General features: G+C 49.5%; 2 protein-coding genes across 8 annotated transcripts in view; one reads left to right on the top strand and one right to left on the bottom strand.

Annotated features, from left to right (window-relative positions):
- Nucleotides 1-611: 611 nt before the first annotated feature.
- MAPKAP1 (MAPK associated protein 1) lies at nucleotides 612-132,196 on the bottom strand. Of its 4 annotated transcripts, none has more exons than XM_061550686.1 (12): nucleotides 132,067-132,196; nucleotides 130,210-131,218; nucleotides 125,364-125,453; nucleotides 123,541-123,701; nucleotides 79,510-79,679; nucleotides 67,569-67,745; nucleotides 63,906-64,003; nucleotides 45,242-45,349; nucleotides 43,028-43,168; nucleotides 33,540-33,677; nucleotides 15,560-15,657; nucleotides 614-3,861 (listed from the first exon to the last, which is right to left on the bottom strand). In XM_061550686.1, exons 2-12 carry the CDS (start codon nucleotides 130,571-130,573, stop codon nucleotides 3,706-3,708), a joined length of 1,701 nt encoding a protein of 566 aa, XP_061406670.1. In that variant the 5' UTR covers nucleotides 130,574-131,218; nucleotides 132,067-132,196; the 3' UTR covers nucleotides 614-3,705. The 4 variants fall into 4 exon arrangements, with proteins under 4 accessions (XP_061406671.1, XP_061406670.1, XP_061406668.1 ...); XM_061550684.1 differs by having other exon boundaries at nucleotides 615-3,861; nucleotides 63,906-64,018; XM_061550685.1 differs by having other exon boundaries at nucleotides 615-3,861; nucleotides 63,906-64,018; nucleotides 67,569-67,739.
- A 26,222-nt stretch (nucleotides 132,197-158,418) lies between these two features.
- Nucleotides 158,419-243,793, top strand: part of LOC133341875 (pre-B-cell leukemia transcription factor 1-like) — an 801,687-nt gene continuing 716,312 nt past the window's right edge. For 3 of the 4 annotated variants that reach the window (XR_009755069.1, XM_061550677.1, XM_061550675.1), the window contains exons 1-3: nucleotides 158,419-159,413; nucleotides 159,668-159,736; nucleotides 194,276-194,349. Coding sequence is in view for 3 of the 4 variants with exons in the window: in XM_061550677.1 (XP_061406661.1) it covers nucleotides 159,205-159,413; nucleotides 159,668-159,736; nucleotides 194,276-194,349 (352 nt within the window). In the remaining variant the exon portion in view is untranslated. The remainder of the gene's footprint in view (nucleotides 159,414-159,667; nucleotides 159,737-194,275; nucleotides 194,350-243,793) is intronic. The other variant, XM_061550676.1, reaches the window with a different exon arrangement.

The following is a 243,793-nucleotide window of genomic DNA, read 5'->3' as shown; positions in this document are numbered from 1 at the left end:
TCCCCGTAAACCGGAGGTCCAATTCGTGGAATTCAGACGTTCGATAATATTAACAATAAAAAAAAATCAATGGAGAACGAACACAAGTGGAAGACTGAACTCATCTGAAGGAGCAGCACATTCAGTATAAAATACACACGTTTGTATCAAAAGGTCCTGGCAGTGCAGTGTAACGGGTGGTAGTAGGCATGTTATCGATGAACCGGTTTTGTATAAAGTCAGTCTCCATAATCAACGATTTTTGGGTTTAGATCGCGTTTATTTATAAATGTGTCGTAACCCTCCACCACCCGACACAGCCAATCAGTAAAAAATGTGTCACGTTGACAAAGACAAATAGTTCACTGCTTTAGCCCACCGGTGTGTTGAAGCAACAACATTCACAATTTGAGTACGACGTTTCGCTGGTAATTACAACCAGCATCATCGGGCAATTCGCCAGAATGGTGAATTGCCCGATGATGCTGGTTGTAATTACCAGCGAAACGTCGTACTCAAATTGTGAATGTTGTTGCTTCAACACACCGGTGGGCTAAAGCAGTGAACTATTTGTCTTTGTCAACGTGACACATTTTTTACTGATTGGCTGTGTCGGGTGGTGGAGGGTTACGACACATTTATAAATAAACGCGATCTAAACCCAAAAATCGTTGATTATGAATAACATTGGTCGCGAAAGCCTACGTGTTAAACTGAAAGTCAGTCTCGTCTGCTAAACCTTTTGTAAATTATTTTGGTTCGACAATTGAAGGCCATTGAAGAACAGTTCCTTAAAAATGTTGTCGCACAGGGCTTAAATTCGTGTAAGGGCATAAAGGGCAGCTTCTACCGATATTTGGCGGGGAAAGCGACACCCCCAACTTCTGTTTTTCTTTCTGCCGATTTGACCGATTTTGCCAAAACCCAGAGTCAGGAAGGGGCAGCAGTTCTTGCCACCACACCGTGATCAAGCACGACATTTTCAAAACTCAAGTCGTCGTAGTAATCGGCATGAGAAATAAAAAAAACCTGATTCTTATAAAAAAATACGGTGACATCGTCTCTCTTCAACGTGTGGAGTAGTTTTAAAAATAGTACCGACAATTTTGTTTCATGGATAAAGCAAAATGATTAACGTCCATGCAGGGGGGGGGGGGGGGTCCCTGTTGAGCCATTGATGGCCCAATGAGGCGCTCATTACTCGTCTAACTCGGTTGTCCGTGTTAGTATTACTTTACCATTCCTTTAACGCTGAACCACAATTAATCCAAATTAAGTTCTGGACACCGATTATATTGATTGCACAAGTCAGGTGGCGCTTTCGCTGAGCATGTGCCTCACGATTGGGTCATACAGTACGTGAAATCCTTGGCCAAGGGGTCCACTCAGCCCATCATCATTCTCGCCAGAGTCAATAAAACGAGTACTGGCCTTGTGAGATTGTCGACGGTGCTTGTCCAGTGAATGAAACACTCCCCTGCCAAAGGAATGCAGAATTTCCACCACGAGCTTCCAACAGATAGAGCATTACAAAAACGTAACTCTTGTCTTTATATAATGCCATATACTGTAGATTTTTAATTTCGGCACACCAATTCTGCACAAGGGGAAGCAAATTGAGAAAACTTGCATTCTTCCTCCTTGCAATAAGTCGCGTGTGGAATTCCAATAGAATTAAGATTTCGGATTTACAATTCGAATGGGTTTAAATGAGCCTTGGTTTCCGGCATCGGTTTTGCAAAAACAGGACCATAACCATGCCGATGCTCACAAAACAACACGAATCTGGCTGGGACTTTCACAGCCTTGAAACAACATGAACCCACCCCCCCACCAACATACATTTACCATCAGCATCCACTCATTAATAGCGTGGGGATAATACTTTAACACATGACAACTTGATTGGTGATTACAAACGGATTCTCAATTTCCACGTCCTCTCATTGGGAATTTCACGATTCAATTTCCAGGCCTCTCATTGGCCATCTCGTTATTCACCCCCATCCAAAAAAATCTAAGTCACAATTTGGGGTCGCAAATTCAGTTCGACGATAATTGCGTGTCTTGTTCAGCACTCCTTTGTATTGGTTCCTCTCATCCGTTCTATCGTCTCATTTTTACAGTCTTGTACACTCCATTAGCCTAAGTGTGACACAAGATTATAATTTGCATACATTGTAAATTACAGATTCTTACAGGGACACATTTTAAACATGGTCAGTGTAAAAATAGATTTCAATGAATTGCTACAATCCCGCTTGTCATCCTAACAATCTGCATTCGCATGCCTAACAAGCCGGTTGCAAAAGGCGTAAATCTCCAGCCGCGTTCATGAGAAGCAGAACCAGATTACAAAACAAAGCTGCTCAAATGGTCTTTTATTTTAGGGTTGTATCAATTAATTGATTCAAATCGACCTTTACACTAATGACACGCACGTCAAATCGTGCATATGAAAATCGATCGGTTTCCTATCCACATACGTTGCAATTGCGTCAGTGAAACCCGATGGCCAGACTAGATTCTAAATGCATAACAAGACCATAAAAAAATATAGAAAACTACGACCCCAAATCAGAAATTTTCACGTGAATTTGGAGAGGGCATTAACTGCCACGCCATTACGTTTGTTACAGCGTGTGCTGTGGGGGAGCGGTAGTGTAGCGGTTGGCGCTACGCTGCACTACGAACCCGGAGACCCGAGTTCGACTGCTGCTCAGTCACCAACACCGGTGACGATTATCTGAACCAGTCCTGGGCCTCCCTAGGTCGGCTTGGCCTCAAATGAGTACCTGGTGCGGTGTGTAAACATCGCCACTGGGGAGACAAAGGCGGTCAGGCGTGGTGCTGGCCACCCACCCCATTGTGTGCTGTGTCGGCCTTCATAGGTGCTACTCGCTAACAGCACAACGGTATATGGGGGATCTTAATCCTGGATGTATACGACATTGGAAAATCTGCTGCTATTACGAAAAAGGCCCTTTTTGTGGACGATTGCACGGTGGGGCCCTATTCACAAATAAATACACTGGCAGAACGGCAAATGTGTGGCCGATTTTTCTGTCAATATCAAGTGGAAAACGGCCTTTCAGAAAATACACGAATCAAACCCAAGATCTCTGGTGGAAAAAAATACAAAAGTGATTTTTTTTTAATGCTATAGCGATCGAACGCATCGCCCACTACTAACCAGTAGGCCTTCTCGATCAATGCATCTTAAACAAGACAAACCCTGGGCTGGTTTTGGTATAAAGACTCACCTCAGTCGGGTGTAGCTTGCAAACAGATGCAACTTGGTGGGTGGATATCAAAACCTCTCGCCACGAGATTGTCAAATTTCAACCACTGCCTGAACGGAGTTGATGCCGCCCAAATGCTCGTTTGAGTAGGGAAATGCTTCGACTTCCGACCCGACTTTTGCCGTGACCCAAATTATTTTTCGGGGTATCCACATAGCTACGATTTCGAGATCCATTTGCTGCACACTTCTTCGCTGCCGGGAAGAAACCCCTGCGCCCCCCCCCCCCCCAACCTCTCCCAGACCAAACTGCCGCTGCGCAACATTCGGTGGACAATTCGCTTTGACAAAACAAGATGGGGGGGGGAGGAAACGGAATTAAAAAACGCGTACAAATTTTTTTTTAGTTTTAAATCGAGACGGAAACCTCGGGCGGCGACGGGCGGATGGCGACGCCACCACGGCGCGCGCCTCCGCTCCCGCCGCTACGACGGCTTCGCTCCGCCACTGCCGCTGCTCCGCTCGCCGGTACTGCGCCGGTCCTTGAAGGTGAAGCTCGATCTGCGCGCGAGCTTGCGCTGCTTGGCCGAACGGTACGCGGTCCGCGTGGCGCTGCACCGCGACTCCAGGATGTAGTTGATCTGCGGCGGCGGGAGTTGGAAGGAGAGGGACCGAGGGCGGTGGGGGGGATCGTCAGGATCGTTTAGGAGAAAACGCACAATGGATGTTCGTGTGAATTTCTTTCGCGCCGTACGGAGCCCACCGAGCTAATTTGAGGTGCAGAAGGACAACAAACACAAAAAAACTATTGTTGTGTTTTTTAATGTCACCAGCTAAGGCCAACTGAGCTATGTAGCTCTTTTTCAGAAGCAACTTGGCCACAAAATGATAGCCCAAGGAAGTGGCTTATCGCGTGGAAATTTGAGGCAGCCAAATACCCTAAACGCATGGTCGATACAAAATATGGAGGGGAAAAACAGGAGGACCTGGAGAAAAATCCACGCGACCGCGGGGAGAACGTGCAAACTCCAACTATACAGGCATCGGGGTCGGGATGGAACCCACGGCCTCCGGTATGCCAGGCAAGGTAGTGAACATCTCGCCTTAGATCCTCAACAGACTGTTTGGGGTAAGTGCGATTGTACTGTTGCATTTGTTTTGACTTTAATTTTTCGCTTTGTTTTGCCAATTATATCCCGACTTGTGTCAGTTTCCACCTATGAAGAGTAGGCAACAGAAGGCCGGGACTCCACATGAACAGGGATGGGCGGCCAGCACCACGCCTGGCCGCCCTTGTCTCTCCAATGCTGATGTATACACACCGCAATAGGTTCTCGCATAAGATAAGGTAGCTAAACTAAATAAAAAAAACTAACATATCCCAAATAACACCGTGTCAAAAATCATTAAGGGTCAAATTCCGATACGTGTAAAAAGCAGTGCGAGTAAACACGGGAGCGCCATGACGCGGTGGGCAGTGATAATCAACCGCACGCGTGGGTGGGCATGGGTGGGGGGGGGCCTCGGGGCACGGACGGGAAAAGGTCACGCGCGTCCCGTGGGTTACATGTAAAGTTTACGAGGCGCGGCGCTCAAAACGGCGTGGCGTCGCACGCCGAGACACTCCTCCCCCCCCACGCCGGGGGTGGAGCGGTGCGCAGCCTTAACCCTGCCGCTCCCCGACACCGCCGGCAAAACGCCGCCCCCCGTGCCACCTAAGAGGCGCGGGGGCGGCTCGCGGCAGTTCTTGTCGCCCGCGTCGGCAGTCCCGCGGTTCCACAAGAAGCCCGACTCGCGGTCGTAAAGCGGGGCCGCCCGCGAGTTCAATTCCCTGGTCGGGAGTCGACTCTCGCCTGTCGCACATCTCCACGGAATGAAAACGCGCCCGCGGTCAGTCGTTCACCCACCAGGAGAGAGACCCAGCAACCCACCACGCGAACGTGGAACTTCGACCACTGGTCAAGGAGCCACCAGCAGCGATGAGTGCCATGCACTGTTGCTCCTTTGAGCCCGTGAGCTGGGTTTGCCCCCAAGCATCGGTGTACATCAGACGGGATGGAAACCGATCCGACGTTATCTGAACTGAAATCGTGACCAAGACAAGCCTCTCTCTCTCTCTCCATCTCACCCAGGCCCTGCCTCTTACACCGCACTAATGGCTCTGTTCACTAGAACCCCCCTCCTCCACTGCCACACGACTCTGTTCATACCACTCATGTTAGCAACTCGGGTTCAGACCTGAGTCTGTGCCAGTTTGAATGAGTTCCGCTTCTCTGCTATCTTGCCAATGGAGCACGTGGCTCTCGAGATGCAGTCAGGTGGCACTGCCGTCAGCGCGGCAGACTAACAGGAGCCAATGAGAAATGGTTGCTGGATAACCGATGTGATATTTTAAGTTTTGTGTTTAAAAATCACAAATCTCTTTTTTTCTATCCAGATGAGTGGCACTTTTTGCAGTTCGGAGGGTGGAAGAGTAAAACAAAAAAAAATGCATCCATCCATCTACTAGAAAAATTAAAAACGAAACATTGTGTACGATGCTAACAGCGATCGTCTTATTCCGTGATGGTCCCCTGCCAGGGGAATGTGCAACTTCCACCACTAGCTCAGGATCTTTGGTAGACATGACCACCAATCTTTGCCCGTTTGAACAGGCAGACCGCCCTGACTTGCGGGACACACCGACGAGAGAGACGCAGCGAGGGAGACGCGGCGAGGGAGACGCGGCGAGAGCGACAATATTCGGCGAGCTCCGCCAAATGAAATTTTAAGGCGCAGCCGGGGCGCGGCGCGAGGCATACGGCCTTTATGAGATAATTATGGTAATGGTCCGTAATTGCAGCTTATTAACTCTTTCTCGGTGGCCGAGCGGTATACTGATGACTTGGCTCGAATTAAAAAAAGGGCACGAGCCAGAGTGTAAAACGAGCCTCGATTGCATTTGAAAACCTCAAATTAAAAAACACACACACTCACACGCACGAGTACTAATTGCAAGCTGCAGCTTGCTGGAGCGATGTATCCTCGGCTTATTAAATCGCCTGGGCACATAAGGGGCATTTGCTTCATTAATGCAGATACCATTCACCACCACAAAAGGCAGCCTCAATAATGTGGATTCCCCTTCAACGCAGCACAACCTTGTCAGGAGGGCCCGTCGCTCTCCCATCTGATCCTCTGTGAGAGTTGTGTTGTTGCTTCACTCTCACATTTTTGCATGAGCTTTTGATTTGCCAATTACAGTTCCCAGCTGTGCACAAGAGCATTTTTGGGGGGGATTATGGGACAATTGCATGGCAAAAGTTGCAGGTATTGTGAATTCAGTTAAACACGTACGCTTTCGCAACCAATATTATCCTTAAGAAGCTTTTTCGGGTTAGATCGCGTAAATATAGATAGATGTGTTGTTAAACCCGCCACCACCCAACAAAGTAAAGCAATTTACTCTCCAACACACCAGTGTGCTGTACAAGTAACGAATTGGCATGTTTTGTTTACGTGGCAAACTTACTAATTGGCTTTGTCAGGCGGTGGGTTTAACGGCACATTTATATTTACGTGATCTAACCCAAAAAAATCTCTTATGGATTGTGCATTCAATCACCACATTACCAGGATTGTTGTAACCCATAGGTGTCGTGATATCAGCACTGCCACGACTTCCACGAGAACGCTATTGAATAAAGTATTGTGGCAATACTTGGAATCTGTGGGACCATAATGCCTTGGGTTGGGCCACATCGCAACGTACACGAGGGATGTTTTTCTCAATTTTCGGTTTTCGAAAATCTTGCCTAAATATAAGTTTTTTGTGTTAGATCGATCCGATAATATGACGTCACATGTTCCATTACTTCCGTGATGTTACCCCTAAAAGTGATGTCAGGTGATATCAGTAAATGTAGCGCAAAGATACATTACATTATTGTATCATGTGAACCGCATGAAAATATTTTTAAAAATACAAAGTTGTCTTTCAAATCTGAAAATCCGAAACTCATCCCTAGAAACACAGATAAGCGTCACCTGTATTTAAGCAATACCTTAGTAAACGCCAATACCGAGGTGCCTGGATATAGCTCAGATTGCAGTGTGTCACCATTCATGAGATCGATAACACTGAAGCCAGGGCCAGCTCAGCCCATCATCCCTCCAGGATAATTTAAAATGAGTTATCATCGGCGTAGAACTGCTCGTGGGGGAAAAGCCAACTATGGTTTCCCAGCAGACACATTTGTCCTTGCCAAGGTAATGTGGAATTTCCACCACGAGCTTAAAAAAGCCAATTGAGATGAGCACCACCCTCGTGGCCATTATAACAACGACCTTGACAAGGTATGAAGCCAGTACCCCTACAAAAAAAACCACGTTTATTTTAACCAGCTAAATCCCACTGAGCTATTAGCTATTTTTCAGGAGGCAACGCGGCCACGGCCACACATGACAGCTCATCGAAGCTGCTTATTTAATCGCATCCACGCGGCCACGGCGGGAGAGAGCAAGAAAACACGTGGACTCCCAAATATACAGCAGGCGCCGCGTCAGGATCGGGATGGAACCCACGACCTCCTGCGTACCAGGCAAGGGAGATAACGTCTCACCACCGCAGCAGCACTTGCGCACCTGCTTTTGCCTGCATACATATTTGGCAAAAAAGATAGCAATTCTTATTAACAGATACCCAGAATTGGGACTTTATAAAGTATACAGACTGGGAGCATGGGAAAGGCAGGACGCATTTGCAGGTTATTTTCTCAGGGTTGGAGTGAGGGAGTTGAGAAATAGAAAGCCACAGAGCATAAATAAATGGGATTATTACACCGTAGATAGACTAGACTTCTATCACGATTCACCGTGGGAATTGCCTCCGCTTGATAAGGGACAGGCACAGGACAGAGAGTAGCATGCGAGCGGGCAGGTCACACTCTGAAAATGTTATCGCGAGCTGTGGTACGATACCAAACCAAGATTTGGTGTCAAATCTGCAATTGGCGTTAACAAAAAAAAGATTTTCATCAGATCAGAGGCTCCCTACCACACATCAGGGCCGCACATCACATCACCACGAAGTGCAGCAACCACAAAGTGAAACCTCACAATGACTTTTATCCAAATCTTGTGATCAACATGCTTCTGCCTGCAAGTTGTGGCTGGTTGGTGCCCTTGTGCTCTGAGAAGTTCAGGGACATGGATCAGTTCCCATCAACTCCCACGTATCAATGAAGCCAAAGTGGATGTGACGCCACTAGAGGAAGCTACGACAGGTAACACCTCAAAGTCACGTGGCTGAGATTTGCCATTGTTTTTGCGTCTCGTTAACAATGCTTTAAAGTCGTGTCGCGCGGGCCCGTGACAGACAGCCTAGGTGTGTACACAAAACATCGGTCATTTGTTTCTTTCGTTGTAGCTCCCTCCAAAGCAGCTTGGCTGTGTGTGTGTACAGCAGCAGTGGCAGTAGCAGCAGCAGCAGTGGCGGCGGTGGCGGAAATGGAGGGAGATCGCTGGGCCCCAACGGGGCCACCGCCATCAGGAACATTTACTCGAGCGCGAGCAAACCTCACAAGCGTCTCCGCAAACTTCCCGAGCCGTCAGCGGCATATGGCCATTTTTAATTAAAATTTATAACGCGCGCAATTTTGCCGTTGTTTAATAAGCAGCGCGCAAGCGGCGGCATATGCCACAGAAAGGCGCTTTTAATTAAAGACTCTTTTTTTTCCCCCCCTCCTCCCCGCGCTGTCACGTTTGCCAGCCGAGTGTCCATGATCCAAGTGTCACGGAGGTGACACTCTCTTTCGCTGTTCTTTTTTCTTCTTATAATTTAATACATGGCACAAACAACCGCTTTATCTTCAAGAGGCAGGGCGATGTAAAATGAAGGGGGGCTGGGAGCCTCCGAGAAGACAGATTCACTGGGCCATGGAGCCAGGATTTCTGACGAGTACCACTTTGTGTGAAAGTCTACAGTGGTCGGCCTATGGATTCTCACCCATGCCAGAGGAATGTGGAATTCCACCACTGGCTCAGGGTTGTAAACGGGAGATAAGCACCACCTTGATTGCTCACATGAGCGGGATATTATTTCTGAATTCTTCGTCTCTTACGGAGGTGGCCCATGTCCAGAGGAGGATGTTGCACGGGGGCGGGTGACGTGGCCTAGCGGTCACGTGAACGCCGCTTGTTGCAGAGGTTCACTGCCCAACTCCTGCGGCCGCCCTGATTATTACTGCGGTGTGTAATAACCTTGATAACATTACTCGCCGTTTGCTTTGCTCACGGCAGACATTGAAGACCCCTCGAGTTCATTCCCAACAGTAGGGTTTTTTTGCGTGCCGGTATCACGGATAAATGTTGCCAAATTCGAAGACCACCCGCAAACGATTCGATTGGGATTACCAAAAAACATCTCCCCCCTTCACGGGGAGACAAATGCGCATGTGTAGGCCAGGTGTTGAGTCACCTCGTGCCCACAGGGAAAGCGGCTACCGGGGGGTGCCCTTTTCGGACATTTGAGATGAGACATGATGTAAAGCGTTGTGAGACGTGCTACAGCATACGGGGCGGTACGTCAAAAACAAATCTTTATCACGAGTGAGTCAGCCCCCCTGATGCCTCGGGTGCAAGGCCTGGAACCAGGTTGAGGATGTTGTAAGTGTCGAGGCAACGGAGCCAGCACCGCTTAGATGTAGGTTTCAAGTCTTGGGACTGGGTATCTTCACAGGGTACTCATGGACATGTTGAGACACGGGAGGTTATGATACACATTCCTGCGGAGGGAGCTGGTAGGAACGTCGGGTTGCTCGGTCAATGGCCAGGGTCAACGGCGGCGTGGTGTATTCCGCAAATATGGCCGACTGTGAGGGCAAGCACAAGCCGGCGTGAGTAAGTCAAACGTTGAGTTTTATAAGGGCACCACGGGGTGACCAGCCCCTCCCCACCCAGCCCCACCCCTCCCACCCAGCCGCACCCAGCTGTTGTATACTAACCCTTCTTCCAAAATTGAGATTAATAATATTTGATGATATTTTTATATATTATCTTTTTACTTGTTTTTTTTAATGAAGGAAACACACCAAAGCGCAGCAAACTGCAAAACACCAGGTGTTGTTAAGTAATGAACTGGAGGAGGGCTAGGATGGCAGAATTTGCAACCTTGCTTCAAGGAAAGATAAGGCCTGATGAACGGGCACATGTCACCCGTGCAGGCGGCAGAGACAGTGGGAGTGTCAGCCAGACATAGTTAAGGCAAAAAGCCCAACCATCCTGCATGGTTTTAAAGTAACGTCAAAATTCGAAATTCAACAACAGAGTAGGCTAAAGTATCGATCCTCGCGCTCGCTCAAATTGGAGACCAGGCTGCGAGCTACATCAATGAACCATTGCCCATTTGCTAATCCAATACTGAATGTTAATATTACTGAAGTCAAAACGAATTCTATGACCTCAGCACATGGGCAAATAATAGGGCAGTGTCGACTCAAAGGCAATGGAAGAAAGCAGAGGCGCCTTTGTCTAAATCACAACCACAGAAAGCCAGGAATCATCACTGATTGTGTGTTTAGGGATTCCGAGCTAGTTGGAACACGTGCACAGGGGAGGGAGCTGATTTAAACAACCCTGCACGTCTGAACGTGAAGGGGCCTTTGACCTGAAATTAAGAATAACACTCCCAGAGCAGAAGGTTGGATGGCCACAGTGAGACGAGAATAAGAGTGGTGTATATCTCTCAAGGAGGCAGACCCAGCTGAACAACAAGGCTGCGGGGGTCACCAGAAGTTCGCGTTCGCCTAGTTAAGACAAAAAGCTCAATTATTCTGTATTGCTATTAAAGTAACGTTAAAGTCGGAATTTAACAACAGGGTAGGCTAAAGTTATTGATATTCACACCCACTCCAATTAAACCAGGCCACAAGTTACGCCTACTGAACCATCACCATCATTAAGTCAATATGAAATGTTATTTCCATACTTTAATACTTTCTATACAACTCGACCCGAAGCATATGACAATCAGAACCTTCCTAAGTCAAAATTGAATCGCACCCAGACAGGAGCGAATAGTCGATATAAGGTTGAAGAGGGAAGGAAATTAAGAGCACGGCGAACTGCAAACGTAAGCAAAAAGCCGGGAACGACACCAGCCCAGCAACAGCGAGTCGGGCTTCGACAGGCCATAAAAGTAGAAATAATAACTCCCGGGGTCAGGGGACACAAGAAGAAGCAGGCAGACAAAAACCAGAACTGACTCCAAGGTTCAACCGCCCTCACCTACAAGGAGTGACGGAAATTAATGAGGCCTTGAGTTAACGGCGTCAGCTGGACGGCAATAACAATCGGCGAGCAGAGATAGGGTGGGGCAAAGACTGCGGGGCTATGGAATGCAACTTCGTGTCAGTAAAGCCCTGACAAACAAGTTAAGTTAAAGACATCACAATACATAATATCGTACATAACATCAATGTTAACGCTATTCACCGTAAACTATATTCCGCTTATATAACCATGCAGACACCAAGGAATACGAATTCCTAGGATCAAGAAACTTACCCTTAACCTAAGATATCGGAAATAAATTAATAATAATAAGCATATGCATGAAAAGACAAAAGTAAAACTTATGGAAAAGCCAGGATAACGGGATGAATCACCACCAGGTCGAATATAAATACATAATAAAAAAAAAACGATGTTAAACCCAGGGTCGGAGAGAAAGGGAGATCCCGGCCGTCTTTGTATCCCCGCAGCGCGGGATAGGAGTGTGTATACGCTCGGGGAAACACCTCCACTTGAGTCAAGCACCACGATGGGAAACGACAGACCTTAGGTTACATACAGAATCATAACTGTGAAATAGTAAGGGACAAATGTTAACTTAAAACTTCTTAACCATTTCTTTGTGCGCCGGGTCGGAGAGAGTGTTGCCCCTCCCTCCAGGTGGTGCAACACGAACAAAGACGCCTATGAGACGATTTGTAACGTCTGTGTTTTGGGTTCATGAAGAAGGCCAGACAAGAGATAATATTGCACCCAGACAGAGAGACGACCTCGAGGCAATTTGTAACATCTGATTGTTTGCTCGTGGGTTTTATGGAGGGAGTGTGACAACGGAATATACCGTGGGTGATGCACACAAGGACATACGGACGTACGGACACACACATGGACACACCTGCCTACGGACAGATCCTGACACAGCAAAAATCGAAAGAAGCCCCGCCTTGTGGGCGGGATCCAGGGGGATTTTTCGGCATAAAGGAAAGGATCCTGAGCATTGGAAACTAGTGCGACCAGCGGGTCGGCTCAGGAGCGAGCTCGACCGGGAGGGTCGGCTCAGGAGCGAGTGCGACCAGCGGGTCGGCTCAGGAGCGAGCTCGACCGGGAGGGTCGGCTCAGGAGCGAGTGCGACCAGCGGGTCGGCTCAGGAGCGAGCTCGACCGGGAGGGTCGGCTCAGGAGCGAGTGCGACCAGCGGGTCGGCTCAGGAGCGAGCTCGACCGGGAGGGTCGGCTCAGGAGCGAGTGCGACCAGCGGGTCGGCTCAGGAGCGAGCTCGACCGGGAGGGTCGGCTCAGGAGCGAGTGCGACCAGCGGGTCGACTCAGGAGCGAGCCCGACCGGGAGGGTCGGCTCAGGAGCGAGCTGCGACCAGCGGGTCGGCTCGACTCATCTTCAGCTCGTCTGGGACTCAGCCGAGTTCGATCGGCTTACCAAAGCCGGCTCTCGGGGCTCGACTCAAGCGGCTCCCCATCTCCTCTGCAGGCGGGCAAGACCCGCTTGACAGCTCAACTCGGCCTGCGTGGGTCAACCTCTGCCGAGTCGGAGGTCTCTGCTGCCGCCGGAGTGGTGAGGGTCGCGGTTTGGCGACGAGGCTCCGTGCACACCCTGGTCGACGACAACACTGCACGCTGCGAGCGAGTTGTGGGCGCCACCTACCGACCGGGTTCCGAACTGCGACAGCGTATCAACGGGCATCCGAACCAGTTCACCACGGTGACAGGGGAGCGACTGATACGTATGACGCGCACCGCCCCCTCACCACACGACCACCAGGCGTCTGTTTGACATAAAGAATCGACTCCGAACACTGACTATTCAAGACAACTCTTACCACTCAAACACACTCGAACCCATAAGCCATCTGTGGCTGGGAAGGCATCACAACGAGACCGAGTGATGGCCATCCGTCGTTTATAAAAGTATTCGTAATTTTTATCTTTAATATTTAGTGGGCTGTACTCTTAATCGCATAAATTCCCAACAGATCCATCAATACGAACTGATTTTTGGCACCTCCTTCCGCCGAGCCACGCTCACGTGGGGAGTGGTGGCCCACCGGATCCTTATCAGGTGATCTGGTCCCCAATTAGTAAACTTGGTATAAGATAACGATCTTCGGAAAAGGAGCACCGTCGCAGGCCCTTACTCCGAGCCGTTCGGTTGTCAGATAACCTGCCGATGTATCTGTTGAGATTGGTGCCTTTAAGAATAATAACTGTTTTTGATTGTGTTTTTTTTATCGCCGTATAATCTTTCAAGTATCTTTCAGTCATAATCGCCGCACGTACTCGCATCCTCTACAGAATATTCAACTGTCCCGTGACCCAAGGTGCTAACAACGTGATAAGGGTTGCGTATGATCAATAAGGAGTGCGGTACTGCGTGAACAATATTGAGTATAATCATTCATTAACGTTAAGGTTTTCTTAGCATAGTATTTGCATATTTTAACGACTCTCTCTCTCACTAACAACCATCGCGTTATGCGGGATCCATGTGCCGTTGTCAAAGTGAAATCAGACAATCGTTGATGATACTGTATTGATGCCGTGTTGACGTTCCGGGATTGAGAGTTCGCATACTATATCATAGTTAAGGTTGAATTAGTAATAAATTGATCAATACAGAAGTGGTTGTGTGATTCTTTCCTGAAATCTATGCATAAGATCTGCTTCTGCGTTGAGATCTGAACTTGGTGACCTTAATAAACACACTAATACATACTCAGTAAATGTTAAAGCGATAACGGGGTGAACCGGGGACCTAAAATATAACCACGAATACACACTCTGGGAATGTTAAAGCGAGAATGAGACGAACCTAGACAACGATGCCGAGTTAATCTAAGTTAATCTTGCATACTTACACCACACCTGCATAACTGCATACGATTAATTGCCTTATTCCGATCGATAACCCACCCTCATCACCGAGGCGGGGTCTGGTTATCATAACGACTTGCATTATCATAATTACACCCACTCGCATAATTAATACGATTACCTCTCGAATTGGCATAATTAAAATGTGCATAATTACATCAATTAACATATTTCCGGATAATTACACATTTGGCCAAATTTCATTTAATTATTATACTGGTGTAACCAGGAGGTTCCTACCAGTATTAAGCCCAGAGGATTATGATGCCAACCGAATCTATCAGGGACAGTGCCATCACCTCCGAGTCCTGGGTTTAAGCGGAGGGACTGGTCATCTCACAGGGTGCTACTGATGAACATTGTTGAGACACTGAGATCTCTTATGTTCCGAGTTCAAGCACTGGGGCTTTACCAGGAGCTGCCTACCATCTTGGGGCATTCAGCCAGGATCTCTGCAGTTTTATAGTAAAGCCCAAGACCCGCTCATGGGGTTGAATTACAAACATGAACCACAATATCTTGCTCATCTCGTCAAGGAGCATAAACCATCACACGAACTCCGGCCATCATTGACTAGCCATCAAACAAACACGGTCACTGCATCGAGAGCGTTTAGATGCGCTTCTGCGGCCGTCTGGAATGCTCTTCCGATATTAAGAAGCCACTGGAGCTGTGGACTTTTAAATCATCTAGATTGAAAACTCACATTTCTTTAGAACTGCTTTTTGTGTTTAGTTTGCCCTCCTTCTTCCGCACCTCCGATCATCAGGGTTGGCTACTTACGGTGGTGAAAGACGTTCAACATACACAATAGCATCAGCTAGCACCTCTAGGGTTCTACGTTCATGCCTTGGTTACTGGGAATCTCTCACGAGGCCGAAGCTCAAGCTGGAACAGCAGGACCTCTGACATCCTGTGTCTGAGCCCTGGTTGACTCCACACCCAGGTGGCTATGACCTATAACCCCGCACACACATTCGATCCAAGTCTGCACTTGACTGGGATTTATTCGGCTCACGGGGGCTCAAGATGAACGTCGACGGCATGGCTCAACAAACGCCTCCCAGGCAGCGCCTGAAGGGCAGCCAAGAGAGGTTCCACGGTTCACTGCACGTCTTGAGACGGTGCATTCGGAAGAGGTCCCGCACCATCTCAGCTCAGCCTGCGACAAAGTGCAAGCGCTCACCTTCAGAACAATCTCGTTGATGGTGGAAGCATCAGCCTGGAAGAACTGGTGCTTGTAGTCGTGGTTGTTGAGGTAGACAAGCTTGAACATCGCGTGTGCTGCACAAACGCACACACAAAACAAAGAACCACCAATGTTTATTTTCCATGAAGACACATCGAGGGGGCAAGCAACATTGTTGGCAAGCTTCCTGTTGTTAAAGCTCACACAACCGGACAAAGGGGAGGTGTGGACAAAAACACGCAGGACCGGTCCACCTTTGTTCTTCGGAAGAACTTAATTTCATAACCACAACACAGCTAGTAATTATTTTAGACCCAGTGGAACTAGGGAAGGCTAAGTTTGTTATTAGATACCAACGGCCAATTATTTTTATCATTACCTGGAATGCAATCTGGGTCAATGGGATCATAGCGCTGATGTGCGTACATTCACGTACCCAGATGTACAACAAAAAAACGCTTTGCAGCCTTTTGTCGAACTCCTGCTGCACTGGAAGCGCTCACGCCGTATCAGCCGTGGGGTTGTTTGATCATATTTTACCGTGCGGGTTGTTAGCCACGGACAAAAATCAAACCCGGGTGGCTCAGTGCACTAACCACTGTGCCACCACTCCACCCCACACATACGAACCATTATCAATCTACTGCTGGATGAAGGCCTCTCACAGCCATCACCATCTCACGATTTTGCGATGCAACAAATCCACCGTGCATCTTGCACGTGAGTTAATTTGTACACACTATTTATCGTAGCTAGGGAAATCAATACCTAATGTAAAAAAAAATTCAACTGGCATTTGGGTTTAAAATAAATACAGCAATAAGGGTGGGTGGCTGGCTGGCTCAGAGTTCTTGAGCGCACCGCTGAGATTCCATGTTCGAATCCAGGTGGATAGAGGGCGCCACGGTGGTGAGATGTGAACTACCTCGCCTGGTATACACGAGGTCGTGGGTTCGATCCTAACCCTGACATCCGAATATTTGGAGTTTGCGTGTCTTTAAACCTGGGCGCGTGGATTTTTCTCCGGGTCCTTCATTTTTCCCACTCTCCATTTCGAATCGACATCACGCGTTTAGAGTATTCGGCTGCTATCAATTCCCACGTGACAAGTCACTTCTCATTGGACTATCATGTGTGGGCAGGTCGCTTCTCAAAAAGGGCTATATAGCTCAGTGCACCTTACCTGGTGACGAACGACTGCACACAAAAAAAACCCCATGGCATAAAATTTGTCCCGGCACTTCTTCTTTCGGCTAAATTACAGCTTTCAGAAGTAAAATATAGGTTAGGCTGTCGTGTGAGGAAAATGTGCAGAGCAGGTGAGAAAGTGCTGCCCTCTCGTGTGTCCGGGTGAGTCACAGGTCACTTCATTAGGTAGCTCGTGTGATACCCGCTTCCGTGAGCAATTTCCTCTCGAAGGGTTTTTGCGCACTGCTCTGCGAGCGTTTCTCACGGCGAGACGCCAGCAGCACAAGCGAAATAAAATTAGGAAAAATGTTTTGCTTCCACTGAACAGGAAACCTAAAAACACAACAATCCATTTCTTCACATTGCAGCGGTATCATGTTGAGTCGTGTTCCCACATTAGTACTTCTTCATTTGCCATCGACATAACTGGCAGCTGCCGCGTTGTTTATTTTTATATTTTGATCGTTCACAACAAGCGACGACACCGCGCTGCTCCGAGACGGCCGGCGTGAGCTGCACGCACATTCAGGCGGCGGCGGAGTGTCGCGTCGATTAATGCACCACTTTAATAGTAATAGCGGCACGCCGCTCGCAATCAAAAGGCTGCGATTTCAAATGTCCACAGCGGGGGGGGGGGGGGGGGAGGGATGACCCAGCCCATCACCAAATCTAGGGTGTATAAAATAATACGCACAGCTTTGTTGGATGTCAACAGCCTTTGTTATGTACATTTACTTGCAACTGCCATAGGAATGTGGAATTTCCACCCGTGACTTAAGGATGTAAACAGGAGTGCCCCTCCACACGAGTTGAAGTAGGAAACCACCGACTTTCTGATAAGGTAACGACAATCTCAAGATGTTTTTTTTTATGCCAGTCCTGCAATGTTGCCGATTGGACACATGTTGAGAAGAGACACCGAAGATGTAATTGGAGGGGAACAAAAGGAGTAGAGGGAGATAGATGGAGGATGCCGTGGAGCGAGATACGAGGACAGTGGATGTGACTCGACAAAAAAGCGCAGAGTAGAGAAGCTCGTGGCCAGAGAAAGCCCAATAATCTAACCCATGCCCGAAAAGGACTTTAAGTTTAGGAGAGGGGATATAAGATTAATCACAACATAGGTCGCAACCTGCTTGCCGTACTGCCACGCACAGCTGACACGCCTGCAGGTTGGCACCTCGCACACATGGCGGGATAGCAGGCTTCACCGCGAAGAGATTAGTAACGTGCCAGTTCTGTTTGCCGGCATTTGTTTTTAATTACTTTTATGTTTGAGGACGCCCCACTGGGAGCCTTGAAGAAGATTGCGCGCTTTTGTAGTGTGTGTGTGTTGTTAATGCCTGTGTGTGGTGGCGCAGTGGTTAGTACAAAACACCATCAATCCGGAGATACACGCCGATTCCTGGCCATCGCTGACATCAACGGCAAGTGCTATCTGAACTAGCGCTGGTCCTCCCCTAGGTCGACTCGGCCTTAATTGACTAGCTGGCACAGAGTGTTAAAATGAGCACTGTGGAGATAAAGGCGGCTGGGTGTGGTCTGGCCACACTACCAACATCGGCGGTGCAGGCCTTAATAGGTCGTTGCCAACAACACTTGCCCCAACAGTCTATGAAAGCTACACAGGGGATCGTTGTGTTTGTGCATTTCACACAGTTTGTGTGTAAGCGAATAAGGAGTGTGTACGTGTGCGAGTGTGTGGAGCGGTGGTGTCGGTGGCGGTTAGTGCGCCACGCTACGAACCTGGCGACACGAGTTTGATTCCCGCTCACGGCCAACACCAGTGACGATTATCTGAACCGGTCCTCGGCTTCCCCTAGGTTAACTCGGCCCCAAATTAGTACCTGGTGCGGTGTGTAAGCATCGCCACTAATGAGACAGGTGGTCGGGCTTGGTGCTGGCCACCCACCCCCTTGTGTGCTGTGTCGGCTTTCATAGGTGCTTACTAACAGCACTTCCCCAAACAGTCTGTAAAGGATACACGGGGGTCTGTCTTTGGAGAGTGGCAGGACAGTGGTTTGAGAAATTGTGCTACAATCCCAGCCATCTTTACCTCAATTCCCATCCGTGGAGAGCGGTATCTGAACATGCCGTGGGCTTCCCCTAGGTCATCTCCGCCTTAAAACAGTGCCAGGTGCAGTGTGTGTGTCAACACAGGCACTAGGAAGACAAAGGTGGTCGGATGTGGTGCTGGTTACACCGCACCCCCCCCCCCCCCCCCTTGCATGCCACGGTGGCCTTAGCCGGGTGTTTGTCGACAACTTTCTATTCAAGTCTCTGACGTTAAATGGAAGATCTATGTCTGAGCGTGAGCGAGACGCAACGATGGGCCAATGAGTGCCAACCCCAACAGCCCACGTGGCTGTGTGCCAGCAAAACAGGAACCTTGGTATCTTTTTTTTCTGTTCCATATGAGCGACTAACATCTGCCTCCTCGGACATTAACGAGGCATAATTAATGGCCTGGTGTGCTGTTAATGCACGCCTGTAATCCAGTGCTCTAGAGGCGGGCTTGGTGCTGAGATTGGGCAGATTTCATCAACATGCGCTGCCACGCTCCCAGCCTGCGAGGTGACGCTGGAGATGGCAACGCAACAAACAGGTTGCCAGCCAATGTGGAGGGATCGTTTAGTGTTATATTGTCGTATGTGTGGGGTTTTTCTTCGGGCAGTCTTTCTTCCAACAAGGGGTTGGTCAAACACCCCAACGCAGGACCCTCCAAAAACAAGTCCAGAGACTTATTTTATCACCTGCTGATTAAAATGTCAAGTATTACTGCAGTGGCTAGAAGTGAACACGATTTGTTTGTGTCACTTAGCCACGCATTTTTTTTTTTATTCCGATTGCACTATGGGTTTCACAACGCCACGACATTCAGTACCCCCTTTGGATCACCCGCACGGCGGTGCGCGTCACCCTTCGCGTCAGAGAACAGCCCACGGAAGCGGGTATCAGAGCTACCTTTCGAGATCCCTTTGAGTGACCTGTGATCCACGCGCAAAAGAGAGCAGCACTTTGACAACCGCTCTGCATATGACAGCGAGGTTCATCGCGCCACCGTCGAATTTATTTAGAATTCTTGTAGCAGGAATTTAGCCCAAATTCAATGTGATCGGCTTGATACCATTAATCCGCCACATTTGAAGGCAAGGAATATGATTCTTTTTAATAAATGCTGTGTCTGCAATAAGCCTGAGACTGAATGCATTGCTAATGCAAGTCCCTAGTTCCAAGTCGATCAGGAGCTTAACAGTTATTCTTTGTTAACTAACTTGGTTCCATTTATGCCAACTATTAATCCATTCATTCCCTATATTAATACATTAATTCCCACTTAATCCATTAATTCCAACTAGTAATCCATTAATTCTCACTTAATCCATTCATTCCCACTAGTAATCCATTCATGCCCACTTAATCCATTGATGACCACTATTCATCCATACATACATACAGGAATGCCTAAAAGTAACGTTATTTTTTCAGTAGGGTCCTTCATTTGGCATCTTTTGGCAACCCTATATACATTGCGAGCAAATTGGAGTACCCGGAGAAAGAAAACAACACAAGAGGGGGATGCCACTTACAGCTCCACACAGAAGATTTCAAAAACTCATCTACTGTCTCGCCATCCGCTGGCCACCTTGCAGGTGAGGAAGTCTTTAAGCATCACAAATCAATGCGACCCACCAATGCTCGTCTGCCAAGTGCTGTATATCACATGCACGTTGTTGTCGTCACCACCACCACCAGAGTTGTCTTTTCCCTCCCTGGAAGAGACTTCTTGAGTCTACTTCAACTCGCACCGAATGAGTGTCTGAGATTCCACGTTCCTGTGGCCAGGGCCAGTCAGAGAAACAGGATGAATACAATTGACCTGCATAAAGTGATCCTCGTTTTGTTGATGCCCGAGTGATGGAAAGCGGAAACAAGCCCTAAACAGGAGTTGAAACGTTCCAATTGCGAGCTGCAATTCTTTAGAATATAACGTTATTGCTGCTGGTGATGTTTCTGTAACTGCCGCTGCGAATGAGTCACTGACCATTCCTCTCTCCGTAATCTCGGCCACTTGGGCACAGAAACATGACATTTGCGTCAGAAATTTTCGCGCAGAGATGTTGCCACCGCCATCACCGCCGCCGCCGCCAGCGTCAACCGCAACCATCACCACCGCAGCCACCGCCACCCGGCGCTCGTGTGAACGCTGATTGATGGTGGCGTGCCGTGCTCGCAATTAATCAGCAAATGAAATTGTCAGCAGAATCGGAGCGGCGGGTGGCGGCGCGATGCAATGATCACGGGCCTGACAGCGCGTAGTCTGTAAAAAGCGCATTATTTTCCTGAGCCCTGCACACGTCGCCATCTGGCCGACTAATCAAACATTCCCTCGCAGCACCACGCCCGCCGTGTGTGCCTTCGCTGTTAACGCTTCTTTTGGAGTTTTTCCCCGCTCCTACAACCCAATGCTCTCTCTCCCCCCCCTCCCAGTAGTCCGCCCACCTTTCCCGTTAAGCACCTGCGTGCCTGCCGCTCGCTCGCGAAGACATTAGGCCGAGCGTAGCAGCACGGAAGCACAATTTGTCAACTTTTAATCAAGCGTAACTTATGCGAGGCGAGGCTGACAAGGTCCGGCCTTGGCAGCCAAATGAGCAAGAGCATGGTGCTCGTCTGTGAGCGGCCCAGAGCCTGTGGTGGAAAATCGACGATAAAAACGGAGGTAGATTTTATTTTACCAGGTAAGGCCCACTGAGCTATGTAGCTCTTTGTCAGAAGCGACCTGGCCACAAATGATAGCTTAACAAAACTGGCTTATCGTGTGCAAACTCATGGCAGCCAAATAAACTACTCGAAACGCATCTTTTTAAATGTGGAGGGAAAAACCGGAGGAGCCGGGAAAAACAACCACGTGACCACGGGGAGAAAGTGCAAACTCCAAATATACAGGTGCCAGGATACAACCCACGACCTCCTGCATGCCAGGCGAGGGAGTTACCATCTCACCACTGCAGCACCCCATTATTGTTGTGGGTAACAATATTTCCAAAAGACGACAACTGTTGACTTCTCACAAAATGGTACTTGCTTTAGCCACAGTGGAGTAACGATGGACTGAGTAAACCACCAACATGGATTTGTGAGTCGGGCACCCTTGCCATCAGCACTATATGGCCAAATAAGATCATTCAATTCTGAAATAGGAGTTGTATGTACTCATGTTTAAAACTTTTCCACAAACATCGATTGTATCCAAATTGTGTTATCAGTCATGCTATTCACTGAAGAGACATTGCTCTGAATTCCCTCTGTGAGCAGAGCAAATAAGACTCTCACCCAGCAGGGTGGGGGCAGTTCAAATCCCGGTCAGGGGTCTACTCGGCATACTATTCAGACAAAGACCCCAGCCTCCCACCCCCCCATAGCCTTAACACGACTGTCGGGGCAAGTGCTGTTAGCGAGCACCTATTAAGACCGGCACGGCACACGAGGGGGTGGGTGGCCAGCACCACGCCCGAGACCACCTTTCTTCTCCCCAGTAGCGATGTTCACACACCGTATCAGGTACTCATTTAAGGCCGAGTCCACCTAGGGGAGGCCCAGGATCAGTTCAGATGATCATCACTGGCGTTGGCCGTGAGCGGGAAATAAACCTGGGTCGCTGGGTTCGTAGCGCAGCGCGCTGACCGCTGCACTACCGTTCCCCTATATCAGCGTACCATTCATAGGGGGGTCAAACAAACGTGTAGCGCATTATTGTGATGTGTGAACAGTGCTCATTCTATCGAGACACTGGCCACCGCCATGAGAATGTGGAATTTCCACGACCGACTCAAGGCCACACCTACATTTCCGCGCCACCCCACGTCCATTCGACATGACGTTACGTTCCGCGTACATATTTCTGGCAGCACTGCGATGTGAACCGTCCTTCTTGTTTCCGTAGTCGGGTTTTTGTACGGACAAGCTGCTGAACGGGACGTTGGTTTTGTAACAATGTCCCCCCACCCCGGAACCCAAAGAGGTGTCGAACAGCTACGCATTAACTCGAGGAAGGGTTCGCGTGCGTGCTGGGTAAGAGCTCAAAGTAATTCGGCAGTGCCTAATCATTGCAAACAGAAAAAAAAGGCTTCCTCCTGATTTAGTGGGATGCGAGTGTTGTTTTAATTTTCCTTTTTTTTCTTACCGAGATTTAACCCAATTCTTCGAGTCTTAATTTTGTATCGAATTTCTTGGTAAGTGAGACAGATGCCATCCCGACACGTGCAGCTGTTTTAAACTCTTAAATGCACAACATCCTCGTGCATTTTAAAAGCGCACGGTGATAATCACTGTTACAGTTAAACAAATTATTTTGTCATGCTTGGTGCGTTGGCAGCGGACAACCACAATTAACAAAAACTCACATTCGTCACGTAGAATTATACGTGCTATGAAGCAGGGTCATTGCCCGAAACGTCGCCTATATTTATAGTTTTACGTCATGGCCGCAGAGTGATTGCAGTTAAATCTTGCTTTTTTATACATTATTTCTGATGCACCCCCACTCTGGAGTAATTTACAGGAAATGTTCTAATTATTTCAATCCTCTCAGAGAAAAATGTGAACGCTGAACACCGTCTCAAGAGGGCACACATTCGCACCTCCGATAAGCACGGCTGGCTATGTGCGGCGCGAAAGAAGTTACGTACACATTTAACGTACGCGTGCATCGTGACAGGTAGCGGCGGCTTGGGGAGGCCTTCCTCCGGCAGTGGACTTCTTCTCTCGTACGGCCGATGTAGATGCACAGCATCAACTACAATCTCACATTCAGCTGGTCAAGCCAGATAACCGCTTCAGGAGCAGCGGAGTCGATCGCCGTCGCTGTGATGTCTCCTTCGTATTTGTGGATGGAACATTGCGTCGTTCTACCTTGAACGGTCTGTTCTGGATGACCACAGTCGCACACTACTTGAGAGTTTTTAATTTTCTATTTGTGCACCATCGGGTATCCGCATCTACTGCCATGGTTTGTGCAGCGGATGCAGTTTAGGGTGGACCATGAGCTTCGTGGAAGATCAAACCCAGCGATCTTCTGCGTTGGGTCTTTCATGGAGGTGTTTGTTTGCGAATTATTTTTTAACTCCATTCAGCTTTCCAAGCAAGCTTCAGTGGACTGATCATGGCTGATGCATCATTTGTGGTGTCTCAAAACATTTTTAATTTTCCCTGGAAAGACTTTTTCAACACGTTTCCAAAGAACCAGGAGAAATCAATCTACATTTCAACAAGTCGTGAAGATTCATGATAGGTTTTTTTTTTAATCAAAGTGAGGTTTAAAAAATATATATTATAGATTTTCCAAAACTCCGTGTTCTGGAAGAAATTCAACTTATTTGAGTAACATTTTTCTTTGGGGATATTTATTGACTGTTCAGGGGGGGTCATGCTGAAGGCAACTGTCAGAGGCCACTGAGACGACGGGAGGAGATAGACCCACGCGTACGAGGGAGACGACAATTTTAAACTCTGCACAAAGTCAGCGACCTCCTTGCTGTACACTGTAGCCACTCGGCATCAGGGCCGAGGCAAGCCGCACGCCTTGTGTACATGGCGATCTCTGCGCGATCCACCAACCTCGTACATCCAAAGCAAGGCGGGGGTGGTGGGGAGGGTTTGGGGTTTGTATGTATTATATACGATGTAAACGTTGAACTACTTTCGCACCGTTATGTAGCCAAACCGTGCTAATATCGGAGAGAGGTGCGGGGCGCACATCGACAGCGAGCGCGGGCTCACGGCCGACCGCGCGATCCGGGAGAGGACGGCGCGGCGCTGGCCGTGGCGAATACGGCGGCGGCGTTGTCGTCGCGAGCGTTTATTAGCGCAGCTGCTGCCGCTGCCGCCAAGCGAGCGAGCGGGCCGTTGTGCGGCTGGCTGGCTCCGCTCTGCGCCGCGCTGACATCTCATCGGGCCACCGACAAGCGCGCGTGATTAATAGCGGCGAACGGCGGCAAATATAATAAGGAAGCATGTTGCAACTATTATTTAAATGTCAGGGTGGCGGTGGTGCCTTTTTTTTTTCCTCCCTCTTTTCTTTCAGGGAGGGGAGGCTGGTGTGGGGGTGGAAGGACCACCTGCTTTCGTCGGGAGCCGGGCGATTAATTAATGGGCGAGAACACAGCCGCGCGTCGGACGCCTGCCGGAGATTACCATAATGAGGCTCGGTGGAGTGGCGGAGAGCTGCCGGCTCCTGCCGTGGGTTATCGAGGCTCTCGCGCACACACGCGAGCGCGCGCACACGCATGAGCGTGCACGCGCGTGTGAATATTAATAGCCCGACCTCCCCACCCCGGCGAACCGTGCGTAGCCATGCTATGCCCGTGTCGCACGGCGAGTGGAATTTTTTTCTGGGGCGGCCAGGCTACATTTGGTGCGGTGGACACGAGCATTCGAGTTGGGTTCGTTCGTATTCTACCGGTTGCTTGTGTTGACGTGAAAGCATCTCCACCCCCACCCCCCCTCTTGCTCCCATCTGTTGGAAATTCCACATTGCTATTGCAGGGGGCCAGTTTCGCCCCCTGCAATAGCAACTGTAGACCCCTGGGGATGGGCTGTGCCAATCCCCTCTTCGATTCAAGTGCTTGATCCACTGCCAGTCAGCCAGATGAACAATATTTTGTATACACTGCTGACGATGTTTTTGTTGACCAGGGGACATGTCTAATTCTCTAATTGAGATTAAAATTGAGATTAAAATGTTCTAAATCGAAGGAAAACATTGTCCATTATGCACAACCGCAGAAGTTATCCATAGCTACAAGTTAAGAGTTTATAGAACTCCACTTGGGTTGTCTCTCCTTCCTTCAACGGTTTTGCGAACGTTCGCAAGACCATTGATAAGCCTCATTCGGGAGGAAAGCGGCCGCGCGCGCAAAGTGCACGCAAACAAAGCACGCCGCACCAATATATCCTTCGGTCGAGTACAAGCAAGGAGATTGTTTACTCCACCTCGGTGCCAGTGCCGAGCGGAGGGGTGGAGACAGGTAGACACGAAGGACACGGTCGAAACTAGACCACAAAAGCACACGCGGAACACGGCAGACCGGGGAAGGTGGACGGTGCGTGCCCGTGTTCTTCGCTGCCACGAAAAAGGCAGAGGAGAGAACAGGCACGAGAGAAAGGACACGTGGGAAAAAAGAGAGTGGAAAAGACAGGCAGGTAGCGGATACAGGCAGACGGACAGACAGACAGACACAAAGCAGGCAGGAAAAGGCAGGCCAAGACAGATTGACACAAAGACAGACACACTGGCAGTTTGGCAGAAATACAGACGGGCAGACAAGCAGGTATACGGGACCGGCAGAATAACAAAACAAATGCATCCGTGTACACTTTCGCCACTTGCCACCTTTTCTCCTTTTGCTGCTGACGTTAAATTAAAAAACAAAACCCCGCGGATCCCAACGCGTGCGCGAGCCGAGCGACACCCTGGCGGTGGGCTCGCGCGAGGACGCATGTGACGGAGCGGCGCTCCCCGTGACCTCCATGCAGCGCGTTCTCGGGCACCCTCTCCCCGCAGCTCTCATTGCCTCCTCTTCCTCAATCACTCTCCCACTTGCTCGCTCCGTCCATCTCCCGCTCGCTCGCTTTCTGCTTCCCCCTCGCTCTCATTCATACTCCCTCATTAACTCTTACTCGCTCGCTCTCGACCTTCTCATTCATCTCTCCCTTGTTCACTCTTATTCGGCCACTGTGTCTCCTGCTCTCATCTGTCATTCTATCTCTCACCTCACACTCTCTGAGATTCTCGCATTTGTCCTCCCTCCCTCACACTCACTCGTTGTATCTACCCATCTCATTCATTTTGCTGCTCTGCCTCACTCCCTCTCATCGCTCTTCCTCCCCAGCTCACTCACCCACTCTCATCTCTCACCCCCCCCCCCTCAGCTCACTCACCCTCTCTCATCTCTCATCTCTCTCCCCAGCTCAATCACCCCTCTCCCATCTCTCCCCAGTTAACTCACCCCTCTCATCTCTCACCCCCCCCCCCTCAGCTCACCCCCCCTCCCTCAGCTCACTCACCCCTCTCTCACCCCTCTCCCCAGCTCACTCACCCTCTCTCATCTCTCTCCCTGCTCACTCACCCCCTCTCATCTCTCTCGCCAGCTCACTCATCCCCTCTCATCTCTCTCCCCGCTCACTCACCCCTCTCATCTCTCCCCAGTTCACTCACCCCTCTCATCTCTCTCCCTGCTCACTCACCCCCTCTCATCTCTCTCGCCAGCTCACTCATCCCATCTCATCTCTCTCCCCGCTCACTCACCCCTCTCATCTCTCCCCAGTTCACTCACCCCTCTCATCTCTCTCCCCAGCTCACTCACCCCCTCTCATCTCTCTCGCCAGCTCACTCACCCCTCCCATCTCTCTCCCCAGCTCACTCACCCCTCTCATCTCTCTCCCCAGCTCACTCACCCCCTCTCATCTCTCTCGCCAGCTCACTCACCCTCTCTCATCTCTGTCCCCAGCTCACTCACCCCTCTCATCTCTCCCCGGTTCACTCACCCCTCTCATCTCTCTCCCCAGCTCACTCACCCTCTCCCATCTCTCCCCAGCTCACTCACCCCTCTCATCTCTCTCCCCAGCTCACTCACCTCTCTCATCTCTCTCCCCAGCTCACTCACCTCTCTCATCTCTCTCCCCAAGCTCACTCACCTCTCTCATCTCTCCCCAGCTCACTCACCCCTCTCATCTCTCTCCCCAGTTCACTCACCCCTATCATCTCTCTCCCCAGTTCACTCACCCCTATCATCTCTCTCCCCAGTTCACTCACCCTCTCCCATATCTCATCTCTCTCCCCAGCTCACTCACCCCTCCCATCTCTCTCCCCAGGTCACTCACCCTCTCTCATCTCTCTCCCCAGCTCACTCACCCCTCTCATCTCTCCCCAGCTCACTCCCCCTCTCATCTCTCTCCCCAGCTCACTCACCCCTCTCATCTCTCCCCAGCTCACTCACCCTCTCATCTCTCTCCTAGCTCACTCACCCCTCTCATCTCTCTCCTAGCTCACTCACCCCTCTCATCTCTCTCCTAGCTCACTCACCCCTCTCATCTCTCTCCCCAGCTCACTCACCCTCTCCCATCTCTCTCCCCAGCTCACTCACCCTCTCCCATCTCTCTCCCCAGCTCACTCACCCTCTCCCATCTCTCTCCCCAGCTCACTCACCCTATCATCTCTCTCCCCAGCTCACTCATCCCTATCATCTCTCTCCCCAGCTCACTCACCCTCTCCCATCTCTCATCTCTCTCCCCAGCTCACTCACCCCTCCCATCTCTCTCCCCAGGTCACTCACCCTCTCTCATCTCTCTCCCCAGCTCACTCACCCCTCTCATCTCTCCCCAGCTCACTCACCCTCTCATCTCTCTCCTAGCTCACTCACCCCTCTCATCTCTCTCCCCAGCTCACTCACCCTCTCCCATCTCTCTCCCCAGCTCACTCACCCTCTCCCATCTCTCTCCCCCGCTCACTCACACCTCTCATCTCTCTCCAGCTCACTCACCCCTCTCATCTCTCATCTCTCTCCCAGCTCACTCACCCCTCTCATCTCTCTCCAGCTCACTCACCCCTCTCTCATCTCTCTCCAGCTCACTCACCCCTCTCATCTTTCATCTCTCTCCCAGGCTCACTCACCCCTCTCTCATCTCTCTCCAGCTCAATCACCCCTCTCATCTCTCATCTCTCTCCCCAGCTCACTCACCCCTCTCATCTCTCCCCAGCTCACTCACCCTCTCCCATCTCTCCCCAGCTCACTCACCCCTCTCATCTCTCTCCCCAGCTCACTCACCCCTCTCTTCTCTCATCTTTCTCCCCAGCTCACTCACCCCTCTCATCTCTCCCCAGCTCACTCACCCTCTCCCATCTCTCCCCAGCTCACTCACCCCTCTCATCTCTCCCCAGCTCACTCACCCTCTCCCATCTCTCCCCAGCTCACTCACCCCTCTCATCTCTCTCCCCAGCTCACTCACCCCTCTCATCTCTCTCCCAGCTCACTCACCCCTCTCATCTCTCATCTCTCTCCCAGCTCACTCACCCTCTCCCATCTCTCTCCCCAGCTCACTCACCCTCTCCCATCTCTCTCCAGCTCACTCACCCCTCTCATCTCTCTCCCCAGCTCACTCACCCCTCCCATCTCTCTCCCCAGCTCACTCACCCCTCCCATCTCTCTCCCCAGGTCACTCACCCCCTCCCATCTCATCTCTCTCCCCAGCTCACTCACCCCTCCCATCTCCCTCCCCAGCTCACTCACCCCTCTCTTCTCTCATCTTTCTCCTAGCTCACCCACCCCTCTCATCTCTCTCCCAGCTCACTCACCCCTCTCATCTCTCATCTTTCTCCCAGCTCCCTCACCCCCTCCCATCTCTCTCCCCAGCTCACTCCCCCTCTCCCATCTCTCTCCAGCTCACTCACCCCTCTCATCTCTCTCCCCAGCTCACTCACCCCTCCCATCTCTCTCCCCAGCTCACTCACCCCTCCCATCTCTCTCCCCAGGTCACTCACCCCCTCCCATCTCATCTCTCTCCCCAGCTCACTCACCCCTCTCATCTCTCTCCCCAGCTCACTCACCCCTCTCATCTCTCTCCCCAGCTCACTCACCTCTCTCATCTCTATCCCCAGCTCACTCACCTCTCTCATCTCTCTCCCCAGCTCACTCACCTCTCTCATCTCTCCCCAGCTCACTCACCCCTCTCATCTCTCTCCCCAGCTCACTCACCCTCTCCCATCTCTCCCCAGCTCACTCACCCCTCTCATCTCTCTCCCCAGCTCACTCACCCCCCTCTCATCTCTCTCTCCAGCTCACTCACCCCTCTCATCTCTCTCCCCAGTTCACTCACCCCTCTCATCTCTCTCCGCAGCTCACTCACCCCTCTCATCTCTCTCCCCAGTTCACTCACCCCTATCATCTCTCTCCCCAGCTCACTCACCCCTATCATCTCTCTCCCCAGTTCACTCACCCCTATCATCTCTCTCCCCAGTTCACTCACCCTCTCCCATCTCTCATCTCTCTCCCCAGCTCACTCACCCCTCCCATCTCTCTCCCCAGGTCACTCACCCTCTCTCATCTCTCTCCCCAGCTCACTCACCCCTCTCATCTCTCCCCAGCTCACTCACCCCTCTCATCTCTCTCCCCAGCTCACTCACCCCTCTCATCTCTCCCCAGCTCACTCACCCTCTCATCTCTCTCCTAGCTCACTCACCCCTCTCATCTCTCTCCCCAGCTCACTCACCCTCTCCCATCTCTCTCCCCGGCTCACTCACCCTCTCCCATCTCTCTCCCCAGCTCACTCACCCTATCATCTCTCTCCCCAGCTCACTCATCCCTATCATCTCTCTCCCCAGCTCACTCACCCCTCTCATCTCTCCCCAGCTCACTCACCCCTCTCATCTCTCCCCAGCTCACTCACCCTCTCATCTCTCTCCACAGCTCACTCACCCCTCTCATCTCTCCCCAGCTCACTCACCCTCTCATCTCTCTCCTAGCTCACTCACCCCTCTCATCTCTCCCCAGCTCACTCACCCTCTCCCATCTCTCCCCAGCTCACTCACCCCTCTCATCTCTCTCCCCAGCTCACTCACCCCTCTCATCTCTCATCTCTCTCCCAGCTCACTCACCCTCTCCCATCTCTCTCCCCAGCTCACTCACCCTCTCCCATCTCTCTCCAGCTCACTCGCCCCTCTCATCTCTCTCCCCAGCTCACTCACCCCTCCCATCTCTCTCCCCAGCTCACTCACCGCTCTCATCTCTCTCCCCAGCTCACTCACCCCTATCATCTCTCTCCCCAGCTCACTCACCCTCTCCCATCTCTCATCTCAGCTCACTCACCCCTCTCATCTCTCTCCCCAGCTCACTCACCCCGTCACTCACCTCTCACTCGCCAAATCAAATCACTCACACGCCCTCACTCCCCCTCCTCCAGTGCACTGTCACTATACAGTACATCTCTACTTTCTGACTCTACTTCACACTCTCAGTCTGTACCTTTCTTTCGTTCACTCATTCACCCTCACTCTGTCACTGTCTCTGACCTCTCGTTCTACCTCGCTCACTCACTCACTCTTGCTCAGCTCTCCCCCAGCTCACATTGTCACTTGTTCGCTCTCCAATTCCCCAGCTCCCTGCCTCTCTTGCCCTCTCTTCCACTCCCCCAGCTCACACACTCACGCGCCCTCTCATTCTCTCCAGCTTAAACGCTCTCTCACCTTCCCTCCGACACTCACTCGCACTCTCTCACCCTCTCCCAGTTCACACTTACTCTCATCTCCCTCTCTCCTCCGCTAAAGCTCACTCATCCTCTGACTTCCTCCAGCTCACTCACTCTCCATAGCGCACTCTATCACTCTCTCTCACTCTCTCCTGCTCACTGCCTCTGTCGCTCATCTCTCACTCCCCCCAGGTCACACTCTCATCTCTCACTACCTCTCACTCATCTCTCCACAACTCACACACTCACTCTCCCCCGGCTCCCTGCCTCTCTCTCTCACTCTCCCCAGCTCACACTCTCACTCGCCCTCTCTCTCGCTCACTCTCCCCTGGCTCCCTGCCTCTCTCGCTCGAGCATCCGGGGGAGACGAGACAATCAATCACGCCGCTGTCGTGGCCCGTGCCGTCACCCGCGCGGGATGGGTCAGCGATTGGCGGGCGGCAGATAGCGCGGCGGACAACAGCGTTGGGGGGGTGGGCGGGCGGGCGCGAGGGCAGTCGCGGGTGGCGGGTGGACACCGCAATTAAAGTTAAAAACCCGCGAGACGCGCTCCCTCTCTCGGAAAAGGTTATCGGGCGCCAGCGTAACGGAGGGCCGCCGCTGGCCGCTGCCTCGCACCGATTGCGCCGCACCGGCGTCGGGCAAGGGGCTCGACAGCAAAGGGGAAAATGTAAAGAACGCGCCGGTCTCGCTCGGTGGGCCTTCACGAAGGAAAGAAAAACACGTTCTCAAATTATATTCCCATTGTGCCGTCTGCATCAAGCCGCGAGACAACAAGCCGCCCCCCGCCCGGAAACCGTCGCGCTGCGTCGGCGACCGGCACTGGAAGTGCAAGCCACAGGAGTCGCGCTTCTGTGGCGTCTGCGTGGTGCAGTGGTCACGTTCGTGCCTCACAGCGAGAAGGGCTGCGAGGTGTCTTTTGGGTGCAGTTTTTATGTCTTCCCTCTAATCTGCATGGGTTTCCTCCAGGTTCTCTGGGTTCTTCGAATATATCAAAGTAAAATACACGTTGAACTTAATAAAACAAAAATATACGATGGAACTGATAAATTGCCAAACATTCCAATGCTCTAGAGTGGCAACATCTGTGCTGTAAATTCCATATTCCTGTGGCAGTGCCTGGACTACCCCACAGGGAAACTCTACTCCATTTCAGTTCCGCCGTCATGTTTACACCTACTAATGAATTTGTGTGGCTCGTATACGATATCAGAAAAGGGCCGAATAGGCCCTGTATTATAAACATCCGGTATCGGCGCAAGGAGCACTCTCCTCCCAGACTTTTAAGCAAAGGCGAGCGCCCCCACATTGCCCATCGCCGACCCCCAAGGTCACCGGAATGCCGACACAAGCGAGATGAGCCCGCCAAAAAAAAATGTTCTGCCTCTAAGATTGTTTTTTTATATATGCAGGTTCCGCTACTCTCCTCTATTCAGGGACTTTACAGGTGACTGGGTCTAAAAGTTTGCATGCATTGTCCAGGTTTGGCACAAACGCACGCTAACAATAACGCTCTTCTAGTCCTCCCAAGCCCCGAGCATCAATCAGATGCTGCTCGGTACCTGCAGCGTCAGGATTTTTTTTTTTACCGTGCGAGTGGGGAGCCGGGCGAGTGGGCGGGTGAGTGGGCGGGTGAGCGGGCGGATAGATGACGGAGGTTATAGAGAGTTCCAGGAAGAGGAAGGCATCATCGCGGTCAACTCTTTGACGCGACGCCCGCCACACTTTGTTGCGGCACCAGCCTCATTTTTATTGGCGACGAGCAGAGCAGGACCGGTTTCAAGTGTCTCCCTGCTTGAACGTTCCAACCACTTTTCCGCAATGTTACTGCCGTTCGCTGACCAGCGCTCTGTGATCCCAATGACCTCGAGGTTCGAATCACGGCCACGACAAAGGTCGGTGGCGAGCGGTATCCGAACCAGTCGCGGGCGCCCACACCCCTTTTTACCAACCCTGCACTGACCAAACATGAAGTACGGTCAACTCTCACGACTGACGTGGCATGGGCCTTTACCCATTTGTGGAGTAAAAAAAAGGTCTGTAAATTATGTTTTATTATTTGTTTATTTATCCATATGCGGTTGAAAATATGCAATTTCCATTCGTTGTCAGAACCACCAATGGAGCCGCAATGCTCATATGAAAACAGAATACTTGGCCAGAAAATTGACCAGAGAGCTCCATTCAAAGTTGTATCTTTTTTTATTTGCTGTAAATGTAGCTCACTCGTGGCTGGAAGGGTCATGTGATCCCATTACAGCACGTACGAATCAAAAATAATTTTACACTTATGGTTCGACGCAGGTATAGCGAGCGTAAGAATGGAAGTGACTTTATAGGCCGTTGCATGCCTAATTTCTCTACCCAGTTTGACTCCCCAAGCATTCACCAAAAAAATATTTTCCATTTGGTCAAATGACAGCTAATTCGCAACAATGGGCAGTGGATCACTATCTCAACAGTTGTAAGCTTGGCGCTCACAACAGCTGTCGGAAGGACAACTCGGCCGGCCGGTGTGCGCGTGGGCGAGTACGTGCGTGCCAAGTACCTGGGGCCTTCTCCTCCACCATGTCGCAGGCGCACAGGAGGTCCGCGTCTATCGACACCGGCTTCTGCTTGAAGAGGAACTTGGTAGTGGTCTTCTGTGGGGTCACGGGGTCAATCTCCACCTTGTCACCCGATATACCTGCCCGGCACACGCGACGCCGCAGACGTAAGCACAGGCTGTTAGCTGGAGGACAACCGAGCTGCTGGCAAGCACCCGTTAAAGCCGTATGAGAAAATCAAAATTTTGAATCTTTATACTGGAGGAATCCGATGAGCTATGAAGCTCTTTTTCACAGATACTCTAAAACGCGTGTGTATTCTAAATGCGGAGGGAAAAACCGGAGGACCCAGAGAAAAATCCATGCGACCACCTCCAAATATACAGGCGTCGGGGTCGGGATCGAACCGACGGACTCCTGCAAGCCAGGCGAGGGAGTTAACGTCTCGTCACCGCGGCTCCCTAACACGCGGCTGGAAGGGATGACGTGGCAGATGGGAGAAATTGGGCGATGGAATGGTTGTGAAAGGAGATAGCATGGCCGAGAGAATGACCACAGTGGAGACAGAGCAATGAGATCCGAATATTTATACTGGAGGAATATGATGATGTCACAGATGTCCAGTGGGGCCATGTCAGAACATTTCAGCAAACAATACAAAAATACAATAGGCGTGCCAAGTATAGTAAATGTAAAGAAACCGCTTACAAAAAAATATGCAACTAAATCAAATTTTTGATCTTACCAGGTAAAGACCACACAGCTATTAGCTTATATTTCAGAATTGACTAAGCCACACAAATGACAGCTCAACGAAGTGGTTTATGACGTGGAAATTTATAGCAGCAAAAAATACTACTCGAAATGCATCTTTCTAAATGTGGAGGGAAAAAGCAGAGGACCCGGAGAAAAATCCACGTGACCACGGGTAGAACGTGCAAACTCCCAATATACAGGTGTCGGCATCGAATCCACAACATTCAACATACCAGGCGAGGAAGTTAACATCTAGCACGTTTCTCATGCACGGGCGTGGGGTGGATTGTGGCATAGGCAGGACGAGGGATATGCCGATGGCGTGGGACAGGCATCCGTCCGACAGTGTCGAGCGTGTGGCTGCTGATTCTGTTTTGTCAAGAAGCCATTGGAGAGGTCACAGTAAGGTGAGGCCTATTGGTCACGTAAACGAAGGCGTGATCTATTTTGTCCAGTCGCAGCCATGTCCAATTCTCACACTTGAGGAAGCGTTTCAGGATGTGGCATAAGTGGGACGACATTCTTTGGGAAATGCCATTTGCTGGAAAATAAAAACTAAATAAATCCCACGTATAAATAAAGAGAGACCTGTGTTTTTTGTGATATACGTTGATCGACATCCTTTGTAAATCCAGTCAATGTCTTCAATATCCAAAGGAAGCTTAAACTCGAAAAACGCAGTACTGCTCTTGCTGGTTACATACCCAGTCTCAATGCTGTTTGGCTGCCTGACACAACTTTGAACCTTCATTTCTAAAAGACTTTATAATTGCAGGTGCACTCCAGGGACATCACGGCAGGGTGCCCGACTAATTTTTAAATCTCTCTCTGGCTATTAAGAGTCTGAAACTGACATCCAAGAGCCCAGGCTATACAGCCCAAGTATGTATCTCGAAGATTAAACATGTTCCTTTTTTTATTGCATATTCCTTTACGGCGCTGTCTGCCCAACGCCCCACCGTCTATACGGTTCAACACAGGCATTCCTAGATGCAGCAGCTGCTACTTTCTCCCCCACCAATCTCCTCCTCTTCCAACCTCAAACCCAGCGTGTAATGTCCCAACGTGATCTGATGAGATGTGTCAGCGAGCAGCGTGGCAAATCTCGGTAAACTCAACCGGCAATCAGTCGGCCAGGCGGCACGGGGAATTACTGGTCGCACTCTCTCTCTCGCCCGCCCACCCACCCACCAACTCGCTCGCGAACGAACACACACACAAAGGGCCGCCCTCACCGCCGTGCGCGGCTGGAGCACGCTCCTCTGCCTCCCAAACGAGAAGTGGCAGCACAAGCAGCACTCCATTTACCAGCGGGGATTATGTTGGAGCGTCGTGGGAAAGGGCGGGGGGGGGGTATGGAGCAGGGGGAGCTATCATTGCAGCGGGCAGGGGAGGGGGCGAAGGGGACTGCGAGGCAGGAGAGAGTAAAGGGCTTGGAACATTACACGGCCTGCGTGCATCCGTGCTAGCGTTTGCATCGGATGTGCGTTTTCCACCCTCTACCCCAGCAGAGGCAATTTACAACGGAATGCGGATTAATAAAGCATCTACGTGTGACTATGTCTTGAGACTGTGGTACAAATTAGGCAAATGGGGCCCCGTGTAAAGAATTTGAACGGGCTTTTTTTTATTCACGAGAGGAAGGAAAGAGGGGTGTAACAACTCGACAGGCTCGAGAAGGGACTGGGTTGACATTATTGTCAAGAATGTAGGGCACCCATACCTAACAGAGAGGATTCTTTCCTTTAGACATCTGGTGGTTCTCGGCAGCATTGGTTTAATGAAGCCCGACTCGGCTGACGAGACAATGAGTGGACAAACCAGTGCAGAGTTGGCTCGCAATAAACCGCCGCTGCTGAAATACTGCACTCCAAGAAGGTCATGTGGCTGACGGGATGTGTTAAAAAAAGAAAGTTGCATTTTTTTGTGTTTCGTGTGGGCGTATTTTCCGCTTATTTTGTTGTTGTAGGGGTGTTAGCCGCGGCTCAGCGGTACACACGCGACACTACGAATCCCGAATACACGAGTTCTATTCCTGGCCGTGGCCAAGCGGCGAGCGATATCTACACCAGCGGTTGGCTCCCTGCCCACCCCCGCTGCACCAACACACGCTGACCGGCGTGGTGCATGTTAGCCAACCAACGCAGCTTGCAGAGGCTGTTCTCATCCAGCAGTGGATGGATCAAGTGCTGTAAATGTTTTCACGGAATAGTACGAGAGATATTCCTTGGCACGGTCGTATGCCGAGCCGAAGAGGGAGAGTGATGAGCCTATACGTCAACAATAAGGGAGTCTAGGCATGGAAGCCAGAGGAAGGGGATTTCAGACAGGGCAGTAGTATAGAAAGTGCAACCTTCCACTAAGAAGTGGCAAGACAGAACAATCTTCTTGGTTCTTTCGGTAAAGTCACGTAGAAGGGAAGTAATAAAATAATAAAAATAAAACATAATAAAATAATTCTCACGACGTTTCGGCCACAACGCAAGCAGCCGTCCCCGAAGACAGGTCTGTCGGGGAGACAGCGTCTGAATGACAGACCTGGTCTTCACCTGGGGACGGCTGCTTGCGTTGTGGCCGAAACGTCGTGAGAATTATTTTATTATGTTTTATTTTTATTATTTTATTACTTCCCTTCTACGTGACTTTACCGAAAGAACCAAGAAGATGAATCCCTGCAGTCACGAAAGCTTTAAATCGAAATTTAAGACAGAACAATGTCACATTACAAACCAATCACTCCTAATATCAAGGTGGACCCATGGGCTTTGCTTATCCTACCAACGGTAGCAAGTACTCCTACCAGACGTCATCCGTGGCTCCCAGTAGTTTGGTCGTTTAATTTATAGTTTTTTCAAATGTCATCCTGTAGAGTTGGGTTGGCCGATTATTATGAAAACTGTATATGATGGTTATGTCTTGATTTGAAGCTTTCGTGACCGCAGGAATCCATATACGCTCTGGTTTTTTCGGGAAAAGTCACGTAGATAGAAAAAATAACAAAAGAAAACACGACGTTTCGGTCGCAACACAAGCAGTCCGTCTTCAGGTGATGATGGTTATGTTTGTGTGCTCATTGGTGACTGGGATAAAGCGATGAATTCACTACGTTTGAGAACCTGGTGTAATCACAGGTGGCTTAAAACAGATATAAAATCCAGAATTTCATCAGGTGCTACGATTTGATCATTCAGCCTGACACGCCACCATTTCCAAAATGCATTTACATTTAAGTGAAAAAATATTACACGCACGTACACGAAACCTGAAAGCAAACACTACAACTCACAATAATTCTAATTTGCGTTCTACACCTTGACCCTGTCCAAATATCCCCGTGAGGGTTTATTTATTTATTATTGTTTAGCACAGCACCGCGGCGAGAGCGGTGCAAGGCATCCGACCGGAAAAAATAATGATAGTAGTGTAATGAAACAAAAAAACAATAAAACAAGTCGCGGGACTGCAGGCAGGAAACAAATAAGTGGCGGTCAAGACATGGGGAGGTGAAGCCCTTTTGTTTTATTTTCCGGCTCACGGAGCGGCTGCCCCATTAGTCAGAACCTGGCCACCAGCGCCAAGGTCACCAAAGGCCCATCATTCAGCGGACATCAGTAGGGAGGGGGGGGAAATCCGCGGAAGCCGCCGAGCCGCGCCCCCCCCCTCCCCGCCGCGGCTCAGAGCTACTCAATCAATCGATGTCGTCTTTAACTTGGCCAGGTGAGAGCCAATTTAGAGTCATTACGTCCCTTTGCAAATAAACACTTTCGGGATTGCGCTGGCGGTGGTGTAGAAAATCAACCCGAAAAGGGTGGATCACTGCGCTCGAGAACAAACAGGGCAAGCTCGTAGCCGTGCGACATTAAAGAGGCCAGTGCGTTTTCAGGGAAAGCTGTAGTCTGCCTACGTTTAGTGAACTAAATTATCAATGCAGCATTGGTTTATTGTTGAAAATAAAATGTAGAATTCGGTTGTTTTATTTATAAAGGCCATTGCCTATAACATCTGCTTGCTAAATAAACAAATAAAATGCCCCAACTGTGCTTCCAAATCCCAGGTTTTTCAAAGCAGCAGCATATTGGAAAATGCGGTCTCAAACTATAAACCACAATCATCTTTCACCCCCCCCCACCCCCTTCTCAAAAGGGGTCACGAAGCTCGTTTCACATTACGCAGTCACATCCAGCCGGGCGGCGCAGTGCTTCGTGCGCATTGATGTACATCGTTGAATTCGCGCAATTTGAAGTCCTATTTGGAGGGGTGTCCTCTAGTCCTCGCAATGATACTATCTTGGGAGAGATACTGGTTCTCGCAATGATACTATCTTGGGAGAGATACTGGTTCTCGCAATGATACCATCTTGGGGGAGGAACTGGTCCTCGCAATGATACCATCTTGGGGGAGGAACTGGTCCTTGCAATGAAACCATCTTGGGAGAGATACTGGTTCTCGCAATGATACCATCTTGGGGGAGATACTGGTTCTCAGCGATGATACCATCTTGGGGGAGATACTGGTCCTTGCAATGATACCATCTTGGGGGAGAACTGGTCCTCGCGATGATACCATCTTGGGGGAGGAACTGGTCTTTGCAATGATACCATCTTGGGAGAGATACTGGTTCTCGCAATGATACCATCTTGGGGGAGATACTGGTTCTCGCGATGATACCATCTTGGGGGAGGAACTGGTCTTTGCAATGATACCATCTTGGGAGAGATACTGGTTCTCGCAATGATACCATCTTGGGGGAGATACTGGTTCTCGCGATGATACCATCTTGGGGGAGATACTGGTCCTCGCTATGATACCATCTTGGGGGAGGAACTGGTCCTCGCAATGAGAATGTGGAATCTACAACACCGACTCGGGGCCTACCGAACGGAGACCGGCGCCAGACCAATGCTCGTGGGGACCATCGAGAGTGAGACAAGCAAACAGAGACACTTTGACCTTGGCACACACCTCTATTGTATGGTAGAATATCAGAGAGAGAGAGAGAGAGAAAATAAACATTATATTGTACATTATATATATAGGTGTCCTTTCGATTAACACTGCCGTAAGTATAAAAAAACGGCTACCACTATTCAGAGATCAACATCAACTTCGGCAAACCATCAGCTGCTGCGAAGGAGAAAACCGAACGGTGACCACGCCACGACACCGTGAGATTGAGATTGAAAAGATTGTCTCGACTGAAAACGAATTTCTTTACAACTGCTTGTTGTTGTGTTTGTCGTCCGTGCCCCACACCTCCAAGTAGCACGGCCAGCTACGTACGGTGCCAAAAGAAGTTTGACATATGTACGTATAACAATACCAAGGCCGTAATTATAATATAGATTGGGGGGGGACACAATTCCCCCAATATTCAAATGTGCTCAAAATGTCTCCCCCAATATATTGCTATAAAAAATATGCTATGGTATGTAAATAAAAACAATTTGCTAAACCTTGGCAACAATATCTGGACTTGTCTTGATAGAAATCAATGTGTAGATTTTTGTTTATATGATTGTGGTTATGGTTGTACTTTATTAATCCATAATCTCTGCCATAACAATGAAACAAGAAATGGTAAAAAAGTAAAAACAGAGCAATGTAATGCAAGACACTATTAGACATTGTCCATCCCATGTGTTAGTGAATTTTGAAATATTTTTGGCAGGAAATTCTTTTTCAAATTTAGATTTTTTTTTTCTGGGTTGGGACCCCCAGACCCTCTGGAAGATTTGGTCCCCCCCAATGTTGACTCCATGGCTACGGCCTTGACGTATACACGCGAGCACAGGCAGGGCCACATGGTGTCTCCGCGCGCCTCCCGTTGGGGGCACCGCGACAGCGCGGCAACGGCACGACCGGACGGTCCCCCGCCTAACGCTCCTGAGCGAACGCGATGATTACCATCGCCACCATTAGCGTTTTATTATCGCCGCCGCCGAACGTGCCGCTGCACGCTCAGCACTTCCGCCGAAGACGCCGTCGACCTATCCAGCGGTGTCTGCAGGGAGGGCTCGCCCGGCCCCTAAATCACGCGGCTCCTTCGCGTCCCCCCGCTCCTAATGAAGCGCAACCTTTGCGGCGGGTGGCGGACGCATTACTCACGGGGAGCGCGGCACGGAGGCCGAGGGGCAACTCCCCTCTCTTCAGGTGTCCCAGCACTTTCTTAGTCCCCACCCCCCCACCCCCCCCCCCCCCGTTAGCAGGGGGCGACGTTCGTGTCAACGCGCGAACACTTCACTGTGTGCGCGCGCATTCGAGTCGTCGCAGTGTACCGGAGAGCGCACTGCGCCACGAACCCGGCGACTGAGCCCAGTTCCTAGGCCATGGCTAACATCAGGGATCAAGTGATATCTGAATTGGTCCTAGGCCTTCCGTAGGTCAAATCAGGGCTTAAATGAGTGCCTGGTGAGGTGTGAAGACATCAGCACTGGGGCAACAAAGGTGGACACGCATGGTTCTGGTCACACCACCCCATCGTGTGCAGTGCTGCCCTTTATAAATTCTCGCAAACAGTACATGGCCGAACAGTCCATATAAGCTATATAGGGGATCTTGGTGTGTATGTGTGTACATGTGTGAGCCATTGTGTGTTTGTGTATCTGTGTATGCATGTGAATGAGCGGTAGTGTAGCGGGTCAGCATGCTGCGCTACAAACCCGGCAACCCAAGTTCAATTCCCACTCACTGCCAACACCAGTGATCATTATCTGAACCGGTCCTGGGCCTCACCTAGGTAGACTCAGCCTCAAATGAGTACCTGGTGTGGTGCGTTAAAACATCGCCACTAGGGAGACTGAGGCAGCCGGGCGCGGTGCTGGCCACCCACCCCCTCGTGTGCAGTCCCGGCATTCATAGGTGCTGCTCGCTAACAGAACTCTCCCCAACAGTATGTTAAGACTATACGGGGGATCTTTGTCTTTGTATATATATAAATATACACGTGTGTCGTGTGTGTGCTCATGCGTGTATGTTTGTGTATGTGTACGCATGTGCACGCTATGATCCCAGAGAGCTAGTTCCAATGCCGGCCATGCACATCATCGGTGGCGAGTGGGTACCTGCACCTGTCATTGGCCTCCCCGAGGTTGCAGCCACCTCACATCACTTCCTGTTGGTGCTGTGTATAAACAACTGTAATGGGGACAAAGGTGGCTGGGTGTAGTGATGGCCAAGCCGCACCCCAGTGTCCCGTGCCACGAGGAGAACGTGCACAAAGAGCCTAGAAATACTCTTTTTTATTTTAACCAGGTAAGGGCCCAAAGAGCTTTATAGCTCTTCTTTAGAGATACTCAAATCGCATGTTTCTAAATAGAGGGAAACACTGGAGGACCCGGGTTAAAAAATCTACGCTACCACAGGGAGAACATGCAAACTCCAAATATACAGCAGGCGTCAAGGTCCGGATCGAAACTACGACCTCCTGTATACCAGGCCAGGTAGTTAACATCTCGCCACCGCGGCGCTACGTTTTGTCTTTGCGCGTTTACACGTAACTCTGGATGCATGTGCCTTTGTGTACAGGATGTTGGTGCAGCGATCGGCACACGGCACTACAATTTTAGCAACCTAGATTCCATTCCTGTCCATGGTGTACAACACACATGGCCAGTTAGTATCTGAATCTAGCAGTGGATTACTCTGTCTGCTCACCCTAAAACTGAATACCTGGTGCAGTGATTTGCACATCAACGGTGGGGATAAAAAGGTGGCCAGGTATAGTTCTGGCCAAACTACCACCCCCCCCCCTTCATTTGCTATGCCAGCTCTAATTAGCCACTAATGGAACATGCACTGCAAGTCCATTAACCCAAATTAGAGGTCTTTGTCTTTATGAATACGTACATTTGCTAGAGGGAACCTTGTTCTGCAGGTAATTTCAAAACTAAATCCCCATGTGTTCCCACCGTTATGGCTTAAGACCTTGGCAGAAATCTTTGAGGTGCTTTGCGTGACTTAAAACTTGGGAATTTCTTGATGCAGGTGGGCACGCAGAGTGCAGCGGAACCGATTGGCTACTGGTCAGTGTCCTTGAGTCACCGAGTCCAGGGTTTGGCGGCTTTCCTTCAAACCAAGCCTTTGCATCACGATGATCCTTGTGCTGCGTGCAGTGGGCATCACTTTGAAACGAGCAGCAGGCTGTCTAATACATCAGTGGGAGAGAGATGAAGGGGCAGTAGCCAGTGGTACATGATGGGATTGTCCAACGGAAGGTACATTTTTATTAACACTGAAATGATGTCAGGGCAACACCAGTGGTGCATTCTGGGATTATTACACACGGTGGGGAAGCACTCAAAGGAGGACGATGATGAATGGGGGCTGCCGGGGTGCAGCACTAGCAGTGCATTTTGGGATTATTAAATGTGGGACCAGGCACATAAGAACAGAGATTGCTACTGCAGAGGACAGAGATGGCAACAGCAACAAGCCATGCATTCTGGGATATTTAAACCGAGAAAAGCCTCGCATAAATCATGGCCTTACCAGTGCCACTTGCTAAGTGACTGAATATCAGGAAGAGCTTCAAGCAAAGAAGTAAAATAGGCAATGGACACGTGCACAGAGACTCCACAATCTTTTTTTTTACTGACCCTCCACAACCAACGCTCAAAATTTGCTCCATCACACGGTCTTACCGTTGCACTTCGCCAGCCCCTAACCCAAATCGACGGGCTGGAGTGGCGAGGCGGTGGGGGTGGGAACAGAGGCGCGTGGGGGCACACAGACTCACCGAGCTGCACGTCCGTGTGGATGCGTAACCTGTGTACGCAGCTCACACGGTACGACTTGTACTGGTGGCTGTTGAGAGACACCTGCACCGTGGCCAGCTCCAGCGGCAACTCGTCCTCCAGGCTCTCGTTGCCGCGTGAACCTGCGCAGCGGCGGATGACGCAGGCGCGCATTAATAAACCCGAGGTGGCCCTTGCGAAAGAGGCGATGCTATTTCGTGTCTCAATAGCTCACCATTTAATCTTGTGGATGAGCAAAGGATGCGAGATTTAATGCCGCGCGCGCGTTTCCCGTGGCTTATACGCGCACAGCTCAAAATTACGGCCACACGGCTTGTGATAGATGCACGCAAGACGATTGTATGCAACACATGCCAAGCACAGGCACCGCGCGCATTTGTGCGCGTATGACAGATGTATGCGACAAAGACAAAAAGATCCCCTGTACAGCCTTAACACGACTGTTGGAGGGCAAGAGCTGTTAGCGAGTAGCACCTATGAAGGCCGGCACGGCACACGAAGGGGTGGGTGGCCAGCACCACGGCCGCCTTCGTCTCCCCGGTGGCGATGTTTACACATCGTACCAGGTACTCATGAGGCCGAGTCGACCTAGGGGAAGCCCAGGACCGGTTCAGATAATCTCCACTGGTGTTCGTAGACCAGTGCGTTAACCGCGACACCAACGTATGCGACGACACACGCGCACGCACACACACACATTTTCCACAGCTATTCATTATGCGCACACAGAACATATAACAAACACGCCGCCCCAAATGAAAATGACACATTTACACATCAGGCACGCAAGTGAAGGTGCATGCGCGATACACAGCAAGCGTACACACCACATGTAGTGCACCGCATGACACACTCAAACAACACGTGCCACGCTCTCTCATCTCGCACACCACCCTATACCACACAGATACAACAACAGCCACCATTCGCCACTTGGTGGTAGTGACGTTACCAACAGCACCTGTGCCAGGGTAGGTGAACAATGAAGCCCCTCAGTGTCGAAGGGTTGTTGTCAGGAGGTCATGGGACAGACGCAGGTGCCATGAGATGACTGATAGATGCACCCCACCTGTGCTCCCCACTGTGCCAACTTGTTTTGTTTAATCTGCCCGGCCCACCACTCGTTGTGAGCATCGCTCCTCCGCCCTATGTTGTTGCTGGAGGGCGGCTGCCTCCAACTGCCCAGTAGCGTCCTTCACGAGCCTCTTCCTCCACAGAGGCCGATCTTGACACCGTTGGCTCCAGTCATCGGCAAGTCCATTCGGCTCCACATCTTCCTGTACCGCATCAACCAGTCTCTACTCTAACCTGTGCTGTGCCCATCAGCCCCCTCTATCGTGTCAAACAGAAGCTGTTTGGGCATGCTGTGGCTGGGGGTGCGGGCTTCGCGTTTTGCGCCGGGCCAGGTGCGCGGTTGACGTAACGCGGAGCGGCAGAGGCTCTCGCTGGCAAGAGGTCGAGGGGGCAGATCCGAGCGTTATGGGTGAACAGACCAGGCAAGGCGAGTGGCAGACGCACCGCCCGCTCTCTTCACGCTGCCAACTCGCTGCCTTTTAGCTTCCCGACACTCGTGGACGCCGCTGCTCTGCCTCCTGTTGTTGTTGCTGGAGGACGTGTTCCCCGAGTGATGGCTGACAGGTAGGCATGCGACGAGGCACCCTCCCTGGTGACTCAATTGTGAAGATTTGGGGTGGCAATTCGATTCCAGGTTGGCTATTATTTTCGTCTCACTGGCAAATATTGTCAATATTTGTGTTCATTTGTATAGTTTTGTTAGCATATTATACCATTAGCCCATCATTTGCATATCACCTACATAGAATAATAAATAATGGATTCTTGCACGTCAACGATACGACGAGCATACAAATCCAATTTAATTGACGAATCGACCAATCAGTGCACACCCAGAAGGAGATCCGCAGTGTCCTCTTCCACCGTCGTTTCACCGCCCCGACTCTCCGCTCCCCACCGAGATCTCACCCCATTCACTGGGACGCACTGCCCGAAATATGCGTCGAAGAAATGTCGTGCATCCGAAATTCCAACTCTCAGACAAAGCAACCGAGTGGCTGAAATCACCTCCGGGGTGAATCTCTGAACAGTTGCTCTTCATAGGCCACACGAAGGAACGGCGCTGCACGCGAGGCTGCACGCGACGCTGCACGCGACGCTGGCGGCGTGTGGCGACTCACTGTTTTCGCGCACGAGACAGAACTCCATGCTGTTCTGGGACTCGAGGCTGCTGTCGAGGTCCACGGCCACGTTGGGTGCGCTCTGCTTCTCCAGCCGATACTGAGGCCCTGCACAGGGCACACGCACGCACGCACGCGCACACACACACACACACCATGCGTTGGTTTAATACTATAGGCTTTCGCGACCGATATTCATAGAGGTTTTTTGGGTTAGATCGCGAAAATATAAATGTGTCGTTAAAACCCGCCACCACCCTACACAGCCAATTAGTAAGGTTTGTCATGTAAACAAAACATGCAATTCGTTACTAGTACAGCACACCGGTGTGCTGGAGAGTAAACCCACTACATTTCCACTTCGAGTACGACTATAAGCCAGTAATTACAACCAGCATCATCAGGCGACAGCCAGATTGTCAGTCTTAGAGGGATAAATTTGATGTTGTCACTTGTGAGCCAATCAGGTGCGCACAAAGACAAAGATCCCCCGTACAGCCTTTAACAGACTGTTGGGGCAAGTGCTGTCAGCGAGCACCTATGTAGGCCAGAACGGTACACGAGGGTGTGAGTGGCCAACACCACGCCCCGACCGCCGTTGTCTCCCCAGTACTCATTTGAGGCTGAGTTGACCTAGGGGATGCCCAGGACCGGTTTAGATAATCGTCACCGGTGTTGGTTGCGAGCGACAAACGAACTCGGACTGCTGGGATTCATAGCGCAGCGTGACAACCACAACACGACCACTCCCCAAATGCACGCACGCACGCCGAAAAGTTTCCCCCGCAGTGCGGCGGCGATCCCACAATGAGCAACAAAGACAAAGATCCCCTGTACAGCCTTCGTCGTCACAATCTTATCCAGTTCCCGCTCCATTCACCGCTCCATCTCCTTGGTGGTCCTCAACCCGGGCGCCTTTTCCGCCTTCGGCTGGCACTCCGTTGTTATTCTCGCCCCCACTGGTTACCATCACCCCCCCCCCCTTCCCAGTAACGCGTGCCCCTTCATTGCCCACATACTCCTCCGAACGGCGCCTTTAACATGCAGACGGCTTCTCATACACGTGGGTCCTGTTTCTGTCTCTCGGTGTGATTCCAAGCGTGCATCCATCCCTCCACGTTTGTTTGTGCACTTCTGAGCTCAAAGCAGCCCACCGATAGGTTGTTAATTATTTGTCAGTGCTCCACTGGCAGTGGAGAACAAGTGCAAGTAACATAAAACTTGCATTTGTCAATAATGCTGTGGGCCTTAAAAGTACAAATAATATACCACATACAAGAGGCGGCTGATTATTGAAGGGTGTTTCTGTTACTCAATAGCTACTATTGGGCAACTATTCACATGCCAAATTAAACAATTTGTGTATTTCTCATCAGGCCGAATGGTGCAATGTGGAGCTTCCAACTGTAATTGTCCACAGTCTCTCTTCTGGCGTTCTTTATCACGGGCTATTAAGAAGGCCCATTGCCCGAAACGTCACCTATATTATATTTTTCCTCTGCGGGCCACAGTGTTATTGATGAACATGTTGAGTTTGTTTGTTAACAGGTTATATATATATGTTTGAAAGAAAATTGCATTCATGGATTCTCACAAACATGACGCCTTTCCCCACGATCCTTAGGGATCCATGGGGCATTTATAATGTGTAGGCTTTCATGACGCTGACTTTTTGGCCTTTGGTTCCGCAAGTTTCATGTGTTTTTGTACACTCCCCCCACCCCCGCTCACAGCCAACAAATAAAGTTGCCACGTGAAGAAACGTGCCAACTTATTAGTGACTCGGCAGCACCACAATAAATCTGATATATCTGGCACCTGCCTGATATTGCTGGTTGTAACTACCAGGGTAACGTCTGTAAACTCAATGTTGCGGATCGCTCTCCCCCACACGCCCGGTGGGTGCTGTTGAAAGCCGTAATAAATTGGCACGTTTGTTCATGGCGTGACACATTTATTCCTTGGCTGCGTCGGGTGGAGGAGGGTGTACGACACACATTTTGCTTCTTGCGCGGCGATTTCACCCAAATATCAATTACGATCCATAAGTGTGTGGGGGGGGGGGGGTGTTTGTATTTGCACTCGTTCCGTGCATGTTCTTGCGTACGTGCCAGTTCACGAGTTTGTGTGGCCGAATCGCATAGTGTTGCTTTCCAATAAACGAAAAAGAATCTTCAGTTTTCAAATTGACGTGAGGATTCTGCTAATGTTTGGCTGGCAACTGCTATGCCAGACAGACCAGTAGAGGGCACTGGTTCTCCTTGGAAAATAAAATCCACTGGAGACAAAAAAATGCATATATAGTGGGTCCACGAAGACAAGATAATGCTGTACTTTATAACTCCAAGCCATAACATGGTAAATTATTAATTCTTCCAAGATCATTAGCAGATTTAGCAAGCGAACATTTGACTGCAAATGAAAAGCATTTTTTTTTTCAAGAAGGATGGAGGGCCAGTTGAAACGAATTATTCGCCGAACAAGACGCTCAAGCGAAAATCATTTCCGATAGCTGTAAAAAAAAATGTACACAATTCCGCCGAACGTAATAATTGGCCTGTTAATGGCCGCGCCACCCCTGAGAAGGAGGGCGAGGCGTTTAGCGGCGCCTCGCACCACCACGGCCGAGCATTAGGCAAATGGACGGCTCACGCAATCGATGGCAAAATAAATGGAACCAAGCCCCGTTGGTCCACGCACGGCCGCGCATCATTTACCCTCCGTGGCTTCCGCAACGATCGCGCGTGTGCGCGCGTGCGATAGATTAATAATCTTAACACAAATACTCCCAAGTAAACCGATAATAGTTTGTTAACAGACGACATACGGCAGTGCGCCCAGGTCGCTTGGCGGAAGATCCGTATGTCGGTGGTTCGGTCGGCCCATCAACCCCCCCGAGGTCGACAGATGAATAACCACTCTGTGGGTGAAGTCAACGGTGGTTGCCCTTTCGATAAACTCGCCCCTGCCATAGGAAAGTGGAAATTCCACCACTGGCTCAGCAATGGAAACAGGGGATGACCACTGCTTCAGTGCTCATAAGAAATAACGTTTGTTTACGTGTACACATTAAAACCATGGTGCCCTTTGTGCATACGATTGTACATATATTAATGCACGTGTGTGTATATACTTGACGGCTCAGAATAAAATGAGCACCTGGTGCGGTGTGTAAACATCACCACAGGACAAAGGTGGCCGGGCGTGGTGCTGGCTACCCACCCTCTCGTGCGCTGTGACGGCCTTCGCTAACTGCACTTTCCCCAGCGGTCTGTTAAAGACTTTCTGGGGTTCTTTGTCTCCGTTTATGTACTTGTGTGCGTATGTATTCGGAACAGGAACTGAAAGAGTTTTTGAGTGTATGGGTGTGCGTGTCTTTGCACGAACACACACTTGGGGTACACGCATACGGTATTCCGGTTTGTCACGCGCATATTTTGAGTGCATGCACACGTGCGTGTGCGTACCCACGGACTCCTCAGCCTCAAAACGAGTACCTGGTGCGGCGTGGGAACACCGCCACTCGAGAAACAAAGGTGGCCGCGCGTGGTGCTGGCCACCCACCCCACCTCACGTGCCGTGCCGTCCTTCTTTGGGTGCTACTCGCTAACAGCACTTGCTCCTACAGTATGTTAAGGCGACACGGGGGATTCTTTGTTGTCTTTGTATACCACAGTATACACTTGTGCGTCTGTATTTGAAACAGGAACTGAAAAAGCTCCCAGCACGGGGAGCGAAAAGCGGTCGGTGTTATATCCTTTATAGCAAAAAAATCCAGTGCCTCCATGCTCATTTTCACACTGGGTTAAGGCTGTAAACTCATCTAGTTTAATTCCAACTACGTGGTAGTAGACATTCCACATTCCTATGGTGGGGGCCAAGTCTTTCCAAAGGATCAACAACCCCAGTGGTGGAAATATTAAAGGCGTACAAGAAGAGGAATGTCTCAGTCCTGGACTTAGGCGATGGGAGTCTGCGCAGGATTCTCACCACGCGCTACCGCAAAGACCTACACGCGGTGGGACTTGGGTCGTGAAAATTCCATCCCTTGCTCACGTGCAAGTCCGCGTGCGCGCGTTCGCGGAGCAGAAGCGCGCGTGCACGTCGCGCCAGCCGTGCGCCAGCAGCGCAGAGGGGACCGCACGTCGTGCCGCGTCGCGCCGGCAGGAAGGGGCTCTTGACCCCCCGACCGCCCGCAGACGCTCGGTCCGCGCAGCCGTGAATCGATAGCCCTCCCAGCGCCGGCAACACCCCGGCGGCCGATCAATACTCATCTAAATGTAAATGCGGAAAGATCCCTCACCCGGCTGCTATCTCTAACGCTGGGGGTGCCCTCTCTCTCCCTCCGCCGGCCGGCGCGCGCGCTTATCTCCCCGACACTAGCGCGCATGGCAAAATTACTTTCTGGCACAGCGTTTCCCCGATAGCCAGATAAACGGCGACACTCCACCGCTGGGAAATACATCTCCCCTAATACACTCCCCCGCGCGTAGGCAGAATTCCGATGGTGGAGGAAAAAATAAGAAAAAATTAGGCGTAAATTTAGATGCCCTAAACGTAATTACTTAGGCCCAAGCCTGTTGCTGCCAGACGAGTTAAGGCAGCGCATTAACTCTGTTAACCCTGTAATGCAGGACCAGCCTTGAGCTGTTATGCAGGCTTGGATTCCCAGGTAACCACCGTTAAATTTGATGTTTTTGGACAAAACTCCAAGTTGATGTAATGCGAGCAGAGAATTCAGATTGCATGGTGTGAGACGGGTTAGATCTGACCATCTCAGCAAAATTATTATAATGACGGTGGTGATGACCACCATTGATGATGGTGGTGGTGGTGATGATGATATCGATGCCCTCGCAGCAAACAGCTTTGCCGATTGAGCTACAACCCTGGCCTTTGATCTAGAAATAAACAACGCTAATCCAATTAACACCAAAGTTGTATACACAATCAATAACTAGATGGTGGTGAGGGGAAAAAAATTTGCTGGAATAATTTAAACGGGACAATTTTCCAAACGCTGTTAAAACCCACGCACGATCGTCTCCAAGTGAGGCACACGAGGCGAGATGAATAATTCGTCGCCACAGTCACGAATCCATTTTACAATGACGTTAACTTTGCGTTTGGGAAAAGCTCTCTTGTTCTTGAGTAATACGCGGAGATGTACATTGAAAGCTTGGGAGTCTCGTTCGTACGTGAAAATAAACGGCGATGTTTTTTGTTCGTGTGTTTGGGGGTCTTACTATTATATAAAATTGTTAAATATCCAGATTTTTTTTATTCTGAGGGAATCAGCTTTGAAACAGTGACGAAGTGACAAAAATAATTACCAAATAAATCTGTGATATTTTAAAGGAAATTTCTTCTTCTGAGAGGCTTTTTCCACGCTACAAGTCACCTAATTAATTTGCACGCTAATTGACAGACGTGCATTTGATGTGTGATGTGTAAAACAAAATGATTCAATTGATGTAAATTCCTCGTAAAGACTTAACTCTTAATTAGCAACCCTTGGAGAAGAATATCATCTTTGATCAACTTAATGCCAATGTGGTTTTATATTAATATAATTTTATATTCACACAACCAAAAATATAGAAATAACATTGCATTCATTTTGACGGCCCACGTCATTTGAGCGCACTAGCCGATAAACTGTAACAGGCACGACTGTTAAAATACAAAACAGGAAATTAGGAGTGGAATGGTGACAGAGTGGTTATCACACGGCGCACTATGAAACTATAAAATGGGTTTCATTCCTGGCCACAGCTAACATCTATCGCGAGTGATATAAACCACATTATTTATTTTACTAGGCAAGGCCTACTGAGCTAAACAACTCTTTTTCAGAAGCAACCTGGCCACAATTGATAGCTCCACGAAGTGGCTTATCATCATGTGGACATTACATTTACAGCAGCCAACTACTCTAAAACTAATGTTGACCCGGAGAAAAATCCATGTGACTACAAGGAGAAAATGCAAACCACAAATATACAAGTGTAGGATTGAGCCCAGGACCTCCTGTATATTAGGCGAGGCAGTTAACATCTCACCACCGCGGGTTCAAGGTTCACCACCTCGCACTGACCAATGTGGTCAAGGATGGTCAAACAACCACCATGACTGGCACTGGCATGGCGAGAGGAGGCCCTCATCCGTGCTGTACTGGCTGCATAAAGCGCTGCAAAATTTGTACATTCATAGACAGTAACACTCCTTGCCCAACCGAGCGTTGGGTGGTGCTCAATCTCTGCGACCCTGAGCCAGCGGTGAACATTCCACATTGCTATGGCTTGGCAAGGAACACTCACCACATAAACAACCACCTTTAACTTCCTGGAGGGGAGTGATGGCATACTGATGAGCGCACTGCACTAGCAACCAGTAACCTGAGGAGTGCGATTTTCCCAGCCACAGTTGACATCACCAGTGGCGAGTGATATTTGAACCAATGCTGCCCCACCTCCCCCTTTCACAAACCAGCAGAGTGAAATATCCCCGTAACCAACACGACACACAGGGAGTTCTTTCTTCCAGCGGTCAACTGACAAAAAGCTGTAAATGGAATTGTTGTTATTATGATTATTAACTTTCGTGAAAGCGGTACTTATTTTAATCAACGTTGGCACGAACATGGTCTGAGTTCACGACGCCACTGTGCAGACTTTGTGTTATCCTCAACAGAAGGCGGTAACAACAAGCGGGCTTTGCTGGTCTTTGTGCAAGATATTCAATGTTCTTCCCCCATGTGTGCGATTTCTTGGGGAACTCTGGTATCCTCGCATTTTATAAAGGTGAAAAAAAATGTGCAAGGCGCTCCTGATAAAAACGACCCTGGACTCGGCGAAGCTTCCTCGGGTAAACAAATTATCGTCATTCCCCGCGCGCGTTTCAGTGACCTTTGGTTAATACGGCGTAAGACCGGGCGTCTTGAAGACGACCTGAAAAAAAAACCTATTTACTCAAACGCCTCTGTGTAGTTCACGAAGTGTGCGACAAATAAAAGCTCAAAGCACTGCCGCGAAAAAAGAAAACTGCCGCTGGAAACAAACGGGAACCTTTTAAGGCCCTTGTGGAAATTTTACCGACAGGCCAAGCATTCGTAACCTTTTGCAACAAAAATATATATATATCTCCATTGGACACAAGCGGTAGACCACTGCCTGGATGCCGATTATGTTTAGACTGGAAGCTGCCCGTGGCTGTTAATTCCCAAGCGCGAAGCAGCGCTCTGATGGAAGCGCCGCTCGCACACGAAGGCCAGAGCAGCGCTCTATCCCCGATTACCATTCAGGGTGCAATGCCGGTGCTGTGCGACCAAGATTGCAAGCGGAGGCCATTCCCGCAGCAACGCCGATGTCGCGGAAGTTCTTTTAAACTGCGATGAAATGTGCTGTGCTAGACACGGCTGCTGCAGCAGCTGCTGCTGCTGTTTGTTAGTTTGTTGTCCTGCCCCCACACCTCCGATGAGCACGGTGCAAAAGAAGCTCCGCAAAGATACAGGAGCCCGGCATCGGGGTTTCTGGTCATCGGTGCCGGCAAAAGCAGAAAGACCGTTTACAATGCCAGTGCACGCACATTGCGTGCGTACACAAGGGGGGGATGTCGGTCTAAACATTGTAGGACGACTACTACTACAGAGTAGCATTTCGCAGTTGTGCTGCATATCTCCGTGGGGTGTTTTCAGGTTGTGCCGCGCGCATTGACGCACGCGAGCTCCTCCATTCGGTTCCCGAAGAACCGTCTGAGACGTCACCCCTAACTACGCACCCAACCCGAAAACACATTGCAGATATTTATTTACACGTCCCTGTTAAAAGTAAAAAAAAAAGTCCAACGATCTCCCCTATACAAGGCAGCAGTGTTACAAAGCGGCAGTGTTGCTCATCTCTGTTGGTGGGTCTGTGGCAGGGGAGGGGGGGGGGTCAGTCTCCCCACACAGCAACCACTGTGGACTTATTTTTCGACGGCGAAGGCAGGGCAGGTGAAGCCACCCCACCGCCCCCCGTCCCTCCCGGCCGGGTTGTTCGTGCGACTCCTTGGGAAACGAATTCGCCCATCGGTGACGAAGGGGGCCCTTGCGGCGGCTCGGCCACCGCACCGCAGCGAGCCGACGCGGCCGCTGCCGCCGCTGCGGCGACCGCACAGCCCGGCGGCGCAACGCCTTTGCCATAGCGACGACCCGCGCCCTCACCCCGCACACATTAGCCTCCCCCCCTCATTCCGCGACGCCACTTGCCGCTGCCCACGTCAGTACCCGTAGCCTCTTCAGCCGACCGTCTTGACTCATGGGCTGAGGAGGGTTCACTGAGAGCGAGCGAGCGAGCGAGCGAGCGAGCGTGGGGAGATTGCTGCACCGACTCCCATCGCCCGTCTAAGTCCAGGACTGCGACATTCCTCTTCTTGTACGCCTTTAATACTTCCGCCACAGGGGTTGTTGACCCTTTGGACAGACTTGGTTCCCACCAGAGGAATGTGGAATTTGTACTACCACCAGGTTGGAATTAAATTGTATGACTTCACAGCGTTAACCCAGTGTGCATATTAGCATGGATACACTGGCTGTTTTTGCTTAAAAAACAAACTACTGCATTTCTAACCACTTTGTGGGACATTTTAATTCCTGTTTATCGTCACAAAATTAATTCCCCACTTCATGAAGTGAAACCATGGCAACGGTATTTACGAAGCGATTGTAATTGATTGATACAATTTACTTGCGGGTATTTTCTAAGTGGAGGAGAGGCGGTGCAGTGGTTAGCACACTGCGCCACTAACGCGGCGACCCAAATCCCATTTTATGGCCATTTTGCCAACGTCAGCTGCGAGTGGACACCCGAAACGGTCCTGGTCTCAATGTCCCTTAACCCCCTCCCCCTCTTCATCATCCCGCATGAACCAGCTTGATGAAGTACGGTTACACATCTCCCGTGACAGACACGGCATGGTCGATGCCTTCGCTCGTACAGTGGGTTGACGAGCATTCGTAAAATATCGACGGTTTACTGTTGAAGTTACCCAAGGATGTCTGGGGCCAGGCGACACTTTAGCACTCGACCCACAATACGAAGGTGGTGAATTGAGATGTCTGGTTTGGTTGACTACAGCACTTGTACATCCACTCACTCGGAAGGTATACAAATCCATTTCAATGGTCCTCATGCGACATCCCAAACATGGCACCCCCTGGGTTTTGACACTCGTCCTCAAAGAACACCGGGGGAACCTCAACCGCATCAAAACATCCACGACAAGCCCACGTGCACATCTCCTCCGTGAGCCACGGCGGTACGAACGTGGCCATGCTAAACCAAACTGTGGATCGTGAGCCGCTGCAGTCTGCGGCTCATCCAACACAGGAGGAGGAACGGCAACCATATACCAAGTCTCTCCTGAAGTCCTCTTGCGGCTGGCAGACATCGGCATAAGTAGCTTCTTCAGCACATCGCTGCCATCACACCATGCAAGGCTAGAATAGAATTGGCCTTTGGCTATCATCGCCTCGACCACCCGGAATAGCCCCCCCCCACCCCCCGGATCTCATCAGTTCTCCGAAGCTAAGCAGGTTTGAGAGCCTGGATAGTACATGGAACGCGGTGACCATCATGCACGCCAGGGTGTCAACGGCAGATGTGGAGCCGTGCTACGTTCTGGCCAGCAGCAAAATCAACTTCGTACCGTTCCAACGCTGCCTATGGACCCCCCTCCCTCCCCCACCACCTTCACTGAGCCGTGCCGACCAGAGTGGTGAAGTATGAACAAATAACTCAACCATAGGCAGGACCTCATCCAGCAGCGGAGTGACAAAAGGGTCTCTGCGCCTGTACATGGCTATCACCTTCCGACACTCATTCGATTTGCAAAAAAAAGACGACACGTTGATAACGGACGCTCATTTCCGGAGGAGGAGGAGAAGCGGCGCACTCAGACGACACAAACGCATGCACACACGCAAGAGCCGACGAGCCCCGTACGTCGAGTTTACACCGTTGGCTCTTTCACGATATTAGGGGACCGCGTTACCTGTGCGACGGACTCCGGCAAACGCAGGCATGGCCAGGGACAAAATGTAACCGCGGTGCATTTATTTTTCAGACCCGCAGCCAAAACACACGGCCGTCTTACAAACGCCGCTGCGCATTCCCAGCCGGTGCGATTACAGCGAAACCGTCTCCGTGGGCCGCATTCGAGGCGGCGATACCGCGGACTCCCTCTCTCTCCGTTAGAGCCGTGGTCTGAACGTTTCGACTCGCTGTGGGGGGGGGGGGGGGGGGGGGAAGGTCGCGGGAGATCAAATATTTGCGTGGAGGGTCGACTCGGCCCCATCGACGTTATCCTCCGGCCGTCTTGATAGAGAACCGAGCGATGCTTTTGAGTGAAGTCAACAGGAATCTTGCTTTGTGAGGCGACTGCCCGCTCCCCACCCGCCCGCCCCACCGTGGCAGTGTGAGATTTCCACCGCCGGCTCCGTGATCGCATTAGAGGAATAGAGGCGGCCGCCGCGATGCGAATCCATGAGCCAGCAGAGCATAAATTGGCACCACTTTAAGGCAGCAAAAACTTTATGGAGTCGTACAGCTTTATTTACGTGGCTAATAAGTGGAAATCGTTTGATAACCCACTTATTTCAAGTGGTTGTCAAATAGTTCACTGTTATTGGCCTTCAAAGAAATTGGAACCACTAATGGTTGTGCCACCACCTCAGGTGGTACCTGCAAATGAAATATCTGCTCTGGACTAATGGACCACAACTGCTCGATCGAGCAGGGAGGCAACGCTTTGGCTTTGCGCTCACACGATGCAGCACTCAAAGGCAGGTGGCACAGAACTTGTTCCGATGACTTCATCGTATCGAGGGGGGGGGGTGTGGGGGTGTTGATGGTCACAGTTAATATTTCGAAGACCGACAATGTACGCACGGCCCCCCGTGTGTTAAGCGGTCAATTTAACCCGGCGCACGCAAGCGGACAACGCGGGACCGACGCTGGCATTTGGGCGAGTTTCACAATTCGCCGTGTCTTGCCCGGCGAGCCTCCCCACGCCCCTCGCCGATGTCCAGCTCCCACGAGCACAAGGGTTTGAAGTGCGCAGTGGACAGAGACGCGTGGGGAGGACATTCAACTTTGGTGGGACGTAAACATTTCCTGTCGCCAAAACGACACTCTTTGCTCTCCCAAGCCCCATTCCCACCAATTGCAGGATCCAGTAACGTCTGCCAACGCCATGGTTCGTGTCCATATACCTACTCTAATCACCCAGGAATGTCTGTCCTTAACGCTCGTGACATCACTTGACATCGACCAGCCCCCCTCATTAATATTCATAAGCAGGTGACATCCTCCAAATGGACCCCCCCCCCCACCCCCCTCCTCATTAATAATCATCATGAGCGGGAGACGTCACTCAATATGGAGTACTCCCCCCCCCCCCCCCCCCCACTAATAATCATGAGCAGGTGACGTCACTCAATATCGAACAGCCCCCCTCATTAATAATCAAGATAAGGTGACGTCCTCCAAAGGGACACCCCCCCCCCCCCCATTAATAATAATTAGCGGGTGACGTCACTCCACATGGGGGCAGAGGCGCCTCCTCCCCCCTCCTCGGCGTCAACTCACAACCCTCACTGCAAAGGCAGAACCCTCACGTCACGTGATCTCCGTAACGCTGTTGAGACACAGAAGTAAAAAGGACGTCATGATGAACAAGGGATTATAACCTTAAAATGAAATAAGTCTGTGTCACCGCAGCCTTACAAATTGCACACGCATTCATGCAATTAATATCACGTCGCGGTCTGCTTTTCGCTTGCAAGTTTCAAATGTACTGCAATACACCCGTCCTTTGACAAGCAAAAGGCTAGTACATATATATATACATACATAGGTCACGTATTGTCCTAAATAACAGCCCTTAGTCAATCCACTGCTGGATGATGGCATTCCCACCACACCCGTGTCAGTCGTGGGGTTATCTATCTAACACTATATTCCATATAACCCTTAAATGTACAGAGTGCTGACGTGGTATTTTTTTTTTTAATAGTCGGTGCTGCCTCAACCACGGACTTTGTGCACGCGTGTGTGCATTTGCAGGGATGCGATGACTGGCAGACTGCACTAACGTCTCAACGATCCAAAACTGCCGCTTGCAAGGTCAGCACCGTTTGTCAAAGTATAAACGCGTACACACGAAGCTCTTGCCAAGTTTACAAGAAGTCACCCCCCGTGTACTTTCGCGCGTGCGCACGCCTTGTGTGTACATGCACGGGGGGCAGTGGCACAAGCGACCCGCGCACTGCGATACGACCGCTACGCGCTTCGTCCGGTTCGTCGCCGCGATGTACGACGCCGTCAGAAACCGGGATCTGAACAAAGGTTGAGCCTCCCAACAAAATGAATCCGGCCTCGGCAGCACCGACTTTGAGAACACGACCGACCACGTGGCCCCACTCTACCCCCGTCACACACTGGCCCGCGCACACAACTTGCTCCAGCAGTGCAAACCAGCTACAAGAGAGGCATCCCTGGTCTTTGCGAGCACGAGTGAGCGTGCGCGCACTCGCTCGCATGTCAGTACATGCGTGTTTTCCCAATCACAAATCGCGTCCAAGCCATTAGCTGCCCACATATCGTTTAGAAAAATATAAACATAACAGCGGCATAGGGGTTCCCCCCCCCCCCCCCCACTGCTTTTATTGACATAGCTTGAGTAATACGAATGCTAACGTGCGTCTGCGCTCCCTGGATGGGCTCACGTTTCAGCCGCCACCTTTGCCCGACCTCTTACAAAACCATAACAACAGGAGCGTGTTGTCTCAAGGAGCACAGGACTAAGCTTAAAGCCAGACGATCATTCCGTCATTAACAGCCGTAAAATAGCGAGCCTCGGTATTTTTTTTTCCCAAACACCGTCTTTTCTGTTCAACCGGCTACGTCAATAAACGCAAAAAAAAAAATAACCACCCGTGCTAGAGTTACATGCATATTTTTTTAAAACCAACATGTGGGTCGCTAACGGGTTGGGACGCGAGAATGCGAACAGGAAGACGCACGCATGAGCTCCACGAGCTCGAACGAGCGCTGGGGCAGCGTCCAAAACTGACCGCCATTGTAAGAGAACCGATTCGAATCGAAGAGCCAACGCGACGTTGCGCGCCTTTGCGGCAGGCGATTCGTTGAATTGCGGAGGAGGGAACGTTCACCCCACCTCGCTGTGGACACCGACCCCCGTCTAAACCGAAACGCGGCACACACCAGAAGCCAGGTCCTTATTACGGAAGATGCAGTGTAATGGTCTTTGCACTAATTGGCTTTGTGTGCTGCGCCAAACTCCTGCCCACTCGCAGCACATTAAATTGACGCGCCACAAGCACTTGCGTGAGGGAAGAATAAATTACCTTAATGTATCGCTCACGCACGCACACCATACATCACCCCCCCCCCCCCTCTACAAATGTATCAAAATGTAAATCTTAATTTTCTTAAACAAGCCATTTATACTCATTATCCGAGCGTATAACAGTTGCTCACTCGGCCAAATTTAACAAACCGCGAGTTGTTTTTGGTTGCGGAAAGTCAACAGCGGCTGTCCTGTCGAAGGACTAGACCCAGCATGGGCTTGTGGGACTTGTTACCATCGGCAATGGGCTGCCAATGGGCACAAGCTGCACACATTAGTGCCCAGAGACAAGCTAACATCCATGTGTCCACGTAATAATAATAATAAATAAAATGACGTTGGCATGCCAACCTTCATCAAGACTCATTCAATAGATTGGCCTTGCTCGGCTTGTTAGGCGAGGAAATACAATAAGCTTCAAGGGTCTAACACGGGTAGGACTTGAGATTCCAAGCGGGCAACTTACGACGGGTCACCTGACGACATGACCTTCCAGCTGCGAATTCTTTAATTGGAACACGAAACCAGGCCGTCAGCTGGGGCACCCTGCCAATCACCCAAATTACATCCGGCTCGAAGGCTTAAAAAAAAAAGGCTCCCAAGGTGGAACAAATTAGACAAAGCCCTTTTGCAGGTGAGTCCATCAACCATGGAGCACAAATGCTCTTCTGGACACGAGCTCTACCCTATCCCTTCTCTACCCAGGAGTCTACTACGCCTCTCTGTCTTTCCTAAAATATATATAAATAAAGACATCTATTTTTTCCCTGGTCACATTCGTCTATGTCTCTGTTCAGCGTCTTGAGCTGTGGTCACATTTATATTCTCCATAAATCCAAAACGTACTGTATTGGCAGAAGGCATGGCAGCCTCATGACGAATTTATTCAAATACCGAGGTAAATCAATTGAGCTTCCATTCTATATTTAACCAGGTGAGGGATTATTGACAAAAATTACTCCTCTACCGAGCAAGCCATGTAGAGTGTGGTTGGAGCGATCGACTCCGAGTTGAAAAAGATCACGAGTTCAAATCCTAGCCAGGGGTGATTTTCAGCTCACCACTTCTCCATGATCATTAAATTAAGTAGCAATAGGTGAAAGTGAGGAAGTTGATGTCCTTCGGAAAAAAAAAACTGTCGATGTCACAGAAATGAAGTTTCCTTGAAGCTATTCCACATAATGCAAGGTGGCCAGGAGAATAATGGATTATTGAGTATCTGTACAGCGTTTTGAGGATCAGTCCCCTCATTAGTTTGTTTATGGTTTCATTTTTGGCACGGGTAAAAACCCATTGGGAAATAAATGCTAATTATTTACGGGGAGCTGGTTCCACAATAGAAACTTGGTTACGGCAAAAAGCATGGACAAGTTCCGAATGGCAAGGTCGTGCATCAACACATCACGTTACAACCAGCAGAGAATACAACAAAGGCTGGTAGGACGCATTACGTACAGAAAAATATTGGGTGAAAAACAGCAGAGGTTGGTAATATTGTAAAAAAGAAAAAGCGTTTATAACTTAAAGTCTGCAAAGCAGAGTTGCCGACTGCAGGCAAACGTGAAAGGAATTCTGAGGTACGAAAGTGATTTCCAGTAGACGACAAGGATGGGGAGGTTTTGATCCCAAAAACAATTCTCGGTTTGTCCAGAGATTAGGAGGCCACCATACAGAAGGAATTTAAACAGAGTTTGGTTCTCACATTCGTACGTACGCATGTATGTACGTGGATTTATCTGGGTAGGGGGGAGCGCGATAGCGTAGCGATTATTTCACTGCGCTACCAACCCGGCGACCTGGATTAAATTACCGTTCACGGACAAACACCAGTGACGATTATCTGAACCGGTCCTGGGCCTCCCCGAGGTTGACTCAGCCTCAAATGAGTACCTGGTGCGGTGTAAACATCGCCTCTGGGGAGACAAAGGCGGCCGGGCGTAGTGTTCACCACCCACCCTGTTGTGTGCCGTGCCGGCCTTCATATGGTGCTAGCTAACGGCACTTGCCCCAACAGTCTGTTAAGGCGAAACGGGGGATCTTTGTCTTTAGTTTTTTTTATCTGGGTACTCATTTTCTCCTCACACCAAATACTCGTAAATATATTTGGACAAATATCCCACTGAAGGTACCTCCTGAAAACGTGTCTTGAGACTCATTGGGCATTTCCAGAATAAAATAACGTGAGCTATTGTTGGGCATCTCTTTTCTCATCAAGGAGCATAAACCATCGTCACGCAAATTCTGGTCATCCTCGCAGCACTGGCTTTTGGCTAACCATCGAACAAAGACGGTGACCAAATCACGCACTTTCAGATGCGCTTCTGCAGCCATCTGGGATGCAAATTCTTTCCGATATGAGCAAGCAACTGGAGAAATGCTTTGAATTTTCGATTGGCAAACGCATTTCTTTAGAACTGCTTATTGTGTTTGGTTTGTTGTCCTTCCCCCGCACCTCCTCTGATTAGCACGGTTGGCTACGTACGGTGCAAAAGAAGTTCAACGTACATACTTAAGAGGTTCATCTCACTCCAACGCCACAAACTTCACGGGATGACAGCGGTTGTGCACACGGATTGCATCTACGTCGAGGCAGTGTGGGTGGATGATGCTGAAACAGAGCAGACAATGTCCACCTGTTAACCAGCTCTATCTGCCTGCATAGGATAAAGAGGGATGTTGTTTTCCCGAGTATTTATTCTCACAAGCACGAATTTATTGGACATAATCAGCAATAAATACGGATAATTATTAACGAAAGACACGTAATGACCTTTAAACATTCCTGCTCAAGCTGAATCTAAAAAACCCCCGCAGTTTCGTAAGAAAATTGTCGTTAAAATTGCTGGCAATTTTCAGATTTCGGGAGAAGGGCAAAGAAAAGGGCACAGCTGTACATGACAGATCACAGCATTACATAACATCGACTTTAAGAGTCGTCAATGCACCTCATAATTATTTGTGGATGGGTTTTGAAGTAAAACAAAAAAATGCAGTGATTATTTTCAATAAATCTGTACTTCCAAAAATAGAAAAACTCGGGAAAACAACATCACTCCAGACATTAAACGCAACCACCCACAATGCTGAAACTCTACGAGCGACCGCTTCACAGGACACCACCGTTGGTATTCCTTTGATACGCTCCAGTGGGGGTTGACTCAGCCCATCATCCTTCCAGAGTTGATACAACGCATACCACTTCGTGGGTACGTCAACAGTGGTCGTCCTATGGATATACTCGACCCCGACCATAGGAACGTAGAATTTCCAGCACTGGTTCAGAGTTATGAGAGTGGAGCACCTCCGCAATGTTCATTTGAGCAGGAAGTCACTTTGATTTTCGATTTAAGAATTTCGTGACTGCAGGGATTCGTCTTCTTGGTTCTTTCGATAAAGTCACGTAGAAGGGAAATAATAAAATAATAAAAATAAAACATTATAAATAAAAAATCTCACGACATTTCGGTCACAACACAAGCAGCCGTCCTCAGGTGAAGAAACAGAGCTGTCTGAAAGACAGCGTCCGAATGAACACCGCCAAGCTTGGCAGCGTATATTTAAGCTGGGTTGGGGGGAGGAGAGTGCCTTGACAAAGGAGTTTACATATCAACAGCGGAATTAAGCACAAATTACGATTAAAGTTTCCCTCCCTTTATTACTGCTAATCCTACTTCCTCCCTTTATTACTGCTAATCCTACATAATACACTAGCATAATATGACTTTGACCCCCCCCCCCCACCACCTACACATTCCACAAGGAGTCACTAATCCCATATCTGCATTTTCCATCAATATGCTTAATTCCGCTGTTGATATGCAAACTTTGTCAAGGCGCTCTCCTCCTCCGACACAGCTAAAATATACGCTACCAAGCTTGGCGGTGTTCATTGGGACGCTGTCTTTCCGACAGCTCTGTTTCTTCACCTGAGGACGGCTGCTTGTGTTGTGGCCGAAACGTCGTGAGAATTTTTATTTTATTATGTTTTATTATTAGTTATTATTTCCCTTCTACGTGACTTTACCGAAAGAACCAAGAAGAAGTCACTTTGACTTGACTTTGGGCGGAACTAGGGACGGGCGTGGCGAGGACACAATGTGGCCCGGGAGGTTGAATTTGCATCCTTCACAATGCAAGTAGAGGACTTTATTATATAAAAAAACCCATATAAATGCAGTATATCCAACATTCCGCTCTACAGAGAGAGGGCTAATGAGCCTACGTGCCCTCTGTATGCTGAACCTCTTTCGCACCGTATATAATCAACCGGTGATAATCGGTGGTGCGCAGGAAGAACAACAAACTAAACGCAAAAAAACAGTTCTAAAGAAATGAGTTTTCAATATAAATTTCAAAGTGCATAACCCCCAGTGGCTTCCTAATATTGGAAGGAAGAACATTCCAGACGGTCGCCACGATGCGGCAACCGTATTTGTTCAATGGCTCGTCAAAAGCCGCTGCGAGGATGACCGAAGTTTGCGTGAAGGTTTATGCTCCTTGACGAGATCAGTGAGGGACTGTGGTTCATCTGTGGCAAGCACTTTGTGTGTAATGAGCGCGACCTTATACTGGTAGGAACCTCCTGGTTACACCAGCCCACAGGGGAGTATTGTGTCCGTCCATCCGTCGTGCAGGGAGGGGCTGGGTGGGGAGGGAGGGGCTGGGTGGGGAGGGGAGGGTGAGGAGGGGCTAGGTGGGGAGGGGAGGGTGGGAAGGGGCTGGGTGGGGAGGGTGGGGAGGGGCTGGGTGGGGAGGGGCTGGTCACCCCGTGGTGCCATAATAAAACTTAACGTTTAACCTACTCACGCCGGCTTGTGCCCGCCCTCACAGTCGGCCATATTTGCGGAATACACCACGCCGCCGTTGACCCTGGCCATTGACCGAGCAACCCAACGTTCCTACCAGCTCCCTCCGCAGGAATGTGTTAATGTATTTGGAAACCGATGCAGCTCGGCGAACACTGAACGGACACGGTCGGATCTTGCAGTACCCATCACGGCACGTGCGGCCTGGTAATGTTTTGGCCACCCGTCGCGCAGAGAAGCGAATTGCAATAATGGAGCCTCGTCGATACGATGCTACACGCCACCGTGTTGGTTACGTCACGACTCAATAGCGGCCGAATGTGTCGTAGAGCCCTGGTGTTAAAGGTGCGGGACCCGACTCTCAAACTACGTTCGACAAAGGAGGGCAATTCGAGCGAACGCCGTAAGATTGGGCGGCGGTTCTGTGGGTGGCGGTGGCGTCGACTCACCCGTCCAGGCCGAGCTTCCCTTGCGTTTCTTCATGGACTTCTGCAGGATCTCCCGCATCGACACGTTGAGGTTATCCACTTGGATGAGAGAGAACCCACTGTGGGGTACATTGCTGCACGCGCATCGTTCGCAAACCAGTGGGGGGGGGGCAGAGAGACGGAAAGACGGAGGTTAGATGTTTGATGGCAAGTCTGGAAGTGACAAAACAAAAGGGGGAACTTTAGTTTGGTGTTTAAAGGCCTTCAATGAAATACCCTTCCAGTATCTTACACACCACGAGGTGTGACGTATAGCAAGCATACATTCACATCCACAGGCAGGGCTGGAGCAGCACACCAACGTCATCATGTGCACGTAAAACACGCCTGCTCTGCAGGATGCAGTGCAGCAAGTATAGCTTCGAATACGAATGCAGGATTTTTTATCCGTGTTATCCCCTTCTACAAGCACTTATGTGTGCGTGTTTGCTCCAAGCACATAACAAGCCAATCATCTGTGCAACTTAAGACAGCGCTGTGGATGGTTCTGTAAGGTTAACCCTTTATATGCAAGAGAGGTCCTTTGAAGGTCTGTAATGTCAAATTTCATTTTCAGAATGTCATGTTTGCTTCACTAAGCAATACAATATAATTCACATGGATTCTAAATGTGGCCACAATTAGACAAGCGTCTGAAATGGAAACAAACGCTCCCGCGGAGGTCACGACACACAAGTCGCGTGCCCCCGACGTATAAACGGGCGGGACGAGAACGATGCGCATGTCGGAAAGAAAATACTTTTTAGCGGGCAGTTCTAACGCCGAAACAAAAGTGGCCCGTGTTCCATTCCAGCCGAATCACACGCCGCCAAGGGCAGCCGCATTTTACTTGCGTGTCAAAAGGTCCACGATAAGTTACGTGCACAGCAAGAGGACTTTAAAGCAACGGCAGCAGAAAAACAACAATAAAACACAAGCAAAATATAAATAAACACGCGGGTGTCGGAAGGCCAACAACAATCTGCTGCTGGCGGCCAAAGTGGTGACCGATCTCTGGCACGGAGGCCCGGCGTAATGCGCTCCCTGCTCGGAGGCCGTAATCCAATTCTCTTCGCCTCCGCGGGAGCCCAAAACCTGGTTCCTGGTCCCTCGGGATGGGCATTCATTTGTAGCCGTCGCAGGGCCGCGTGCCTGGCCCGCGGTGTGCGTCACAACGCGGTCACCTTTGCCCGGCTGATTAAACCAGGGAGGAGCTCGGCTATAACGCACCTCTCTTTCCATATTGTTTAGATTTTTGTTGATTTTTTTTTTATCCCGCCCCTTCCCCCCCCCCGCCCACACTGGAATATATTAAAAACCAAGCGGCGTTGCCGTGGTATGTGGATAACAGTTCCAATTTCGGTGGCGGGGGCGACTCAGCCACATCACAATTGTCACTGACAAAACGAGCGGTGCCTTGTGGAAAGACGAGTGACGTCCCTCATCCTTAAAAGGTGGTTCAACCCGCTGCCATACGAATGGGGAATTTCCACCGCTGGCTCAGAGGCACCAATGGGTGGTGGGGGATAAGCGCTGCTGCCCCATGCTCGTCCGAGCGAGTACTTTGACCTTGACGGTGTGAGCAACACTGAAATGGGAAACGCAGAGATCGCACAGAGCGCGCTCCAGAGCTGTGCATATTCTCCAGTGTCGAACATAACCACAGCGAACGGCAGAAGTCTGCCAATACTATTGTCCGAGAGTTCCAGCAGCAATACGACTGCTCGTGCAATCATATCGGTCTGTAATATGCCAACTAAATAAAATAGAGAATCCTTTGGTTGCCAGTTTGGAATGAATGCATTCAACATATTTCTACAGTGAACACACGTCGCTTTAAATGGTGAAATGAAGATTTAAAACAAAAATTATATTTACCTTGAGCATATTACGCATCAATGTTGCACGTTCCAAGAAAAATGAGAAAGTAGAATTGTAGATTTTTCCAAGATCACAAGTTAAAAAAAAAACACACGCGAGCACGCACACACCGATACACACGCCTGGAGTTCAATAGTTTAAGAGTCAAGAAGTAAAAATGAATAGGGGGCCATGAGTAGTATGTGAATGCGCGAATGAGTGACGGCCTGTCACAACAGAGACGGCTGAATGAGCTTGTGTCGACCTTGGAAGCAAGAGATTTGTTAACTCCGGAATTAAGAAGAATGACCAGGGAAGGAGCCGGAGCAGCGCGGGAATGGTGATGAGATGGTACAGTTAAACGCGGCGACACAGACACCGACCGCTTGGGTTTTCGGGCCGAATCCGATCTCAACGAAAGCTGCGCCGGGGTGTCCCCCCCCACCCACCCCCCAAAAGCCGCTTTTGTAATCCCACGAGCATGTTGCTCATCCGTTCATGAACATCTACAGCTCACTGTCAATCCACTGCTGGATGAGGGCCCCGCCCACACCGTGCATGTAGCTGGGAGGTTACTTCAACATACGTCACCATGCTGGTCGGTGGAGGTTGGTAAAAGCCAGGGAGTATAAATGTGGGGAGAATAGAAGTAGAGCACAACAATTTATTTCGCCGTACTGCTCACCAGAAGCCCTGCAGGCTATAATACCCGTTATGCATGGTGGTCGCTCTTCCAAACACATATCCAGACTCAACCCCGCTCAGCTTCCGTGACTGAACGAGATTGGAAGCGTGCCGTTTGATTTGGCCATTAACATGTAGCTTATTGCGTCACTTTAACATTGCTTTTGCGCCAAACTTTGGCAGATGTGCTCCATATCAGTTTCACAACCAGCGGCATTTTCCTACGAACATCCTCTGAGAACAACACTGTGGAATCAGCCACAACAGCATAGCTCCTGCAGCTTGCTCTGCATCTGCTTCACTGCTGTTTGGGCCATCTTGATCTTGGCCTGCAGAGGTCACCCTCTAACAGAACCAAATGCGGTGTGTAAGTGTGTGTGTGGACATACGTGTATGTTGATGCATGCGTGTTGTGCGTGACTTTGCAAGCATCTTTGTATTTGTGTACGAGTGCGTGGGTGTGTGGCCTCAAGGTACACCTATCACGGCACAAGAGCTGAGGTGACGTCACTACCACTTAGTGGTGAATGGCGGTTGTGCGAGGGGGAAGCGGTAGTTAAGTGGTCAGCATGCTGCACTACAAACCGCAATGGGCCAACATCATTAAGTCAATTCAGTCTTAAATGAATACCTGGTGCGGCGTGTAAAATATCAAGCACTGGGAAGACACGAGTGGCCGCGTTTGGTGCTGGCCACCCAACACCTTCATGTGTCGGGCTGGCTTTCATATAGGTGCTCGCTAACAGCAGTTACCACAAGAGTCAGGTTAAAGGCTATACAGGAGTCTTTGAGTATAAGCGTGTTTGTGCGTGCGTGTGAATGTGTGTGAGCATGGGGATTGGTTTTGTAGCAGCTAGCGCTGTGCCACGAACCCGGAGACCCGAGTTCGAATCCTACTCACGGCCAACGCCGGCAATGATTATCTGAGCCGGTCCTGGGCCTCCCCCCAAAGTCGACTCGGCCTCAAATGAGTACCTGGTGCGGTGTGTAAACAATCGGCTCTGGGGAGACAACGGCGGCCGGGCAGGGGTGAGCGTGACCACGTGTGTGAATGCGCCCGATACAAGTGCACGTGGCGGACCACCGGGCACGCGGACGTACATTTTGACGAAGAGTGACTGCTTGTTCGCTTGCTCGAGTGCCGTATATTTCTCCACCAGCGCTAGCGTGCTGAAGCCAAACTTGTGGATCGGCTCGGTGGCGTCGAGCGGCGGAAAGTCGGCGTCCACCTCCCCGTCGTCCTCGGCGATGTGCAGGCAGTAGGTCTCCATGCTATTTCTGACGGGCACGCCACACACAGACACACGCGCACAAGGACACACGCCACCGTTCAGCACTGTACATGGATCGCTAGGAAAGGGGGGCACACAGAGCTGGTTAGCGAGCACGGACTAAGACCAGCACGCTACGCGAGCGCGTGCTTTGACTCGTACAAAGCTCCCCCCCCTGTATAGCCCTTACAAACTTTTGGGGCAAGTGCTGTAAAGCACAGCACCCTATGAAGGCTGGCACGGCACACGAGGGGGTGGGGGGGCAGCACCACAATGGACCGCCTTTGTCTCCCCAGTGGTGATGTTTTAAACATCGCAGCAGGTACTTATTTTGAGGTGGAGTCGACCTAGGAGGCCCAGCACCAGTTCAGATAACCGTCACTGGTGTTGGTGGCCGTGACCGGGAATCCAACTCGGGTCGCCGGATTCGTGGCGCAGCGCGATAGCCGCTACACAACCCTATCCATTCGCATGCACACAAAAAGATCCCCCGTGTAGCTTCAACAGACTGTTGGGGCAAATACTGTTAGCGAGCACCTATGAAGGCCAGCACGGCACACGAGGGGGTGGGTGGCCAGCACCACACCCGGCCACCTTTGTCTCCCAAACGGCGATGTTTACACACTGCACCGGGTACTCATTTGAAGCCGAGTCGACCTAGGGGATGCCCAGGACCGGTTCAAATAATCGTCACTGGTGTTGGCCGTGAGCAGGAATCGATCCCGGGTCACCAGGTTCGTAGCGCAGCACATTAACCACTACACCACCGCTCCCCACATTAGGTCTACGTGGAATGGAGGAGTCTCAATGGCTACTAGCAGGTCTCGGGAGAGATAATATTTATGGGTTAACATAAGCGGATTAATAAACAAAACAGCTTAACAAAAACACGAACACGCCGGCACAAGGAAATCCTTCAGTGGCGGCAATGTTTACGCACACCACCGGGTGCCTGTTTGAGGCTGGGTCACCTATTACAGGTCCGGAGAGTGCTTGCCATTGATGCACATGGCTGGGAATCGAACCCAGGTTTGCTTTCAAAGCAGTGCAGGGCACAAACCTGCAGCACTGTGGCTCCTCACGAGAGAGTGCGAGCGCGCGTGCACCACGTGGCAGAGGGCTGCGACCGTCACTAACAAGCGCGATTTGTTTTGTTTAGGAAACTTCCTAGTGCTCCACTCTATATTTATACATTTTAATTTTCAATGGATGCCTCCCAGATCACCCGCTTGAGATCTTCTGTTTCAGTTGGCTCCCAAGAAAGGAATTCATTGACAAGGGAGACCAGAGTGCCGAGCCCAAGGAAACGTCGACATCTCCTCCATGCTTAAAGTGGCAAGTGCTAGCCTCCTTTAGTGGCCCCTCGATAGAAGTGGTAATTCCATATTACTATGGCGGGAACCTGCGTTATCTGCAGAGAAACACTTGATACAAACGTCACGTTATAATACATAATAAAAAAAATCCTTTGTGCCGAGTTTTATTTGCTTAAAGCGGCATTAGGAAACTTCTGTTTCAAAGCTGCGTAAAATGATCAATAGAACGGGTAAGTGACTGCATTAGTCATTAAGAGCTGCTTGGCTGCTATCTGCAAGGCCACCCATCATGGAAAGAGAACGCAAGTGTCTGCCGCAAGAGCAGCTGCCAGGGGTATGAGCACACGCAGGGTCACACACACACGCACACACGCACACACACGCATGCACACACACACGCACATAAAGATCCCCCGAATAGCCTTCAACAGATTGTTGGGACAAGTGCTATTAGCGAGTAGCACCTATGAAGGCCGGAATGGTACATGAGGTGGGTGGCCAGCACCATGCCCGACCGCCTTTGTCTCCCCAGTGACGATGTTTACACATCGCACAAGGAACTCGTTTGAGGCCAAGTCGACGTAGGGAAGGCCCAGGACCAGTTTAGATAATAGTCACCGATGTCGACCGCTACACTACCGCTCCCCACAGACACACGCACGCACGAACGCGCACACCCAAATTCCACCAAACTGATGGTAAACTATTTACTTGGTGCTGCTATGTTGGCAGTGGTGCACAAGCACAAATAATAAACACCACACATTCATCAATGACAGTGCCGTGAAAGGAAAACTATATAATGGGGGAACATTTTGGGCAACAGCACTTGTTAATTGCACATGTGCTATAACGAAGGACCAGTGGGCCAAATTGTCTCCGATTAAATATTTTCGTTCTTTCTTTTCACGGGCAGCGTTATTGTCAAACCAGTGGTAGTTCTGCCTTCTCCTGCGACAGACGCGCGGCATGCCCAGACAGCAGCGCAACATTTGGCGGCTGCACAAATCTGCTCACGGCTTCATCAGCGCCCAATCTCGCCGGGTGGCGCAGCAGCCGGAGCGCAACCTGGGTGGGGACTAACGCGGGAAGGGGGTGGGGCCACCACGCAACCGCATAGCAGGGAAGCCGCTTTGCACGGTGACCATATCGGTTGGGGATCGCCTGGGTGTTGCGCAGTGGCAACAAGCAATACAATTTGGTTTGCACGGGGGGGGGAGGGGGGGGGTTGGCGGATGGATGCGGAGTCATCCAAGATGCTGGCAGGAAGCCGCGAGCAAGGTGCTTGACAGGGCATCGGGTGCGCAGATGCATTTTGTTCAATCGTGAAGGGTCACCGCTCAAAACGTCACCTATGGTTTATATATTTTTTATTATAAGGCCACAGTCTTATTGATGAATGCGTTACGTTTTTTTCTTTTGTTAACTGTGCTTGTGCGAGCCACTGCCAACGCAGCAAGAGCCGCATCGCCAAATAATGTGTCAGTTAAATAGGAAACCATCAAGTGCTCAAATAAACAAGGGCAATAGAGTGCGACCTGATCACGCATTCGTTCAGCAACCGAAGGCCAATGCAGCTCAGCAAGCACCGGACTGATATGGTCGGATACTGGAAGAGCAACTTCACAACAACTGTGGGATCTGCTAGAGAGAAGGTGGCTTCGGCGAGGCGTGGTGCTAACGGGGGAGGGGGGGATGTCCAAGATGATGTTAACCTTGACAGGTTAGGCAATGTGCAACGACATTCTGGAGGTTTTGGTTTTGGGAAAATTTTCCTTTAAAACAACCACACGAGGGTGATCTCAGCATGGCCGCCTGGGTCGGCAAACCCGCGTCGCATCAAACGGCCGTAAATCACTCGACGCTATCAAGCCCAACGCCGCTTGCTTTCCCTTAACACAGGCGAGAAGAGTTATCTGCGAAAGTCTCGAGGCCTCGTATAACATCTATCCGAGCGCGGTTCAAACTACAACACCAAAAGAAAGAAGTTACATTTGAGCAAACAATGGGAGGGAGAGGGGGGAGGGAACCCCCAGAACAAAGTCTGTGTTAGCGGGCGAGATATGAGAGCGGGCGGGAGACCACAACATTCTACAAAAGGCCGAGCGCGCGGTCGTTTTGAACTGCGGCCTACCGTTAAATGAATCATTTGTCCCAGCGCAATCGATGAAATAAAAATGTCCCGATTAATTTATTGTGTGTGCATAGCACCCTGCATGCAACCCACGGTCTGCAGCTGACTCTACATTAGCTAGTATTGCCTGCATTAATGATTACAACCCAAAGACCCCAGGTTATTGCGTGCGTGTCGTAGGGAGGGGCTGCTATAGGTTCGTGGTTTGAGTCGCTGTGCTACGATTCCTGCCCGTGGATAACATTTATTGGTATTACTGGTACCTGAAGCTGCCCTGGGCCTGCCTTAAGTTGACTCGGCATAAAGCGAGCACCTCGTGTGGATGTGCAAACCTAAAAACCGGGGAGACAAAGCCAGGCAGACCTGATGCTCTTCCCCCCCACCCCTCATACCTCGCCAGCCTTTGTAAAGTGCTCACAAAAACCACTTGCCCCTAAAATCTATGTAACTAAACAGGGAATCCGTTAATTACGTGACTACTGGCAGCAGCTGACTTCTATCGACAAGAGTTGGCGGAGGAGCAATGCTCAAAAACAAATAGCTCAGTGGGCTTTACCTGGTAAAATAAAAGTTTTAGTAATTTTTTTGTGATTTTCTTACTTTTCCTATACTTTGCACTCCGAAAGTTTGTTGTTGTAACTTTCTGACCCACCCCTACTGGACATCCGTGAAAAAGAGCTTCACAGCTCATCGTATTTCTCCAGGACAAATAAAGATTCCGATTCGGATACTCAAATACATGCTTCACACTTAATCTCCCCGGTTGAATACGACCAAAACCTGAATCGTTGGGGCATTAAATTTCCACCGTCTCCCAGGCCTTCCTATCCTTCACGGTTTCACGCGAGCATGCCGACGCCTCTGCGAAGCGCTCGGCCCCGCAATGACACCACTTCGCAAGGTCCGCGCAAAAAATGCGCAAAAGCAGGGGAGGGCCCCGTCGTTGTTTCGGCGTTATCTGCCGGCGTGCGCGGCGGCGTCGTCGTCGTGGGACACGACAAAGCCATTTTGCAAGCGCGCACCGCTCAGCAGATTCCGCCCCGATAACCGGGCCCCCGCGCGCGTGTGTGTGTGTGTGAACGCTTTCCCCCAAAGTGGTTTTCCCACGTGGCAAATTGCTTCTGCCCAGCTTGTCCCGGTCGCTCGCTCGCCCGCCCGCCCATTCACCCCATCCGCCCGCTTGAGATCGTTTTACTGTCCCCGGGACGACGCTTTGAATGTGAAAGCAGACCACGTGCTTTGTTGCATGCGGATGTGGATTACTGAAGCACAAGCTTTACACGTGGATGATGGAACACAAGCTTCTTGAATGATGTAGTTTGATCATAGCTTTGATATGAATGCAATCGAATGCGTTCTCATTTCACCATTCGGGTTTTGATATTGGAGCAGTTTGTTTTTGGCAAATCCCATCGTGGATGTACTCGTAGCATTTTGTTCCCTTTGTCTGGCCTGCTTCCATTTTAACGTAAGCTTGAAGAATTTTCACACTACGCGTTTTCGCTATAAAACACGGCTCTTCAATTCGGGAACACTTTTCTCGTTACGTGGAACGCGCACCGTTATAACGTGGTTTGAGAGCAGCCAATGACGAACTACTTTCTTGAGCTGCGCGGCCGAGTGGTATGGGAATTCTGGGTATACGCGGGGGTACCCTTCAACTCAGCTCTTTGTCCTACCATGGGATGACTGAAGGATGATTTTATAGCGCAAATACGCAAATCAAATTAGCATATATTTTTTTATAATTTATTATTTCTTTTAATGTATTTATTCATGTCCTGTAATGTATATACAGAAACGCATCTACCCCGTTAAACGAAGAATTATTGTATTTTGTTTTATTCGGGACTTACCTGGTAGCATTATGGTTTTAATATTATTGCGTGACTGTTCGAGCGTTTGATCAGACGTGATAGTGGCTTGTTATTAATAGCAATGGGCACATAAGTAACAACTCGTTTCCCACGGCGGCACGATGAATTCCAACTACCTGGGGTTGCGATTCGAGTCGAGAACAAATTCTCTTTTCTATAATCTTCTCTCTATTGTTTCTCCTCTCTCCGTTCCACTTGTACACTGCTAGTCCCTCCGTTAGTCAAAATGAAACGGTAGATAAGTATAACCCGTAAAAACAAAGTTTTTCACTCTAAATCCTTTATATGCGTGGCGGCTAGAGTCCTCTCGTCCTCTGGCTTGAGATGGCTGCCACCTATGGGTCAGATTGTCTGCAGTATTAAACAATTGGTAATTAAATATTTAATTTGTTTTCCCTAAACAGTGTAAAATTTTGGAAAAAATTTTTCACGAACATTAAATGTCTCGCACAACGAGTCTGTGTGCAAAATGTCAGCTCGATTGGATCACGGGAAGTGGGTTAAAAAACGACCGAAAGGTTTGCACGGTCGTAAGCAAGCAAGCAAGCACGCAAGCAAGCAAGCGAACTTAATATAAAGGATTTAAAAAAAGCAGCAAGGCTCATGGATAGCAGGTGGGGAAGGTAAGGTGGCAGGAGGTCGTGAGTTCAATCCCGACCCCGAGCACCTGTACACTTGGAGGATGCCTGTCCTCTCTCCCCGTGGTTGCATGGATTGTTCTCTGGATTCTCCAGTCATTTCCTCCATTATTTAGAAACTTGCATTTAGAGTATTTGGTGGAAATACATTTCCACATGAGCCACTTGGTTGTGCTATTATTTGCGGCCTGGTTGCCTCTAAAAAAGAGCTCACAGCTCAGTGGGCTTTAACTGGTGAATAAAATAGTGTGGGGCTTTGCCTAACGGGAAGCGCTAATTGTGTAAGATTAACTTAACGACTGGTGGGCTGTGGCATGGACGCAGAGAAATGCCTGGCGATGAACACCGTAATGATCATCGCCAAGTGCCTCGATCAACCGCTGGGTGACACTCATCTCCACCGAGACCCACGATCTAGTCGTGTACACACCACCTCCCCATGGTGGGGTTCACTGTGCTGTGAAGTATGGTCATGTAATCCGCGTGACCATCAAGGTGCGGGGAGGCCTTTGTGTAGCAGTGGATTGACAAAAGGGGCTGAGAATTTACACTGGGAAGCCTCTCCGCGGCACAACCACTGCTGGTTTCCTGAAAAGTGATACTCAATTTATTAGACCCAGTGGTATGATGGGCTCAGGTCAAACCCTGACCACAATTTGACACGTGACCTTTCAATTGTCAATCGATTACTAACCAGTTTAACGCGTAGGCTTTCGCGACCAATATCATCTGTTTACACAACAACCCTTACTAGTTGGCTGTGCCGGGTCATGGCGGGTTAAGCGACACAATTATATATTTACGCGATCTCACCCAAAAAACCTCTTATGGATTACTAACCACATTGGCACCTCGGTGGATACATTATTTATTTACTATTGCCGATTATACAGATTCAAATCAAGTAAAAGACTGCCTAAAAGTAAAAAGTATATATTAAAAACCCCGTAAATATCCTTAAACAAAATCCGTTATTATCATTAGCCAAGGTTTGATATGCCCCGAACCACTGACGCCAATTTGCGTATTGTGTTCTCGCTGATATTACATCGCAGTAAACCGCGAGGATCTGTAACGATAATGCCTCGCGATGGCCGACATGGGAGCCGTAAAAGGAGCACGGCGGGGGGGCAGAGATGGGAGAGGCAGGGGGGGCCGGAGGGGCAGGGCGGGAGGGCAGGGGGGGGCAGGGGGGGCAAAGGGAGGCAGAGGGGGCAGGTGGGGCCAGAGGGGGGGCATCTCCACGACCCCCCCCTCCATCTCCACGACCCCCCCCCCATCCCGACGACCCCCCCCCCCCGATCTCCATGACCCCCCCCCCCCACGATCTCCACGACCCCAGGCTGTCGACGGCGTCGGTAACGCGATCCCGTGTGCCGGCCCCACCCTCTCGAGCGCCGCGGCTCACGTTTCGGCGAGCGCGCGCACCGTTCGCCCGCGCTCTCTGATGAAGAGTTTGGTTTCACGCCGGGGCGCATTACGGGCGCACGCAGGGACCCACAGCCTTGCCCGGCACGCATGACTCACGCCTAATTAACGCGTTAGTGCGTGCGCACACCGCTGCTACAACGGCTGCTACCGTTGCCGCTAATGCCGCGACCACCACCACCACCACCGCTGGCCGACCGAGAGCCCAGGAACATTAAGCTGTTTGCATTTAGAAGCGCGTTTCCCTCGCTGCACAGTCAGTGCAGGAAAAGCAAAGTATGCGGGCTGAATATTCTTGTTAATTAGGGGAAACTAATTATTTAAGCAAAAGCAAATCAGAAAAAGGGGTCATTTCAGAATGTAAAAAAATGCACGTAACAATCGCAAACGATTGCCAGTCTGCTGTTCTTTGGTTTCCGTAACCAAAGCTTCTAGGACACACGTGCAGTTTTCAAGTCAGAGGCAGCTGTGGCGCAGCTGAGAAACACGATTTAGGATGCAAACGTAGTGTGAAGTTGGAAAGACTTGACAATCTTCATGCTGAAGACTAAAAACTAAAAAAATAAGCAGAACAAAACTGAAAAAAAAGTTGCTTTTCTAAACCCTAGGGGAGGCCCAGGACTTGTTCATATGGAATGGCCAAAACTTATTATCACAATCAGCGCAGTGGTAACAGAAAAAAATAAATCATCGCCTTGCTCCAATAAGTGTGCGAGTGTGCTCATCCTCATTCGTGGCTCCAAGCCAGTGGTTGAAATTCCACATCACACGATGGCGTGGGCCATTCTCTCTCCCGAACTGCTGAAATCCCACTTGACTTCAAACGTAAGCGGTAGCCACCGACAACAGGGCATCGCAATAAACAACATGAACAGCCACCGAAAATAAGTGCGAGTACATGATTTTTACATTCCGATTTAAAAATATTTTTGCTACCCTTTGCGTGTACTTCTGCGTGCGAGTGTACAATAAAAGTGCAGGTTTTCCCTCGCTCTACGCAGGTTTGGTTTGCGCGATTTCGCGCTGCTTATGCAGCTAATCTACTTCTACCAAAATTTGAATTCACTCACCTGCGGCTATGCAGTCGGACGCACAACAACATTGTGCAGTGAACTGTATTCGCTACTCGACAGGCAACTCGTGTGGTGCATTATGAGTTGGGCGACTGCCTTGTATACTACGCAATTTCTTTGTGCACCCTTTATTCGGAGCGCATCTACTGCATAAAGCAGTCGCGCAGCTGTGAGCACACGGTACGAGTTTAATGCCAAATCCGCAGCCGACATCAGTGGCGAGTAACATCTGAACCAGTCGTGCGCTTCCTTAGAGTTGACTCGCAATAAAGATAAATAAATGAGTGCCTGGAGTAGTGTGTAAATGTGCCGTGCATGCGTCACACTGGCTTTAACTGGTGCTCGCTAACAGCACTTGCCCCAGCAGACTACATAGCTCGACAGGCAATCTTTATCTTTGCAATACAAATAAACGTCCGAGTTGAGCTCTTAAGTAGTGTATGGGGGTCAATTTACAGTAATTGCTAACTGCTGAGGGTCTTTTTAACTAAAAGCCGGTGTAAAAGTTAAGGCACGCTCTTAAATCTGCATACCACACGACTTGTAATACTCGGCTTGTTCCAGCCACAATGCCTCTCCCCCAGTTAAAACAAGCAATTTGGGGGAATAACAGGTTTGAAGAATCCATATAAAAATGTTTCTGCTACAGGTTGATGGGAGATAAACACACGTGAAGGGGAACGTCACGGGCAAGGCAGGCGAGTGTTAGCCTTTGCATTTTTAACTTGGAAGCAACAGCAACCTTCTCAAGTCGTTGATCAGTCTGTGAAACACCTAGGCTTTTTACAATTCAGTGATGAAATTAAACTTTTATTCTCCCGATACATGCACGAAATTGTGCACGTGAGAATCGATTGCATTTAAGCAAAACGGCACAAACAAAACAGAACAAATGAACTTAAGGAAGCAGCAAAACGAGAGAAGATTGACGATCGAATCGAACTGCGACTCTGACTCGCAACAATTCAATCAAATCCAGGCGACTCAGTCACTCGCCTCGTGCCATCCATCCGTTTTGACTCCGACCTCCATTGAATACGGCTCCTGGGAGCGCTGGTGTGCCGCTGCGAGATACCAAGGGGGTATAAACCCAGCACGGATCGTTTTCTACAACGGTAAAAAAGATTTTGGCGTAGCTAATGTCGGCCATGTCACCATCATTGCTTCTCTCTAAACAATTTTTTTTTATTTTACCAGGAAAGGCCCATTGAGCTATAGAGCTTTGTCAGAAGCGACCTGGTCGCAAATGATAGCTCAACGAAGCGCCCTTATCATGTGGAAATCTATAGCAGCCAAATGATCTAAACGCATGTTTCTAAATGTGGAGGGAAGAACCGGAGGACCCGGAGAAAACTCCACGCGACCATGGAGAGAAAGACACACAAACTCAAAATATAGAGGCAACAGGCAGGTTTGGGATCTAACCAACGACCTCCTATATACCAAGCGAGGCAGTTAGCACCGTGGCGCTTTTTCCTTCTGCCAGAGCCGAAAACTGGTTGCAGAGTCCGACACCTGCACTCCCAGCTCAGGCCAGTCTCATGGCTACCTCACCATCTGGCTTTCGGCTTCCCTCTTGGTCACTGACCTTTGGGTGCCACTCCAACGCCCGTCCGGTGATCCGCGCCCCACTCCATCCTGGCCACGTGCAACTTCCCTTTCCCTTAATTGCGCCCGCTATATTATTTTCCAAGTTCCCAAGTTACCAACCGTATCCTTCCATTAAATTACTAGCATCCCTCCCCGTGCACTTATATTCCACGCGCACAGGCGAGGCGCTCCCCATTGTATTGTTCTGTTAAAAACGCGGCCCTCTGACCCGTAAATTAACACGGGCATTACTGCTGCCCAGACCACCTGTTTCTTCACATTAGAGACACGAGCACGACCCGGTAAGAAACAATCCTGGCATCTGGAATGCGAGTCGTAATGACTACCATCTCAGGCCCATCGTTCTCACAACACACCTCACATTCATGTGTCTGTACAGAAATTTATCTCAAGACGCTGTACAGAGATGGGTGACTACATGTGCACCGTGGCAGCTATGATTGGTGTGGAATACCGGCTGGGGCAATGGCAGAGCCAGGATTTTCAGGTAGGGGGGGCAACCCCTTCAGCAATGAAAAATGATAGAGGAGTTGCTAGTAAGTAAGGACTTGTCCCCCTTGCTTTTTATTCGACGCGTGTGCGGCGATGGCACAGCCATCCATCGAGGGTCGAATTCGAACCGTGTGTGATCAGCATCTCGCTCGCTGAAGGTGAATGCCTTCAGGGAAGTCGTGTACTCTATACGCAACTGCGCACAATTCTGTGAGTCACTTATAACCGCTTTGCCGTTACTTATTGTCAATTATGGACTCAGACTATTGTCCTATCATCTCAGAGTCCCTGGCACATAATAATATGCTACACAATGGCAGTGGGGGTCGTAAAATGCCAATGTATTACTAATAAACCCCAATGATTTGATCGAAATTGGGGATTTAGATCGGATCATTGGGGGGCCACGTGCCACCCCCCCCCGCCCCCCCCCCCACTAGCTCTGCCAGTGGGCTAGGGAAAATAAGAGTTTTTTTTCATGCTTAACCAAAATAATTAATGTGGGGCCAGCAGGCAAAGAGTATTGGGCAAATGTGGAGGAAAGAAAGGCTTTCGTGATGGTCAGAAAGAAAAAACGAGGAGAGGGAGACACAGTGGGTCGTCAACTGCTGAAAGCCTTGAGAGCCAAGCGAGGCAGCAAAGGTAGGGTCAGTACGAGAGCGAGGAGTTAAGCTCGTGGGTTGGTTCGTTTGGGACGTAAAAAACACATTTATAATTTTTTCAATTCTTACGCTCATGACGTGACGCAACATAACACTCGCAGAAATATGTTCATTACAATCTGTGCACGGTAAATGCACGTGCTATGCCGGTGTTTATGTACATATATGTTTTACCAGGTAAAGCATACGGAGCTATACAGCTCTTTTTCAGAAGCAACCTGGCCATTAGTGATAGATCAATGAAGTGCCTAATCACGTGGAAATGTATAACAAGCAAATTCTCCAAACGCATGATTCTAAAATGTGGAGAGAAAAACGGGAAGACCCGGAGAAAAATCCACGCGACCACAGGGAGAGAGAGACATGCAAACTCCAAATATACAGCAGGCATAGTCAGGGTTGGGATCGAACCCACAACCTCCTGTACACCAGGCGAGGTAGTTAACATCTCGCCACCGTGGAGAGTTAATACGTGGTGGCCGTAGGTGTTTGGAGGAGGTGGGGGGGGCTGTGTGCGCGCAGGCGACGGGGGCTCATTACTTGAGCTTGGGTTCGCGGCCCTCGTTGGTGTACTGCCAGCACGTGAGGCCGATGAGGTCCCCGACGCGCGCGTTGGCCATGACGACGACGTGCATGGCGTGGGCGTGCTCCGGGTTGGCGCCCGGCAGGTACACGTCGATCCGCTTGGTCGCCGTTGTGCCCACATGGCCCTGTCGGAGGGCGCAGGGACGACGACAGAAGTGGGGGGGGGAAGACGGCACACACACACACACACGCACCGCCGATTAGCATGCTTGGCTACATATGGTGCGAAAGAAGATCAACATAGAAACAAAGATCCCCCCAGTATAGCTTTAACAGACTGTTGGGGAAAGCGCTGTTAGTGAGCGCACGGTACGCGAAGGGGGTGGGGTGGCCAACACCACGCCCGACCCCCTTTGTCTCCCCGAGTGGCGATGTCCACACAATCGCACCAGGTACTCAATTGAGGCCGAGTCACTCGTGTTGGCCGTGAGCGGGAATCGGATCGCCGAGTTCGTAGCAATGCGCGAATCACTGCACTTCCAGCACACAAAGACACACAAACGTACACCGCCACCATCATTATCAACAACAACACAAGAAAGGGCTCTTCAAGCTCAGACCTTTAATAGCAAGGGCTGATCTCTAATATAGAGGGTCCTTGCCTACAAACATCCGGCAGTTCACCAGCATTGGTTCAAGCAAGCCCGACGTCGCCGATGGGACAATGAATATCAAAAAAACTGGGATCGATCAAACGAGTACCACTCTGCGGTGAACGGATTCACCCCCGCCACATGATTGCGTAATGTGAAGAGGAGACTCGACACGTCGTCACAGTGGCTCATTTGAGCAGGAAATATTAGATCTCCTCTCCACCCCCCCCTCCACGATGAAAATGGTGCCCTAAATCGCAGCACCGCAAGACGCGTGATTAACTCTTCTGTAATACTTTCTTGCAGTCTCACTCGTTGTGCAAAATAACCTTTGTGCCCACGCAGAGATCCGACGCCAGGACCTTGCCGTGCGCGTGTTCCATATCGGCAGCGCTTATTAAGTACAGGGCCCGCTGTAGTAGCAGCAGCAGCAATGAGGAATATGCCCTTCAAAGAAAGTCTCTCTCTCTCTCTCTCTCCTTGCGTTAACTGCACATCGGGGCCGTGCATGTGCAGCATTAATAAAACAAGCAAAACTTTCTCTGCTGGATTTTTACTCGGCGCACTAAAATATTGATGGACTTTAATCTGCAGCCAGAGAAGATTCCAATTGAGCAGGCTCATTTCTCATAAATTCTTAAACAAAGTACAATGCTTATTAAAACGGTTGCAGCGTACAAGGCTTTACAGAGACCTAATGCACTTTCAGACCATCAAAAGAGAGGAACTCTTATTGCATTTCATGAACCATGATTTATTTGGCACGGTTCCAAATCTCATTATATTTATTTCTAAACTTTTTGCAATTTCCTTTGCTCTGCTCAAATCTCAAAGTACCACCCGAGTTTTTGAAATAATTCAATCCTACACGGTAGGAAAGTCTTATTGAGCGGATATATTCCCCCGTCATAGGAATGTGGAGTTTCCACCACTGGTTTCAGTGCCACCAACCAGATTGCTCGTTTCAGCAGAGGAGAACTTTAAGCCGAGCCTCTTGTTGGTTTGAGCCAATTAAAATTACTTTCAATAATATGTTAACGGTAAGTTCATTATAAGACCAAGGAGGCAAACAATAACATCACAAGTACAGTATATACAAACACAGAATTGAAATGTTAAATCAAGGTGAGAACCCACTGATACTAAACACATTTTCAGGGGAAACCTGGTTATACAAGGACATCACACACCAAATGAGTACAAATTTGAAATTAAAGAAAGTTATTGAATGGCCGCGACCAAACCCAAAACGTGGAGAAATAGCAATGACGTTCAAACAAAGCAAACAAGACGAGAGTGGGCTCCCAGAAATAAAGAGAATACTCCCGTCCGCAGATTGCTTTGAGATACGGCTCGCAGACCGAGACTTAAGAATCGTGTGGCATCATCCAAAACACCCACAACTGTTTTGAGGCAGCTCGATACCCAGCGTGCACGCGACAAACCCCATACGTGAAACTTCGCCATTCGGTCTCCTGGGCCCGGACCCCCCCTTTCCGTACCCTTCATGAGCATCTCCCCACACCCCTCAACCTACAAAGGCGTTGTCGTCGTCATCAGCATCGCTGTTAATGTGGCATCGCCGTCACGGGCGCACGAAGACGCTTGTGGAGGGGCACAGGGCGCCGATCCCCCCGAACCGTCATGGCTAATTTGGAGACAATCGTTTTCACGCCGTTTGCTTCTATCGGTCACTAGGGGGTGGCAAAACGCCTTCCTGCGGGTAACAAATCGACTCGCACTGCGGAGGAAACTGGGAAAACGACTCCAAAAGATGGTGTGCGCGCAAAACCCATATCCGTCCTAGAAAATAAATACTGCGTCGCGTTTGTGTTCGTAACCACGCCGTCGGTGATGCAGAATTCGGTGAGGAAACGTCGTTCTCGAACCCCCTGCGGTCAGCAGAGCGCTTCGGCCGAACGGCTCGAGAAACTGGGAGGCCACAGATGGGTTTTGCCAAGTTAACTCAATAGCTCCTTCTCACCCGCCACGCGATGGCACTGCTGCTGCTGCTACTCTGCAAAGGGGGGATCCTCGCCACACGTTAATCGCCAGAAAGATGCTGGCCTTCAAGCCTGGCCGGAACAAATCAGAATCTTTATTTATACTGGAGGAATCCGATGAGCTGTAAATCTCTCTTGAACACAAGTCCAGTAGTCGACAAACCTTAGTACCAGATTGCATCAACAAACCTAAAAAAGCACCTCCGATCAAAACGGTTGGCAACGTATGTCGTGATAGAAGTCCGATGTGCATACATCGCCTTAATATTGCTTGGTGCTTTAAATCGTGCAGTCATTAGTAGCCAAGACTGAAGAAAATCCAACCGCACGCACTCGGGAATCTGCCGTAACCGCATCAGGTGGCTCAAAATCGCCATTCAAACCCACTGGGCTCGGCAACGCTGGCTCAGTGTTCCGACACGGCCATCGTGGAGCCCTCAGAGCCACGTGGTGAAAGTGCAGTACATTCTTTTTTTAAACCCCCCCCCCCAGCGATGTCTCTCTGAGCGAGCGCAGCCAGACCACGGCTTACTGCGAGGGCAGCACAATGACCACACTGAAGTGGCAAAGGTAATTATTTGCATGATCCCCCCCCCGCCGCCGCCCGCCCCCGTGTGTGCCTGTACGGAGTTACCTTGTGAACTCGCACCCACCAATAGGAAATGCTTAAAATCACCGCTTGGAGGGCAGGAAGGCGACTTCAAGAGTCATTGATAACGTCTCTGTCCGTTTAGGCAGACGGCACTTAAACAGAATGTCAAAACGCCGCACTCAAAACATTTCCATCCATACCTGCCACGGTCTGTCCGTGGTCTTCCTCACTCCAGGGTTAAATCATATTTAGCCTCGTGGCATTTTAAAAACAATATCGCTGTGATCAACGGCAAGCCTGATTGGGAAGGCTTCGAGGGAACAACGCTGACGGCACTGAAGACTCGCACTTGGTTCATTCACACGACTCAAGTTGCACAATTTACTACTACTTGTGGGTGTCGCGGGTCACACATTTACATCAAAACCCAAAACAGCGTCTCCTTTTATGTGACGTAAAGGACAAAGCTAATTGATACAATGTTGAACCGAACCGTTTATTCAACCAAAAAAACAAGGGTTTTTTCCCTCTTTGAACGTTGGCAGTAACGGAAAAATGCCAACTTGGGCTCAGAACTTCTCCCTCGTTCACAATAGCCACGAAAACAGTTTGCTACATACGTGCAAGACATCGTGCCCATGGACCATTGGCATTCCCCCCTAGACGCCTCTCAGCTCTCAGATGCAAGACAACACACAACGCACAAAAAATTACCGACTCGCGGCTCAAATGACCGCTAGATGGTGAACACACGTGCTGCAAGAGTCCTCTGCAAGTGGTGGAAATTCCACGTTGCTATGGCGGGGGTCCAGTCTCTCAGTAAGACAACCACTCATGGATTCACCCACAGTGTTTCTAATTTGATTGCCCGTGGGGGAATGACAGGCTGAGTCAACCCCCTTCCCCCCCACGAGAATGAGAAAACTTCTGGTGGAGAGTCCACACGCTCTAATACAGTGCCACCTGGGCCTAATATACTTTATGTATTCATATACAAATATTAATTCTAATCTGCACCGCATAGTAATTTAGTGAAGAAACTAAATAATGCATCGACGCTTCAGAGACTCAACACTGCCATGTATACCGAACAATCAAACAAAACGATGAAAATCCACCTAATCTGAAAATAAAAACTATTTAACAGCAAACTCCCTTCCTTTCTCCTCTTCTCCCCAAACACGTCAGGCAAACCAAGACCTCCTCTTTGAGATAAGAGGTCCTTGGGGGTGGGGGGGGGCACACGTACATTAGTCCCTCTAGAGTCTCAAGAGCTGGAGATGTTGACACTGGGGAGTAAACACACACACACACACTCTCTCTCTAAGATCCCAGGTTAGAATGTCAGAGCAAATTCTATTGGGGCACACCGCCAAGGGTCGTGTACAAGGAGAGGGTGGGGGGGGCACAGCGTTATGCCTGGCCACCTTTTTTTTCCCTCCAGCACTTGGGATCAAATACCATACCACGTACTCAAGTATGGCCAAGTCGATCTGTGAACCGGAACATTTTACGATGCAATTTTTGGCCACTGGCATTGTGCAAGAGTGGGGGACTTAAACGCAAGCTGCCAGGATCACAGCAAGCGCACGAATCACTGCACCAACGCTTTTCAAACCAGTACGGGGGAAAGTGACGTCCCAGCAGATGGCAGTGCAGCAAGCAGGTTGCTGGCCCACTCGAACAGAATTGTGAAAGCTATCTTGCCGTATGCGTGTGGGTTTTTATTAAAAGTAGAACCCTCTTTAAAAATGTGTTGGGTGACTGTAATACTTTCTAGAGTAAAAAAAAACATGCTTAAACTTATCACAAAAATGTAGGTCTCTGCCAAATGGATTGCTGTATACCCTATATACACACACACGTGTATTTTTGTTTGTCAGGCAAGCTTAAGAGCTGGAAGTTAATTTATCGCAGCGGAATGACTAAATGTCAGGCAATGTGTATCTGCCACGGAGTGTGCCAATCACCGTTTATTTTTGGAAGCCCGTCGCGTGCTTTATTGGAACGCAGAGGGGTCAGAAGTTTATGAGAAACACATCTTTGACACGCTCGCACGCGCCAAATTCCGCATTCATTTATATCCGACGTATATTCCTCACAACCTATCCATTTATAAGCGCGGATCCACCAGCGGCGTTGCACACCCACGAGAAACAAGCCCTCAACTGAGAAATGTCACGCGCTGCCAAGAATACAGATAACGTTTAATGTGCATACACACGGGATGGCCACATGTACATGCAGCCCTGGTTATAGCCTCGCATACACACGGGGTGGTCAGGTGTACATGTAGCCCTGGTTATAGCCTAGCTTACACACAAGGTGGTCACGTGTACATGTAGCCCTGGTTATAGCCTAGCTTACACACGGGGTGGTCACGTGTACATGTTGCCCTGGTTATAGCCTAGCTTACACACAAGGTGGTCACGTGTACATGTAGCCCTGGTTATAGCCTCGCATACACACGGGGTGGCCACGTGTACATGCAGCCCTGGCTACAGCCTAGCTTACACACGGGGTGGTCACGTGTACATGTTGCCCTGGTTATAGCCTCGCATACACACGGGGTGGCCACGTGTACATGTAGCCCTGGTTATAGCCTAGCTTACACACGGGGTGGTCACGTGTACATGTTGCCCTGGTTATAGCCTAGCTTACACACAAGGTGGTCACGTGTACATGTAGCCCTGGTTATAGCCTCGCATACACACGGGGTGGCCACGTGTACATGCAGCCCTGGATACAGCCTAGCTTACACACGGGGTGGTCACGTGTACATGTTGCCCTGGTTATAGCCTCGCATACACACGGGGTGGCCACGTGTACATGCAGCCCTGGCGAAAGCCTAGAATACACACGGGGTGGTCACATGTACATGCAGCCCTGGCTATTACTTAGCATACACACGGGGTGGCCACGTGTACATGTAGCCTTAGCTGCTCTGTATAGGCTGGTTTACAAGAGCCGAGCAAGGACTCCACAGGTCCTCAGAGACCTCCCTGGGACCGTGATGTGAACGACTGGCACCAACGGGACTACGGGACTACTGCCCTTAAACTAAACAGGACAACTGGGACTACCACTCTAACTACTTGCATGACTGGGACTACCACCGGACAACCAGAATGACCACTGGCACCACGGGAACTAACAAATAATTGGATGCTCACTTACCCGTTCATTTGCACACACTAACATATACCCAGATCGCCACTAATGCACGCATGTACAACAGCGGGCGTCATTCGTCACTAAGTGGCAGTAATGTCACCACGGTGCCTGTGCCAGGCCAGGTGCACTTGTAGGCCATGTCAAGTGAAGGCTTGCTGACAGGTCATGGGACAGACCCAGGTGACATGGGTTGACCGAGTGAGATGACTGGCAGATGCACCACCTATGCCTCCTACTGTGCCAACTTGCTTTATTTTAGCCACCCGGCGCTCCGTTCGTTGTTGTGAGCGTCGCTCCTCTGCCCTCCATTATTGTTGGAGGGCGAGTGCCTCCAACTGCCCAGTAGCGTCCTTCACAAGCCTCCTCCATACACATACACAGACACTCACGCATGCAATATGAACGCATATTTTAACGTGGAAATTGCCTTTCGAAGAACAGCAATTCCTGCTGGAATCATTACGGGTGGGATCGCAAGCACGCGGTACGATTCCCGCAGAAATCTTCCCGGCTCTAACGGAAGTGCGCGCACAGAAGTCGAAAATCAGCGTCTCCCTGCTCCTACGAGCACGGGCGCAGTGCTCATCTCCGCTGGTGGCCCTGGAATGGTGGAGAACGTTTCACGTTTTCACAGTCGGCAGTCCATCCACAGGACAAACACTCTTGCACGATTACGAGCACACAAACAGTAACACTCCCACTTGTACATCGTTTCGCAAATACGTGACGATTATCTGAACCGGTTCTGAGCCTCCCCTAGGTCAACTCAGCCTCAAATGAGTACCTGGTGCGGTGTGTAAACATCGCCACTAGGGAGACAAAGGCGGCCGGGCATGGTGCTGGCCAGTCACCCCCTCGTGTACCGTGCTGGCTTTCATTAGGCGCTCGCTAACAGCACCTGCCCCCAAGTCTGTTCAGGCTATAATAGGGACCTTTGTCTTTGTTTTTATGTATATTTCCATATTGTGTGTAAATGTGTGAAAATGCAATGCTTGTACACACATGCACAATATATACACACAATAACAATAGGATTTGTATTATTCAATTCCCAGAACCTTTTAACTATGCATCGTGCATGCATGTACAAGCGTTGCATTTTCACATTACCGTGACATCTGATAACTGTTAAACGATTTTATAAATCAGCCGATGCTTTTGTCATTTCCTCTGTTCTCCGGCGACAACGCCAGTCTACACGCAGCACGTTTGGGTCAAGAAAACCCATGGGGGTTTTAAAGTTATGTCGGCGAGGGCTGCATCAATATGGAAATAATTAGCCCAGAAGTGCGGTATTGACGCAAACAAAGAGGAGCTTTGTGAGAGAAGGGCTCTGGTTAAATGCTTTCAAATGGGAGGCTCACGGATGAAGATAAAATATCCCCAGTAGCCACGGGCTGGGATGAAAATAAATATTTAGTTTAACGTCTCAGGAATACGTGTTATGAACACACAACACAACGACAGCTCCCCCCCCACCCCCCCCCCCCCCCACGTGCAAACCGTAAGGGCTCAGGCCGCTATTGGCAAGCGCCAACTACGCTGGGCAGTAGTGGCTGTGCTGCGGCACTGGAACCTGCAGTGCAGCGGCGCTGCGGAGGCAGCGAGGGTTGGCGGATCACCGCACAAATGTTGTGTCGGTGCACTGACCGCTACACGACCTCCCACACACACAGACACAAAGACAAAGGAACCTCCCCCCCGTATAGCCCTAACAGACTGTTAGGGGAAGTGCTGTTAGCAAGCACCTATGAAGGCCGGCACGGCACAAGAGGGGGGGGGGGGGGTGGCCAGAACCACACCCGGACGTCTTTGTCTTCCTAGGTAGTGACGTTTACACACCACAGGGGCTCATTTGAGGCAGAGTCGACCGAGGGGAAGCCCAGGACGAGTTCAGATAATTGTTTCTGGTGTTGGCCGTGAGCGGGAATCAAACTCTGGTCGCTGGGTTTGTAGCGCAGGGCGTGAAACCGCAACACTACCGCTCCCCACACACAGACACGTATACACGTACAACCATGTACACACACACTCTAGCACAGGGGTCGGCAACCAAAATAACAAGAAAAGCCATTTCTTTCCAATTCGGTACAAAATTCAGTATTTCAAGAGCCGCAATGCATCTATGTACATACGTACATATCGTCAAGAAGCAGCCCGTAAAGAGCCGCATGCGGCTCCGGAGCCGTAGGTTGCCGACCCCTGATCTAGCACTACATTTGCTTCGAATAACTTGGGTTCCTATGGCATAAACCCACGTGTCGCAAAGTACCTCATTTGAAAGGAAAACAACAGAAACGCAATTTTTTTTATTTCTGCTTAGAAAACGTTTTGGAAACTTAAAAATCGACATTTGTAAGGCTTTGCACATACGTACAAGGCGCTCAAAATGTGCTCAAGTCGTGCAGGAAAACCCGCCTCGGTGTTGGGATGTCCATTGCTGCGCGTCAATTTCTGGCACCAAGATTGTTCATGGAGAGAGCTACTGCCCAATAACATCGAGCTGCCCGTTGCCATTGCTTTGCAAGGGCACAACCGCTTGCAAAACAACCATCGCTCACTCATCTCCACACATTGGATAATCAGCTGTATTTCCAATAGAGTATTTAAGCTGTCGTGGAATAAGTGGGTCCAGTTATGAAGTCTGTGGCATAAAAAGGCGTTTTATCTCTGCTTTTTAGGAAGCCAAGAGGCCGTTTCGTTGCTATGCTGAGAAATGTTATGTTCGTTCATTTTCAGACTCCTTACATGTGATCACAAAAACTACAAAGTCCCTGAAGCAATCTCCAAAAACGTACCAATGGCAATGCCCGGCTCTGTATAGTCATATTTGCAAAATGATACTCGTAAAAAGCACTTTGAGAAAATAAATATTTATATATAAAACACATGTGCAGCATGCAAATGTGTTGGTTTATAAGTAAATACACTTAGGATGTGCCTCTTTGTATGCACTCTGTTCCTGTGGTCATGTGTCGTTGCTTGGGGAGCGGTGGCGCCGCGGTTAAACGCACTGCGCCATGAACCCGGCGTCCCGAGTGTTCGATTCCCACTCGCACCCAATGGGAGTGGCATGTCTCTCAGCCGGTCCTGGGACTCTTCCCACAGAGGCCGACTCGGCCTCGCTGCGGCGTGTAAACGTCAACTCTGGGGAGACGAATGCGGCTGGCATGGTGCTGGCCTTCGTGTGCCGTGTCGGGTCTCCATTAGGTGCTCGCCAACAATTACCCCCCCCCCCCCCAAAAAAAAAATCTGTTTAAGCCTATTTGAGGTGTTTTATCTTCGGGTTTCTTTGTGCAGTCACATCCCCTGACCATTAATTCACCCTTGCCGAGCAAACAACCAAATGCAGTTTTTTGTATCTCATTGTTCAGTGATGCATAAGTATATAAAATCATCCTTAGTACGTACATGTTGTGTTGCAGGATAATCCATGATGTGCATTATATATCTTCAGACAGCACTGCATTTTCCAAGCCACCATAAGAATTTTTAATTTCCACAACTGGCACCTGGCCAGGTCCAGCTCACATTTGTTCATGCATTATAAACTTATATTGTAATGTTTAAAATAATTACATGTAAATACAAGACGACAAAGATCCCCCTTGTAACCTTATTGTGGAAAGTGCACCCATGTAGGCTGGCATAGTACACAAGGTGAGTGGTCAGCACCATGCCCGACCGCCTTTGTCTCCCCAGTGGCAATGTTTACACACAGCACCAGGTACTGGACAGTACTAAATTGAGGCAGAGTCGACCTAAGAGAGGTCCAGGACCAGTTCAGATGATCATCACCTGGTGTTCCTCGCTCTTCCTCAATGTGCATTTATACCACGCACACACACACCATACGTAAGTAAACTTTATTTTTTGTAAAATTATTATGAAGCAGTGTATAGTATAAACGCAACCCTTTTCGGTGGCACCAGCGGCAGCACTTGCACCTTACAGCAACAAGTTCCTGGGTTCGATTCCCAACAGGCACGGTTGTGCGGGGTTGACAGGTTCCCTCGCTGTTCTCCATGGCTCCTCTGTTCCTTTCCTCCCATAGGTTAAAACCGTAAAAAACACAACTTGTATTTCCCAATATCCCAATGCAAAAAAATGTGTACACAAATATTTCAATTGTGATTACACATTGGCCCCCTACTGTAACAAAATTCGCAGATCTCAGCAAGGCCTTCCTTGGTAAACAATCACAACGATGACAATGACCATAACGCATTTATTGGCGAACGCATAACAAAGCGTGCAATTCACGCGCACGCATCGTGCACGGACGCAGTGACACACGACCGACAGCTCGACCCATAACTGGTTTATGTTTTTTTTTTCCACCGAAACGATTCCACGCCAAAGCCGTGGGATCACTAAAGAGTTCTGAAAATAACACTGCCAAATAGCACGCGCGTGTTGCGGCGAGGGGGGCCCCCACTTGGCCCAACGACGCTGGAAACATTCACGGCGGCGGCACGAACGGCTCGGGAGGAAGTGACGGTGGCGTGACCTGGCGTGGCGGCACGAGTCAAACGCCGCCGCGTCTAATTCGAGGGTACGGCTTGCACCGCCCGCGGGGGGGCACGTGGGGGAAGGGCCGGGGCACGCCAGTCGCGCCGCCCCCCCCCCCCCCCCCCCCCATGCATGCATGCATGCATGCGCATCGTCGAGCAACTTGCGAGCCTCGCGCGAAGCCCTGGTCAAAAAGGGACGCATCACTTGCCGAGCTCCTCCACCCGTACCCCCTCGCCGCCCCCCAACTGTGCCCGCAGGGCTGCCGCCTCTGTCTCCCAGATATGAGGGGCCCTTCTGAACAAAAAAAAGAACAAAAAACCTTACGAAAAGCGATTTGGCCATCAGATTCCACGGCTGCTTTAAAAAGTGTGGGAAATTCTCAGCGAGTTAGGAAGTTGCCGCGTTCCAGACACCGCACGTAACGTCCTGGATAAAACGCATGTTCATTTCCCCAACCCACAAGACTTATGTAAAATGAACGCCGAGATCCGAGTACAGCCTTTGCGAGAAAAACCACAGTGGTTAGCCTGTGGAGACGTCCTAGGCATACAGAATTTCCAGCGCGGTTCATAAGCACGGAGAGACAGACCTCAGCTACTGACAGAAAGCAGCGTCTCAGCTGCAGCTATCGCGTATCAAGTTCTGGCCCTACAATCACTTAAGAGTTCCACCTACCAAGCTGCTCCTAGCCCTGTCACTAACCATAACTCGTGCGACGGTGGACAGAGCTGTACGCCAATTGTGGGTAATTGCTGGAACTGGAAGGTGCAATTGCTTTTTCGTAACACTTGGCTGTACCGGCTCCCCATACATATGACGACGCCCTACTCTCTAGCGCTGTCTCTAAATCGCTCGCACGCACGCCAGGCAGGCAGAGGCAGGCTCGCAGCCCCAGAAACAGAATTATGACCGTGGCCACGGTGCTGACAGCTGCAGTGGCCACGGGAGACTGGTGCTGAATTGACAGTGCTCAAGACGATCGTGCTACAATGATGACGATTATGATAGAGGCGGTGCCCGCGTCTGTGCTGGGGACTGTAAATTATTAATGCAATATTGTCGGCGCCCGCGCGAGTTACGCCCGTAAGTGAATAAACAGTTACGCACACATCCCCGGCGATGTCGTTGCCGCAATATATTACAATGGATAATGAACAGTTCGGTGGGCTGAACAGAAAGGATTTCTCCAATCACGAACTCTAATCCCACTGCCGTCAACTCAGCCCATTATAACCATCATCACCATCCTCATTAGGGTTGGGGGAAAACGGCGAGGTTGTACCACTTGGTTAAGTCGGCAGTGCTTGTCTTGTGAACAGATGTATCCCTGCCATAAGAACATGGAGTGTTCAACGCTGGATCTGGAATGCTAATGAAGACGAGCACTGCTCGGTGATACATTTCCCTATGTAACGATCCACAAGTTAATTGATTAATATTGATGCTTACGGTTCGTGACAAATGCAACGAATCATGCGTACGAGGATCGATTGTTTACAATTCATGCAATATGCTCATTTCCAATCTTGAGTGATGTAAAACCTTTTCTAATTTCGGATTGGTGTTCCCCCTCTTCATGCACATCGCCTTAACCCATTGCTCAGTGGTATTAAATAACATTTCTCATTTGAAGGTACGTGGTCCAAAAAAACTACTGCCAGCATTTAAAACCCTCCATTATCTCAGCGTCATTTCTGACCTTAACCTTTAACCGTGTCAATCTCGCAGCACGACGGCGAGACCGCTCATTGAAAAAGAAAAAAAAGCATCAAGAACTGCACAAACAGCGACAACAAAAAAGGTACCTGTAAACAGGACACCAGCAACCCCACCCCCCACGTAAAACGTACACAAACATCCATTTCAGTTTATTTCGCACATTTTATCTCCTTACGCCGTGATCACAGGATCGCAGAGGAACAGGTTGTGCGCTCCAGACACCTGCCCCCCCCTCCTCCTCCTCCTCCACTCCCCCGCGTCTCCCGAGAGACCGGCGGACAGATTCCATGGCTGCCCCGATTGAGAGCGAGTTTAATTTCCAGCAGAGCACAGATGGACTCAATCGCACGCTCTGTAACCTTTGTAACGGGAAAAGAGAGAGTGGGGGGCGGTGGTGTGGGCGGGGGACAGTCGTTAACGAGGAATTCTCCGCCGGTGTCAAATGCCTCTGCCTTGGAAAGTCAACCACGTCGGCGCTGCGATGCCAACGCAATGGAAACACCGCAACGCCAACAGCCCCCTGCACACAGCCCCCTGTGTTGGCAAGGTCTCGAGAAGCATCCGCAGTGGAGTTTCTCAGCTGTGACCGAGATAGCCCGATGCAACCGATTTTGTCGTACCTCACAAGCAAGCTCGGGGGGGGGCGGGGGGCGGTTGAGCCTGGTTAATTCTTTGGATGGAATAACTGCCAGGAAATAGCAGGTATTGTGGGAGTGCATTGTGGGGTGGCCAGGAAATGACAGCAGTGCAAATGGATTCTATGATCAATCCGTCTCGAGCTTTCAGTGGTATTCCCCCCACTACCACCACCACCACCACCTCTCCTTGGCCATCTCTGTATGCATAGTTTTTTTATGGTACTATGGTTTCATCCCACATAAAGCCAAACACTATTCAAATGGCCAAACATCCCAATGCACGACCCTCTGATAATTGAGAAGGTGAAACTTTCCTTGACAAAAGACATTAATGTGATAATCATAATGATTGCATCCCTTTCATTTAGATCTTTCACAACACAAGCTTTGTGCGGCAGTAATGGAACCATCTACCTTGGGGCAGGCTTTAGCGGCTCGCGCAAAAACCGAGCAATGATGAAAAATGCACCTGCCCAGCAGTAGTGTATGGTAGTACATGAAGTAGATGTCTCCGTGAGCCGACCTCTGCAGAGATTTGCGTCACTCACGCATGTACGTCGACCTCTTTCCACATTCAATGTTTATCTCCAACCAAAAGCCTTCTTCAAAACAGTCTTAGGAGCCCCAGACCGCTGGGAATTTGAGCTCTCGATAAACTTTTCGTCGGTTGCTCAAATCACTGCACCCACCTGGCCATATTTTGATATACATGGAGCAATATGGCAGAGAAACACTGGACTCAATGGTGCCACGGGTGCCACAGAACACCACCCTCGGCATTCTGTGGCAAGGCAATGTGCTGCTTTGTGGGATGTAGCGTCAGAACAGCGGCACTCTTTGGTCCGTTCACTGTGAACACAATCATCGTCATGGCTCAGGATAGTGAAACGGTGAGGGTGGGGAGGGGTGAGGGGGGATCATCATTGGTAAGTGGCTTCAGTTTTACCGTTGGAGGATTGGAAAATGGCATCGAATTAAGAATTTTAAATGTCCTGAGTGGCAGTCAACATGGAACGGCGCCCGATTCCCAACACACTGGTTGTCAACGTACCACTTAAGTTCTTCAACTATTTATTATTAGTAGGAAGAAATAAAATAAAAGACCAATGGGGAAAAAAGCCAGAAAAAATAGAAATGAGATGACAAAAACAGCAAGATTCTTGTAAGTATATGGAGACCAAATAACTGCACGCAAAAAAACCCATCATTAAATTTAGTTTTGCATTTAATTTAAATTAGGCTTTGAGTATAAAAAATAATAATGGCTTGATTGTTGTGAACAATCTCATTGCAGAGGGTATGGGAAAGTGCGACTCCTATTGCGGAAAGGATTTAAAAAGGCAGCTTGACGAATATTATGGGAGAAGTCATGAAAAATAAATTCAACTTTCGCAGATCATTCTCCGACATGTTGCATTGCCCTGAGATTTTCGAATTCTCCACCTCCCGAAGCGATACCAACCACAAAACTGGCACAAATTGGGGAGGGGAAAAATAAGATAATGTTGTCAAAAAACGAGACAATTCAGGTTGCAGACTATTTACTTATCCTTAGTTATTAATCGAAGAAAGCCACCGGGAGTTGTATGACTTTACAGATGGGTCTTGCATTTGGTTTTTATTTTAAAAGACGTTTTCAGCCAATTATCTCACCACAGTGGCGAGATAATTGATTCGATCCTGACCTGGATACCTGCTGGATATTGGAGGTCTCCTCGTGGTCATGTGGATTTTCCTGAAGGGCCTCCGGTTTTTCCCTCCACATTTTAGAAACGCGCATTTAGAGTATTTGGCTGCTGCAATACATTTCCACGCGATAAGCCACTTCGTTGAGCTATTGTTTGTGGCCAGGTTTGCTTCTGAAAAAAGCTATATAGGCTTAGTGGGGGGCCTTACCTGGTAAAATAAAAAAACATAGTAACGATACACGAGGAGGAAACTGGAGAAATCCAGAGAAAGCCCCACTAAGCGTGAGGGAGCAACACCATCCCTGTACAGATGGAAACCGATGACCATTAGTCCACTTGCTGTACTGCTGTCTCCTAGCGAGCCGGGGTATGACACCTTAACGCCCACGGAGTTTCACAACATTTGTACAATCCACCAAACCTTCACATCTAGGTGCGGGATTACCGACTGGATCACGGATATACACAATCTTCGACCAGAGAATACACAAAAGCATCTCACAGAAACCAAAAAAGTGGCTCGCAATTCTGCTACCTCCAAGACACTGCGCACCGCCGGTTCAACGGGTACGAAATAACACGGGCACACGCAGATAGAGAGCAGCGTGATGCTCAGCTTCAGTGATGGAGAGATTTGGGCAGGCGGTAGGGACAGGGGGGGGGGGTGAAGAGAGAAACACAATTTCATTATCCTCCTTAATACGAGAGCACTCTGATATGCAGTGAAACTTACTCAAAAGCCATTACTTTGCCCCAAAATTTCCCTGACCTTATTTTAAAAAGCAGTTTTACGTACTAACAGCGAAGCGGCGTGGGTCTGAAGCGACACGTCAAATAATTTGGCCGACGGGCTGCAGAAAGCCGCTCGGAAGAATAAGCTGCCAACTCGTACCCGCCCCGCGTGAGCGTCTGTGCGCGCAAGCGGCGGCGCAACGGTCTGCGCGCGCTGCGCTACGAACCCAGCGACCAGAGTTCGATTCTCACTCACATTGGTGACAAATATCGGAACCTGGTGGCGGGCCTGCCCTCGTGCTGTGTGTTAACATGAGCATGGGGGGAGACGAAAGCGGCCGGGTGTGGAGCTGGCCAGCCACACCCTTGTTACACCGTGTTGGCCTACTCATTAGGTGCGCGCTAACAGCACTTGCACCACCACCTACCGCACGCGTTTGTGTTCTTGCCTAGTACACATGCAGCACGTGCAGCTACAACATGGATGTTCACTATATATATAAAAGTGAAATGTTAATATGCTAGTCTGTTCGAAATGTTTAGCATGCAACAAACTTGAAATTTGGCATGTGGGTAGCGCCCAAACTGTACACAATGCAAAAAGTATAAAAATACTTTTGTTTTTGGGGGGGGGGGGGGGGGGTGCGCAATGGATATATTTTGCACGTCAAGTGAGCGGTGACATCACATCTGTGAGGTCACCCGCATGCGGCAGCGTCACGCAGTGTGCCTGCTGACGTCACGCACCCCCCCCAACCCTCCACGTAGGCCGTGTATTAATCAAAGACAAGAATCAAAGACAAGAATCAAAGTCCCAGGCAAAGCCGGGTAAGTATGTGTATAAAGCAAACACGATGCGTCTGTACAGCTTTGTTAATCCACTGCTGGATGAAGGCCAACATACAGTGGACAGGGGGTGTGGGGAAGGTGTCACTGTGTTTGTCAGTGCTGGTTGAAGGGGAGCGTAGAAGTACGGTACAATAACGGTGTCATCTGCGGCCTACAGTGTAGCACATTAACATTCAGGAACATGAACATACTAACACGCACATAAAAACAGGTACAACGTAATGTTGCTAGGAATCGAAAATGTTGCAAGGTATATATTTTCTATATTCCAGTGTAAATGTGAACATGCATCTCTCCAGTCAAGGGAAGGTGTCCCCGTGGATACACACATTGTGCCCGGCTCGTTTCCAGCGTTGATCTCCGTCTCGTGGTGCCATCATTTACAAACAGTTGGAGGCATTGCACTGTCCCACCTTATGTTCATGCAAATACAAGTGGCATAGAAAATATGGTCCGTAACAAGAGGGAACAGCCAAGTGAAGATGTCTGCTTTCAATCCCAATGTGCACGGGAAGTGCAAACCCAGGAGTGAAAATTTCAACATCGTAAGTTTAATTGCCGCCGTGTGAACTATTTAAAATGAACCAATTGCCTGCTGCAAGCTGCCGCTATATTTCTTCACCTGCCACAACCAGCAGGGCCTTTAAAAACACCAGCGCCTTATTTCCATTCGCCAAGCACAGGGGCCGCAGCAAAAAACCTTTCCCGTCCGTCCATTCCGTGGCCTGAAAAAGCCACACGCCCCCGTCGCCGCCGCTCCCCTTCGACGTGTCACGGCGCTACGACGGCTACCGCCGCGCCATGGGCGCAACTTGTGCCCGGGCGCAGGGAAAGCCTCTTGATGGCAGTACCGTGGTGTTGTTGCAGTGGCGAGGCGGGCGGCGGGGGGGCACGAGGAGCTGGGGTGGACGGACGTGCGGGCAGTGGGGCGGGTGGACGGGCTGCTGAGGAGTTGACTAAACGCCCGTGGCACGCGAGGTGGAGACACAGCGAAGGCCGCTGCGCGATTACACGTCAAGTGCAATGTCGGCGCGCTCGCCGATTCCTACGCCGCCTGGATGTGGCGTTATGCTTTTCATCACTCTGCATATTACTTTGGAAAAGCGGTCGGCGTGGCCGCGTTTTATTAGGGAGCGACGCGCGATGGGCTATGACGCGCGGTCAGGACGGATAAATAAGAGCGCGCGCCACACTTCACTTCGAGTCTGTGGCCGAGGCGGCGGAGTGGCGTTAGGCGCGCGCGCCGCCCGGGTTAGGGGGAGGCCGCCCTCGCGCCGGCGCGGGGAGATTGAATGCGCGGCAGCGACGCTGTCAGCATTAAGCAACTCCAACGGAGCGAGCGGGACGTGAAGAGAGAAAATAAATAAGTACGAACCTACGCGGAGAGAGATAGAGAGAGACAAATAAATAAATTTCACAAAAAGGCCACGGCACGAATCAACATCAAATGGAAAGCGGGGTGGGAGGAAAAAACGACACGCCGTCGCGCACGTGTACGTGTGCGTGTGTACACGCAATACACAATACTCGCGTAAAGAAAATCTGGAATGCCTCATTTTGCACAAAAACAGATGCAATGTCAAAATGAGGTTTTTCTTTTCTCTATTTCTATTTTTTTGGAATACACATATATGGGCCTTTACAATTTCGTGTGACGCTTCATTTTAATAATGTTTCATGACATCTCATCTCTACCATTTCGGCTGGAGAGCGAAATTCTCTTTGCCTTATGAATCCTTAAAGAACGGGCAGGAATTGCGAAATGAAAAAGCAATATTTGGTAATATAAAAAGGGCGTGCAAACGGTCTCAACAGAATAAATAAATAAATAAGAAACCTGCCACCACTCCATCACACCACATCAGTATTCGGTGTTAGGCAATATGAATATATCGAATATTGCTCGAAAAATTATGTGCCGGGGTTTTTGTGGGCCCAAAAATTCAGAATTGGGCCCGACGTTCGCTACCCCACCAACACACATGTTTGTGATCGAACACACCATTATTGACATTAATCTTATTTCATGACATTATAAAGCCTCACGCACAATGTGCTGTTACCAGTTTACCGAAAACCAGTCAATACACATCATATATAAAAAAAACACACATTTGTGTGTAGATACGCATCAGTCACCGAATATAGAAACATTCCCTATATAGCCGAACACGCTGCCAGGGCAAGTGCTGTTAGCGATCACCTATTAAATATGGAATGATACTGGAAGGAGTGGTATGACAACACCATGCCTGCAGACATCATTGCCTAATGCAGACCACACCACACCAGGAACTGATCTCAATCCAGTCAATCCAGGTAGGGCACCATGACTATTTCGCATACCAAATGTTGTGAATGTCTTTGGAATAAAAACTGGATCTGCTTGAGAGGCCCAATCAACACATTGCCAAATCACAACTGGTCATTTTAAGCGACTGGCTCCCCACCATGGAAACATGGAATTGGCATCCTCTGGCATGTATGCACATGGGACATGCTGCCAGTGTCCTCCGCGTCTCTATTTTAAAAATAACCGTTGGTCTCAATGATCTCTTATCTGCTTAACATACCAATCCATCTATCCACACGCACACGCTCGCGCACGATGAGACAATGATCAATTCATCGGCCTAGCTCGGGCTGCAGTTGCAAAGTGAAAATGAAAGGCGCTTTACGGGAATCGATCAAGCACAAAGCGTCATTAGTACACTGCAGTGAGATTAATGATGTCAACTGCACCACCACATCTCTTGCAATAGGCTCCCCCCTCGACCCACGAGGGATTCACTGGTGCTCGCCCTGGGACACGCCGGTGCTGCCCTGGCTGCCTCGGCTGTATTAGGAGACTCATGGTTGGTGCTGGGCACCTCTGTAACTGTTCAAGAACGTATTTGTATTGTTCCTTTCCTCACCGCCGCTTAGTTTGCAGTGTCGTTCACTCCGTTAGTCCAAATGCAACAATTTCCACGAGGGTCTGACGTTGGGGACATTACGCTCGTTTGTTTGCTCCAAATGAGAATGCAACGACGAAGAAAAAAACGCGAGGGGGGGGTTATGAGGCACGTCTGACAGGCTCAGCCACGAGCCCAGTGCTCACTCTTCAGGGCCGCAGCCTTTGTAGTCAAAATGCGGACAAAAATGTCGGACTTTAAAATCGTATACCCTGGCCAACAGGTGATGTTTGAGACAAGGACAAAAATTACAGGTCATTCAAGAGGTTAAATCAGCGCCCGCAGAGTTCCATCCAAAATACACACGGTACCGCTCATGCTCATTATGGATTAACGACGGAGTGACGGTCACGGGATAGATCGCGCCCAAGGGTAGGTCTGTCACAGAGATGGAGCGCCGAAATGCACTCGTGTCTAGGTGCCATGTGGACCGATAACAATCACGGGACGACGAGAGATGACGACGGGGAGAGGAAGCCTTCGTCCAGCGGTGGATTGATCATGGTTAACGATGACGATACATATTCATTACATACGCGGTGGAAACGAACCACGACCGATGGTTGGACAAGGAGTGCGTGTGCACGCCGGAGTTCCCAAGGAAAGCACTCTTCACCACCCCCCCCCCACTTCCTCCCCCCTCTGCCCCCACCGCTCTCCTCCTCCCGCGCGCTCGCGCACACACACGTCGAGACACCCCCGGCTCAAATCGGACAAAAATTAATTGGCGGCAGCGAATTAATGGTGCGGGTCCCCTTAACGAGGATTCAGGTTGCCGGGTGGAAACGAGTGCTAGGTGCGGACGGGGCGAGAGAAGGGATGTGGAGAAGACCCAATATAAATGCATACACCCAACAGAACAGAGGTCTAATTACGCATTCAATGCTTCATCGTTGTCGTCGTTAACCATGATCGATCCACTGCTGGAAGGGCTCTGCCTCAAGCAACCCCGCCATATGCACATGCATATGTTGAACTTAATATTTGCACCGTATGTAGCCAACCGTGCTAATCAGAGGTGCTGATTATCTGACAATCCTGCGAGACAACCAATCCATCCAGCAGCTGCTCACGAGCAAATTTCATCGCTGCATCTCCTCGATTGACGTCCTCTCTCGGGTCAGGACAATGACCGTCGCTACGTTGCAAGTCAGAGGAAATTACCTTCAGAAGCGATTGGGGCCCCCCACCATGGGAATGTGGAATTTCCATCCCCCCCCCCCCCCCGGCTTACACCCCAACAAATAGAGAGGAGCACTCTGGTTTAGCGGACACTCTTCAAAATTGGCTCTTGATTTGACCATGCATTTCACCGCTACTGCAGATTAACACAAAAAAAAAAACTTGTATTATTTGACGAGGCAACAATTACACACAAGCAAAAGTGTATGCTTACACCGAACAGCGCTTCAATTACGCAAGGCGCAGCGTGCGAATGATTCCAGATGGTAAATCAAAAAGGCATTCGAGATGAAACCGTTTCATCTCGAATTTGAGCACATTCTAATTGGTAGTCGGTCTCGTTTTGAGATCCAGGTTTTTTTTTGTTTAGAGCTTCATCTTCTCAAAAACCCACCCACCCCACGCCCATATTCACAAACGTTATGTACAGGTGATTGCCCCAAATCATGCGTTCGGGAGACACGACATTAGGCGAGAAGCTCTTTCCGCTTACAACCCCCCAACCCTTACAGGCCATAAATGTCAAATAAAACAGCAGGCTGCTGGCACACTTCCCCCCAGTTATGGCCAATTTCACGCTCTATTCACCTGAATTGGATCTTATCTCATTCGCTCGGAAATGAGGGGGACGTTATATCGCTTGCCGTTTGGCAGCGTTAAAACCAAAAGAATAAAAATTTTAAACTGTCACTTAAACTTGACCAAACAACGCCCCCCCCCCCCCCCCCACCACAATCTCGGCATCCGCACCACACTCAAGACGTAATAAAAACAAAAAATCGGTCACAAGGTTGCGACCGGAACCGTCGCGGCGATTTACCGGAGCCGGTTACAAACTCTTGTCCATTGCCACCGTACTGGTCAAATCTCCAAATCGGCAATCATGGCCCGTACATGTTGTTCGAAGGCCTTTGAAAAACGAACGCGCGACGGAAGCAGCGAAACCAAGAATATTTAATCCGAATTAAATTATTACAATTTATGGCAGTCATCGCACGATGCAGTTGGCGTTCGTCTTTGCACAAGTAATTGTTTTCTCCTAATTAAGATCAATAAGGACTGGTGATTGTAACAAGTTACATTGGTACTGCAGATAATATTTGCGTGTTGCCGTTTTGTTTATCATCCGGCACACGACACAAAAAATCGCTTCCTCGGAAAATTTCTCAATTTACACTGAACGACCGACCTGGCTACTCATCGACTTACACACCTAACAATAAACGCATCTACTTAACTACCTACCTGCCCACCCACCAATAAAATCATAACCTTTACACTGCCTTACAGAAAAAAATATAGGTAGCTCATGGTTTGGATTATTCAAATTTACCTACCAACCGATCATCTTTCTCCGTACCCACTTACCCACCGATTTGCCTATGTGTCTTTGTCCCCGTCTCAATGTCATTTCATTTTCATCATCCCCCCCCCCCCCCACCACGCCTCTGCCCCATCTCTCTCCGTCGCTCTTTCCTCGTCTGCGTGCAATGTCTCTTGGCCTCTACTTGTAAAAAGCGCCGTCTGTCCATCTCTTTGTACCTCCCCGTCCACATCTGGCATGCTCCGCAACTCCTCTCCTAGACTCACCGCGATGCAAACGCGGAGGAGGGAGCGAGGGAGAGGCGCGCGGCGGCGAGCGCCAGAGAGAGGGGGAGAAAAAAAAAAGTGTCTTTGGGAGTGAGTAAATAAAATAGGAAATGAAAAGGACTGGACGTCGCTTAAAATCAACGGAAGCATTTTGTATTGGCGAAGGAGCCACGCAACTTGCACACGCGCCCATCAAACCGCATTTGTTTAGCGTCAGCATTCATTTGCGCATCCGCGTCGCCGCCGCAATCGGTGGTGGCGTGCTCCGATAGTCGGCGACCCCGAGACTTCCTCGATATTAACGAGGGTCCCATTCCACTTCCCCTGGGTTCGGCTAAGGGAACAACTAAGATAGACTAAAGCGACGACTGAAGGGGCTGCCCCCCCATTCCAACACGCGCTCTCCCACCCCCCCCCCCCCAATACGTTTTCACGAACAGGCACCCCCACTGGAGACCACGGCAGCGCAAGCGGAGACGGCCAGGCGGCCTCCCGCGCGCGCGAACGTCCGCACAGCGGGGCAATGCTACCGAAGGGCACCCGGCACGCTGGGCCACGCCAGGCACGGCGCGACGATTATTGCGACGTTTGACGTATTATATCATTGGGTTTGATTTTTTGACGACACGTTTCATAAACGTATTTGGTACGCGGATAGTTTTCGGCAACATCTTGAATACCTGCGATGCATTTAAATGTTGTCAATAATCGAGGAAATATTTAATAGGTTTACGCGTATTGCTGGAAATCAAACGTATATAAGTAATATAAACACACCGACAAAGAGTGCAATATACAGCTGCGCGTGTTCCGTGGGCAGCAGACCAGAGCTATTGATCGCATATGGCAAGTGGAATTGAAGATATTTAACATCGCTGCGTATTTTATACATCGTCGATACCATAGGCACGAGCAGTAGAAGTGACGTTGAAAAGTAACATTTATAAATGTTTGATCATTTAACTTGTTTACTCCGTATTGTTTTCACGATTTAATTGCCGATAATTGAGGACACACCGAATAAGCTTGACAAGACAAAGCAGAAAATACCATGCCATAGACCAGTGAACCAATTACGTTTTGTATAAAAGCGTATTTAAGTCTATTTCATAATTATCAAAAACGTTGGTATATTTATAGCGAGATGTTAACTCCCTCGCCTGATATGCAGGCCATGGGGTTCAATCCCAACCCCGGCGCATGTATATTTGGAGTTTGCATGCTCTCCATGTGGTCACGTAGATTTTTTTATTTTCTCCGGGTCCTCCAGTTTTTACCTTCCCATTTATAAACATGCATTCGATTACTCAGCCGATATGGATTTATACGTGATGATTAGCCACTTCGTTGAGCTATCATTTTTGGGTAGGTGGCTTTTAAAAAAAGAGCTGTATAAGCTCAGTGGGCCTTACCTGCTTAAAAGAAAAAATCGTAATAGATACATTTAAATTACATAATTGGTGCTTTAAGAGAAGCATCATTCGTCCTTTGTACAAAATCGTTCATGCTATAGGTGACCAGGTGAGAGGAGATCCTTGAGCCCATAGAAATAGCACAGCACCATGCCGGCTGGGGAAGCAGACACCACACAATTCAGAATCAGAATATTTATTTATACTGGGAGGAATCCGATGACCTATAAGCAGTTTTTTCACAGATGTCTAGTAGGGGCAGGTAAGAACGTTACAACAACGATACAAAAAACATAACAATAGTGCAAAGTACAAAAAAGGTAAACAAATCACTCAAACACGTACAAATAAAACCAAACCATTCCCAGTTACTGAGCGTCAATTCAAGGGGCCTCTCTTTCCCAACACGAGATGGCGCTCCTCAATCGCTCTGTAAAGAACGTTCACCAGTTTTTACGGGGATCGACAGCCCAGACCGGCAACCAAAAACACATTTTTCAAATCCAATACATCAGATTCAGTCATCATTTCTCAAGCCCCCACCTCCCCCACTAACATCAGAGCAATGCAACATTTATTTGAACCCGCAAATTTTACACGGTTGTGTATCATTCGTGACTGGGTGGAGACTATTACATCGTGTGTTAATCATGGGTGGTTGTCGGATTTAAACCCGGGACCTCATATCTGCGGGCATAACGTTCCGCCACGATGAGCCTCAGACATTCCAAAATATCAAAAAGGTGATCAAAATAATCCTCTGCTGCTGGAGGGCTCCCCCCCCTGAAAGAGGCAACCTCTGCGGGTTGTCCACAGACAACTTCACCAGATCCAAGGGGAGGGGGAGGGTGGTGGCATCGCCACACAAACCTAGGGATCGGGGTTTTGACACGCGTCAGGGTAGCCGCCCGCCGCACCGCCCGCTTCTCCCCTCATGCTTGGCAGAGCCTGACACAGCGCAGCCACGGGGATTGTGGGTCGGCCCGCAGCTTCGAACCACAACTCACGGTGGGGATCAATGGCCCCGACCGGCAGCCAATACATTTTACAGGTGCCCCCCTTCCACACCTTTGTTAACTCATAACCATCCACTGCCCGCAGGGCTTGAAGTAAAGCTTTGTCGCTGCTCGTGAGAAACATAAAATTTGTCTAACACAGTTGTCTCCTTGCAGGGAAAATAATCGGTGCCCTCGACTACATGGAAAAAACAATGAAAATAAAAGATAATCATGATGTAACAAAGCCTATGTGCTCGACCGAGCACTGTATAAGCGTGTGGCAAATGCCAAGGGGTGGACCACTGTCCAGAGCATGCATAGGAGTTACCGTCGTATCACCACGCCAGGATCATTATTCAGTTCAGAATCTCAGGAGGGAGAATCCCAGCCCTCTCCAGGTGTCTCGGGCTGTGCTCTCCACTCTCCCCTCTTCCCGAGCACCTCGGATATTTCTTCATAGGCTATAGCAGCTTTCGTGTGAAATGTATCATGTTCAATGTGCTGCTGCGATAAAATTAACTAACAAGGCGGCTGCCACCGTGCCGGCGAAGGCCACTCTTTACCACAGATGCATGCTATCCCCTTCACAATGCGACTTACGCTGTTGCATTGCAGCTACGGAAATGTTTATATACGTTTAAAAACGTACAAGAAAACGTACGGTCCTAGTCGCGCCGATTTGGAATTTTCAGGATGTTATGTTTCCCTCCGCCGAAGTCCGTCAGAGTAGTGTGGAGGGCTCACATTTTGTTGCAAGCAACAACAAAAAAATGCGTGAGTAAAAACTTTCGGTTACAGACTTGGGCAACAAAGCTGGCTTTGCACAGCTTCAGTGGTTTGATTCCAGATACAAAGTAGATGTTAACAGAGTCATTGGTTCTTACTGATAATGTCACGTAGGTAGAAAAAAATAATATATCACGACGTTTCAATCGCAACACAAGTGGTCATCGTCAGGCGGAAAAAATAATCCAGCAGTGGAATTGCTGAAACCAGCAAGAGAGCGGTTATAAAAAGAGGTTATATATGTGGCGAAGGGCAAGCAGGCGGGGTCCGAGCTGGTAAGAAATTCCATCCCCGGACGCAAGCACGCAAGTTGTGTTTAATGGGGGAGATTATAGGGAGAGATTAACATGAAATGAGCTTCCGTCGCCGCATAAGAGTATCGTCCCCGCATATGCACACAACAGCAGTGTTAATGGGAGATTAGCACTATGTTAATGGCAAGAGATTAGGGGGATTAGCAAATTAATGTCATGTCTATGTGTAACACAAGCTGCGGCGCTGCCAACTGTGCTGCGAGATGCAAGCGCGTCCACGCAAGAGATCCACTGCAACGGTGGTCGCGCCAGTGACACAGCCCATCACACAGCCAGAACCATCGATACATCGAGGCTAAGGGAGCAGAGGTGGCCATGTTAGTGAGACCCCCAACTCGTTAATGCAGAGGCAACTAACAAGGCAATGCAACTCAGAGTCGGATATAACAGCCAAACAGCAGGGACGAATGGAAGCACCACAGCAAGTTACGACTTTTCTTGGTTAATGACGTCCTTCCAATGATTGCTCAGCTAATATCCATCTTCTCGGTTGAAATCGTCTGTGTTTATATAACTGGATGGCTTCATGGACAAATCTTTGATGGTAGCCCGAAGGTTTGCAGAGTACCCTGGTCTCCGAAAAAACAACATCGTGCGAGCCCACTGCATTATAACACAATGATCAGCCACGGCAGAGGTATTGGTTCTGCCGTGTTTCAAATCTGCCTTGTGTTTGCAAACACGGTCCGAGACGTCGTTTAATTTTCCCAATGTAACTGCTGCCACAGACGTCGTTTGTAGACACCAGGGTATATTGCATGTCAGGAATGACATCCTTCACAGATGGGACCAAATCACGGATTGTGTACTGTATTGAATCAGACCTGGATCTTGTGTTTGTTTAAGATTTTGGAAATATTTTTGGTAACACCTGCTATGTATGGCAAGGTGATGGTTTTGATTGGGTCCTCATATGGTTAACTCCCTATGGTTGGGGATACAGCTTTGCGGATTGTGCGGTCTGCGTATCCATTCATCTTGAGGGCTTGGTGTACGTGCTCCAGTTCACTGGCTAGGTGGCACTGGTCGGAGATGCAGCAGGCCCTATGGTGTAGTGTTTTGATGAGGGAGTTCTTCTGGGCCGGATGGTGGTGGGAGTCAGGCTTCAAATCAAGATTAGATGTTAAACATCAAGACTACCCCCACCAGGACTCTACTTGTAGAGTCTTCACATCAATACATGCCTCTTACCCAACACATCTCTACTTTACTCCCCTTGAAAAATGCACCACCGCACATCACCTAACATACAAAATGAAGCCTTCGGAGCCATGGTCGGTTAAATTGTGAAAAGCTGAATTTGATGATTGATGGGGGCCTTTTGTTATTTCGTGCAGTCGTTTGTCGAATCGGGCCCGAGACCATCAAACTCGCTGCGCACTTGAGAACTGGGTTTAAGCACTGTTGGCTGCCTCGATCCGAACCCAGGATCCCTAATGGTGCCGGCTCGGTGCTCCAATACGTCAAATTATAAAAGCCCTCAGATCCACCCTGGCCACCTCATCCGTGTGAGCTCAAAACTGCCAAGAGAGATGAGCACTTGTGATGCTCAATTGAACTGGATATGGACTTAAACCAGACTTAAGTCGAGCAATCATGATGTAGACTTGTTAGACAGGCCCTGTGCAGAATGACAAGCCTATTACTTATTATATTTCCTCCATGTGAAAGAAAATCAGTGTAACGAGTAAAGTGCCACATTTCCTGTGAATGAACACTCAACGTGCATAAAACAGGTGAACAACCTACATGCCATTCTACCTTCGACAGGCCACGTTGTGGGCCAGGTATGTAAAATACGCAACTGATTGTAGTTTAGCGACCCCATCAATAAAGATTTACTTGAACCTCTGACGAGTTCTCCATTTGAAGAATGATACAACTTAAGAAACAAAACCCGAATGGCCTATTCCACTGGCACATCCGAGACGAGCCAGCACATGACCCACAAAGTACAGGAAGTTTTCCACTGGCAAATTTGTCATGCCGAGCCCGCTAGCCTCAAGACAGGGGCAGAGGTGATGATGCTTTGATTGCATCCGACGCCAGGTCAATAAGAACTCAAACACAGCGTCACCGCACCGCCGAGACACGCGGCTCGACGCATTCCGTGGCGTGCAACATCACGCATCTTTGTTCCTGCAGCGGAAAAGCTACCTGGCGCCTTACCCTGACCTGCGACAGAATGGCTCGACATGGTCCCCAGCACGGCTTGCGGCAGTGTAAAATTCGGGTAAAAAGGGCCTTGCACGTTCCTATTGCATGATATTTACTGACAAGAAATAAACCACGGAAAAATCTACCCTGTGAAATTCCGTTAAAATTTCCACACTGCGATGTTTACAGCTTTCATGGCAAAGTCACAAAAGAGAAAGCAGCTCGCATCTTGCCGTCGACGCACGGGTGGAACAAAGCAACACTAATGGAAGCCGATAGCGAGCGTGCAGATACGGTGGAGTTATTCCAGCTCCTCTCCACTCCCTCCCACCACGAATGCCTTTTTCCCCCTTCTTTAATGCAACATAAAAAATGTACTGCGGTGGACGCGCTATGTAATCAGACGTGCGAAATAAACAGGGCACTTAATCACGTGCGGCAATTAATAGACCAGCGCAGAGCGATGACGCCACGCGGCCCGCGTGATGGATCGCGCACTTAAAGCAGTCGACACGCCGCACGACAGCGGTGTCTGCTGCAGCAGAGACACAGCGCGCGCGGTCTTCGACGTAAAGGTGACAATTCCAAAGGAACCCCAACCTCTTAGAAACGCACCGACTGTCGTGGGGGGGACAAGCGCGGTGAGCCTGCACCTGCTTAATAATGTCAGCACGGTGCACACTTAGGTGTTCTGCGGCCAGCAACCCAAACCAGACACCTTCGTCTGCCCGACACCGATGTCCGCATTATTCCGAGGGCGAGTCGACACGAGGGATGCACGGGACAGCGTTCAGATACCACTTTCAATCACATTTATACTCGATGTGCAGGCCCCGCAGCAAGTGACGGTTGGGATTGCAGTGTTTTGGTGAGCGAAAATCGCTTGATCAAAATGCGAATTTGCTTTGCCCGGCGAAGAACCGGGCTTAACCCTAAACTACTCATCAACTGTGCAAAACGGCTCACTGACCATGAGGATTTGCAGCCAGCCAATCTTCTAAATTTCAAATCAAACCATGCCCCCCCCCCCCCCGCCTCAAAATCCAAGGCGGTGGCACTTAAGTTGCAAACCGCTAAATGCGTGCAAAGCATAGTAGACCGTAACAGTCTCTCAGTGCCTCCACCGCCAACGCGGGGTGAAGGCAGAACACGGCAAAACGGCAAGGACGACGTCAATGTCCGCGATAAAGAGGCACCGTCGCCCCGACGATGATGCAAGCGTCGACGACCAAAAAACAGCGAAAACAGTTCGGCACAGATTTTATTTCCTTGCCGGTCGAGCGAGGTAGACGCATTTAAAATGGTGTCCCTTTTGGAAGCGTACAACCCCCTGCTAAAATGCGATATAGATTGCCTTAATGACTCGCAATGCGCTGCCGCTTTCCCCAAGTAATCCGTCGCGACGCATGTTATTTACTGCAATTGTCAGCCTAATTCAACGTGTCTCTCGGCAGGCGATAGCCTGCCAGTGATGACAGAAAAAAAACACCTTTCATCATTCGCAACCACGCTATAAACAAAGGGCGATACTACGGCGTACTGACAATATTACTAATGTGCCGAATGCCTAGAAAATGTTCACAGGACTTGCTCATTCCTCCCCGGCCTCAAAAAAAAAAAATCCTATTTGCAATATCATTCTATCTTCCAATCTATCCACATGACTAGTGAAGATGCTTTTTTTTTGGGACTGTAAGCAACCTCAAGTGGATTGGCACTGCGGTTGAAGCGCTCGAATCTCACAGCTGGGTTGACTCAGCCCATCATCCCACTGGAACAAATAACACTTGCCAAAGTCAGGGACCGCATCCTTAGAAAAATAGATGTGGTCCCTGCCGTGACAACGTGGAATATTCAAGCACCAGATATGGAAAATGGGACCGCCCCATTTGTCCTTGAGGAGCACAGTGTGCTCCGACTCTTAGCTTGAATCTTGGACTGCGCTGGTTGAGATCAGTTGGTAGGTTGTCATACCTCTGCACATAGGGGGATGCGTTCCCGATTTTCAGATAAATAAATAAAAATCTGACAATCGAGCCAAAAGTTTATTTCACAGGAGGTGATGTCACTTTCTAGGCACCACTTTCATGTTTTTTTCCCCGCGACAGTGCCGTCACCGACATCATTTTCACGATATTGCGCTTATGTTAATTAAATATACAAATATTTACATAAAAATTAGTTTCGGACAGGGCTTGGTAAAAAAAGTTTTTTTTTTATTCATATTCAAAATTATCACACCGATTTCATTTCCTACCTAAACAAGGAAAGTTACTCAAATATACGACAATAGAACATTAAATCGGAAGTAGGCTCTACATGATTCAAGATCTGAAAAAGATGCTATTTGAAACTCATTCCTACTCTAATATTTCGTCACGGCATCTCATGTTAATCAGACCTTGTAAATTCTCCCAGAGTGCAGAGCAGTGGGAAAAGGAGGCCCCAAGGACCGTTCGTCATGGCTGGGAATCGAACTCGCAATGCCAAACGCATGGTGCAGTAATGCCAGCTGGTGCACGCCACCACTCCTACTCAAGTATTTATATTCGCAATTCAATGTTTATTGCATCATTGCCAACTGGTCTCACATACCACAAAGCTCCCCTAACACCTGGCATAATCTTTGGTTAGAACCATGGATTATAATCATGAATCTTATTTTTTTTACCGCTCCAATGTTATTACATGGGTGATGGCCTCCCTAAGTCACCCAGCCGCCTAGGCTTAATATATGGGATAACCAATCTAAATTATGCACGTACACAGAGATGAATGGATTATTTAACGCAGGAAAGAATCAACAATTCGCTGGATGGATTAATGGTCATGCAGATTAACAGTTTAACGGTTACATGAATGCTTTGATGAATGAACGGCGGAATTAAACAGGTGAAGGAATTAACAGTTGGACAAATGACTCTGTAACAGAAAATAAATAAATGATTGCACTGGATGGATGCGCAGGAAGGAACAATGAATGGCTTCGGAAAGAAAAAAATCCGGACCTGAGAAAGCACACACTAATGTAATATTCTCTCGCTGGAAGCTGTGTGTCCGTAACGTTTACAAACGGGAATTGTGAAACGAATGCTGGGTGTGGCGACGCACACCTGGCAAGGCCAGAGCTTTGCTCGCAGAGTTCTCAAACCACGCAGAGGACATCGTGCGATCCCAAGGACCGGGGTGGGGGGGTGCGAGGTAGCAGTACAGGATATGCATTCTTGAAGCCATTCATGACAGTTTTGATCATTATCTCAGGTATTCTGGTTTACTGCCAAATGCCGAACACTTGCCAGTGGAAATTGGCCAAACGTTCCAGCGCAGGATGCTCCTGAACAGGAGCCTTGAGAGGCTTTTGTCGAGAACATTGGCTCACGAGGTTGCGAGGAGAGTGCAGTGGAGTAGGTGGATTCTCGGCATGTCTGTGCAAATGAGTATTAACCGAAAGCATGAATATTATCATTATACTCATAATGGTACATAACGGGTGTTAGTGTGGGGGTTTTTCCCCCTCCCCCCCCCCAAACACCACATGCGCAAAATGCTCGTTAAAAAAAATGAGAGGCAAGCACATAAAGGTGCTCTAAACAGAGTCTCCGTGAGTCTTCGAGGCTTTCCTCGATAAATAACGGGACATTGTTACAGTTTCTCCAAGCAGGGATTTAAAAGAGAATAAAGTAAAGCGAGCCGTTTCGTTCGTGAGGTTCAATTAGCAGCGAGCTCTGGCAGGCCTTCACTACTCATTTACATTACAACCTCATTACAGTGGCTATCCAATCCGGAATCCATCAAAGTATGGAAAATAAGCCGAGACCTCTGCGTCATTAGTCAACGGCCGTCAACACAAAATGCTTTAATACGTTGATTTTTGACACTGCGTCGTTAGTTCCAGTGCGGTGCCTTATTTGCATTTAAATATGCTGCTGAAGCATTCATTTTTTTTTCTTTTTCGGCAATATGCTAAGAAACCAAAACAAATTAACCACGCGCCCAGTCCACATCTATCCACTGTTTTTTTCTCCCCACGCACAACACAAAGCACGAGTTGGACAACTCTCTCGGTTTGTCGCACAAATGTTTACTTTTGGAATAAAATATAAGTCTCCAGTATAATTGCATAAACTTTTTTCGGATATTTTCGCTCTTTTGTTAAAAGCGCCATGGCAGGTCTGCATGTATAAATTCACAACCCACTTAAACAAAAACGACAACCTCCCATTAGCCACCAAGTGGCGGTGAAATCACAACGGTGCTTGTGCCAGGCTAGTTGCACCTTGAAAGCCACGTGAAGCGAGGAAGCTAACTCACTCAGCAGGTCACGGGACAGACCCACGTGGCATGAATTGACCGAGATGACTGGCAGACGAGGCAGCACCCGTGGCTCTCCACCTGCACTAACTTGCTGCGTTCAGCTGCCCGTTGTTGCGAGCGTCGCTCCGTTTTTTAAAACGGGCACGCACACACCTGAAGCCATCAACAACTGCCAGTTGTACAACCACCACACGACGTCATCGACCCAGGAGGACATTGCAAGTCTCTCCGCAACAACACCTTCAAGGGTCACTCTTAAACAACCACCTGGTTATGCAGTCTTTGGCCGTGAAGTTTATGAACAGTTAATAATGGCAGGTTTTCAAATAACCCATCAGAGACCGGGTTTAATTAAATCGAGTGCTAAACCAATTTTATTTCCTCCGTGCAATAATTGGCGACGAGCCGAAAACCATCAAACTCCGCGCACTAGAGAAGCGGTTGTACTTCGTATAAAACTCCAATTTTAATCTATAACCTACCACGTCGACGCCAAGACACCGAGCTTGAATTTTGCATGAAAATATAAATGCCACCAAATGAGGTACTACGGCCATATGAATATCCGCCCGTGTAGCAGTGTGGCCCAGAAGCACATGGCTCGCAATTGTGAATGTGGGAGTTCAAATCCCCGATCGGAGGTAAACTCAGCGATTCGTCTCTCTGGGGCTGAAGAAATAAGGAACCACCCCTTGTGGAGCATCAACTACAATGACTTGTAGGGCAGGAATCTGGATTTCTCACCATAGGCTCTGGGTTATACACAGGAGAAGAGCTCCCCATGCCCAATTATGCAAGAAAATGCAGGCTCTTTTTCAGATTAACAGGTACTAATTAGATATAACCGGACATTACGTCTTTTTTTATAAACTTGAGTGAAAGTGCAGGTTACAATTTACAATACCATAAACTCTTATGAATCAAAACTAAACATTTTTTTTTATTTGGTAAGGCGCACCAAGCTATATAGCTTTTCAGAAGCATCCTGGCCACAATGATAGCTCAATAAAGTGGCTTAAATCACGTGGAAATTTATAGCAGCCAAATAAATGGAGGGAATAACCGGAGGCGCCGGAGAAAAATCCACACAGCCACAGGGAGACACGCAAACTCCAAATATACAGGCGTTAGGATCAGGCTCGAATCCACAACCTCCTGTATACCAGGCGAGGTAGTTAAAATCACCACCTTGGCAACCCTCAACAATTATAAAACGTGCTATAAAAGAAATAGAGACAAATATTGTACGCTTTAGATTACATAAAATCACTGCAGCATAACCATGGAAAAAGTCCTTTGTGTAAACAAATTTCCCAAATAATTCCACTTTGCTACCCATCTGGAATAAACAAAACCTCCCATATCTCTCCCCTTCCGACGCACATAACCCACAGTGCAAATAACCACCCGTGCTTTCTTGGTGAGGAGCGCCCGGCCAGCGACAGTGGCGCAAGCGAGGAGGAACACACGGGCTACAATGCTGAACAATCGCACCAGCCGCCGCTAGAGTTGTCTCTCCTCCAGGGGGGGGGGGGGGGGGGGGGGGGGGGGGGGGGGGGACGGACGTAAAATTGGTGCCGAATATTTAAGGCGGACGCTCGGCGACAGCCTTTCACTTGCCATTATGGGTGGTCAAATTGAAGCGGGAAAGTCGCCCTCTCGTGCCGCCTCTCACTCTCCGCGCCGCCAAGCCGACCTGGTTTTCCCAGCTGTCGGAGAAACCCGATTGGATGATTTTTTTGCGTTTTGCCTTGCCGCCACCACCGCTACCCCCCCCCCCCTCCAACGTTAGAGAGACACGCCACACCGTATCCCACGCCCTGTAACTCAATTTGCGACGGCTGGAACGGATCGCGTGTCGCTTAGATGCGGCACAGAGTCCGACGGGCTGGTTTCACTTTCAGACCACTCTCGCGACGGTGACCGACTACCATGAAGCATGGCTGGATGGCATAATGGTCATATTGTATGCAGCTAAGTAGGTGCCCTTTATTTTCCTCCCAGGTGAGAGACAACTAAAGTCTCTTGTTCAAGGAAGACGTGGGGTACATGTGTACGATTGTATAACTTATTTTGCACCATATGGAGCCAACCGTTACGGAGGCAAACGGTATAAACAAGGCAGCCAGGTAAGCATGGCTTGGGATAATTCACCCACTACTCAGCGGATGGAATTTCTTTCATTTGGCTCAATCAGAGCGAACGCATTTTGGCTTTCACGCAAAATGTTACATCTTAAAAACACATTGCTTGTTTTGACCTGCGCAACTTTGGGCAACAAATCTGACAGATTCCCGGCGACGGCTAACATCAGAGGCGAGGAGGCACCGCGTCGACTCCAACATCACATCAGCATTGACCATCGTGAAATAAGGTCACGTGATCCCCCACGACCAAAATTGTGACTCCAGCAGCAGATTCACAAAGAGGCTCGACGTCTTCTTTGGGCCTTTCGGTAAAGTCACGTAGACCCAACGAATACGAATTCCTGCAGTCACGAAAGCTTTAAGTCAAGATTTAGACTCTACATCATTACAGTAAAGACCACAATCAAAATTCCAACAGCACGGCAAGCACAGACACACACCACATCAACAGTGGATACACACATTTAAATATGCAGGTGCAAGCCAAAATTTATATTTATTTATTTATTCCTCATTTCAAATGCCAGGGCACATTTAACGATTAGCCAGCAAGAGCACCGTATTCGAGTTAAAGGCCACTATAAAATTTGTCCCTGTTAAAATGTGCGTGTTTATGTAGACGTACGATATTTGAAAGTGTTTTTTGGAGTAATGTTGTAGTTCATCGGATACAAAATTACACAGGTCGGGGCTGGTGGCTTCAGAGGAGAAAGGGAGATGGAGATACGAAGAAACACACATAGACTTGTCCACAACCAGACGTTATAAGAATCCTACTACAGGAGAACAATAAAATGCACAATCTGAAAACGTGCGTAAGCTACCATAAAATACCATTGGAAGACGTTAAAGATTGAGCCAAAGTGACTGAATATAAAGAATAAAAATTAAGGGTCAAATTTGATGTACAAGTGGTGCAATACTGCCGATAGTTTTGCAGAATGTTATTCATAAAGTATGTTTGTGGTAAAGTGCATGTTAAAAACGTCAAGCATCTCATTCTTGCAAACACAAAAAAATCACATACGCATCCTGTCTACTGCTCTCACATTTTTACTATTTTTTATTTTACCAGGTAAGGCCCACTGAGCGATATAGCTCTTCTTCTGAAGAGACCTGGCCACAAATGATAGCTCAACGAAGTGGCTTATGATGTTGACATTTATAGCAGCCAAATTACTCTAAAAAGCATTTTGATTATAAAGGAGGGAAAAACTGGAAGACCAGATAAAAATCCACACGACCACAGGGGAGAATTCAAATTACAAACAGGGTCAAGGTGAATCCCACTACCTGCATACCAGCTGAGGAAGATAACATCTCACAACCATGGCCCTAACGTGTGTAGAGGAGAGAAATACGCGGTGCGCACAGTTAAGCGGGTGCAACTAAGGGCAAACAGGTGGGTAAACGCTGTGACCGGAGGTTGGCGTCGAGGAGATGGGGGGGGGGGGATAAGGGATTAATGGGGCAACAGGTGCCAAGCTGACAGGCGCTTAAGTGGAAGCTTCGCGAGGACTCGGAATGAGCAGGGGGATACAAGCGGGAGTGTGAGCGAGCGAGCGGAGTTGTTGCCGGGGAACCTAGAGTGAAGACATCTCGCCGCTGCCGCTCCAGCCGTTAACAGGACCTCAACCCTCACGCCGTCGCCGGGCGGGTGTTGGCTGAACCCCCTTCCCAGGACAGACGGGTGAGCGGGTCTGAGGGAGCGTAGGCGAGGGCAGCGGTGGAGATGCAGAGTTGCTGAGTGCGAAGTTGCTGAGTGCAGGATAAGTGAGGTGCAGAAGAGATAAGAGCAGGGAGAAGTCAAGTATATGTGAGAGAACAGATATTCTTGGTTCTTTCGGTAAAGTCACGTAGAAGGTAAATACAATAATATTTGATCGTTTTATTTTTATTTCCCTTGTACATGACTTTACCAAAAGAACCAAGAAAATGAATCCCTGCAGTCACGAAAGCTTTAAAGCGTACACATAGTTATAGATTTGCCTATAACAACTGGCGCAAGAACAGGTGAAATAAAGTGAAAGCAGGCGAGTCTAAGGAGATGGCTGTGATGAGGAATTGTGCTTTCGCTACGTTGTCCCCACCTGAAGGAGGCTTGTGTTGCACCCGAAACGTCGCGATTTAATTTAGTTGTTTTTATTTATTTTATTCTTTTCCTACGTGACTTACCAAAAAACAAATAGTATGAATACCTTGCCGTCACGGACGCTTCAAATCTAGAATGAAACCAGGCGACTTGTTACGTGTCGGTGTGAATCATTTTTGAAGACACTACATGTGTAGTCTTCAAAAGAATTTAACTGTCACACACAATATTGTATTAGACTTCACACATCCTTACAACAGAAAGTATGTATATGTAGTCAGGTGCTTTGGCAAATTTTAAACTGTAAGACTTTGTTCAATGCAAATGCTTAAAAGCAACTTCTTCATTGATGAGGAAATTATTTTGGAAACCCGAGTTTTCTTTGAACAAAGGCACATTTCATATCATCGCTTGGAAGTGGAGCAGACGCGTAGTGGTTAGCACGCTACACTATTAACTCTGCAATCAGAGTTCAAATTACCAGCCACTGCTAACAGATCAGTATGGTAAAGCGTGGCAAAACGACCCTTGTGCCTAAACACACTGGCAGAGCCAGTGGGGAAGGGGGGGGGGGTGGCACGTGCCCCCGCAATGATCTGATCGAACTCCATAATTTCGATCGGATCATTGGGGTTTATTAGTAATAAATCAGCATTTTGCAACCCCCACTGCACTGTGTAGCATATTATTACGTGCCAGGGACTGAGATGATAGGACAATAGTCCGAGTCCATAATTCGCAATAAGTGACTCAATTGTGCGCAGTTGCGTATACAGTACACGACTTCCCTTAAGGCATCCACCTTCAGCGAGCGCGATGCCGATCACACATGTTCGAATTCAACCCTCGATGGATGGCTGCACCATCGTCGCACACGCGTCAAATAAAAAAACGGACAAGTCCTTACTAACAACTCCTATCATTTTTCATTGCTGGAGGGGTTGCCCCCCCCCCCCCACACCTGAAAATCCTAGCTCCGCCATTGCCTAAACATGGCATTTGCAGCCCTACACAGTGGATTGACATGACTCAAAAAAGGTATTGCTTATAGCCCGTATATCAATTGTTGATTTTTTGTTTAATAACATTGCAGAAGCCATGCGTCACCGAAGCAATATTTGCTCAAATGCCATCATGTTTGATCTTCATTACCACCATACATTGCTTTTATTTGTTAACACTTATACTGGATTGATTTAATTATTTGCATAAAATTATATTTCACTACATCAAGCCCGGTATCGTCCACACTTGACCCGCATATCGTGCAAAAAGCACACCGCAAAACTGGCCTCCGATTAAGTACCGATAACAGTGCAGCGCCACTAGCGCTACCGATGTGACCAATATCTGCACTGGAGAAACTACAGATGAAGCGTTGATTTCAAGTACCCCCTTCCCCCCAGTCACAGCCAGAAATACCACCAACACACCGGCTGAGAAGTCTGCTTCCTTCACCACAGTTGAGATGCCACGACCTTTGAATTCTAAATGAATGCAAATCCTTATCCTTGAATGCCATTTATATATCGGAGAGAAAAAAAACCACTCGCGTCTCGGCATATATTTCAAGAGGGTGCTGCAAGGGAATGTTTTAAAACATCTTTTTATTTATTACGTTTTTTTCTCACGTGGGAGGAAACCGGAGGAACCAGGAGAAAATCCACGCACAGGGATAACCCAACCACAAACAGGGTCCGCACGAAGGGTTTCTTCCACGAACATACCTTCACGACCGTTACGGGGCCACCCCGCAGGCCTGCGGGTTTGGGACTTGCACGCATCTGCACAATCCGTCAAACCCAGTCTCCAGAAGCGCCGGTTTAGAGGCATGCGCTTGCGACCACGTGGGGTAATTACATTACGTTCGGTTTTACTTTATGCATTTTTTAATAACCGCATGACAGAGGCATGCGGCGGAATACTTCGCTCGGGAGGTCAAAACCAGCAGAGGCAGTGGGGGGGCTCCTCCGTAATCCCATTCATTACGAGTGCATTTATTAGAAATAACTGTCTGCGTTACAAATGACCCTGCGAGGCAATACTCCGTCATTGCGAGGGGGGGCTCTGCCAGCTCGTGAGCATCACGGCCAGACCCTGTAATCCACTTGCAGTCGTGTTGTTTTCTCCTGGTGCATGCCCCCCCCCACCCTCCCTGCCACAGACACGCCAAATACGAGCTACCTAGGGTAGGTACGCAGCAAAAAAAATGTAATCATTATAATTTTTTTATACTTATAATAAACATATATCCTGGGGGTCAACGCATTACAAACTGCAGGATGTGGCGGGTAATTTGATCCGTGACAAATTATTGTCGGGATTACAAATGGCCCACGCAAGTGGTGGGTGGAGGGGGGGGGAAGGCAAGGGGTTATTTGTGCTGGTTCACCAACAACTTTCTCCACCCACAATCTTGAGAGCACGGTGATCCCCCCCCACCCTCCCCCGTTGTAAGAAACGCCATCCACGCAGCCAGTCCCATGCCCGACCACGATTAGCAATAAAAAATAAAACGCCACGGCATTGGAATTTCAGGGGGGAAAGGTTTGTAATGGTAAAAACGTTTATTCTTCATAAAAAAAACTATTCCTTTGCAGTGTCAAAATGGTATCTGTTCAGGTGGTGCCATGGCAGAGCAAGTCGTGATCAAGGACACGAGGTTACAAATGAAAGTCAATTTAATTTAAAACCACTCCAAAAAAGATTAATCAATCGAACTGAAAACGAGTTTTATTTTAAAAAAGGATTTAAATTCCTTTGCAAGTTTGGTATACTTGAGTGGTCATATGCTGCTCGATATGCCTATCGCATCACACATCGCGTGCATGCCGTTTCTCTTTAGTCTGCAAACAAAGTTACATTTAGATGCTCGAGAAATCAAAATTGTATCAATGGATTGATCAACCAATTATCATCCTCCAGTCAATAAAATAAGTACTACTGTGGCAAGCCTACAGCACTAACACCCCCCGACCCACCCCAGGTCAATGTGGAATTTACCACAAGCTACTGGGTAACTTGCGTGAAAAGGAGCACCATTATCATGTCATTCGAGCAGTGAATGATTTTAAAACATAGATTACTGTAGTCGCAAATTTGACTTGCCGGAGGTGCGATAAGTCCGGATATGCAAAATAAATTTTAAAAATGTATAGTTACACCGTACATAAAAGAGGCTGGACAAAATTAAAGTGCAAGCCCCCTGAAAACGCAGTGAAATGCTGCACGGTGCTGCTCTTGATTCACAGCGCGAACGTACACGAGATTAAGAACACACAGCCGTTCTTGAAAAAGGTCAGATTTGTGAACGTCCATAGAAATCTCGTTACACCTCGCGCAAACACCGCACCAAGTGTTGGCTGGTTAAGATCCGCGACGTTAGCCATTCGACATCCTACTGCAAAACTCCAATTGTTATTTTAGTGCATGGAATTATGACGTTCTTGAATTTTCTACACGTATTGTTACAAAGTCGTTGTAACAATACTGCTAATTGGAAAATTGCCGATAGATACAATTTGGGGAAAAACCACAAAGCAACTTTATGCCGAAAATACTGTGTTTTTTTAAGATTCCTCTTGGTTCCGGCGCTCAGAATACAAAGCAGCAAATGATGAATTAAAAACGTTAACCTTTTCACCTGTAATTCCCTCCTACCTGAAACAAATTTTAACGATGGCAATGCGGCGTGCACCTCCGTTGCGCGCAGATAATTTGTAATGTACCCTAATGAAATAAGACCCCTCGGGGACAAAAAGGGGCGAAAATTATTACGGTCAAACCCATCTTTTAATATGCAACCTTGCCTCAGCGAGGAAATAATTATAATATATTAATAGAAGCAATTAAAAAAAACGACATCTTAGGTTTACTCGCAATTGTAGTCCAATTGTGCTCCTCGCAGTGTCATAAGAGATGGCATTTACATTTGGAATGTGCACCAAGGCAGTGCAACGCCCTAGATCAAAAGAATGGGCCTCATGGGAGCCGTATCAGAACTAGTTATTGATAAGCCTCTGGTCCACAGTACAAGTGTACCTTTTGTATGCCTGGCAAGGAGCATCATATTAAGTCTATTTTTTCAAATGGCATGTGATATTAAATGAAAAACATAAATCAATACAAAGGCGGGGGCGACCAGGCTGGGCCTATCCATTCACCACAGTTGAGAACAGGTCTACAATCGCTGGTGGTTACCGAGACTTAAATCCAGGCTCTCACCATTGCCAGTGCAAGTGTTGACATTTGTTATTGGCCTCATGATTAGAGCCATTCCGCACCCCCCTGGCTCCCCAGAGAGATTCATTTCAACCATTGCAATTCTATTAAATAGATTTAACAATGCCGAGTTTGTAGCAGCATGTAGTGCAGGGCTCACGTGAACAAATTCTTCATCTTCCTAAACCATGATCTTGTCCACTGCTGGATGTTCAGATAATCGTCACTGGTGTTGGCCGTGAGTGGGAAACCAACTCGGGTCGCCGGGTTCATGCCAACTACCACTCCCTACTAACAGACCAAGAGAGATACCCCATATAGTCTTCGACTGTTGGGGAAAGTGCTGTGAGAGAGCACTTATGAAAGGGGTGGGTGGACAGAACCACACCCGTCCCAACACATCTTCAAATATATTTAACAAAAGTCACGCACAAATTTGTATACATTACATAAACAATTAAAAACAAATGTCCGTAAAAAAAAAGACACTTCAATGTGTATGCCGGGAGCTTAAGAATCAAATATTGAATGGATGCATCGTTACACCCCGTATCAAAGTCCCTCCCACCCCCCAACGAAGCCACCCAGCAACATCAAAACCCTTAAATGGGAACCGCACCAGGGTTGTTGATACAAATTTACACGTGGAAAGGCAATGCCCAGTAAAGCATCGACTCATTTCAAGTCAAATCGGTACCTACCTTTTTCTCCACCATGGATGACCAAGACCATCATTTAAAAGCACGTACATGCATACTTTAAGCTTTTATCCAGCAAGCCTGTGCTGAGACCTCTCGAGTCCCACATCAAAAACGGTTGAAGTCCAGAAGGTAGGTTTGGGCCCGGCTCCATCGTCCCTCCACAAATGTATAAAAAACACATCGTTCCGCTTTTGGAAGAAGTCCGATCTTCCAATACAGATTGGCCCCATGCAATTTCCATTGCTGGCTCAAAGCCACCAGCGGAGACTGACAGACACCCCCCGATGCTCATTTAAGCACGTACACCAACTCAAACTCCAAAAAAGACAATTCATCCTAAACGTATTTGGACTTGGAAAGTCAAAATGGCCATTTTAAAACAATGCAATATCCTAGCGGTGCAGGGCGCTTCGATGCTCGTCCATTTAGAATGGACATCGGTCCTCGTTCCCCATGTGCTCTGAGCATTCAAAGTGCTAAGCACCAATGTAAGGCAGGGGCCATCGGCTAACTCGCGTGCAGAAGCAGTTGTGAACTCCACTCCAGGCTCCCACCCTCCCCCCCCCTTGGAAGGAAGAGACTAAAAGGCTACCGCCGTTGTCAGGTGGGGGGAATATTTTAATTTGAAATGCACACCAGGCTAAGGCACCGCACGTCATTCATTTGTTTGGAAACCCCCCTGAATCAGACAATTATTTAAAAAACGTGCCGATTTAAACACATGACCTGATAGTGGTTTGCCCCCCCCCCCTCCCAGAAAACAAGATGGGTTCCAGCTGTCACTCACTGCCAGAGACCGCATAAGATGGTGTTCATCTTCACTGGCAACTGAGCATGAATTGCCCATGACCGAAATCAAACGATCTCTGCAGATCTTAAAAGCAAAGCAGGGTTGGAACCTGGAAGAGGTGTTTGGATGAGACATGGCGATGCAGAAAACAAACGATGCAGGCTGCTGCAAGGCCACGTTTTCAGCAGACTGCAGTGCAGCAAAATCCATCGTTGCCACAGCAACACTACCCACCTTCAGTTGCCCACACTAGCCAGAGCGGTTGAGTAGGGTCAAAGAACGTGACTGGCACAAGTGGGGAGGCTCTCACCCAGACAGTGAGCTTGATGAAAAGGGGCTGTATATTACATATACAAGAAAACAATCGCTGCACCATACCAAACACCATCGACTTCCCACGAAGAGGCAGTAGTCGTCTTATAGTCTCTTGAGGTTGATGTCCCAAGTTGACCCCAAACTGTATTTGAAAACAATATTCGGATTGAGTCGAGCATTCTCTATTCGAAGTGCCACAGGTCAGAGTTGTTTTTTGTATGACAATGACCGGCATGCTAGACAATAAATCTGATCGCTACTCCAGCTCTCAACAGCGTATTACCTTTGGAGACTTCTGCACTGGTTATATTGTAAAAAGCCACTTTATTTGATAAAAGTCCACAAAATAACCCCCCACCAACAAAAAACCCATCACAGGAGAAAAACATTCATGTCATCAGGGTGCAAAAGTTCAAGAGTTGGTTACAGCTGCACTGGAATCCACTGCACGTTGGCTCTCCACGTAGATTCAGCATGGGAGAGCGGAGGCACTTGTAAAATTCTAAAACAGCATCAGCAGCAGAGGATGCCGCAAGGACTGTGACATCGCTCAACTCTTCATCACTAACCGTCCCTCCCCTCTTGGAGAAAGGAGACGCACCCCCCCCCCCACCCCGACAGACATTTAAAAAAAGACGCAGAGCTGGCGATGGTTGCCGACCGTCACAATTCACCATGTGAACATATTGAGGAAGAAGATAGCTGTAAATAAAAATTGTGCGATTATGTAAGCAGCGTTGGACAGGGAGGTAGTAATTTTAACACTGGGGAGGTAGTTAAAAACAAATGTCCGGACCCAGGGTGGGGAAAAAAAACGAGCGGAGGACAATAAACAATGTGACAGTAAAAAACGCATTGCACTTAAAACTGAAAGTGTTGCGAGATTGCACCTCGTGATATTAGCGAAAACAAAGCCAGAGACGATGCAATAAGGCCACGGAAACCCTTATAAACCTGGCAGACGTTTAAACAAAGTGAAGTTTACCACACGATACCAAATTGATGCGTTACGCTATTTTAGCCCTGCTCACATTTCCGTAACACTGCTCGTATTTAATCACAAAAACGTCACTGTACTAGAAAAGGACAATAAATTGTCAAAATACGCGATTGCCCTCAGCTTAAAAATGGTGGCATAAAAATACCATAACAAGAAACCAAAGGCCGAGCATGACAATCTTTGCAACTTCAAGTAAGTCATCCCCTTTTAAATGTCAAAAGGAAACTCCCAAGTGCCATCGTCAGGTTCGTATTTACACCCGGAGGAGACACTGGGGGGCTCGAAGTGGGGCCCCGAGGGGGACCCCGAGGGGAGCTCAAAGTGGGGCCCCGAGGGGGACCCCGAGGGGGGCTCAAAGTGGGGCCCCGAGGGGGACCCTGAGGGGGGCTCAAAGTGGGGCCCCGAGGGGGACCCCGAGGGGGGCTCAAAGTGGGGCCCCGAGGGGGACCCCGAGGGGGGCTCAAAGTGGGGCCCCGAGGGGGACCCCAAGTCGTCGGCACGAGGGCTCACCTTCCCGTCAAATTTTGAGAACTCGTTGAAGGGGTTGTTGAGTTGATGGGGACACTTCTCCAGACGCATGGACAGGAGTGAGGTGGCCGCGCCGGTGGCCGCCGCCTCCGCTCGCTTCGTCCGGAAATCTTTCTTGTCAAAGAGCAGCGCCTGCTCCTCCGCTGCAAGAGAGCACAAAGACAAACGATCCCCCCCCCCCAGCATAGCCTTAGACTGTTGGAACAAGTGCTGTTAGCAAACACCTATGAAGGCTGGCACATGCACACAAGGGGGAGGGTGGCCAGCACCACACCCGGCCGCCTTCGTCTCCCTCGTGGGGATGTTTACACACCGCACCAATGGAGGCAGATTCGTCCTAGGAGAGGCCCAGGACCAGGTTCAGATAATCACTAGTGTTGGCCGTGAGTGGGAATCGAACTCTAGTCGCTTGGTTCTTAGCGCGCCAACCACTGCACTGGTGCTCCCCACACATGCACAAGTGCGCAAACAGGGCATGTGCACATAAAGTAAAAAAAAAATCCCCTGTATTTCCCTACAGACTACCAAACGGCTGTTCACGAGCACATTAATACCAGGAATGCGCACAAGGGGAAGTGTTGCCAGCACCACGCCCAGATCACCTTTATCTCCCCCATTTGCTAATGTTTACACAGCACACCAGGTACTCAATTAAGGCCAAGATGGACACAGGGGAGGACAACCAGTTATAATATTATATCGTATGCCACAGATTTTTACGTGGCCGGGAATTGAACTTTGGCAGCCGCCTTCATAGCAGTGCCAACCTCGACGCAATCGCACACAAACACACCCCCCAGTTTAACCTTATTTGTTAGCCAAATTACCGTTATGTTATTGAGCAATTAAAATTGGCATGGCACGTGGGGTAGCCCAAATTATTACACATTCACACTAGCTCCACATTATTGACCAAGTAAACCAAGCGGAAAGCTCAGAAAGATTCGGGCAGCGTGTGGATGTGATGAACCAGGAAGTAAAACCCGTGTTTTGTTGTATGCATGTTGAACTTGTTTTGCACCGTACATAGCCAATCGTGCTAATTGGCGGTGCAAAAATGTTGCTGGGATTGTGGTAGTGTACAAATTACAACACCGAGACATTTCAGCTCCTTATATTCATTGGCTTGCTGTGGCAAACTCTACGCGTCTGAAAGCAATGTCAATCCTTTATTGAGAATACATCTCCAAGTCTGCATTTGCGGTCACGATTTTTCCTCACCAGTAGAGAATTTGATCAACGAATGGTCTTTAAAAAAATATGCCAATACATCCAGTGTCACTGACCACACTTGCAAAAATGGACACAAACCATTTAATAATGAATTATAATCTTCAGTTTGTTACCAAAGTCAAATTGTTGAAAAGAGCTAACAAAGTATGGTGGCAGTGCTCCGCTCCATTCTCTCCTTAGACAAAAAAATAAATTACTTGCCAGTGGTACCTTAAAAACATTTTTATGCAACTACACAAGAACTTTAAAAAGGACACCTCTTTGAAATGATTACTTTGTGCTTTAATAACGATCGCATAGCTTTTTAGACACGTTGTTTCTACACCTAGCATGCATCAAATACCCATTTGTTGCCCATCAATACCAGCAAGAGTTGCCAGTACCACGTGCTGTGAGCACTAATTGTTCACAAACACAAGGTGGCAAAATAACTTTACGTACAATTGTGGATGGAGTTGTCGACAAAGCATTTACGCCTGCAAATACTTTGGGGAAAAAGTTGGACATTTCAGACCCGCGTTAATCCCGCAGCACAAACGACAACAGCGTTTTGTGAATGTGTGCATACTTACAAGACTGCCGAGTGCCCCGATCCTTCCATGGGATGTTTTTGCACTTCACTTGGTTCTGGCGCTCTTTCCTTAACCGCTCAAGCCTCTGCGCTGTAGAGCACCACACAAGCAGCCATCGTTAAAAGCCGGGCCGCGCGGCGGTGAACGCGCGCGTAAATCCAGCTCTTTGGGAGGTTGAGGGGCAGGGGTCCGTCAGATTTGTAAGATAACGTTTTCAGGAGAGGCCATGTGGCGAGGGGATGGCAGTATGGCAAATGGGTTATGAACTCGTTTGTGGACCACTTCAGGAGTCTCTTCAAAATGCATGATTTTACCTGGCATATTCAGAACTGAACAAATAACTCCACGCAGAAAACTGATGAAAGTCACCTCAAATGAAATCTTCAAGGAGGATTAAAAATGGCATTGACAAATGCTCACGAAACTATGGTTGTTCCCATCACAGATCACAACATGTATTTACCCTGGAAGAAATCCGATGAGCTATGAAGCTCTTTTTCAGATATCCAGTAGAAGTGGGTCAGAAAGTTAAACATTTACACAAAACTATAGGAGTGCAAAGTATACGAAAAGGTAAGCAAAGTGCTAGAAATAAATACATAAAATAAAGTATACAAGCCCTTAAATAAATAATGCACGTAAAATTGCATAACTACATCAATTCAAGGTTGGAAAGGCAGTAAAGAGGCAAAAAGTCCCAGTTTAACCATCGATACATGGGAATGGTTCAAAGTTACAAAATTACATTTGCAAATGCAGCTGTATCCACAACTAATTTTTTGCTTCTGGATATTTTTTTAAGGAAGACGTAGGATGTTAAGGGAGGAACTAAGGTTGTTCCAAAACGTTGGAGTTGCATTAGGCCAAGGGGGCTGTAGGCAAGCAGTTAACACTCGATTAAGTGTCGGACTATCCGACTTGCCGATTTACAGTTTTTGAAATATATAACATTTACCTCCTTATCGATTGTATTATTAGCCGCTCCTTACTCCTCACAGGGTCAGTGACCCTGTGTGTATGTGACCGTAAATAGTTCAGCAAGCAAACAGATGACGTTACAATACAGACATCGCCACCCTCATTCTACATTAGGCAACCATAATTGCTGAAGCCCAATATATTATAAAAAGGGCACCGATGTATATTTGGGTTGTACCACGTGTTACTTAGTATGATGGTCTGACGTTTCAGTCCATGTGCTGGGAGCTTATTCAGGAACTGAATTCACAATTCAACAAATGGCCAAGAGATTGGATTCCTCCAACTCTGGGTACTCGTGCTCTGCATGTGCATTGTGCCAACCAGTGTACTCACGACATTTTAGATAACATGACCAATTAAAATACTCAATGCATGCACCATATCACGTAAGAAACTTTTACAAATTTAGCTAATGATATTCCGATGGTCAAATGTAAATTTTCGGCTTATGGCATGTACACTACTGTACAAACACTAAAATGAAAACCAATGCCAAAAAGGTATGATCGCAAAAAAATCGATTATTGAAATAAAGACCCTGGGGGGCCAGGGGTGGTAATAAATATGAAATCGCCACATGTATGCACAGATACCAATGCAGCAAAACCTACTTACAGGTGCCATACAGATTTGAAATAGCAGCCCGAAAACGTGTTGCCTGGAGGGCCAAGACGACTCGCTCATGCCTCAAAAAGATGTAAGGCAATGTGTTGTCATGGCTTGATAGCAATACTCAAAGTTGTCATCACCACACAAAGTTATTTCGCATACAATAATTGCTGGTCTACTTTTTGAGTCGAGCTCAAGAGCTGATATTGTAAAGAGAGGGGTCCTTGCCTGTAAGATCAGCAGTCAAACACGGATTCAAGCAAGTTTGACTGCTGATGGGAACCCTTATCAAAATTGGTCTTAAAACAATGCTGCTGAAATTATGCACTCCCAGAAGGCCACTCGGCTGATGGTTGTGTAAGAAGTACTTTAAGATGGAGGGATATACAAAATGAGACGTTGCTTGTTTACTTTGTTCATGCACTTTGAGGACATGACAATGATAAATAATTAGCTGTTTTTACACATTCAGCTGTGACCAATGCAGTGTTAATGAAATACTCACAAATGAGATTAGAAAATTAACCCTTTAAGTATTTGAGGTGAATGTAAAAAAACCACACAATCCATGCCCGAGCACTGCCAAAGCTCAATGCAGATATATTTTTGCCAGCCGAAAAAGGACCCGACCACCCAAAAATGGCACAAGAAGAGAGCCAACGATAGTCCCAAACAACGACCTTGGTGAAGACTCCAAGTAACAGCCTGGTTTCTCTGCCCCGACAGTGAGGAACCTTTCAACAGTGTCCCAAAAACACATGGAAGGTGTGGCTATTTCCTCTATCAATGACTCGTCCACCCGTGCATACCGAGGAGTAAACCACAAGGCATACCCACCAATGACTGCCCAGTGCACCACACTATGTTGGAACAAGCACACCCCACCCTCAACTACCCATGATGCCATTGAATGGCTTGCAAATTTTAAAAAAATACTACAGTTGTAGTCTGCTGCTTTTTCAAGCGTCATATGAAAGCAAAAGAATGTAAATATGTAATTATGGCTTCAATGGCCATATATTGAACTTCTTTCGCACCGTACGCAGCCAAGTGCCAATCTTGTAACCTTTCCCCTTTGGACCACAGGGAAACGCTGCTATGGAATTATTCTACCACAGGCTTAAAAAAAAACACTTGTGGATCACATTTCAACATTGGGAAACTTTCACCATATACAAATCAGTTATTTTAAACTGCAGTTAAACTATAAATCTGTTCATTACAATTACAGAAGTAATTATTTTGTGTATCATCCAAGGAGTATGAAAAACACACCGTCTGAACAAACAGGCTTTGCGCAGTGTCCATTGGTTGATGAAAAAGTCCATTCCCCAAATGGCAAGGACACATACCGTTTGACTTTTCACGAATTTGTATTCATTGTATCTGGCCCATAGAAATCATGGGCCGAGTTAACGCCCAAAGGCTTGGATAAAATGTGATCAAATTATTTAGGTCAGTTGTAAAAGTGAATTCCCACCAGCGTTACCTATTTCTTTTGATTCAACCAAGCATGAATTGCAGTGTTTCTAAAAGATCTTGGTTTCAACATTTGAGGCCATTAGGGGTCCAAAAGGTATTCTACAAATGCCCAAGAGATCAGATGGACCAACAGTCCTTAAATCCGGTCATTTGTACCACTCTGCAAGCAATCTTTTACTTTTACCAACATCAATTCAAATGCAAATGGGGTAACCTATCAACAATGCTTACCATCTGTTCATTGCAAAGTTATATTTTTCACCACCATTCTTGATTACTTAATCAACAATTGAAATGTATTTTCCCCTCACATTTACAAGTTTGCACCATTAATCTCTTTCAAAACTGTTTAAATCATTAAACATGTTTCCCAACCTCCTTATCCCTCCACATTGCGGTCCAAACAGCAATCAACCAAACCAGCTGCTTGATCCAGATCCACACACAAAAACCTTTACCTCTGCCACTGCTAGACCATTCCAACCACAGCCAGCGTTAATGGATTGTTAACCCCCCCCCCCCCCCTATCGGGGTACAGCCCTGCGAACAAAAACATTTCAGACACCACCCCCCCCCCACCCTCAGGAATTAAGGCAAGATGAAAATGCAGGGAGTCGGTGGTAGGGTGGGTAGCAAAGAAGAACTGTGGGCGAGGGTAAGGGGGGGGGGGGTAGAAAGGGAGAGAAAAAGGGCACACACGGACGGTGCCATCCCTTGCCCGTGGGGGTTAAGCAATGGTTTTAAAAAATTCTACCTACGTGACTTTACCGAAAGAACCAAAGAGTATGGATTCCTGCAGTCACGAAAGCTTCCAAACAAGATTGGTTAAATGCTTAAACTCATTATCAGCAAATGTTCGCATGTTGGAAAAACGAGGAATTCAGATATTCGATTATTTGTAGAGCCGTCTTTTAAATTGCAGAAGCAGACCTTAATTAACAGTATCTTTGTCACTAATTGGAGCTTTTATTGCTGTGATGTGCATAAGTAACCTAATGCTGATAACACTTTACAGAACTAATGTCCCTAAAAGTAAAACAATTACAAAAAAGGATACCATGTTTAAGCATTTCAGTTTAACAATTTCAACATTTACATTTGACAATCAAATGGAGATCCAATAACAAACAATCTTTCAAATTTTACAAAACTAAAATGCAATAGCTATAGAATCCTACTTCATAAGAGGACTTGTGTTACCATCAATACTAAACTGCATAACACATTTTAAATACCATCTATACGTGCAGAAACTTCTGCTCACTGGTAATAATATAAAGTACTCAATAAATGTCCAGACTCAATGTTTAGAAAGGTCTGCTTAGAATTAACTATAGCAGAATTTCATTAATAGAATTTCAACGAAACGGCAGTGCTTGTATAAAAATCCAAGCATGAGCCTTCCCCTTCACCAGCAATCTTCTGTTGAGGATGCAGTTTCATCAACCACAGCCATTTACTGATGGAAGAATGACAACTGTTGCCTTCACTTTATCAAAGATTAAGGTTGTGCACCATTAACACAATGGGACTTGTGCAGTAGCGGCAATAGCATCCCAGCACCGTCAGCCACACCCACTTATTGGCGTTTGGCGAGCTGGTGTCCTTTATTTGACTCCGAATATTACAGCAAAATATTGGCACCATAAACAGTAGTGCATTAAGAACCACGCCAGCATTGGACGATTGTATCCCCTCGCCACTACGACAACAAGTCACGCACAACAATCTGCTGCTGCTCACAGCAGCTCCACATCAGGACGCATCATCTCACCGGTGTTGGAGCGAGGGCGGATGCCAAAATCCCACCCGGAGGTGATGTCCACCGACTGCGAGTGCTCCAGCACCGGAGCCTCGCACTCGCTGCGACCGCCGGACGAGATGAGCGACGCGAAGGAGCACACCGAGGCGGGTGACCCTGGCGACGCCGGAGATGCCGGCGAAAGGCGCCGGCTGTCGGGGCCAAACGGCGGGCAGCTGCGGCTCAAGCCGCCCGGGCCGTACTGGCCACTCGAGATGCAGCCACCCTCCACGTCGTGGTCGATGAGCACCATCTCGCACATGCCCGTGTCGTCGCTCGTTATGTGCGCCTGGCGGATGTGAGCCAGGAGGATCGCCGGGTTGTCCAGGAAGGCCATGATGTCTGATGCGCGCTTAAAGTCTGTCTCGTTACACCCCCCCCCCCCCCCAAAACCAAACCTTTAGGTTCTAGATCTTTAAAACAAACTTAAACTTTACTTTAACGGAGAAGCCCTCAATGTTGTTGAAATTATGATGTTCAGCAGCTTGCTAAAGGTCTATTTTTCCAAAGAGAGTTTTTACTTTTTGTCTAATGATCTCCTTTGCAGAGCCGATGCCGAGTTTCCGATGCTCAATATTTTCGGTTTCAACAAAGCAATTGTTGGTTTAAATGCAGAGCAGATTCGTTATTGTTCGTTACCCATTCGTCGCGGCTTCAAGACCTGTGGTTCGCTTTTGAAAGACGGTCCGACGTCACCCCCAGTGCACTCGACCAACAAATTGCTGCAAGCAGCCGGCTGAAACCGGTGATAATCTTTAATTACGAATAAACATGGACTTGTTTTCCCAACCCAACATTCCCAGTTTACTCTGAGAATGTAAAAAAAACACCCCGCGGCTCTTCTCTTTCAAGGATCAGATGTTGTCAAGTGGATAAAAGCTGTGCGTGGATTTTTTTTAAGTACAGATCACGCTAATAAATTGGCTTGGTTCTGCGTGAAAGATTATCTTGGAGTTATTGAAGGTTCCTCGCCATTCAGCCACTGCAACACAAACAGCAAATGCAAAAGTAAGACTCATAGTTTTAAACATAGTAAAAAAAAAGGGGGTTCGAAAACCGATGGCCAGACAAACTCGCACATTTGTAACGAACACAGGTCAATGACATTTTCGTCAATGAAATAAGGTCACGTGCTTTAAGTTCGGCAACCGTAACGCGCAAAAGTGGAACGTCGACTCAAACAGTGCAGTAGTTTCAGATTGAGGCACTTTACACCTACACCCGTTTCACTTTCGTTAGCCAAGTCATTTAGTGAATTACGAACTTCAGGACAACTATTAATTTCTTGTCTAAGTAAATAAAACAGCGGTTATTTCTCATAAGTTGCTGTGTACTTTGGTGATTGGCAGAGTACAAAAGAGTATCCCTGCTTTAACGCCCAATGGGACGTCGCTCGGTTTAGCCGGAGTCCCCGAGTCGGCGTTGCCAATTCCACATTCTCACGGCGGGAGCCAGTCCACCCCGACCGAAGCACAGCAAACAGAAGTAGACGCCAACTGTTACACTCGCTTCCAGACATCAATCCCTGCAAACAAGGCGACGGCTTACAACTCGCCTCGATATGCACCACGAGTTTAAACTACAACAGCTGGAACGTAAACGACAAACGAGGCGAGAAGGAGCAAGAAAAGCGAGGTGCACGGACCCCGAGAGGCCTAAGCGCCACGGGCTGGCGGAGCTGCCGGGGACCTCGAAGGAAAGCCGGTACCGGATCTAGGCGAGAGGCGTCTCTCGCCGGGGTCCCGGGATACCCGCTCTCCCCGCTTTACCACGGCGATTTAAAAGAGCCCGTAGAAGGGAGACGGTGTAGACAGACTGGCAGAGACTCACCTCCGCTGGGGGTTCATTCCTTGGTGGCTTTCCCGTCACCTCCGACGCTGTTGAGTCCCACTGTAAACAAAGCAAGAAATAAAATAATAAATAACTGGTAAAAACGGGCCCCAAGTCTCGCGAGACGCTGTCCAAGTCTCGCGATATTTATACCCGCCGCTGCAGGATAACTTTATGGGTAGCAACGCCTTTGAATGAACTTTACGCGACCGGCTGCACTGGCAGGTTGATTGGCAATCAGCAATTGACAATCAACGTGGTTTCTAAACGAGGCATTGTTGCTGCTCGCACCTGTTTACACCCCTGCCCCCCTCCACCAGAGCCTGTGGTGGAAATTCCACATTCCTATGGCTTGGGGCGAGTCTATGCATCGGCTCACCTGTTGAAAGCCCCGAGCAAGTGATGCACATTCCACGTTCCTATGGCTGGGGCGAGTCTATGTATAGGCTCACCTCCTGTTGAGAGCCCCGAGCAAGTGATACACATTCCACGTTCCTATGGCTGGGGCGAGTCTATGCATAGGCTCACCTCCTGTTTAGAGCCCCGAGCAAGTGATGGACATTCCACGTTCCGATGAAAGGAGCGAGTCCATCCATAGGACAATCACTGTTGATTTCCACACAAAGTGGTACTAATTGTATCGACCCCGGAAGGATGATGGGTTGAGCCAATCCATCCCAACCAGGATTTGAACCCGCAACCTTCTCTGCCACTGAGCAGACCTCTAAGTGGCACGAGTCTTGATGCCCCACTTATTTCTCCTGACCGTCTTCCCCAGCAGCGGATTGACTACGGTACTGTGAAAAAATTAACCCGTAAAACAAAGTTTTTCACTATAAATCCTTTATATGCGTGGCGGCTAGAGTCCTCTCGTCCTCTGGCTTGAGATGGCTGCCACCTATGGGTCAAATGATTGTCTGCCACCATTAAGCAATTGGTAATAAAACATTTTTTTCCCTAAACAGTGTAAAATTTTGGAATTTTTTTTCACGAAAAGTAATTGTCACGCACAACGAGTCTGTGTGGAAAATATCAGCTCGATTGGATCACGGGAAGTGGGTTAAAAACGACCGAAAGATTTGCACGGTCGTAAGCAAGCAAGCAAGCACACAAGCAAGCGAACTTAAAATAAATGATTTAAAAATGTGGCTCCATATATTACAGAGGAGAGCGTTGCGTGATTTATATATGTGCACTGAGACTGGTAAAGGACGCTATAACTGGCGGAAGAGCCTCCACTAGAGGGAGCTGTAGAGATGCCCTCTATAGTACATCAGTTCCTATGATTGCTTTTTCATTGCTTTCATGGCTTTATTTTGGTGATTTCGAAAAGTGTATTGGTTTAGCCATGTTTGTTTGTTGTAGTACAGAGTTAGACTGATGGCCTTAATCTAAGTTGTCTTGTGGATGTTGTTGTTGTTGCTTGACTTGCCTCCCACTGGGATTTTTGCACACAGCGTTGGTGTACGGTGCTTTTTCTGCAATGTTTTGCTGTCTTTTCTTGGATTTCTGTTTGCACTTAGTCACATATTCACTTTAAGATGTTTTTTGTTCATGTTTTTGTTTTTTGTTTGTTGCGGTTGCACCCGATTCAAGAGCCGAATGGCTCACAGGGCTATACCTAATAAATGAACTTGAACTTTAGAGGGTATTTAGCAGAGGTGTGGACTCGAGTCATGTGACTTGGACTCGAGTCAGACTCGAGTCATGAATTTGATGACTTCAGACTCGACTTGGACTTGCATAACAATGACTTTGTCCCACCTCTGAGGTGTGGACTCGAGTCATGTGACTTGGACTCGAGTCAGACTCGAGTCATGAATTTGATGACTTCAGACTCGACTTGGACTTGCATAACAATGACTTTGTCCCACCTCTGGCACTATTTAGACTGCATCTCCACGCTTGCCAGACGCTTTAAACCACGAAACGCCACTGACTGCTGCTGTTCACTGGGTGAACAGAGGCGAAAGGGATTTGAGAAGAAGCGTTGTTAGTGGCTTGCATTCTGCCTGCGACATCTCGACTAAAAGTCTTAAGTGTTTCTAGCCGCTACACCAAGGCAGGCGACGTGCAAGCCGATAATTCAAACGCAGTTTCCTCTATGCATCGTGGATATCATTCTTAGTGGGGTATCCATACATTGATCACTTTGAATAATAATTAAATTGATCCTCATGCGGTGATTAATAACTAATTAATTAATGAGTGGCGACTTAGGCGATCTCAAAGCATCGTGCAATCCACTTCGGAGGCGTCAGTGAGCCGATTGTTCATTTGCAGCGTTCGTGCACCGAACAGCTTGGACGTGATGCTGCACTAGTATTTGTCAACATTTACCTGTCTATATATTGAAAGTCATTTGTTTACCTTTCCTATACTTTGCACTCCTATCGCGTGTGTTTGTATTGTTGTTGTGACGCTCTGACCAGCTCCTACTGCAAACGAAATAATTGGTCAAGGTGCAGCTCTGCAATTGCTCCCTCACGTCACAAGTGAGTGCGACAGGTAACCCCTCTTTAAAACACCTTTTGCCGAACCAGGGAAGATGTGGTGTTACTCACACTACGTCCCACCACACACAGCCCGTGGCGTGCCGATTAAAAACAAAACTGGGTGGACAGCGGAACGTGATTTGAAAAACTTGCTTTGAATCGAACCAGCGACCTCTGAATTGAAATGCCAAAGTGTCATAATGCGTTGATTAACATAAATTATAATATGGTTGTATTTTCATCTCAGTCCTGAAAATGCATTCTTGCAGGTCAAAGTTTTGATGAAGACACGCGCGGTGAAGTATAGTCGACCTTCATGACCGTACACCCATGCACAGACGTACCCTACCGTGCACTGATTTACTATTTTGCAAGTGCCACGATACCTCGCCGGTCTCGTTCGAGGAGCGGCGACTTTCGTTCTGCTCGCCATCGAACAAAGACGGCGGCCACCGCATCGCGCGGCGCTTTCAGATGCGCTTCTGCGGCCGTCTGGAACGTTCTTCCCTTCTGTTATTAGGATGCCACTGGAATAACGTAATTTCAAAGTTCAAAGTTGATTTATTAGGTATAGCCCTGTGAGCCATTCGGCTCTTGAATCGGGTGCAACCGCAACAAACAAAAAACATGAACAAGAAAACATCTTAAAGTGACTATGTGCAAACAGAAAATCCAAGAAAAGACAGCAAAATGTTGCAGAAAAATCACCATACACCAACCCTGTACAAATATCCCAGTGGGATGCAAGTCAACAGTTACTCTCTCCTATTTATGTCCCTTTACCAATATACTGCTGCATGAAGGCCTTCCCGATGCAGTGTCGATCATGGGAGTTGGTTTGGTCATGTAATTCGCAATTTATTATTCTTTATTTTGTATACGCATTTACTTTGTGACACAGACTTTAACATTGCAACTAAATACTCCGTCCGTATGGGACGAGCTCAAATATGTTCCCTATTGAATGGGTTCTCGTCAGAATTGAACTTTAATGTATTTAAATTGCTCGACATTAGAGCCCGTTTATATAATTTAATTTTAAGCCTTGCCATCCCCCCCTCCCCCACACAATATATTTAAAAAATCGAGCAATTGTGAGAAATATGCAATGGGTTTAAAATGTTCGAAATATTTTTGTTGCAACGATAGCAGCAGTAATAATAATATTTTGGACAATGAATATACAGGAGGAATAGGAAATACTGTATACAACATTTCACCTCACTAGATTCACGACGACATATCAACGTCCTTTGTTTTATTCTAATTATATATATTCAGAACAGAGATAAAGGATAAATAAGTTTAATTTGTACCAAGTGGAGTAATGTATCCTGCTACTCGGTGGAAACCCACTCAAGTGATAGCTAGGGGTTATTCATCATCATCAGCCATGGTGAGTCCACTGCTAGATGAAGGCTTCCCAAACACTCCGCCCACCCAGCACCTGCACACAAGCCGATTTGTATCGCTCCATCTCCCCGTGTGTACGTCCTCTCGGGCGCATTCATTCCAGCTTCTTGCCGTCCGTCATCATTCCTTACCACCATCGGCCCTCGTGCCTTCCTCGCAACATGTCCTGCCTGAGCCCAATTTTTTCTTTAACCGATCGAATTGTGGCCTTAAGCTGCGTCTGTTTTCGAACTCTCTTCCCGTGGGTTGTCTCAAATTAAAGTTGCCGCTTCCCAAAATGAGTGTTTCTTACAACATCACAGCCCATAGTCCCGGGGACGCGGTGGGAAGACCACCCTTTTTAAATCCTTTATATTAAGTTCACTTGCTTGCGCGCTTACGACCATGCAAATCTTTCGGTCGTTTTTTAACCCACTTCCCGTGATCCAATCGAGCTGAAATTTTGCACACAGACTCGTTGTGCGTGACAATTTCTGTTCGTGAAAAAAAAAATTCCTAAATTTTACACTTTTTAGGTAAAATGTTTTTATATTTAATTACCAATTGCTTAATGGTGGCAGGCAATCATCTGACCAATAGGTGGCAGCCATCTCAAGCCAGAGAACGAGAGGACTCTAGCCGCCCGTTTCAAAGACCAATGTGGGCTGGGTTGTGGCCCATTGAACACGCATATAAAGGATTTATAGTGAAAAACTTTGTTTTTACAGGTAAATTTTTCCACTCTTCGTAATATATTTTTCTTTTGAAGTTTTGCCGGCTGGCTGGATGGCTGGCTGCGTGCTTTTGCTTTTCTCTTCCGGTCACGTCCTGAGCGAGTCAAGGAACGGGGGTGCGTGTATCTGGCATTGTTCATAAAACGATCTGCATGGCAGCCTTTTCTACGGTACAGATGGGAGAGGGGCTGAGAGCTAAGGAGCAGAATGCACGAGAGAGAAAGGCAGATCGTAGCGTCACTCATTCTGTCAAGCGGTTAACATTGGTTTAAAGTTTGTTCGGCGCTTTTGTCGTTTGTGTATGCAGGCACTCAAGGTCACGTTACATCGTTGCAACATGCAGCATTGTGGCGTGTTCCTTTATTCATCCAGGTGAGTGTCGACTCAGGTTGAAAGTGAATTACAATGCTCAACAATACTCAACTCAACACAACTTCTTTCTTACCTCTGCCTTTCAGTGATTTATATACAGTATAGTACATTTGTATTTGCAAAGCATTTAAACGATTAATTACCATCAAGCTTGTCTCGTTCACTCACCTTATACGGAACTCCCGCAACTTCAAGCGTGCATCAAAATTCCAATGCCACGTTCCAAAAGCAAAACACTCAATAAACATACCACGATTGATGATGCTGACATGGCCCAATGGGTTAGCACACTGGACGTGCAATTCGGAGGTCGACGGGCAGTTTTGAAACAGTTTGCTATGTTACTTCATTCCAGAATCAGAATATGTATTTATACTGGAGGAATCCGATGAGCTAGAAAGCTCTTTTTTTTGCACAGCTACCCCGCAGTTTTAACAGACTAGAATTTCGGCGGCCGAAATGCTATCTCCTGCCGAGGGCTTCTCAGCACTTCGTACCCCACCAATGTGTGCAGATATTCCTGACTCTTGTATGTAAGCTGTGTAGGCAAATATGGCTATAAAATAAAACATGGGGGGGGGGGGTCGACAATTGTTGTAAACCTGTTGGATCAACTGTTTACCCTCACATCTGGGGAGAGGGGGCGGTGGGGTTCCACTTTCTCTAACTTTTTGATTCAGGCCTTCTGAAAGGCTCTATTATATCAGTTAGTTGACGGACACATGGAACGCCGGGCTTTTATAACAGATGTCCCTGAGACATTCCACACCCCCGCCCCCCGCCTCTGTTCACCCACAGAGACAGTGTGAGTCACTCCCACCTTCTCCAAGACGTCTGGCCAGCGCGGAGTAAAGGGGGGCTCTCTATAATGGGGGGGGGGGGGGGGTCTCTACAGTTCCCTGCACTGGAAGCCGTCAATCAGCAGCGGTGTGAGAAAGGCATGGCAGGGCTGCACCTTCACCTATCTGCTCCTTGTGGTGCTGCCTCGTCGAGGCAGAGAAGCGTGGGTGCCCTGTGGGCCTGCGTATCTCTACTGGATAGGGGCACCCATAGTCGTCTGGTTTTTCAGCGAGAGGTGAGAGAATAAGGGCACTCCCTTTAGCCCACACTGACCAGCGTGGTGAAGTATGGTCAAAAATTAAACCCATGACGGACGCACCTACACCACCGCCCACGGTCGCCAGCAGCTCTGGACCCACCCGTCGTGGCATCAGCTGGGTGGGTGAGAGAGCAGGGGCTGTTACATCATCACTGAGTACAGACAAGATTGGGGTGCCACGGTGGCGAGATGTTAACTACTTCGACTGGTTAAAGTATTTGACCGCTATAAATTTCCACGTGGTAAGCCACTTCGTTGAGCTATAATTTGTGGCCAGGTCGCTTCTGAAAAAGAGCAATGAAGCTCAGTGGGGCCTTACCTGCTAAAATAAAAAAAAAGTTTAGTTTTAGTTTAGATGTCTTCTGCATGTCTGTCGCTACGTGCAACACACGGCTTCCATCTCGCAAATCAAACCTGTGTCGATTTAGGAGACATACATTGGCAGAAATAAATTGCGACATAGTTGGTATCAGCGAGGTGAGGAGGAATGGGGGGAACTCTTACTTTTGAGTAATTGCTACATTTCCATTGTGGAGGGACAATTTATAGAAATTGTGGAGTAGTGGGATTCTTAGTCCCTCTGGAAATCAGGCAGAGTTTTTAGGGTTCAAAAGTTCATCAGATAGTGTTACCCAGCTGACAATAAGGCTCCCCAAAAAACATGTCAGGTTAAAGATTACTTAAGCGTGAGGTCCAATAGCAGCAAGCCACGACGATGAAGACATAGACCTAATGCGTGAGGAAATTACCCAACTGCTAAATGAGAGTAAAGTGCATTACAACATCGTAATAGGCGCCTTCAATGCATAAGTAGGCAAAAGGTTCAGGGACAATGAGATTATTCGAAAATCTAGCACTGGTATGAGAAAAGAAAGAGATGATGATTGATTAGTGTTCACAGCCAGCAGAGATTTGAATATAATGAACGACCATTTAGAAAAGAAAGGATCAAGTAAATGCATGTGGAGGAGCCTGAATGGTGCTTTTAGGAATGGGATTGCTTTATTGAAGTGGACAAACCCCATATCGTCAGATGTGTGCAACAAATTCAACACAGGAGGCGGTCGCAGGCTGGTGTAATGCAAGTTGCACTTTAACATAGACAGAGAGAGGTCAGGACTTACTGCAGGAAAAGCCCAACACAATGTTTTATAAAAAAAAAAATATGGCAGCAGGTTAGGTTAGGTTACATTTCAAATAGCATCTCACCGCTTTAATTAATTATATTAACTAGCATAGTCATATATAGTGCATTCAAAGTATTGGGGGGGAAAGAAAACGTAGATTAAAAAATTAGTCTGAAACTTCCAAAGAAGTGTTGAGAATCAGGAGACAAATCAGTCAGAGATGGAAATGTGAGACCAGTGAATGCACAAAACTCCGCTAAGCGATTATGAGAAGAATTTTAAAAAATAATCAGAGAATCACAAACACAATCGACGACGTCATAGCGAGAAATGTGAGCGTGAAGGGGGCAAAAAGGAGGTTTATGATTGGTGTTTCACAAAATGATCGCACTCAAGAAGAAATGCGCGCCTCCGATTGGCACGGCTGGCTACGTACGGTGCGAAAGATGTTCAACATACGTACATATCCACGTGTTAGTGTGTGTTAGCTTGTTGTCCTTCCCCCGCGCCTCCGAGTGGCATGGTTGGCTACGTACGGTGCGAAAGATGTTCAACATACGTACATATCCACGTGTTAGTGTGTGTTAGCTTGTTGTCCTTCCCCCGCGCCTCCGAGTGGCATGGTTGGCTACGTACGGTGCGAAAGATGTTCAACATACATGCACAAATACGAAATTCTAACTCATAACAGAGAGAAATATAGAATTATTGGAGGAATGTATGTAGATCTATGGAGAGAGAAAAAAAAACATATGTAGGCCAGGAATTAAACCAACTCAGATAAACAGGAGGCACCAGATGTCACATTTGAAGAAGTCAACTCTGCCATTTGCAGTACGAAGATGTAGAAAGGCTCCTGGACCAGAATGGATAACTGTGGACAACATCAAGAACCAACTGCTGGAACAAAATAAAGAGGTATTGTTCACAAGCCATCGAACAAAGACAGTCACTGCATTGCGAGCTTTCAGATGCGCTTCTGCGGCCGTCTGGAACACTCTCCCAATATTAGGAAGCCACTGGAGATATACACTTTTCATTCTAAGTTGAAAACTCATTTCTTTAGAACTGCTTTTTGTCTTAAGTCTGTTGCCATTCCCCCGCACCTCTGATTAGGACGGTTGGCTTCACACGGTGCGAAAGACGTTAAACATACATACATACAAAAGGTGTGCACAGAAATTAAATGGAGATAAAACCGAAGCGACCCTCCTAATCGTTCATGAAGATCAATGGGGTCAGAATTATGAACAACTTAGAGGCCACCCAACCTCAGGTGGATGATGGAGCAATAAAATCAGTTCGTGTGCAGGTGCTGGTTACATTGCTAGGTCATGAGAGGCGGTGGCAGCTTGCAGAGGCCTCCATTCCACTGGATTAATCATCACCGATGATGATGACCTTTATCTGTTTAATCTGATTTTCTATTTCATTTGGATGTTGTGCTTTTAAAGACTCAGTGATCTTATTCGTTTTATTCAAGGAACGATTTGTTGCGTGTGCTTAAGTTTGGCTACGCTATCCTAAGATTAAAACGTCTATTGTTTAAAATTTCTGCCATGTGTGAGAACCCAAAAAAAATCACTACCGTGAAATTGATTGAAGCGAGAGATTTCCAAAGACTGCGCTTCCAGATTCCACCATGACCGACTGTTTCCACTCGTGAAAAGTGTGCAATTCCCTGGGCGATCCGAGCCAAGCAGTCCACTAACATGACAATGTTGGCAATCAGAGCCTCGCAGTCCACGCTCCAGGGAACCACCCTGGCAATCGGAGCCACACGGCCCACTGCCAGGGAACCACCTTGGCCATCAGCGCTACAGGGCCCACTGCCAGGGAACCACCTTGGCCATCAGCGCTACAGGGCCCACTGCCAGGAAACCTCCCTGGAAATCAGAGCCACAGGGCCCACTACCAGGAAACCAGCTGGCCAGGGCAGCCACAGTGGCGAAATGTTATCGCCCTCGCCTGGTATACAAAAGGTCGTGGGTTCGAAACCGACCCTGACGCCTGCTGTATATTTGGAGTTTGCACGTTCTCCCCGTGGTCGCGCGGATTTTTCTCCGCGTCCTCCGGTTTTTCCCTCCACATTTAGAAACGTGCGTTTAGAGTATTTGGTTGCTCTACATTTCACATGATAAGCCACTTCGTTGAGCTATCATTTGCGGTCAGGTCGCTTCTGAAAAAGAGCTATATAGCTCCGTGGGCCTTACCTGGTAAAAAAAAAAATACGTTTTTAAATGCTGGTAGTCGCTTCGCCCGGGAAGGCTCCGTTGAGATTCAGGTCGGAGCCTTACCTGCTCGTTTATTTACGGACTCCATCGGCTCGCTTCCGCATGGCCGTGGCAACGTGGCATCAGAACAATCATTCATTGAACACATTTTGTGCTTAAATCAGGCGAGGGTCCGTGGCGAGGGAGACCAGTGAATAGTTAATTAGATGTTATGATGCTGCATACATTGCACATATTACTATGATGGAGATTTAAAAATATGAACAGGTTCACGTGAGAAATGTTAAGGGAATGGACATTACACATATCACAACGTTACATTGAATATCCGTTCTTTCTTAGTGGCGAACAACAGCAGAAATATCTGCTTAAAGATGCGATGTATTAAGTAACTATTAAGCTCACGGATCTGGCATTGCCCCAGCTGGATTTTTTTTATTTTAAAATCTGGCCTTCCCCAAGTATGCAATAAGGGCTTGATGGTACGGCAGCCTACGTTGCATGTGTAGTGGGTTCAACTGAGTCGCAGACGTAGACTTTGGAGGTAGCGCATTTATTTAGTTCCAACACACTGGGGTAAACTACCCCTTAACAGAATAACAACCGAGGGTGGTGACCACCCGGCTAACTACACTAGTTACCACACTAGTTACTACGAAACTCTTACTACGGACCGGGGACCAACAGCATTTGCCCGGGTCCACGTGCTGGAAGACTCGTAGAACGGAGATAGTAGACGAAGGGTTTCTTTCCCTGGGATGAACAACCCTGGTCCCCCTCGGGACCCGGATTTTCTTCTCTTGCGGCGTGGCCGGCTCCGCCCATGGCCACGTCCCCCTTCCAGAACCATCGGGAAGGAGCTGGGTCCCTATCACGTGACCCCCCTAGCGCCTTGTTGGGGCCCCTCTGTCATCTTAACCCGTCACGTGTCCTCCGGGGTCAACCAGAGTGCCATGGCCTCACACGACCTTCCCCTTTGGTCGGTACCCACACTACGTATCCTGTAGGGGCCGGCACTGCATTTACAGCATGGTGCCATTCAGCGATGTCACTACACATGCAAAGACAAAGATCGCCCGTATAGCCTTAACAGACTGTAGAGGCAAGTGCTGTTAGCGAGCACCTATGAAGGCCGGAACGGTACACGAGGGGGGTGGGTCGCCAGAACCACACCCGACCGCCTTTGTCTCCCCAGTGGCGATGTTTACACACCTCAACAGGTACTTATTTGAGGCTGAGTCGACTTAGGGGAGGTCCAGGACCGGTTCAATTAATCGTAACTGGTGGCGGCCGTGAGCGGGAATCGAACTCGGGACGCCGGAATCAGTGTGCAGCGCAGCGCTAACCACTACACCACCGCTCCCCGCACGTTGCATGCACGCGCGCGCGCGCGCACACACGCACACCATGCACACACGGGTGCATTTATAATCATCATTATCAGCATTTTCACGCGAATTCAATTAGTGCCTCTCGTTCGCTCGTTAAATAATTATGTTAATTAAAAATGCACCTTCGGAGCGTAAAAAAAAAATCTGAATACCGCGTATGCGCGTGTGTGTACAGCGGTGGTGTAGGGGAGCGGTAGTGTAGCGGTTAGCGCTACGCTGCGCTACAAACCTGGCGACCCGGGTTCGATTCCCGCTCACGGCCAACATCAGTGACGATTATCTGAACCGGTCCTGGTCCTCCCCTAGGTCGACTCAGCCTCAAATGAGTACCTTGTGCGATGTGCAAACGTTGCCACTGGGGAGACAAAGGCGGCCGGGCGTGGTCCTGGCCACCCACCCCCTCGTGTGCCGTGCCGACCTTCATAGGTGCTCGCTAACAGCACTTGCCCCTACAGTCTGTTAAGGCTATACGGGGGATCTTTGTCTTTTTATCTTTGGTGTAGCGGTTAGCGCTACGCTGCGCTACGAACCCGGCCACCCGAGTTCGATTCCCGCTCACGGCCAACGTCAATGAGGATTCATCCGAAACGGTCCTGGACCTCCCCTAGGTCGACTCAGCCTCAAATGAGTACTCGGTGCGGTGTATAGATAAACATCGCCACTGGGGAGACAAAGGCGGCCGGGCGTGGTGCCTGGCCCACCCATCCACCCCCTCGTGTGCCGTGCCGGCCTTCAATAGGTGCTACTCGCTAACAGCACTTGCCCCTACAGTCTGTTAGGGCTACACGGGGGATCTTTGTATACAGCATCGTACGACACGGCGCGTATGAAGTTATGAGCACACGTGATCGTACTCTTTGGTTCTTTCGGTAAAGTCACGTAGGTAGAAATTTAAATAAAATTAAACATAATTTTTTTAAATTTTAATTTCTACCTACAGGACTTTACCGAAAGAACCAAAGAGTATGGATTCCTGCAGTCACGAAAGCTTCAAATCAAGATTGGCACTTGATCGTTTGCAGTTTTACTGTGCGCGATGTCTTACAGAATGTTGCCCCCCCCCCCACCTTCAAAAAAACCACATTGCCCGTTTACAGAACGTGAGCATTGTTAACTCTCAGCTGCCGTTCGTTAACTGAGGACCAGTTTACGGCAGGAGAACGTTTCCGTATTTTTTTTCACCGCTCGTCATTGCCAATGATTCGATATGATCCATAATAGAAGGGGGGGGGTTAGATATTTACGCCCCAAAAAATTCCCTTTATTATGGATATTTGTCGCGAAAGCCTCCTGCGTGTTAAACAGATTCGTCGTGATCTCACCGTGGGTCTCTCTGCAGAGGTTTCTGCGCGCGACGGCACCTGAGTTCGACTCCCAAACCAGAAGCTGATCGACGTCTTGTGGCCGCGTGATGTCTGAACGGGCCCTTTGGACGCGCCCCGACGAATAGCAAAGCCGGACTGCCTAATGTGATGAAGTATGGTCAACCTAACCCGTCCCCCAGGCCCCCGTGACCAACACGGGATGGGGGGGGGGGACCTTCATCCAGCAGTGAATTGTAAGTAGAGTAATTAATACTTGTTTTGTTTTAACGCGACTGCTTTATTGACGATATTCAATGGTTTTAAACCACCCTTTGCAGTATAACATTATTAAGTCTAAAACAAATCTTGTGTCCATACAAATCCTGTATTTCGCGATAGTTTGTTAAAATATGTATCATTAAATCGATCAAAAAAAAAAAATAGACACTATGGGGGAATAAGCTAACTCGAATAATCTTGTTATGTACCTCTTAATATTAAAAACTGTTGTGAATAACTAAGAAAGCGCAGTGCTTCTGAAACTGTGTTCAGACAAATGTGTTTTAACCCTAACCCTATTACGGTCAGAAACCGCACACGCGGAGGTGGCGTGGAATCCCCAACCGCCTTTGTCTCTCCATTGTTAATGTCGACATGATTGACCCAGGTTTGGCTAAGCATTTTAGGTCGAGCTTATTTCGGTGACCAGAATTGGCTAATGTTCACATTTGTGCATTTGTAAAGACAATGTCGTGCATGTGTAAAGACAGTGCGTCGACCAACAGTCACAAGCGGTGACAACAGAACAGGTGAGAGAGAAGGGAACGATTTGCAAGCTCCAGGAAGGTTCGGGAACTTGCCAGAGGGTTCGAGAACAAAGGGCGGGGCCAAGGGCGGGGGATGGCCACGCCGGGGATAAAAGAGGGGGCAAGGAGCGAAGTTCGGGGCTGTTTGGTTGGGACTCGGGGCCGTGTCGCTGTCTTCACGTCGTCACGGTCTTCACGCCATCGCGGTCTTCACGTCATCGCTGTCTTCACGCCGTCACGGGCTCTTCACGTCGGCGCTATCTCGCGACGCCGCGGTCTTCAAAGTCATTGCTGCGAGCGACCAAGTTCAATAAAAGAACCCTCTACAGTTCGTGTCCGAAGTCATTACGCATGTGCAACGTATGCACAGCGCTATTACAACTGGCTAATAATCGTATATTGGACCGTACTTGTCCATATAATGTATTGTGTCATTAACGGATTTTGCCCATCATGACACCTTGATCTTGTACAATGTGTAGACATCCCTGCAACCCTGGCAGATGGACTCGTGGCTGTAAATCACGTTCGTCATATGTACGTATGTTGAACAACCGCGCTAATCAAAGGTGCAGGGGGAAGAACAACAAACTAAACATAAAGAAGCAGTTCTAGAGAAATTAGTTTTCAATCTCGATCATTTAAAAGTGCTTCCTGAAATTGAGATGTCTCCACGCTCCCACAATGGAATGAACAAAAAAAAACACATTCATCAACATACCACTGATTTGAAAGGAACAACAATTAAAATGGGTGACGTTTTAGACAATGGCCCTTCTTCGTAGCACATACGCCGTTCTTTATTTTAAGGCCACAATGTATTTGACGGGAATTGTTGTGTTGTTTTTGTTAATTGTGCTTGTGCACCACTGCCAACGCAGCAGCAGCAGCATCATCACCACCACATAATTGGTTTAATAAAGTGATTTGAACATCACGTACGGTTTACTCCATGCATTGGATAACAATGCGATTGGAATTCGCCGAACAGCCTTTGAAATGCATTCGTGTATTACTTATATCAGGGTCTCCCCAACTCCGAATCTCAATTAGCTCATTCCCCCTGCAGACAGCTCGGGGGGGGGTGGAGCTTGGGGGGTATTTTCCGTAGCTCAGCTCCGGATAGCTGCAGCTGAAATAAAACCTTGCTCTAAATCTCAGGAGAGAGATTAAAAAACAATCTATGTATATAAAAGGGAAATTTGTGAATATGCGTGTCTGTTCGAAATGTTTAGCATCATACCTCCCAACATGCAACTTGAAATTTGGCATGTGGGTAGCTTCCTTACTGTACACAATGAAAAAAGTATAAAAGTAGACTTTTGTATTTTGGGGGGGAGGGGGGGCAATAATGGATATTTTGCACGGCAAGTGAGCGGTCACATCTGTGATGTCACCCGCATGCGGAAGCGTTAGGCAGTGTGCCTGCTGGCGTCACGCATCTCCCCCCCCCCCAACCCGTGTATTAATCCAAAACAAGAATCAAAGTCTCGGGCGAAGCCGGGTAGTAAAGCTAGTATACAATATACGAATACATATATATACACACGTTTATACGGTGCGGAGAGTCACCGGCCTTACGCCCGTTCGGCGGGGCAGGGCAGACTGCGCACGTGCCGCTTCATACGCTGTCCAATCAATGGGCAGAATGACGCGCTCAGTTCGTAACGTGCAGCCTGCAATTACCGACACAAGGATCAGAGCAAGGAACCAGTGGCGCGCTGATGGACATTATCAGCTCAGGGAGTGCGGCAATGGGTCAGGTGGGGTCTCAGTGTTTGATTTGTATCGCAAGGTCGCAGCTAGGATATTTTTTTTTATCGCGGCTCAACTCGCCTAAGGGGCCGTCCATAAATGACGTCACGCACCTAGGGGGGGGGGGTCAGACATTTGTGACGATGAGGGGGGAGGGTGAGAAATGTGACGTCACATCAAAATGCACAACTTTCAATAAATATAGAATTGTTATAACAGCACTAATTGTTATAACAACACTCCTACAACATCAGAGTGCAGCGCCACATTAAATACGCACTACAATGACAATAGTTTAAAGCGATTTGAAGCATGTTTTATTTTCAAATTGGAAATATGGTTTTGGGGGGGGGCAGAGCGGCAGAGCTTTGTGACGTCATATTTGAGGGGGGGGGGGCTGACTTTTTGTGACGCCTTGTGACGAGTGGGGGGGGGGGGGTCAAAAATCGTCCAAAATCGCGTGACGTCATTTATGGACGGCCCCTAATCACATCGCCGTTACGCTCACGGTCTCGAACATTTAACGCTGTCGAGGCGCTGCGTGCAGCCACCACAGCTCTGGCAGCAGTTACTTGTTTTCAATCTTACGTTGATCACGTTGATCCTCTAATTACATTAATATAAAAGGGTGAAACATAAATGAAAGTAGTTTCATGGAAATAAATGTAAACATCGTTTTAAATACGTCATGATTTGTTTCTACTTACACCGTTGTTGAAAACAAATCTGATAGTGGTTGTCAAGGGGGCCCCAACCCGTAGTTTTGGCCACCGGGGTGGTGAGGGAGGTGGGGGGAAAGGCACCCCCCTGCCCCCACGCCAGTTCACGCAACTGCAAGGAACGAATGGGCTTGGGAACGAACACATTAGATGTGGGGGCATCAATCAGATCGGCAATTTATAACAAGTGTACACCATTTTTCGATTTAAAGCTTTCGTGACTGCAGGGATTCATCTTCTTGGTTCTTTCGGTAACGTCACGTAGAAGGGAAGTAATAAAATAATTAAAATAAAACATAATAAAATAATTCTCACGACGTTTCGGCCACAATGCAAGCAGCCGTCCTCAGGTGAAGACCAGGTCTGTCGGGGAGACAGCTTCAGACGGTGAAGACCAGGTCTGTCGGAGAGACAGCGTCTGAAGCTGTCTCCCCGACAGACCTGGTCTTCACCTGAGGACGGCTGCTTGCGTCGTGGCCGAAACGTCGTGAAAATTATTATATTATGTTTTATTTTTATTATTTTATTACTTCCCTTCTACGTGACTTTACCGAAAGAACCAAGAAGAAGTGTACACCAGTGACGTGCGGTGAGGTCGATGGCTGGGGAGGCACTGGCTGGTATCTGAACCAGATTTACACGCTGAGGGAGGCGTGACCTCACTGAGGGGGGCGTGGCCTCGCTGAGGAGGCGTGGCCTCACGTAAGGGGGGCGTGTTTGACACGCCCCCCTCAGTGAGGCAGATGTGATGGCTGCCTCCCCTGGTGCTTTTTCATTGCAGTTCCATGACGAGACCAGCGAGCCTAAATGTCTTTATACACATACGTGAAGTTACCTGGAGTATGGAAGGCGGGGACATGAAATGAAGGGATCTACAAATATTAAATTGGTGACATACTGAGATAGTAACAGGCAAGCGCTTATTGCCCGCGCTCCATCCAGTTACTGAGGGGTTGCGCAATCAGAGGGGAGGCTGAGCGCGTCGCTGCCTCACCTCTCGTCTCTTCCTGTATTTGCAGCGGAGCTCCGCAAATTTGGCGATTTTGACTATAAAATTTATGGGAATCGTACAGAAATGACATGTATAACACAGATCAATGGAAAAAAATCTAATTTTTTAGGTTATTATTTTAAACTTATCGTAACAGCTATTTTCATTTGAGTATGATAGGTGAGGCTGTGCCTCCCCTGCCTCCCCTGACCGCACGTCCCTGGTGTACACAGGCCTGGGCGGAATACATCGTGGCTCGGCGTGCCCGATGGTCGATGGTCGATACTGGTGGCGGAATGTCAGCCAGAGGAGAGGAGAGGCGAGAGAGAGAGAGACCGCGTCGGAGAGTACGATCACCGCGGAGATGGAGCGATGAGGCGGGTTTCACGTGCAGGACGAGTGGGATGGATGGCAGCAGCAGCAGCACCGAACCGACGTGGCATGGCTACGGCCTGAGGAGAGGCCTTCATCCAGCAGCGAAGAGACAACAGCTGATTGATGATGATGAAGATGCAGGAAGCTTATGGCTCTGAGATGAGGATTCAATGGGATCACTGGAGCGTGTAGGCGCATATACACAGTGACTGCTATTTATAGCGAATTCGGGCCTTATCTGCAGTTATTGAATGCCATGCGCTTATGATATCAGATTTATTTATTTAATTTTCCTCGCCCCCCCTCCCACCACCAAATAACGCGATTGCTGCAGTAACATCATTACGCATTGCATGACCCGGGTGTGCGCCACGGGACCGCCCGCCGCAGCCCGGGTCCGCATGTTGTTAGGGCTGCAGTTCACACTCGACCGCGTGGGGTCGCCAAACTCTTGGACTACAGCCGCGTGCAAACTAAATTCACCGCCACGTGAGTTCGAGTCCCGGCCACGACACCGCGGGTCTTGAATTGTTCATCGTTTCCGTCATCGCGGTGGCTTCGTTTTAGCCGGAGCAGTCCGCAACGCTGTTCCGCTCATTCATTCATAGACACGCAAAATCCATATCGCCTTGGTTTGTCCGAAACGTGTTCATAAGAATAAAAGGTACAGCAATATAGGCTTACGAGCCTTTTGCCCGCACAAGGACGGGTGTATTTAAGTAAAAGTAAAACTGAAACTTGCAAGCGAAAAGCAGACCGCGACGTGATATCAATTGCATTAATTCGTGTGCAGTTTGTAAGGGCGCAGTGACACAGATCTATTTCATTTAAAGGTTATAATCCCTTGTTCATCACGACGTCCTTTTTACTTTGATGTCTCAACAGCGTTACGGAGATCGCGTGACGTGAGGGTTCTGCCTTTGTAGTGAGGGTTGTGAGTTGACGCCGAGGAGGGGGGAGGCGACGCCTCGGCCCCCCATGTGGAGTGACGTCAACCGCTCATGATTATTAATGAGGGGGGGGGGTCCATGTGGAGGACGTCATCTGTTCATGATTATTAATGAGGGGGGCTGGTCGACGTGGAGTGACGTCACGCGCGGGACACACAGACATTCTTGGCTCATTATCGTAGTAAATTACGGCTAGGCGTATCACGTACTTCTACTCTAGCCATAGCGCCTTACGCTGATAATTAATCACTACACCAAGTCAGCCTTGCAGGGTCCTGTAAAATATCGACTGAGAAATTAATCTCTAATAAAAAATAATGATTACCGGTGGTAGCTGGGATTAGAAGCTGGTTTGGTCTGCCGATAGATCAACTCAGCCTAAAATGAATCGCACTTACTGTTGGGGGTGATGTTACACATCAGCGCTGGTGAGATCAAGGTGGTTGGGCAGGCATGCGTGGTGCCCTGTGCCATTCGTCCTTAATAGGTGCTCGCAAACAGCACATGCTCCAATAGTCTATCCAGGCAAATGCAGAGTTCCTCCGAAATAATTCACGCATTTCCCCCGATTCATCAGAAGTCAATCGCAATGATTGTAATGGGAATGTATCACCCGCCATGGGAATGTGGAATGTCCACCAATAGCTAATTATTTCCAACGGAGATTCGCGTTCCCAAATGCTTGCTTGAGCGGTTTCCATTTTTATAACGCAACGTGCTGTTGATATATATGTGCACACGCGTAAAATGCGTATACAATATAGGCTTATGTATATACATGTGTGTATGCAATCTCATATTTAATCATAATCAGATTCTTTATTTAGGCTGGAGGAATCCGATGAACTATGAAGCTCTTTTTCACAGATGTCCAGTTACAATAACAAACGATGCAAAAACAACGATGGGAGTAGAGAAAAGGTTAAGCAAGTCACTAAAAATAACTCGATGAAAATAAACACGCCGAAGTAGAAATAAAGAAGTAAAGATACATATATAAGTAGGAATAGCATAAGTACAAACATTCCTGCCGATTTTTCAACATCAATTGCAAACTTGAGCAAGGCAGCAAAAAAACAACAGCAGTGCCAGACCGCAGCAAGACAGCACACACACACAGCCCCTCAACACAATTGCACGTAACAATTGGAACTATCGATACAGGGGGGTAAGGATCGACGTTACAAATCACATTTGTTCACGTGGAGTCCCAGCGGTGGCCAATGCGTGGCTCACAAAAGATGTCGCTGTACATTCTCAGAAGAAACGCCAACACAAGCAGACGACGATTTTCGTCACGCCTGACGGAAAATTAAATCCCGGACTTCAGAATTGGAAACAATCACGAACAAAAGGATTTGCTTCTACCAATAGATGGCGATATTACTTTACGTCCATACCAGGGGGGGTATGAACGTCCCTGGAGCTGCAATCCGCTTCGTGACGTTCTTTATTCAGGGACCACCACCGTCTCGTATTCACCACCACCACACCGGGAATTTTGGGCTTTTGAAAAAAATTGAATTTTGAAAAAAAGTGTTTAGCGAATTCGAAACAAATAACTCTTCTTGTGATTTTGGTGCCGACCTCCCTCCCCCAGGTCTCTCTGTATCCTGTCGCGTGGTAAGTTGTCTTGGTCATTACCTTGCTTTGGTGCATATCGGGAGTCCGTTGAGAGCCACCCGCATGGCTCGCAGTAAGTGCGTGCTGGGTGGGTTGGCCACCACTGATTTACAGACGGTCGCGTCTGACCGGTGTCAATTCTGACGGTGTTTTAAAAAATATATATTAACGGTTAACATGTGAGATTTGACAATGGCATTATATCGTGTAATATACGTTTCGTCTGTTATAACTACAAAATATTAACTCTATATATAGACGATTGTTTGTGTTGCGATCGAAACGTCGTGATATTTTTAAAATTAATTTTATATCTACGTGGCTTTACCGAAAGACTCATAGAATATCTATATAATATCTATATATATTGTTCGTTTGTTAACAAGTCGTAGGCTTTCGCGACCAATATCATCCATAATACAGGTTGTTTTTGATGTTAGATCGCGTAAATATATAAATGTGTCGTTAAACCCGCCACCGCTACTCAGATTGCAAATGTTGTGGCTTGGCTCTCCAACACACCGATGTGCTGTACTCGTGACGAATTGGCCACGTTCTGTTTACGTCACAAACCTTACTAGTGGGCTAGTAAGGTTTTTAACGACACATTTATATAATTACGCGATCTAACCCCCCAAAAAACCCTGTATTATGTATAAACATACATTCACATAGACCGATTGTGCATATCACAGTATTATCATGAGTACCAAAGGATATACAGCCAAACAACGAAAACAGTATTTTTTGCTTAAGGGGCCGTCCATAAATGACGTCACGCACCTGGGGGGGGGGGGGTCATACATTTGTGACGATGTGTCACCTGGGGGGGGGGGGTGAAAAATGTGACGTCACATAAAAATTCGCAACTTTAAATATAGACAACACGTTCTACTTAATTAAATAGACTTTTAATAAATATTTTCTCCGACATCAGATTGCAGCGCCACATTAAATACACACTACAATGACAATAGTTTAACGCGATTTGAAGCATGTTTTATTTAAAAAATGGAAATGTTTTTTTTTGGGGGGGGGGGGGCAGAGCTTTGTGACGTCATATTTGAGGGGGGTCTGACTTTTTGTGACGCCGTGTGACGAGGGGGGGGGGAGGTAAAAAATCGTCCAAAATCGCGTGACGTCATTTATGGACGGCCCCTTAACAGACTGTTGGGGCAAGTGGTGCTAGGGGACGCATCGGAACAGCACACAAGGGATTGGGGTAGTGGCCAACACCACACGCCTGGCCGCCTTTGTGTCCGCGGTGCTGATCTTTGCAAGGCACCACGTACTCATTTAAGGCTGAGTCGACCCAAGGCAGGCCCAGGAATATCCGCCACGCTCGTTGGTCGTCAGCGGGGAATCGAACTGGGGATCGCCAGGTTCGTAGGGGAATGGCGTTAACCACTTGCGCCACCACGGCCGCTCCACGTTCTTACGGCATGGATCCCGTCCCTTCGTCGTGCGTGGTCACGACTCGTGTTCACATCCGTTCAATTGGTGCATCCTCGCCAGATGGTGATCATTTTAGCCACCCTAGAGTGACGATGATTGTGATGACGACGACGACGACGATGATGATGATGCGAGCGCATGAGAAATGGGAGCGGAGGTCGTTAAAATGACTTAGAGACTCGGAGCTTACGGGCGGGGATAGAAGCTGCGGTGAAGGGTTTTAATTAGCGGTATAAACGGGCCGCTAATACTGTTCCATCATCGCGTTTACGAGTCGACACCGCTATTACCTGACAGAGCAATGCGTCCGGTACAGTACAGGGCGCCGTGATGATGATCTTGACGGCGGTGAGACATTGGACAAGAAATTAAACGGGGGCGGGGAGCAGTACAGAAAATAGGTTGTCGCGTTACTTGTTGCAAAACTGTCAAACGTTATCCTCCCTCGTACGCGTGGGTTTATTATTATTATTTTATTCAATCCAGGCATCCTATGGTCGATTCTAACAAAACCTAGCTCATGGAGGGATTTGCCAAAAAATATAAGCAGGGCTCTCTTGTGAGTCTTGAGCCTCGGTTGAGCAAATAAATTGTTGTTGTTGTTGACGAAAGTGGTTGTTGCAGTAGTATGGAATTAATGACTCACTCCTGCAATGGGAATGTGGAATTTCCACCACAGGCTCAGGATCCGTGAACAGAGGGTGAGCATTTGATTTGGGTAGACACTGATTTCATCATAATCATCGATTGTCAATAATCATCAATTGCCCATCATCATCATCATCGTTCTCAACAGGTGTCATCCATCAGCATCATCATTATCAATACTTGCTCATAATCAATAACTGGCAATCGCCATCACAATTTCTTTACAATCAATCACCATCTTTATCAATGCATGGCCATCATCATTGATTGGCATGCGGTCATTGTCGTTGTCATCAGTAACAGCAGCAACATTAAACGGCAATCATCAGCTAAACGAACTACTGTATACGACCACGTGAGAGAAACCACGAGATTAAACAAATACAAAGATCCCCCGTATAGCCTTGACAAGCTGTTGGGGAAAGTGCTGTGAGCGAGCATCTAATTCTATATTTGAAGCTTTCGTGACTGCAAGGATTCATATTCTTAGGTTTTTTTCGGTAAAGTCACGTAGGTACAAACGTCACGTAGGTACCTACGTGACTTTAAAAAAAACCTAAGAATATGAAAAAGCGAGCATCTATTTTGTCCGGCATGGCACACGAGAATGTGTGGGTGGTGTGGGTGGGTCAGCACCACGCCCGGCCCACTTTGTCTCCCCCAGTGCTGATGTTTACACACCGCACTAGCTACTCATTTAAGGCTGAGTTCACACACACACGCAAAGTCGGGAGGACAGGGTTTGTCGCGAATGATGTGTCGGTGTTAAGTGATTCGAGCCGTAATCTGCGATGGGCCTTGGGGGTAATTGATTCCGTGGAGGTGACACATTGGCGGCAGAATGCCTTCCACGCCTGTTCTTTGGGTGCTTGGTGTCCATTCACCAACGTCATGTGGATGTGCGTGCAAGGGTCTTGTGTTATATAAGTGTACAGGGATATGTTTACAGTCAGGGACAGTGCAACCCGGAGGTTCCAATTTCGATTTCCCGGTGCGGCAATTGGAGCAATTGTTAAGTTTTCTGAAATTCCCACCCGCCACCCAGAAATATAAGTGGGTACACAGACAGTCCGTCGATCGCCGTGTGGCGTGTGGTAAGGTAAAGTTGTGGGTGGGCACTTTCACCTCTTCCGAGACGTCTCGAGGGATTCTCGCAAGGCTCCCTCGAGTGAGGAAAGGGGACCCCTCCTTCCATCATTGTGCGCGAGTTAAGCAATTGCAGGTGCTGCCCCTTTGCCGTCATCGCACGCGTGGACAATCCGATGTGCACGGTATGCATGTGCCTTGTCGTCGTCGTCATCAGGAGTTGGCGGTGTGGGCTCACTTGAGCTCACTTTAACGAAGGCCGAACATCTCTGGTGGCCACCGTGGGCTGGTGTGGAAGTTGAAACGGGCACCACGTGGGTTACACAAGTAGCAGTTTAACACGTAGTCGTAGGCTTTCGTGACCAATATTATCCATAATAGATGGGGGGGGGGGGGGGGTTAGATCGCGGAAATGTGTCGTTAAACCCGCCACCACGCGACGCAGCCAATTGGTAAGGTTTGTCACGTAAACAAAACGTGCCAATTACTTATCGGTTCAGCAAAACCCGGCGTGTTGGAGAATAAAAACCCACGCAACATTTACAATTCGAGTAACTGTTACGTCCCGTCGGTAATTACAACCAGCCTCATCAGGCGACAGGCAGAATTGTCATTCATTTATATTGAACGCGATCAAACCCCAGCCCCCCCACGTCTATTACACTGGTCAACAAAACAAAAACATTATTTTCTGGCCTGGACTTTTGCAGCTGTTTTAGACTAATTTCAGGGTGCTGATTCCAAATCTGATCTCAGATTTGCTCTATCACATCATTTTTATGCTATCGGCATACCCCATTTTCATTGATTTTACCCGAAATTAACTCTGTCACTTATGATTGCAAGTTGTTGCGAGTCAGTGGCTGCTTTAGTGTTAAAATATAGTGCTGTATTTTTAGGATATTGTGTTTATAATATCATTTTATGTAGATATCCACATTTATTTAATATTTTTATTCTGCAGTTTTTATTGAAAATGCAATATTTGATATCTCAAAAACCTGATGTGATAGACAAAAACTGATGCCAGATTTGGAACCAGCACCCCAAAATTACCTTAAACCCCGTCGGAATACCTTATGCCAGAAAAAGTGTTATGCACAACAAAAGGCGTTTCGAGAGAAGAGAGATAGAGGCCACGGGGAAGCGGTTGCGGGTCCGATGTTGTGCCGGCGTTCGTGGTGTACTTGCCGCCGGAGGGCAACTTGAATCCCCCCCCCCCCACCCCTAAACAAACTCCACGAAACGCACCAAGGTGGCCCTTGGCATCCTCACCACTGGTTCGGGCAACACGCGTGCTCTACGGCAGGGGGTCAAACGACAAACATCAGCGACAAACGTCGTCGACGACGTCAATCGAGTCGACGCGGCGAGCAAAAGCGTTTGTTGGCTGCACGTGCTGGCGTGCTGCTACGCATTGGTTTAAACTGGTATAAAGGCGCGGCCCTGAAAATGTCTTGCTCATGCCACTGCTGCCGGAAGGACCACCACCACTAGAGAGAGAGAGATAGCTCTTGAGAAGCTAGAAATCTTCGTGTTTTGGCCTACTCTTCCACACTGTACTGTACAATGTTGGCATTGCGTCTGTTTGTTTGGACGGCGAACTCTTTAAAAGAGTCGAGGGGGAAGAGGTACGTTCGTTTCGCGTCTCGGAATGTGTGGGCGACGATGTTTGGGGGATGCGGCTGCTGTTACCCACGTCACATGTTTTTGGTGGAGCAATGGACATCGATGTTTAGATCTGCTTGGAATCAGCTATGATTTGTGTCTTTGACGTCCCTGTCGGCCCTGTTGCTGCTGCTGCGTCTTTATAATTCACGTGAAATGTCAATTATGCAGCAGCGTAGTTTGGGTTTTTTTGTTTGCTTGTTTATATATCTGTAAAGAAAACCTAACAAAATATGATCCTCCTTGTATTTGTCATCGTCCCGTTCCGTGTGTTCACGCGTAGTTTAAATGCAGAGCGCAGTTTTCACACGCATCGTCAACAGTAAGTTTACCGATTCTGCGTTTTATTGGTGGAGATCCTGTTCACAGTCACTGCTGGCGAACTCGGATCAGTAAACTACTCGGGGTTATGAGTTGTGACAAACACGCCAGTGTACAGCGTGGCCCAGATGTCACGTGACCCCCAATTAATCACCTAAAACTTAATTTGTTTATTTAAAAAGTATAGTTTATTTAAAACAGAAATTAACGTGCAAAGGAATATAAAATGTTAGGGGTCAATTAATTGGAGGTCACAATACATCTGCATCACGCAGGAGATGGCGCGCGTGAGACTGCATGCACGTGTAGAGCGAGCATGCTACAAAGCGGTGGTATCTCAGACAGAATAGCCGAGCAGGGTTATGAAGAAATAAATAAAAATAAACTACAATATTAGTTTTATTTTATTTAACCAGGTAAGGCCCACTGAGCTATATAGATCTTTTTCAGAAGCGACCTGGCCACAAATGATAGCTCAACGAAGTGGCTTATCATGTGGAAATGTATAGCAGCCAAATGCTCTAAACGCGTGTTTCTGAAAATGGAGGGGACAAAACCGGAGGACCCGGAAAAAAATCCACGCAACCACGGGGAAAGAGGACATGGAAACTCCAAATCAGTGGTTCTTAACCTTTTTGGAGGTACCGAACCCCACCAGTTTCACGTGCGCATTCACCGAACCCTTATTAATTGGAAAAATAAAATTTGATTTTTTCAAATTCAAAACATAGGTATATGTTTTACTGGTGCACAATCATACGAGTCGGGTGTGTGTCTTAACCTCCGCCGAAGCCCTGAGACTGACTCACCGAACCCCTGGGGTTCGATCGAACCCAGGTTAAGAACCACTGCTCCAAATATACAGCAGGCGTCAGTGTCGAGATCGAACCCACGATATCCTGTATATACCAGGCGAGGCGGTTAACATCTCCTAGCCACCGTGGCGCCCGTGACAATGTGGCGTGGAGTTGGCGTGTTTCCTAACACACGTACACAAAATACTTGAACAAAATAAAGAGAATGGCCCAACATCCCAAAGGAAATCATTCTGGAAATGAGTGAAACTTGACGATGCTTTTCATGCACGGTAAAGATATAAATGAGCGTGTTGGCGTTCATTTGGTTATAGGCAGTCCGTATGATTTTAGCTCTTTAACTGAGAATGCACATGAAGTTAAACATGAATAGGAATGTTTATAGTTTAATATTGTGCAAGGGTATGGTTTCCACATTTGAAGATTAACTGATAAAGCATATTACCATTGTGGTATACTTCTTTTTGAATATATAACAATTTCTAACTAAGCTCATGTTTGAAAATAGACACGTCGAAAGTAACATCTATAACGTGTGAACAAATTAAAATCGCTCAAATTTGTGATAACATGGAGTAAGTTTAACATGGTACAATTAGTAGTCAGTAGCTAACGTTTTATTTAGGATTTTACTACAAGTTAAAATATTTTTTACATTCAACACGTAACCCAGTTTCTCCATTGAAAAATCAGAATACACTGGGGCAAGAACATGCCACGGAATGTGCAATGGCCTACACAAAGCGAAATCCACAACACAGCCCCGAACAGGCACACACAAAAAAAAAACACACGGAGCGAATGTGGACGGGCTTTTCGCATGGCTATATAAAGGACACCATTCAATCAATGCGCGTCTCCGTCCAATCACACGGGGCGGCAGGCGGAGCTAGCGATGTGCAAGCCACGTGCCATTGGCTTGTGAGCCCCGGCTTGGTTTGATGATGGGTTGTACTGGGAGTAAGGCAGAGAGAACAGAGGGGGGACACAGCGCAGAGAGGCAGTGTGTGTGGTTGGTGGTGGTTAGTAGTGCTGCTGATGGTGGCTTGCAAATACTACCTCGGTCAAGTTTGCTGAGCTAAGCGCCGGCCCGCCTGCCAGCCTGTATATCCCTTGAACACTGGGGGGAGTTTGGGCTTGGAAGAACGACGAAGAGAGGGGGGGAGCAGGCGACGGTGCTGGTGCTGGTGGGGAGGAGGGGAGGATAAAGGGGGAGTGAAATAAGAGAGAGAGAGAAAAAAAGCCACCCGTGCTGACACTCGGCGAGACGCAGCGTGGGCGCACAGAGCACGCGGAGCGGTGGTCGACAGAGGCGGGCGACGTAGACGGACAGCGCGTATCCACGTCCCGTAGCGTTTCAAGTCGGCGCTGTGTTCCTACGCCGGGGGGGGGGGGGCTTTTTAGCAATCGACTGTCGGGCGGAGAAGCTTCTTTGTGCTCCTACCAAAGACAGGTTTCTTCACATCACCAGCTGTATACAGTGCAATCGGGAGAGTGGGAGGGGGAGAGACTGTGTGCGTGTATCTGTCGGATAACCTCCAACAGCGCACGGCAGCCGTAGCCCCAAAGAGACGAGCGGGGGGAACCCTTTTACTCTTAATTTGCTACAAAGCTCTCGCAAGAAGCAAGGCAAGCGGCAAGAAGCAAGCGGCAAAGCGAGCCCAGTCCGTCACTCCCGACTCCGCAGCGCGGCACACGGCACGAGGGGGGCCGATCTCGCTCCACTTGCATTCGTCCAGGTCGCGGTTTTTAAAAAAAAAATCATTGCGGGGTTCCAAATGATGGACGAGCAAGGTCGACTCTTGCAGAGCCACATCGGCGTGGGCATGGGCGCCTTGTCGGGCGCCGTGGGCATGGGTCACCCGCACATGGGACCTCCGGATGGGGTGGACGGTGGAGGATCCGGAGGCGGTAAACAGGACATCGGAGACATCCTGCAACAGATCATGACCATCACGGACCAGAGCTTAGACGAAGCCCAAGCCAGGTGAGATGCTCTAGCTTGTAATAAGAGCTGTAACAGTTGTTGTGTGGTTAACCGCGTACACACACATATGTATGTATGTGGTATTAACGTATAAGAGAGAGTGTGTGTGTGTGTACATGCGCGCGTGTGTGGTTAAATGTAGAGTCGGTCAAAAGTGTCTCTCAACTCCGTTGGCAACACTGAGCCAGCGGGTGGAAATTTCACGTTCCCTTGTTGTGTCTTCCATGGGTCAACCACCGTTGGCTTTCCACAAGGTGGTGCTCGATTTATCAACCCCGGAGCGATGATGATGATGATGGGCTGAGTCGACCCGCGCGACCGAGGTTTGAACTCCCAGCCTTCCTTCCGACCGAGTGGCGCACTCAGAACCCACGAACTCTACCTGCATGTGTAGTCTCATTGTCCAGTTTGTTTCTATCGAAAGTGGTCGTCGTGTGGATAGACCGGGACCCGTCATGGGAATGTGGAATTTACACAACTGGATCAGGTGCCCGCCACCTGATGAGACCCGTTTTGTTGCTAGTTTTTGGAAAACGCGTATTTTAAACACAACACGCTACTTTAAGCAAATTACTCTTGAGAAGTGTGCGTTTAAAGTATAATAATTGGACAATCCCGTGCAAGGAAGTCTTGAGACTCAATTAGGCTTTACTCGGTAAAGTATTACTCTCATAATGTGTGTATATACATACACACACGTGTGTGTATGTGTATATATCTCTATATGTGCGTATGTAAAGCGTATCTGGTGACGAAACTAATGCCGTCCCCGTGTTTTAAATTGCGTAAATTGTTTGGGTGCGCGGTGTGACTACTTCGCGTGCACACGCGCGTGGGGCCATCGGTGGCAGTGTCTTCTTGCCATGCGGGGGGAGCGGTGGCGCTGCGGTTAGCGCGCTACGCTGCGCTACGAACTCGGAGTCCCGAGATCGATTCCCGCTCACGGCCAATCTCCAGGTGACGATGATCTGAACCGGTTCCGAAGTCAACTCCGCGTTAAACGAGTGACCCGATGCGGTGTGTAGTGAACATCGCCACCGGGGAGACAAAGGCGGTCGGGCGTGGTGCTGGCCACACCACCCCCCTCGTGTGCCACAATGCCAGTGGACTTAGTCGGTGCTACTGCTCGCTAACGCCACTTGCCCCAACAGTCTGTTAAGGCTACACGGGGAGATCTTTGTCTTGCCATACACCCTATGTGTATGCAATAACCCAATGTGTTATTGTACAACATCAATTGCTTAGGTGAAAAAAAATGTCTCGTATTTTATTGAACGCTTATATAGTGCACGTAACAGTGTCATATTATTTGAATATAAAATTAAATCTATTTATTTGACACTTTAAATCATCGCATGCAGTCGCACACGATAATCCGCCCAGCCGTGTTATTACGCGATAGTATTGTGCTGATACGATGCATAATGTTGTATCGCTGTCGCTCATTGACCAAGTGTGGTGAAGTATGGTCAAACAACCCCACGTGACCCCACGTGACCCCACACACCGTGGGGGAAGCCTTCATCTAGCAGCGGCTTTCACAAAGAGCTGCAAATATTATTGTTGTTATCATTATTATCCGTAGCAGTGTAATTGCAGCGTATAAACATTTATTATTTGTCTATTATAAATAAGATAAAACATTACCAAAGCATCCTCCTATAACGCACACAAAAAGGCAAAGATCACCCGTGTAGCCTTAATAGACTTGGGGCAAGTGCTGTTAGCGAGCACCCTACCGAAGGTCGGCACGGCACACGAGAGTAGTTGGGGATGGACCAAAGCACCGCGCCCGGCCGCCTTTGTCTCCCCAGTGGCGATGTTGACACATCGCACCGGGTACTCAATTCGAGGCCGAGTCGACCTAGAGGGGAAGCCCGTAACCACACCACGCTGTACAACATACCGAGGTGTGTATATGTCTCGTCTCGACCTGGTACTTGCACATTAAACATGTGTGTGTGTTGGTGGTGGTGTATTTGTGCAAAGGCGGTCGGGCGTGGTGCTGGCCACCCACCCCCTCGTGTACCGTTCCGGCCTTCATAGGTGCTCGCTAACAGCACTTGCCCCTATAGTCTGTTAAGGCTACACGGGTAATCTTTGTATTTGTGTGCGCGTGGTATGCGATGCTCGCTACGAGCACGTGCCTCCTTACGGTCTATTAAGGGGGGGGAGGATGCGGAAATCTGTTGTCTTCGTGGCACACGGCAAGAGTTGAACCAGCAATGTTCGGGGGACAACATTCGTAACAATTGCACGTTGTGTGTATATATATACACAAAGACAAAGATCCCCCGTATAGCCTTGACAGACTGTAGGGGCAAGTGCTGTTAGCGAGCACCTATGAAAGCCGGAACCGTACACGAGGGGGTGGGTGGCCAGTACCACGCTCGATCGCCTTTGTCTCCCCAGTGGCGATGTTACACCCCGAACTAGGTACTCTTTTGAGGCTGAGTCGACCTAGGGGAAGCCCAGGACCGGTTCAGTTAATCGTCACCGGTGTTGGCCGTGGACGCCAATCGAACCCGGGTGGCCAGGTTCGATATGCGCGCTAACCGCTGCACCACCGCTCCCCATTCTACCTACACACACACAGGTGGAGCTCGTGAAGAGTTAGGCCGTGCTAAGTTCATGGAAACTCGGGGGTGCTCTCACCTCTGGCAGTGTAGCAGCAGCAGCAAGAGACTGGGGGGCTGCATTAACGATTAGCACGAGACGACGTCCCTCGTCTGAAGGGGTCTCGTCAACTTGGCACAGAAGTTGTGCAAAGTCGTCGTTTTGCTCAGCTCACGATGTTTGGGAGATGTTGAATTTGGCTGTACATTGTGCGAGTTGCTTGTGCAATAGCGTTCGTGTGTGTGTATATATATACATAATTGTGTGCGTGTTTTAGTTTGTACACCTGGTATTGTAACAATGCACACGCGTGTTTGTATATACAGTACACACAACATTTCCGCGTAGTGTGTATACCATGCACATAATTATATTTGTGTGCATATACAGGCCACAGCATAACGCATGGTTTGTGTTATCGGCTTATTGTGTGTGTGTATGGGGGTTGGGGGGAAATTCCATAGTAACAGAATTACACAATATTAACAGCGGAATTACACAATATTAACAATGGAATTACACAATATTAACAATGGAATTACACAATAGTAACAATGGAATTACACAATTACAAAACAATGGAATGACACAATATTGACAATGGAATGACACAATATTAACAATGGAATTACACAATATTAACGGAATTGCACAATTATAAAACAATGCAATGACACAATTATAGAACAATTGAATTACACAATATTAACAATGGAATTACACTATGAATAATGGAATTACACAATATTAACAACGAATTATACAATATTAACACTGGAATTACACAATATTAACAATGGAATTACACAATTTTAAAACAATGGAATTACACAATCTTAACAAAGGAATTACACAATATTAGCAATGCGGGCGCAAACAATAGCCGCGGCACCGACTTTCATTGTCATGACGTTGAACAAAACGACGCGAGCCCAAATGATAATTCCTGTGAACTTCTGTGATTTGGTAAAGGGACTGCCCCCGTGCTGTGATTCCGTACACCCTGGAGCTCTTTCTCAACGCATACACACCACGTAGCTATACAGTACTCCAGATCTAATAATGTGTTTTGTAAATTCACGAATGTGTTCACGCGTGCCCGATGTGTGTCTGCAGATAATATCGCACGGGATATTCGTATCCGTGTACTCGTGACGTTTCGTAAATGCAGCGTATTGCAATACAATGCTGGTACATTGCAATATTGACTTGGCGTTCATTACTACGAGTTGCTAACCCGTTCACACAGTCCTTGCTTCTTAGTAGAATGACAAAATCGGTATCCCAAACCCAAATTGTTGTGTGCTTGTGCATACGCTCATAAACATAGCCCATATGGCGCTGTATTGGCAGCGTACCGTGCGAAAAAAGTTCAACACACGCAAGGCAGACAACGTTGGTTCATCGTGGCAATTGAACTTCGCCTGCCCAAGTACGTGTACGTTCGTGTATATACATCTGTGTGTGCACAACACTCGCCTGCGTACCGGGCGTGCGTAATTTTGTGCTATGTCACTTTACGCACCGCAGTTGATCTAAGCGGGGTTAGTCACCAAGTGGATAAGGCTCGACCCGCGGGGGCGGGGGGGTGAGTTCGTAGTAGCGTGCACGTCAAGTAAACCGGGGTGGGTGGGGTGGCATCGTTTACGCGAACTCGTGATAAGTTTCTATTGTGTAATTGACTCATTAAGTTGCACGTGAGATTAATAATTCACAAACGCCACAAGTAAATGGCGAGGCACGCGCTCACACGCACCACAGCATGGTGATCATTTAAATTCTACTAAAACACCCAATACTCATCTCTCGCGCGCCTACGTGAAATGGAGTGGAGTAGTGGCGCAGTGGTTAGCGTGCTACGCTATGAAACCCATCAACCTGAGTTCGAGTCTCAGCCCTAGCAAACATCAGTGACGAGGGATATCTGAACGCGCGTTCCCCCTTCACAGATTCGCATTGACCAGTGTGGTGAAGTATGGTAAAAACCCCGTGGCAAGACTAATACGGTGCTAGGGGAGGTATTCATCCGGTAATGGATTAACAAAGAGCTGCATAGTGATGTACAGTTGTATCTATGTACTTCTTAAAACGAGTGCATTTACAATGCTTACAATGTCTTGCGGCCTTTAATTTAATTTGTAAAGATATAGTTTAAAAGAAGACTTGACCGCACATATTTCTCGGAGGCGATCTCTGCGTGACAATGTTACGGTCAAGTTAGAGTGATGCATTAATAATCATGGCAACATTTAGGCGCAGTCGAAGCCGCGTCTCTTACCGAGATTAAGGCCAGATGATATGACATGTTGTGTCCTGGCTCACAAAGGTCAAGCGCATTACATTGGCGGTGACGTGGCCGCGCGTTGCAGTTCGAGGACGAACGGCCGTCCTGGTTAATACTGCGGTTTATATTCCTGGTTAACGCTGCGGTTCGTATTAAATATCCCGTGACGTTATTTGAAAGAAAAAAAAAACTCGGATCTGAATATCAGAATCCGAATATTTATTTATACCGGAGGAATCCGTAGAGACGTAAAGATATTTTTCACAGATGTCCAGTCGTGTCGCAGGCTCGGTTGGCCACGCGTGTGGGCGACGGTCGCCGTCGAAAAAGTGTCCGAATGTTGACAATTACTCGCAAATTACCCGATTTGGTGAAGCCACGTGAAGCAATATCGCCCCACGCTGACTGCGCAACTATTGCAGACCACGTCCTGCGAAACGCAGCGCCTTCGTGATCACGTCGCGCTGTTAGAATGGCGCGAATACTACATGACCCTCGGATTTAAATTTGGTGATGCATTAGATCATTGTTCAAAGGGTAACGGATTTCGAAAAAAAAAGTATAATGGGCGACATTTCGGGCAATGGCCCTTTTTTTAGCGCACAAACAATTGCCCAAAATGTCCACTATTATATATTGTTTCCCTATTAAGGCCATCGTGTTATTGACGAGTGTATTGAATTTCTATTCTCGTTAATTGCGCTTGTGCACCAATGCAGCAAACCATTTGTAAGCGTTCAGCACAAGGCTTGAAGCAATATTAAAGAATATGGGTGTACCCAATCAATTTAGAAGCTCTATATTCTTTGGGTGGGGGAGGGCAAGGTAATGTAGCTTTTCAGATGTTTCTAGTTCTAAGAAATAGGGCTCACGGCTGTATCTGTGCGCGATTGATTATTTCTAACTGCTTCGATAAACATCATTAGAATTCACGTCAATCGTTCAGCCACGATGTATATGTTGGTGCGCACTGGATGACACGTACAGCAATCTCGTAAATATAATCACGTCGCTTCCGTGGTACAAGTGATGTGTGGAGGCAAGGGTTGGTGGATCACGAAGAGATTCGTGAAACTCGCAGCCGAGCTGCGATGTGGCCGCGGCTAATGGTCTGAGAGCCAAGTGGGTTGGTGAAAGCGTCTGTGTGGAACCTTGAGTGTTATCTCCTCCATATTCTGGGTGAGTTTCCTCCTCGTCGTGAGCATCCCTCCCAAAGGGAGCCGAACAACTAATGATAAAATATATATATATTTGGCCAAATATCGCTCCTGAAAACAATTATTGAGACTCGACTAAAGTTATTGGATAAATAAGTAACATTAATATTATTATTTTTAGTGACATAAACGAAAGTTGGAGATCTACGTATTGACTGTTAGGGAAAGTGAAATAAGCTTGGGGCAGGACGTCACGAAGAGCGCATGTTGACCGCTGGTCGGTCGAGGCCAGCGACGGAGTGCCAGCCAATAGGGGCGAAAGCCCGAAAGATCGTCCGCCGAAGAGATGGAGCGATGAGATCGTCTGGAATGCACGGCGAGCAAGATGGATGATTTATTTTTGCATCGCATGAACCACGAAAGACGGCGACGACGACTTGTGGGGAAAGGCCTTCATTCAACAGAGGAGGTGCGATTGCACGCGCTATTTACCCAGGCCAAGGGATTGGCAAGGGAGCACGCATTGCTAATGCACGCATGCAATACACACAATAGTCATCGTACACATTCTGTAACTGAACATTAAGATGCTCACTAACAATAATGTGATAAATGAAACATTGATAATTTACCGCACTTTGTCAGTCCACTGCCGGATGAAGGGGGCATCCTCGCGGTTATTTGGCTGTACTTGGCCGCGCTTCACGTAGCAAGCGCCGCCGATTTTGGCCGTGGCCGGAAAATCGATCTGCACTCGCCCGGGATTCGTAATGCCGTGCGCCAACCACTGCGCCACCACCACTGACCCCACCATCACCGCATTGCGCCGCACTGCAATACAAATGCGACGCTATGTATTAGCGCCCACCTATACGTCCGACTGTATTGAATTGCCTGCACATTGGAGATGATAACTTGGAAGTGTAGCGGCAATCATCGTCGTCGTCGTCGTAGATTCAGTCGGCGTGCCTCCTATGAAGAAGGTGTGCCAACATCGGACGCTCGTGTCTGCCGTGGCAGAAAGGTCGCGCGTCCTCTCTTGGGCTACGCATTCTTCGTTTTCAAGGCCACAGTGCTATTGACGAATGTTGTTGGGTGTTTTTTTTTTATTTACCTGTGCTTGTGCACCACTGCCTGATATCGCAGCTTAATCCTCCTAATCATCATCGAATAGTTCTAATCAATTGATTGGTTCTTCTTGCTTCAATCTCTCCGGAGTTCGCTAACCCCCCATGCCCACACGTGCAATAAGTCAGATTCCTAGGGCGGCCAATGCCAAATTGTGTTTTTTTGTGACTTGAGCAATTGGTCACTGCGCTTTTGCGTCGGAGCCCGTTCATGTTGTTGCTTTGTTTGGGATGTGGAGCTTATAATGTCCCAACAGAATGTGGTGAATGAACGTATAATGCGGTGTGTGGGTATACGTTAGCACAAACTATGATGAATAAAAATAAATTTCGTGTCAATTATGAGCAAGGTAGGTCTTTAAGTATAAACAGGATGTGTGTAGTAATACAAACGGTATGGTCAAGATAATTTTTAGATTTAATATAAGAGCAGCATAAGAGAAGTTTGGGATGTTCGGTACGTGGTGGGGTTTTGTGTTTGTCGATTCAAGGCTGGTTATGAGGATCCTGCATCGATGTGTTTGCCCAACAGCGTATTAATTATTCTTATTTAATTATTGTTCCTGAGTGTGTGAGAAAACCCTAAGCGTAACAAACACAAAAACAAACTGCACGGATCGGCACAGAACCTACTTGTTGTGCTGCCAAAGCCTCCCACGTTGACTTTGGAGTGACAGAATGCTTCGGGGGGGGGTGGATGGAGACATTCAGTCTGTATTAATATTGCGAGCATTATTAATTCTGCGAACTACACACACACACGCACGCTATTGCGATATTACCATTCGGCGAATTGCGACAATTGCCGCATGCGTCTGTAAGGAGTTTCTCGAACGACCAGACCTCGCAGTAGCGAATCCGTCCTGTGATAATTGCGATGAATACACACTCTCTCGTGTTACCTGCAATCGTGTTCGCGATTAGTGCACGCTACTTTTAAAGGCGCGTCACCACTTGTTTAGTGCATATGTAATGAACCCCATTAGTTACAATGTTGTGTGTGTATATATGTTTGTCTATATATATAAGACGTAAGTAAGAGGACTATTAATCACGCAGTACGCTTCGCATTGCACGTCACAATCGTCAATCCACGTAACAAACGCTTACGCAGAGTTTCGAGGGATTACGGATTACGCCCGTCTCGTAACGATACCTGTGCGCATTACGCACCGCGTCGTTTAAACGCATCCCGTGTAAAGATAATAACACTAATAATCACCTTCACAAGACTGCTAAACACGAGAGACAGTAGTTTATTGCACGTGCGTGGTGCAAACCCCCGAGTTGGATGCCCGTTCACGACCGACAATGTGGGCTGACTAGCGTCTGACACCGAAGCCTGGGCCTCTTCCGCCCCTAGGTTGACTCGGCCGTAAATCTTTTTGAGTGGTGACTTTATATTATTATAATTTTACACGCTTTTATTTAACTCGCTCTGTTGTTGTCGTTGTTGTTGTATCCTCAAATCTTGTAACTCGATTTTAACCCACTTCCCAATGTGGTATCGACTGCAAACTTGGTATACTTATGTCATACTGATGGCAATACTATATTATATCATGAAAAAAACATATATTTTTTAAAGTTCTTTCTTATATCTTATGTTTCGGCTTGGGTCTAATTGTCCACGCTCAACTGACGTTGGCTGGAAATCATCACGGCCCCTGACGTTATGGCAAGGTTCGGGGCCACTTCCTGGAGTCGTGGAGTACTTCCATTACTAGTTCGGTAAATTTAATTAAAGCGTGTTTAAAAAAAAAAGTTTTTTTAAATATTACTTATTTAAAACATCGGCACCAGTGTGGAGACGAAGGCGCGTCGGGGGGGGGGGGCGGTTTGGTGTGTTGGGCCACGCCAACAACCTCACCGTGCTGGTGAGAGTTTGTGTGTATGTGTGGGGTCTTTATCTTCGTGCTGGTGAGAGTTTGTGTGTGTGTGGGGTCTTTCTCTTCGTGCTGGTGAGAGTTTGTGTGTGTGTGGGGTCTTTATCTTCGTGCTGGTGAGAGTTTGTGTGTATGGGGTCTTTATCTTCGTGCTGGTGAGGGTTTGTGTGTGTGGGTTTTTTCTCTTCGTGCTGGTGAGAGTTTGTGTGTGTGTGGGGTATGGGTCTTTCTCTTCGTGCTGGTAAGAGCTGTGTGTGTGTGTGGGGTCTTTATCTTCGTGCTGGTGAGAGTTTGTGTGTGTGTGGGGTATGGGTCTTTCTCTTCGTGCTGGTAAGAGCTGTGTGTGTGTGTGGGGGGTATGGGTCTTCCTCTTGGTGCGGTGAACGCACGTGGGCTCTCGGCCGCGTTCTACCGGCTGGCTGCAGCGTCACGGGTAGGGGCTGAACGATTTGGGGAAAAATGATCAAATTGCGATTTTGGTGATAGATCGATTGCGATTTGATTAACGATTAAAATTTAAGTCAAGCTTCAGTTCAATATTCAGTGTGTAATAGATTTAAAACATGTGATGGAACATGATTCCAGCAAAATATTAACTGCTCTATTCTAATGCAAGGATGAGAACTTAAACATATGAATTGTTTCCAACATGTATTAAATAAAATTCGAATAGAACAATTGTTAAGTTAAGTAAATAAAGTTATAATAATACAAATGATAACTATTCCAATAAGAAAGTAAATAGGACTTTTCAAATCGCAGCCTTTGCGATTTGCTAATCGCATTGTGTCAAATTGCCATTTCGATTTGAAATCGATTAATCGTTCAGCCCTAGTCACGATCCACCGAAAGACGAATTGCTCTTGTTCGCCTACGACGACGATGATGATGCGCATGATGATGATGATGACCAACTCACGTACCACAACTCGCACGCGAATTAAGACGACGGTATACCGAGTGTAAACCGCGTAACACTATGCAGGAACGATGTATGTATGTATATGTGTGTGTGTATGGAACTTCGAAGCTAATTTAATATGGATTATAATACAACATCTCTGGGTCTGGTCCGTGGCTACCTGCCAGGGTGGGGAGGGTGGTGGGGGGAGCAGCCTTCGCCAAATCCACGTGGTTTTCTAACGTGCACCTAGCCTGGTACGAGCGCCGTGGTGACGCCACGTGTCTGCCCGACAGTGCTGTTCCTAACACGCAGGGCTCCTGTTTACTGCATACAAACACGCGTGCACGCGCTCACCTTACACGACTCATGTATTCGCGGTGATTCTTTTACGCGAGAGAAAGCCAAAAGATGCCCGAGGCACGGTGAACCAAAAAGTAGCCACCACCACCACACATACCACGATTCGTGACACTCCCCCACCACCATCATCACCATCATCACCACCACCGTCTCGCGGAACGTAACGAAACGACTACACCGACGAAGTGAGAGACGGCGAGGGGAGAGAAAGAGAGGAGAGAGGGGAAGAGGAAAACTAATTTAACAATCTGGCGACGTCGTTGCGGAGTGACTGATGATGCCATTCGAAGCGGTGGTGGTTGTTGTTGGTGGTGGGTGGTGGTGGTTGTTAGTGGTAGTGGTGGTTGTTGGTGGTGGTGTTGGTGCCGGTAGTGTAGCCACCCGGGTTCGACTCCACTAACACCAGTGACGATTATCTGAACCGGTCATGGGTCTCCCCTGGGTCGACTCGGCCTCGAATGAGTACCTGGTGCGGTGTGTTAACATCGCCACTGGGGAGACAAAGGCGGTCGAGCGTGGTAATGGCCACCCACCGACTCGTGTGCCGTGCCGGCCTTCGTAGGTGCTACTCGTTAACAGCACTTGCCCCAACAGTCTGGTAAGGCTGCACGGGGGATCTTTGTCTTTGTTGTTGTGATGCTGCGAGTGCGTTTTTTTTGGGGAGGGGGGATTGTAACAACACAAACAACAACAACAACAACATCACACAACACATTCCTCAATAACACCGTGGACTTAAAAAGAAACAAATATGTTATAGGAGAGATGAATGAGTTCGTGTTGGCACACCGCACAGAGTTCTCTCGTTTCGGGCTGAGTCGATCTAGGGGATAATACGTTAATCTGTCTGGCCGGTCTCGTTTCCTTCACTTTGCCAAGAGAGGAGCTGCATGATGACTATTATACAACAGGATTATACAACCGCGTACATGTGCGAATTACTTACAAAATAACACGTTTGAGCGCTTCATACAATTAGAATATCTCCCGTAAATTAAAAAGGCATAGTTAGTAGTTGGCGCTCTGAAGATACGTGATGCGTGTTTTTTGTTTAAACTGCGCTCATCATTATACAAAGATCCCCCGTGTAGCCTTAACAGACTTTTGGGGCAAGTGCTGTTAGCGAGTAGCACCTACGAAGGCCGGCATGGCACACGAGGGGGGTGGGTGGCCAGCACCACGCCCGACCACCTTTGTCTCCCCAGTGGCGATGTTTACACACCGCACCGGGTACTCGCTTGAGGCTGAGTCCACCTAGGCGAGGCTTAGGACCGCTTCAGATAATGATTGTCACCGGTGTTGATGGCCTTGAGTGGGAATCGAACCCGGGTCGCCGGGGTCGTAGAGCAGCGTTGTGCGCTAAACGCTGCCCCACCGCTTGCGATGACTTACACGGTATTTATCAATTATAGGCATAGGTTTATTTTGTTTGCGTTCCGGCCGGTGTATCGACGACGTCCGAACGCCGCGAGGAGGGGGGGCGGTGGCTCGTTCTCGTTCTCGTCGTGCGCGGTGCGCCTGACTCGACGCCAGCCCGCCCGCACGCCAACGCAGCAGACTCGTCGCAAGAGCCTCCGGCCGCTACCACCAACAACAACACCAACAACAACACCAACAACAACACCAACAACAACACCAATGCGCGCTTCGCTTTATCTTCACGTCTTTTCATTTCGCTCGCGACTCCTCTTCCTCTCGCAGCGCAGCGCGTAACGCGCCGTGCACTCTCTGGGTCGGTCGCGCCGTGTACCGCGGCGAATATCAATAACGGCATGTATTATTAACGTTCTGGCGTTAGCATGTGTGAGTACAATAATGATTTCACCGCTTTATAACACGGGCAAGCCCGGGGGTGGATGGGGTGGGGGGGTGTTGCAAGTCGATGCCTTGTGGCAGCGGCGAATTTGCCACGCCACGATCCGCAACCAGAGCTGTACGCACGCATCGGTCCTTCCCGTTGCCGAAACGGATCCACATTGTGTGAGCTCGTGCTCATTGCACGCTAAGTGATGCCACAAATGAACCACGATACTTCGCCGATCTCGTTCGGTCGTCATCCTCGCAGCAGCGGCGGCGGCTTTCGGCTGCTCGCCATCGAACAAAGACGGCAGCCACTGCATCGCGCGGCGCTTTCAGATGCGCTTCTGCGGCCGTCTGGAACGCTCTGCCTTCCGATATTAGGAAGCCACTGGAACCTGTGCACTTGAAAATCTCGATTGACAAACTAATTTCTTTAGAACTGCGTTTTGTGTTTGGTTTGTTGTCCCCCCCCCTGCACCTCCAATTAGCACGGTCGGCTACATACGGGGCGAACGAAGTTCAACATACACGCACGCGGAGAGCGGTGGTGCAGTGATTAGCGCATTCCTGCATGCTGCGCTGTGAATCCAGCCACCTGAATTAGATTTCTCCCCCCCCCGCCCACGGCTAACATCAGTGGCAATTGATCGCTGAGCCTGGCATGTGTTCCCCACCCTGCCCCTTTACTAACTCGCATGGACCAGCGTGGTGAAGTATGGTCAACCAACCCACCCTCGCGATGGTGATGAGGCCTTCATTCATGCAGCAGCGGATTGAAAATGGGTTTACATGAAATAGTAATTGTATTTATATCACGTGTCTAGTGTATGTATGCGTCTTGTATAATAGTCCTGTTGCTGTGTATGTATTAATTAGTAATGTGTATGTATTATGTATGTAATGTGTGCGCGCAAGGCAACTTGCGTTGCGCACGCACTTGTGTGTGTAAGGGTAGAGTAATGTTGTACGTGCAATGCGAACGTGATGTATGGACGCAATCTGTATGTATACACGTACGTAATGTATCATCAGATTTCTATGCGAGACTCATAATAAAACATGTAATATACGAGCATGAGAGTTGGTGTCAACTATTCATTCAGCTAACCCGTCTTTACGGAAAACATTATCAAGGCTATCCACTACACTTTGCTATAGGCAAGAATAATATATACAATTAACTCTATGCTACCAGAATAACTTAGACTTGCAGCCCACGGATCTTGCATTCTATAATAACAGTGCTACATAATATCCGACAAAGCAGTAGCAGCATATGTAGTTATGTCAAGACCAGCTTGTTCTATGGTATACTTATATTATGCACGGTGACGCACGTGTGTGTGTGTGTGCTCACACTCGTCGACACGTATTAAATATTTAAAATAATCATCCCGTTTTATCCACTGCTGGATGAAGGCCTCCGCAAGCGATGCCGCGGATCAATCTCCCGTTGTATCTTCTCCCTCCTGCCGTGGCTCTCTCCCCATCGGCGCGTCTCCCGTTGCGTTGGCTGTCGTTTCGCCGCCAGTCTCGTCCACTGGGTCGTCGGGCCTCGGGTTCCGGCCGCGTGGCCCACCCTGGCCAAGCCCAATTATTGTGTCCACGACAGCCGATGCGACGATGCCTCATTTCCATTTTGGTAACCGATCCGCGTGCTCCTCCATTCCCAGCCACGGACACCTCCGTGGGTTAGAGCCCACTTTTCAGATCTTGTTCCCCTTTTAGATCGATCCGTTCACGCTTGTGTATCCCCGTAATTTAAAAACAACTATATTCATAGGAGTTGGCGCTAGTTTGACGGCATATATATTCTTATTGTTTTCCCCCTCGTATGTGTGTGTGTGGGGGGGGGGGTTCCCCAGGCAGTCCGGGCTGCTGCCGCTCGCAGAATTTGCCCGTTAAGGAATTGGACGAACGACTCGAGCAGGGTCCCCTTGAAAACGAGTCTTGAGACTCGACGGCACCTACAGCAGGATGGCAACTGGGGCAGGCTCGTGTCGATTTATAGCTACGCATCGGAATACATTAATCACGCGAAATAATGATGATCAGTGTGCGCGTATGAATATTTGATGTGTGTATACGAACCCTACTGCTTCGTATCAGAATAGGTTTGTATCTTTAAAAAAATAGATATATAGATGTTATTATATAATTGTTTTCCGGTAACCCTAATCCAGCAATGGAGTTGACAAATGACTGTATGCACAGTTCACCTGGAAGAGGGGTTTTGCCAGCTTTTTTTCGGCTTTTGCGGCACACTCCACGGGCAGCGAATCGCTCGGTTCGCTGATGACGGGTAATGGGCACTGTGTTTGTAAATGTTTACTTGTCGCGAGATTTGAAGACATTTGTAACTTTGGGATGAGCCATGCCTCGTGAGTGAAACCTATCAACCTCCAGAGCGTTTTTAACTTTCTGACCCCCACCCCCTACTGGACATCTGTGGATAAAGAGCTTCACAGCTCATCTGATTTCTGCAGGATACATCAAGATTTTGATTCCGATTGTGTGGCCCGATTCCCTATATATTTAAGTTGTAGGAATTTTACAGTGAAAATCATGTTTGTCATATTCAATCAATCTATCACAATTATCAATCTTCATTAGAGAGCCGACTTGATACTCGACTTGGCTTCCTATCCCGCCAATATGTTTTCGAATCGGCAGGAACGCACGTTACACAGCATACGCACGTTACATACGCTCAATGTAAAAATCCCACGTTTAGCCATACAGATACGTAGGAGGCAAGCATTGTTAGCGAGCACCTATTATTAAGTAAGACGGGGGACGGCACATAACTGCTGTCCGCGCAATGGCACGAACATATTTAAACATCAAATTGTAGTAATTATGGTGTTAATAATTTATGAATCTTTTTGCGCAGCCAACGCACAAATTGTTTGGTGATGCTGCCGCCGCTGCTGCGTTGGCAGTGGTGCAAAAGCACAAATAACAACAAATTCAACACAGTCGCCAACGTTTCGGGCAATGGCACTTTTTCATAGCTCATGAATAATTAATTGATGTCATTGACGACTCTGCATGCCATAAATTAGGGCCGTTGCCCCAAATCTTCCCCATTATAATTTTGTTGTTATATTTTAAGCCTGCAGTGTTATTGACGAATATTCTGAGCCAATGCACACACTTATACATACAAAGACAAAGATCCCCCATATAGCCTTGACACACTGTTTGGGGCAAGTGCTGTTAGCGAGCACTTATGAAGGCCGGAACGGTACACACTAAGGGGGGTGGGTGACCAGCACCACGGCCGACCGCCTTTGTCTCTCTAGTGGCGATGTGTACACACCGCACCGACTACTCATTTGAGGCTGAGTCGACCCAGGACCGGTTACAATAATCGTCACCGGTGTTGGCCGTGAGCGGGAATCGAACTCGGGTCACCGGGTTCGGAGCGCTGACCGCTACACCACCGCTCCCCCCCCCACACACACATCGAGACCTACACATGCACCGTGTTGAGTATGGCTGGTGGATGGGTAAGAGACACAGGACGCACGGATAGAGTGGGGCTGCTGCTGCGGCCGCTTTGCATGGGACACCAAAGACACCGCAATTACTGCCGTGTCGTAGCGCCTTGATTAAAGGGCAATCCCAGCAGCAGCAGGCAGCAGCTTCCTAGAAGGTACACAGCCCCTGTAGCGTCAAATACGCTGCTGTGCCTCGCAACGTAGAGGAGTGGGGGGATACATTATACACTACAAGGCGGAGAACGTGTTAACGCCGACTGTGATAGCCGAGTCTGTATTGCTCCTCTTATGCAGAGGCTAATGCTGCATCACATATGCATGGTGTGTACTACTGGCGTGTCGTGTACGCGTGTGCACAGTACAATACGGTATATACCTGGGGTGCACTGATTCGTTGTTCTTGTATGCATATAGTGTATACGTAATGTGATGTACAATGTTGTATACAAACGGTATCAATGCGATGTATGTGTAGTGTATACGCAATAGTCTATACCATTTACTGTATACTTTTGTATTATAAGCCTAATGTAAAATACAATGTATACAAAATGTACTTAATACACTCTTTTCTTAAATGAAAGGAAGATATCTTGATTATTTGTCGTTATATGTAGAATGTTTACTTAATATGGTATACAATACATACATGATATGATATATTTAGACGTTGTTCTCATATTTAGTGTGTGTACGTTATACGCTGCATCCTTAACGCATGCATGTTGATTTTATATGCAACACACGATACAATGTATACATAGCATGCGTTGATACAATGTGCTAGTACGGAATTGAAAGTCTGCAGGCAATACGCACACACGGGGCTCTGCTAGGCTACACCCAGTAAACATGCAACGTTGATCCAACATCCTATGCTTTTACTGGGTTAGCTAGGTTGAATGTATGATATGTGAGACCCTGCATTGCACGACATTTGTTGAGCATAGACACACATGCACATTACATGCAACTGTATATGATTTAATATATGTCTGTGTGTTATTACTGCGCTCTGGATTGAATATCCAATTGTGTGACTTTGTAGATGATAAATAAAATGGAAATGCTGTGTCGCGTTAATATCATCGGTTAAGATGTATGGATGGTTTAATTTGCTTTGGCAATCGAGTAGGGTAGTGTAACTGATTCGTTAAAGTATAATTCTAAGTGTGATTCATCTGAGGGTAGCGATTCGGTTACGCATTGGGTTACGATACAATTACATGAGTGCATTGTACACAATAGTATTGTGTTTAGTTGTCAAACGGCACGTGTTGTTGTCAAGAGTGTCGCCGCTATTACCTTCTAGAGTGCACACATTGTGCTTGTGTTCAAAATTAAAATGTGTTACCTGCCGAAGCTGCGATGTTGGCAGTGGCCCACGAGCATGCATAACAAATAAACACAACACAGAAGTTAAAAACACCGTGGCCTTAAGAGAATCACAATTCTAGTAGGCAAGTAATGCTATGATGAAGGCCCATTGCCCGAAACGTTGCCTCTTGTAAATAGATATTTTATCTTTTAAGGCCACAGTGTTATTGGCGACATGTGAGATTTCGTCTATTTTGTATCTACCGCGTGTATAATGCAGCAGAGCGTGTCAATAACAACGTCTGTCACGAAACAACGCCATGTCTCTTTGCCATATTCTCGTCCCTTGACCCGAGCATTTTGATTGCATTTCGTCGTCCAACAAGCGGCGGACTCTGCATGGTTTTCAATACAACGGATCTGTTCGTGGCGTCATGATTTTGCCAACGGACACGTTGGGCCATACATCCAAGCCCGCTTGCACATTGTGCGACGAGTTTCCAGAATTTGCTTGCGCTCAATCAATACTGCTAAAATGATGCACTCCCAGACGGCCGTATGTGCGTAATGATGAATTTATTTCGCCACCGTACGTAGCCAACCGCACTAATCGGAGGTGCGGAGGGAAGGACAACAAACTAAACACACAAACAGCAGTTCTAAAGAAGTCGATTTTCAATGTAGATGATTTAAAAGTGCATAGCTCCAGTGGCTTCCTAATATCGCAAGGAAGAACGTTGCAGCTGCCACCGAAGCGCTTCTAAAAGCGCCACGTGATGCGGTGACCGTCTTTGTTCGATGGTTAGCCGTTGGGCCGAAGTGTTGTGAAATAAATACTTTTGTATTTTGTTACGGCGGAGAGACGGATAAGTGAAGGAAGACGAATTGTTATTTTTGTTCTCCACGACGATGCTGGTGATCGTCATATCGCGCGCTTTTTTGTACGGTTTGAATACTTGTAGTGCGTCATGTCATGTAATTGACTGCCCCCTTGTCAATCCACCGCTGCACGAAGGCCCTTTCTGCGCCGTGCCGTATGGTTCAGCTGTGCTCCACCCACGCTTGTCCATACTTCACCACGCCTGTCAGTGCGGCTCGATGAGGTGGGACGAGGGGCAGGACCGGTTCAGATGCCGCTTGTCGCTGATGTCGGCCGTGCTGGGGGACTTGAATTGAGATCGCCACTTTCGTAGCGCAGTGGGCCCACCGCTGCGCCACTGCTCCTGCCCCCCCCCCCCCCCGTGAGGGTTGTGTATATCTTGCAATGCGTATTCTTGGCTCGAGTGTACGCCTACACATTCATTGTATACTCCTATAAGTGTATTGCTTATCATGTCGTATACGTGCTTTAACCATGTAAGTGCAGTGAGATTCGCCGTCTCAGTGTTTAAGGTTGACAATGTAAAGAGTTGGTTTATTCTATAGGAAAGTAAAATGCCCTTTCGCCATGTGAGAGCTCAATTGCATTCAATACATGTTTATGTGTGGGACTGAAGATCACCTTGTACGCATCGAGGGGGTTTGTATATTACGTTGTGCACATGTGGATTGAATGTTAATATAATTAATCCTTTTCAACACGTAGGCTTTCACGACCAATATCATTCATAATAGAATTTGTAAATGTTGTGGCTTGGCTCTCCAACACACCGGTGTGCTGTACTAGTGACGAATTGGCATTTTTGTTTACGTGACAACTCTTACTAGTTGGCTGTGTCGGGTGGTGGCGGGTTTTAACGACACATTTATATATTTACGCGATCTAACCCAACAAGCCTCTTATGGATAATTAATCCTGTTTTAAAGTACGACAATTTTTTATTGAGATGTACATACGCTTTACTGTGCACATGCCCGCCATACATGATACACACCGGTGGCATTGGCCAAACACCCCAGGGCAAGGGTCACCTGTAAATGGGCCTTGAGACTCAGTGAGGTTTTTTGATGAATAAAAAGTAGATTATTACATATATAACAGGTAGTGAATAGACGCTCACAAACAGGAATTGCATAAAAAATAGAACCTCTTGTCTGTAAAGAGGCCCAAGTATGCATATTAAACACATCTTTAACATTTGAAACGTAGGCTTTCATAACCAGTATCGCGATTCAGTATTAGTTTCTTTTGGGGTTAATATCACTGTGGAGGTCGGATGTTTTTTTTAACGATAACAGCCCTCCACGATCCGACGGAGTCAATCAAACAAAGTTGCCGCATGGACAAACCAAATCAGTTGGCACGTTTTCCCATAACGTCACAATGTGACTGGCGCTGTCGGATGGTGAAGATCTAAAGGTAAAAACATTTAACTTATAACTCCGACGATCGAACCCAAAATAAACCGATTTTACGACTCAACTCTGGAACATCTTTAGAGTCTGTCTAATGCTGTTCAATCGGAGTCTGTTTATTGGATCTGTCCAAGGAATGCAATCCAATCATTAGAAAAGTACGAGCACTCGGCTAGGATACCGGATTCAACTCGTGAAGATGCCTGCAGTAGTGCATGGAAAAATCTGAATGAAAGATCAGCTCCGCAACGCGCAGCTCAATCTGGGAAACTACATTTGGAGTGTTCCAGCTTACCGCTTTGTTGTTCAGTTAGCACACTTGTACACGTGTGTACAGTATTCTCGCGTTATTCACGAACTCGCTATCCGCGATTTTGGCTATCCACGAATCGCATCTGGAACTCGATACGAAATGCAGAGAGAGAGAGAGAGACAATAATGAGAGAGAATGTGATGCGAGAAAGCGCTCAGATAAAGTGATGAGAGAGAATTTATACCCATTTAATTGCTTATTTATGTATTTATGAAAAAAATTCATGAAAAATGTGCTGTTCACGAGCATCTCCAGAATGTATCCCTCGCGAATAACGAGGGAATGCTGGTATTTATAACGGAGGTTATCCTCCGCTCATATCCTGCATCTTACCAATTCTACAACCCATATTCTACCACAGAGGTCATCCTTTGGCTATTCCTCACCACGAAGGTGGATATTCTGCCGCGCTCGCACACGCCGCATTTAATGCAGACATATCTGTGCTCGCAGGTCTACCTACGTAGCGGGTTTCGTGCAAACATGTTATTACGAGAGCCGCGAATATAGAAAATGTGTATCTCTGAATTTTGACACTATAACATGAAGCCAAATGACTTTACACGTACAAGAACGTACGTGCGCACACGCGCGCGCTCTAAATGCAGACGAATGCGTGACCGCGACCCACCCTGGGCAGGTTTGTATCGGCATGTGCTCTTGTAATAAGAAGCCCCGCGCTCGTATTATTAGGGCAGTAAACGCGCACGGGCGCCAGCCGGCAGGCGGGCGGTGCGGGTGTCGCGCGTGCCGGGAGACGTGACGATGCCGTTTCCTCTCGCCGTAGCCGCTCGCCCATGTGGCTGTCGCAAGTCGTGCGCCGCATGCGGCGTCTGCGCAGCTGCAAGGCCGTCGGTGCACGCACGCGGCCCTGGCGTCACTGCGGCGAGAGTGACTGACTGACTGGCAATTGGAAGGTTCTGAGTTCCAAATCCCAGTTGTGTGTGTGTGTTGTGGGGTGGGGGGGCTGTTTGTCAATCGAGACAGTGGCGAAACTGTCGACTGTTACAGAGGTGGTATTGGGGCCCATTGGTCGGAGAGGGTCCAGGCGCTGGGGTTACGAAGAGCAGGGATGTCGGATGGGGATGGGGGGGCGCCACCACCAATTTAACGTCTTGCGCCAGCGCCCACGCCAACCACATTACGCCGCTGAACTTGGCTCATCATTTCTCTGGGGTCGATGTAAAATAAGCACCGTTTAGTGCACAGTTGCATCTGCTTTGCAGTTTTATAATGATGATAGTAAAAATCTTGCATCGGGCATAGCATTGTGAAATTTCCACCAGGAGATTGTTGCGTGTACGGTCGTTTACACGTGCGTTCCCGTGTGAGCGTTTCTCTGCAATGTCGAGTTCTCACGCGGTGAAGGCTCCGTTAATCAATTTGGCTTATTGGCTTGTTTTATTTTTCAAAAAAGTGAATTTGCTTGTAAAGATTTTTTGGCTTATAATGAAGGTACATTTTGTGGGGCTGTAAAGTAGTATTGCTACTTGCATTTGTATTCCGTATTAGATACGCAGTTGATATGTTCTGTAAGCCCTGCTCTTTAGACATGGGATTTTTGTTGTTGTTTAATTACCTCTGGAAATATTCACCTGCAGGGTAATGTGGTCGTCTAGAGAGTAGGGTTTGTTGGCCTATTCATGCGTCGGTTGGGCTGTTGTCCTGCCCCTGCATCGTTTGCGCTGTTGGCCTATCCATGCGTCGGTTGGGCTGTTGGCCTATCCCTGCATCGTTTGGGCTGTTGGCCTATCCCTGCATCGTTTGGGCTGTTGGCCTATCCCTGCATCGTTTGGGCTGTTGGCCTATCCCTGCATCGTTTGGGCTGTTGGCCTATCCCTGCATCGTTTGGGCTGTTGGCCTATCCCTGCATCGTTTGGGCTGTTGGCCTATCCATGCGTCGGTTGGGCTGTTGGCCTATCCCTGCGTCGGTTGGGCTGTTGGCCTATCCCTGCGTCGGTTGGGCTGTTGGCCTATCCCTGTGTCGGTTGGGCAGTTGGCATATCCCTGCGTCGGTTGGGCTGTTGGCCTATCCCTGCGTCGGTTGGGCTGTTGGCCTATCCATGCGTCGGTTGGGCTGTTGGCCTATCCCTGCATCGTTTGGGCTGTTGGCCTATCCCTGCGTCGGTTGGGCTGTTGGCCTATCCATGCGTCGGTTGGGCTGTTGGCCTATCCCTGCGTCGGTTGGGCTGTTGGCCTATCCCTGCGTCGGTTGGGCTGTTGGCCTCTCCCTGCGTCGGTTGGGCTGTTGGCCTATCCCTGCGTCGGTTGGGCTGTTGGCCTATCCCTGCGTCGGTTGGGCTGTTGGCCTATCCATGCGTCGGTTGGGCTGTTGGCCAATCTCTGCGTCGGTTGGGCTGTTGGCCTATCCATGCGTGGGGTTTCTCCCGGAGCACTGGTTTCCCTCCGATGCTCAACCCAAAGAACTCTAGAAGGAATCGGCCAAACATCCAAACCAGGACCCTTCTTGGCGGAGGCCGGCCTGTTCAAATGAGGCCCTTTTTGCTGGGGGATCTTTGTCTTTGTTTGCAGAGAGGGGTGCTCACTATAAGCACGCTCGCTCCTGCAGTACATACGGCGGAAATGGGGATCGTCACGTCCCTTGTATGATACGTGAATTACCATACACAGGAGTGTTAATTCGAAGGGAGAGAGATAATGAAAATCAGTCTTCCAAAAGAATGGGCACGTGGGAAAAACGATAAGATGAAGGCGATGATGGGATGAGATTTGATTCTCGGGACCAGCTTGATCTGAACAATAGGTGTTCCGCTGCTGTGAAGTTAAATTCAGGACACCGTATAATGTACGTGAATATTTTTGTATTGTATGTGTACTCTGTGGCGGATTTTCGTGAAGGACGCTCATGGGCAGTTGGAGGCAGTCGCCCTCCAACAAAAATGGAGGGCAGAGGAGCGACGCTCACAACAACGAGCAGAGCGCCGAGCGGCTAAAATGCAGCGAGTGGGCACAGCTGGTACAACTGCCAGTCATTTCAGTCAGTCAACCAATGGCACCTGAGTCTGTCCCGTGACTTCCTGTTCGCGAGCCTTCGACACTTCACGTGGCCTCAAAGTGCACCTGACATGGCACAGGTGCCGTGGTGTCGTCACGGCCACTTAGTGGCGAATTGCAGCTGTTGTTGTGTGTGTACGGTATCTCCACAGATTGAATGTGTAGTTATAGGTGTGGTACGAATTTATTCGTGTGTGTCTATATTCTATGTGCTGAACTCGGCGACCTGAGTTCAACTCCCGTTCACGACCAGAAACAGTGGGCGATATTTTACTTGATCTTGGGCCTCCCCGAGGTCGACTTTGCCACAAATGAGTATCTGGTGTGGTGTTTAAACATCAACACTGGGGAGACAAAGGGTGGCCAGGCCTGGTGTTCGTCGGTGCTACTCGCAAATAGCGCTTGCCCGAACAGTCTGTTAAAGACTTCACGGTGGATCTGCGTCTTTTTGTACACATACCGCTTTCGCGACCAATCTTATCAATAATTGAGGTTTTTTTTTGGGTTGGATATGGTTGTCGCCTGATGAGGCTGGTTGTAATTACCGGTGAAACATCGCACTCGAATTGTAAATGTTGTGGCTTTCCTCTCCAACACACCGGTGTGCCAAAGTAGTGACTAATTGGCACGTTATGTTTTCATGACGAACCTTACTAATTGGCTGTGTCGGGTGGTGGCGGGTTTAACGGCACATTTACACTTAGGCGAGATCTAACCTAACCCCTCCCCCCCACTCTGTTATGGACACATACAGCAATTTCATATTTTCCCCATGGAATGTAAAAAGGAGTCTTCAATGCTCTTTTTCATGGGGTTCCTGCCATGTAAAGGCTGCCGAGTCCTTTTTTTTGGGTTCGAGCCAAATCGTCTCCAGCAGGTAGCAAACCTGAGTGCCCAGAACAAAAGGCCCAATGTACAAGGGGGGGCGGGGGGCGGCGGGGAGCGGGGTGGGTGACCCTAAACAAAAATCGACACGAGTCGATCAACAACCCATTTTGGTGAACTGCCTCTCGCAAGGCCCCACCTCCATGGGCTCTGCAGGTCGGTGTCTCTCACAGCACGATCGCTGCACGTCCACACACCAAACCCCCGCACCCCCCCAATGGGGGGGCGGGGGGGTGGCTGGTGCAAAATCCCGGGGCGGCACAAGACGGTGAAGATTAAACGAACGTTAAGCGCTCAAGAGGACTGAGCGACGGGCACGGTCCGTCTGCGTCTTGTCCGTGCGCTCTGCTCTCGCTCTCTCAGCACCCCGCGTGTACGCGAGGAAAAGGCCGCGGCAGCCGTCGCTTGATTGCTGGTCAGTTTTGTGTTTTTTCTTTAAATCAACATTTTTACTTGACTGGAACAATTCGCTAGCCCCCCCTACTGCTTTTCGACTGGCCTGGGCCCTGGGGTAGTTGCACCGCCTGCATACTCGATCACAACGCCACTCCTCAGCCTTAAGTTGCGTGCAAATCCACCAGTTCCTGAAGAACTGCACAGTGGTCATCTTGTCGTAAGTCGCCACCAATACATTTCAGCAAATGTGACCGACCGTCCATCCGACCAACAGGCAGCAGTGTGATGAGAGACCTGTTTCTTCATTAGTCGTGGACCGGTTTTCTCATTATTAGGACTCATCAGTAGAGTACAGTCACTGGTTCTTCACTGCTGCCAATATCTTGCTGCTAGAGACCTCAATTTGTAGATTCCCCCTCCCACTTCTACAGCATGGGGGGGGGGGGGGGTGCAGTTGGGGGGGGGACCCATAAGCTCACCTGATGGCAACAATAATTAAAACCTGTCACTGATGGGGCGGAGACAAAAAATCGCAACAGAGAGAATTAGTGCCGGACGAACAGCGAATCCTTTGAGCAGCAACGCAAAAGCTCTGTTTTCCCGGGGCCTAGTCATGGGGAAAATCTCATCAGCGGGCGATCTGAGCTACGCCGCTGGAGGATTTGTGCCACCGACCAAGCGCACCTGGCTCTGGGAGGACTGCTGTGAGCACCTGATGATGGACGGACGGAGGGGAAAATCATGGGCAGAGTTGTTTGGGCACGGAGAGCCGTGTCAACATTGTCCGGCTAATTAATTCATTAAGCGAGGCATATTTTTTTTTTTTTACACGCCCGTATACATATTTATTCATTTTACGCGCCCGGTGATATATCGCCCGGCCGAGTAGGACACGAAGGTGCGTTTTACGACGCCAGGGGTTTCGGATGTGTTTAATGCGGTTATAAATGTGACAAACACGGCGAGCGGACAAGAGGAGCGGGCTGCACGTAACACCGCACGCAGCCTCCCTGCGCGTGTGTGTGTGTACACGTGTGTGTGTGTACACGTGTGTGCGTGTGTGCGCGCGTGTCGCAGTGGGCAGGCGACGTATCCACGGCGCGCCTCCATCAGGGTCGTTTAATGGGAAAGTGAAGACATAAATAAAATGTGTGAATACACAGACACACAGATATATTTTTACGCGGTGCGTATTGTTTGCAATAACGCGCGTGTTCCCGTGCTAGCGGATTCCTTTTTTTTAATTCATTGAACTGAATGAGCCACTATAAAGCATAAGCCACACAGCACATGCATATGCATGCGAGTGGTTTTAGAGTGCATGCATATGTATATGCCTCCTCTTTGTCATATGCCTGCACATATTGCACTGTACATTGCATTCATATGTATACGCGTGTTCTGTATTATGCCTGTATGTAAAGGCGTGTTCTGTGTTACACCCATATGTATACGCGTGTTCTGTATTATGCCTGTGTAGGGGTGTCAGGGGAAGGATTCCCACCAATAGATGGGTTAGTGGGAGGGGTGATCGAAGAGATATAAGGAGAGAACGGGCGGGAAGAAAGGGCCTTTGGCGGGAACGAGATTGGGACGGCTGGGGGACAGGTGTGGATGGAAGGAAAAGAATAAAGGACGAGACCCCTGCAATCTGGTGTCGGCTCCTACTTTACATCTGGTGGCAGCGGTGGGATCTCATGGCTACAAAGAAAAATCCCCGCGGGAAAGAGCCAAGGGAGGAGGAAGCAGGGGCCGGGGATCCTTCCCATCCCGGGCAACAAGGGGGCCTGCTATCAGAAGCAGCAGCAGGGGGCCCGGATCGCCTGGAGGACACCATGGAGGACCGCATGGCCCGCGTGGAGAGGGCACTCCAGGAGCTCCTACAGAGGCTCCCTATGGGGGACCCGCCAGCACCGGGACCCCCACCCCCACGCGTACTACGGGAGGAGAGGCCACGGGACCCGGAGGCCGACCAGCCGGCCGGGCAACCAACCTCGTCACGCCAGCCGCCGCCGGTCCCGCCAAAACCCCCAGGGCTAACCACCCAACAGGGAGAGCAGGTGGCCGGACGGCCGCGTCGGCTGGGGCCCGTCGACAAGTTCGTGGCTGAGGAAGAAGACTGGGAGGAGTTTGTCCGCCGATTCGAGGCTGCCTTCCACGCTCTCGAGTGGACAGACGAAGAGGCACTACGAGCGCTGCCATCCGTTCTGGGCAAGGAAGCACTCGCCTCTTACACCTCCCTTCCCTCGCACAGCAAGACCACGCTACAGGCGGCCTACGAGGCTTTGGGGGAGATCTATTGCCCGGCGGAAGGGGCCTTTAAACGGTTCCAGGATCGCCAGCGAGGGGCTAAAGAATCCCCTTTATCCTACAGGGGTGCACTGCTCGTGTTGGCGAGGAGAGCTTTCCCTCGCCTGGCTGAAGAAGCGCTCGAGGATCTCGTGGTCGAGCACCTCATCGCCTACGCTTGCCGCGCCGGCGTTGTAATGCCCGTGGTGACGCCGGGGGAACGCACCTCGCTGTGGGCTGCCCGGACCATCCAAGCCCACGAGCAGGTCATGGGCCGGGCGCCACCCGTGGGCCCGGTGGCTGGCGCGGCGGGGGGGAACAGCCGAGCCGTTGCCGCGGCACTACTGGGTCCAGCGACACCAACCGCCGAACCTGCACCGTCGCCACAGGCTGCCTGTGGAGCAGCTGGGGACGGACCCCCGACGTCTGAGACGGAGCCATCGCTACGGGAGGTGTACGCGGCGATCCGGGGACTGGCGGAGCAGAGGGACCAGGGGCGCGACCAACCGCCGCGTCGCTGGCAGCCGCCTCTACAACATCGCGCCGAGCCCCCCCGACGGAACGCCCCGTGGGTCTGCCACCGTTGTGGTCGAGAGGGGCATGTGGCGAGGGGGTGTCGCACAGAGCCGGAGGCCGCCAACGTTACCTGGAACCCGCCGGGGCCGAACGCCGACAGGATCCAGGCGAGTGACGCCTTCCCGCCCGGCCTCTCGGTCGGGCCGAGCAATTATAATTCCGACGCCGCGAACTTACCGGGAGTCTCCTCGGGGTGGGCGCCGTCGGTGTCGTTCCCCGGTCCCCATTGTCCGGGTCGGGGGAAGGGAATCGCGCCGGGGATAGCGCCGGGGCCTGGGATTGCGTCGCGACCAGGGGTGGCGTCGCGACCCGGAGTGGCGTCGCGAACGGACGTGACGTTGCATCCGGGAGTGACGTCGCGGCCAGGAGTGGTGTCGCGGATCGCGCCGGGAATTGCGCCGGGGCCGTGGACCACGTCGGGGATCGCGCCGGGGCCGGAGACCGCGTCGGGAGTCGCGCCGGGGCCGGAGACCGCGTCGGGAGTCGCGCCGGGGCCGGAAGGGACGTCGCGGGCGGACGTGACGTCGCGGGCGGAGGTGACGTCGCGGGCGGAGGTGACGTCGCGGGCGGGCCGTGGTTTCACCGGCGGGCGTGACGTCGCGGGCGGGCGTGACGTCCAAGGCGGGCGTGACGTCGCGGGCGGGCGTGACGTCGCGGGCGGGCGTGACGTCGCGGGCGGGCGTGACGTCGCGGGCGGGCGTGACGTCGCGGGCGGGCGTGACGTCCCGGGCGGGCGTGACGTCGCGGGCGGGCGTGACGTCGCGGGCGAGCGTGACGTCGCCGGCGGGCGTGACGTCACCAATTGCCTGCGACGCCGGCGAGTTGCCAGGGGCAACGGCCCGGGGGCGGAGGCAGCCCACAAGATTGACAGTGCGCCCTGAAGCAGTTCCACGGGCCGCCTCACCACCGCTTTGCGGCAGATTGAGACGGAACCAGGGGGACCACGCCCCCGTGACAAAGGGAAGGGAGGGGAGAAGGGAGGGGCTCACGGGAAGGCCCACCCCCCAGTCCCCACTGCCCCCTACAATGGGGGGGGCCCCCCACACCACAAGGGGGGCCCATCCTACGTCACCAAAGGGGGGCAATTTGCACCACACAGAGAGCCCAGCCCGCAACCCAGGGGTAAGCCCACACTATGTAACAAGGGCGCGTTCACCCTGCTGCGACGCACTCCAAAGGGAGGAACCCCATCTTCAGTCCATTCACATCCATCCCCCATCATTTCACCATGCACCACAGGATAACGAGACGCCGCCTGGTCAGTGGCCGGACTCAGCCACACAATGGAGGAAGCTGGCAAGGCGGGTGGTAGCGGCCACGTCAGGAACCTCGGTCCTGGTCGGTGAAATCGCGGGAGTGTCGGCACGTATCTTGGTTGATACGGGGGCATCAGCCACGATCATCTCGAGCACCATGCACGAGATGCTGCCGGATAAAATCCGACCTTTAGTCCCCGTCAAGACAACGTTCATTGCAGCAAATGGAGGCAGCATGGGCTTCCTGGGCCAGGTTGAAGCCCCGATACAGATTGGGCAGCTTTCGGTAGCAGGACCCATCCTTGTCTCCGCAACATTGCCCGTACCCTGCCTGTTGGGGACGGACTTTCTGAGGCGGATGCCAATGAAAATCGATCTGGCCAATGGGCGGGTGGAAGTCCAGGGAACGCATCTCCATTTCCTAAAGGCGGAGGGAGCCAGCCGGGGAGTACCCTACGTGCAGGCTCTGGTCAGTAAGTCTGTCTCCATTCCCCCGGCAGCCCAGATGCTGATTCCGCTGCAATATCGGTCTCCCCTCGTGACAGCCCGACCAGACTCACCCATCCTGGTGTCTCCGGCATCAGCTGCCATGGATCGCCATGCGCTGGTGGGGGCCGAAACTATTGTACAGAGGAACCAGCATCTGTTCATTCAGGTGCTGAACATCTCCGATAGAACAGCGACGGTGCAGGAGGGAACAGTTCTGGCCCACGTTAGTCCCTTGTCACTAGGAGCCCCAGGGACAAAGCCCGAGCTTGTAGGCAGCATCAGCCAGTCCGAGGACAGAGGGGCCGAATCGTGGATGGACCAGCTGGCGGGGCCTGAGCCGGGATTGCCGCCCGACCAGAAACAGCAGCTGCACTCATTATTGCATGAGTTCTCGGACGTGTTCAGCCGGGGACCGTTCGACCTAGGGCGCACAAATCTGTCGCAGCACCACATTAACACGGGAGATGCCGCACCCCTGCGCCAAAACACATATAGAATGAGCCCAATGGAAAAAGGGCACATTCAACAAGCGGTGCAGGAGATGCTGCGGGCCGACATAATTTCTCCATCCTCGAGTCCCTGGGGGGCACCGGTGGTCCTAGTCAAGAAGTCAGACGGGTCACTGAGATTCTGTGTGGACTTCCGACGCCTCAATGCCGTCACGCTGGCCGACGCATATCCCCTACCACGTATTGACGACTCATTGGATGCACTGGCGGGAGCAAAATTTTTCAGTACGCTGGATTTATTGTCCGGGTTCTGGCAGGTCCCACTAGACGCGGACTCCCGGCCTAAAACAGCGTTCCGGACACCACAGGGCCTGTTCGAGTTCAACTGCCTGCCTATGGGCCTCCAGACTGCGCCGGCGACGTTCCAACGCATAATGGAGTTGGCCTTAGCAGGCCTCCAATGGGAAACGTGCCTCATCTACCTGGATGACGTCATTGTCTTCAGCCGATCATTCGAGGAACACATTGACCGATTACGTCAGGTATTCCTGCGGTTCCGGAACGCGAACTTGAAGCTCAAGCCGTCGAAGTGCCACCTTATGCAGTCGTCGGTACGCTACTTGGGCCACGTCGTCAGTGAGTCTGGAGTGGCTACAGACCCGGAAAAGACGGCCTGCGTGAGGGCCTGGGCTGTTCCCACAACGGTTCCAGAGGTACGCCGGTTTGTGGGTTTCGTTTCTTATTACCGCCGGTTCGTACCCAACTTCGCAACCATTGCCAAGCCCTTGCACGTGTTGACGGCGAAGAACCAGAGGTTTTATTGGGGCCCTCTGGAGGAAGAGGCATTCCAGCAGCTGCGCTCACGTCTGACAGATGCACCACCATTGGCTTTTCCGGATTTTGGCCTCCCCTTTATCCTGGACACGGACGCCAGCGATGTGGGCATCGGCAGTGTTTTGTCGCAAGTCCAGCAGGGTCGCGAGGTGGTTATCGCCTATGGTAGTCGCGTGCTTTCATCAGCGGAGCAGCGCTACTGCGTCACACGTAGGGAACTCCTGGCAGTCGTTCACTTCGTGCAGCAATTTCGACCCTACCTGTATGGTCGCAAATTTACGGTCCGCACTGACCACGCGGCCTTGCAGTATTCGCTCCGCATCGACCAGCCTTCGGGCCAGCTGGCCAGATGGATAGAGCGCCTGCAGGAGTACAGGTACCAAGTAGTGCATCGCAAAGGGACCAGACATGCCAACGCAGACGCATTGTCCCGACTGGCGCCCCAGGGCCCTTGTGCATGCACCACAGGCGGGGCACGCTGCAAGGAGGCGAGGCCGGAGGGGACAGTCATCGCTCCCGTACGCACGGCGGAGGACGCACAGGGTGAGGTCCAGCTGACCGACCACGACCTGGGGCTGACCTTGGACGATTGGCGACGGCTACAGCTGGAGGAAGCCCCACTGCGAACGCTACGCGCCTCAGCAGAGGCAGGGGGGGAGGAGTACATCGTATGGGAGGACCTCCTCATGCGATGGGACCCGACAGGGCGCCGACGATGCCTGGTAGTTCCGGAGTCGCTGCGTCAACAATTGGTTATGGACGTACACGGCCGCCAGCTGCTGCACCTGGCGGGGCGGAAGACACTGTACACATTACAGAGTCGGTACTTTTGGCCAGGTATGACCGCTGATGTGCATCGATGGGTCGCTACCTGCGTCGAATGTGCGCGGCGAAAGCCGCCACCCCGGGTAAGCCGGGCGCCCCTACAGCCCATCACGGTGACCAGGGTCAACGAATTGGTTGCGTTGGACATCCTGGGACCACTGCCGGTCACGCCACGGGGAAATAAATACCTGTTGGTCGGAGTCGAGTACTGCACGAGGTGGCCGATGGCGTGGGCCCTCCCGGACCAAACGGCACAGACCATCGCCGATGCCTTCGTGGGAGGCTATGTCCTTGATAAGGGGGCACCGGAGCGGTTGCTCACGGATCAGGGCAGGAATTTCTCCTCACAGCTATTGAAGGACGTCTGCTCTATCCTGGGCACTAAAAAGGTCCGAACATCTCCGTATCATCCCCAGACCGATGGGATGGTAGAGCGGCTTAACCGCACCATAGCGGCCATGCTGTCCCAAGTGGTGGACGAAAACCATTCCGACTGGGACCTCCACATTCCATCTGTCTTAGCGGCGTACAGGGTGGCCCCACACGCGGCGACGGGGTTCTCGCCGTTTTTCCTGATGTACGGACGGGATCCCGTTCCGCCTATTGAGGTGCAGTTGACGGACATTCCCGCAAGAGCCGACGCATGGCCGAAGGCACTAAAGACCTCCCTCATTTATTTGAGAGAGGCCCGCCAAGCAGCCGAGGCCGCATCGGCCACGAGCCAAGAGAGTAATGTACGGATACGGGAGAGGACAGTGACAGCCAAGCCCTTCAAAGTCGGGGACCAGGCATGGCTACACTGTCCTCAGGTGCCGGTTGGCCTCTCACCAAAGCTGCACCGACCCTGGAAAGGGCCGGTCGAGGTCATTAAAGCACTCCGACCGCAGTGCGTCCAGGTCCAACTGGGTAAGCGACGATGGTTTGTACACCCCACCCGCCTTAAGCCATACATCTCTCCACCGTCATCTTCACCAACATCACCACCAACATCACTGCCAACATCATCATCATCCCTACCCAGGCCAAGGTCGCCGACCACCACGCACCGACCGGCAGGGGGTTCGGTGCCCTGTGTTCCCTTGTCACCTACAGCACCCCATGTGAGGCCTGACGGAGCGGCGGCACGAGCGGGGGCCGGAGAGACAGCGGCGCCGGGCAAGGCGACACCAGCACCACCGAACCAGGGACCGCGACGAGAGGGCCTTCGAAGGGGGGGGCCGCCACGGTCATCTGCTGCCTGTGGATGTCCGGGCTGTTACGGGATGCTGGCTGGAGACCTGGGCAGGCCGCGCAATTGATTTCGTTGTGTTATGTTGCATTGTATGGTTGTGGGGGGGGTAAGGGCTGTCGTCACTGTCAGTGGGGGGAGGCATGGGGAGATTTAAATGGTCCATGGGGGAGGCAGAACCGAGGACGGTTATTTTTTTCTCCGGGGGGGGGGGTGATGTAGGGGTGTCAGGGGAAGGATTCCCACCAATAGATGGGTTAGTGGGAGGGGTGATCGAAGAGATATAAGGAGAGAACGGGCGGGAAGAAAGGGCCTTTGGCGGGAACGAGATTGGGACGGCTGGGGGACAGGTGTGGATGGAAGGAAAAGAATAAAGGACGAGACCCCTGCAATCTGGTGTCGGCTCCTACTTTACACCTGTATGTAAAGGCGTGTTCTGTGTTACACCCATATGTATACGCGTGTTACACAACGGAGTAGACGGGGGAGAGGTGGCATAGTGATTGGCGCACTGCACGAACGAAACCGTCGGCCTGAGTTAAATTCCCGGTGAGCGATAATCTGAACCGGTGCTTTTCACTCCACCTGCCCCTCTTCGCCAAACCCACATTGACCGGCGTGGTGAAGTATGGTTTAAACAACTTCAATGACCTACAGCAGCATGGGTAACCTTACATCCAGCAGTGGGTTGAATTTTTTTATTTTCTTACCTCGTGGTATGGAGAGAGTGGGTGACACTGCGGTTCGAAACCCAGGCAAGAGCCGGTCCAGCCGATCGTCCTTCCAGCGTCAATACAATGAGTATCATTGCGTGAAAAATCAAGCGCGTGTGTATGTATGTTGCACTTCTTTCGCACCGTACGTAGCCACACTTTGCTAATCGGAGGTGACCGTTGTACGAGAGGGACCCCCCCCCCCGCCGTAGGGAATGAGGAATTTTCACCACTGTCTCTCCCTGGACGAGCCAATGGGGACGAGCCGCCCCACGTTCGATACGTACACGTCCGGGTCCTCAAAGCAGCGGTCGCTATTTACGTGCAGCGGCGTCACGCGCAGCAACGTTCGCGTCCGTGCATTGCGTGGCGTCTCACCCCGTTGTGGTTTCTCGTTTAATTAGAGTGCTCGGGTGCCCAGAGACCGTGCCCCCGTGTCGCGCAGGCACGGAGCGTTCTCGCCTCCGCGTGCCCTGTCTGTACATTGCGCATGTCCCCTTTGCGACACGATTGCGCGAAAAGCCTACACGCGTGTGCGTGTGTTCGTGGCAGCCTTAACAGCGTTTTTTGGACTTTGATTGACAAAAGCGTTTTGCTTGAATTGGACTATCACCCCATGCAAGACCTTCTTTAAACTGCCCTGAGACTCGGTTGCGGCTTCTTGTGTACATGCAGAATTCCGATGATAAATAATATAAGTCCGTGTACAATACTCGATTCCTTAGCGCACTCCTCACACAGCTGGTGTATCGGCTGGCCCAGCGGTAGAGCGAGCGACGCACAATCGGAAGGTTGCGAGTTCAAATCCTGGTTGTGGGTTGACTAAGTCCATCATCCCCCTGGGGTCAATAAAATGCATACCAGTTTGGGGGTGGGGGGATAAGCCAACAATGGGTTCTCTTTGCCTCAACTCACCCCCACCATAGGAACGAGGAATTTCCACCACTGGCTCAGGGCTGTCAATTGGAGATGAGCACCGCCTCAATGCTCATCTGTATTTCTGCAGATGAGCATCGAGGCGGCAAACCACGTGCCTTCTGTGTTGCCACCCCCACCCTGAATGGCTCCCTGCCCACTGCGAAAACAGACGCTGCTCCATGCAGCTCACTCCTGCTCGCTCGTTCCTTCTCTCTCTGTCCTCCCCTCCCATCATCATCATCTTCCTCCTCTCAGTCCCCACATCCTTGGCCCAGTCATTCCTTCTCCTCCCCCACATCCCATTCCTGTCTGGAGCTCCTCACTCCTTCCTGCTGCTCATCTTGAGCCCCGTGGCCTCTTTGTCCGTGCCCAGGTCCCGTTTCACCGTTCCCCTTCACGTCCATTCCCTCTTCTTTCCCATTCTTTCTCTTCTTTCGTCCCTTTCCAATTACACTTTTCTTCGTCGGATTATCATTTCATCGCCTCTACTCCCCCTCCTCCTGCGGTGTGCCACGGGTTCAAACTAAAAGTTTTATTTGAGCAGAAAATCACTTCGACTTTGAGGCTGTCCACTGCCGGTAAATGCTGCACCGCCCTTTATTTCCGCCTCGCAGCATATTCGGATATAAAATGTTGCCCCTCCTTTATATTTTTCCCCCTCTCCGTAGCCCGGCGCCTGTGCCCCTCCGGCCCCCCCGACGGGCACCGTGGAGTTGCACTGCCCGCACACTCCTCGATAAGCTGCGCTGGTGTGCAATGTGATGCGTGGGGGATAATGCTGTCAACTGTTCCATCCTCGCGTATGATGGCAGCAGCGATACGTTCAGCAGCTAAAATGCCAATGTCGAGGTCTGCTAGCCATGACGAGAGGGGGCTTCAGGAGCGAGAGAGAGAGCATTCGTGTAGGTTTGTTATTCTTCCTCCTCCATTGAAGCAGCACAGACTAGAGTGGGTTTACTATACAATCTATAGCCTTGGGTTTCATGGCCACTGTAAACTTGGACAACCCTCGACCGCTCGAGGACAGGCCTCGAGAAGATGTGTTGGTCACTTGCTCTGCAAGTGCAGCGTGAGGGAGCAGCCCAAACTGTGATCGTGGCCACCACCCAAGTCAGGCGATCGCCTCGCGTACCGAACTCCTGGCCCTGAGAGATCCATTCCCGGTGGCATCGCGACCGCTCTCTCTCTGCGTCGCCTGAAACCGTTCAATGGATCGCTAACCTCGAACTGCTTCCTCAGCCATACGGAGAAGAAGAAGATGGCATGGCCACAGTCGCACACTGGTTTGTCATGTGTCTCTATGAATCTCTACGTATCTCTCTGCGTGCCGCCTTTAGGCTTACTGTGTACGGTCCGTAGTTTGGGTTGCATGGCCAGTCGCACGACCGTGACTCGTCTTTGACCGCGGTTGTTTGTGCCGATTGCAGAAAACACGCGCTCAACTGCCATCGGATGAAGCCCGCGTTGTTCAGCGTGCTGTGCGAAATTAAAGAAAAGACAGGTAAGTCCGGCTCACTTAGCGGTACGGCTTGCGAGTGTGCGTGCGTGCGTGTGTGTCTAAATTATGTGTACCAGATGATTGATGCGATTGCCGTGCGCGTGCGCTGTCTTGACGGCTGAGTGTATGTGTGTGTGTGAATGTGTGGTATGTGTGTATGTAAATATAATGGGGAGCGGTAGTGTAGCGGTTAGCGCTACGCTGCGCTACGAACCTGGCGACCCGAGTTCGATTCCCGCTCACGGCCAACACCGGTGACGATTATCTGAACCGGTCCTGGGCCTCCCCGAGGTCTACTCGGCCTCAAATGAGTACCTGGTGTGGTGTGTAAAAACATCGCCACTGGGGAGACAAAGGCGGCCGGGCGTGGTGTTGGCCACCCACCCCCTCGTGTGCCGTGCCGGCCTTCGTATCATTCACACGAGATTGTGCTCCCAACCTCCTTTTAGCTTGTACCATTCCCAGCGATATTCATTATATTTACATTTGCGGTGTGCGCATGTGTTAACGTATGATAGTATAACATTATATATCATTGCTAAATACATTTTCGGGACTGTGGGCAGCGGTGCGGGAAGAGAGGGCTGAACATTTTACCACTGTCATCATTAAACAAAAACATTGCAATAAAACACGCGTATAATAAAAACATTAGCATATTACTTGTGCGTTTTTAAATATACGGCACCACATTTGTTATTGACAAAAGTAGTTACATTTTCAGCCAGCACACTTTCACTATATTCTGCTATCAATTTGTTTATACAGCTTTAAAAAAATAACATTGCTTAACGTGTATACGCAAACATACACAGAGTGATGGAAAAGTCTGTGGTGTGACAGAGCGACGGATGCCCTTGATGAAGCTGTGTCATTTCTCAACATGGTCCCCTTGAAGTGCAACGCACTTGGTCCACCACCATCATCATCATCGATGTCCCAAGGCTTTTAATCCCCACCCAGAGAAACTTTTTATCTCACTCGCTCACAGCTCACGTCGCTTCATCTCCGCTTGACTCAGTCACTTTCCCCACAAGTTATTCCTTAACTGGAGAAATCGGAAAGGCGCCGGGAGCCCGGTCCAGTGAGTACGAGTTTTCTCCAGATTTATTAGAAACATTTTTTTTTATAATTTTTGCACAAGATTTCTCTGCATTTTTTCTCATTTTACACCAGATATTTCTGGATTTACTCTGATTTTACACCAGATTTCTCTGGATTTACTCTGATTTTACACCAGATATTTGCATATCTTTAATATTTCACGAGCTTCTCAGGAATTCTTCTCTCTCAATGTTGTCAAGATTTTTCTGAATATAATTTTTTTTCCTCCTCCATATGCACTTTTTTTTTGTAATCCGTTAACGTACGGATGTAACAATTTCAAACACCTGTAATATGATAGCTAATCCACGGCACTTTATCTAAGCAGTCACCCTTTGTCGAAGGTCCCCTCCTTCGATGTCGGGCCACAGGCAGGCTTCATCGCCTCCCTTATCCGGCGTTGCATTTGCGTGTAAGCTGCTCGATGTTGCAGTAACAGCTGTAACAGGAACCCTTGCGTTAAATTTAACAACGTAAGCTTTCGCGACCGGTATTATGATTCATAATTGGGTTTTTTTTTGGTCAGATCGCGGGAGTCAAATGTGTGTCGTACACCCTGCTCCACCCCAACACAGCCGATTTTAATAAATTGCCCGTGGTTGGGTGGTGGAGGGTGTACGACACACACTGTTTACTCGTGCGATCGGACCCGCAAATCAATTATGAAACCATGCAATACACACAAACACACGCACAGATTTAAACTGCACGCAAAACAATACCTCCGATATATGAATATAAACGACTATAACACAATAACAGAGAGATTAACTTGCGGGTATATTTTGCCACCGACATGCAAACACATTCTACGTCAGCCGTAAGTTGACCAGCATTGGCCCCGGCGCGTGGGTACGCGATGGTGCGGGTACGCGATGGCGCGGGTACGCGATGGCGCGGGTACGCGATGGCGCGGGTACGCGATGGCGCGGGTACGCGATGGCGCGGGTACGCGATGGCGTGATCGCGCGATGGCGCGGGTACGCGATGGCGCGGGTACGCGATGGCGCGGGTACGCGATGGCGCGGGTACGCGATGGCGCGGGTACGCGATGGCGCGGGTACGCGATGGCGCGGGTACGCGATGGCGCGGGTACGCGATGGCGTGATCGCGCGATGGTACCGCGACACGGCAATGCGATACGCGGCAAGATTTCCTAAGCCGCGTCGTTTGAAACCCACCGCTCATTTGCATTAATTTCGAGGTCCTATCACGTGCAGAAGGCACGCATTTACTCAAGCATAAATCCACATCTATTAGATGTGGCACCATTATTAAGCTGCACACACTGTCCCCTGTATAGAATTAGCAAACAACATTCTGGTAAATGTCCTATCATGTTTCAAAACCCACACAGTGTCTATGTTATATATTTATATTTCTGCATATAAGCGAGCTGCATCCGTTTGTGTCTGCATAATGTGTTCGTGCGCATACGAGTGTGTGTGTGTGTGTAATGTATAACATGATGTGCGTACACACACACAGCCATTCTCAATCCACTGCTGTATGAAGATCTCCCCAGCACAATAAAATGTATCTGTCATCCCGGGTCGCCCTTGACGCCTTCATTACTCGCGTCTCATTTCGAACCCGTTGTAAAATATAAACCGTTCACGGTCGCCAACAAAAAAAAGACAGCCGCGACCAAATCCCCGCACCGGCGGATGAAGTCTTCACCGCGCCACTTGCCGCCATCCCTTACGCGGCCTCGCCGTGCACGGGCCCCTCCGGCTCGTCACGTAACGTCATCGTCGCCCCATCCATCCGCGCCGGTTTTGCTCGCGCGCGGCTCCCATCCTTCGGCTGCCATTCCGTCGCCAGTCTCCACCCCGTCGGCCACCGCCGTCGTTGTCGTTGTCGTCGTCGTCGCCGTCGCCTCCGGCCAGCGACGTGTCCTTCTGAGGCACAAAATGTATTTTCCTCGACGGTCAATACGGACGCCTCTGGTTTGCGCTGTGGGTGAATCGTTACCGCACCGCCCCGTTGTTGTTGTTGTTATGTGTGTTTTGACACCGCCGCGTGAATCTGAAAACATGGTCGCAATTTGTGTTTTATAGATGTGTGTCTGCGTGCCTGCGTGTGTACTATGTGTGTATGCATGTTGAACTTCTTTCGCACCGTACGTAGTCAACCGTGCTAATCGGAGGTGCTACATGTGGGGGGGGTGGGGAGGGTGCCGACGAGCCCGGCAACCTGAGTTTGATTCCCGCTCACGGCGACAAAAATATCTGAACCGGTCCCGGACCTCCCCTAGGTCAACTCAGCCTTAATTGAGTACCTTGTGTGGTGTGTAAACATCAGCACCTGGAGAGACAAAGGCTACCGGGAATGGCGTTGGCCACCCACCCCCTCGTGTGCCGAGTCAGCCTCAATAGGTGCTCGCTAACAGCACTTGACCTGACAGTCTGTTTAAGGATACACGGGGAGCTTTGTCTTTGTGTGTGTGCTTCATGTATATTATTGGGAGTGTTTCAATATGGGTGTGTCTATATCAATCATACAGAGTCACAGTTAAGCCCTTCTGGCTTAATGCCTCAATATTCACATTCATTTTTAACCCGACAAATTGTAAAGTGTACAAATCTGTCAACGTAAGACCTAAGAAATGTGTAAATTATTTACAGAATTACTGTACATTCCCACGCTAACGTGCATCACGCTGCTTGCCCCACAGCCGCCCGACTGAGCCAGGCTGTGGTTAGAGCGAATACAAAAACCTGGTCGGGTTTTAACCTGGGCCCATCATCTCTCTGCGGTGATATAAAAATAAAGTACCACTCTGTGGACAGTCACAAATTGCATCGTCCTACGGACGTACAGGCCTTCCTTGTGGGAACGTGCCAATTGTCAACGCTGGCTCAGGGTAGCTGACGGAGATGAGTTTGTCCGCATGTGTTCCACGGGAGCGTTGGGAGACGTCCTCAAAAATGCTCGCCCAGACTCATTACCCTCTTCTGCAAGGGAAGCAACACGTGCGTGCCCGTGCAATTGCTCGGCACAGACACGCGCTCGCTCGCTTTACGCTGAGGTTTTGTAGCAATTTTAAAATCTTTACATCGGAGCTGGAACAAACTACCCCGTAGTCGATGAACCGTATATCACGGGACGTATCCACAACACTGCGGGGGCATTTTCCTCCGCTGAAGCACCTCGCCGCGTAATTTGTTTACGCGTAAAAACAGTTTTGTGTAATGCACGGGCGCGCGTAAATACATTAGTCCCCGCGCTCATATCGGGGGCAGTAAACATCGCACCGTGACGTGTGGCCGCCGCCGCCGGCCACACGTCACGGTGCGATACAGGAACGAGGACTCCTGGCTGATTAACGATGGCATCGTGGATCGCACGCACACGCGCACGCACGAACGGCGGCATCGAGTCAAATCAAGCCGCGCCGTAGCCTGTTTCCACTTGAAACGAGCTGCAAAGGTTCGTCGCTCGTCTTTCATTGCTCGGACCCTTAAGCTGGCGCTGGACATTCTATATTTCCATGGCAGGGGCCTATTGCCTGTTCCCTGGGATTTAACGGCCAGACGACTCTGTAGAAATGTGGCGTGAGCCTTTTTTAATTGTTAACCGCCAAAGAAATGTACACGACTGCATTTGAACGATGGTTATCATTGAGAGCCGACCCATCTCACTGCTGGATTTCGTCCATCTTTGTTATGCAGTCGCATGTTTTATTTTAATGTTTGTGCGTGCATGTGTGTGGTTTCATAGTGGATGTGTGTGTGTGTGCGCGCGTGCGCATGTGTGGTGGTGGCGCAGCGGTTAACACGCTCCGCTACGAACCCGTCGACCCGGGTTCGATTCCCACTCAAGGCCAACAGCAGTTACGATTATCTGAACCGGTTCTGGGCCTCCCCTAGGTCGACTCAGCCAGTGTGTAAATTTCGGCACTGGGGAGACGAAGGCTGGCCACCCACCCCTTCATGTGCCATGCCGGCCTTCATAGGGGCTCGTTAACAGCACTTGCTCCTACAGATTGTGAAGGCTGTACGGGGGGATAGCCGGCGCCTAATTTGTGTGAAGATGCACTGGTGTGTCCAACCGCGTGTGTGTGTGTGTACGAGCGTGCACATCAACGCGACGCGACAATCAGAACGAGGCTCCCCTCGCGAAGTGAACAATGTGCCGGCAATTGCCGTTTGCGGTTTAATTGTTTGACAAGATGATCGGTGCGCCTTGTCGTTGCGTACTCGCTGCTTATTATTATTACTATATCGCCAACTATATCGCCTAAGCGTTTGTAAAGAACGCACATGTTGACGGCGGTCGCGTTGCGCACAGTATGCAAGGGAAGGTGGGATCGTTTAGCAAAAGTTATCTTTAATTACAACACGTTTGGTTTGTGACGCTGCATTGGCAACCGGTGCAAAAGCACAACCGACAACGACAAAAACCTGGGCACCTTGGGCAATAGTAACAATAATTGTAATGTTTCATGCGCGTTCCACTCTCGGAGCCCAGTGTGCGTTAACACCGCCCTACGGAAGATGAATTCTGAACGACAGGAGATAGCCCTGTGCAGATTGGGCACCTTGAAAGTCTCTGTTCTGTGTTTGAAACAGTTATTGTGTCTTTTACAGACACGTTTATATAAAAAAAAACTTGATTCAACGCGTGAATAATAACGTAAATAATGTATTCGAATTATCATGAGCGGCGTTAATCTTGCGCATAAAACATGCACGTCGTTTGATCTGCCATTTATTGTTTGTGCGACGATCACATTTAGCCGAATACCGTAAATAACCGTCGCGTGGACAAGAGTCGTGAATCGATGGGTGTCTCTCTCTCCTCCACTCTACTGTATTCGCAGAGTGCGCAGGCATCTCTGTTTATAAATAACCCTGTCATGTGTGTATCGGTTGACGGACAAAAAAAAAGCAACCCTTTTGGCCGGTCACCCAAGTAATTACCAGCGGAGTGGCTCGTCTGGTATTTTCGTCCGTCCGGAGCGGTGGAGGGACGCGCCCGCCCGCCCAGCCGCGCACCTGGAGACTTTTAGCAATGTCGGCTTGCTCGGCCACGGCTCAAGCAAAAATCTGCGCGTGCGCGTGGGAAAAAAAGGAAGTACCGTCAAAATTACCCGCGCGTGTCCGTGCGCTTCAGAAATTGCGTTTGGCGTTTGGATCGGAATGGCAAACCGCAAGCACACGAGCACTCTGACCCTCACGGGTCTCGTCAGAATATCGCAAATGTGTGTATAACGACAGCTGTCATAAATATGCCACGTATTACCCCGTGGGCAGTTTGGCCCTCGCGGTGGTTTGGCCTAACAGGTATTGCAATGCAACTTGACAGAACGCACACTGTACGGTGGGTGTTGATGGAGAATAATAATAATTTGCACTTGTATAACGATAACGTCGGTGTCTACTTGCTTTAGCGAGCGTCATCTCAATTGGCGGCCCTGAAGCAGTGCTGGAAATTCCACATTTTCATGGCAGGGATCATGACGTCTATAATAGGGCCACTGTTCACTTCCAATAAAGCGGTATGTATTTAATCGACCACAGAGGATGATGGACTGAGTTGACACCCGGCTGCGATTTCAGAATTCGCTGTACATTTGAACGCGATTTACGGACGAACTAATTTCATGGACTGATCCTTGCCATTGGAATGTGGAATTTCTAACCTATACAGAGATCAGGACAACCCAGTGCTCGTTGGAGAATAGGAAACACCCACACCTCTTTTTTTAATAATTATCGCTCTATCATTTGCAGTTTTGAATCTTAAACACTATTCAGGGTTTGTTAGACAGATTTTCTCTCAGAATATTGCAATACCTTTTGCTGAATTATGCAAATATTTCCCTTCCAACTCTAATGCATTTTTTTCCTGCTACATCCCTCTTACCAAATCTGGGCATTGTTCATGAAATGAGATTCCTGGTTCACAATTTATTTTCTGTGTCTTAACTCGGATCAACTGAAACACACTTTTTTGCGTCATGCTGCGTATGCTAATTATATCGAAATTACAAATCAATTAATACCAAACAAACGGCACACAATGAGCAAACGGCGCCATATGGCAAGGGTGGGTTGCGGATGATCAAGCAGTGGATAAAGAATGGCTGATTCACTGGAGAGAGAGCGAGCGAGAGACGCGCGGAGAGAGTTCACTCGATACAGAATTAGAATCTTTATCTCGACTGCAGAAGGAATCTGATAAACTAGGAAGCTCTTTTTTTCACACATGTCCAGAGTGCACGCGCGGATCAATGCGCTCTGAAGTCCACAACCCTCTGCGCAATCGTCTTCTCCGCGTGAAAGGCCTTCCCCTAGGTGGACTGGGCCATAAAACCGCGAGCGTGCATGTGGGCGGTGTGTGTCTGTGTGTGTGTTCGCGGACAGACGCGGAGGCATTCGCTTTAAACGGAAATCGCAGAGCGACAGTCACTTGGCCACTCGCAAGTGAGCTCAGTCTGTGTGTCATTATATCGACGACGTTATGTCAATATTTTGCTGCGAAACATAAAAGCCATCGGTGGCTGGAGGAGTAACGGGGTGATGACTGATGATGCCGACTTGTGGTCGTGGGGTTAGGGTTATCGTTTGTACGGCAGTGGCTGTGTTGTATTTATAGGCTTGTGCTATTTTGACTGTGGGGACATTTCAGTACGATACTGTGTGCGTACTGTAGAATACCCCTTAGAACGCGGGCGCTGTTTGCGCTCCGTGTGCTACGCTAGTGCTGCGCGCCTAAAATATTCTGTGTGTGTGTGTATACCACGGTTACGTTACAGTGGGGGAAATTCCACATTCCTATGACGGGTAACATGATATCCATGGGAGCAACCACCACTGATCGATCTTCCACCAAGTGGTGTAGCCTCAACAGTCGGTAGCTGTTTTATCGACCCTAGAGGCATGATGATGGTGATGACGGTGAAGATGATGCGAGTGATGATAATGGTGGTGGTGGTGATGTTTACGATTGAAGAAATAATGGCGGTGATAGTGGCACTGATGATGATGACTATGGAGGACATGATGATTAAATTGATGACGATTAACGTGATGATGATGATTAAAGTGATGGTGACCAAGGAGGAGATGGTGGTGATGATGATGATGAAGATGGTAAAGAGGACGGTGGCGACGGCGATTTCAAACGTTCACGACGTTGCGGCGGCGACGATCTTTTGCCGTCCGAGTCAATTCCGGCCGGGGTTTTGACCCTTGGCGACCCCCGTGACCCGAATCCGTGCGCTGCCACCGCCGCTCCTCCTCCTCCTGCCCCCTCTCCTCCTGCCCCCTAGCCGGAGTGGGGGGGGGGGCAGCCTGGTCTCTCCCATGATCCACGAGGCTGGGGTGGTGGTGGTGGTGGTGGGGGGCGAGGGAAATGTGATAATTGCAGAAACCGTTTGTGGCCCCTAAAGTCTGGCCTCTCCCTCCCTCCTCAGGGCAGCCCCTCATTAAAGTGCCCCCCTGCAGGGGCCCCGGGCTACACCACGGCGAGGGAAAGAGAGAGAGAGAGCGAGCCTCCTCGTGTCCTCTCCAACGTTGCAGCCAAACTCCTGCGCTAAATTTAAAGCTGCTTATGTAGCCGCTCGAGAATTTGACCTGTAGCTGCCCCCTCCCAGCCACCCGCCCACCCTTTCCTCCCGCCACTACCACCCCCTGCCCCCCCCCTAACAAACCCAGCACCAGATTTGGCAGCGGCCAACTTCGTTGTTGTTGGGAAGAGAGAGTGGAAGAGAGAGGCGAGGGAGAGAGTGGGTGAAGGGAGTCTCCACTCCCTCCCTGTCTCTCTGTGACCACGACGACATGTTTACGGGTTGTACCCTAGCTCTGTATATTTGGAGTGTCTGTCTGTGTCTCTCTCTCTAACCCGTGGTCGTGTGGATTTTACTCCGGGTCCTCTGGTTGTGTTTTTCCACTCTCCACGTTTAGAATCAACGTCGCGCGTTTAGGGTATTCGACTGCTGCTATAGCAAAAAAAAAGTCCACGTGATGATGATGATGAGCCACTTCGTTGGGCGGGTCGCTTCTGAAAAAGAGCTCTACAGCTCAGTGCCGCCTTACCTGGTAAAAAAATAAAAATGTTGTTTAGTTGTAATTGTTGTTGGGCACGATGTTCAACATTTCGTTCTGTGCCCTCCTGGGAGCTTCTTCAGCAACTTGAGAACTCTTGTTGTTCGCAAGGCATTGAAGATTTCACAAGGAAATCTATAATAGTCCAGTAAACGAAACTCTAAACTGTCGTATTTTACAAGTACGATCTAGTGACACGTGATAGCGCATTAAAGTGGCTTGTATCATCACCATCATTGCACGTGGGAATGTTAGTCACTGCCATATGATCTCAACTCATGTTTCTCAACGTGGAGGGCAAAACCGGAGGAACCCGGAGAAGAATCCATGCGACCACAGAGAGAGAGAGAGCACGCGAACTCCAAATAAAGTCAGAAAGTAATTATCTCCGTGTTTTACTTCCATTGGGTGGGATTCATAATATACTGGCAGCCATAAGGCATTGGTGCAAATTCCATAGTATCATGGCAGGGTCCAGTTTATCTACAAGACAATCACTGTTAGGTTCGGACAAAATACATGGTAGCGAATTTGAATAACCCTAATGGGATAATTCATGACGCCTTGCATTGAGGGCTTTCGATTTTTTTTACATAATCAACTTAACATCGCAATAAAATAAAATGGCAACATGATAGTTGGTGCAATTGGGGTAATATGAAACAAATAATCGTACTCGCACTATTTAAATCGTGTGTATCGTGAGCATAGAGAACAATCGATGAAATGATGCATCATTACAGCCTTACTATAAAAAAGACAAAGATCCCCCGTGTAGCCTTCAGCAATCGATTGGGACAAGTCCTGTCATTGACCAATCATGACCTAACACACACACACGCACACACGTACTATATAATTGGCTGCATTAACGAATCTGGAAAACCCTTGGCTGTGGGAGACTGAGTTTCTGGCCGTGGCAATGGAGACCCAACGGGGAGGCCGAGAATGGCCACTCTATCCAATCAGAAATGAGCCGTTTTTTTACGTTTCAATGTCCCTGCAGATCTCCGCGAGGTGAAGTGTGTCCGGCACTCACAGTGCTTGAAGTGTCTGTCCAAAGTGCGATGTCTTTACACGTTTCAAGCGTAATAGTGAAATAAATACAGTATGATATATTTCCCCCACCTGCCATCTCAAGTTATTTCTGCATTTTATAAATCCCGCAGGGTGCAGCGTCCACACCGTTGCTGCTGCTGCTGCCGCCTCTGCCTTTTTTTCTGTCTCCCTTTCCCATCCGACAGACAGGGGGGAGACGAATGGTTAAATAAAAAACAAAAATCCTGCAAGCGTCATTTAACCTTACCACGATTTGCAAAATTGTCCTTAAAAAAAAAACAGTTCCTGGTAATTTCTCCCAGAGCCGTTCTTCTGTTCGGCTGGAATAGAATCTCAAGACGCTGATTCTGCAAACAAAGTCTTTGTTTTTTCTCTCTCGAGTTGGGAGTGCGACGAGGCTGACCGTTGTCAAATCTGCTGTTTTTGGCTCTTCACGCATCGAATCTCAAAATTACTGGGGCCCGAAACCCGCCCTCCTGTTATCAAGTCCTCGAAGCCGATTATATTTTGAAACCAGTTCACCCAAGAACTGAACCTCACACCACCAATTCCTAAAATCCATTCTCCGTTTTATTTTTAGACACAAGTTACTTACAACTCACTCTAAAACACAGAGTCTCGGCCTCCTGCAACCAAGTGAAAGTTTTAAAGGTAAAGGTGCAGCCCTGCAGAATTTCTCACTCACTCCACTTCTGGCAGAAGGTCCTCCGCTAGAGAGACCTCTAGACAGCCAACTCCTCTACGCTGTCCGTACAGCTTGGGAGATGTGCGAGTACCCACACTTTGCCCAACCATATAGATCAAACCAAAAATCTTAAATCCAAAGCATCCCGAAGAAGCATCTTTGTGTTAGCCGGGATGAATAAGCTCAGACTCCTGCTGGCTCTTTTTCTCTCTCTCTCTCTCTCTTGCTCACACACTCGCTCGCTCACTTACTCACTGGCTCATTCACTCTCTCGCTCATTCACTCTCTCGCTCATTCACTCACTGGCTCACTCACTAGCTCTCTCGCTCATTCACTCTCTCGCTCACTCACTTACTCACTGGCTCATTCACTCCCTCGCTCATTCACTCACTGGCTCACTCACTCACTGGCTCACTCACTGACTCTCTCGCTCTCGTGAACGAGCTAATGTCTGCGACTTGAGGCTCCTTTGGCTCTGCAGCGGATGCGTTGACCCATGCCCTCTTGGGATAAAGCAAGAGGTGGGGGTGGTGGGAGGCGGTGATGGGGCCTGCTGGGATGGAAGGGCGGGGGTGGATGTGCTGTCCGTGCGGATGGGGGTGGTGGGAGTGGTGGGGGAGGGGATGGTGCATGGGTGAGTAGCGGTGGGGGAGGGTTTGTGGAGGTGCTTTGGGGTCAAAAGTTGCCACTTGTGCGGCGAGACACGTGTGTGGTGTGCGCGCGCTACGTGCTCGCCGCGTTTGCGAGTGTGCGGTGTTTATTCCCTCCTCCTCCCTGCCTCGTGTTTGTTTTGTTTGGCCAGAACTAATCCAAAGTGGATTAGTGGGGGGCTTTGGAGCATCATAATATTTGCCAAGACCGCCCAGGGAATGCGTGCGGTTCCTCTCTCTCTTTCTCTCTCCCCGTGTCTCTTCTGTCGCTTCTCTAAACAAGATGCAGAAGCCTGAACATTTCGTGTGTTGCACGCAATGAGACCGTGTGATCTTCTCTCGCTGTAAATCACCGTGTGTGCGCGCGTGCGTGTGTGTGGTCGCCTTTGCCTTAAATGGGCACCAAAGCGCGGTGTGCAAACATCACCACTGGGGAGACAAAGGTGGCCGGGTGCCGTTGCTCTCCTTGCTATTGTTACGTGTGCCATGCCGGCCGGAGTAGGTGGTGCTCGCTAACAGCGCTTCGCTCCAACAGCCTGTTAAGTTTATACGGTGGGGGTGGGGGGTGATCGTTGTCTTTGGAATGCAGAGCTCTTAAGAGGGAAAGGGATGAGTTTAAATCCCAGTGATTTAATCGACGATCATCATCATCATCCATCAACGTCATCATCACGAGATTTCGGTCATTGGCGTCTCATTCATTGATCTCAACCATCCGTCACCCAATATCAGCGTTGTGAAATCGTCGCATGTTCATCGGCGATATCCGCATCGGCAGCGTCGTCACTTTCCAACTTCCTGACCCTCTGGGAGAGCGACACTTGGACGGTGCGGTCAACAGCGCCTGTGCCCGGTCGCTGCCATGGGAATGTGGAATTTCCAACCAGTTTCTCTGCTGCCACTGCCTTCACACGCGGTGATGTCCGTATGAGCGCGGTGCGTGGGATCACTCCCCCCTCCTCCTCCTCCCTCCCCGCCCCCTCCCCGAGGGCTGTCCCAGCCGTCTCGTTCTGTCTACCTCGTGGCGCTCACGCCCCCCCCCGTTCACTCCGAATCTCGGCCCAAGTCACGACGCCGCCGTGCCCCCCCCTCCGTTCCCCCCTCCCCTGTTGCCCCCCCTCCCAATCGCCCCCCATCGTCCGCGACTTCCCCAGCCCTTACCAAACCAGTTCTGCATGGGCGTCTTCACGCTCCCTGCTACCGCTACGGCGAGGATGTCCTCGTTTGGGATTTGCTGGACTAATTTGTGTTTCACTTCCATTTCATCGCTTACCTTGTGTTCCTTGTGTGTGTGTCTCACGTAGACTTGTGTGTGTGTTACGTAGACTTGTGTGTGTATGTTACGTAGACGTGTGTGTGTGTTACGTAGACTTGTGTGTGCGTGTCTTACGTAGAGGCCCGGTCCCGGCCATACAAAGGTGGAAACGGACACCGCTGCTATAAGACGAGCATCAGACCAACTCCGCTCACGGCTCTGTCCGTTCACGATGAGACGCTCGGCCATCGATGCCGTTGCAAAGCTTTGCCACGACACGTTTCGTCATCACGACAAACAAAACAAAACAACAACCGCGGCAGTTTTCTCTTAAAAGTCCGGGATTTGTCACCTTACTCAGACGCATGGCCTGCAACCCTCCCCCCGAAGGTGGGTCTGAGCTCGTGGTATACGAAATTTCGCATCCACGTGGTTGGTAGGTAGGTAGGGGCCCCCAGTGTCTCTTCCTCGAAACAGCCGCTTGTTGAACTCGCCACACGGAGCGGTACTCGCTTTGTTGACCTCAAAGTGATGATGGGCTGGAGCCTAACCTCTGGGTCCCGGGTGTAAATTTTTAACAAATTGCGAGTCCCAGGGTTTGGCGTGGGACATTACTCGCCGTCGACGTTAGCCATGGCCAGGAATTGAACTCGGCTCGCTTGGGTCAAAGCTTTACTCAATGCAACTTCACTCCACATCTACCCCCCCCCACCTCTTGCCCGCTACGCTCCCAGGCACTATGACTAACATTTAATTGGCTCGCGCGGGGTTACATAAAGGATGGTTAATTTCCTAAGGAACAGTTGTTGTTCTTGCCTCTCCTGCCCCAGGTTTCTGAATCTCTTCCTTGACGTTCGTAAACTGAGCCGCCACCACGACGGAGCAAAGCGTTCAACGAAAATCGTCGTTGTGGTGTGAATCTGTGAATGTGTGTGGGCCTCCACCCCGCCTCCTTCTCCTCCTCGTTGACTGCGTTCACGTTTAATGAGTGCCCAACTGCGCACGACAACTAAACACGAGGAGCGGGGAAGGAGTGGGACAGAAAAACGCCTCTTATTTTGAACGTCTCCGAAATAAAACCACGCTGCCCATCTCCCCCCCCCCCCCCGGCCCCCCCCCCCCTCTAGGTCTGGACTTTTTTTTGCTTCACCAGCGAAGACTTTGTCCTGCGTGGTTGGCACTGCGGGGTAGGGGTGGCACGCTGTCTGGACGTTGGCAGGGCTGGCCGTATGGCAGCGGAGAACAGCGGCGACACTGAGAAAGGGAATGCTGGCGATGAGCCCGCCTGTGTGTGTGTTCATGTGTGTGCGTGTGTGGGTGTGTTCACGTGTGTGTATATCTGTGCTCGCGTGTGTTTGTATGGCGCGGAAATTGGCCTCGCCTCGGTCGACTCGGCCTCAAATGAGTACCTGGTGCGGTGTGTAAACATCGCCACTGGGGAGACAGAGGCGGCCGAGCCGTGCTGCTGGCCACCCACCCCCTCGTGTGCCTTGCCGACCTCCATAGGTGCTCGCTAACAGCACTTGCGTCAAGAGCATTTAAGGCTATACGGGGGATCTTTGTCTTTTTTACGTGTTCGTATGTGTGTGTGTCCGCGCTTGTGTGGGCGTGTGTGCTTGCGTGCTCGTGTCTGTCCGTGTGTGTGGTGTGTGTGTGTGCGCCAGTTCTCATCGTGTAAACTGTGCCTGTTGCTAAGCCACCAGGCAACACGATGAGCCTTTTGTTGCGCCCACCGCATCGGCTCCGAGACTCGCTTCCCCCCACCGCTGCCCCCGTCCACAGCCCTAACGAGCACCGGCTGCGTTCATGCGCCCCCGAAGCCCACGCGCACAGCATTACCTGTGCCGGCAGCAGCGCGCTGCACCTGAGACGAACAAACGACTTGAGATCGGGCAAGCGCTGTCTGACAAGTCGTGCCAATGAAGGCCTCGGAGGGCACAAGGCGGTGTGGGGTTGCCAGCACCGCGCCCGGCCGCCCCTGTCGATGTTTACACACCGCAGGCCAGGTCTCCCTTGGAGAGGCCCAGTTCAAATATTCACCACCGTCATTGGATTTGTAGCGCAGTGCAGTGCTAACCACTGCGCTACCGTTCCCCATTTGAGACGGACGCGGCGCTGATAGCAACTGTGTCGACCGAAGGTGCTTTTGGCAAAGGGGCTCTTGCTAACAACCGTACGAAGTTACGCTGAGCATCGTTGTTGGCGTCCGTTTGGCGTCGAAATGGAACCGCCGTTGCTCCAAGCGCCGAATTACAATTCTAAGAGGCTTGTGTGCTCGTGTCCCGGTCTGCGCTGCCATCTCGACCTGGTTTGGGCTTCACCTAGGTTAGCTCGGTAAAAAAAAATACCTGCCGCGATTTTTCCAAAGACGCACGTCCCGACCACACCACCACCACACACGCCCGTGTGTGTGTCCACGCTGTGCGAATGGGTAACAGATCCTGGCGGCTAATTGGGGCGCTTTGGCCAGTCGGCGTTACGTGGCTAAATAAGGGGCCCTCGCTGTCTCGGCGGTTCATACGCTTGAAAATTCATCCGTCCCAAAAAAAAATAACTTGACGACGCATTGAAGCAAAGCCTCCCCCTCTGCCCCCCCCACTTTAACAATCGCACAGGTGTTTTACTTCTTCCCTCCGTCCGATAAACAAGACCAATATTTCCACATCATTGCGGGCTTGCCTCCAAGACAAGCCGCAACCAACCCTCTCCCGTCCGTGCCGAGTAATTTATTTCTCATTCTCGCCGGCTCCCCCGGGGACGCGGGCGAGCAGGCTTTTTTTGAGCGATCAATTGTCCTCGCTCGACTTGCCAGACTCTTACCGGGACCCATTGCGAACTCTCAGCATTGATTTTGCGGTAGGGCCAGGTACCATTTGAGGCCAGCTTAAAAAAAAAACATAGCACCCACCTAATGGACGAGACGTTTAAAAGCCTCGTATTTATTTTTTTAAGGCGTTTGTCAATGGTGGTCACGCTATTGATAGACTACGGCCTGGTTCACAGGACTGTAGCATCTTCCACCACTGCCCAAACAAACAGATACAGGCGCCTCTTATTGCCCCTTTGAGCATGGGGGCGCCAAGGTGGCGAGACGTTAACTACCTCGCCTGGTATACGGGAGGTTCGATCCCGAACCTGGCGCCTCTGTAGCTGTATGTTTGGAGTTTTCGTGTCTCTCTCTCCCCGTGATCGCGTGGATTTTTCTCCGGGTCCTCCAGTTTTTCCCTCCACATTTATAAACGTGCGTTTACAGTATTTGGCTGCTATACATTTCCACGTGATGAGCCACTTCGTTCAGCTATCATTTGTGGCCAGCTCGCTTCTGAAAAAGAGCTACATAGCTCAGTGGGCCTTACCTGTTACAATAAAAAATATTGTAGTTTAAAAAATAGTAGTAGTTAGTAGTAATGACTCGCAAAGGCTGCGGCGGTGGCGGCAGCGAGCCCGATATTTTATTCTCGAGTTTTTTCTCTCGATATCCTGCGCCCTTTAATACGTTTAATAAGCCAGCCCTCCATGCATGTTATTAGCGAACGCTGCCCACTCGCTCTGCTCGGCGATGCGTGCGGTGAGACCCCCCCTGCATTACGGCGGCCGAATATTCATGAACCACGCGCGCGAAATCCTTGTCGTGGCGCAACCAAGAGTGGAACAAACTATTAGGTTCTGCATTAGTCGCTTGGGCGAGACAAGCTGCCGGGACCGCGCGTGTCGGAAAGCACTCCCGCGGAAGAAATCATGCAAACGATGGCAATTGTTTATTTAAAGCAATTGTTTCAAAGCCGTCGGAACGGCCTCTCCAATAACGGCCTTAGCGAGTCCCAGCTTTCATTAGCTCTCAATCTGGAGGGCGTTTTGTAAAGGCGTGTTGGCATGTGAAGTTGGTTTTATGGTGGGATTATATATATCCATATGTATATAGATGGCCTAATTGGTAGGTTTTGTTGAATTCTGCGTTTGGTTCTTGGCGAGAGGGGGAGAGAGGACCGTGACTAGCTTCTGTCGGAGATGTGGGGGGGGGGGGGGCACCGCTGTGACGCTCGTTTTGCACCAAGGGTCACGTGCGTGTGCGGTGCGTGTGCACCTCCACCTCAACGGTAGTGGAGCGGTCGGTGCGCTGCGCTACGAACCTGGCGAGCCGGGTTCGATTCCCGCTCACCGCGAACACCGGTGACGATTATCTGAACCGGTCCTGGGCCTCCCCTAGGTCGACTCAGCCTCAAATGAGTACCCGGTGCGATGTGTAAACATCGCCACTGGGGAGACAAAGCCGGCCGGGCGTTGTGTTGGCCACCCACCCCTCCGTGTGCCGTGCCGGCCTTCATAGGTGCTGCTCGCTAACAGCACTTGTCCCAACAGTCTGTTAAGGCTACACGGGGGGGTCTTTGTCTTTGCACCTCCACCTCAACGTTGCACCGTCGCAAAAACCCGCTCGCGCCCGAGGCTCTTATTCGCGTCCATTGACGCACATTCACCGCGGGTTTTCGTTGACAACAACGACGACAACAAAAAGGGAAGCGCGTCAACTTGAGCTCTGCCGGTGACGCGCGATGGTTCGCCCCATCGCAGTCGGATGCCAACGTGTGGGCCACCGGCGTTTTGTCCGCAGCGCTACCGGCACGGCTCGCTCCGTTCACGGATGGCACCGCGTCACCAATCGCCACGTCGCTGGGGGAATCGAACCGTCGGACCGGCGTGAGCTGCCTACCGGGGATGGCATGCGATCGAGAGAATTTGGGAGAAAGCGTGTGGCAATTAACTCGGTTTGGCTGTGTTTATGATCCTGTCAACGTAACGATTTATCAATTAACATCCCCTACCCGCCAGTCGGCTATGAACACGGCTGATATCAGTGTCGAACGATGTCTCAATTGGCCCTTCACCAACCTGCACTGACCAGCAGAGTGAAGTATGGTCAAACATCCCCTATGACTGGTGGGAGGGGGTGGGGTGGCATCAACCAGCAGTGGACTGGCTGTAAGTTGTTGTGGCGACACAATCGACGCCAGCAGAAACGCGTTGTACAAATTACGTTAATTGTTTGTTATTCTCGGCTCGGGAACTACTACGGCAATATGTTCTCGCACCTCTGAGCAGAGAAGGGACGCATTTCAAATATAGAATAACAAAAAATGCGTCTCAATCTGAGAGATAAAAACATTCGCTTCGCACTCAGCAGAGCACAGTCGGGATCACCCTCATGTCTCCTTTCCTCTCTCTCCTCACTCCCCCCCCCCTCTCCTCACTCCCCTCTCTCTCCTCACTTCCCTCTCTCTCCTCACTCCACATCGCGGCTCTCCAGAGAGCCAGAGAGAGCCGATCGGAGACTCCGCGGGGAGTCAAAGGGTGGTAGTGGGGGGGGGGGGAGAAAAATAAATCAGAGTGCTACAAAGGAACTCATTTCGCATGCTGACTCGAAGCTGGGGGGATTTGACCCCTGCCATCCCGGCATTTGATTTAAAACTTCAAGTTCACACGAGTGTCCTTCCGTCTCCTCCCCCGTCTCTTCCTCTCTTTTGCTGTCCCACTGTCTTCTTCCCGCGTGGTGCGACACGCGGCGGTGACTCGCGCGACGTTATCAGTTCCCCGAGTACTCGCTGGTTTTGCGTCCCATCGTGACCTAATCCCGTATTCGCTGCTTTCTAAGCAGCGTAATCCGATTTGCTCGATTGTCTCGATCGGTCGCCACGAGTCGAGCGGTGGAAACTCCACGTTCCTCGGGGCAGGGCTCAGGCTCTCCGAAGCAAATCGACCGTTAGTTTCTCACAAAGTCGTACTAACTTATCCATCCCAAGTAGATGATGAGGTGCATTTGCCTCCAAACCAAGATTTGAGTTGGGCCACCTGACAGACTCCGCCCGTCGCGGTTAATAACTTGAGTACCACTTGTGTGCAAGGTCATGCTACGGACAAACTTTGTCCCACCATAGGAATGTGGAATTTCCGCCACTGGATCAGGACCACCCGTGAAGATGAGCAAGCCACCAATGCTCTTTTAAGCAGGTGAACGCTCGGAGGATTTTAATGTGTGATCATGATGATGATCAGCAACATCAATCTACTGCGAGATAAATACATCTTTCACGGAGTCCTGAGACTCCTTTGAAAGGAATCTTGCACAGCACCTTTGGCTGATTAATTTACTCAGTATTTCACAAGACATTTAATTCACTCGTAGGGGTAAATGACTTTCGTTTTTTTATAAGTCCCGCAAACGATCGGTTATATATTTATTTTACATCCGGCACCGTGTTAGGACACTTTATATGTTCCACGTCCGAGTGACTGTTTTTCAACGTTGCTGTGTCACTCGCCCGCAAACCTTCTACGCTACGGTTCGCGCGTGCGATCTCTCCGCACGTGTGTGCGTGCGCGTGTGCGTGAACACTCGTGCGCAAATAATCATCTTTTGTTTTAACTCGGCGCAACAGAATCGCGCGCGATTATTTATTCCGTGTCCTCCAGCTTCACGTGGCCACGTACAACGCTTTCTCTCCGATTTCTTCGCCTGTTCAGCACCGGGTAGCCGCCGCCCGTGTGAAAGCAAACAGATGTTGCAGCATGATAGGGGCAACCCAGGGCTGTAAAAGCAATTGTCCACTTAATGATCTTCGCAAGTGAGCACAGATCATAAACCCTAATCTCTCTCCAAACGAACACGCCGCTCTATCTCTCCTGCCCGCTCTGCTCCCGCCTCTGCTGCAACAGCCCCGGTCTCAGCTGTACACCGTGGCCCTAAACACAACAACGCAGCATCCACCTACCCCCCTACCCCCACGCCTTTCAACTCGCCACACTCATTGCGCCTCGATCCTAACGACGCAGTCTGATTTACGTTTGTCGTGCGGCGCACGGGCGCTCTGTGTGTGTGTGTGCCATTGATGGTCGCGCCGTCGTTGCGCGCACGTGTTGCCCCCCAATCGCCGAGTGTACTTTGCGGTGGAGGCGAAATTGTTGGGAGTCACTTATTTGGTTTGAATCCTTCGCGTCTTTCGTGACCGACTCGCCATCGTCGTCGCCGTCGGCGTCGAGGGGGTAATGTGACAGCAACTGTGAGAAGGCGCATTGAAGCCATGAAATCGGCTGGCGAGAGGGGGGCGGCGGCTTGGGGAGGTAACTTCATCCAGCAGTGGATTGACCGCGGCTGATGTCGATCAAGGATGTCATCTTAACAGGATAATGTCTGTTGCATTGTAAAGCTATTTGGTGAGTCGAGCGAGTGGTTGCTACCCCCCCCCCCCTCCCGTATTACGAGGACAGTGTCGCATTGGGTTTTCACTGGTGATTTGATTTCCTCCCATTGAGCAAAATGATAAACAAATACATTGGCCAAGCATCCCCAGCGCAGGACCCTCATGCAAATAGTTTTTTTGTTTATCTTGAGACACAAATACATATCGACAATATCCTCAGAATATTTTCTTTCGTGAACAATTGCTTTGTTTATTATTATTATTATTATTTGATGTACAGTACTACAGCAGTAAGCATTATTCAGTGTGTGTAGTCAGGTCATCGTCTCTGCCACATATTTCCCTGCTTTGGGCTCATAGGGATTACCCCCCGCTCCCCTACGCTTTTGTGTGGAGACACCCACATCATGTTTTTTTCCCCACGTAAGCAATGCTTCAGAGCGGGCTCGCTCCGCAACATCATTGCGCGTCTTCCGGGCGGTTACTTTACACAGCTCGCAGTGCGCACATTTCCTTACAGCCCCAAGCGTTTGTGTCGGAGAAGAAGTCGCGGCTGGTTTATAAACCGGTGACCTCGGGACCCGGAGGCGAAGTGTGCTCACCGCTGGGCCACCCATCCGCCCAGCGAAAAAAAAAAAATACAGGGAGCCCATTGATAGATCGACTTGGAAATGTGCTGGGCCCCGTCGCCGTCGCCGCTGCCGCCACCTCCCCCGTGCTGTGTGCGAGGGCTGCGCCGAGTTCAGGCACGGCTCGTGACATGGAGGGTGCGGGGGGGGGGGGGTTTCTCTCAACTCATGAGACCCACCGCCCCCCCCCCGCCCCCCCCCCCCCCATCATCGTCCCTCCGTAACCCGCAGCGCCCGGCCTCCGCAGCTTGAAGACCAAACAAACACACCACTATTTTAGGACCGTTAAGAATACAGAAATGTCGCGTCGGCGTTGACCTTAGGCTTGGCTGTGTCAGCGGCTGGGGGGTTTCTCGCTCAAACGATTGTTGCATCAAGTGGCTGGGTATGCAGCCGTGGGTTCGGCCAAATCTGCGTGGGAGTCGATGGTTCGAGTTCCACTTACAGTGGCCTGATAAAAAAAAACACATTTTCCGTTGGGATTTATCACCACATTCCGTTATAATGTCAATGTTGATATACGTAAGTGCATCTGGTATTTGCGGCATTCAAATATCATCGAGGCTATCGCGAAGGCGCCATGCTTTGTAAGCTTTAGAAGAACATGACGTCTTGAGCCTCCGGCAGAACCAGCGTGAGAGTTGGCGACAAGTCACCAGCGCGATAACCGGCGATGATTTTCCACGTGGATCAGCCGGACGCCACAAAACTGCGGGGGCTTTATAAGTACCTCGTGAGCATCATTCCACCCAGTGAGTCACTGTGCGTCGCTTAAGGAATTGGCCGAAAAAAAGATCCCAGCATGCGATCCTCCTGAAGACGAGGTGTTTCAGCTCGGTGACGCTTGACAGAAAAAAAACCCTGAATTTTAAAAAAATCTTTGCCAGGATTCTCAACCGGAATGTGTTTATAGCAACAGAATTGAGAAATTATCAGTGGATCTAATGTTCTATCGTAGTCCTTGACCCCCTTTTCGCAAGAAGCTCTTCAGCATTTTTCAACTGCCAATTAGTCATTGTTTGTTTGAAACCCAAAGTGTCCCCATGCTCGCATGATTGGGGGGGGGGGGGGTGCTTGTCTTCATTGGCAGCAATGAGCCAGTGGTGGGAGCTCTGTGTTCACACGGTGGGGTCCAGGCTCTCCATAGGACCACAGTGTTCACAGCCCACAGAGCAGTACTTTATTTTATCATCCCCCAGAGGGATAATGGGGATAAGCTGACTCCCGACTGGGATTTGAACTCGCGACCTTGCAATTGTGAGTTGATGGCTATAACCGCCGGCGCCATCTGGACAGCAAGTTGGTTATTAATGAATAATAATCCGTTGTTAAATGTTTCATGACAGAAATGCGAAACCGTGGGACAGCAGCGGCCAGATTTTGTTCGGTAAAAATGTAGGGACATGTTTCATTTGCATAATCTAGCAACACAACTTTTGCCGTGGATTCCTCGACCTTTGTCGGGGTCTACCAGACGGTTGCTTCTCAGCTACGCACTGCGTCCAACCACCGCACTGCAGGTCTCACCTCACTTCTCTTGCTGCTTCCTTATTCGCACTGCTTGCTCGATTGAAGAAACGTGTTAACTCTTTATCTATTACCCCTCTCCGATTGTCGTTGGCGTATTTGGTTGCTTTGTACTTGGGGCCCGTGCTCAGCAGCGGCGGTTGAAGACAATAATCTGCGCACCTTCTGACGGATGAAGTATTTGCGAGTCCCGATGAGATGCGTACACGCTCGTGTTTGTGTGTGTGGGGAACGGTGGTGCAGCGGTTAGCGCGCTGCACTACGAACCCGGCGACCCGAGATCGATTCCCGCTCACGGTCAACACCAGTGACGATTAATTATCTGAACCGGTCCCGGGCCTCGCCTTGGTCGACTCAGCCTCAAATGAGTACCTGGTGCGCTGTGTAAAACATCGCCACTGCGGAGACAAAGGCAGCCGAGCGTAGTGCTGGCCACCCACCCCGTCGCGTGCCGTGCCGGCCTTTATAAGTAGGCGCTCGCCAGCCGCACTTGCCCCAACAGTCTGTCGAGGCTATACAGGGGGAGGGGGGGGAATCTTTGTCTTTGTTCGGCAGTGGTCTCGGCCTCCTTGTGCGTATCACCCGCGCGCTGCAAGACGCTCTGCCGCTCGTAGCGGCGCAGTTCTTGGCGCAGAAACGATTCGTCGCGGTGGTCCCGGTTGCCACGAGAGAGAACCGCAACGGAAACAAACAAAAAAACAATCACGATCCCTCCGTCGTGTTTTATTGAGCGGAGGTTTTTTTCCTTCTTCAAATGCCAAGATTGGCGTTACATAATACCCTTGGGAACTTCCAGCCAACATTAATGAGAAGCTGCAGGGCCTCGGGTGATTAATTCCTAGCTTGTTGTTGTTGACGTTAACAATGGTGAAAGAAAAAAAAAGTTAATTCAAATGAAACTTAAGAGCAACGAATGTGTGTTGGCAGTGGTGTGCAGGCCAGGACGGCAAGACGTGCCAGTTGACGCCGCCAGATCGCAGAGAAGCGCACCGCATTAGGCCGACGTTTCGGGCAATGGCCCTGCTCGAGAGCGGAGTTCTTGCACATAACTAGGATCCGTTGACTGAAGCCCCTAGGTTTTGTTAGTCTCTCGAGTGTTCGGCTGCTACAAATGTCCATGTGATGATAAGCCACTTCGTTGAGCTATCGTATGAGGCAGCCAGGTCGCTTCTGAAAAAAGAGCTATGTAGCTCAGTGGGCCTTGCCTGGTAAAATAAAAATAGTTTCGTTTAAATAGTTTAATGTAAAAAAAAGATTAGGTGAATTTATTAAAGTAATATTGGTAAGTTAATTTGTGCAAAAAAAGGCAATCTATATGAAAAACAACCCTCAGTAATGTATTGGCCAGGCAGGTATAGCATGCAGGACCCCCTCCTGAAGATGAAATTAGACTCCGATAAAGATTTGATTGGCCATGGATTGTAATGACTTTGGGGATTTGATCGGTGATGGATTGTAATGACTTTGGTGAGGATTTGAATGCATTGTAATTACAGTGCCCACTATTAAATGACCACGTGTGCATGGTAGTTATGGGGTGAACTTGTTTGAAAGTCAAACTTAAGGCGTTTATTAAAAAAAATGAGGCGCAGTCCATGTGAACAAAAAATATATACTTTTGGTTGTACGAAGGCAACACAGCGGGCAAGATTAAACATGTTATCGTGCAGCTGTTTTGAAAATGATAACAAAAAAAATCGAAAAACCACGGTCATATTCTTAGAATTAATAAATAAAAAGTTTAGATGTAACAATGCTCGGAGAGCAACCAGTGCGTCAATTTGAGTGTCTCGCAGTGGATGTGAAAGTCGCAGTGCTGCTGCTGCTGTCAGAGGTTTCACTTTGTGTGTGCTAAAGAGCTTGGGAGGAGGGGGGGAAGGGTGGGGGAGGGCCGGGGGGGCCGGGGGAGCCCAGAGGGAGAAAATACAAAACTGTTTGTGGCTGCATAGCATTTACAGCCCATTGTCAATCCACTGCTGGGTGATGGCCTCCCCATGCTGCGTCGGTCATACGAGTTGTTTTACTCGCATGAGCCCGGATCCTTACTTTACTTTAGTAAGGATTTGCCTCCGGACAAGTTAACCGCATAACTACCAATGCACACATAAGTGTAAGTGTGCATTGGTATTTACTACAATGACTTTGGTAAGGATTTGATAGGCAATGGATTGCAATTCCTTTGGCAAGGATTTGACAGGTAATGCAATGTAATTCTAGTGCCCACTATTTAGCATTTATTTGAAAGTTGCAATGCCGCTGCGATTAAACTTTGTGGGAAAGAGACCTTGGGTAGGGTTGGGGTGGGTGGGGGGAGCCGGGGGAAGGGGAGCACGGTGGGCCCAAAAAAATCAAAACTGGTTGTGCCTGCATATTTGTGAGCGCAACGTGCAAAGTGCAGACGCCCAAATGTTCTCGCTGCTCGGGCAAAGCTAAAAATAATAGCGGAGACGCTGCCGGATTTTTTTTTATAGTTTCAGGGATTGGAGGCGCTCGGATTTTCAAACCTAAAGCGTGCGTGCGCGTGTTCCAGGCACTCCCTGCTGGCGTTTGTCGAGCGCCGGGTCCCACGTGTCGTTCGGGCATCGCCCCACAACGATCGCCTCGATTCGGAATTGCGTCGCTGGATAAAAGCTTCGGGGAATTACTTTTGTCTCGCAACGGCGAGCGAGTGATTGCTGTTTCGTACCGGAGCAACGTGTGGTGGGTTAAAACAACAAATCTTGGGCGGTTCATGTATTCGATAGTCGCACTGTAGTGTTTACAAAAATAATTCTTGCCGCTACAATTATTATTCTTGTTGTTATACAAGTTACCGCTCTGTTAAGTTCAGTGGTTGCCCGATGGAAAGTTTGGCGCTTGCCATAGGGAATGTGGAATTTACACCACTGAAGGGTCTCGCTGAGGGAGATGAAAAACGCGTTCCAATTATTCATCAAGAAGTCTCTACGACTTTGCCAAGGGATCGCATTTCTTTTTTGTTCAATGTCAGTCATTAAAATAACAGTGTTGGACAATTAGATGCTTCAGAAGTTGGTTCATGGCCATTCCTGAACAGTAAAAACCCACCCTTGACCAGTCTTACACACACAATGCACCTGAAAAATAGGTAATGCTTGATAAAAAAATTGCAATGAGGTGGTTTTGAGTAGTGTTTTCTATTTATACAGTATTCCGAATTCAGGCAAACCCTCAATGTCAGCAGTATTAACATTTGTTTTGCTACGCTGCAGTAAAAACAAATTTGCCGAAGTCTAAAAATACAAAAATATAAAAGAGAAAGAAAACCAAGCACGTGGGGTGTCCCGTTACGGGAGAAAACAACACGGCGCTTTCACATATAACATCCACACACACACGAGTCTTTGAGTTTGACTCTAATCAGCTGCGGCCTTGACGCATCTGTGAGCCTACGTGCACACGCAGTTGCATGCTATCAGAATGGCACGATAAACCCTCCGCTGTTTCCCAGCAGTTGTGAGCGGTGGCACAGCGGTGCGCACTGCACCGCACTGCGGACCCGGCGATTCCTGGCCATGGTTAGCACCGGGAGCGAGTGACGTTTGAACCGCTGCTGGGCTCTCGCAGCCTTCACGAATTCCCACATTGACCTGCCTGGTCAAGTATGGTTGAAACGACTCGCATAACCGACACAGCATGGGGAGGTCATCATCCAGCAGTGGATCGACAATGGGTTGGAAATAGATATTTTTTCGCAGTTGTCCTGCTCGCCTTTTCGATGTGGTTTTGCGGGTCGTTACCGCGTGCTGTTCGGGAACGGTGTCCGACGCTTTGCTGCACGTGCCGGGAAGCTTATATAGCTTCGGAAGTTCACGAATTAAATGTTTTGCCTGGTATCGGTTCCTGAAAAAGCATCCCGACATGCGGAGTGAAACGTCGGACATCGAAACACGCGGCACAGCGCTAAAACGCACGGGAGGGCTCCGAGCCGTGCTCTCGTAAAAGGTCAAAGTGCAGCGCACCGATTCCATCCTGTACCTGAACACTCGCACACCTCCCGCTGTTGCGCTTTGCGATCACCGTACGTGCTCGCCGTTCCCTCGCTGTTTTGTATTCCTCTCGCCACGCCTCGTCTTAGGGTTGTTGTCCCATTAACGGCCCGGAAAGGCACCACAGTGCAGGCAGAATAGTAATATCACGACTTGAACGGCGCGAGGGCACATCCTGGTTCGCTGTCGAGCCCGGTGCATCATCACACTGAGGTTGACCAAATGAGTAAGCACTTCATGGGAAGCTGTCGTGTGGATATCCTCGTTCCCGTCATATGAACGTGGAATTTCCACCCGCGGCTCAGGGCCACCGAACGGATTGAGCACCCGTCGGCGTGCCGGCTTGAGCAGAGAGTTTTGTTAAGTTCGCTAAAAGTGCCATCGCGAGGGAAGGCGCGGCGTTCTCAAACGTTGCATTTCAGTAGGGCCCCTACTTGAGATAGCGAAAAGGGTAACGAAATTACGATTATTGCCAATCGTACGATTCATTGTACCGTTTCGCAACAGCGCCATTGTCTTTGCCGACGTGACACGAGGTGGTGGAGTGGTGGCGGTGGCGGGGAGGTTTCTCAGCCGGCTGCGTGGAACCACTTTCCGCGCGACCGGCTTGCGGGGGCAGGGGATCGCAGGCCCGGGTTAGGCGCAACACAAAGGCGGAGGGGGAGGAAGACATTGCAGTGCCTTGGGTCATGAGGCCCCGTGTGTGGGTCGTGCCTGTGAGCCAGCAGCAGCAGCAGCACCACCACCACCCCCCCGCTGGTTAATCCCCTCTTGGTTGCTCCTAACAACCAGCACGAGGTGAAAGGTCACGCTGGGCAGGGGTCACCGCAGTTGAAGTCCCCAGCGGTGCGGCTTTATTTATTTATTTTTGTTTTGTTTAATTTCTCCGGCCGGCCTCCGGCCGCGGCGTTCCGTACAAAGCCATTCCATCGGGGGCCATTGTGCTTTTATTTCCTTTAAATTTTTTTTTTTGTTATTCTCTTCCTCGCCCGCAATTGCAAAGCGGCTGGGTGGTTTTCTGGGATTAGTGTCTTCTTAAAGAAATAAAAAAACACGGAAAGATAGGGGGGGGGAAGTGCACACAGTGGGGGCGGGGGGGGGGAAACAACAACAAAAAGCAGAGAGGAGAGCGAATCCGTCGGTGGCTCTGTCGGAGAGATTTGCGCAGATGTGTGTCCGTCTTAATAAGCAAGGCCCCCGTCGCATCGTCCCCCAGTGCCCGCAATTTGGCTCAAGGCCCCCCCCTTTTAAAATGCGATTCATCAGTGCATGCCGTTTGACTGCGCGGTAAACCGCTTGCCGGAGCCGTGAGGAGCGCGCGCTCTATCAGCGCGCGGGGGTCACTGGCGGGCAGCGAAGACCGGGGGGGGGGGGTGCCTTTTTAACCCTTCGACCTGTCATCGCGTCTGACCCCGGGCTCATCACAACGCTTGTGTCAGCAAGGAGGAGTTTGCCCAGTGGCGGCGCAGGCCCATTGGGGACGGGCACCCCATCTATAAATTATTTATAATTTTTGTTGTTAAATAATGGTTTTTTTTGCTAGATATGCTGCATGCTGCATATATATAAAAATTAAAATCCCGTTGAGAGGACAGAAGGGAGGTATAGAAGATAAGAGTAATGTCGATCTTAGTGAGCTGAGAGAAATGTAGACAAGCAAGAGATGTAGTGATGACACAAGAGATGATACGCACCCCTATATATTTTTTTCACGAATCCAAAGTCCCTTGAGCTACTTGGGGGGGGGGGCCCTATGCTTTTGCTTGCTTTGCTCACGCCCCAATACCGCCACTGGGCTCGGCGGTAAATATGACACGTGCCTTAGAATTGATTCACGGCCCCTTGCGAATGTTCACAAATGGTACGTAACAAGTGGGCTTCAAGAGAGCATCAGATCGTATGAGCTTGGTTTTGAGGCGGTGGTCGTCAGTCGTAGCGTACTGGTCACCTTGCTTGTATGCGTGCTGCTGGCAATGTATAAATAATAATAAGGGTACAAACGATGCGGCTAGAATGCTTGAATCGCAATTGTCATGCCGTGAGTTCATATCCTGGTCAGGGGTCAACTCAAACCATCGTACCTCCCACGATCGACCAAAATGAGAATCGCTTTGAGGGACGTCAACAGTGGCGGATCTCCGGACGGACCGGCTCCTGCCATGAGAATGTGGAATTCACACCGTGGGGTTCGTGGCCGCCGGCAGTAAAGAATAGTCTTGATATCTACACAAAATAATAAAAGTGCTGGAAGCTCATGAAAATAAGTGAACGAGTGCAATGCTACCTTAAAAAGTTTGCGTGTTTAGACAAGAACCGCAGCGTCTTCTCAAAAGGAAAAAAAAAATTGCCGTTAAGGAACAAAAAAAACCCCACCCACAACTCGACTTTGGTAATTATACATTTTCGTTGGAAATGCCTCCTAATGGGCACGGTAGCATCGCACGCCGCTGCCACTCATTGCTGGTTAACGTTGTAATTACCCGCGATTCTTGGTACCGGGGAGGGCAGAGAGGAGTCGCGCTACCTGGTATGCGCACGCAACTGTAATTAGTCTCAAGTATCATTGGCCTTTGTCTGCGGCCCAGATCACGCGCCGCTCTGGGGCAAGGACGGGGTTTTGTGAGCGGTTTAGTCCTGCGAGTGTGGTTTCGTGAATGTCTGTCCGTCTTTCCGAATGGGTTTGTACCTTTGTCTTTTGTCTGAATTTGTGGAGCGGACGTGTAAAAGGGTTGGCGCGGCGCGACGAACGCGGAGACCCGGCTTTGCAGCAAACATTGGTGAGAGATTATCTGAACCGGTCCTGGGCCTCTCCTAGTTTGACTCGGCCTAGTGCGGTGCGTAAACATCGCCACTGGGGAGACAAAGGCGGCCGGGCGTGGTGCTGGCCACCCACCCCCTCGTACTCTGTGCCGGCCTTCATAGGTGCTCAACAGACTGTTGTTGCCCCAACAGTCTGTTGAGGCTGCACAGGGGACCTTTGTGTACACGTGAGTACTGTTATCAGTTGTGTGTATGTATGCGTGTGCCTCGGCGTATGTTTGTGCGCTTACATGTGTCTCTGCTATGTGCGTGTGTCTTTCTCTTTTGTGTGTGCGTGTGTGTGTGTCTTTCTCTTTTGTGCGCGTGTGTGCGTGTGTGTGTGCGCACGGTTATATTTTTAATGTTGGCCCAGGGACCTGGCTTGAGAATGCGGTGGAATTAATTAATTGTGGAATTTGACGCTGGCTCTTGGGCAGTGTCAGAAAACCGCCTACAGGTGTGTGTGTGTGCTCGCGTGTGCGCGTGTGAATGCGCCTGTGTTTTTGTGCATGCGTGCGTGTGCTGATTTATGTGTGTGTGCGTATTCTGATTCCTGTGCGCGTGCGAGTGTGTACGTGCATGCGTGTGCTGATTCTTGTGAGCGTGTGTGCTGATTCCTGTGTGCAAGCGTGTGTGCTTGTGCGTGCGTTTGTGTGCGCGCGTGCGCCGATTTCCACGTGCGTAGCTGCGTGTTTGTCAACGTGTCCGTGTGCACCACCGCTCTTCCTTTGTAGTGAAGCGGTTGTCGCCCTGGCCACCCGAGTTCAATTCCACGCCTTGGTGCCCGACACCGGCAGCCAAAATGGAAATCGCAACGTGGCACACATCTCCCCCCAAGGTTGACTTGGCCTAAAATTAATTCCCGAAGCTGTGTGACTAGTAACAGCGGTGTGGGCGGCTAAGGGTGCAGTTTTGACTGCACATCACTGTCATGTGTACTGTTCCGGCATTAATAGGTGCTCGCTAGCATAATTTGCTCCACCATCTTTAAGGCTCAATGTATTGGAGAGTGGTGGGACATCTGCACGCACAGTTCCCGTGAACTGCTCTCAGTTGACTCTGCCACCTGTGTTAAGGACTCAAGTCTATCAGATAATTGAACCCAGGTCATTCGGGTCAGAGTGCAGTGTTTGCATCCATATCAAGGCAAACCACTCACCAAGGCACACAAAGACACCGTTCCCGTACTTTAGCATCATCGACGGTAAGGGGCAGGTGCTGTTAGCGAGCACCTTTTGAAGGCTGCCAGGCTGTTTCCTCTCATCCACACCACATTCACTCATCGGTGCCACCGCAGGTCACCACCTCGCTCTCTCTGCATCTTGCCTCGCACTGCGCCACTTGCGAATTCTCTTTCCCCATCATCATCATCTTTGGTTTTTTTTTGTTTCCAAAGCTCCGTTCATAACCTTGGTCAATTCAAGAAACGTGTTCACGTCTCGCATTCTGTTTACAACTTGGACAGCGCTGTTTGTTGCCGGCCACTCGATAGTCTTGGGCCTTGGGTCTCTGCGCCGAGCCAGTGTGTGAAATGACATCATCACACATGGCTCTGACATGCGCTTGCTGCACTGCATACCCACAGACCTTGAGTGAAAACTCGTGTCTTTGGGACTGCTCTTTGTGTGTGTCAGTTTGTTGTCTTTCCTCCGCACCTCCGATTAGCACGGTTTGGCTACATACGGTGCGAAAGAAGATCAACATTCTCCGGGCTGTTGGGTGCCTCGCTCACGCGACGAGACGGCTCCCATCTTTGCGCGATCCTCCAACCCGACGGTGCCCATTGTGTTGACATCGCTCGCTCTTTTTAAGCAGTAGCCAGGAGCACGCTTGCTCTCTCGCTCTCTCCAGCCCTCGCCTCCATCTCCTCCCCTGTCCCTCCTGCACTCCCCCGCTCGCTCCCCCGCGTCTGCGGCCAGGGGTGAGACAGCTGAGGCCTTTAATGTGCGCAGCAGCTTCTTCTGCCATCGGGGCAGCAGTGTTTGGGTTGCAGGCGATTTGTGGGGGGGGGAGGGAGGCTCTGCTTGGGTTGAGAGTGCAAGAGAAGGCGCGCGGAGGGGGGGTGGGAGGTACGGGGAAGGGATGAGCGGTGTGCGCGCGCCCCACGTTGTGTTTGTGAATGTGTGCGTGGGTGCACGTGTATCTGTGCGTGAGGCACAAAGAGCGGAGAGACCGCCCGCACCCCCTCCACAGACCCCCCCCCCCCTCTATAGCTATGCAAACTGTTGGGGTGGGGAGCTGTTAGCGAGCACCTGTTGAAGGCAGAATGGTTACACAAGTAGGGGGTCGCCATTGAAAAAATAAATTTTTTAGTTCAATGGGCTTCATCCGAAATAAACCGTGTGACCGGTGCCAGCCTTTGTCTGCGCGCTGGACGAGGTTCTTGGTTCCAGGCCGAGTTGCTCGCTCGCGGTCAGGACTCGAACTCGGGTGGCCGGGTTCATAGCGCCGTGAACTGACCGCCGCTACCTGAGCGTCGTGCTGCTCGGCCACGCGGACACACGTGGTGTGCGAGGAGGGAGAGGACGTGGAATAAAGGCGCCGTGTCCCGCTCATGGCCAACACCAGTGACGATTATCTGAACCGGTCCTGGGCCTCCCCTAGGGATACAAAGGCGGCCGGGCGTGGTGTTGGCCACCAACCCGCCTAGTGTGCCGTGTCGGGCCTTTGTAGGTGCTCGCTAACAGCACTTGCCCCAACAGTCTGTTGAGGCTATACGGGGGGATCTTTGTCTTTGTACTAAGAACGTCGAATCTAAACCTATCCTGCGCCTCCCATAGGTCAACTCGGCCATAAATAATCTCATCTGGTGTACAAACACCATCACTACTTATTTGTAAGGCGAATGTTTGGCGCTGGCCCTGTGTGCCAGTCTCCCTCAATCTATGCGGCAGTACTAGAATTAGTCGTAGTAGTAGTAGATGTTGTATTCGTAGTAGATGTCGTGGTAGATGTGTGTACACACAGGACTGAAATAACAGTACACACACATTGTTGTCCCACGCCCGAACGCATAGCATGCACGTGAGTGAATTGAAACCTCACCACGTCGCGAATTGTGGGTAGAAGATACGTCAGCCGCACACACACACACAGCGCGACATCTCACACAGCGCGACATCTCACACAACGGGACCCGCGTATAGAGAGGGAAACCCGTAATCCCTGCTCGCGAACGGGCAAATGTCTTCCAAACAGTCTGTCCGCGTGGGTATAAACTTATAAAGGGTCTCTGTTTCAGGATATCGCAAAACTGCGCTTGCTGCTGCGGTTTGTGAGGCCAAGTGGGGGGGGGGGGGGGTCTTTGTATCAGCGCATGTCAATGTCGGTACCGCGCTGCACGTGTACCGAGTAGCACTCACGTCCTGTTATTAGCGGTACACGGGGAACTTTTGGCAGCGGTCATTTTATTCCTTTGCTATGATGTTTGCGCAGCGGGAGCGGTGGGCAAATGCCAGTAGGTGCTGCCGGTCGTGGTGGGGGTAGGTTGTGTCTACCCGGCACGTCCATACCAATTTTTTTCCCAATTCGGCCACTGGCAGAGGTCGCAAACGGGTTTTGATTCCTTACCTGTACCCGGCCGCACCAGGGTCGCAAACGGGTTCCCGTACCCGGCCGTACCCGTACCCTACCCGTACCAGGCCGGGTACGGGTAGGGTACGGGTATCAGGTACCCGATTGCGACCTCTGGGATGAAGCCATGTTGCAGGCGCGGGTGGGTTGATTCTAGGAACTTGAATTGTGAGAAGAGACAAGACGTTGGGAAATGAGTGACAAACGGTGACTCACCAGTGACTCACGTCCTACCCGTATCCGGCCGTACCAGGGTCGCAAACGGGTACCCGTACCCGGCCGGGTACGGGTAGCCGGGTATCGGGTAGGGTACGGGTATCGGGTACCCGGTTGCGACCTGTGGCCACTGGGCAACGCCGCGGAGTGCCCGAGTCTGAGTCCTGGCCGTGACCCCCGTCGTTACCGCTGCCACCGTGGTCCCCCTTCGGCGCCAGGTCAGCTCGGCCTAAAGCAGCAACACGTGGAAGAGGAAAATGGGGTCAGCGAACATCAGCGCGTGGAAGACGAGATGGGGGGGCCTTGGTGATCGTAGGGGGTGAGGGCAGGGGGTGGGTTTTGGGGGGGGGTGTTTTGTTTCGGAAAGTTTCCATCTGGGAATCTTGCCAAGGACACGGGGTGTTTATTTAGATACGCGTCTGTCTCGGCCACTAATTTATTCATTCGCGCGGCCATAAAATTATCTGTTGGCGCGCGCGCGTGCTCGTGTGTGTGCGCGCGCGCGCCCATCTACGTGGGGAGCGGTGGTGCAGCGGTTAGCGCGCCGCGCTACGAACCCGCAGACCCGAGTTCGATTCCCGTTCACGACCAACACCGGTGACGAATATCTAAACCGGTCCTGAGCCTCCCCTAGGTTGACTCAGCCTCAATTGAGTACCTGGTGCGGTGTGTAGTAAACATCGCCACTGGGGAGACAAAGGCGGTCGGGCGTGGTGTTGGCCGCCCACCCCCTCGTGTGCCGTGCCGGCCTTCTTAGGTGCCTACTCGCTAACAGCACTTGCCCCAACAGTCTGTTAAGGCTACACAGGGGATCTTTGTCTTTGTGTTGCCCATCCACGTGGACACACATTCAGCGGTTGGCGCACTGCTATACGAGCCTGGCTACCCGAGTTCGAATCCCGCTTGCGGCCAACATCGGTCGCCAATTTATAAACACGTCCATGGGTCCCTCCCGAGGTCGACGTAACCTCAAACGAGTGCCTGGTACGGTGTGTAAACAGCACCCTGGTGCCAGTGCTAGTCAACGCAACTCCACTTGTCCGCCGCTCTGACCTTAAGAGGCAGTTCCCGAACAAAACCTTGCCCCCCAAAACCGTCTGTGGAGGCTACTCGGCGAGATGTTTCTGCGCGTGTCAAGCCCCCCCCCCCCAACTGTTGTGGCGTTCCCCAAACTGCGCCGCCGAGGTGCCGAGTCTCCTTGTGGAAGAACAATCGATGCCTTCGGCTTACTTTCACGGGAGTTAGCTGGTGGTGGTGGTGGGGGGCAGGAGAAAGTGTGGCTGGCAGGAAAAAGCTTTTCCTATACTTAGAAAAAATGCTTTAATGATTCCTCACTTGGATTAAGGGACTTTGATATGCTAATTCTGCTGCATTATGGCCTAAATAGGATTAAGGGGATAAAGGTTGGCGGGTGTATTTAGGGTGGCGGGAGGTTTTTTTTGTGTGCATCCGCCTGTGTGTCCCCGTGCGTGTGTGCGTCCGTGTATGTGTATGTGGGGGTGTGCATCCATCTGTGTGTGTGTGTCCCCGTGCGTGGGCGTGTGCGCGCGTGCATCCGTGTGTGTGCGTGTGGATCACCGTGTGTTTGCGCGCGTGCTTGTGCGCGCGTACTTTAAATTAACCCTTTGGCCCCCTCCCGTTACGAACAAAAATCTAAATGTGCGGTGGAGGAGCGGGCGGCGTGATTCCAACCACAATGGCTTCCGTTGTGTCTCCTCCGCCGCCACATGGGAACTCCTTCGAGTGCCACTCCGCTCACGCCGTGATTACATTCACGTGGAAATGCATTTCCACGCTCATGCAAATGGCCCGACGGGCCTCGGCCGTGCTCCCCGACCGAGCGAGCCACTTTCCCAGGGCTTAGGCAGTTGTGTGTTGGTCAGTTCGGCAGTTCGTTTGCCGTCGCCGCTGCCTGGCAAAATTGTGTTATGCGGGCGCGCGTGTGCGTGTGCGCACGTGTGGAGGAGCGGTATAGTGTAGCGGTTAACAAACCCGGCGACCCAAGTTCGATTCCCGCTCATTGCCAATACCAGTGACGATTATCTGAACCGGTCCTGGGCCTCCCATAGGTCGAGTCAGCCTCAAATGAATGCTTAGTGCAGTGTGTAAACATCTCCACGAGGGAGACAAAGGCGGCCGTGCGTGGTGCTGGCCACCCAACCCCTTCTTGTACCGTGTTAGCCTTCATAGGTGCTCGATAACGGCAGTTGCCCCAACAATCTGTTAAGGCTATTAGGGGGCATTTTTTGTTGGTGAGTGGAAGGAAATGAGAAGAGATAGGAAGAAGGAAAAACCTGGTGGTGAGATCCAGCGGTTCTAACCGGGAGAGAGAAAAAGAAGATCGGGATTGAATGGGGCGGCGATGCTCGCTAAAGATAGAGAATCGTGGCGGATATTTATTTGGCCACCTCATCGCTCGTGCGGTGACGGAAGGGACAGATCATGCCGATCAGCTTGTTGATATCAATGACCCCGTGACAAAATTGTTAAGAGTGGGCCACTTCATGCCGAGATATTTGTCCAAAATATAGGGGGGGGGGGGGAGAAAAAAAATTCCCACCGTAACTAATGTCAGCACGGACATTGTTGGAGATTTATTAAAAAATGAAGCTGAAGGGCAACAGGGTATTGTGGGATTTTCCCAGAATTCATTGAGGTTTTTTTTACGCAACCTGTACTTGCACGGTGCTGTGTCCTGTGACCCACATTCACCGCTCCCAGCTGATTGGGATTTCCTTTTAAACTCCAAGGTTACCAACTTGAAAATCTCAAGTTTTCAGGACTATCCCGGCTGCCTCCAGTGCAACTCTCATCGTTAGATGTCCACATTCTGTCTCGTACCTCGGTAAAGCACCGACCTTCGATATCACAAATGAAAATCATCTTTGGTTTCTTAATTTACAGCACAACATCTGTCTCACTAAATAATAGCTCCACAATAATAAAAAGCAACAACTCTTGTTAAAAAAAGGAAATGTTGAGTTACGATGTTAATAGCACGAAGCCTTATTTATTTTACGGACCCTTATTTTTTTATTTAATCACCGGGCCTCGAGCGTGGTCCAGGGCTACTGAAACCGCGTTGCCCATTCGTTTATAAACAAGCAAAGTGGTAATTGCGCTAATTTACTTAATTGTGCAAAATTTAGTCAAGTGTTATTAGCGTAGCGTTGCGTTGTGCTTTGCATCATTTTACTGCTCCCTGATAGCCACTTGTAAATTAGCACTTAATAAAAACATGAAATAACGCAAAAAGATTGGACCCCTGCCCACGGGCTCAGCTTCAGCGCATCGCAGCCTCGTTAATATGGGGAACCCATCGTGCTGTGAGCAGCCCGCGCATGCGAGCAGCGTCCGTCGTCTGGGAGGCAGTTGAAAGCCAGTTAATAGTCGTAAGAGATTTCCAGCTCAAATGAGCGGTTCAGGTTGTTGCTCATCTCCTGCCTACAGCCCCGAGCCGGCGGTGGAAATTCCACATTCCTGCAGTGGGCTGGCGAGTCTCTCCGTGAGATAGACCACTGATGACTTATCCACAAAGCGATGCTGGTGGGATGACGAGCATTTGAACTCGCAACCTTCCGATTACCACTTATCGCAGTTACCACTGAGGCACCTGGGTCAGCTTAAGCATTGGCCGTAGTACAATTTTACAAAAAATCTTTAAAACATACCGTCGTAGTTTGATGTTGATGATGGTGTGTGGTTGGGAAGAGCTTTTGTTCGGTGGTTGTTATCTAAGCTGATCATTATTGTCCGTGTGTTAAGGGTAGATTTGCCCCTGCCATCGGAATGTTTGATTTGAACAATTGGTTTACAACGGCGAGTCGAGATGGACACTTTTATGAAGTTGAACGTGAAGATACTTGGACTTTTTTTTGTTTATTAACTTTTCTGCCACATCTTCTTGGTTCTTTCGGTAAAGTCACGTGACTTTACCGAAAGAACCAAGAAGATGAATCCCTGCAGTCACGAAAGCTTTAAATCGAAATTTTTTCCGCCACAATTATTCAAATACACATTGCAATTTAAATGTACATTGCATTTAAATGACGACGACGATAACGAAGATGTAAAAATATCCAATTGAGCCAAAAGCCACAAGCTGTGTTTCACGCACAATATTGTGTGCCAATAAGAAATCCTCACTTTACCGCTCAACGCCAAAAACCACCCCGTGGTTTTGATTAGCTCAAAAATAAACACAGGACGTGCTTGCGTACAGGACACCGAAGCATTCGATCAAACGTGTCGAGGCAAATCTAACAGGAAAGTGTGATTGCTGACAAGGGGTAAGGTGAGGTGGGGGCCGGAGGGGTGGTGAACTACGCAATATTTTGTTGTTGTTGTTGTTGTTCATTTGTGTTGAAATATCGTGTTGATTATTTTCTCTGGCAAGGGTTCGGAGCCGGCAGACGTGACCCGTTGCCAACAGCGCGTTTACAAATCGTGGTTGAAATGGATATTTTTTTTGCGTGCTTTGACGTCCGCCCTGCTTGAGACTAAACGCTGTGGCAAGTTTTAGGGCCCCCGCGTTTGCCAGATAAATTTGACACTGATGCCTTGTTTGCTCAGCACTTTAAAAAAGAAATCGCGAGTGGCCGTTCCATGGGGGCTGTTCCTGCGTGCTGGCGTCTCCCCCCCCACAATGCTACAAGCAGTAGACATGCAATGTCATGAGCAGGCCAAAGTTGACCTCTCGTGACATTTTAAAAAGAACATCAAGAACGATTACCAAAAACTCGTAACCTTTTTTTGCACTGGGTGCGAATAAGAAATCATCACTTTACCGCTCAACCACAAACACCACCAGCCCGTGGTTTTGATTAGCTCAACATAAACACGGGACATGGTTCTCACCCGGCCTGTGGTTCCGTTAAACTCTGACGAATGCACCTACTACGTTCTAAACTGTGCCACAAATAAACCACAACACCTTGCTGATCTCGTCAAGGAGCACAAACCATCATCACGCCAACGCCGATAATCCTCGCAGCAGGACAGAAACCCTGACGGGGTCCAACTCCTGAAAGGCCTTTTAAAAATAAATGTCCACAATTATATTTGCCGTACAAGAGCCATTAAATTGCGAAAACCTCAGTCAGAAGGTGAATATATTTTGAAGGAGGAATACGGCATGTAAAATCTACATTTTCTGTTGGTCTTACTCGCCTACGAAGAAAGAACGAGGTCATTGTTTTAAACGTGGCCAGATTTGTTAAGGAAAAGGCCAGATTTAGTACGATGGTTTTTGGCTCGGGCTCATATGGTAAAAAAAAAACATTCACGGGCTAACACTGACACCAATACAAAGTGAAAGTAAACACAACAACAAAAACACAGACAGCCTCCTGTTAAAACAAGACACCTCCTTGTTTCGCAAGCGACTGTGAAACACAAGATTTGGCCAGTTAACTCTCAATTCTCAAAGCGCCCTCCCACTCACAGTCCCCCTTCAGCCCCCCCCCCGCCCGTTCCAACTCCCCAGGACGCTCCGATCTTGGGCCATTTTCCCACATTATCACCGCTTCCCTTTGATTTCCGATCTGGCCTCCCACCGCTCGCCAACAAACTCCCGTTTTCTCTCATTTCCACATTTACTCTTCTGCTCCAAATGCCCCTTCCCCAGTGCCTTAGACAAACAGGCTCCGTGCCATTGTTTCCTCAACGCCTCCCTACCCCCTCCCGCCCCCCCAAGTCTCGCCTGGGAAAGTTGTAAATGCGGCTTTTAGGCACAAATGGCTCCACGATTTGGTCCTCTCCAGCCTGCTCCCTCCTAACGGGCCTTGCCGCCTTGAATTTAAATGTGTATTTATTTACTTTACGCGGCTATGGTGTCGGCGGTCGTTTGTTCAGACTTGGCCGCTCGTTGGGTTGGTAACTGTGGAGTTGTCACGATTAGGCTTGGAATGCTGGGTTTAGATGTTGGGAAGCCAATTTGTGTGGCAAGGACTCAGAAAAAAATATCACACGTGGGCTCACGCGTTGCTCCGGATCTCAAAGCATCTCCTTGGTTCTTATTTTCGGGAAATCGGCTTTAAAAATGTATTCAATGGGACAAAATGTTCCAAAATCTTGCAACATGTTGAAATATGTGTTTGATGTCGGTTTAAAGTGTGTGTGTGAATTATTGGTCCGCAAACTCTCCCTCTCTCTAACACAAACACATCCCAGATTTAGGCTGTTGGTGAAATTGCTGTTAGCGAACACCTATGAAGGCTTCAAGGCTGGCGTGACACATTCAGAGGGTTGTGTGTTCAGCATCACAAAGGCCCTGTCTTATGTGTCCACACAGTGCAGATTTAAATACTTTGCCATACAAAAGTTCCTCAATTTAGGTTAACTGGTTCAGATACTGACATCCGCTGGTGTTGTGTGTCTCGGTTAGGAATCGAACCCGTTTATTCAGATATAAAACGAAGCTTTTTATTTTACCAGGTAAGGCCCATTGAGCTATGCAGCTCTTGTTCAGAAGCGACCTGGCCACAAATGATAGCTCAACGAAGTGGCTTATCATGTGGACATTTATAGCAGCCAAATGCTCTAAACGCTCGTTTCTAAATGTAGAGGGAAAAATCCACGCGACCACGGGGGAGAGACAACATGCCAACTCCAAATACACAGGCGTCAGAGTTGGGATCGAACCCACAACCTCCTGTATACCAAGCGAGATAGTTAACATCTCGCCACCGTGGCGCCTACAGTGGCAAGATGGTCACGATATGTAACCCCGGCTCTGAAAGCTGCTGCATTCATTCGCTTGCCTCACTCTCTCCGAGTTATAAATACGAATGTAAAAATAAATAAAAAGGAGTCAGGCACGAGTGAGGCCCGAGACAGATATGCGGGACTTTGCACAACATTTCTTGGAAGAAAAGCACAGCACTAAAACGAGCATCGTTTTTGGAAGCGAACGTGTGTGTGTGGGGGGGGGGCGAAAGTGTAGCGGTTAGCGCTACGCTGCGCTATGAACCCAATCACCCGAGTTCGATTCCCGCTCACGGCCAACACCAGTGACAACATATCCTGGGCCCTCCCCGAGGTCGATTCAGCCTCAAATGAGCACCTGGTGCGGGGTGTGAACATTGCCACTCGGGAGACAAAGGCGTGGTGCTGGCCACCCACACCCTCGTGTGCCGTGCCGGCCTTCATAGGTGCTCGCTAACAGCACTTGCCCCTACAGTCTGTTAAGGCTACACGGGGGGGGGGGTGGGAATCTTTTGGCTTTGCCTGTGTACACATGCGCGCGCGTGTGCGTTTGCTTCCCCTCCTCCCCCCCCCCCCAGCTCACATCTGTTAATGACGCTTTTCCATTGACAGTAGGGGGTACCACAGTTATTTGCATAATGAAAAACAGCCTGTCACTTTGATTGGCAGTGAGGTTCAAAGGCTGGAGGGGAGGTGTTTAGAGGGAACACGGAAAGTCTGTCACCGGAAAATAACGGTCCGTCTCAAAAAAGAAAACGAATTTGGGATGCGGTTCGTTGCTTATTTATTTGCTATCTCTCCTTATTTATTTAGCTGTGTCTCCAAAACGCACGCTGTGCTCAATGGGGGAGCCAAACTTAAAATGTTTATGACGGAAATTGAGCACCGAGTCCCCTGCTTGCGGCTGCAATTACTTAAAACGATAAAAACCTAATTCACGTGATGACACAAATCTGGGAGAAGTTATTTTGAAAATTAGCACTGCACAAATATTTTAATGGTGACATTATTGTACCAGGGGGTAACGAATGTAGTAGCAGCTCCAGAGAAGACCATTTGGCATCTTTTATTTTATCGTTTTTTTTTTTAAAAGCTGTGAAACATCCCCCCCCTCCTCCTCCTCCCCACCACCTCGCTCGTAACGAGTGTCGCCGTGGAAATACTCGGTCTGTTCGTTGCGCCGATTCGGTTGACGCAAGGGGCAGATGCACGAAAGGCAGCTCACGTTGAAATGTGAAGTTGATTTCGTGGGAAATAAGCACCCTGAAATAATAACGACGACGACGATGACGAAGCCAGCGCAGTTTCGCTTTAGTGAAGCCTCACTCAAGGGGATTTTTTTCCTCCCCCCCCCCCAGCTCGAGTCCCGCTTGACATACATCGTCAGTTTTTTCGGTTGAGTCGTTTTTTTTTATTTCTCGCGAGTTTGACGAAAACGTGGAATGCCTGGAGAAAAAAAACCCCATGGGATGCGAGGGGATAATTCGCGCGTGTTCTCGCAGTACCTTTACTTAATGTACCCCCCCCTCCCCGCACACCCCCTTCCGGCACATGTCAAAATCCGTGACGTTAATTCTTTTCGCAATCCACCAACCCCACTCTCACAAAGCGCCGGATTACAGACGGCGCCGTCAGCCACTCCCGGCTACGAGCAGTTGTGGGGAAGGCCTTGGGCCAAATTTGCGGCGGTAGAAATAATTGGGGTGAATATGAAAGCTCTCATTACAGTATTGTAGTTAATGTAATTGTAAAAAGTTGTTTAGGAATATTGTGCTAAACGTGATCCATTAAGACCGAACATTACTCCAAAAGTAAACTACAGAGCTCCTTTGAAATTTAGCCACAGGGAATGCACACTTAAGCCATAAATCAACTTTATTACTGCACGCGAGAAGATCAAACCCAAACAGGCTTTTTGAGAGGCAACTAAAAAAATCCCTTTGGTTTCTATCCAAGGGGGTTATAAGTCTAAATGAACGGGAGTCGTGTCAATTAAATTAGGGCTGTGGGCAGGAACACAACATTATGTTTATATATTTTTTTTCTCCCTCCGTGTAACTTTGAGAAATGTGTTTTTTTTTTTTATGGAGGGAAAGGAGGAAATCAAAAACTCCGCTCGGTATGAATGATTTAAGGAGAGGGGGGGGGTGGACGTGGCCGCGCGCTGCCCGGTAATTGAATCGAGTTGCGGGCCGCCCTTCAGGAGAAGCGCCGCACGTTCCCTACTCGGGAAGGGAGAGGGCTGACGCCGCCACCGCCTGATCGGACTTCTGCCAACCGAAGTGACGTTGACGCGCGACGGCACCGTCGATAAACACCGCGCACTGCCACCCCCCCCCCCCCGCTCGGGCCCTCGACCCCACGGGCCGTGGGGTGAGGCGAGTTGGCCCCCCAATCTTTAACCAGGTCCGGGAACATGTCTCGCTTTGACCCGCACCAGCCGATACGGTGGCCCCTTTTTTTGTGCAAATATATTTTTTAAAGATAATTTTTTTACTCGCCTCCCCCCCTCCGCTAATCCACCGGCCTACTTGGAGTTGTTTATCGAATTAGTTTCACCACGAGTGGAAGGTGGGTGTAGTATTGAGGGAGGCAGGGAGGGAAGGGGGGGCGGAGGGGAGAGCGGTTGGGGAGGGAGTTTTGCTTCGAGGCACGCATGCGGTAGGAAGAATTCGTTCTTGGAAATGGAGGACCCTGGCTCCTGAGGCTGATGATGTTACCGCACTTGTCGGTGCCGTTTGTGGGTCGTTTTCAATGGCGTGGCTCTTGTCGCAACACGAGAAGCACATTCGAGCACAGCAACCTGCCCCTGTGGTCTGTGAGCCTCGATGTGTGCTTGTGGGTGGAGCGGTGGTGTAGTGGTTAGCGCGCTGCGCTACAAACCTGGCGACCCGAGTTCGATTTCCGCTCGCGGCCAACGAGTACCCGGTGCGATGTGTAAACTTCGCCACTGGGGAGACAAAGGCGGCCGGGCGTGGTATTGGCCACCCACCCCCTCGTGCGCCGTGCCGGCCTTCATCGGGGCTCGCAAACAGCACTTGCCCCAACAGTCTTTATGAGGAGAATCTTGTCTGCGTGGATGTGTAGGTGCTTCCTAACAGCACTTGCCCCGGACTTCCGTTCACACTATATGGGGGATATTTGCCTTTGTAGCTTATGAGACGTTTTTCGGTGTCAAATGTAATGACTGAAATAAGGGGCTGTCAGATCTGCTTAGTCACGGATTTTTCTTTCCCGGCTGGCAAACGACGGCACCACAACCCTTCCATTCAGAGCAAACTTGATGGCAATATGTGGAGCTGTAACAACCACTCCACACGCGGGCCCCATGAGGAGGATGGCTTTAATGATGAACACGAAATGAAAAATGGATTTTGCCACGCACCGTGGTAATAATTAGGCTGAGTGGACCCCCGACCAGGATTTGAACTTATTACCTCACTCATTGTAAGTCAGATAACTATCGTCTCTCTAGGGTGGATAAAATGAGGCACTGCTTTGTGGAAAGTTAATAGCGGTCGCCCTCAGAAGAGACCGATTCCCGTCACGGGAATGTGGAATTGCCGCTGCTGGTTCAGGTACGCCGTTGGAGTTGAGCCACCGCCAATTGCTCGTCTGGAGTGGAGGAGAAACACCACATTTGCTCGGCGAATTTCCCGGTTATTGTTAACGGAGCCATCGGTCACATGCTTTCCATTAAGCTGTATGCATATGCGCACCCGCTGAATGTGAGACATTCACTTTGCCATCGACGCGCTCTTCACGCGACGGCGTCTAAGGGTCCAGCCCTGAAGTTGTCGACTCGCACGACCGCTCGCCCAAAGCGCGTCACGCTTGAGAAAGCTCGAGCGGACCCCCCCCCCTCCTGTCCAGGAAGAATTATGGCCTACTCTTCCACGCTGGCCGGACCGCCTTGAAAGAGGTGAGAGCACCTACACTTTACCCCACCACTCACGGTAGGCCGTGTTGTGGTGGGGTAAAGTGGTAGGCCGTGAGTGGTGGGTAGCGGTTGCCAGAGTGATTTACGAAACTCGGCCGTTGTTGCAGCTGCTGCGCCCGGAGGTTCATCCTCGTCGGCCGCTGATGCAGGACCACCTCATTCGACTGCTGAGAATCAGCAAGGCCTTTCTGCATAAATAAATAACCATTGCTATTACCACAGATATTATGTTTGTACGATTGATAGCCTTTAATTGTAAGTATATTTTCTGGACAAATGTACGGTGGCCAGCTCAGTCCAATTGGTAGGCATTTCCCAACATTACGCCTGCTAACGTGAAAATAATAATAATACAAATTCTATCCAATTTAGATTTTTCATAACGTTGGACTTGGCGTCAGTGGGGGGTAAAGTTATTGCAATAATGTCTGCATGGCTAAAGAAGCCTATTATGGTATATATTTTTTTTAAATATGCAGACTGCCCAATTTAATATATCAAATTAACACACGGCCAGGCATACGGCAATTTAAATTTTATCGGAATTATTCTTTCTTATTATGCATTTTTTAAATCTTTCTCCGATTCTTTATAAAAAAAAAAAAACCCTCCGCGCGGTCTCTCAGAATGCGCGCACGCGTTCACGCCGCCACTATCGCCGCCGAGAGTGTCCCGCTTAAAAATGTGAAAATTGAGTTTACGGGAAAAACCCAATCTCGTCTCCTCTCACATTGCCCTCCACCCCACACTCGGTGGCGGCGACAAAAAATAATTAAACGTATTAACGCATGCCTGGTCAGTACTAATAAGAACACGATAATTAATAGTCTACAAAAAGGCTGCCACCAAATTGTGCGCTTGGAAAAAAAAGGGAGACATTTTAAATCCGTTTCGTAATGAGGTTTTCTTTTTCTTCTTCACACAGAAAAAAAAAAGCATCGTCAGCTTTTTGAATTTCGTGGTCGGGGGTGTTTTTTGTTTGACGATTTTGTTGTTGCTATTGCACCCAGTGAACGTACGTCGTCGCACACGCGACATAGCGTGCGGCGACGGCGACTTTCACCCTCAAGTGATACGGATTTTGCGAGCGATGCTTTAAACCAAGGACACGAAAGAAATATTGAGCGGATTTGTCTTTTTGTGTGCTCCCGTGTCCCGGACGTGAAATTGACACGGTGAGCTGATGTGGTTGATGCGGTTGATGCCCGATGTGGTTGTTGCCACATCGGTGTGGTTGACGCCACATTGGTTGACGCCACATCGGTGTGGTTGATGCCACATCGGTGTGGTTGTTGCCACATTGGTGTGGTTGTTGCCACATCGGTGTGGTTGACGCCACATCGGTGTGGTTGATGCCACATCGGTGTGGTTGTTGCCACATCGGTGTGGTTGACGCCACATCGGTGTGGTTGACGCCACATCGGTGTGGTTGACGCCACATCGGTGTGGTTGACGCCACATCGGTGTGGTTGACGCCACATCGGTGTGGTTGACGCCACATCGGTGTGGTTGACGCCACATCGGTGTGGTTGACGCCACATCGGTGTGGTTGACGCCACATCGGTGTGGTTGTTGCCACATCGGTGTGGTTGACGCCACATCGGTGTGGTTGACGCCACATCGGTGTGGTTGACGCCACATCGGTGTGGTTGACGCCACATCGGTGTGGTTGACGCCACATCGGTGTGGTTGACGCCACATCGGTGTGGTTGACGCCACATCGGTGTGGTTGATGCCACATCGGTGTGGTTGACGCCACATCGGTGTGGTTGACGCCACATCGGTGTGGTTGTTGCCACATCGGTGTGGTTGTTGCCACATCGGTGTGGTTGACGCCACATCGGTGTGGTTGACGCCACATCGGTGTGGTTGACGCCACATCGGTGTGGTTGACGCCACATCGGTGTGGTTGATGCCACATTGGTGTGGTTGCCGCCACATTGGTGTGGTTGACGCCACATTGCTGTGGTTGACGCCACATCGGTGTGGTTGACGCCACATCGGTGTGGTTGATGCCACATTGGTGTGGTTGCCGCCACATTGGTGTGGTTGACGCCACATTGCTGTGGTTGATGCCACATCGGTGTGGTTGACGCCACATCGGTGTGGTTGATGTCACATCGGTGTGGTTGACGCCACATCGGTGTGGTTGACGTCACATCGGTGTGGTTGACGTCACATCGGTGTGGTTGACGCCACATCGGTGTGGTTGACGCCACATCGGTGTGGTTGACGTCACATCGGTGTGGTTGATGTCACATCGGTGTGGTTGACGCCACATCGGTGTGGTTGATGTCACATCGGTGTGGTTGATGTCACATCGGTGTGGTTGATGTCACATCGGTGTGGTTGACGCCACATCGGTGTCGTTGATGTCACATCGGTGTGGTTGACGCCACATCGGTGTGGTTGATGCCACATCGGTGTGGTTGATGCCACATCGGTGTGGTTGATGCCACATCGGTGCGGTTGACGCCACATCGGTGTGGTTGACGCCACATCGGTGTGGTAACATCAGTTGACGTCACATCGGTGTGGTTGACGCCCGGCAACGGAATGGGCGTCTTTGCAATCCTTATTGCTCAGCTGGCATGGCAGCCAATTTAAATGACTTAATACAAAACATTTCTTTTTGTATACACACACATATATATAACAAAACCAATACGATTGCATTTGACTTGATGTGTAAAATAGGGTCGGGGAAGTTGAAAGATTTAAAAAACGGTCAAGCAGCAAAAAAATGGGAATAATCACAGCAGCATATGAAGCGTTAAGGAATAAAGTGTGCCACGTCATAGGTAATTCATCACATTAATGTATGGGTACTGCTAAGGTTTAATATTGGCTTTCCCCCCCCCCCCCACGTTTCTTTTCCTTCTCTCTTCATGTGGAAAACACAGTCGTCTTTACTTACGCTATCCGCTTTAGCCACTGCCTTAGCCGAAATCCGTGTAAAAGTGGCGTACGCGCAGTTAGTGGTGCCCAACAATTCGGTGGACGACGATTCGCGCGCCGATATGCGAGCTGCGTGCGTGGGCACGGTGGCGGAGCGGTCGGCACGCTTCGCAAAGCAACCGAAGTTTGATTACCGAGCCGCGGTGAATGTTACCGGCAAGTGGTATCGGTACCTATCCTGGGCCTCTCCTAGGTCGATTCGGCCTTAAATGAATACCCGGCGCGGAAACGTGAGCGTTGTTGAACGGGCGGACAAAGGCATCAAGGCGTGCGCGGTGCCGGCCATACCATTCTGACACCTGTGCGAAGGAGCTTAGTAATTAATACACATTTTGACTCATGATTCTGATCTCCCTCTTCTGCCGCGTGAGCCTTAATAGATCAAAAAACACTCGGTACGTGCTCATTCAGCGTGCGTGTCTGGGTAGCGCTGGCGCAACTGTTAGTGTCGTGCGCTGCGAACTCGGCAACCCGAGTTCAAGTCCTGCTCACAGCCTCACATTGGCGACGATTATCTGAACCGGTCCTGGGCCTCCCCCTAGGTCGACTCAGCCCCAAACGAGTACCTGGGTGAGGTGTGTAAACGTCGCTGTTGGGCCACCCACCCCCTCATGTGCCGTGCCGGCCTTCATAGGTGCTCGCTAACAGCACTTGCACCAACAGTCTGTTAAGGCTCCACGGGGGATTGTGTCTGCGTGATACTCCGAGACTCGTAACGAGCGATGCCACAAAATGGCACCCTGCCTGCCAAGATAAATCTGTAAAAATACTTGAGCCAGCTTCGCGAAAGCAAAATAAGTGTCCGATTTATTTACTTACTCTAGTGGAAAGTTTATGAGAAGTTTTCAAAACGCACGAAGGTGTTTTTTGTTGTTGTTGTTGTTCTATCTGCTCAATAAACATGGATCGTCGGGTCAACGATTCCAACCACATCCCAACGTTGGCTCAATGTTGGCTGAACGTTGGCATGTTTACTGGAATGTCTCGGGCAGGTTTAACTGGCACATATTTTGGTCATGCCTTGGCATGCATGAGTGCATGAGAGTGAATTTTGGTGTTTGCTTGAGTGCACGCGTGTGTGTGCGCACGCTGTACTTATGCGTGTGTGTCTTTGTCTTTGCACACCGCGCCGTGCTACGAACCTGGCCACCCGAGTTCGATTCCCACTCATGGCCAACACCAGTGACGATTATCTAAACCGGTCTTGGGCTTCCCCTAGGTCGACTAAGCCTCAAATGAGTACCTGGTGCGGTGTGTAAACATCGCCACTGGGGAGACAAAGGCGGTCGGGCGTGGTACTGGCCACCCCCTCGTGTATCGTTCCAGCCTTCATAGGTGCTTTCTAACAACACTTGCCCCTACAATCTGTTTTGGCTATACGGGGGATCTTTGTCTTTTGTGCGTGTGTGTAGGTGCGCGTGTGTGTAGGTGCGTGTGTGTGTAGGTGCGTGTCTGTGCGTGCGTGTGTGCGTGTGTTGCTGGAGATGTTCTGGCTCCGCGCCACGAGCGATTAGGAGGGGAGTGGGGAGGGTTGAGTAGCGGAGGCTAAGCGAAAAAAAATCTCCCGGCCGTGCTTAATTGTTTTTACAGGATATGTAAATTATGCAAATGAGCCCGTTATGAATATCGGGCATAATGAGAAGGCGCCCGCTATAATAATTTAGCGGGTTAATTGCTAAAAAAAAAAACCTCTAATTGTACGTCTGACTTCGTTAATTGATCGTGACGAGAAGGCGCGCGGGGGGGGGGGTGTGTACTGGGCGCTCCTGAGCCCGCGTTCTGTCCTGTTGCGCATTCGTTTTATTCCTTATCGTTGTCCCCGCGATATCGTCGATAATGTTTGCGTTTTCTTTTTTCTTGATCCTCCCTGCCGGGCGATTGGTGGCCTGCCGTCAGCCCTGCACAGCCGCTAGAGGCCACGATACAAATGTAAACAACAACGACGAATTAATTGATACGTGACCCCCACCCTCACCGCCGAATGAGGGGAGAATTGTCACACCCTCAACTTTTTTGAATATAAAATTGAGGCCAAAATATGAATCTCTATTTACCCCTATGCACATGAATAAGATAAATACGAAGGCGCAGGTGTAGGTCATGGGTAAAATATCATCGTCATTGCCAACACAATCGTGCAGTCATGGAAGTGTCACCTATCTCCAGCTTTGGTCTTGAGCCCTGTGGCAACACTTAATGCCATACTCCCATGGTGACTCTCCGACACGCGCAACGAGCGGGGGTCCTGCAGAGTGCGCAAGTTCAAATTCCAGTTTGGCGATGGTGGGTGGGGGAGGTCGTCTCAGCCCGTCGTCAATTTTCTGAATGAAACGAAATAACGTGGTAGCGCGTGTTGGCAGCATGATCACAGATAGCAAAAGCCCAACGCACCCGTCAATAACACCGTGCAGCCACAGTCGATTCGGGCAATGGTCCTTCGTTGAAAGCGCAACATCTTTTGGAGGTTGATAAACGCAGAGTACCACTTTGTGCAGCGTCACCATGGGAATGTGGAATTGTTGCCGCTGGCTCGAGACCAAAGCTGGGGGGAGGCAGCACTCTGCGGCACGATTGGGCTGGCAGACAATGACGCTTCACGCACAAGAGTTACACGCTCATCTTAACATTTTTACACGCGCATAGGATTCGCGTAGGTTTTTTTTGCAAAACAATGTGAAGTATCAACCTAGAGGTGTGGCTCTTCTCACACGTGGGAGGAAACCGGAGCACCGGAGTAAACCCAGGCGTGCGAGGGGGCAACACTCGATCCCCGCGCAGATGGAAAAGGTGGGAGTGCACATCTGTAGTACCGCCTCCTCCTCCTGGCAGGCAATGGTATGGCACCTCCCGGATGCCCGCGGGAAGGGAATTTCACAAGACTTTGTCGTACGAGCCTCAGTGCCTGCCGTGGCGTCAGCGACATACGCTGTATTGAAATAAAAAAAATAGGAATGCAGACAATATACGTCTCCGCAATATATCTGCCTCTCCGCATGAAGAATAAAAGTACTTTTCACGCGACGCATCGGCCCCGCGGCCTTCTTGGGAGCACGCAAGCTGTGCGGCGTCGATTTGGTGCGAGCCAACCTCTGA

The sequence above is a fragment of the Lethenteron reissneri genome, chromosome 12, assembly GCF_015708825.2.
Source record: "Lethenteron reissneri isolate LAM-NWPU_2019-01 chromosome 12, ASM1570882v1, whole genome shotgun sequence".
NCBI lineage: Eukaryota > Metazoa > Chordata > Hyperoartia > Petromyzontiformes > Petromyzontidae > Lethenteron > Lethenteron reissneri.
Note: the sequence above shows the minus strand (reverse complement) of the source record. Positions and strands in the feature narration are given on the sequence as shown.

Coding starts and splice junctions, on each gene's coding strand:
- MAPKAP1 (XM_061550684.1), bottom strand. CDS start 130,573: ATGGCCTTCCTGGACAACCCGGCGATCCTCCTGGCTCACATCCGCCAG. Junction 67,746..79,509: donor GGCCGCGAACCCAAGCTCAA/GTAATGAGCCCC, acceptor CGTGCCCGTCAG/AAATAGCATGGAGACCTACT. Junction 45,350..63,905: donor GGGAAGCTCGGCCTGGACGG/GTGAGTCGACGC, acceptor TGCCCTGTGCAG/GGCCTCAGTATCGGCTGGAG.